This window comes from Lasioglossum baleicum, chromosome 12, assembly GCF_051020765.1.
Source record: "Lasioglossum baleicum chromosome 12, iyLasBale1, whole genome shotgun sequence".
In the NCBI taxonomy this organism is placed as follows: domain Eukaryota; kingdom Metazoa; phylum Arthropoda; class Insecta; order Hymenoptera; family Halictidae; genus Lasioglossum; species Lasioglossum baleicum.
Genome location: NC_134940.1, coordinates 5,766,300 through 6,054,657, shown reverse-complemented (window position 1 = coordinate 6,054,657; position 288,358 = coordinate 5,766,300). Strand labels below are relative to the sequence as shown.

Genomic DNA, 288,358 nt, shown 5'->3' with positions numbered 1-288,358 from the left:
ACTGCCAACTGTGAAAACAAGCCGAAGCCGTCTTTCAGGTGCCACTCCAGGTATAGTTCGCAGAGATTTCTGAACAACTACCGTGGAAAGGTCAATATTTTCCTTCAGAGTCGCGCCTACCCCGGGCGAGAGACCGCGCGCGCTGCTGGGATCGTGTTTTATCTCGGCTAGCGGCGCGGAGCGGAGCGGACGGGTTCGTATGGGGCGAATGAGATAATGAAAAGAGAAAAATCGCGTGCATCCGATCCGTATAGAGAGCGAACGCGAACAAAAGTGCAGGAAAAAAACGAAACAACCGGGACAGATCGAACGAACAATGCCAACGCGAAATCAAATATCGCCGCGCGATAAACGGCTATCTCGGAATCATTGACAAAGTCTGCTTCCCGACTTTCGTGTACCGATCTCTGTGTTTAAAAAGAAATTAATACTAATTTGCAGACTGCGAGTCTCTGATAGAAATATTTTTCTTCATCTCGAACGTGGACTTTCGAATTGTACGACTTTTCGGGAATGTGTGCTTCTCACCGTCGATTGCGAAAATAAAATGAAATGTACCGCAACACCGGCACAGGCAACATTTTTATCTAGAGATTCGCAATTTAGTTGTGACGATGCTTCGTTTGTGTGGTGGACCGATCGATAATTGAACAAATTCAAGATACAGTGAAACGAGATACCGGAGCAGCGAACGGTGATCAAGTGGTTCAACGAAAGCGATAACCAGGAAATTCCGGGAAATCCTTCCGGGTGGGATCGATGGTAGCGACCTTGAACTCCTCGGGTAATCCAAACGCGGAGTATAATAAGAGGGTGCTCCTCTCCCTGTCTCTTTCTCTCGTGGAGGCCCTATCTAGAAAACCACGGGATTATATTTCGATGGTATCGTCCGGTTGGATAACCCGGCGAGGGGGGATCGAGCGCGGAAGGACTCTATCGACGCCAAAGTGGTCTCGAGTCGATCGACTCGAGATTTGAATCTCGGCGGAACGACCGGGAAAAGAAAGGGCATCAGACAGAAACTGGATTCCCGGAGGAATCGAATTCACTTCCATCCTCGGGGATCCTGGGGAAAACGTTCTCGAGAACTACGAAGGCATCCTCGACTAACCGGCCATTAGACTTCGCGGGCCCGAGAGGAGAAATACGGCCGGCAGCGATCCGATACGAGCTACGAATCTATTAGACGCGGTTTCAGACTCCAAGCTAAAAACTGATCGATGGCCGATTGTACTTAGGCAATTGTTTCACGTAATTAATTGATCGTCGATCGTTTGCGTTCCCTTGTACGGCGGTCTGGCTGTTTTCATAATGTAATGGTGTTCCGTAGCGGCACGCGGTACTCGAATCAACGAATGACTCTCGAGTTCTCAGCTGTTGGAAAACTCGTAAAGTCAATGGCGAATGTAGGTTAACCAAATGTTATTAACTACTATGCTTGGCGAAGCTATAACGGACCTTCGTCGGATTTTGCCGTTCGGATTCTCGTCGCTCGAAACACAAGAATTTAGGGAGAGGAAGGGACTAGGAATTAGGACATGGGATGTAGGTGGGTAGAAATTATTGAAAAAAATACAATAAGATTCCATTGCACCATCTTTGACACATCCGTACGGCATCGATTAGCCCGGGAATCGACGCGCGGCGTCCAAAGGAGATCGTGGGAACGATCTGGACAGGACGCGGAGGTACGTAACTATCGTTCAAGCATCGAAAGAAAAGGGGTTTCACGGATCGTCCGCTCGGAAATCCCTCTCTTTCGTCCCCGGTGGCGTGTCCTCGGCTAACCACGCTACCAAGTAGAAGAGGTACCGACACATAATCGATATTCAATCACGTACGGCGACATCTTCGCCCCGGTGTGTCCCAGTTCCGAAACAGGCAGCGCGGCGCGGCGGCTGCCGATGGTGGTTTTTGCGATTCGCGGGACCCATCGTGCTATTAGGGGGCTAGAGGGCGGGACAGGAAAAATCCGAGGTTGAATTCCAGAATTCCAATATGTCTCATAGCCATCCGTTGCCGTGCGGCAGCGGCGGCTTCTCAATTTCCAGGCGGCGAAGCCGCTCTCATCCGACTTTTCAAAGGAAGCGGGAACGAAATCGAAACTGCGACTCCGGGGAACCAATGGTGGCCGCTATGCGCTCGCCCCGAATAACAGAAACACTTTTAGCGAAGGAACTAGGGATTGGTCTAGGACTTAGAGAAGGGAAGAAACCCGACTGCAGGGAACTAGCAAGGAACTAGAATCCAACTAGATTTTACTAGATTTTGGGTCGAAACATGGGTTTGCGTGGTCTCGTTGTTTGTCCTTATTTGAGCAGATTTTGGGCTAGGTGAGAGCTCATTCTAAAGAGGAAGATTAAATACAGCCCGCTCTGGTCATCATATCAGTCAAAAAAGTCTTTTTGTGACAGAAAAATACATTGGAATCTGCGGTTGTTTTTTCGATTTTTTCTCTACTTTGTACGCTCATATTATTAGATATGAACATAATCTCGTTTAATCATGACCAGAGCGGGCTGTATTTAACCTTCCTCTTTAGAATGAGCCTTCACCCAACCCAAAATTTGCTCAAATGAGGACAAAAAAACGAGACCCCGCAAACCCATGTTTCGACACAAAATCTAGTAAAATCTAATTAGATTCTAGTTCTTTGCTAGTTTTGTCACGTGACTATAAGTGGCTAGGAAAAGTAACAGGCTAGGGAGGGGAAACAACTAGGGAAGGGAAGGGACTAGGGACCAAGTAACGCGAAACCCCCTCTATGGTGATTGATCTACTTGTGCACCTCGTCCATTGTACTACGTTTGGCAAATTGATTGCCATGGTACCTCAAAATCTACTTTACCGATTGACCTTAAGTTTAGCGCGTGCTTTTAATAGCCCCGCCTACACTGTTGCAATTAACTAAAACCAATTTTTTCTTCTAATTTTACAATCCACGGAGGTTTCACAGAGTCGCCGAAAGATTGATACTCAATCTCCAAAGTGGCATACATTTTCCTAATACTTTATTTGCAACCCGAGTAAAGTTAAAATCGATGATAACTCGAACCGGTTATCGGCTATTCGGTTCTACCTATAATGTTATGGTAAGGCATTTCATGAAAGTTTCTCCTGATTTCGAAACATTTTTGGCAGCCACTCAAACTGGTAGGCAAAAGTTGTACATCGTTCTCGTGTTTCTGCGAAAAATGAACTTCGGTCTAGACGTCTAGACCTTTCCACGGTCGTTAAGGGCAGAACGATAAATTACAAGCCTATTCTGTATTAAAACGTGATCCGTGCGTATTACATTCGGGAAAGCGCTTTCGGTCACGCGTCGCGCTGGTCACTGGAAATACATATGAAGCAATCTGAGAAATTCGCTAAAACTAGGGTTCAGACACAGCTTGAAAGTCGATTCAGGAAACACGGTACGGTTTTTTATGTCAAGTACTGTATTAATATGTCAAGTACCTAGAAAACTACAAGTAAATTAAATTAAGAAATCAGGAATTTAGGTGAAAAAAATATATATAAAAAAAAGTTTTTCTTTTTAATTTGTTTTTTAATATTGCATTGTTATCCAGTTCTGAGCTATGTTTAAAGTTTCAAGTCTCTAGCTTATCGGGAAGTGGTTTAAAATTTGATTACAAGATTTGACGCATACAACAACAACAACAACAATTTGACAAGCTAATATAAGCGTGGTAATAAAAAAATGTCCATTATTCATATGTATAGACCGCGTAAAACGATGTCTGCCTGGAATCCGAGCTCCTCGGTAGCTCGTTTCTCGGAAGACGAGCGGGTAAAGCAGTGTACACCTAAAGCTCTTGATTGTATCTCCTTTTGTTACAAAGAGAATAACCATTCCCAACTATTACATGAACGGTGCGGCGCGGCGCACGGAGTCTATCGAGGAGAAATTTTTCCACCGAGACAGCGGCTCTCCCGTGTCTTCCGGCTGAATCCAAAGATTCCGCAGAATAAATTCAATTCGTTTTTAAGATCCCGGCTCACTGCCGGAAGCTGTCGCGGAAACGAGAATCCTTATTATCTGCTCGGTCGGTGCACGAACATTTACAAGCATTATTAACTATTAAATTGTGAATTAATCCTAAGCGTCCAGTTTCGCGCGACATACTGTACTTTATTCCCCGTCGAATGTAATTAATTTATTCGATGCAATATTAATTTCTAATTACATTATAATCAAGGATTACTCGATTAAAACGTGCGCACACTGTTTCGCGCACGAAATTAACTACATTTCCATTATGTCGGAAACCAGGATAACCCTGGAGTTTTTGTTCATTGCAACAATCGGACCCTTTGAGTTATGGTAACATGTGTTTTTTTCGGTTAATTATGAAAATCTTATTCGGATAAACTTGAATATTTGGCTGATTCGCGTCTCCTAGAAAACGAACTTTACGTGTGATTTTCTTTGCAAGTATGTAACATAATTTCCTCGATACCGATCCCGACGAGACCTGAAAAGTGAAACTGCTGCGAACCGGCGAATCCCGTTCCCGCAATCCGCCCTTCAATCAAGTCAATCCTTTTTGCGAGCGGGGCCACGGAATCTTGTTACTTAAAAACGGAGTCGCGCACAAAGAAATGCAGCCGACGCGTTTTAACGAGGATTCATTTCGGTTCGCCCTTTGTGTTGCGACTTCCGTTGCCGACCGAGGACAGCGACAACGCGTGGAAAACGAAAATGGAAACGAGAACCTACGATATGGAAGCGAACGCGCGGACGTGGACGTGGACGCGGAAGGGAAGAGAGCCGGGCGGTATTTTCTGCTCGTCCTGCAACGTAGGACTCGCCTATCCCCCGTTTACGTTAAATCAAGCAATCAGCTAAAGTGCACCGGTGCCGGTGGTTTCCACGAGAATGCCGATTCGACCGGATTAACTTTAATCCAAAGACGTCGATACCACTATTCTTCGGCCGCCTCCGCTTCGGAACGCGTTGTTTCCTAAGAGTTATAATGTTTGCGGATGGAATCCGGGATAGCCTTAATCGCCTAACTGTCTTCCACGGCTGCGGACACGGATGCACTTCGAGGCAGTGATATAGCGATCTGACTCGAACTGACACGAACTCGTAAAAGAAGATTCTCTTTACGACCATTGCCATTGTTATTTCAGGCTTACCGCGTGAATGCGAAACTTTCTGATAATGTTCCATTCGTCTGTTCAAATTGAGACATTCGATGGTTTGTACGACCACTCTAAATTGTAACACCAGAACTGACAAACCGATAGAAATGAGCTTTTAGGAGCTTATAGTGAAAACATAAGAGACATATCCACTCAAAATGTTATTTGGAAAAAGTGTTTCCTTCATCATTTATTTTACGATTGTTTTAAACAAATGCCGTGTTTTCATAGTGGGCCACTTTTTAAGAAATTGAAAAAATTGGGGATATAGCCTCAAGTGTCCCCTTTACGGACCTCCTTCTACAAAGATGGACATTTGAAAATTGACGAAATGAAAATTATTTGAAGTGAACACTGCACCGCGATATACAATCTCGGACGGACAAAGAACACAGTGGCGGCTGGATTATAACATTTTACTATAACTATTCAACCATAAGAGATATCGGGAGAAGATTGTATTGTATTTAAGTTCGTGTGTATTCACATTAATTAAATGGAAATTATTTCATACTTTTTAGTGCGTTTTTTCGAAGTCGGTTTAATTTCTTTTTATAAAATTTTTTATGTCTATTTTGCTCTTCAGCTTCACCGCATTGTTTGCCAGCAGGATAACGAATGAAAATTTATGTATATTTTGTCTAATCTTCGTGTATATAGTAAAAGTTGCAGCACCTTGGAAATCTGTTGGTAGAAGTCCACGAAGCCACCGAGTTTCGGAAACTCGTGATCCCGATCGCGATCCCGATCCCGAAATTCCGGTAGAACGAGGAAGAGATCGAGGAAGCCGCCGGTAGTATAACCAGAACGTCAATTCCTACCACGAACGAGTATAGATGGATATCAGGTTGGCGGATTTAATATATGTATGTGGGGGCCGATTCACCCGGAATTAATTAAGACTGTTCCGCAAACGTCGATTACCATCGTTTAGGAATGTCCGATAAGGAATTACCGTGCCAATTTACGTGGGAATATCGCGAGGATTTACTCGGTCCTTTCTTGCCGAAGCTTGGAAATCATTCGGGCACAGATTCGAAACGGGAGATTCGATTTAAAAGACCAATTAATCGTGCATTGATCTCGCCGAACAAACTCGATGAACGCGTGTGGCGGTGCGCCTCTAGATGCGCAGAAGTTTAATTACCGCCGTTAATAAATTTCATGAACGCGGTCTTTGCGTGTTTACCGCGGTAAATATTCCATAATTAATACGGTATTCGGCATTATCACTTTATGCTTGATATCATTACATTTACAGCTGATGAATACGTTAAAGTCCTTGGCGTCCTTTTTTCGAAAATCCGTGGCCCCTTAATCCAGCGTTGCTCTGTAGTTCCGTAATCAGGTGAAGTAGGGCGCTATAATTACAGACGCAATTTGTTTCAAGCGTCGATGCACGACTGCTTGGAAGTAGCTCAAGGATCCTCGTCTACTCTCCGCCTCTCCTGTTTCGCCTCTGTGAACGCGAAGAGTACTGGGAGAAGTAAATACCTCCGACTGAGAACGCTGTGTCGAAATAAACGGTGAATCTTGATCGGTCAGTACTCGTGGCCAGACGGAATTTCGCCCAAAAGGTTCTAGAGACGGAGCAAGTAAGAGAGAGAGAGAGAGAGAGAGAGAGAGAGAGAGAGAGAGAGAGAGAGGGTTCAGCTATCCTCTCGCTTTTTCTTGTTTCCCATGAAAATTGTCTCTTGCTAATTTACCTCCCGGCACGGATTCATTCAGACGCTTCTCCCGCTATGGGAGGGATAATAAGGGGATTAGGCAGATTAAATGCAGGCTTGTCCATTTTTGTAATTACCTAGATTGAAGAGATAGAACGTTACCATTGAAAATCTGAATGGCACCGTTTTCTATGTACTCGAAGCTTCGCGCAAACGGGAAAAAGTTGTAAAGCAATAACTTGTATACAGACTGAGAGAAAAATCCTCATGGATTACTATTCCGTGCTTTTCAACCGACTACCGTTTCCTCTGACGCTGTATTATTGTGTGGTCCCCGTTTTTGTTATGAACTTTGTGAGAACTAGCATGAACGGAGTACACTTTCATTCGCTAAACAATTTCTTCTTTTCAAAATAAAATGAAAGCATTATTAATTTGCACGAATACACGCGTTTGCCTGCATTTTAATCATTTATATATACAGGGTGTCTGAGCTGAAGGAGGCAACCTAAATGTCTCCTTTATTTTTAGTGGCATAAAAAATATTTATGGCATAATTTAAATGGTATCGAAGGAGGAATATATCATAGAAGAACAATTTCTTTTGTCGGGAAAACTAATTTTTTATTATTTCATCTTATAGCGGCTGAAAAAATACATTTGAATATGCTTAAGTCATTAACAAGATGTAATAAAAAAAAAGTTTTCCCGATAAAAAATAACGATGACCTTGAAAAAACTGACAAAATAACCGGACAAAAAAAAATTGTTCTTCTATGATATTCTCCTCCTTCGATACCATTTAAATTGTGCCATAAATATTTTTTTTGTGCCATTAAACATAAAGGAGATATTTAGATGGCCTCCTTCAGCTGAGACACCTTGTGCTTTAATGTTCGTTCGAGGCCCTTGCGCGTATCACTTGATTTTCGTAAATGTCGCTCGAATGTTCGCACAGCACATCGACGCGACGACGTGTCGGCGAAGAACGGGAATCTTGAAATACTACAAAGAAGGCTAAATAATTCAGTCGGGTTTTCCGCGGCGTTGATGGCGTCTTGTGGCGGAAGTTGCGGGACGAGGTCAGGTTAAAACAGGGACGATGACTAATTCAGGCTACAGGCTAATGTGACGTACGAAATCGGCGATCCGCCTCGGATCCATCCCCCGGGACCAGCGATGTCGTTAATCAGGCCGAAGTGTATAAAGTTTGAAAGCAAATAAAGTAACCGAGATGTCCCGCGGTGGAAAATTACTTCCGCGATGATGATGAAGAGGAATAAGACGTTGGAGGTTAGGCGTAGATGAGATTCCGAGAAACGGCGGGAAATAAGAAATGTCATTAAAGTTTCTTCCGCGGTCCACCCGTCGATTCTTTTGCTGTCGCGTGGTCCCGCTTTTCGAGCAGCAGTTTTTCTTCCGCGGCTCGCCGAGCCGCTTCTCCTTTGATTATTCCTCGTTTTCGTCGCCGGTTATTTGCATTGGAGATCCAAGGGCCGTCGCGGCGATCGGCATAGAAGACCGCGACGCGTCTTTTTTCCTCTCGGAAACCTTTTCCTCGAACCTTTGCCCGAACGACGTTGCTAATTGCGAACGCGGATTCGTTATTCCGAACGCGAACCAACGCCTACGAGCGCGGATCACGACTTTCTTCCCGCAGAACGCTACGAAATAAAGGGATCTCGTCACCGGATAGTAAAACTTTTACTTCGTTTTTATACCGCGGTACCTCGTGACTCGGCCGAATAAAATTTTCATAGATTTCGATTTGAAATAATCTCCGAAAGTGGGAATTCGCGAGGGTAATCTACAATGCTTTTACGGCGTGCTTGAGTCGCCATTCTGTTACGACCTTCGGTCGTTATCATTTTTAGTTCTGTAACATTCGAGGTTACGGTATCAGACGCGCGCATAGTCCGTAAACATTGGAGAATCGTGCTGTTTCATCGCGTTTCTAAAGTCTTGATCCTCCGATTGACGGCTGAAACGCGCTGTAGCCTGTACGTCGAATCAAGTAGGGTGAAGTGGCCAAATATGAACCACGTTTTGTTGATGTCAGTTTTTGATTATTTTAAAAATTAAATAAAATGCTTCAAGTTCGCGCGCCAAAGAGCCTCCTCCGTTTAACAAATATTAAGCGGCGAATTGTTTGAAAACCCGGCTTATCTTGAACCGGAAGACGCATCTTTATTACCGCGGGCCGTTATCGCGGGAACACGTCGTCTCATAAATACAAGGACGAATGAAATTTCTACAGGCTTGCGTTTGCAAATCACGTGCGAAATGTCGACGGCAGCCCAGTCGACGGGAAGACTGCGAGTGATTTGATTTAGCCTGGGTGGAATTTTATTCCGCGACGGTTTCCTTATACGCTTTTTTTCCCCCGGTCGCGTTCCTTCCTTCCTTCCTTCCTTCCTTCCATCTCGTCTTCCCAACTCACCGGCTGGCTTCTCTCCTTTCGCTTCTGCCTCTAATAATTTCCCTTATCCGACGACATACGTCCGCTGATAGGATTCGGGTAGACGCCCCGGCGACGCAGAAATACGTCCGTTCTACTTCTAATGCGATGCGGCGCCATGAATAATAACATCTACAACGCGTCGGCTTCGTATTCTTGGAAATCACGGCTCGTATCAAGCCCAAGGTAACGTTCTAGAGAAAATTTTTTACCAACGACGTGTCTCGCGAAGTTTCTGCGTTCCCTTGGTCGCCATCGCGGCGTTTTCCGCGGAATCATTTGATCCTTTGGTGTCTCCGGCTTCGCGTGACAGACGTTTCTTCTCGAGACACCTGTGGCGTGCCCTTATGAAAATCTTTCTTGTCGCGCGTAATGTTACGCTTCGATGTCCTGAGACGCTTTAACTATTTTGTTGACGGCGGCCATTTTCAATTAGTGCTCTGTAACAGAATATAGAAAATATTTATATGTTGTCCACGGTATTTTGAAGATTCCTCAAGTATGCAGAGCAAAGATAGGCATTTTTGCAAAGGAAAATGTCGCTTGAAATGGTCTCAGGAACCACCCCCTTTCGGGATTTTCACGAATTTTGGGACACCCTGTATGTATTTAAACTCGTTCGAGAGCAGTCATATTTTTAAGCGAATTAGATAATCGAAGGAGTGGATGGATAAAGGTGTCAAGTTTGTTTTCTGTAAAAGAGTTTTTAACGAAATATGTTGTCCTTTTTTGATGAATGAAGATAATTATAATAGATTTGTGTTATTATCTTCATTCATTAAAAACGGACAACATACCTCGCTAAAAACTCTTTTACAGAAAACAAACAATTTGTTACTTGACACCTTTATCCATCCACCATCTAACATTCAATTCCATCATTAACACACATTAAAAATAACCATGTCTTCGAAAGACTATATGCTGGCGATATATATTTTAGGTTTTTGATTAAATTGATTTTTCATTGTCGGCCGCAATTTTCGAATTGCGAAATTATCCCGGGAAAGTTTCCCTAGCGCTTTGCGGCAAGCCTTTGAGACGATCTTCGACGGAGGTTACCCATGCATTTCATCATCAAAACCGACATACCTGCTCCTTCCAGCTATGTATACATATAGCTATCGCGCAATCGAATTTCCGAAAATTCTGCTGGTCGCGCAATCGATTTCCTGTTAGCTGGCTCGCCCGATTAATTTCAACTGAGCCAGGACTCACCGGTGGTATGATAATTAAAATTTGTTGCGGAATCACGATAACACGTTCCAATCTTGCGAAATGAATTCGCGATACACTGATTTGGATAATGTCGGGCAGACACGGCGGATATCGAAACGGCGCGGCGCGGCGTGGCGTACCGCTCTCGGTGTGTTTGTTACTGCAATTATTATAATGTCGAATGCTCGCGACACTCAAGAATTCCGTTCGAATATTCATTCGTAACATTAGCAAAATAATCGTGTTGAGCGTAGAAAAGAAAAATTGTCGACAGCGCGTTAATAAACGCGGAGCGGTACGCGGTTCTGTCGGTGTTCGAAAGTATTGGAGACCGGGAAAGAAAAGCTCCGGGGAGTTTGTTTAGGAGAAGAAAAGAATGTTCCATTGACGGGCAGGCAGAAGGTAGAAGGCAGAATGGTAAGAAAAAGAGGCAAACAGAGGGGTCGGAGAACGAGAGGTCAAGCATTTAGTGGCTGGATGGAGCGTGGTTTGGGTACGAGGGTACGGGGGTGTAAACGTAGGCGAACAGCAATTCCGTTTCGTTAAGCAATTCCGACGTGTTTCGTCCGATAACGTCTGACGGTGCGGTGGGCTGCTCTCATAACAAATGAATTTATTCGTGCGCGGGTTTACGCGGCTGGCGGTCACACGGAAAATTTACAGGGAAATGGCGGCTAGATACCGGAATACGCCGACTCCGCGGAATTTCCGGTCCTTTTTACCCGACGCGGCTTTGTTTGGCCATTTTAAAGGTACTGCGAAGTCGGCGGCGATTTTTCACTCTTAATCTCGCCCGGTACGCGCACGCGAGCCTGCCCCGCTCGTTTGCTAAACAGAGAGAAAACGGTTTCATTCTTGATGGAAATTTTTGCAGGCATCCGCAACGAACGCTCGTTTTCTGGACACGAAATCCGCGGGCTGGATCGGGTTCCGTTAAACCGTCTTACAATCTGTCCAGAGTTGTCCATTATATCATATACATATTTATTCTCTATGTCTTGAAAATATTTCAGCTGTATTACACTTTTCCAAGTTCCATGTTGACTTGATTACAGATTCTTTTAAATCGACGAACACTGATATATTAAGTTCGGTGTGGAAAATTGTCGTAATCGTTCAGAATCGAGCTGTCGATAGGTTCCCACCAGGTGAAAAGCGTCGTGATCAATGGAAATATCATTTCAGGAAAGTTCAGCGTCGACTATGTTGCTGGGTATTTTGAGTTAACCCGGTGAAAGACCCGTAGGAAAGTCTGTCCTCGTCGTTTCTCGATATTCCGTGCGCGTTCTTTGCAAACGAGATTCCGACCAGAGGCGAGAATAGGAAAAATTTTCAGCTGGCTCGTGAAACGTCGTAAAGACGGACGTTACACGTACTGCAAACTATCTTAGGACATTCTGAACGAACGTGTCGGTAGCTGCTGGTCCGATTTGCATCATTATCGGTCGCCCCACCTCCCCTCCTTAAACGAGTCAAAAAGTCACACGAAGCGGTGCGCGGCGGCGCCACCGGATTCGGCGGAAACAACGTGCGAATCATTCGCGAGATCGGCCAAGATTTTCCAAGCTGTTTTCCGACTGTGAACTTATATTATCATATATTATGAACTTAGACGATAAGTTCAAGCAACTTTGAAAACGAACTATACCTAAACGAAATCGTGTAAGCTACGAGTGTACCTTACGCGATCCACAAGCGGCGGACTAGTGTTCCAATTAAAAGAATTGCTATCTCGACAGGACATAAACTGCGTGTTTGCAGGGGTGGATTTTGCATCAAGCAGATCCCCAAAAGGGAACACAGCCTTTCGGTAAACCGCATCGACGAGCGAACTGAAACGAAAGCAATTTTTCGATTCAGCCTGCAGAAATTGAAACTCGGTGGAAAGTTTGCGCTATCTATGAGAGAAACGAGATGAGAGAGAGAGAGAGAGACGGATGTTTGGGGTTGGAAGCTACAAAGGAGCCGGCTGAACGGTGTCCAGCGAGAAGATAACGCGAACAGGACTTGAAAGAGGTGAAACTCTCGCGGGGAGGGAGGACACGGGCCACCGGAGCTTTCCCGACAGAAATTGGATATTGAAAGTCCGCCAAGTATTGCAATCAGGCTCCGATTAATTGCATCCTTTGATTTACACGCCGACCAACTTATATAAAGTCGATCGGGAACGATTCCGCGAGCGCGGCGACGCTAACGCCGTATGCACGAGGATCGAGAGGTTGCGGGGACGAACGGAGGGTAGAAAACGAACCTGGGAGGCTTTTCAACTTTCTGCAACTTTTTCCAACCCTTCAAAGGGCGACGCTTTTCAAGTGTCGGCGCGTCGATCGAGTGTTGAAAGCGACAGAGGAGCCGATGAGAGCTGGACGCCGCGCGAGGATCTTCTCTTAAATTTCCGTAGATAACTGCACCCCCTTTCCCACCCTCCATTTCCCCCTCATACCGAAGAGAACAAATTTTTCCACGGAGGAATCGGGGCGGATCCGTCCTTCCGTCGAACGTGGAATTTTATGCTTCTTTGAGAAGACCCGCAATTAAGACGAACTAGGCTAGCATGCAGAGATCGCGCGATTGGGGATGCTGATTGCTCCTGTTTCGTTGGGAATGAAAACCGAGTCGTGATTTAAGATCCTTCTCTTGGACAAATCTTCTTGATTACGTTGGCTGTGTAGATTAGGTGCGATTTACATGAAAATTGCATGTAACAGAGTGCTGTTGAATTTTCAATTTCGGATAAAATCAAAATAGTATATTTGAGGCACACGAAGAGAATCGACTGAATGAATATTTTGTGTATAACCGCATTTTCTATAAATGTCAACTCCATTTTGGTTTGAATCGATACTACATTCGAGAGTGCGACCCATCGAACTTTCAGCGTATATTGACAGTAAATAAGTCGGAATCATGTCTCGCTTCGACAGCGGCGACGTTGAAAGATAACCCTCTGGCGATTTCTCGAAGAGATCTTCGATAATTTTGTCCTCGAAGCTGAACTGTTAAGCGAACACTCCGAGGAGAGTTCTACGCGTCTAGCTAATTTTTGTAAGGGTTCCAGAGGAAAAGTTGCACGTTTTTGATCAAGTTATTTGTTGAGGTCCTGAGATGTAGTGGTTCTCAATCTCTATCGTCTGAACACTTTCCACAAAGAATTAGTTTGAGTTAAACCAACCCATACGCTACACGATTTACTGCACACTTCAATAACAATTAAATTCAGCACTGAAACAATCATGTTCCACTAATTAACACGGATAATCGAAGTTCTACTGGATTCATCTTCTTGCATAACACGATGCAAAAATAATAGAGTTACGAACAAACATCTTAATAGCATGAGAAATAGCATAAATCAAATATTGCACAATTCAGAAACAAGAAAGAGATTCATAATAAAAACGATAGACGATCGGTAATATTTTAAAATTCATTCTACCGAATGAACCTCGGAAGAGAGAGAGAGAGATCGATAACATTTTGAAAGTCTTGAAATTTTCTTAACAATGAGGGCAATGTATGAATTGGTGTCGCCAAACACACCCAAATGATACTTCCAGGGCATTGTTTGAAAGATGTGCAGCTCTGAGAGGGAAGTACTTCTCTGTACGTGGCAGAGAGACAATCAGGGTTCTCAGGGTTACATATATGGCGGCAATTCGTCGCGTGTTGACCCAGCAGACTTATGTGGCCATTATATACGAAAGGTGTTGGCAAGCTTAGCAGGAAAAGTCAGTGGCAGAGCATCTTCACGGTGAATATATGGCTCGGATCTGTAATTTTTATCTGTGTTCGCATTCTTACTCCCTGACGTTTCTGCTAGCCGGCCTTTTTTTTCCTTGTAGCCTCCTTACGTCGACCGCTATATAACTTCTCACTCGAGCGACCAGATTTAATAGCGAATCGTAATAAGGGCCATTGCGAGTCAAGTTCCTGGCTACCTGCGATTCTGGTATCAAAGGATAGCAGAGAATTCGGCCAGAAGCTGGCTATCGGACAGGGAATCCAATAATTCATTCAAATTTCAGATAGTAAATACTATGGATCCCTCTTGTAATTTTCTATAGATCCGATATAGCGATTAAAGATTCCTTTGTCTGTTCTACGTTATTCCCAGACCACGGAAAATTTATAACATGCATCGTTACGATATTACAAATTATTATTACAAGTGTTCGCGGTACGGTGATTAAAGTGGATCGTATTCATTATATTATGTCTTGATATTTAATCAGCATTGCGCATGGCGTGTTACGATAGTTCTTAATCAAGGAATACTCGACAAAAGCTTAAATAGGTGATAACATACCGGCGATACGGGATAAAAATCTGGATAAGGCACTAAATAATATTATCCGATAAAATTTTTATATCGACGTTATCGTTTCACACGCAATTTCTGCAACGTCGTTACAGCGGCTTATCTAGGGGATAGATTCGCTATTTACGACAAGTAAAATGGAGTCCGGAAAGGAGGTATAAAGTTCGCCTAAATTAATGTTACCGTGATAACGTAATTATATTGTAGATATATAGCAATAACAGAAGCGATTGGCAATATTGTACATTTAACGAAAAAAAAGAAAAGGTTATTAAAAGATCATTCCAATATTACGTGGAAGCACAGATTATTTAATACGTTTGTAAATGTAAAAAAAGAGCATCCCTTAAAATTTTGCATTTCGAAAGATATCTTATTTGGAAATATGAGGTTGGTATTTGTTGGGAACAGAGTTGTGCAGAATTACAATTGAATTACTCCAGAAATTATAATTACAAATTAATTGAATTACATTGTAATTCAGTCATATTGTAATTTATAATTCAGATCTTCATTCAATTAAATTACAATGTAATTCGTCATTGCAATTGGAGTACAATTATAAAATACTTCGTAATTAAATTGAATTAATTATGAATTACGATGTAATTAAATTGAAATTAAAAATTAAAGAATAATAAAGTAATAGGTAAGAAGAGGTTGAAAAATCCATGTGAAGGTTTCAAACGGAAGGAATTTATTATTTTTAAATTTATAATATCTGAACAGAAATAACTTCTGCGTTACACATTTTTTAAATTTCAACCATAGAGATGAAATCACGTACAACTTTGAGGTTACCCTGAACGTGCAATAGTTTACAAGGTATTAATATATTCTGTGTTGTTATTATATATATCATATATACATCAACTTTAAAGTCCAACTTCGCAAAAACTAGGGCACCCTTATCCCACTCCGCCTTATATTGTATTTCAATTACACATCTGATTAAAATACTTAGTAATTGAATTAATTGAAAGGTTTGAATTATGTAATTCAGGTACGACGTAGTTGAATTACTATATAATTGAATTACAATGTAATTGAATTAGCACAACTCTGGTTGGGAAAACGATTGTGGGTTACTAAATGCTTCTAGCTCATGAATAGTTTATCTTTCAAATCGTAATCGATGCGTTTACCAGAGCCTAATAATTAATCATTATTAAACGTAGGAGCCGCGTGTTTTGTGCTATCTCGAGGCCTGGCTGAATATTCATCCGATTTCCCGAATGCATGGAATTTCAAGCGAACTTTCAAGGGAAGAACGTATCATCGCATGACGAACAATTATGTTTCCATCCTCTTGAGTCTACAATAAAACGGATGCCATACCATGGTCCCTATCTCCGACACGCGTTACCGTAATGGCCGAAGAGCTTTTCGCGTGACCGAGACGATCTTTAGATCCGATTTCTAGATAGCATTCGTATTATTAGGCTACCAAATTGACAAATCGACCGTGCTTGGACATTGAAAAAAACCATAAACCACTTCAAACAATTTTTACATTCTTTATTCAGTTTCCCTGATAGAAATTTGTTGAATTTTTGGCGGCTGTAAAGATGTGTTGTTGAAAAGGAAAAGGAAGGGGAGCGTTTTCGTCCTAGGCCCGCTAGTGTAGTGCTCTCCAACCTTTTTATCGCTGCGGACCGGTCAGCGTTTGATAATTTTATTGTTTATATTTTAGATTGTTTTGATTTAATAATTTTAATTTAATTGTATTTAAATAATTGTATTCAATGTTCCTTGGGCGGCCCGGTACCATTTGATCCACGGACCGGTAGTTGGGGACCACTGCGCTAGAGGACTCATCAGTAAGGCTGTCTAGCGGGCCCTGTCTTAGACGTTGGGATATCGGAAGGCAGTTGAGGACGGTATACATATACAATAGGGATTGATGACGGTAGTAGCGAGAAAGGTCTTTGACTATCTGTCCATCTTGTGGCGAGTGTAGGAGGTTAGCCGCCACTTTGTCACGTAAAGACAGATCAGCGGTGATCGAATTGTAAATTGGTTACGGTTTTTGCCCATTCGATCGAAGGATCGAAGTGCTTGACATCTGTGAGCAAGTGTAAAACTACCCTCCGGGTGACGTGTAGCGTTTCTGCAGCTATCCGGCGCGTCGCGGCGGCATGTTGAATCAGCATTTGCTTTGTGCTAAAGAGAAGTTTACCCGTTGCGTCGGTCTTCGCAACTATGTGTCCAATATCGCGATAATGCTTGCCGCGGTTGTTTGTACGTCCAGCGGCACGTGACATGGCACGTGTGTAAAACCACACCATGGACCCATCGATGTGGACCGTGGCGAAACGACGATAATATCTGGAGCCGCGTATCTCCGGGATGGATCTTAATATCCGTTCTCGCGTCCCCGTCCTAATTGGTTTATTTTAGACCTGCCAGGAGATTTGAATTATGGCCATTTAATGCTGGCGGTGCATTGGGAGCCTCTTTCGCGGGCTCCTCTCGCTCTCTCGTTCCCTCTTTTATTCCCGTGTTGATCGTTGTGTTCGCCCTCTTTCACCATCTGTCACAGCTCTTTTTCCTCTCCGATGTCACTTATCCGTCAATTCTGTGCCTTCCTGGCCCGCCAGGCTTTTCTTCCTATCATTGTATACCATTTTCAGCCGTCTTCCGCGCCCGCTTCGCTGCACCCTTCGTCCTCTGGTTCGAAGCTTCGCCATAGCCATCGCACCCAATTTCGACCGATAGACACACACGACAGCTGCAACGTTTATACTGAGCTGCCGTGCATACCCTTAATATCCGCCGCAATCTGTAATTAAGCCTCCGCTACCCATTAGCCTCGCTACCCAGCCCAAGACACGCTGCTGCCTGCAAATCCCACCCCCTGGATTTTTTAACCCACCTCCGAAGCCCAGGAAGTTAGGATACCGAGTATCCTTCCTACGATCAGGGTAGTAACTTTTGCATAATGGTCACGGGCTTCTTTTCGACGGACTGTTACAGCCTTCTAATCGCTCTTTTGTCACGCACCCCTGCAAGGTCCGCCAACTCAAGCCGGTGTATGGGCTAACGTAGATTCGTTTTGTTTGTTTGAAGAATGGAGATCGTGTTGAGAGTGTGTTGGAAGCGAAATGAAAAGACTTTTAGAGATCCTTCTTGGAAAATGTAACTTCTATTCCGCGTATCATTATGCACTTATACTATGCGAGAGGTAAGGGGAAACGAACATGGTTGCCATCGTTGACAGGATCATTTTAAGGAATCCTAGCGTCCCGATCTGGAGGGATAGCTGACAAAAATGTCGGTGGCCAAATCAGAGTCGCAATTTCCATCCCCGCCGCTGGTGGCGGTCGACTGTTCAGGCGAAACTCTCGGTAATATTATCGGGTAATACGACGGTGGCGGAAGGTGACAACAAAATGCGCTAATAGTACATCAAAACTTGAGTCGCGGGCGCTCCGGGTTAAGCTGTCGGCGGAAAAATGAGGGGGGAGGGCTGATCCTCGAGGGTGGCCTAGTCGGAGAGGGGCGGGAAAAGACAGGAAAAAGCCAACATTAAGAGGCGCTGAGCTGGCGACACGGCAATCTCAGGAACTGGCAGGAAAAAATCCAAGCGCCGCCCGTTGGCGCGCTTCAAAAAAAGAACTGGCTAAAAGGTCGTTAAGGTTAATGCGCCGCGAGAAGACGAGGATGGCCTGAAAGAGCGGTGGCTCTCGGTTGTGTTCGCGGTTCATTTTCGGGGGTGGCTGACTCCGGACGAGGGTTTGCTGAACCATTGGGGGTGGCTCGACGAGCGCGCAGCTTTGATACGTAATTGGCTTAAAACTTAAAACGACGTAACCGGTTAGCGGGAAAAATCACCCCTCTGTTTGATCCATTGGTCACCGTTGCATCGATACGTTCTAAAACATTGGGACTGCGATAAAACAATTAGAATCGTGAAGAATTTTGTGTTTCCCATACAAAATTCGCAAAACGTATAATCGGAACATTAATGACTAGACAGCGGATTTTATGCATTTATGACAAAAATAGGTAGGTGTAGTTTAAAATAGTAAAAATATTAGAAGAATTTAATAATGCTGTTATATTATTTTCAACCTATCAAACATATTAAGAAATAAAAAAATATATAAAAAAAATCTTTTTAAAGACCACGCTTATATTAAAATGCACTAAAAAGGAGAAAATAATTTTGTTAGGCATTAGTGGCTATAAATAAAATGTTACAATAGAAACTACTTTGAGATTTCTCGAACAAATTACCTTTCAGAAACGTAGAATTTCATTCATAGGGGAAAAGTAGATCCAAGAAACCAACGAACTATGCTAATACCAAAGACAAAAGAATGAAATAATGGAAGCTATACAATCGTGCTAAATAAAGATATGAAAAGAAAGAAACGAGACAAAGGAAGGATCCTGAAGGAGACAGTAGCGATAAGGAAGAGAGAGAGAGAGAGAGAGAGAGAGAGAGAGAGAGAGAGAGAGAGAGAGAGAGAGAGAGAGAGAGAGAGAGAGGGGGGGAGAGATAGGAAACACCGTGGATAATCAGAAGACCAAACTGAAGAGAGTGCCATGAAATACTCTACGAAATAAAAAAGACAAGACTGAAACCATAAACTTATAAATATTTAAACCTAGTCTGAGAAAATCTAAAAAGATTTCATTAAAATAATAATGGTTAGGGTTGTCATCGAATAGCAAGGCATTGCAGCGCTTTTTAACCCTTTGCCATAAAATTGCCATACCGTTATTCAAAACAGTTTCAAGATTATTAAATTTGTCTGTATTCTATAAATTGTAAAAGCTCAACTGTTATATAAGAAAACAGGTTCAATTTGATGCGCACAATGTAAAAAAGATTACATAGAACAAAAATGATCTGGGTTGGAACACAAATATCTTGATTTTGGAATTGAAATTGCTTCGAGTGCAAAGGGTTAATACGTCAGATAATAAACACGACGATAGAAATACAGTCGGAAATGTGTCTTGAAATGAAGGACATTAATATAATTCTGTGAGATACGACGAGTTTCGTCTCGTTCGATCGAGTCTTTTCGCCAGGGGTGCGGAACAAACCGCAACCTTCCTCGGCATCCGAAAGGATCGTCGAGCCAAGGTCTCGTATCATGGTTTGTTACACTCTGTCCGATACGAGGCGTTGCACACGCGTTGAAAGAAACAATGGGCTCGCCGGAACGATCCCAGGAGACGCGTAGCTCGCGCGATGGTTTCCGGTCGGTCGGGACTCGATGCGATGGCGGCGTTAAGAGTTCCCATCGCGTCGTGTTTCGCGACACTCTCTTGACTTTACGGTTGACTTGGGTTTTACGGCCAGTTAAGGTTCCACCGCGTTGGTCTCGGGAATTTTCGTTTCAAGGTTTCGATTGGCGAGCCAGGGCAAGAACCAAGAAGGGAAGAGAGAGCTTCGGATCCGTCTACAAGTGAGGCTACGCTCGGGTTTATGGAACCGTCGAAACTAAGGATCGTGACTGAAAAAGGGTGTGCTTAATGTTAATTTCTCTGAGAATACCGTAACGAATAACGTCGTCGTCCATCCATGAATTTAAAGGTGCGTACTTCGGTGAATAGAGAAGGTGTTAATACGCCCGACAAATTTCGTTATTACGTACCTACTCGGGGAAGCGGAGAGAGCTATGCATTTACATTGTATATAAAAAGAGAGAATCGTAGCCGAGGGCATGGGGCACGTTCTCCTCCAGAGAAATCCTTAAAGCCGTTTAAGCCCTGCGGTGACGCCGGATCTCACGTAGCCACGGTGGAAGAGGACGCGGAACGCCGGCGTCCAACGACGGATGAATGGAGCTTAACTCTGCGGCCGTGCGATTTGTACGCGTGTTCGTTTGCCGTCGATTTGAAAGGTTAATTCACTGATAATCGGCCATCGCCGGCTCCAACCCGTGCACCTTCCAACCCCCCTTTTTCGACCTCCGCTAACGACTGCCAATATGAACGTCGAACAACCAAACTATTAATTAGCAAATTCGCGGGAAACTGCTAACACGTTCACCGAGTGGCACAATTGTTTCTCCGTGTTCGAAAGTTCATTTTTGCGATGACAGTTTGCGTACTTCGTTTACACATTAAAACAATGATTAGAAACGATTAATCACCGACGGAAGCGTCGGAATAATTTCGTCTAGACGCAAAACACTCCGAAGAAGTGCTCAAAATTTCATCCGACAAAGGAACGCTTTGCATGTACGAGCCTAATAATAAAATTAATGCCACCCCGTCGTCGCATAAAGTAGAGGGAATTCCAATTTCTGCGTTGCTCACGGGCAAGGAAGCCGTACGATAAATTCGAAATTTTGTTTCGTGCCAGATAAATTTTAATCCTTGCCGGGGTCGTCGAGAGTAAAAGGCTCTCGCGCCTCTTCATAAGAAGATATTACAATATGTAAAGAGAGGGAGAGGGAGAGAGAGAGAGAGGGTGACGGGGGTGAATGCGGGATCATCCTATCCATACCGTCGCCATGATATATCATAAGTTCCATTATCCGAGAGCAGTGTTACATTATCGCTGCACGTTTCGGCTTAAAGGCATCCCTCAGGTGAAATGGCCGACGCCATTCTTGCGTTCTACGTTTCTGTGTACGACGCCGTGTAAATTGAATTTAACTGCTCGAAGGAAAGAGGACGTGTCTCGACTCTTTAACCACGCTTGTCCCCTCCCCCTTTCTGCACTGTACTTTCGAGGAGAGGACGAAGAGGTAATTATGTGACGTCTATTCGATACGCTAATGCGATCGCGATACGCTACGCCCCCGATGAAATTTTATTGAGGATTTTCCACCGGGAGATTTAAACACCAGGGTGAAAGTCTGTACTGAGTGGAGTCTAACTTACCGCGCGATTAGGCGAGCGTGACCTCGGAAATATTGAAAACTGCCTCTCGACACTATTTAGAATTAGTATAACTTCGCCTATCTTTCGATAAACACGTTGTATTTATTAAATCATTAAAATCATTGTCTGTTTAGACACATTCCGGTTTTCTTCGACCTTTTCGTTATATCTAGTGAATCGTTACACTGCAGGGGTTCAATATAATAATAAGATAATTCTTATTTTATTTTTAGTCGAACGATTTCTAGAAGTAGTCAAATGATTATTTTTCGATAAAGTTCCATAAGGAAGTTCGTGTTCGTCGAACGTAATTATTAAACATATATAGTCGAAGAAACCGAGTCGTTTCCATACGATCCACCCGTTATAATAACAGCTATGTGGATATTAAACGTATTCAGAATGTTTTCGCCGTCGAGGGGGATGGGTCTCGGTGCAGTGACTTTGCATTAGAGGTTTTCCAATATGGAACCAATCCTCCTGACTTCTGACCCCTAACCCCTGTCTCGTTCATCCCCCCGACCTTACCAGCGACCAACATCGACCTCCCCATCCACATCGTCCTCACGTCATACCGCGCGATGTTATCCGCTGGGTATTATGAGTTTAGAAATATCATAATATCGGCGACGTGTTTCTGCGATATTGAATTTTGAACAGGGCGTCTCATCCGGCGAAAAATCGTGGAATTTCGTAGCCGTGCGCGTGCACTTTCCCGTACAAAATTGAACAAAACGAACGTATCAAAATCAACTGCTCTAAGAATCGATATGTACTTTACACCATGCGCTTACATAATGCCCTGAGCCAACTGAGCTGTTGGAAATGTGATTGATATTTCTAGATGTAATGTTTATACCGTAGAAATAGTAATTAAGTTGATGTCATTTTTTAATTACATCTGTACAATGTTCAAAGTCTATCAGTGCCTGATAGAATAAATAGAACGTAACAATTTTAAGCTTAGCTTATTGTTAGTTCTTCGCGGAAAAAACGTCGAAAAAGTCGGTTTTTATTTTTTTTAACAACGGCGCACCAAACCAAAAAATCTGAAAAAATTCATGAACAATATATCGCTAACAATATATCTAATAACAATATATCGCTACTGTAAAAATATAAATGTGGACATTCTAGAACTTCCATGTAAAATCTGCATTTTTTCGATTTTTTTGAGGTTTTAGATTTTTTACAAGCAGGGGATTTTCACTTTAAAAATCTGAAACAACTTGCAAAGTATGTAATTGGGTTCTTGACATGTGTCAGATTTTTTTCACAATTTCTAAATATCATTAACTGGGGAAAATAGGCCAGAAACTGATTTTTCTATTTTACCCCATAAAACTACCCTCCGGATCGAGGTACAGGGTTGAAACTTTGCACAGTATGGTTTTTCTTGGTGTCCTATCGAATGACCCATCGTCGATATAATTCGGTTCAAAGGGCATTTTTGACTCCTTATCCGCCTAATGAAAAGGACGATATTAATAAACTGGTCAATTTATAGCGATGTTTTATTCGATCGATTGTATGGTGTTCATTTTACCACGCTTATATTAGCTTGCCGAGTTGTTGTCGTTACTGTTGTATGCGTCAAATCTTGTAATCGAATACACAATTAAATTTTGCAAGAACTTTAACAGCTTATATCTCAATAACTATTTGTTTGCGGCATGTGGCTCCTGTGAAACTTTTTCTCTTCTCGACGAGTAGAAGGTATTGATGCAAAAACAAGCTTTAACAATTTTCTTCGTTATAAACAATTTTGCGTCGAGCTTCTTCTACAATTCAGAGGTGTATTTTCACCCTTACGACGGATGACCATTACCATTTATACACCCTGTACAATAGACGTTTTACATTTAAAAATGAAAAAAATTCGAGCAACCTACAAGACGACCAGATACATTTAAGGACAAATCGCAGACGAACGTTACACGATCGCAGCATCGGATCCGCAATAATTCGCATCGAAACTGCACCGAAATCTCGCAACCCCCGGTATTCTTCGACCCCTCCGTAGTCCGCCGGAGGCTTAATAGCTTCCTTGATTGCGTACTTCCCTTCTCCGCGCTTTGATAGACCGCCATTAAAAAGCTCGCGAGGAATATTCTTCCGATAAGACCGATTAGACAGCTCGTTCAATAGAAACGTTGTTCCCTTGAATGGCATGCGAACCAGGACCGAGAAAGATGGAGCGGGGAACCGAAAATGGAGCTCGGGAGAAAGACTGAGAAAGAAACGGAAAGAACAGAGAACGGAATGACACCAGAGAAGGAGAAAGTGAGAGAGAGAAAGAGAAACGTGGATACGGGAGACGTGAAACGGAATGGCTGAGGGGGTGTGCAAGGGGGTGGTGGGGTAAAAGAACGAACGCGGCCGAGCACACCGTGAGATTCTCAGATAAAATATCCAATTTAAAGTTTCATCGTAATTTTACGATTCTTGGAAGTAAATTAATAGTATTATCTGCCGGGCTACCTCCCGCTCAGCCCGTTCCTTCTTACACCCCCATCCCCCCTCTAAGGTCAGCCTCTCCGTCATCTTCGTTTCCATGCGACTCGAACCTCTGAGACCCCCTCTTTTGGTTGAAACTCCGTGCAAAAGGAACTTCGAAAATAAGCAGCCTATTACTCATTATCCGGCACGCTTATCGGGGGAACCCAAAGTTCCGGGGGACGATCTTTCTGTTGGCGAGGAAGTTCGAGTTTTCGGAAGCGGAAAGGCCTCGAGACTTTTAAAGCGGCCGCCGACACCAAGCCATACCTTACGAGCGGAAAGTCGGTCCGAGATACCCGTTCCCGAGATGATCTATGTATTTGTTGTTGGCAAATTGAAAGGAGTTTTTGCGCGACCCTTGTCTTGTTTCCCCGAATGGAACTCGCGATTTTTCCCCACGGATTTATGGCCGCGAAGAAACTCGCGTTAATGGTCCGCCGGGATTATCTTCGATGTTTAATGGTCATCCTCATCCTCGGTGATTCATTGTGCGTTCACGATTGTTAACCCCTTGCCCTGCGACTTACATATTTTACGGTTGCAGTCATCCATCCATGTAAAAGCCATCCGACGATTTCCATCTTTTACACGGGACGTTTCTTCCTAGCAGAACGAACTGATCGTGTCATGGAAGTTCATGGAAGGATGTTGATGTCGTGCAAGTAGAAAGACTCGTTATGTAGTCAGAGCGGTAGCTCCCTTCCAAAGGCTAGGCTATACCGAGTTACGATTGGGTTAGGCGAGCTCTATGACTCGCGGAAACCGAGGTCAGACATCATCCAACTCCGTCGGTAACAACAGCAACAGTGGCGCGTTCGTGGTTACCTTGGGCTCGTTGTCATCCAATGGCGGGTCGTCGAACTTCCTCCGCGGAAAAGGAAGTTTGGCCACTTTCAGCCAACCGACGCGACGCTGAACTTCAGGGTTCGAGGGAACCAGGGGGGAAAGGGGTTATCAGTTGCATCGGTCAAGTCTCGCCGAGCAAATCAACGTTCCCACGATCCTTCCAAGGACGATTACCGGGACAGTCCTGTTTGCTATCGCTTCGGTGTGTCCAGGAGTCGGCGGATTTGTTGGGCGAAAGCCAGATATTCTCCTACCTACAGTCATATCACCCATTCCCCTCTGCCCATCGCCCCACCTCCTGTAAGTCAGCTAAATCTGATTGAACTTCATGAATGATTCAGTTTGTTTTTCTAACCTGACGAGAAACGGCGCGACGGCCCGCCGGGATTTTCGTTTAATGAGCGCCACGCGGATACAGAATCTTCATTTTTACCGTGTTGCATATGCATTTGTGTAGATCGAGGCTTTGACGATCCTTGAAAATCTACATGCTCGACGTTCGCCTGTTGGGCTTGAATCACATTTTATTCGAATCGGAATAACGAATGTATCATTAATATTCGGTTATCTGTTATCCGAGGTGTTTGCTTGGAGAACATTTAAAATATACGGGCAAAATGATTTTCATTTACAATGTTTATTTATACCGGTCCTTGGGAAAATTCTAGGGAAACGCAGACGTATACTCATGTTTGTCACGAATGTGTATACAATTCGCAGTCTATAGATCGTACGTGAAACATTTACAAAAATATCAATTAGGCAGGCAAGCAAGGTGTTGAAACGCGAGTAGACGCAAAGGAAGATTGGTAGAGCAGCATCGGTAATTCATCCGGGCTTATTGTGCTCGTGGCAAACAACTGGTTCGCACTCCGTAAATTCCGCGATCGCAAGCAGTGCTGAATAACACGTCCGGGAGTATGCTTGCAACGTGAACAGTTTTTCCAGCGCGGAGGATCCACGAATTCTTCGGCTCGGAGGTTCTCAGGGGGGGGGGGGTGAGTGTGCGCAGTTGTGTACAAAATACACGAAGAAACCGATGGGGGGTGCCGCGACACGACTAAAGAGGGTTGAAGCAACGGGGAATCGGGGGTGGGAAAGACGTCGTGCGCGGGGGTGGGCCGGGTTAGATAGGTATTTTACGTTTGAGGGGTCGGTAAGCTCCTGATGTATTACTGGCTGAGCCTGCGGAGTCAGCGCTGCCGGTCCAACAAACTGGACAATCCGATTTTTTCCAACTCTCTCTCTCTGTCGCGCGCGCGCGCGTTCTGCCCTTCTATCGTCTGTCCGACGGGAAAACCGGCGAACGAAGGAAAGAAGGAAAATTCTGGTCGGAATGGGGACGGAACGGAACGCTCATGACACTGTGCAAACGCACCCTCTCACTCGCTCCTAGGCATGATACAAATTGTAATCCGGCGCGATTGGATTTCGAAATTAACGCTGCCGCGGCGCGGCGACTGTCTTCCTCGAAATCAGGTCATCTCGAATTTCGCGCCGTTAACATTAATCTCTAAATTGATTTGGTTTCAAGGAGCCTGCTGGACCTGTACGGCACCTATTGCTGACTCGACAAATTTTATCAACTTTCTATTGTTACGCGCGACAGTCGAACCTATGGAGTATATATTGCAAGCACAAACAATTTTATCGAGCATTTAGTTCTGTGTATTTGTACAACGATTGCATCGCGGGCGACTCGGTTAAGACGCGCTAACGAGTTCGGATTTGCAAACAATTCCCCGAGCAGTTGCGATTGAAACGTCTTACGACAGGAGGAGAAATAAGAGTACTCGCGTGCGTAATCTGGTGAAATCCGCTTTGCACATGAATTATGAAAATATACGACAAAACTTAGAGAACTTTAATCTTCTGGAATCTGACTCCTTCTTAGTCAATTAACATAATTAACTGCAAAGTCTGACAGAAGCAAATCTGGCCAACGTTTGCTCGAACATCCGCTAAATCGTAGATTACATCGTCACCCTGTCTTCCAATTGCTTTCTATACTTCGAAGGGCACGGTATCCAGCAGACAGAAGCGCCTCCATATCGTTATTGTTGTTATAAGCTCGCAGTACAACATCCAGGCAAGCTTTTAATCAGCTTACTCGCCTAATGGCATTCGGAAAGCTTCGCTCGCAGAACGGAAAACAGAATAACGGGCGCGCGGCGCGGCGCGAAAAGAGTGCTCGATCGAAAGTCAAATGAGGCGGACACGATCGGACACCGATCAAGGTTGAGCGACTACGAGGTAGCTATCCGATTAGCGAGAACGCGTTTAGCTCTCTCGCGATCGACACTCATTACCGCGCGGTACAATTTTCTCTGCTGCATCATCGAGACACGTCTAATTATCTTCATCAAGTGGCGGTGCTCCTCGCTAAAATCAAACTGGGACGGGAGAGTGGCGCACTTCGGGTACCGGGATCCGGATGCATCCCTCGATACTGCACATCTGCGCCAAATACGGCTTACTTATTTCGCAAATTGACGTGTACACAGAAACGCACGCGGATACCGGCTGTTCCAGCGGTTCCCATCTCTAGGATCCTGTAGTTGATTCGTTAAAACTACATATACTCTTTTTCTTCGGTGAGAACATTTACGGTGGATCGTGAAGTTTTTCACCTTCGGGCGACGGATCGTTCTTATAACTAAACAGCGACGTATGCACCTCCTTCGTAAAATATTGAAAGAATCGAGCAGGAGAATTCATGGTCGGTTTTATCAGTTTTTCCTCGGATATTTAAAGTACGATATCCGAGTCTGCTTCTTCATAGTCGAATTTCGCAGTTATATCGCGTGTCTAGCCCGTCGGAACTCGGCTCGGCAGAAGTTTGGGAACCGCTGTCTCATTCGGCTTCCCCATCTTGTTATCTTTAAGCTTTCCGCTTTCTCTGGCTGCTCGTGCTTTCTTTCATTTCGTTGCGGACTGATAAATTCCGTCTTTCTCGCGCTCTGCCTCGAACACTCTCTCGCCCTTGCTATTCAACTTTTTTGTCTTCTTGTTTCGTGCCATTCTCTCTTTAGAGATATCCTCTTTCCGGTATTTTTTCGTCTTACCAGACGCAAAGACGCGCATAAACAGGATCGCTGTCTCTTCCGCGACCCCCTCCGTTCGCCTTCCTGTTTCGCGTCTCTTCGCTCGTGCGTGGCTTCTGCACGCCCTCCCCCCTCCGCAATAACACGGAGAGCGTGCAAATCGCGCGGTTCCATTTTTCCGTTTTTCCTGTTTCGAGCGTCGCGATGTTTTATTCATTACCGCCGCCATTTTGGAGGTATTCGGGCACGCACGGATTTGTTTCTTCCGCGTGTGTGTCGTCTCTCGCGTAATTTCCTTATTTTCTGGCGATTTTGTTTTTTCGGGTCTGAATCGGTTGCCGGGATTCCTTTTTGCCCGCAGTTTTCAATTTTTCAACGCTTTATCACTCGAACCGCGTGCGGTAGCTTCCTCTCTCCACGGGCTTGCTCACGTTCGCTCGAGTTTCTTTCAGTCATATCTCGTTATTCTTCTGGCCGTTTCTTTCCCGTGTTATTTTCTTTAAATCCCGCGTTTCAGATTTCCCCCTGAAATCTTCTTATAACGCTACTCGGTACGTTCTCTTTTCAGGACGTCTCCGCGGAAATACACTCGTCTCCGTTCTCTGTCGCTCTCTCTCTCTCTGTCTCTCTCTGTCTCTCTCTCTCTCTCTGTCTCTCTCTCTCTCTCTCAACATTCCCTCCCCCTTGTCGCCCACACGCCTGGCACACTTTTATTACGTTAACAGCACTTTTCTTCCCGTCACGTTCAATCCTCCTTTTTCCCCGTAACTAAATACTCGTCTAATTACAGTAAGCTTCCCGCGGCCGAGCCAGATAATTCTACTTTTTTAAATTTTCATTTAAAATGTTCGCCCGGGCACGGGTTTCTACATCGAAACGCTTTCACATTAAATGTTTCCGTCATCTCTACCACTTTGGCAGCCGTTCTCGTTCTGCAATTTGTACTTGTCACTTTTAACGCTTAACGAGTCGGGGACGTTCTATTTATTTTGGTTGCTTCATCGAAACCACACTCGAGAACTACACAAGATTCTTGCTAAACCGCTGTCGGATTCTACTAGGGTTGAAATCGAGTTACGTTTCTCTACACAAATTCGTAACTGCTTCAATTTTACGGAAAGATACTTATGAACGCGTGTAAGAGATTGCATCCTTCTGCTTATTTCATTCAACAGTCGTGTCTGCAACTTCTTAAATGCTTTCGAACAACCAATAAAGCGATGAAACAATGAACGATAATAGACCATTTTCACCTTGATCGTCTCCAGATATTAGAGAGAATCCTTCCGAAAAATGTTGCAGCGTCCCCCATTCACTTTCCCCCGTTTCTTTTCCCTTTTGCCGGGGTTTCCTTTCCACCCCCCGCAGCTCCCAGTCACGCTCGTTCCGCATTTCCGCGGCGGCATAGAAACCGGAGAGCGACGAGGGGTTGGAAAAGAATATTAAAGGAAACGTCAGGATATGCGCTTTCATATTTCGACGGCGTCTCGCACGCGACAGCCAGGGGGTGCATGTATGCACGCGGCCTGGCGGTAAGAACCGGCCCGGGTGGCACGCCGCCGGGTTGGGGGACGGGGGTGGATGTTCGTTTCTGAAAGGGAATGTCGCGAATTCGTATTAGAGGATACGCGAGTGCGGCTGTGCGCGCAGAATGAGTTCAAAGACCCTCCACGGAGCCGGGCATCCCCTTTTCGCCACTCCGCGAGGCTCCTGCACGCTCAAACTGAAATCGAAACGAACGACGATCTCGCACCGCGACTCGGAATTTTTTCTCCTAGCGTCGCGCCGCCAAAATCGTACCCGACGTCTGCCGAAATGATTTTTAGCGAAAATTTCGCGAAACACGTTGTCCATGCCGACGCTCGTCCTGGAAGCCGAAGAGACGTGACCCTGTACGCATAATTTACCAATGGTAGCGCTACTATACTTCTCACCGGGTGCTTAGAAATATATTGGGTTGGCAAGAAAGTAATTTCGGTATTTTAGGGTGAAATAAAACCGAATTTCTTTATTCAAGCGATGAGCTTTAATCAATAGAATATTTTCTTATTTCTTCTTCCTGGCAAAAGATCATCGAACAAAAGGGAAAATATCTTATTCGTTAAAGTTCATTGCTTGGATGAAAAAATTGGGCTCTGTTTCACCTTAAAATACCGAAATTACTTTCTTGCCAATCCAATATATTTCAGGGACTAAAAATAACAGTTATTTTAAAATTCTCTACGATAAAAATCATTAATAAAAAGTTGATTATTATTGAAATTTGAGGTATAATCTACACAAAATATAAAGAAAAAAAATTCTAAGAACAAAATGATTAAAAAATATCGATTTTTATACTTCTTGGTTACAAGGAATAGCTATTAGTGTCCAAAAAATTGGATCCTCCTCGATAACTGTTATCGAGTAAGAAAAACTGTTTCGATTGCTCATAACAGTTATCAATGAGAGAAGTTTATTTCGTTCGCTCATAACAGTTATCGGTGAGAGAAATTTATTTCGATCGCTCATGACAGTTATCGATGATCGAATTCCTTTTCACTTGTTCATAATAATTATTGAAGAGAAAATTCATTTCGGTTAGTATGTTTTATTTTCTTTATGAATTATTTAACCTCTTTGTATTTAATTTATATTTCGAGGTTAAGAAATTATTCGATGGAACTAAGCTTGGAAGATTAATTTACTAGCGGAGTCGTTACCACCCTGCAGAAGATGCTGAAGAAATCTTTTAATTAATTTGATTACACTTGATACGGTATTGCTATCCTCAATTTTATACGGTTTAGAGTTAGACAAGTCGAAACACCGTAATCCCTGCGGGTTAATCAAGATCGACCAGTGACACGGAGCGATTCGGATTAACTATCCGCGTAATCATTCCGTTCGTGTCCGTTTTGTGTGTTATCGTGATGGCGTTTTGCTCGAACCTGTCAAATAAATCTCTCGTTTGTAGAGGTCCGCGAATAGTTTTTCGTGTAAAGACGGAGAGACGAGGTTTGAGATAAGAAGTTCAAAGATCAATTTTAAGAGACGAAGCCACTTTCGGCCGGGAGCTAATCGGATTAAAAGTTTCGTCGTCGAATCGTTGATTACTGGCAAGAAATGAATTACAAATGGCGGGTGTGCCAGGTGCTTTCCGGGTGTCCAATCAAGGGTATCTGTGCCAATTACACGGTCATACTTTGTTTGTTACTTGCGATACCGATAAACAATTATAAATTTAAGTCAATTCTACAAAACACATCTACATTGATTTCGATTAAATGTTTCTCAATCTAATTATAATGTCAATCTAATTATAAATTTGTCCAATGTGTCCACTTTACTTAGCAACATTTTCTCACCGACTGACGAACATCGCAGTGATTTATAATATACTATTTCGAAATGGTGGCGGTAAATTTAAATCTGGTTCGTTTCAACGAACAGATTAGGTTGCCGCTCCCATGTATTCTCGGGCCGGAACGTGTCTCGCCTCGCACAGTTATCCGAAATTCCACGGTTTCCGCTTAGGACGGAACTGTTTGCAAAGACACCGGATATAAAGTCGGCGCGGCGTTTCGCGTCTTTCGCCGTGTCGCATCTGCATCCTCCGCTTCATCTCGCGTCGTCTTTCAGCCTGCCGCGTCTTTTTGTTTGCCCTTTATTTGACAGTTGACACGCGACGTGCGTAATGGAATAACGACCCCGCCGAAACGGAAGTGGCGCGACGATCTTGATTCCCTGACGGAAGACAAACTTCAATCAATGCCGTCGAAGACGAGAGGCCCCCATTGATTTTCCCGTTATCCGGCGACCGGGAGCACTCTTTCCCTGAGACAGCGGAAATATCAATCGCTATTCCCTCGATCTACTCCCACGATTTTCCACACACATAGATCTTTACCGTATTCTGCAACTGGTACAGTTCAAACAAACTTTGTTCCGCGTTCTCATCGCTCGATCTACCTCTGAAAAAATCTACTGGCAGTCTTGGATATGGCGAGAGTTGCGCTAGTATTTTCTGAATACTGTGAGACAATCCGTAGCTGATTTTGTGGCTGTCGATGGCGAACAACGCGTTAATAGAAAGAACTGGATTGTCTGTTTGGACGAAGATAAGTCGGCAACCTAGCGATTCCGGCCCTTTTCCCGAGAACAACGGGCTAGAGAACGGAAGACACGAGCTCGTCGCGAGCGGTTGCAAGAATCTCGTGGCACGTGCCGATTTTCATGGAGGTGTCAGCCGGCGTGACGCGTGATTCCTCGTCTCCTAGCCGATCGAGCTTGGAAAACGCCCCGCGTTTAACCCACCGAAAGATATTTCCTTCGACCTCCTTTCCTACGTGGATGTCTTCCCAAAGAGACTAGACACCGGGCGACGCAACGCGCCGTCAGAGAGAAATCGGCTTCCGGGAAAAGGCGATTGGAAGCAATCGTTTTCGATACGTTTTCTCCCCCTCTCTCTCTCCCCATCTTTCCTTCTCTCTCCCTCTCTTTTTCCTACAGCGAGAATTAAAATTCTATTCCTTCTTTAAAATTCACAGCGCGGCGAATCCTTCGTCCCTTCGGACCTCTCGATTTCTTCTTTCGGCTTCCACGCTTTTAGTCGTAGCGAAACCGACGAAATTTTCTAAAACGATGCCCGCCTGTTCCTCGAACGAAAACCAATTAATTTTGTAATTTTAGTTCCGGAAACGCCTTGTACAGTTTACTTTAAGATTTAAGGTTTGCGGCGGGAATTAACAGGGAATTAGGGCGAATTTATGGGCACTGAGCGCCGGCCATTTAATTATGCTTGCAGTCTGTTTAGCTCCGATGCTGCAACGATCGTTAGACACTCGTTGGAAACTCTTTCCCGAACGATATCTGAACGATCCCGAAATGATCATTGTTTGCACATGAAAGATCGATAGATACTAGAGTACAACGTTTGAAAAACGTGATCGCGATTTCGATACCTGTTACACTCGCAACGGCGGCGTTGCCGGTGTTGGATCGCGGGGACAGGCAGAGCGCGTCTCGCTAAAAGGCTTTTTAAATAAACCGATTACCATTCGCACCGTTCTAATTACAAACGAAGTTCCGGCGCGGCGTAACAACGAAAACGCACAACGTTCCGCGCGTCGCATGCAATGCGACAGCCGTTCGCGAGAGAACCGGCGCGCGGGCGTCGCGACGCACGCCATCCGCTGGCCATTAAATCAGAAGCCATTAAACCGAACAACGTTACACCGAGCCGCGACGCTGTTACCTCGACACGAACACCCGCAATCTTTGCCTTTTTACCTCCCCTTTTTCGTCCCCGGACTTCGCGAAGGTGTGAACTCTCCCATGGTCGACGGCGACGATGTTCATTGGACGGTCGTCAGCCCTGCCGTGCATTATCATCGGCTTTCATCGGCTTTCATCGACGTTCGTGTAATGACATTTAACAGCGTCGTGTTATTTGGTAACAGTATTTTACCATTTGCGCACCTGATTCCGCGGGCAACACGGAATTCTAGTGCGCAGAATTTTTAGATAATTTTTATTTTAAAGTCTGATAAAAAGTTAATGTTTATGGGTATATTCGGAATTTTAGGTGAAAGGATTTTTGTTTGTGTGGCTTACAGTAATTGCTAATTTAATCCTTCAGGGATGATGTCTGTGTACCATATTGACTGTTGTACACTAGGATGGACCTTAGCTATACTTGGTGAAATTTAAAATTGTGCCATTGGATAAGAAAATAATTCCTGCAAAATATGAAGTTAATCGGACGTCGGACATTGGAGTTATTAGGCCGGAAAGCTGGCCAAAACAATTGCAACGTTATTTATGGTCTCAAGTTCATAATATTATATATCGTTGAATTCGTCTTAAGATCAGCTATAATATTATGAGATAAAAAATACATTTTAACATTTGAAAAATCAAAATGACCTTGATTATTTGTCGTAAAAGAAATATTTTCGAAATTTTATGTATCGCAGTTTGTAGATGTCTGAACACTGTTTAACTTTTGTCCCAAACATTTTTTTAAATAAAATTGTTTTATTTGTTGTTATTAGGCTAAAAGAACTTGCGAATGAAATAATGCCATTATATTCTGCAATTAAAAAAAATGCGTAGGATGAAAACTTTGCCAACAAATTTATAATTTTATATAAATATATTTTTGTTTATATTATATATTTTATTGTAACATATTACATTAATCCTTACTCATCTATTTCTGAGTCGTCTTCCATATCTCTACTACTCGTATTTGATTCAGGATCCTCTGCAATTAGAAGTTGTATTGTTTCGGGTGAAAACGGTTTTCCTTTTTTATGTAAGTTTTTTCGGGAATCAGATATGAATGAGTCCGATGATAATAAAAGTCCAGTGTGGGCCAATGCCGGCTAAATACTCCACTGTGGGCCGTGCAGACACAATAGGACGCAGCATCTCTGGAGTGTCATTTTTACTTAAATTAGCTATAAAATTACAAACCGAACGAATCCGGAACCAATTCTTTTTGCACTGTGATCACAAACCTTTACCAAATGTAACGAGACGAGAAAAACATCGGGGCCCATCCGGAAGTATAACAAAACCGTTGACGAAGTATTATAGGCGAAAATAATGTTTCCAAATTATTGGTTATTTCCAAATATTATTAACTATACTAATTTAGATAATGAAAAAACTGAAAGCTGTCCGAAAATACTGTACATACCTAGCAGAAATATTTCTACAACGAAAACTTTTACACGATTTCCCTAAAACACCTGATAATCAGTAATAAGCGGACAATGTTTCAGAGAATGGTTAAGAGCGAAAAATGTGCTATAAAATCTCTTAACTCTTGATGAAATATGCTGCTTCATGGATATTAAAATTAAAAAAGAATGCTGATACATTGTTCCTCAGACGTTCAACTATCTCGAACAACAAACTTTGTACAGCTTGCGCAAAAGTTTTGAAATCGACATTTGAACTTGATCGGATAAGGGGAAGACGTGCCATATTGACGTTGAAGTTACGAAAAACATGAAATTTTATAGGAATGGGAATATTTGAAGGAAAGAATTTTTCATTATGATTAAACGTTCTTCTTGTTTAGTCATAATCAAAAGTCTTTCTATGAAATATTTCCATTCATATAAAATTTCATGTTTTTCGCAACTTCAACGTCAATGTGGCACGTCTTATCCGATCAAGTTCATCTTTTGCAGCAACTATTTTTTTTTACCGGATGGCACAATTCTAGGGGGGAGGGACGTGAAAAAATTTCGCAAAAAAAGGTATACCTGAGGTCCACCCTAATGTGGCACACCTTCTCGACGTCCGATTGATCTGAAACTTTGAATATATCATTGTTTCATAAAACGGAACAATATTGGGGGGGAGGGGTGCTCAAAATTTCATGGCCGAAAAATAAGGACCACCCTATTGTACACTTTTTCTATTGAATGTCTTAATTCTTCTTTCGATATTACTGGGTACTTATTTTTATATTAGTTATATATAGTTTTAACGGTTTCCATAGTTAGAATTAAGCGGCACAAGTGATAATGGTTGTTAGAAACAATGAAGGCACCATTGAAGATTACCGGACGAAACGAACAAAGGATTTAATGCGTCAAACGCGTGTAAATTGTAAAGCAATTGCATATGTCAGACGTAATACATGATAAAGGGGAATATTTCGCGTTCGTAGCGGGCCGTGCGTATCGAAACGGAGAATTACAGATTTTGGCACGATGGCTGGAAATGAAAAGAAGTATGTCTGGATATTTACTTACTCAGGAAGGAAGACATGAACCGAACCGAAGGGGGTGGCAAGATGCAGGAGTGAGAGAGAAGGAAAGTCGACCAGGTAGAAAAACCTGAGGGCGTAGAACAAAGACAGCGTTAGAGACAGAGTAAGTATCGGAATATAAAGGGATACAAAGGTCTGCATGGGGTGTGCAGAGGGTGCAGGGGGTTTAGTATCTACCTTTCGAGCTATCGGTGTTAAAGGTATTTGCCGTGGGGTACAGAGGCATCATTAGAATCTACCCCCGGGTACCCTGCTGGCTCTTTGTGTCTTCTTCTTCTCGGGCTCCTTCTGAAAACCCCGCATATCGGCTTTCCACTTTACTCCCCCATCCCCCGTGCACCTTCCTCCCCTCGCGGGGGTGAATGGCGTCTTTATCAATGCTTTGAAATCTCGATGTGGCAATGGATAAGACCGGTGCCCGTTCGAACGAGGGGGTTGGGGGATGTCGAGCAGGCTCTCTCTCTCTTTCTCTCTCTCGAGGGGGGTGGGAATCGGTTGGGCGGCGAAAGTGTGGCGAAGTGGGGGATGGGGGGGGGGTGCGAGATCTGGGTGGCGCGTCTCGAGAAACGGAATTAGATTTGTTAAGACCCCAGACGCCGGCGTGCCACGGGGAATTCACCGGGAGACGCTGAAAGACGCGGGACACTGGCGAAACCGGGGCTGATGGCGAAATGGGGGTCGCAAACCGGGTTGCGAAAGGGGGTTGCTGCCTCGCACCTGCATCCACCCTGCGAATAATAATGTCGCCGGCCGTCCACTCTGGCTCGCGATTTGGTTAATGTATTCGTAACGAGTCGCCCGTTCGCGATCCTGGATACCCTTTTGTGAGAAGGAGGTCGCCGATTGTTATGCGAACGGGCAACCCTCGCGATAATTATCGATCGATAGGCAGGGGAACGAGCGCGCTAGCTCGCGTTCAAATGGAAATCGGGATTTCTTTCGGTGGGGGAGAAACGCAACCGTGTCGTTGTTTTAATCGGGTGGATCCCTGGTGTCTTCACTGGGGAACGAGCTGTCGAAGGGGATGTTCTTGTTAGTAATTAGCAGACCGCGTAGGTGTTCATGCAAATTTTTTATCCTCTTGGACGATGACTTGGAATCGGGACAGACCTTTTGTTCGTAGGTAGGTACGCAGGAACACGCGTATATTTCGAGTATGCGTTTAACGTTTCGGCGCTATACAGGGTGGGCCGGAAGTCGTCGTAGTACAGTCGGGCAGGGGGTGATTCTACATAAAAGGAACATTTTTATCCGAAGCTTCATTTTCGAGAAAATCGAGTTTGAAAATGCACCGAATACACACGTGATATTGCATAGGAATCGTCTGACGCGTCTGACCATGATCAACCAATTCTACTTTCTGCAGAAGTTAAACTCGATTTTCTCGAAAACGAGGCGTCAAACGAAAAAATGTTATTCCTTCTTTTCGACTTATTTTTGCATTTATAATCATCCCCTGCCCGGTCGTACTACGATTTCCGGCCCACCCTGTATTAAAACGGCTAAGAAGGAAGGTACTTTAGCGAAAGTGTTCGCGTTATTACCAGCAGACAGTCTATGAGTAAATGAATAGGGAGAAAGGGGATGGAAAAAGGAGAAGTTTTAGTGGTTCTTACGAAGGATATTGTGGCTTGAATGAACTTTTAAAATTTTGAAGATTCTGTACGAGAAAGTTTGATCTGCTAGTTTACCTGGGACTTCAAACACTGCTTCTAATGTATTAAATGTTTTAATTATACTTACGTAGTTACGCAGGCTATCTACTAAAAGTAAAGGGAATTCAAACTAAATAATTTGAACGCCTAATTTTAGCTAGAAATTATATTTTGTTCTCGATAAGACGCGCACGAATTTTCTATTTAATACTGGGACTACTAGATCAGTTAAAACAACGGGTTCCAAATTTTACGTCTCGCTATTACCGAAATTATAAAGTTTCGTGGGAAACTCTTGTACAAGTGTCTTCGTACAAGCACACGTCATATCGAAAAACTTGTAGGAAATCTGCATTTTCACCACGCCATTTTTCTAAGGAAATTCTCGGCAGTCGCTCTTACCGGTGTATGCTCCCAGCGTTAAATCTGCAGGAGGCTACTTTCAATTAGTATCTCCATCAGCAACGAGCAGTAAAATACAGTAATGGAATTCAGAGTGTACTCAGTGTAGATTACGTTGAGCAAGAAAGAAAAGACCGGACGTGCAAAACGAAAGAAACGGCGAACGGAATTGCGTATTAGGATAGCGTGATTGATAGGCTGATTAGCGGACCGTGCAAGAAACTACGATGAGTAAAAGAGAAAAAAAGAGAGAGAGAGAGGGAGTGTGTAAGAAAGGTCCAGCGTGACTGCACTGCAGCGTAGTCGAAGCAGAGAAATTGAGCTCGCACTGCTCGCAGCAAAAGACGAGGGCGCGCCTTTCGCAAAAGAATTACAACACCGGTAGAGGATTAAGCTTTTGATGATAACGAGCGATAACATTAAACCGTGTGTTTCGTCCGCGGAAAGGGGCTTCTTTTTTCGAGCTGCGCACAGGCTTGGCTCTTTCGTGGCCGCGTTGCACAAGCTAAATTATTCGTGGGATATAACGAGTGCATACATTTTCCAAGACAACGCTTTCCGTTTCCACAAAGTGCTAATTAAAGGTGCAGGCGGGTTCTGCGTCTACGCGAAGGAGCACGCGGCCAGCGTTTTTACGTCTTCATTTCGCCGTGAATTCACTTTGGAAACCGTCTGCTGCAATTCTTCTCTTTCTCTCTCTCTCTCTCTCCTCTTCCTCCTCTCCCACTTTCGTACATCCTATTCCTGGAACACGAGCCCCAAAAAAACGCTAACAAGTTTAGGCGGTCGCGTTTGTTTATTTCCGCTGCAATTAACGGGGCATTGAAACTTCAAAAAATCGATTACTTTTTACTATCTTTCTTTTTTTGGAGAGCCTTATTTTTTGCGCAACACTTTACCCTATATCCAAGCAGCATGTGTTAACTTTTTCATTAAAAAATGGTGTATACAGGGTGTTTATTTTAACTCGAACACCTACATTATTTCCGCTCCTATTCAAAGTAAGAAAAAATAACTAAATAGGATGTACATGGTTTTAAGGCGTACATCAGACGGTAATGAAAAAATCCTTTGAAGGTCATTGTAACAGTTTTTTCAAGGTCACCGTATTTTTTTGCAGATTAACATGTATTTTTCATAACGCAATGTGGTAGTCGGCGTCATGATGAGTTCAACCGACCTACACACTATGACCTTGAACTGATCTTGAAGGCGAAAAAATCAGCTTCAGTTTGAAGAATACAAAAGTAATAAACCAAAAAGGGAAATATCACCTGATTTTATTAGATGCTCAAAATGCTGGCCGTCCGCAGCAAGACACGTCTGTACACGAGAAGCGAATAACTCGTGTTCGAGTTAAAATAAACACCCTGTATACAGAAAATACAATGTATAAACATTTCTGTAGAAAAACAAAACACAAGTAATAATGTTTAACAAAAACCAATAGTATATTGACGTTTTCAGCGCACTGATTCGATCTGATGTTACTAACTAAGCAATTTTGCAAATTACCACAGAATTTTCAACGTTTCGGTCTATTTTTAGACCATTTTCAAGAGAACTCGCGCGCTGAAAACGTCAATATACTTTGTCAACAAATTGTCGATCGAGATAAAGGAAACAAAAACCAATAAGGTTTCAAAATTTTTAATGAATTGTGGAATCTCTGTTAAGAGAATAAATTCGCGAACAATTTAATTGTTTATCATCCCCATTCTCTCTCTCTCTCTCTCTCTCTCTCTCTCTCTCTCTCTCTCTCTGGTCACAATTGCCTGAAATTCTCGCGATGACTGTTAACACGTATCTGTTCGTTGTTCGCGTAGTTGCGCGTTAAGTGCCTGGGGATGTTGTTCCCTTTGTAATGCTTTGCGAAGAGTCTGGTGCCGGAACGACTGTAGTGACTTCCGGTTGCAGAGGTCCTCGCGCAGGATCCAGGATATTCGAGTGCGCGCACGAGTTTTTGGTAATGCCTGTCTCGATTAAGCCGGCTCTAGCGTTAAACGAGGACAGTTGAACTGTGCGAGGACTCGAATGTCGCATTATTTCAAGAGAGTAACAAAAATTGGAACTTTTGTAGCTCGATGAGCTCTAGAATACAATTATTTTTATCGTGCAACTATTTTTGAGAAACGTATACGGGTTGAAAGTAGAAAACATGGTTAAAATCGGGGAGGGCTCGATTGCAATAGGATACGCAACAAAAGCAAAAAGAGATTAAGAATATTATAATCTCCTTTTTTCTCGGAGACTATATCGGTGGGTGGGAAGACAATAGATCGTAGAACGCAAGTGGTTGATGGAAAAGAAAGATTCCCCGGAAGGAGAAGGGGGTTTGGGAGAAGCGTCTACCGTAATTAGTCGAAGCTGCACCGGAGAATCCATCATTTTTTATCTGACAAGTGACGAAGCCTGAAGGCAGGGACCGGCGAGCAAGCGCAACGGGAATTAATGGAGCGCGCAGGGGGTGCATACGTCTGTTCGTTCTACGAGAAACATGACAGTGACCGAAATCAAACAAGGCCCGATCGTCGTATTCGATCAGCTGTCAACGGTTACGCCATGAGGGAAGGATAAGACGTGTTTATGGAGAGTCTAGCTTTCAGTAAATACATCAATATTCGCAGTTCAGACTCGCCTTGGGCAGAAGTTGAATAAATATCTCGGTTTCGAATAGAGATAAAAATGAGCGGTTTATTAGCGCAGCAAACGAAGCAATTCAAAGAATAATTGTTTAAATTAATAAAAGAGACTGTTCGCTATGCGAGTTTCATTTGAATAATTTCCGCCTCTAAGGAATCCTAGCCTCGCGTTTGCACGCGTCTTTAAAAAGGAAGAAAACATTCTGTACAGAGGGAAAAATTTAATTAAGGCGAAATTAATATTTTCCTGTTGCCTCGTGTAGAATTTCCTCCGGTTTCTTGTACAAAAGCGAGATGACCCGCGCGCGAACAGGCAAGCTGCGAGGAAATCTGCTTCCGGCGCGCGGGGTTGGTGAAGCACCTCGAAAACAATTGGCGACAAAGGCCGCGCTAAAATGCAACCACTTTCCAGACATTCGCCGCCGTAGAATCGTATTTTCGATTTAGAAATACTTGTTGCCCAAGATCTTCGTTATTTCGGAACCGATATCCGACTCTCTGCGCAAATAACTTTAATAAAATCGCGCTAGCAGCAGGTAGAATGCTTATTAAATTCTCACAGAGTTGGAAATGTTTGTTCGACGAAACAAAAATAATAGGTAAAACAAATATAAACGATGGATATACAAGTGGGTCTAAAAAACGTCCACATCTTTTTCTTATGTAATTTGTTTAAAAAATATTTAATGTTAACACAACGTGTGTGCAGGTGAAACACGAGTACGAATTGTTGCAACAACGGAAAATTAAGCAACCGGAGAGCAGGAACAAGGCAAGGCGAGACCGTCTAAGAGCGTAAGCTCGCACGAACGAGCAAAGTGTCCGGCGCGGTCCTGCCGCCGCCGGCGCGCGGCGAAGATGGACGCCCAAGGAATCAAATTCGGCTCGGTTTCGCGTAACACGATGACACTGTAATCCACGTAGAGTGGTCGTACGGTCGAAAAACAGTCGGTCACGTGGCCCTACGTGCACAAGACCAGACACTGGCGAGGGTCTTTGGTTAGCAGAGGGGGTACGGCGACGACGGGGCTGGTGCGCAAGGCGGAGGGTAAGTATTCCAGCGTGTTTAGTATTCCGGCGCCATTTGATTCCTCGGCTTCGGTACGTGGGCCGCATTGTTTTCGAGTCTGACATCTCACTAAAGCGAATGAGGGGGGTCGAGTTCCGTGGGAATTCGCCCGAGGAATATTATCGTGGTCCAGGCCTCGCTTTCGCCGCCCTCTATCGCGAGCAACGGGTTTAGCTTTCTTTATTCCGTGCGGTTGCTAACGAAACGCGTCCACGGTAATTCTTCCACCGCCGGACCATTTATTTCGCCACGCTACGCGAAAAAAGACCGACCGTAATCGCTCCTCTCGCTGGTTTAATTTAATGTCTCGCCCCGGGGATGGAAGTGCGCACTAAAATGACCCATACGCAGTAGCGATCGCGATAGGTAAACCCCCGTCGCTTGTTAGAAACGTCCCGAGATTCAATTTCACCAATGCTAGATATCCATTTAAGTCTTTGTCCGTTAATTTTGTTTTTTTAACACAATCTTGTTTACATTTCACAGATAATTGCCACCGCTAAGCCTCATCCAACTCAACCAGAAAAATGTATAAGAAGACCTTGGAGCCAACTAGACACTCGACCCGAACTAGGATTTTCCAGTTTAGCAAAGTTCGCTCGTTCACCAGGCTTCGTTTATGGTGGGGCTGTATCACCCTTCCACGTTCTTATTTCCCGCTTTCTTGCCGAAATCGTCGCCAGGGTGAATTATCCTAATTCCAGGGTCATGTAGCTTCAACTTCTCCAAGACATTAGTATAAACCAGCCAGGGTCGCCGCGAATACTAAATCCCGCCACCATACGTACGTGCACCACGTTTTCCGTGCCCCCACCAGCCGGGGACCGCAATCCCTACATTGTAACTATGGGGCACACGCGTCACCATAACTACGTCGCAGGGGGTTGAAAGTGGAGAGGATAAAGAGAGATAGAGAGAGAGAGGGAGGGTGAAAACCCGTATGTTCTCGCCGCGGCTGGTTTTGCCACTGAAACATGTCGTGGCAACCACCTCGACAAACACACCCCCATGCGACCTTCTCGCTGGCTCCGTTCGCCGATTAAGCGCGAGATTAACCTTGCGCAACGACCATGCAATCCCACGTTCCTTGATACTTTAATCTTCGACACGCGACCCTTCACTTTTCCTCGAACGGAAAACGGAATCCCGGATTCCCGCGACCCAGCCCGGGATCGATTAGGATCGGCCGCGGCGAGCCGGGGATTCGTTGCCAGAGTCCGAATGTTTAATGGAGTGTTGTTCCCGGAATAGTGGTTGCTCTTTTCGGAACTCTGTTGTACCCACACCTTCTCTTCGCTTTTTACCCATTTCACTTAATTATTGGGATTTTTTGGTGCAATCGTTTGATTTTCGACATCGAGAGGTGGAAGAGCGTTTTACCTTTACTCGGTGACTGTCTCTTCGTTTTTCATTTCGGGCGTTGAAGTGTTCTCTACACGAATAATTTTACAGCATATCATTCAACGATTTAACGCAACGCGCAAAACTTCCGTGAAAGGAAATTCCCGAGATACCTTTCCGTCATCTTTCTACAAATATGATTTAGACTTTAATTACAATTACGGGAGAAATTTAATACGAAATTAGTTTAGGCTTTGAGCTCGAAGCGTAATTACGAGCTGCGTCACTCCATTTTATGAAGAATTTCCATTTCTTGTAAACCGCGAGCAATGTTCATTACTCTTGGCGACCGTGCTTTCCCGAATCACGTTCGTGTGTTAATTAAGATCGCAAGTTTCGTGAAAAATCGCGGCTCGACCGTCGGCTGAATCGCAAAGAGCGCAGAAAAACATGTTTACTTGAGCGCCGCGCCGCGTCGTTCCGAAATGTCCCGGTAAAACTCGATCGCTAAGACCGATACTGAAATATACAAAGAAGCAAACGCTGAGACAAGACAAAAGGGGTGTCCAGTAAACCAAGATCCACATTTACAGATCAAACGCGCCACAAAAGAAACAGCAGTCGACGAAGGATATGATTCGGAACCAACCGGAGTTTGATCTCTAGCCACCAGACACCATCGAAAGAACCACGGCCAGAGTGCAGTGTCCTGTCCCAAATATCATTTCCCGGCGAGCGTGGAATTCATCATTGCCGATAGGAAGAAACTTGGCATCGGAAACTGCCAGGCAAGGGAAGAGAAAGAGTGGCTGGCCAAGTAGAAGGGTCTCCGCTGATCCATCGGTCGAAGAAAAAGAACCGCGGCTAGGAAAGTGACGGTTGTTGGGTTAGGGTGGTGGAGGCGGGAGGGTTGGACCACAGAACGACGACTTCGACGTTGGTCTCACGTACACGGAATATTTCCTTCTCCCCGACGCGCGAAATTCGGGTAAACAGATTCTCCGTGCGGAATTCGCTCGATCAATAGACGACTCGCCCCTTTTCCTTGCCGCCAACCAGTCGAATATCGAAGGGAGACGACACGGGCCTGTTGCGATATGTTTCGAACCAGGAGAGGGGCGAGGAAAGAGGAGAGAAAGGGCACAAGAGGGGTACGAAAGAGGGGGGCAACAATGCCAGGAGCCAGAGCCTCGAAACTTCGTGGAACAAGGAGTTAACCTGTGATTTAATCGACCTTGAGATGACCTCGAGGAGATCTATAAAGTTCAATGTTGGATTTTTCAATAGAAACTGATATTTTCCAAACAAAGGCGCGAGCTGTTACGGGGGATGACGCGAAGAACGCAACAGTGGGCATCATTGTTCCGAGTTCGAGATTTTGTTTTTGGGTGGAAGTAGCAGCCCTCCGTAGCTAGCTGGATGCGTCCCTGGATGGTTGGATGTGTTTGGATAGCCGAACGAAGCATAGTTTCGAGGGGGAATCGCTCTAGAGCTGTGCCGGACGAAGCCCTGGGCCAGGGGACGCAGTGAAAGGAAGATCCGAATGTTGTGCTCCGGCTGGAGATCCTAGGGGATGGGGTGAGCACCCCTCCGGGTCCATGGGGAGCCTGGTTGGCGCCAGTTACGGCTAGACGCAGACGGAAAGGCGCCACGCCGGGCGCCGTTACTCTGGCCAGATCCTCCATACCATCTCCCATTTTGTGGATCTCATCCCGCGATACCATCCCCCGACACATCTCCCACGCGTTTCGTCCTGCGGGGATCGCTGCTGGCTTCTGTGCACAGCCACCCCCCCCAAACTAGGGTAGTTTTACGGGGCGAATAGTGATTTCGTGTTTTTAGGCCACGATCCTTGGAATGCGTCCTTTTGGCTCCACGATTCTGGGTTTGCGAGCGGATTCAGCGAACCGACGCGACGAGACGTCTCTTTTGGTACTTGGTTCTTGAATTGCGATGGCTGGTCCATTGGTCGCTGTTTTATCGGTTTATATGAAATCTATTCAAAATAAAACTGCAAAATTCGAGTTTTACGTTGTTCTGGTATAAGGTTCGTAACAAACCCTGAAAATGGGTAAAAATATGATCCTGTGCGCAAGAGCAGTTGAATTCTGAACTTTCCGATCCCCGGTGCCGCCCATCCCCTAAAATAAGGATACAAATTTAATAAAGAGTCACATGGCGGAGTGCTCGGTAGCCAGCCAGAGGAGTTTCGAAAAAGATCGAGTGTAGGAGAAGGGAGCACGTCGTAAACGCGGCGCCAGATACTTTATATCCAGCGCTTTATACTCGCCATAGAGACGGCCGAGTGCGCCGGAAACACAGTCGAACGATCCGCCCCGAGAAACGCAGAGCCACAGTTAATTTCGTACAGTTGGACTGGTTCCTCTGATTCTGATTGAATGATCGCCTACTATGACCGTAGAATGAGAATAAATAATTGTTTAATAAGTGGATAAAGACTGAAGTTTCAACATATACATTAGCCAGCTAAATAGAATATTTACTTCCATACAACGATCCCAATCAAACCTTTTCTTTCCCTCGACTCGGCCAATGCTTGGATCGTCACGCGAAGAAGCCGGCATGGCAGCACGCATTAAATAAATTAAACGACACACTCGGCAGCTGTCAGCCTGTTGTCTGGTGCACGTGTTCTTTTGCGCTTTGGCCCGTTGCAACGCGTTGCACCGGCGTTTGCAGTCGTTGCGACGGGTCCTCTGAAAGATGCAGGGACTTCCCGAACCCCTCTGCTCCGTCGGACGGATATTTCTGAATTATGAACGGGACGCCGTTGAATCGTGTACCGGCTCGCAGGACAGCCGTCCTAATGCGTCGACGATTGTTCTCCGTGAAATACAACGAGTACGTGTTCCTACGGAACCGACGCGACGCGACGCGACGCGTCCACGCTTGAGGCTGTGTTCCTGTTTGGAGACCCATTAGCGAACGGTTTTCCACGAGTTTTTCATCGAAGGAATGTGCTAGGTTTATGTACACCCTTTACACCCGTACACCCGTACACCCTTTAAAACAGAATAACTATTTTATAATTATACCAAATGACCTGATGTTTTGTGAGCAATTAGTAGCATTGGTTTACTGAATGATGTGCGAAAAATATTTACTAATAATTACGATTTACAAGGTTGCGTGCAAAAATGAAAAAGGCACTTTTTAAAACCTTTTTATTTGGGTCACTAATGAAAATTTAAAATATATGTTTTGTAGATCTACTATGTTAGTTACACACATGCTGAAAATTTCATTATAATCGATTAACATACACACGAGCTGCTAGCGGTTAAAATAGGTGGAAATCGTAGTTTTACACGACTTGGTTAAAAAATTTGATGAAACTGGATCCGTTCATGATAAACCAAAGTCTGGCAGACAAAAAAAACAGCTCGTTCGCAATGAAAACATTGCTGCTGTTCGTGAAAGCGTTGCTAATGACCCATCAACATCAATCCCACGCCGTTTTCAACAATTGAGCATTTCTTCGAATTGATGTCTGTAAACATGGCCGTGGTGGTCATTTCACAGATATCGTCTTTCACACGTAATTGTCCTAGATGATACCTGATAATTAAATAAAAAAACCAATAAAATTAAAAATAGTATGTTTTTTATTAAAAAGAAACTTCCTATAGTCTATTTTGGATAACCCTGTAGTAAACCAATGCTTCTAATTGCTTACAAATAATCAGCTCGTTTGGTACAATCATAAAAAAGTTATTCTGTTTTAAAGGGTGTAGGGAGACTTATATTTTACTGAGTGTATTATTACTAGACTGCGGATCTTTATGCAAAATAAAAAATGTCTGCATTGATTGCAAGACAGAGGAGCGAATTAAAGATTTCTTTCTTCTTTTAATTATCTGATTAAGTTGAAACCAATACACTGATGACTTTAAATCTTTTTGATATGTTCACCGGTTTAAATTGTGCTTCCCCATTTTTGTGATAAATGCATAAAATCCGCAGTCTAATTATTACATTAGTGGTATATTTAGACTGGCTTAAAGCTACAACATTGAGGTTGAAATTATTATACACGTGCAATTAAATCCGAATAAATTTGATCGGAGAATATAAAGCACTTTTATACGATTAAAGTCGTCGATATTAAAACTAGCACAAAATCCGTTTATAGTTGATCACATCTCTGCAAAATATCGAAAAGAATTAAACGGACCGGCCAGAATGAAAAATCACGGAATTCCGAGGACCGCGAAACATCGAGGATAGTTTTTCCACGGGGCTCCGCGAATTTCACAAATTTCAATTCGCCTTTCTCTCTCTCCCGACCCGTCGCTGTTTTTGTGTTTCTCGATGGTTGGTTGAAAATTTCGTTCGGACACGTAGTACTTCCCTTAATGGGCCGCAATTTCCCTCGATGGAGAGAAGCGTTTCATAATTGACGAGTATTCGCGCTTTAACCCTCGTTACCCTTACCTACCCTCTCCGCCCTGCGTTTTGCTCCCCCACCCCCCGCTTACGTTCTACTTTCCCCTTCGCCCCCTCCTCTGTTCTCGTTCCCGTTTTCCAACGAGCACGCCGCGCCGCTAGTTTCGAAAATCCAAAAAGTCACGTTTCTAGACAGATAACGAAGCGCCGCTTATTACCGCACGCTTAATTGTCCACCGAGTTTTCCGCCGAAATAATTACGAAATACTCGGAAACGCGTGCTCGCTGTTAATAGTTGCGCCTTCTAATCGACACCTGATCATGCTCAGATTTGATTAAATTTGTTACACTCGGTAGACACGTCTCACTTTTCAAACGCAGTACCGGCGGATTGTCCAGATTAGGATTCGCGATAGGATGAAAAGAGGGAAGCGAATGAAAGGGGAAAATGTTTACAAACCGTTGATTATTCAGAACGCGCGAATAACGGTACGTCCGGCGCGGCGCGGTGCAGGGATGGCCATTAAATCGGAATCGCAGTTTCTATCAATTATTGTTGTCACAATGAGCGACAACAAATTAGTAGTTGCCATTATTTTCACGGTGGCCGGGGACGTAGCCGGGGAAGAGGGGCTGGTGGGCGAAAACAACAAAAAACAAACGAATCCAGCTGAACAAGCAGACTTTTTGTCAACCGATCGTACGCTCCTACGAACCCTCGGGACAGTGGCGGATGCAATCGAGCTGCAGAAATTCGAGGTGCACTGGATTTTGTTGTTTCATGCTTTGTTCCGCTTGTTTTCGTTCGCGCGCCTCGAAATACAGTTGCGAATCGAAGTAATTGTAACCGAATTTATAGAAGGTCGCAGATGTCCGCGAACGTTCGATTCGTTTGTAATAAAAATTTGCTAGCGCTCGTCGCTGCCAAGCCAGGACGCAATTAGCCGCGAATTACGAAATAGAGGAAGAAATTAGTTGTTTCTTTTATAATAACGGAAGCCTGGGAAATGTTGTTTCGCAGGATTGTGTTTGCTTTGCTGAAATATTGGAGCTCGACCGAATACCTTTTCGATCGATTTGCTCTCGTTTTTTTTTTTTGTAAAATGATTTGTTGTAGAAAAATCACCTGTGAGATCGGAATTTATTATTAGTTGATACAAGTGCTCTCCTTTTTTATACGATAGAAAGTGAATCGTGGTTTGTTTTGCGAATGAAAGCCGTGGATCTCTGGTTAATATTGTTTCTAGTCGCGTTTGACGGTTCGTACCACAAAATGCTTCGGAGATTTCGGATGCCGAGATCGCACGATGCTAAACGGAATTGAGAGATCCTGGCATAACCTGGATGTCAATGCCAAGTACGATTCGGATGCTTTGGACAATCCGAATTCTTGTAATCAGATTGGAAATCGAGAAGGAGCTCAGTGTGCGTTCGAGCTCCTGTCTCTGAATCTGTATGGGGCTAGGAAAAATTATTTTATACTTTTCAGTCCGTTTTAAAAACGTGGTGTTTTAAAAAAATTAATTTTTACTCATCTACTACTGAAATTAGTAGTCCATTTCCGAGTCAGTGGACCATTTCTTTCCCGAACCAACTGTTTACAATTCATTCCGCATGCGTCTGATATTTAAAAATCGAACCGTCGTCCTTTGAATATTTTTCTCTCTCACGGAATTTGAGCGCTAAAGATTAATTTAGCAATGCAGTCCGAGGTATACGAAACGTTTCACGAATTCCGTGTTCCACCTTTGGCCCAGATGAGTGGGAAAACGAGAAGGAGGAGAAAGAGAGTGAGAAAGCGAGGGACGAGGAGCACAAGCTCTAGTCAGCCCGTAAAAATGGCCGAGCAATGAAACAATTCGTCCCTCTGGTGCAAGCAGCGAAGTGTGATAACACCATGAAACTTTTACGGGTAAATAAAGACCACTGCACGAAATAACGTGGCCATCGTAAAATTTTTACAGCCTCGAAAGGAGCCCCCTTTTTTTCTTTATAAACTCTCCTGCCGGAGAAGTATCCGGGCAGTTCTGATGTTTCGGCCAGCTGATCGTCTTCTGATAATAAACTTCTCCTGTCCCTTCCATCGAGTCCTCTTTTCCGTTTCCGAGGCGATGGTCGGCGCCGCTTGCTTGCGTTATTAAACGCGATGTTAAATTCGACTGTTTACGGTCCCATCATTCTCGTCGAAATTATCCAGAAAGCCCACCGTATTTTAATTTGATCATTGATTATATTCGAGCTCTATTTAATTCGCTGTAATTGTCGAGGAAACGTGTGAAATGTGTTATCAATTTTTTTACGTATTCCGACAGTGTTCTCAATAATATGATGAGCCGTGGAAGTCGCGACGTTTGTTGGTTTAGCGAAATACCGTCAGAAATGCATTGCATACATATACTGCGCTACATACTTCGATTGAAATGTAAAATTCACGCACCCCAGCCACAGCCGCGGCATGAATATTGCCCGTGTTGCCAGCTTGAACTCCGTGTCTTCCTTCGAAAGCTAAAAAGCTCGAATTATTCGATGTCGCGTCTTCCAACGGAATTGAATCAAATCTGTTCTTTCGACGTCTCGTCGCGCGTCGGCACGTTGAAATTCAATAGAAATTCTCCGACGATTTTATTCGCATTTATTTCTTACGACGAGCCACGCGACACACATTATCTCGACAATATTTCGTCGTATGTTTGACGAACCTGACTTTTCATTCAAGAAAACGGCGACGATTTCCTACCAATAAAATAAAACAAGGCTTAAAGTATACAGCTAACAGAATCCTAACTCGAAAATTGCAAACAATTATACAGAAGACTCCCTAAACCAACAATTCCCCACAAAAGTGTCTCTAGATTTCCGACGATCCGCATTCAAGAGACCCAAAATTGACCAATTAGACTCAGCCGGCTGCATCGTCGAGGGGAGAACCATCGCGAGAAGACGTTTAGCATGGCAGAATAATTCCGTCTTCGACTATTATCGAGTTTTGATCATTTTGCGAGGGTCTGGACTGAAAGGCAGTCGAAACCGAATGATAATGGGTGGCTGGAGGGTGGCACGGTATAGGTAGGTCCGGTGGGGAAGAGTTTTCGGTTGGTATAGCGGCGACGCTTCGACACACAATAAAACTCCATCGATTTTCACTTAGAGAAAAGTCAGCCGTTCCCCTTTTACATTTATTCGAGTTATCTTGGTTTGCCGTTCGCCGCGTCGCGTCGCGGCCCGCGGGCCGAGCAGGAAAATCCGGTGTACCGATGGACGAGCTTTGAAAAGAGGCAGCTCTTTTCTGTCTTCTTCATCCGCAGAGCCGAACAAGAAACGAGAATGTCTGGGGGACACGGTTTCGAGTCATTGGCGGCCTTATCATCCAGGGGTTATTTATTATTGCCGCGGGGGAGGTGTGCATTAAATTTCCATTACCCCGACGCTGAAACGCCGGCAAATCAAGGACCGCGTTGCGTAATTTATGCGCCACGCTGATTTCAGGGCTTTGAGCCTCTGACGATCGCGACCCTCCTCCTCGCCGAGAACTATCTTGCACGAGACTTATTAAGGTGCTCGTCCCCCTTTTTTCGAGCAGATAAACGCCCAGCTTCGTGTCGCGCAGGCTCTCGATACGCCAGAGTGCCGTTTCATCCTCGCTCGAGACGCTTCTTGCGGAATATTCGACGTTTCGCAGCTTTCTAATGTCGCAAGCCATCAGCGAGAGGATTAGGAGCGAATTTGGGGACGAATATGTTGAGCCTATCGCAACGACATCATTCGTTTTGCACGGTGTAGGTGATCTCGTCGAGTGTTCGCGTCGGGCGACCTAACGGCTGGTCGTCGCGTTCATGTTTCTACTTTCTACCCCTTGGAAGTCATACTAGATAACCCAAGTCGCTATCCACGGATTTTTCAAGTTTGGTCTTCTTAGCTTTGCCTGTCGGTGAGTGATGTATAGGTAGACTGAGGATCTCTATGAAATGTAATTACAGGCTCGCATAAAGAAGTTGGAAAAAACTGACTTTTATTCTTTTTTCGCAATTCTTCATATTTTTTAAATGAAGGTACATATTTTTTATTTTCAATAAAAATCAAATCATTTTACTGAAATTTTAATAAAAGCATATATTTAGAAAGAAACATATAACATAACATTGGTAATCAAGCAGTACAAAACAGTAGAAATTAATTAAGAAATATCTGTACCTAGCCACAAATTGTTAATCATATAATTTCTTGCATTTTTAAATGCTTTTAAAAATGTGTATTATTGCACAAACAACTACGCTAAAATCACAAAAAACTTTCTTTTCTTGCTTTCACAGTTCTGCACACTTTTTAATTACATCTTTTAAATTTACTTGATCAGCAATTTCATACTCAATTGTCAAAATGGCCAAACCATTAAAACGATTGTTGATGATTGATTGATAAACAGCTATGTAGATTTATCTAGGGTGGCTCTGTTCGTTTATCTAGGACGGTTCCTGCCAGGGATGATCTTGAACATCTGTTCGTCATCCGTAACACTAGCAAAAAACTCTCTTTACGAACGATGTCCATTAAAAACCAGGAAACAGACGTTTCCAGCTGATGGACTCGGTCATTTAGCACATAACAAAATGCATTCATCGATGGCCTCTCCCTCTCCCTCTCTCCCTTTCTCTCACTGTTTGACAAGCATCCACCGAATCAGAAATTGAAATGTTCCCCTTTGCCACGTCGCGTCGGTCGTCTCTTTCTCAATCCCCGGCAATTCCGTTCCTACAACTGCGTTCTCGTTTATTAATTCACCTCTTATTACTTCGTAATGAAGAGCAAATGGAGTTCGTTCTCCCTGGGGCCGAGGGAAGAAAGCTGTAAACGCGGAATTCCAACGGTGGGGTAAACAGCGATGCATCGAGTGCCGTTGCCGAGCACGGAGCGTCTTCTTCTTCTTCTCCTTCTTTATTTTTCCCGTCCCTAACTTCGGCGAACACCGACCTTGGGAATAAACCCGACACACAATTTGAATATCTTCTTGGCTGTTTGGATGAGCTGGTTTTCGGGTGCCTTCGGGATCCTTCTCCTCTCGGCATTTTTCCGTTCGGCGTGTGCTCTCGCGCCCCTTAGACGCCGCGTCGCGCCGCGCGACATCGATATGGACCCGTGAACACGAATGCCGGTGAATATCTTACCAACGATCCGATAGAACGTTACGCGAACATGATCTAGATTTAGCAGGATTGAAAAAGAATATTTTTAACACGGACTAACACTGGCACGAACCGTGACGCTCTGCTTCTATTTTACTTTCCATTTTCGTTCCTTTTATGTTTTCATATTCAAAATGTTCAATTTAGATGCGAGCCACCGTAGTATATTTGTTTGTAAAGATGTATAAGTAAGAAATTTATTCAATACATTTACTCCTTGAACAATACACAGAGTTGGGCGTTAAGCGATTAAAATTTTAATCAAGATTGATTGATTAATGTGTACATTCATGTGTGATTCAATCGATTGATGAAGTTAATCGTCAATCGTTGATTAAAAGAAGAAATCATCGAAAAATCGGCGATTGATTCAATCGATTGATGAAGTTAATCGTCAATCGTTGATTAAAAAGAGAAATCATCGAAAAAGAAAAACATAAAAGCACGTAAACAGGGTCTGTATTATAGGGTAACTGCACCAGTGAATGAACATTTAAGAAATTGTTCTATACTTCATTTGTCAAAAATAAATGAACACAAATAAAATGAAATTATTATTATTTTTCTTTATTAAACGTTAAATAAAAAATATAAAAAATACCAGTCAATGAACACTACATTCTAGTAATTGAACAACGATGGTCCAATGAATGACAAAATTACTAAACAATATTCTCCTATTTATTCAACTCTTTAATCACAAAAAATCCCCTAGAATTAATTTTCCTTGGCTCCGTTATCTTTGTTAAAACATCTTGTCTCTTGTACCAAACCGTATCTGGAATCTCTGGCCATTTCCATACCTTTCCTTTTTCACGTTCTACCATTGTTGTCACTTCATGAACACTCTGTTCATTTACTGGGCTATGAGTAATATCGTGGACCAGTGAATGGACACACCGAATTTTTAACGAAATATTCATTTTATAGCTATTTTTGTGATTTATATATTCAATATTTAAACCCTCGTACATCTATATTGTAAGTAACTTTTATCTCATGTGTAAAAGAAGAGTATAAAAATTCATGTGTAAAAGAAAAGGTCGTGTATACATATCTTACTAGTTTTAGCTATGTTGCACACACTCAACGCACTTGGTGAAAATCGGCCATCTTAGAAACTAATGGTCAATTGACCAATATAAACCGATGGGAATACAGCTACGAGAAAGAGTCATATATTCCATTGGCCCAAGAGTCATTATCGCTAGTACATGCCGTGCGGCTTAAAATTTGTTGAAATATACAAAAGCGTTCATTTACTGGTGCCTGTTTATTCACTGGTGCAGTTACCCTACATATAGACTAAATGACAATACACCTAAATTCTGTTTACATTTTTTTCAGTATTCATACAGTTTTGACCCCATATTTTATTTCGAAATGATTAATAATAATTGAATAATTTTCGATTAAGAATAATTGACAATCAATCGTTAATCGCAATTAACAACTAATGTAGAAATTTAATCGTTAACCGAAATTGACGACTAAACTAGGAGATTAATTGTTAATTGCGATAAACGATTGAAGTAGAATTTTATTCGTCAATGGTTGATTAAATTTTTGCCCAACTCTGACTATACATATTGTATATTATAGTAAAAGTAAATTTTTAGAAAATAATCGCGCAGAACGTATTTTTCGACTTCATAGCGAATTATACAGATAGATCGAGCAGAATCCATTGGCAGAAAAACTTCGGGACGCGTTCGTTGTCACGCGGGCTATTCGGTGTTTTGCCCGCGTAAGGAATTCCAATCAGTTTTTTCGGTTCTGTTATTTTTGTTCTCATTTTATCGCCCCTCCCCCCAAATTGGACCCCCCGCCCTCGTCTACAGGATCGGAGGAATTCCTTCGAGTCAAATATTTCACGTCGTAACGGCCGAACGATTTCAACGTTTAGCGAATTAATTATTGGAAGTGCACGGGCGCGTACCGCGGGCTGTCAGTCGTTACAAATTCACCGCGATTTGTTGGCTAAAAGCACTCGAGACGTCTGTATGAAAATTCACGTCAACATTCATTTGTACACGCTAACGATCTGTAAATTCCGCGGAAATTAGTTGCACTCCCCTCTGCCCCCGTTATCCGTCGACGTTCCGTCGAATCTGTGAAATTGTTGATCGACGACTCGTTAAGGTATGCAGCCCCCGAGCTACCCCCTCCGCGTAGTTGTGAATATTCTGTAATGTTATTCCATTGATCCCCTTTGAACTGCATCAAATCAAACAGTACATTTGATCGTCCGTTCATGGTGGATTTCATTCTTTTTTTTTTTTTACACCGGTCGACTACACTGCGAAACCGGATTCGATGATAGTCAAAACACGTCCCCCCCTTCCCCGCGTTTTGACGTGTTCCTGAATTATTCATGAATTAATTAAATATCTGGCCGGCGTCGATGAGTCGTGTAATGATCGGTGAATTACGAGACATTGATCATGCTGCAACGATCACGCGCTCGCGAGAAAACAATCGTCGACGTCCACGAGTTATGCATCCACGGTTTCAGGATGATTTCTCTTTTCGCTGCGCTGTTCTCCGTTATTTTCCGTTCCGAACGTTGTGCGCGGCTGTGTTTTAAAGCAACGTGTTCGTAACTCACTCAAACCGTTCAATTGATCGTCCAAAATCGAAATAACCGGGCGTCCACGCATGCGAAAAACAATTGCCGGAATAAAAATTTCGCCGAATCACTCGCCGCGTAGGATCCTTTCTCTCTCTCTCTCTCTTTCAAAATGCTGGCGCAAGAGTTTCGAGAATGTATGACGACGTAGCAGGGAGGGATTAAACGGTAACAAGAGGTCCTCGCGAAACGTCCTCACGACGCGACAGCGGCTCCTTGAAAATACTTAAAACTTCCGCAAAACAGAACTTGTCCGAAAGAGATGTGTAAAATGCGGGACGGGGAAAAAATGGGTGCGCTGAGGAGGAGGAAGAAGAAGAAGAAGATGAAGAAGCTTAGGAAGAAAGTTTTCAATTCACTTCGCCACTTGCGATCGACAAAGGGTGTTCCCTCTTTGGGGCCCCTTCTTTTTCTTATCGCCGAAACTTTCGGAACTGCCATGTTTCCGGCGGCTGGCTTGCAGTTTCTTGAATATTTTCCTAAAAACGATTGCTGCGAACACGTGTCAGATTTACCGATTAAATTTTCAGTTTCCAATCGGTACCGAGAAGCGGTCGTTGTTACCACAGAAAAGTAATTTTTGTAATTAAACAGGGATGGCAAAACAATAGAGATTAATCGATAAATAAAGATTGGGTGCTTTGCGTGGGAAAAACTGACGGTCACGCGAATCAATGGTAAACCCGAAGTACACTGCACATTTTCGATTGCATCCAATTTTTCATCATCCCGTGTACGCTGGCTTTTTTTCTCTCTCTCTTTTTACTCTCATTCCATCACACTCGCGAGAGCACTTTCTCGATCATTCCCGGCCGCTAATACATCGTATTACTCGGAATTGGCACGCGGCGTTTTTCCATTTCGTTACAGGACCCCGTGCAATTTATTTAATTGGCGCGACGCCCGTCGAATATGGAGACATATCGGTTAATTGATGTATGAATGAAAATGGATTAAAGATAGCTAGGTATATCGATGGTGCACCGTTAATGGTAATCGCTTAAACAATCGGTCCCGGCTCGTACAGGTCCGCCGCGCCGATTGCCATTTTCCATCAATATCAGGACGCGCCTCGCAACAAAAAACCCATTTTTTGTCATATATTGAAATTGAAACCCTCGACAAATTTTATTTGGATACTATTTTTCGTTTAATTCGGATGCTGCTGTCGACGATGATGAAATGATCTATTCGCCAACATTTTTTGCTCGTTTCCAATGTTCAGTAAAGAAACATTGTCCCGAATTTTAGCGAGCGAACGCAGGTGTTTGCAAATCGAGTCGCTAGGATGTTAAACCGCGACGTAAAATACGCGAACACGTCGCGAAAGACTGCTGAGTCTCGACAGATTAAATCGATGGTTAATAAATATAAATTGTGCTGTAAAGAATCGACCGAACCGGTCGGTATATCGACGTGATTCGGGTCGAGGCTGTTATAAAAGTGACAGGAAAAGTTAACCATGGATAATGTCGCGTAAAATTCGCGGTCTACGTTAATGTGCTCGAGTAGAGCCAAGTTTCCGCGGAACTGAATAGAAGTTTAACGGCGAACGATCGACAGGTTTGCCTCGGGCCGAACAGTTGTTCTCGTAATAAAAGTGTCGTAAACACACGGAAGCATAATGCTCTCTCATAAAGCATAATAAAGCGATGTACAGACTGCTGTAACAAACCAGACTTTAAATTGCTCTTCCGCGGCGACACATTTTCCCGGTTCCCCGTCGCGAAAAATATCGCTCGGCTTGCACAGATTTTTCAAAATGTGTTTAATCGACTCTCGGCTGTGTGGGATTTTCGAAGAAATATCATTCGGGACCGTTATACAACTTTTAACGAAGTACATAGCTCGCTGAAAGGGGCTGATTATCAATTATTACGATCGATCGAATAAAATGAGGTATTTTTCATCGGGTAATACAATCTATTCGTTCGTAACAAAAACCCATTAAAACTTTCTCGGACTCGCCTGATAGTTAAGCACGCATTTTCCTGGATTATTTTACGGTTACTAGGATAATCCCTTAGGGAAAGTACATCGAACTTCTCTTTAGCGCAACGAATTACAGATTAAAAGTTACACCTCGTCCCGTTTTCGGGGATGCGCACTTTGTTAATATTGATGGAAGTTTAATCGATTCTCATGGGAATGGTATGGCGTCTAATAAAGCCGTTTTAACGGTTCTCTGGTCTCGGTTCACAGATCATTTGCATTTGTTACTTTCCTAGTTTGATCGAAAAAAGATCGTTTATCATGGAGTCGCAACACTGTCAGACGTCCTGCGTGCTTATGTGGTTCATTTGTTTATTCGTATCATCTCGGCGTATCGACGCAGCGAAAGTGACAGGCCGGAATACAATTAAAACGGCGGGGCGGGGCGCGTTATCCATCGCGGGGGTACAGTTTATCCGCGATGTTATATCTCGCGGCCGCGGCGCACTGTTTAATTCGTAACGCGGCATGGCGGACAACTCCTCCACGTCCGATACGCAAATTAAGCGTTATCAAACACTTGCTACAGCCTTTTTCCAGCGTTATCGCGGTGCCGCGCGGCGAAATTTAGTGGCCCGGCGAAGAATATATCGCAAACACGGCACACTGCATGCCCGTGATATTTCAGTCGGCTCGCGTACACGTATGTACCTTAGCGACCCGGCCGACGTATTTCCTGGCCTGGTCGAGTTTAACTTTCCTAAAAATTAGTGGGTTTCACGGCTGATCGTTGAACAGTGACTGGAAAGCCTGAACGGTGCTGCTTAACCTCTGATTTACGATCGCGATGCTGATAAACTGCGACCAACGAATCAGATCTTTGCTACAAATATTTTAAACTCCTTGGCAATTCGTTTGAGATACCCAACCAAAAATTATTCAACTCTTTCTGTGGCCCGTCTCACGGAAATGAAAGACGGATGTCCGGGTTTGCCAGCACCATAGACATATAGAGATAGACTGCGCGGCCTGAACGAAGCGCTGAAGCCCACAATGGCGGCGTGCGAGAGAGAGAGAGCATTAGCCGGGGTCCATAGCGCTCTCTTTCTAATTGATGTGTCGACACATCATATAGAAAGAGAGCGCTATGGACCCCGGCTAATGCTCTCTCTCTCACTCTTCGTACCGCGCGCCGCCATTGTGGGCTTCAACTCGCCCATAAGACGGCGCAGTCTATCTCTATATGTCTATGGCCAGCACACCCGACCAACAGTCATTTGTCACGTTTAGTTTATTTAATTTTTCTTTAACTCCGTTTCACGTTAATTTCTATACCTTGCTTAAACTCAGATTTTACAATTTGTCACGCATCACCATAGTATCAAGGACTTTTTCCGTCATAAATAACTTCAAGGGATAGCCCTAGTCCTTCTGTTCTTTCTGTTCTTTCTCAAACTCACCAGCCCTCAGTTCATCCTTGTGCCTGCATTTTCTTTCTTCATCATCACTTTCAGCCTTCCCTCTCTTCTGTAATTTTCCCTTTCCCTAAATACTGTTTTCCACCACTCATCTCTTTTACCACCAAAAGACATCTAGCAGAGTTCGGCATCAACCGATTAAAATTTTAATCATGATTGATTGATTAATGTGTACGATTAAAAAAGTAATCGTCGAAAAATCGACGACTGGATCAATCGATTGATGAAGATAATCGTAAATCGTTGATTAAAAAAAGAGATCATCGAAAAATCGACGATTGGTTCAATCGATTGATGAAGTTAATCGTCAATCGTTGATTGAAAAAGAAAATCATCGAAGTAGAAATTTAGTCGTCAGTCTTTGATCAAATTTTTGCCCAACTCTGACATCTAGTCAGACTCTTATTAAGCGAACTATAACCTAAAGTGTTCTACTTTACGATCACACCACCACCAACAACAAAATCCAACCAGCGGGGATACGATTAAATCATTAATCGATTCCTTTCCCGTACAACGGAATTACTAGACCTTGGATTATCCGGATCTTTGATATTTGAATTCTTTGTTCGAATAATTCGGTAGTCCGTTCTGAAGCAATTCATGTATTTTCTGGAAGGAATTTGTGCAAATTAACGACCACTGCCCCGCGCGGTATTTTGAAATTAAGCATCGAAGCATAGGGTAGGTTATCATCATTCTTCATCAAGCTCCCGTGTCGGTTAATAAGGTCGAATCCGCAGGCGTTAGAATCGTTATCAGTGGATCCGGTCCGCTGTAGACCGATTTACGAATGGAACAAAGGGTAGTTCCGAAATTCGTCGTGCAGAGGTAGCCGCCGATTTACCGATCACCGCCAGCGATCCGTCCCGGGTTAGGTGCTAATGAATTCACCGTCGTTATCCGTTCGCTTTCTTCGGGTTCCGCGCGATGACACGCGACGTATTAAACGAGGCCCTGTCAATGAAATGGGAGGGGAACAAAGCTTTTCAAGCCCCGTAGTCGAATTGTACGTATGTACGTGGTAAGTCTGTTATGGGAGTTTGGTCCCTTTCAGCGCCGCTGGAAAATCGTTTTCCAGGCAGCTATTGTTGGCAGGTAAGCCGATTCCTCGTCGTTGAATGAAAACGATTTGGTATCCCGGGTGTACACGCCGCGCCGCCACGCCATGCCGCGCCGGTTCTATTGCAGCCTCGTGCGGATCTCGAAGACTTAAACTACTCCTTGTACCATACCGCTGTATTGATACGTAAGACAAACAAAAAAACAGCCGCCATTGTGCTGCCGTTGGCACTTTGTCGATAGTATTGCGCGCGATTTGTGATCGATTCTCGGCGATCTGTTCACCTGGCAGATTGTACCGCAATTCGGTAACTTTCTATCTTTCGGCAATTTCTATGAAAAGATAGAAGTTCCATGGGAATTTGTATCTATGTATATCTCCTAGGAAAAGCCTAACCCGGTAGGATGAACGAGGCTGTCCGATTAACCGGTCAATTCTGGCTGTGGCAACGAGGGAATTGGATTTTTGTCTGTTCCAGGCTCTGCCATGGGACTCGAACGTTTTCCCCTTGAAGCTAGGTGGTACCGAACCGTCCGATACGATCTGCTCCGGCACAATTTGTGCTCGATCGGCTCCGTGTGCGGTCCCGTACGTGTGAAATGAGGTAATAAAAATATTACGAGAACCTCTAATCTTTCCCGTATAATGGTATCCATAATTCCTAGCCGCGTTGTGGAGTCATGATCGGCGAGCCCCTTCCGTTCAACCCCCTGGCGGTGATCCCCTGTTCCTCCATCGTTCTCTTACCCCCTTCCAACCCACCATCGAACTCCCTACGGCGCAGATCAGACCTCGTCTATCGGGTGTAAAAGACGAAGACGATAAGTTTAACCGCTGTTCGTACACCCCGACACCACCGTGGGGGCCAACCCTCTTGTTCTATCACCTGCTGTCATACCCCCGCGTTTCTAACCCCCTTTGATATTTCACAAGAACTAAAATTCTGATTACAGCAGGCGACGATCGACGACGCGTCCAGCCTCGTGTGTATCGTGTTTTACGGATGCGGTTTATACCGCATGTTTCGCACCTCGTTTCCAAACCACTTTAAAATGAGCGAATATTACCGTGATTTGGTTAATGAAACTTATTTGAAACAATTGCGTTTTCTGTCGAGTCGGCCACGAGCTTCCGAAGGCATGTAATATTTCGAAACGCGTGGTAGAATCTCTACATATAATATAACAGTATAAGCGATGCACCTAACGTTGCCGGTGGCTTCGCCGAGCGAGAATATCCCCGGAGCACAGCCGTGCATCGAATTTCCATCGAGCTCACCACGGGGCACGGAAATCAATTTACAATTTCATCGACGTGGCAAGTCAGTGGGTGAGAGTGCTCTATAAAAAATGGGTAGCCGCAAAGGCAGCAAGAGGCCTCAAAGGCACGGTCGAATGGCGGGAGCCGCTTTGCTCGCAGCTCGGATGGAACTTGTTCTCGCGGGAACCGAAATCACATCCTTAATTTCCATAAAGGAGTGCGAAGATCCTCTCGATCCCTCCCTTTGCTCTCCTCGATCCCTCGGTTCTTATCTCGCCTCTTTTCCCCGCCCTATTCGATCCTATACTATACCTTGAACCGAGACTCGGTTTCTCTGTCTCGCAGCGAAGACTTTAAGCTTCGTAAGCATATCTCGTTCATCCTTTTACCTTCTGCGAGACCTCGCCACTCAGCACATCCTCGACCTTACGCTCACACCCTTCTTCCGCTTCGAAACTCTTTCTTCTGCCGGCTGAGATCGACATAATTACCGACGCGAGATCCAAGGCTTACCACTTGTCGAGCAGCGACGCCATTGTTTCGGCGGATCGCTTCCCTAGATCGCTAATCAGTGGACTTTGCGAATTTTTCTGCAAATTCCCTTTTCTGCAAATTGTTTTTACAAGTTTTTACAATGCAAAAAGTTTTTGTGGGAAATCTATTAATTATATTAATTTCTCGAGCAATCTCAACAACACCGACAACGAAACTATTTTCATAAAATATCGGAACAACTCCAGTCCATTAGCTCCGTCAAAAATTCAGCAACTCCGAGCGCCAACTTTCAGCCCCAGCTAGACAACGCTTGATATTTCATTCACAAGTCTAAAAAAGAAATTAGCAACGCCGCGCCGCCGTCGCCGCGCTGTCTATTTTCTCTTGGAACAATGACGAGACTGGGCCACGTCACTCTGCCAACTGTAAACATAGGTCGCAATAAATAAGCCATGTTCCCAATTGCTTCTGCGACAATGTCAGTCGATTCGACGCGGCGCGACGCGCGACGGTCCCTAGACAGCCGGTTTTCACTGGTCAAATGGGGATTGTCCTGCCGAGGTTCCTGATGCATCTTAATCAAATTTTATCAGCCCGACAATCGCATACATCCGTCGGCCGTGTTGGTTAATTATTTTTTAACACCTTTGGACTTTTTTTAGCTAGAGACTCGATGAACTTGTTTTAACACTGAACCTACCACGAGGGGTCAAATGATCCATTTTAGATTTTTTATTTGACAATTGTTGAGATTGTGAAGGTGTTTTAAGGGGAATTTATTGAATACATTTTTTGACTCCAGTATACAGGGTGTGGCCGGACGGGTGGTGCAACCGAGCAGGGTTAGCAGTTATATAAAATATATAAAAAATACTTTTTAAAAATCACGCTTATAATAAAAGGCACTAAAAAGAAGAAAATAATTTTTTTCCTGGATCTCCATAAAATACCGAATCCAGTTAAATGATTAATAATATTTTTATAATTATAAGCAATCTCAGTTCAAAACCTCTTCTGTTATAAAATTGGTGTCGGAATAGATAGATAAATTTAATATAAATTTAAATAAAATCATAACATTAGTGACTTTAAATAAAAGCATTATAGTCAGTAATGTCAGGATTTTATTTTAATTTATATTAAATTTTTCTATCTTCCGACACTAATTTTATAACAGAAGAAATTTTGAAACAATTGCTTAAAATTTTGGGGAAAAATATTATTAATCATTTAACTGGATTCGGGATTTTATGGAGAATCAAAAATTATTTTCTTTCTTTTTAGTGCATTTTAATATAAGTGTGGTTTTTAAACAGTTTCTTTTATATATTTTATTTTCTACTTTTATTGTCATCGGAAGCAAGTTTGTATACAAAATTTCAGCAAGATTGGACTATGGGAAGAGGTTTAAAATTCGATTACAAGATTTGACGCATACAAGATACAACGACACGGCAAGTTAATATAAGCATGGTAAAAATGGAATAACATATTTTTGTTTAGCAGCGAATACACGTGCTATTGTATAGGAATCGTCTGACGCGTCTGACCATGATCAACCAATTCTACTTTGTGCACATACTGAAGCACGCAAACCTGGCGGAACTTTAAGGATGTTCTGGAGGTACAATGGGAGACAAAAGTACAAGAAATTCGAAATCCATCAATATATTGGCAATAAAAGCCATTCATTAGTATATTTTGCATTTAAAAAATAGATTAATTTAAAAAGCTTTCGTTTAATTAGTGAATTTCATGTTATATTTATTTTTTAATCAAATTGTCTTCATATTATAAAAAATTGTAAGTGACTTTTGCGAATAATTGTACAATCTGATTGTAGCTACATTCAGTGGTCTACACAGTTGTCGCGTTTCCATGCTAGTGAGAAGGACAACACGATAAATTTGACGTTTTGTAACAGTTTACAATTTCTTGCTCTGTAACTGTTTAGTGAATCCTAATAAATTTTGAATATAATTAATTACATGATTTTTACCATATATAAAAGAACTGGAGTTTCTAGTTGCGTTTTTTCAAGGTTTAAATACGGTTTGAAGTGGAATTTTATGAATTCTCCATAAGAAGACGTGTTAAAATGTGCAAACTTTAAGTTGCTATAATTCTTAAACGGTGCAGTGAATCGAACCCAAACTTTGGTAATTGCATTAATTTAGTAAGAATTATATCTTGTCAAATTTTCAAAAATTTTGTTACGTTTTTATACCTCCAGAACATCCTTAAACTCGATCTTCTCGAAAACGAAGCGTCAAACGAAAAAATGTTATTCCTTTTTTCCGACTTATTTTTACATGTTGTATCACCCCCCCCCCCCCCCCCCCCCGCTCGGTTGCAGCACCCGTCCGGCCATACCCTGTATATTAAAGTAAAAATCGCACAAAATAGAAATAAATTTAATCTTGTCATTTTCATAATACCATACAAATTAGTCATTTTTTATGGTCGGTAGATGTAGTGTTAATGTTGTTCATTATATTTACGATTTTTGGTGTACTTATAGACAGTTACACCGTAAGCACATCCTATCTTACACAAGTATGTCGACAATTATAATTCTGCATCCTTATTTACTTTCTTTTGTAACTTCGATATCAATCTGTCTATTTTCACGCAGAATATCAATATTGTTACTCAATTATTTCTTTGAAATTCATTGTTAGTTAAAATTAAGTCTCAAAGACGCGATAGATTTCGAACGTCAAACTGAAAGCATCTTGATCAAATTCTTAGTTATCAGCCGCCAAACGGATATACATACAGTATAATGGAATACTGTCACCGCCGTAGAAACAGGAAGTCAATCGACATTACGGCGGCCGTATAAACGTCTCTGTCGCAGCGATAAATGGCCCTGGAAACGGCAGGAATGACGTCGGGATGCCGCGCCGTCGTCGTCGTCGTCGTCGTCGTCGTCTGGTTCTGAACACGTTGTGCCCGAGTTTACCCCGACAGTTGTGACAAACGAAACAGCCAAATATTCAATTTGCGCGCCGCACCGGGACGAATCCGGGGAGAACAGTTAACGTCAGGCAGGCCCCGACAGACTTATCGGGACGTGGACAACGTCTGACGCAGTGACGCTGGGTATTAACGGGCTCGGAAACCGTGGAAACGCTTCGAACGTTTCCGCGATCGGATACCCGACGTTTTATCTCTCACCTGTCAATTAGCCGCTTCCGGTTCCCGGCTAATTGTTCCACCCAGAGACTTATCGACCGGCCCGGCCGGTGCCCCCCCCCCCCCCCCCCGACCCCAGTCTGACACATTTTTGGAGTCGATCTCATGCTACTCTCGTATCGGAACCGCGATTTTTACGCAATTGTATCTACCGATGGACACTTTATTTATTTTTTTTATTTAGGTTTGCACGGGAACCAAAATAACAGTTATTCTAAAATTTTCTACGATAAAAAATAGAATTTTATGTTCCTCCCTATTATGTTCAGTAGGCTCAGAGTAATATAACAGTATGTTTAAATTTTTGTAATATTTTTGCTATTTTAAATTACACCTACTCTAGTAGGTCTAGTTGTAAGTGTTCAAAAAATTGGATCCTCCTCGATAACTGTTATCGATGAGGGTAATTTATTTCGATCACTCATAACAGTTATCGATAATCGAATTTCTTTTCACTTGTTCATAATAATTATTCGTGAGAAAATTCATTTTGGTTGCTTATTGATCAAGCTGCCTACCCTTTTTCGGATGGAGCTAGCCTATGAAATTCATTGAGAAGATTTCGTACAACAGGAGGAATCAACAGACCATAAGAAAACCTTAAAATCTGTTTGTTTGTCACATTCAATTTTGATTGTAGCAATTACGAATAAAAAATTTATGAAATAATTGATTGTCTACCATTTGAAAGTTTGTACTCTTTAATAATAACTATTACAAATTTCCTTCATCAATAACTGTTATGAGCGATCGAAATGAACGTCTCTTATGGATAACTGTTATGAAAGATCGAAATAAATTTATCTCATCGAATAACTGTTATGAGCGACCGAAATAAACTTCTCCCATCGATAACTGTTATGAGCGATCGAAATAAATTTGTCTCATTGATAATTGTTATAAGTAGACTGCGGATTTTATGCATTTATGATGAAAATGGACACGTACAATTTAAAGCAGTGGGCGAATTTAGAAGATTTAAGGATATCAGTGTATTAATTTCAGCTTAATAAGACAACTAAAAGAAGGAAGAAATTTCTATTTGGCTCCAGTGTCTTGCAATCGATACAAAAATTTTGTATTTTGCATAAAGATCCGCAGTCTAGTTATAAGTGATCGAAATTAATTTCTCTCAACATTTACCAACAAAAGAAAAAATTTTCGGTTACTTGTAATCCTTACTTGTAACCAATACGATTTTAGTCGATGAAATACTTGTTATTCTATGACTTTTCTTCTTTTTTGTTCTAACAGTTATGGTCCCTGGTTTTGCATTCTATGTGTAACACATCTCGTCATTACTTTCAACTCGCATCGAGTCACAGCTCGACATAAATATTACAAAAATTATTGTTGAAAAGAAAAATAATATTTAAAAAAAATTTCATGATACTTCCCCCGAGATCCCTAGCGATTCCAGATAAAAAAGAAACAGAACACCAAAGTTTCCAGCGGAAAGAAACTGAGCAGTCACCGAGAAGTCTATTAGAAGGAGTTAACATTTTTTTCAGAAGATATTCACAGAGTGAAATTCACTTACCTTAATCCCGGAGGACCGTCATCGAAAGTTATCGCGAGGGTAGGTTAGGCGGGGACGGAGAGGATAATTAATGAAGGATGAGACCCGGTCTCAGGACGAAGCTCGAACTTTAGGGTGTCGGCCCGACCCAATTTCGCTCGGACAATTTGTCAATGTACTCTGATTTTTCGATCACGCTTGACCGATCCCTTGTCCCGCGGGCTTCGTCCTCGAGATAGACGTAGCACGGGGTCATATGTTTCTTCGAATAATCATTTAAACGTCCCCGGAATCGCGTTTCTGGATTACCGTGAACATAAAAATGCAGACAAAACTCGCCGTGGAACCAGGAAAAGGTACGTAATTCGTTCTGTTTTTATTTTGTAGAGGAGGGTTAGCTGTCCATTGAAAAGAATGAACACTGTGTGGTACAATATAACGTTGCGTTTATTATTATTGTTACTCATTAACCACAATTGTTAAACGTTCACTTTCGTATGATACAACGTTAGTCTCTATACACACTCTGCTCAGGTTCTCCCTAGATGTACTCTTATAATCTGCTTACGCCTATTCGGTAGTAGTTCCTTTACGGTTCTGTAGTGTTTGTGTTTATATACAAAAGCGCTGGATTATTTCGTCCATCGGCTAAGCTACAAACAACCCCAATATTTTGTTGCGTTCGGTTGGTCTAGCACACACGATTTTTCTTTGTTATACTATTCCGCGTCACCGATCCCTTTATCCCCTATAATACTCGGCTGTCTTTTTCCCCCTGATTGAATCGCTTTTCGTTCCGTCTGGGAATCGTTTCGTGGAATTCGATCGTCTCTTTCTTTCTATCGTGACCCTTCACGTTTCCTTTTCCTTCGGTTTTTATTTTTTTCCCCTTTCTAATTACTCGCCTCGACGGGTCACCGTTCGTCGTGTATTCAGCGTTTTTCCTTTACGTATATTAGCTACAAAATAATTGACAAAAATCTGTCAAGTAATTCGACAATTTACCCCTCCCCTCGTTTCTGACGCGTTTGCCCTTATTCATATCATCATCTTCTTCTTCTTCTTCTTCCTCTTCTTCTTCCTCTTCTTCTGCTGGTGAACGCGGGGGCGGATTTTCTTTATCCATTCTGGAAGCGGAACGAGTGTGATTTGACGCTGGCGAGGGCCACGTGATTTTTCTGTGCGATCCCGGAGACAGATTGGGCGACATCGTTTTGCGATACGCACGATGAGAACGAGTCGCAGTGCGATTTCGATGAGTTTCGCTCTATTATGACAGTTTTGTGCGATGCTGTGGCGTAGACGACAATGTTCTGTTTCTGTGATTCGGATTCTATAACGTTCTCGGAGGACATCGTTTTACGTTAACATCAAGTAGCTTCCTTAAATCCTCAAAATAAAGCTATCCGAAAAGTGAAACACTTTCTCGTCCGAGTCCCTAGAACCTAGAACTCTGCCGATTTGTCGTTTGTTAGACGGTACTTTGCTTGTTCTCTCGTATTGTTACCTTTAAAAGTTGAGTATTTTAGAAGTGGATATATTGACTGGCAGACACCGTTCCGTTTCGTTCAAATTCGTCAGTCTGTTCTCGAGTCGCCGATTCACACGGCGTTCTTTTTTTTTTCATTTTTCTCGTAAAGTTACGTATAGTTTACAACTTCCACGTGTCCTTCGCGCGTTAACTGCCACCCAGTTCAAGTACTCTGGAGAGATCGTGAATTTTTTGGCAGAGGAAAAATCAACTCGTCGCTTAGCGTGCGATGTTTGTGCAAAATATCTCGAAATTTGGCGATTTATAGTTCCCGGCGTTTTTGTCAGTCGCGCTGAGTGGTAGGCTTGTCTGGCAGCAGTTAACGGGTCACTGAAAACTCAATCACACTTACAGATAACTTACTTTTATAATTCGGGGCTTCAATCGTATTTAACCCTTTCCGTTTCTCCCATTGATGCAACAAGTGCCTCGATCAAATCAGATCGCCATTTAACACCTTATTTTAATGCTTTGAAATTAGCATTTGATCGAGCGTTACAACGAGAAAGACATAGGTATTGAAAACCATTAAGGACAGGATAAAATCTTTGGGAAGCATCAAATTTAGGCTGATGAAACAAAAGCTCGAATCCTTCTTACATAGCAAGCGAAGACCGTATTGAATAAATTAATAATCATCAATAGACTGCGCTAAAAGTGTTCTGCATCGATTGCATAAATCAGAGGTAAAGGAAAGTTGGTAGCGTACAAGAGTTTTTCAGTAAACTAATTTGTGGTAGTATTTTTTTGGGGAAAATTTGTTGGATATCAATTCGACCAGCCCATCAGTTTGGCTCCGGGGATTATCGTCGGCGAAAGGGTTAAATATAAAATTGGCCGCATCGACGCGACGCGACATTCAGAAACGTCCCGCGAAAATTGCATTGAACGGTACGTTTGCTTCAACTTCATCCACGGATCGCGGCGAAACCGTAAGAATGACGGGAACGATTTCCTAAATGCATTCCCGCGGCAAATACAAATTCCCGTCGCTGGGGAACACACTTATCATCCCGGTGACAATCGGTTGGTCCGGAGAAACGTTGTCGGAACCCGTGCCCCGCCAGCTCGTGAATCTTCCTCTCCGCCATATTCTGCCGTGTGGGATCAAACGTAAATCGGTCTCGAAACACGTTCAAGCCTTCGTCGATTCTTCTTCGATTTACAATTAATTCGCCTTTCGATCATACTCGACAACGTTCTCCGCATTTTCAATTCCCTCTTTCAACACGTGCTTGCGACGCGTTTCCGTCGAGCGAGCGGCGCAACGAGAAATCAGAGATGACTGATCATTTAGTTTAGTTTATGCAAAGCGGCTGCCATTGGACGAATCGAGTTCCCTGAACCGTGACCCCTCTCGTTTTCTTTTTTTTTCTTCTTCTTTTTACTTGCTTTTTTTTGCTTTTTCTGTCTCAAGCCTCCGTCGTTTTGTTTCTTTTCCTGTTCGATTTCTCAGTTTCCGATTTTTGTCCCGTGGCAGACACACAACAATCGGAACCGTTCGTTTAGAAATAAAGAAACGCCTGCGACCGTGGCCACGTGGTTGCCTCCGTTCAGACATTGTTGTGCGAGAGGCCATCGTCCTGCCACGTGTTGGCTGGAAAGAAAAAGTCATCTTTTCAAATTCTCATCGAGACGATCCCTTCGCGAGGTGGTAAGATGTTTGGGGGCTGATCAAGCCTGGATAATGTCCTGGGTTACCTCTATAATGCATGTCCTGCGCCATCGACGGACACTTCGCGTGCTCCCGCTGTCAAAAACAAAAGAAAAGCCATTATTTATTATTTGTCGTATTCCTCGCAACTTACTGAATATGTTTTATTGAAAATTTTATCGAAAATTCGTCTAGAATTTGGAATTCCGTGCAACACCCGTGTGTTTCCCGCGATTATCGTTAATTTCCCAGTTGTTTGCAGTCCACCCTTATATTTTCTGTTTGTTCGTGAATATGTAGAAAAAAAGCTTCGCGTAACCGACCCTATGCACGTCGAGTCACGCAACTGCAACGAATACTTTGCATGGCTGATGGCAGAGCGAAAAGTTGAACGGTGCAACATAGTTTATCATCCACCGATCTCGCTTTGTCGCACATGCACCGATGCACGCGCGGCTCAGCGCACAATTGCACCTTCCGCTTAAAGGGGAATCATACAGGTTACTTTTTTTGTCAAGATAATCGACTTTTCTGAAAATTCCACGGGACTTCAAAGAAGATATTCTAATTTTCTATAGCGGAAACGTTTTACGAAAGCGAAGCGATTCCGAGAGGAACTGCATTGTTCAACTTTTCCCTTCGCGATACGAAAATGTACGCTTCGCACAATTTTGGGTGATAACTTCGTATCAATCGGTTTAACAATGACTTAATAATTTAGACTAGATAACTATGTTCGTACTAATTAAAATGCTACTTTATTATATTTTTTTTAAATTTCAAACCAATAGAACTCTTCAAGGAACTGTAACTCCTACAATTTTGAGTATCTTGACTGGAAAAAATTATACTGTATAGTCCAAATAATAGAACATCCGTTTGATTTCGTCAGAAAAATTTGCAATGACCTGCAAAATGACGTCTAAACCGGGAAATCTTAACTCGAGGTGCTAAAATTTGCGGACGTATTTGTGGCACAAAAGATTGGCACGCCAGCGAACGGAGGGGATAATAGAGGAGCAATTCACCTTGCGGAAATCGATGTTCGTCCGTATAGTCCTGTAATGAAGTTCCTGCAGCGGCCTCGAATTGTTTCCCAAGGGTGCCTTCGGAGCGTCCTCCGGACCTTGCATTAGTCTCCTTAGTACGTAAAGCTAGAAATGGGATTAGGATTACGTTGTAACGATCCCGTTCTCTCGTTCAATATTTAACCATAAAGTAGAGCTTGTTAAGTAATGGCGAACGGGTAAATACAAGAATCGCCCGGCAACTAATTGGATTCCCGAATAATATACTTAACCCCTTGCGCTCTGAATTTTTCTGGAATTTTCTTCCCAACAACTTCTTATCATTTCAAGCAGAGCAGGGCAATAATCAACTAGTATTTAAGAATGACTAATAGTCTTTTTGAATGTTAGTCACAGTAAAATAGTCATTAGTCAAAACTTTTTGATTAGTTAGTGATAACTAGACTGCGGATATTTATGCAAAATAAAAAATGTTTGCATTGATTAAAAGACACAGGAGCCAAATATAAATTTCACTCTTCTTTTAATTATCTTTGTTAAGGTAAAACTAATACACTGGTGGGCTTAAATCTTTTTAATACCTCTACTGTTTTAAATTGTATGTAACCATTCTTGTCATAAATGCATAAAATCCGCAGTCTAGTGATAACTAAATGGCAAATAGTTAGTCACAGCTCTAAGTAATCGTTAGCTATTGCTTATTACTGAATTAGTAGTTGATGATCAGCCATCAATACTTAGTCATCAGTCACTATTGTGCGATTAACAATATTATTAATTAGTTATCACTAATCAAAAAGTTATGACTAATGACTATTTTGCTATGACTAACATTCAAAAAGACTATTAGTCATTTTTAAAAATTAATTGATTATTGCCCTACTCTGATTTCAAGTGTCTTTTTCGAAACGCTCTTCAAGAAACAGTGCCTTGATCGATACTGATTTTAAATGCATAACTATTTCCAAGTAAAAGATAATGCATATTTAAACTGGTTATTTAGAAATGCGGATCATTCGACATGGGAGAGCAAAGTTCAAGCCATCGACTGTTTAATTAAACCTTATTACTAGACTACGGATCTTTATGCATTTATGGCTTATAAAAATTGGTTAAAAATGCAGTAGTATTAAATTTAACAGAATTTAGTACGATTTTTATATATTTTGGATCTATACAAATGCTATTATCAATGAAAATCGAATTTTCTTTGGTACCACTTTCTTAAAATTTCTCTACAAAAATTGAAAATTCCATAAACATCCGCTGTCTACTTATTACCAATGCATTTATATTAAGCAAAGATTAATTTCAACGTTAATTCTAAAGAAGCGATGGCAGTCAACGTGTTCAATTTTGTTTAATTTTATGGAGTCAAGAGAGAGCAACAAATGTACCATGTGTTTAACAGAGATTACCACTCACCTCTCGCGTAGTGATGTAGATGGGTTTGTTGAGGATCAACCATACTACCGTTTCGAAACAGCCAGGGTGAGTAGTGCTACCTTCGTAGGTCATGTAGCCGTCCGTATCTGGTAGAAGACTCTTCAAGGACAGCTCTCTGAGGGACGCTTTGTTATCTGCGCAGATAAAACAATTTTTTCGTCAGAATTGTAATATAAGTGGAAACGGGACCGAAAGGAAACATGTATCATTCGGACTTGGTGGCTTATTTGCATGTTAAACGACGAAAATCCATCGTATCCCTCTTATTCCGTTCGCGGAACGTTGCGTTGCATATTCAGCGACGTTATTCCGAACGCGACAAAATTACTCGATATTCCGGGATACTCTTTGAACTTGGAGTCGCGAAACAGGCAGCTTGGAAAAAGCGGGGATGGGCACCCGGCTCAACGAGAAAGGAAATCGGGGGTGAAAGCTAGTGACGTGGCTCTGATTGGATCTGTATAACTACAACGTAACACGCACGCTGCGAACTTCAGACATTCCGTTATATTTATCCGAAATCTGGTTACCGTTGTGCTCGCGACACTCTGACACCGTCTACCGCTGTGCTCGGAAATTTCTGAGGCCGTGAAATTAATTATTTTAACTCTAATGTTGGATTCGAATCACTGAAAAAAGCTATCCGCCAAAGCTACTTTAGCTAAATCAATCGTTAGTATCCAGATTCGCGATAAGGAGTGGGCCGATAAGGAGTGGGATCAGTAGACAGCTGATTTCATGCATTTACAACAAAAATGAGTAGGTGTAATTTAACGCAGTAGAAACATAAGAAGAATTTAAAAATACTGTGATATCATTTTCAACCTATAAAACATATCAAGAAAGAAAATAAATTTCTATTTCAGTTCAGTTTGTTGCAATTCCGGCAGAAAGTTTTGATTTTGCATGGAGATCCGTTGTCTAGTGATCAACTTATGAGAGCCACTCTCATTAATTGACGTGTTTACTTTAAGGCAATCAATTTGTCAATAACACTTTTGGTACATCGAATATTTATGTATCTTTTCGTCGTATCGGTTCGGTTCGGTTCGGTTCGCAGGTTCGCTGCAATAATACACATCTGGAAGGCTGTTCCGGTAGTTATTGTTCCCCTCCCGAACCTGTTAAGTCGACGGAATAACTACAGTTTCTGTTTACAGCCGCTTCGACAAGCGGCATCAATTTGTTATTGGCACGGGTGACACGGTCGACTGAGATTTATATTCCAACGTAACACCGTGGAATTATGGCCTTATGCGCGCCGTTTCCTTCCATACACGCGTTACGTATGAAAGACACAAATCATCCATAGATGTGTGGCAGTTATGAACGACATGCATCGGACGGGGACGAGTGGAGCCCAGTGTGTAACACGGGCAACGTGTATTCCCAAGAGCACTTGAAAAGAGTGTCTCCTACGCCACAATATTCCAGTCAAGCTCATGATTCCTAACGTTACGCGGCCGTAATTTACCGCGTCGAGGTGTGAAACGAGCCTCGAAACGCTCGAAACGAGTCTTTCGGATCGTTTCGCGTGCCCGTCGCGTCGGACACCGGTGACCGCAGGATTTTCATACAAGACCTAGTTGATTCCTTGGAATCTCGAGCTGCTGCTAACTGATACTCGTTGCACGAGCTGTTTGAGTTTGTACCACATTCCGTGTTTAACAGTTTGAGCACCACGTTCACCAGAAACGGGAGACAATGTGTAATAGTATTGAAGTAACTATGAAGCAGACTTTTTCGTGATAACACGAGTAAGCGAACGACGAATGTCGCCAGGTCATCGTTCTCTCGCGAAAGACGACTCTGGTCCACGGTTGCTCAGACTGCGACGCTCGCCGTCATTAATCGAGGCTCGATAAAAATCATGCTCGGATCCGAGTGTGTCGAGCCTGTGAAAAGCGTGTTTGTCAGCGAGTGGGTGTATCCGTGGCGACGGAACGTCGCGACGCTAGTCCGGCTATTTCTCGTATCGAGTCCGTGACATTAAGGAGAAGCGAGAGCGTGCCGGAAAATGGTGGGCTGACACAGGGGATAAATGTGCCGTCCCTCAGCCGCACCGGCTTGTTCTCGTCTTCCGAGCATTTTTAGGACGGCATTCGGGCCACTTAGAGGGCAGAAAGTAGGAGAGCCGTCAACCTTTTATCCACCGAGTCCTCCGACCCTTCAGCCGCCCCTTCACCAGATGCTCCTCTTCCCTCTTATTCCTCTTTTCTCTCTTTTCGAGACGCCGAGACGCGACCAGCTCGCACGCGACACCCCCTTACGGCCGCGTCCTCCTTTATTTTTATTTATCGCCTGTCGCGATTCTGCCCGACCATTCCCGACCGTTCACGAACCATTGTACAATGTGCCACAATCGCACGAAGCTGGACAAAATGCATATCTTCGTTATCGATTAGACTTTATGAAGAAAGAAAGAAAATTGTTTGGATCAATTACAAAGAACAGGAAACACGTTAAAATGTCTGTCTTTCCTTAACGATTTCATTAAATTGAAGATAGATTGGCGTACTTCAAAGTACGGGGATTAGGGTTCTCAAAAATTCGAGATTTCGTCATCCAAATAGAACGCTTTACGGAATAATGGATTCTCCACCAAGAATTTCATTGGGATATTCGCAATTACTGAATTCCTGGTGGTGGAATTTAGGCACTATACGTTCCCAATACTTTCGCTGCTGCGTTCTCATCAGGTTCAAGTCGTCGGTCTCTTCTTCTCGACAAACATTCTCGAAGCCCTCGTCTCTCGAAATACGGAAGCTCGAAAAGCGAGCGGAGGCGGGCGTCATATTTTATTTGTATTGATAGCTGCTGCCGAGTTTCCATCAGATGCCGTGAACAACGGGAAGAAAGGACACTGTATGGACAGAAGAGAAAGCGGAAGAGGAGGGTTGGAGCTCGGGCCAGGAGATGACAAATAATAATAAAGAGGTGACGGGGATGGAAAAGCATCCAGCGAGGAGGTAAAGTGGCACTGGAATCGGGAGGGATAGAAGCAAAGGAGGGTCCTCTCTCGTGATTAATGAAATGTATTAACCACTGCATGGAGAAAGCGGAACGGTCCCGGGAAAATGGAGAAACGAAGCGAAACACTCGTTTCATTGGAGCCGGTACACTATTGGGTTGGCAAGAAAGTAATTTCGGTATTTTCAGGTGAAATAGAAAGCCCAATTTTTTATTCAAGTAAAGGATTTTTAATGAATAAGACATTTTCCCTTTTGTTCGATGATCTTTTGCCAAAAATAATAAATACGAAAATATTTTAATGATTAAAGTTCATCGCTTAAATAAAAAGAATTCGGTATTACTTCATCTTAAAATACCAAAATTACTTTCTTGCCGACCCAATAGCTTACAGTGGCTTCAAAATCTGAACAAAGTCTATCTTTAAAAGTTGCAAAAGTTACAAAAATGAGAGCCACGAATTAATTCGTACACGCATCAGTTAACACAGAAATATACAAAGCTAGAAATTAATATCGAAAATGTTAATTGATCGACTCGTCATTGTTAAACCTGTTCATTCCCCCGTCGATAACTCCATCCAATTACTTTTTCCTCGAGTTGTTTATTTTCACCAGTCTTTTCATCATCTTCTCCTTCGCCTCTGCTTTTTCTGTCTCTTCAACGCGACTGCAGTCGATAGAAATATTTTCCATGGCTCTCAGAGTCCGGGGATGAGAATTTATCATTGTGGCAGACGAACCGTGTCGACCGGAAACGATTCTCTCCTCGATATTTCATTCACGACGTCCGCGGAGCACCGCGGGATGTATTAAACGCATGAAATTATTTTTCATTTAATTCTCACGTGTTAGAACATTTCTTTATTCAAGGTTCGCTCCTTCGCTTTTCACCTCTCCTCTACCTCCCCTCCACCCCCGCACTTCTTGTTCCTCGAGGAGGAACTTCAAACTTTCCAACAATCAGATTTGGCCTACGGCCTGACGAGCAAGTTTTTCCAGCGAAAGTTCCAACAGAAGCTCGCCTCGTTGAGGAAACACCGTCGAATGGCGAACTTCATCGAACAATGTTTTATTTTGTTTGGTATACTATTGTTAAATGTATGATCTGTGAACGGTGATACCGGGACCGAGCGATTGTTCGATTTCCACGGAAACTGTTAACACGTCTGCTCGAAATTTACGTTCCCTCGCTATTTCTGCTCAAGTTATATCTGTAATGCCGGCAAGGAGGTTATTCATCTTTGAAAAATCTCCAAACCGAATTCTCCCTTCTACACAATCACGAGCAAACAAAATGAATTGGAAAATTCCTTGAAGTTGAAACTGGTTTCTTGATTGGTAGGGTAAAGTGGCCAAATATGGTATAGTCGCCTATTATGGCACTACCTTATATCTTGTAAAGGAGAAGTCGCACTCTCTTGAGAAAATCCTCAAACAATAGTTTACCATGTTTACTCAACCACGTGTTGAATATTTTTGTGGTTAGATTTTCAATTGTATCTTTTTCGTGATTTTGAAATGTTTGAACATATCTGTAGTTTCAGTTTATTTCTATTAATGTTTGCCAACTGTTGGTTTCAGCCGAAATTCACTTTCTCTTTGTCAGTAGCTAGTATTATCAGTCCACGTGGAGTTCCCAATATGGCACTACCAAGGGTTCCCTAATATGGGTATAGCTATTGACATTCTTGGTGTGGGTGCCGAATATGGCACTAGGTGTCGTATTAAGGACTCAAGGTGTACCATATTAAGAACCTCTTTCGCTGGAACCTGCAAATGACACACCACAAAAAAAATATTTTTCGCAAGCTGTATTAATTTTTTAACAAACGTGACCCCAGAATCTTATAGGAAGGAAATGCATCTACAAACCGGCAATTTTTTGGTCGAAAAAGAGCATTCGAAAATAATCAAAAAATGACATCAACAAAAAGTGGTTCATATTTGGGCACTTTACCCTATATTGTCAATGTTTCGACCGTTTTAACTGATGATAAATGGCTCCGTATTCAGAGTTGGGCAAAAATTTTATTTAACCCTTTGCATTGCGATTTATTTTACAGTTTCAGTGATTAGAACTTTTTTGTAGTTCATATACTTCCCTAAAAAAAGGACAAATTTTTATCTATTGTGTGCTTATACATATATTCTCCAATATCTGTACATTAACAAAGGGAATTAGTAGCATACACATTTATTAAGCTTTGTTCAGAATCTTCATGACGAGTCAGACACGATTTTATAGAAGAGGTTAAATAAAATTTTTGCCCAACTCTGTCCGTATTTACTCTGCTTCAAAATGATATTTACGAGAAATACCGCGCCATTACGTGATTCCACAGTAATTGACCCGCAGCCCGTCAGAAAGAATTAAAGATTCATCCGGTTAATATTAAACCGGGCGTTTCACGATATTGAAACCAAGAACCGCACCAAATCTCGAGGATCATCGATTCGTATTAAATATTAATCCAGCAGGGAACGCGCTGTAAGTAGATATAGCTGTTCTCTTATCTATTATCAGATTGACTCGTGACTATCACCGATATTTCCGGTTTGTGTCGAGAGTTCTTCGTTGGAGACACACGTGTGTGTGTGTATACATGTGTGCGCGGCTGTTTGCGTGGAAGTCGAGCGCCATCCGGAACAACGCGAAGGGCTCTTAGGAAAATTGACCGACCCTAATGGTCCGGGCACACACCTAGGATAATGATGATGACAGCGGCGATAATCGCAATATATGAACGTCACCGAGTACGCTACAACCTCTCTCCTACGTCAAGCTGAACTTCGCGCCCCGTTTTACGAACTCCACGGCCAAGTGCGAACGAATCTTCTGAAATAACGCTCTGCGACTCTCGTCATTTTCTATTTACGCGTCGGATGTCGTAAAATAGCGACGTCGAAATTTAAAAATTCATTTCTGTCTCTGCAGATCGAGCGACCCGAATTTCTCCGAGATCTTGGAGATGCGAAGAGGCTGGGAAATGAATCGGAATAATTGCTTCAATGTTGTGGGGCTGTATAAAATACCAAGATTAACATTTCCACAATTGCGAGCATTCGCGATAAATAAAAGCGTGTAATGTTTGTAGCAGAGAAATGTTTCAATGACTCGCCGTGTCCGGAATTTTCGAAATTCCTGTACCATTCGCGTCACGAATTTCAAGAATTTTTCCGTGTCGCGATTCACGCGGAGGAGCAGAACCCTTGGCTGCTGGTCCAGTCGGAAGCACGGGGCGTTAAATAATATCGCAACTGGAAAGGAGCCCGGTTGAAAATTGCGAGGAAAGACAATTCCGAGGACTTCCTTCGACTATGAAGAAGCGAGGGAATGCGTGTTCTAAATTAGCACCGTGGGACCTCGTGAAACGGATTTATAACTATGTAACGCCGGCAGAGGCGGCACGCTGAATACTAATAACGCGGGGTGAGCTTTGAAGATAAAGTCAACATTGTTTAAAATAATGGTCGAATACAACTTCTCCGGGCACGATGTTATTTAATACGTTGGAAATCACAATCAAATGTTCTCATTGAGATCAAGCCGCGGAACTAGAATCTCAAGAAAAATCATCAAACTATTCGAAATCTTTGGTGTTAACTTGAACCATTATTTCTAGGAGCGTCTAATCTGGGCTTTCGGTTTCGATATAACTGGCAAGGTTGCGGTAGGTAACGTGAATCACCGTTTGCGGGAGACTAGACGCTGCGAATGGTCTTAGTTTGTTAAAGGGCAGCTCGGGTCGTGGACGGGGCCTATAGCGGACGTAACAGTTGTCTGTGGGTAGCTATAAAATACAATTTCGGGAGGAGGGTGCGCAGGGGTGTGTCGGTTTAATACCGCGCATACCTGGCGAATATTTCATCTATTATCCGCATTTCGTAGGCACGCTGGCATCCGCCTGGCGTTGCGGGACGCGTGCACAGTGTGGCTCGTGAGCGTGAGCGAATGGTTGACGTGGTACTACCGAGCGGATGGCAGCGTTTCTCAAAGCATCGAGCGGTCATTGTTGGTGGTCTGGATAACGAAGGGGGCGTTTCGAGAGCTTTGTTCCCGTACAGGGGCTTGGTATTCAAGAAATAAGACCGATTGACGTGCGTTCAACCCTCTCGCCACCGAGAATTAACACGGTGATAATTAGCGAAAGAGTTGACCTGCCCCTGAACCCATGGTTCGATCCCCTAAGTTCGTAAAATCTTCAAGTTTACGAAATCTCGTAAAACATAGCCAGTGACAGCTATCTGGTTACAGTTCTGAAACTGTCGTGAAAATTCGTTAGCAGCTGCGAATTGGTTAATCAACGCTTCATTCGTTTCGAGATGATAACGTGTTCCAACACCCGAGTAGCACAGCGTACACTAGTTAATTATTAAAATTAATTAATTATCTCTGGGTTCCAAAGCGGTCCTATGAGACTGCACGCACGATGAAATCCAATTAGATTCTTTCCGCGTCCTTGTTCCATTCGTTTTCTTTCAGAGCCATTCTTTTAACAGCTATTCGAACGAAATGATAAATAGATATTGCCGACACAAAGGTAGTTAAATTCATTATATCCAAACTTATAATTTCCCGAATGATTGCACAAACGGTATTTACTGAAATTGTTTACCAGTACATCGCTCGCATTTCAACGGAGAAAAAAGAATGCACAGGACCCCGAAATTATTTCAGCGGCCGCATTCAAGATCCAAGGGTTCCGGTTCCGAAACGTGGCCATTCCCGCGTAAATCAGGGAATTTCAATTCATTGCACGCGGCCTGTTCCGGACCGTGAAAGGGCCGCGAGTAAGAAAACGGCTTGGCCGAGGCGAGGGAGCCGCCGCGCTGCGCTGCACCGCGCGCCGGGACAAAAGCTTGCCATTAGTTAGGCGAAACAAAGTGGAAATACACGTTGTATGCATGCTCTACGTGGCATCTCTGACTCGCGCGTCCAGAGATAATACGACCACGGTCCTTTTCAGCGCAAAGTGGCTCGGAAAGACGGCGGGACGGATTTTTCTAGTTCAGATCCGTCTTGTTGGCCCGAATACCACGCGGTTACTCATGCAATCGTGCAACCCGCTTTTGCATTGTCTCCCAGGCCTCATCCTAACATTGGATCCGCGGGAAAGACGTCGGGCAATTTCAGATTTCATCAAAAAAGAACCTCACGAAACAGGACCTAAAATCGTCTCAATAAAATCGAATATCTATTTTGTTTGAACTTTAATTGTACTAAATTTGATCCGTTATCTTCTTGACCTTTTATTTTTAAAACCAGACGACGTTTTGTGCAGACATTCTTTGATAGACTAATTTGTGATTAGATTAGCGCCACACAGTGGGCTGGATCGAGAAATTTAGAGACATTTTGTTATAACTCTTGAACCATAAGAGATATTCGGATGAAATTTGCACTAAAATTCATTAAAAAATAGTCAATTTTAACCGTAGACAAATACTATTTTTTTATTTTGTTAAACAATAATTATCAATTAATTTTCATTGATATTTCTTATTAAAATAAAATTATTTAAGTATAATTTTCCAAACTATTTGTTACTTACTAAATATGTATTTTATATTTGCATTTCATACATGTAATGTTTTGTGGAATACGTAAAATATAAATTCGAGAAATCTTTTTATAATCAACGCATACAAAATGTGCCAAGGAGGTAAAAACGCCTCATGTTTAGTTTAATTAATTATTAAATCTGCAGCTTCTGGATATCAGCAGGCATGAAAAACTGAGATTAAAATTATTACATTCAACAAATATTGTCAGATATTACATGTAATCTAATTAACATACTACTTTATCTGTATACTAGATAAAGTAGCATAAACATCTCGCGTCTCGATAATCTAAACAGTTCGCTAGAAGAGTCTTTTAATTGTTAACTGTGATTCAATAACAGCCCGGATATGATTTTTGTGGGGGTATGTAGAGGAAGGTCTATTGAAAATGATCTAATTTGTCCGAAGAGGTCCAATTAGGTCCATTAAAAGATATACCTTGCAAATTCTAAGAAAGTATATAGATTTTATTCATTTTATTAATTATTAATTTTTAATACATTGCGAGCAAACATCCTCAACTAACAGCGTTAATTGTTACCCCAAAGGACTGTTTCTCATTTACACAAAAGAGGCAGAAGACATATTAAATAGTTAGTGTCGGCCAAACCGTGTCAATGAAGACATTTGTCGATGATTTGACCGTGTAAATGAAATCATAGTGTCGACGAAAGTTACTATCGGTCCAATCGTTGATGAAAACAGTGTCGGTTAAATGAGTTGTCGACCAATCCAGGGTAACCCGATTGATGGAAAAGAGACGACGTCATCGACACAGAGCAACCGTTAATATATAAATGTTCACGCAGCGTGCCGAAGCAGATTCGCATGGCACACGAACGCGAGAGGCAAGAAGCCATAAAGAATTTTATATTTGCTTCCTAGCGACGACAAGTAATGCGTCGTATTTTTCATTTCACTTTGGAAAATGCGCACATAGACACGCAGCTGTATTCATGTTCCGCCTCGGCGTGGCGCGGCGGCCTGCCTTATTTCATCTCGCTTGTTTCATTGTACCTATATATTACCGGGCCGTTTACGATGAAAGATAACGCAAGATTCTAGTCGTCCTCGTCGCGAGCACAAGGAAAGAGTCGAGGAAACTGGCCCCGCCATTTTTCATTCGCCATCGACTTCATTGTACCACTTCAGCGCGTCTTTCCAACGAACCTATAACCTCCTCTAACTGCACTTTCGATGGCGGTAAAAAATTGACCGGGCACTCCGAACAGTTTATTTGCAAATAAAATTTATCAGGAATTATTCTCTTATTTATGCGAGACGGATGAAGATTTCAATCTTGTGTTTCACAGAATTAAATGTTTCACAGGGCTGTTGCTACATGTATTTCGAGTTCACCGAAAAGATGTTTCGCCGCGATGATAGCTGTTTCAACCAGCCAATCGAAATAAAAAGCACACTCGACGCACACCACGGATTTCGACCAGGCGAAACGACGAGTTTATTGCGTGTACTCGCGTTACCCAGCCGGACGTTGCGTTTGAATTAAACTGATTAATAAATATTAACACCCGGTGTTTACGTTGCGGCACACGATACACCGGGGACGCTTATATTTGATCCAGAATGCACGTGTATCGCGCGGCCACGACGTAATCTCTCGACAATGATGCAAACTGCATACACGCGGCAACGTATACTTATTAGGCAAATGTTTTCTTACAGGGGACCGCAATCTGACGATTGTAATTGTGGCGAGAATTTCAATGAAAACCGTGACTAATTCATTGTCACCTCTAGCTAACGATTGTGAGGGACAGAAGACGAACTTTTCTTGGTCGATATACTAACGCGTAGCTTGAATATTTAGTTAATTTCGTTAATTTCCAGTTCGTTTTGTTTTAGAATTGTTTTCCGAAAAACCCTATTACATTTCGCAATTTGCGTGCGAATCTGTTAGCTATATCCAATCTTTCGAGCGGCGCGGCGCGGCGGTACACAAACCAGTGGCGGCTGACGTCGAAACAACAGCATTTAATTGTGTTTTCGTTTCATCTGGAAGTGTTAATTAAATTCTCTTTGGCTGATTTCATCTGCGAACGGGAGAACGTAGTCGACAATGGAAACGCACGGATTTATTTTTGGAGTAGTTACATATCTGGTGACGGTTAAGATAGTCCACCGAAACTCGGGCACTATAAATTGCTTAAAATTCGAGGGGGATGTGATTTCTAACACTCTCCTAAAACATTAAAATATATTATTTACATTCTTAGTTTGCCAACACCGTGGGTAACATTGTCAGGCAGATGAGTGATAAATAAATTTTTCTGAACGGATCTAATATAATTTGATCGCAGTGTTCGCGAGCAAAGCGACCAATCTTCTTCAAGCAACGTTCCCTCGCATAATTCCCATTCACGAGCCACCCCAGACATCCTCGCCATAGACCTTGCGAAATCACTTGGCAGATCTCTCTGTCCCTTCTCAGGGGTGCACAGCAAAATGGCGGGTGTAGCAGCGAGGCAGTCGTCGCGGTCGAAGACCCAGAGAGCAACCCATCCCCGAAAACCGGAAGTGGCGCGATACAATCTTGCACTACCGCTGAAATTTCGCAATAAATACCAGGAAACTTTTCGAGAGAGGGCTATTGTGCTCGTCAGGGCCCGGTAGGTAAACACATCGGGGCCGCCTGCGCCGACGACAATGGAATACTTAGATCCCCCATCCTCCGACTTCGCACTGGTCCGTCCTGCGCGCCTATTCCTCCATTGTCTCATGATTTATGTGCCGTGGTCGCGGTGTCAACAGGGTATTGATTAAAATGCACACACACACACACTCACAGGGAGGGAGGGAGGGAGAGCTAGGTGCGACGTGTGCACGCGGATTTCTGCACGGAATCCCGTTGGCCTCGGCATAACGACATCGTTGTCCCTTGTAAATCGAACCCTCTGCTCCACCCATGCGACGTGTTGATCATGTTTCGCGGGATAAAAAGCTGTGCTGCCGGGAACAATTGTTCTGGCCTCGCTGGTCTGCTACTCCGATTGTTAGGCTGTTTTCCAGTTTTTTTTTTTAGAGAAACTTACTCTTACTCTAATTTTTTTTAACCAGTAATGAGCATTTTATTCTTCTCTAAGCATTGCTTTTGCTGGCGAAAGCAAAAGAAAATAATGATAAAATAATGATAACGATAGAGGTCTCTTTTAAAATAAATAATAAATAAATTAATGATGTTCCGAAGTTGGAATAATGGTGTGGATTCTGAGCTAGCCAGACACCCAGGCCACTCTAACAGGAGGAGACCCTCCGGGAGTATCGACACGCGCCTCGCCACTAGGGTTGAATTCTTTCTGCACGTTTAGCCACCCCGTAGTACCCAGCACCCTCCCTGGGAATTCCTCGGACGTGTTTACCGCCGCCGCTTCGTGTTATGATTTCGCGATGGTTTTGTTTCCCTGTCTTCTTGTGGAATCTCGCGCGCAATCCCGTCGCAGATTGTTGTCCACTTTCACGGGACATACAGCAGACTCTGTTTCCCCTCTGCTCGAGAAACTTTGATCAATATTTTATTGTTTCCGGACCGAGTTCCCAGGATTATGTACTCCTTCCCACGTGTTGTAAAACATTTTCTGAAAAGTATCTACTGAAAAGAGACTACGGATGTGTGTTTCTATCGATTCAATAAGTCTGTTTAATAAATAATATTTCAAGGAAATAACGCACCTTCCGTTTCGTCGGCACGTTATCGACAGCCAAAGATCCGTTCCCGAAAGGCATTCCCCGGAAAGAAAATCCCAGTTTACACCGCAAATCCCCAACAGCAAGAACTCTCCATCTCTCCGGAGGTCCGTAGCCCGGAATCTCCGTCGCGATAAGAAACTTCTGACAAATGAAAGCCACGAAACCCGTTATCACCCGTTTGCCACGAGGCTCCGGGAGAATCCTAATTGCCGGCTAAAATGATATTTCAAGTCAAATATCCGAACCACCGCGCCGCGCCGGTGCTACCGTCGAGCAACAAAATCAACCGAGCCCCACAAACTAACTGAAACAACTAGCCTCGCGTCGAATAAACAAACAAATCCCACGAACGATGTCTATCCACGATCCATTACCCGAATAAATAAAGTCCGTCGTTCTCGACGTTTCATTACCAGCGACAGCTCCACCGGATGCACGATTGTTTAACCCTTTGCACTTGCATGGGAGCTTCGGTGATGCGGCAACTGCTAAATTCACCTCTTAGGGTGCATTTATAGTGGAGCGGCGAGCATCGATGATAGCGGCGCGGTGAAAAGTACATATGTATTTTCTTTGTTTTTCTTTTTTTTAACCGCACAGCTCACCAGCGCTGCTCCACTATAAACCCATACTTAATAAATTCTTAACCTGACTGAATGATATTCGTGTGATCTTAACACTTTACCTACCGGAAGCCTGTTAATAGGATTTTCAATAATTGTGCTGTACCGAAAGAAAGCATAGAAATTTTCTTCTACATTGCAATTTTGAATGAAACTATTAGACGACTTTATTGAGGGTGATTTGTTAGTTCAAAATGAAAATTGCTGTTGCTACTCAACGTTCCAGTAATAAGTGTTCAGGCATGTACCATAGATTTTTCAAAATTATGCAATAATCACCGGTCGGTAAGTGTTAACAACGATCGTTCGAGAAGCCCGAGAGAGCCGACATCGTCGTCGTCGTCATTAACAACTTAATCGCCCCGGCCCATTCTTTTCACTCGTCCCACCCACACCTTGCCGCAGGGCGTCCCACAATATCGAGTCCCGTGACGAGATAAACTCGCCCTTTCGAGAAAACCTGGCACGGATACTCGCTGCGGCGAAGTGACTCGTTACCTTAAGAGAGTCATTTTCCCTGTCGCTCTCTCTCTACCCCCCCTCCTCGTTCCTCTCCCCAGACTGCTTCTTTTTTCCACCCTCGACTTTTCACCCTCTCGAGTCAGCGAGTCGCGCGAGCTCAACCGCCCTCCCTCCTACTTCCACCGCAGCAAGGCAAAGAGGCACACTGCCTTTCCTGGCACCATTTTATTTATTATCCGGGGTTATCCCAGCGACAGACCGCGCGGCCAACTTTCGCTGGAAAGGATCGCTGAAGCGGCCCGCAAACGGTATTTGGTGCGTGAACCCGCGTATTCATCCCAACCATCCCGCGTTTCGCAACCCCTTGCCAACCCCTGGGCCCCGGTTGTTCCTTTCTCCCCCCACCGCCTAGAACCACCAGGCTTTTTCGCTCCCTAAACGTCCCCGCAGCATGCAGGTCTTCTCCGCAGGCCTTTTGATGGTCTACTAATTGCGCCCGAGTCTTTCAGTACACGCGACACTGCATCGGCTCGCCGATTTTTTTTCTTTCGTGCCAGACGAATTACGAATTAGTGCACCGGCCTGCATTCAGATGCACTTTGAATGCGGCAGGTGAAGACGTGCGATCAGTTTCGGGGACTTTGAGACCTTAGAAATAGGTTTTGCATGCAGCCTACAGCGAATCCCGCTGTTTCAGGCCGGGTTTTAATGGGAATATGGTGTTCTTTAGGGTTTTTAGATTGGGTGCTGTGGAATTTTTTGGAACGATTCAGGGCATTGGAATACCTGTTGGATAATTCCAGTGTTTGTCGTACAGTAGATTCTGCGCTTTCCCGTGTATTTTCCGGTCTCTGATGCGTTCTAAAATTCTGAAAAAATGTGACATATTTTGGATCCCAAGGTCCATTTTACAGAATTTTCTCAGATTTTTTTGTTGCAAACTGGCCGTAAAAAATTTACCCTTCGAATACCCTCGCGGGAAAGCTAGAGGGCTGATATATCACTCGGAGTTTTTTTCTAGTCAGCTTTCGAATGTTTCGATAGCCATTGATGAACCTCTAAGGGCAGTTGTGACCATTTTTTTGTTGCAATCTGTGGCCGTAAAAAATTTACCCTGTGACTACCCTCGCGGGAAAGTTAGAGGGCTGAAATTTTACTCGGAGGAGTTTTTCTTTCTCGAAGGGCCCCGAGTGTCCGACTTCGATTTTGATAATTTTTTGTGAGATGATGGTATATGGATCCCTAATTATGTATGCAAAATATTAGGTGTAGTTCCTCAATAGTTTTAAAGATATAAACAATTAAAGTTTCATAACTGTGAATCGCGCAACCTGCTTACACGCGGCTAATGGAACCTCGAAAACTACAGCTGAAATCATGGCATATTAACAAGGTATGAAACTTTAATTGCTTATATCTCTTTAAAACAATTCAGAAATTACACCTAATATTTTGCATACATAATTAAGGATCCATGTACCATCATCTCGCAAAAAATTATCAAAATCGAAGTCGGACATTTGGTTTCCTTCCCTTGTAAGAGCAGTTTCGACCATCTTAATCAGCTAAGCATCGTTTCCGGCGGAAACCGCGAACATGCGGAACGCACCGGCTCGAGAGCACGTAATAGGCACGCGGCAGATAAATCGTAATCATTATAGTGCGCGCGGCGTGAACGAAACTATTAATATCCCATCGCGCAGACGTTAACGGTATCGAGTTGAAAGCCTATAACGCACGAGGATATTCTGAGGCAGTGCTAATGCGTAAATGTGTATTGATGGTCCGCGGCACCGGAAATGCCGAAAGACGCACGCATTAAACGCGAAATTACGGTCGATTATCGACCGCGAGCCTCGTTAACCTGTATTTTCATCGAACGTTTTCGGTGGTGGTTCGCAAACTGCTCGATTGAAAGCCGAATTAATTTCCTACTTTACGAACCTCGTTATTTAGAAGTTGTAACTGGACTGCGCGTCTTCACGGGTCGCTCTACGACTTTTGTACATATTTGTTCGATTGCCAGGAGTAGTCGGTGTAATATTTCCGCGGTTACGTTCTTCATCTCTCGAAGATGAACAGAATTTACCAAGATCGTTCGTACGGCTCCCGAAAATTCAGAGTTGACCCGAACGGAGGGGAAACGGTTACCCTCTCTCTGCCAGTTCCGCGTTAGTCAGGTGACATTGATACACATGCACGACAGAGACGGAACGCGTCGCGCGACCGGCCCGTGGGGGAATAGCGTCGTAGAAGGGGAAGTTAGAGAGTGGGGAGGCAAGTGTTAATCTGGCGACACTGGACGGGATCCATCGGATCGGTACTCACCGCGGTGTATAACGTGGTTGAACGCGCTGGTTATGACCTGGAACTCGGGATTCAGCGTCTCTCCGAGCTGAAACAGACGGAAAACGAGACTCTTTTGAGTAACAGGACACAAGGACGTGGACGTATCGGCTAACCTCTCCCCCACCTGTACATTCTACACCCTTAATACGTTTTCCATCGATTTCCCATGAAAAGGGGTTGTTCGCCGCTGCTAAGTGCACCGGCATAAAGAGGTGAAGGCGAAGAGTCGTTTCGAAACTTCTACACTGGCCGCCATTAAAGGTAACCGTAAAACCCCTGGGCTAAACCGGCCGGCAACTCTAAAGTAACGATAAATAATAAAAGCTCATCTAGCCATCGCGTCGGATCAAGAGTTTCCCTGTTTCCGTGATGGAACGGGCCACCAGCTGATCGTACGCAACCAGTTTTAACGGCGTTCGACTCTTCGTCCTTCTCTCCCTATGTCCTTACACCTTTCAACGTGTTCGTCCCATGCGCTTCAACAGCCTGTTCCTCGAACACAAGCATCGAGCGTAATATCGATTGGAAATAAAATGAGTTGCGGCGATTGTCTGCGTGTTCGCTGTATAATATTTGCCCTCGGGTTTCGATAGTTGCACGGTGCTCTATTTACGTACTCGTACACTGTTAGATCATAAGATTACGTTTCAATGAACTTCCTCGTGGAGAGCGTTTTCATAAGCCTTGTTAGCGGGAGATAACAGAGGCGCGCGCATAGTTTCCTATAGTTTCCGATCGAATTGTTGGGCAAGAACTTCGGAATAAATTAAATCGCGAAGGCGCGGCCAGAAAATTAGGATGCCCGGCTATCGATCCGCGCGCGTTTTCCGGCCCCGAAAATCTGGAAAATTCATTCGGGTTATTAGGTTCCTGAGTTTATAACGTAATAATAGTCGGCCGCTCGGCGAACGTCGCGCGAACCTGTCAAAGATGTCAAAGGCGATCCCGTAATTTCATAAACACGCGACCCGCGCTCCTTTTATTTTTCAGCGATATGTGTCGACGTATTTCGAGCACCAATTTTGTCCCATTTCCTTTTTCATTTTCATCTGTTACGAATTTTAAAAAATTTCAATAAAGCGTCAGCTGCGCAATCCTCTCTCTCACTCTCTCTCACTCTGTGGGTCCAGAAGCTATCGACGGCCATACGACTGGATTTGATTTATATTCCATTTTAAAAACTGTTCTTCTACAGCGAAAACGTTTTTCACTCCCCACCACCCGTGCCGAATTTCATCAAACCGTAGGAAGTAGAATATTTTATTTTCAACTGCAAATTAAGTATAAAAATCTACTCGGCCATCGAACGTGCTCAATACATCGTCGGAAACTGTGCGAAATTTAATTGTATCGGCAACCGAATTTCTGCTTCCGAACGAAACGAAAAGGCTTTCAGGGAATATTTCCCTTTGAACAAACAAAATTCAACGATAATTCAATATCAACCCTCGGAAAGCAATAGGTCGTTGTTCTTCTCGATTTTTGAGCACCGATGCTTCCCAATGTTTTTGTGGCAAAACCAAGAACAAAGGACAACAAAGTAAAATGTAGGAGACGATGAAAGAAAGCAATCGATGAGAAACGTGTGAATGCATATGAAAGTGGCGATGATTATTTAAATCTCCGCGTAATCGTAAAAATACTGGAGATTTGCAATTAACTAAAGAAGTAAGGCAAATCAGCCGCAAGCAGGTAGCAGAAACAGGACAATTACGTGCAGAGGGGGCTCGTTGAAGGGACATAGGATGCGTCTCGTGAATATAACCAGAAGCTCATTTAGGTCCCAGATTGTTCGAGCGGCGACAGCGAGCTACCAACTCATTTGGATCTCATCCCTCAGACATCCCGGGGGTATAATCCGTTTGAATTACAGCCGTCAACAGGGGCCCTCCGCCGCGACACACTTTTACGATCCGCTCCCGCAACGAGGAGAGATCGAGCACCTGTTAAAGGTCCATAGGAACGGGCGTGACGCGACGCGCGTTGCCGCCGCTTTGGGATCATCCGGAATTCTTCATTCGGGCTTTTACCGGGCGGCCGCCACCCGCGCGTTCGCATTCGTTAATTTATCGTAGCGGGTACGCACGACCCCATTGGTTCGATAATTTACCACGGCAGCTTCGTTTGTTAATTTATTCCAGCCACGGAGCCCTGTTAATTAATTCGTCCGGTGCCCCGCGGCGCGCTCTCCACTGCGCTAGCGCGAGCAGTATCCTCCAGTTTTAGTTGCTGCTCCGTCAAGTCGGTCCGCGATAGAAGCTTCCGATTGGTTGAGAGCTCCATTCTTCTCTTCGAGCAGCGCTTTAACTGGTCGCCTTGGAAAATACACTCACCGAAATTTCTACAAAGTCTCTGTGTTTTGTAACGAATTCTTATAATTATACCAAACCAATGAAAAATTTGTATTTGGTAGCATTTCGGGATTGCATAAAGAAAGCATACACACCGTCATCGAAACGTAAGTATAACATTTATTGATAAAAGAAAACAAAAATATAATTTTACACGGATCAAACTGCGACATTTCTATAATGTCATTTTCGTTTTACACGGATAAAGTTGAAATTAACAATTGTTCGTTTATTATTTCTATTTTAATATTTAGTGTAACCACCATTTTTTAAAATTATACTAGAAATTCGATTGGGAATTGACGATACTAACTTTTCTAGCGTTTCTGTTCTAACAGACGTCCACGCTTCATTCACCGTATCCCTTAGTTCGCTAATGGAGTTGTATTGTTTGCAGTTTTTATAAACTTGTCGCGCAATTACACCCCAAAGATTTTCAATAGGGTTTATATCGGGGGAACAAGTAGGCCATGGCAAAATATGGATATTTCTTGCATGAAGCCATTGCTTGTGTGCTTCGACGCGTGTACTGCAGCATTATCATGCTGATATATAAAAATTTTTCATCTTCAATATTTTCTGTAAAGGGTATTAAATCTGTATAATTTTCCGAATTCATTTTCTGATTTATGTAACACATTGGAGTTTATTTGTCGACTTTGAACGCAACCCATATCATTAGGGAACCACCGCCAAAGTTACGACTCATTGTCACACTTTTCTCATTTCTCAGATCGCGCCAATAATATTTACAGCCGTCAGGTCCATCCAAATTAAATTATTTCTCATCTGAAAAAATGACAGAGTCCCACTATTTCGTCCAGGACATGTGTGCCCGTGCGTAATCAAGAACAGGCCTGTTTATGCACTTCTTTAAGGCCTTGGTTTACGTTGCATTTTTGTCCACACAAATTGCCCAGAAGAATTAAAAAGTTGTTGCACACGTCTTGTTGTTACTAGGAGCTGCAATTCAGCTCGAGATTGTGCTGCATTTTTCCTTTCCTTAGCCGCAGACCTCATTATTAATGAATGTTGTCTGACAATTTTTTACTACCACCTATAAAATGATTCTTTCCGCAATTTTCACGTAAATTGATATAATTATTAATCACAATGTATGCCCGATTAATTTTCTTAGCAATTGCGCGATTAGAGAAGCCCATATCTTTATAAGCATCGATTGATGCTTTTTGTTTACTTGTTAATACTTTCCTTTCGGCATTTTAATACACATACGTGAATCAAATTATAATAAACAGGATTTCTATGAGTTCTAAAACTAATACTTTTAGAACTTTGCAATTTTCCGTAGTTCTCCGCTCAGAATATAGAGTGACTTTATAGAAACTTCGCACTTGTGTTCTGCACCACACCAAAAAAATTTAAACAAACGTAAAAAGGTTGATATTTTTAGAATAGCTATGAAAATGAAGATGACTTTATAGAAATTTCGGCCACTGTAGCTGTCTTTAAAATTGCTTCATTATTATCTCGTTCGTTTAAATCGCACCCTCAAGATTCTTAAAGCGGTTTGCCGCAGAAAAAAATCTAAAAGCCATGCATAATTTTAAACATTTCAGAAAATGGTACACGAGCTTGAATAAAGATTAGAAAGAATAATATAGTCCTCAGTCTGAAAACAGCTTTCGAGTCACTAACGACGCAAAAACGAATGTGCGCCGAGCGGAGAAGGGCGTCTTTTGTCGGCGTAAGCGTCTTCCTTGATCGTTTCCGAATCATTAACCAAAATCACTCTCTGCGGGCCGCGAAATTAACGACGCGAAACAAACAAACCGCGGCGAAAAACCGGGGCGCCCGGAACAGGTGAAAAACCATCGACGTCACGCGACAGAGATTTCGCCTTCATAAAACATGCAATAGGTTTTGTAACGGTGCACGGTGTTTACTTTCGGAATAAATTTCCAAGTTCCGAAGGTGGCGTCCGTTCGGCGTCTTCCGGTTTCCTTCCCTTCACGGTCTTTTAGCCGGGTGGCGCATGGCGCGACCGTGAAACGAAAATAAAGAAAAACATCATGGGAAGATAGGAATTTCGTTAGGTGATTTAAAACGTACGTTATAATGTGTTCCTCCTATTCTATTCTATTATATTTATAATTATATAAATTCTATCTAAAAACCGTAGTTACCAGACGAGACAAGGTTCGCTTCGAAAAGCGAATCGTTATCTTCCACCGACGCAATTTCCATTGAAAACTTCCCGTTGCATGCTTCGCCATCCAAAACAGCCTTATAAATACACGAGAATCTTAAAGAGCATTCCACCGTTCGAGACAAGAAATGATTATTCAACCTCGAAGTCGGAGTCGTCGAAAGACTATTCAGAATTGCTCTGTAAAGTACAGTTGCCTTTAACACGATCAAACGAAGCTGCAGTGGCGTCAAGAACCTCGTACTCGAATGAATTCAAGCCACGTTATCCCACGAAAATGATCCAATAAATTACAACTCTGTATTCTATATATTATTCAAATTTTGTTCCATGATCGATGCAACCCCCGAGAAAAAAAACTGACACGTTCGGCAAGCTTGTTCGCTGGATCACTTCCACAGGCGATTGTACAAAGTTGCAGAGAACCGCAACCGGATCTCGCGGTTGGAACGTGCAATCGTAACAACTCAAAGGGCTGGAAAGTAGCCCTGAAATACTTGGCGCAGGTGGAAAAGCAATTTCGTTGGCTTACCTGGACCATTAACGAGATCGCGACCAGACCCTGACTCTTGTGCCGCGCCTCGCTCATGTTGTGATACAATTCCGCGTTGAAGCCGAACACTTGTATCTGCAACAGAACATCAGACACAGCCTGGAATTATTTCTACGTGTAATCGCGTCGCCCCCGTCATGCTCGTATTTCCCGCCGCGTAATTACGTCGACAAATTTCGTCTTCGCACGAACGAATTCCGGCCACCGACCGGGATGGAGGGGGCGAAATCAGGGGGGTGAACCAGAAGGGTGAAAAGGGGGCGGACGCTTTGTGCACGACGATATATAATACCCAGCGGATCGTCTTCCCGAAATTGTGCTCCCCGCCGGCACCGTTTCGTGCGTGTTGCCGCTTTCGAATGAATTAATCGTCGACAGATTTGAAAGGGGCCCGTGCTCAATGGCCCCGATCATCCCGTAGATCATGTCAGTTAATTCTTGAGACGCGGGTACCACTAGCATGCTCCCAGCTTGCGTTTCTATCGCCACGGATCCTCCGATTCCACGGAATTTCAATCTTGGTTGATTTAACACTGGATCTACCACGCGAGTCAAAATGACTAGTTTTACACTTTCATTCTGAAACTTCATGTTACATCTTTTTTTCGCAATCATGCGATGACTTTTACAACGATAACTGAATGTGTAATATAATGAATTTTAGTTTTGTTTCATTTATACAGAATCAAAATAATTTTGTATCATGGCTACTTATACCAATACCCGTCATTTTGACTGGTACTTCACAGTTATTCTTCTCATTCTGTATACCATAGTGTTTCACTCTCTGAGAATTAAAATAAAATTTCGAATCACTACCTATGTTATTTGTTAACTGTACTCTTTATTATGCTATAATAATAATAAAATTACACTGTATGAACATACAATGATACATATTTTCAGCATACAACTAACATAGATCTGCAAAGGATATACTTTAAATTTTTATTGAGGTCCCAAATAAAAAGGTTCTAAAAAGTGCCTTTTTTAATTTTGCACGTAACCTTGTAAATTATAATTTTTGTAAACCAATCTTTTAATTGATTATAAAAATCGGGTCGTTTGGCACAATTATAAAAAAGTTATTTTGTTTTAACGGCCGTTCGAATACTTTCGTTACCCACTGTACATACCTAAGCATTTTTTCTAAAGACCAGTCATTTTGACTGGTTTCGGTAGAAATAGGTATACTTTAATTGCCGTTGAACATTATATTATTAGTACGGAAACATTTTTGTACAATGGTTATTGCGATAAAGACACTAAAATGTGTCAACAATTGATCTACGTGTGTAGGCAGATTTGGAAAAAGGAATTTTCTTTTTAATCAAAATCTGACCCAATTTGATCTAATTTGTAATAGATCTCTGAATTTCAATTTGTGCAATCAACAAAACATCGAAAGCAACTATCTTCGTAATGCCACGTGAAAAGGACCTGATATTAATTTCAATTTAACCGAATGTAAACATCGTTGGCATGTTTTAATAAACGTGCCCGGAATCGGGTGGAATATTAAATTTCACGTGATCGCAAGTAACTAAATAAAAATCCACGCGTGCATGTACATTAATGTGAGGTTCCGCGATCGGTTCATCGTGTTTTACGTCGATAATAATGAAAATTCTTCGAGGACATTCCGTCGGTCGTTATTTTTTATGCAATATACCGCGATCCCTTATTAAGAACTTTATTTCGATAAAACGAAGACACGAAGCTTTGCCTGGTTCGCGTCCTATAGGCAAGGAGGATCGATAAGGATTCTTCTATGCATTCTTGAAACCGTATTTTTTCCCTCGTAAAACGAAAACTCGACGCTTGTTGTTTTTTCCTCCATAGAATTTCTTTACGCGAACATGGGTAAAAGAATCTTGATGCTTTATATCTGGTGAAACGAACAGAAAAAGAAAAACGCAAGAGCCGCTGTAGAAATCAAGAACCATCCTGAAACATTATTAGAATTTCCATACACTTTAGATTCTTTGTTATCAATTGAAATTTTTGCCTTGATTCAGTGAATAATCGATAAACAGCTTTTCGAGCTCTATTCTGGTAAATTGTTGTTTTACAGCGATAAATAGATTGCATATTTTACGCGTTTATTATAAAAATGAGGAGATACGAGGGAGTAAAAATATTTAAGGAGAAAATTTATAGAAGCTGTTATATTAATATTATCTTCAGAGAACTGTTAGGAAAATAAATGTTTAGGTAGGTTCTGTGCGTTGCGACCGCGGCAGACAATTTGTATTTTGCAGAAAGATCCGGAGCTCAGCGATAATTGAGGCTTTCCGCGATAGTCGGACATTCGGCGACTATGCAAGATACATTCACGAATTCATGGAACTTATCGTCGCATTCACGTTTCCCTAAATCCTTTCGATTCGCCTCTATCCCCTTCGAAAGCACCCGGCCGCATTCGTCGTCATAAATTCCAACTAGCCTCTGTATATCTCGCATCTTCAAAGCGAAGCAATTCGTCTTTCGTTCTTATTTCGTGTTTCGCCGGCGCAATCCGGTAACTCGGGTACTCGGTTAGAATTTTTAAATAAGCCGTGGACCGAATGTAGTGTGGCGAAACGAACCTTTTTCGAAGAAATCGAATAAACAAATCTCGTCGGAATAAAACGAAGGAACGTGTCGGCAAATAAAGCCTCAACACTCTGGAAATAGCGTGTACATTATGATAGACATTCAAACAGTAATTATTGTATTTTAAAGAACTAGTTCCGCGAGTTTTTATCTGGTAGAGACGGTGGAGTGGAATCGATTTGACAAATGAGCGGCAGAATCGACGTCTCCGTTTAACCACGTTAAGATAAAAGGCATAGGAAAACGAGAAGGTAACTTTTGACCCAGGATTCTTTCGATGACGAAGTCTCTCTCTCTCTCTCTCTCTCTGTTCCTCTCTTTCCACCGGTAACGGCATTGCCAGGGCACTTCCGTCAATGCTCCGGGCTTGTTGAAATGCCTACGACGCGACGAGTCGTGGTTCAAAGACGCCGTCGCGAGGGCTGTTGCAACGCGACGTCGAACAGGTGCAACGAAGAGGGTGTAACCGGGAGTGGCCAGGATGGTAAAGCCAGAAAGAGAGAGATAGACACGGCAGATTGCCGAGGATGAGCGTAAATCCACTGCGCCTGATCAAAGTAGGACTCTGACGCTACTTGGAAGATTCCCCGCATCCTACACGGACGTGTTCCTCCACCCCTTTTCACCCCTAACCCTTCAAGGCGACGCGACGTCGAGGCTGCCGTCAACCCCCACGGAATTATCCTTCCGTTTTTCGCCGCGCGAAGGAAATGCGGACTTCTGCTAGCTTCTGCTGGTCGAAGTCGCTGTCAGCCCAGTCGCGAGGAGATGGATGGAAGATTAAGTGCAGGGTGCCGCCCTAAGGGGTTGCTAGCCCTCGTGTTCACTGTTAGCCCTTGTGCCAATAACTGGCTACCTTGTATTCGACCTGAATTTGCGTTCGCTGTTTTACTTTTCGCGGTGGAGCGTCGAGAAATCGAGCCCTTGTTTCTGCAGCAAGTTTGTACTGGTCTGTTATTCTTATTTATTTCGGGTTTGATAGTCATTACTGCGATTTTATGCATTTATGACTAAAATGGGCACGTACAATTTAAAGCAGTGGACGTGTTGAAAATATTTAAGGACATCAATGTATTAGTTTCAACTTAGTAGGATAATTAAAAGAAGAATAACAATTTTTATTTGGCTCCTGTGTCCTGCAATCAATGCGCACATTTTTTATTTTGTATAAAGATCCGCAGTGTAGTCATTACGCTAAGGATTACTATAATATGTGACAGTTTGTAAACAGTCGAAGTGTAGTATAGTAATGTCTCTATTGGCGCAAAAAGGATGTACACGCTTGACGCAAAAAAATATCCCCTCCACTGTAGTAATTTGATCTCGGCTCAGGTATTGTCGCAGTCGCCAGCACAGTTCAAAGGCCCGTGCGTCCTCACAGTGTAACACCAATATTTAATCGTTTTTGTTATTACTTATTTTTTTTTGAAACTTTCATGAATATATTCGTGGCATTTTTCTGATTAAAAAGAAGACCAAACACGATATAATTTCAACTGTATTTAGTGGTTTAATTGACGATGAACGTTTCGGGCGCAAGGAAGGACAGCGTATGGGAAAGAAAGAGACGCGGAAAGTCGCAGTCGCCGGCCCGGCACATGTCTCGCTTTACACGCGCTGTCCTTCTCTACGTTCGGCTCGGCCTTTGAAGCTCAAAAAATAGCTACCCGTCTACGATCGACGCAACCGAATCCCCCGAGGCTTTTGCGTCAATAGAGACATCACTGTATATTATTTCGCAGCGTTATATATTAAACAGCGTTTTAAAAATCGTTTCAAAGATGTTTTAATTGATATTGTGTTAGAAACGACTGTTCAGTGAAGAGCATTTTAGTGCACGTCGATTAAAACACACGGTGAAAATAGTCTCCTCCTCGCCGCCGCGCCGCCGCGGGGTATAAATTGAATTTTATAATTTTCCATCACTGTGAAATGGTACCGGAAAGCGTAGACCCCGAAGTGTGTGTGTGGATTTAATTAAATTTTAGGTAGCCGTGTAATCGAATCCTAGTACAACTGCGATTACGAAAGTCGTTCTATGTTTAATGCCCTGCAGGGAAATAGTAAATGCAATTTAGAACGTCCTGCGGCGCGGCTAATTTATTGATATCGAGCACCGCGTAATTTTACACCGGTGCTAATAATGAACAATCAAATTTTAACGAACCACTCCGAGCGCCAAATAAAACGTCACGGTGAACGAAAAAGTTCGCTTTATGCGTCCGAACTCGGAAGAAACCCACACTTTCTACGGTATGTACGTGTCATCTTGGAAATCGTAAAATTTTCAATTACCTAAATCGGGTTAAACTGCGGTCAATTTATTCTTTTTTTATACTTTCGTTTCATTTTCTTAATCTTTACTTCTGTTTCTGCAAATGTCATATCACAGCAACCTTGAAATTCCATTTTCCTCGATCGGATCGTAGTTCCTAGATCTGCTGACCGAGAAGAGTCGAGGATAATAGTGGCACATGGATCGCGGGGGTGGCGGCGCGTACACTCGTAATTTCGCCGGGCACTTTTCCTTTCAAAGTGATCAAGGGAAGTGTTTCAAGCGGTCCTTAATGCATTCCGCGGCGGGGGCTGTGCTTGCGGATTTCCAGCGGTGTTTCAGCCCCGGTGATTATGCTCTAGTGGAGGGCAAAGTAGCGGGTAAAGCACAAGGGCTGTAGGCCGAGGATGGCGCGAGAAGATCGGATGGTTCACCGGGCGAAGATACTCGGAAGAGTAGGTGTACGCGGGGGTCGGAGACGGGTGGTTTGAGAGAGCGGGAGAGGATGAACCACCCCACCGAGTCTGCACTTCACGTACCCAGCCTGAATCCTGAATTTCCGAGACGTGGCGAATTTCAGACAACCCCCGGCTTACCTCCGATGCCCCGGCGAAATCTTGTTCCGAGACGATAACGAATCTCGATGTCAGCCTGCTGGCGGACCGTGCCCGATTCGATCGATGTTGCCCCAAACCTGCACTACGGAAAAACAGGTGATTCGCACCCGGTCGACGGGACACCGTCGGCTCCTTCGATCGAACTTTAACCCCCCTGTCATGGGGCTGTTTGACACCACGTTTGTGGACTCTGCCCTTTCGGGCACACTGTAAACCCCAGTCGCTTTTGCGCTTCTTGCACGAAAGGGACGAACGAAAATTTTATTCGGATAAGAGTAACGAACAAGACGTTATTCGTCGCTATCGAATAAATATTCAATGAAATAAGAAATTATTTCCATTAAAATTGATCCAGTTTCAATATTCACTTACTATACCGTGGGGTGGGGGAGAGAGAGAGAGAGAGAGAGAGAGAGAGAGAGCCATGTTTAAACAATCTGAGGTAATAAATATTGATGGCAGGCTACGGGGCGTGTTGCATGGCGAAAAGCCATCAGCCTCCGCCAGGAAGCTCGCGGTGTTTGAAGGATAATTCGAGCGTCGTAGGCGGCGCGTCACGACGTTCCTTGCGGCCTATGGGCATGCCATCAGGATTTCTGGCACAATGCTGTATTCCAGCGAGTGATAGATATACAGCTGTAATCCCGCGCCACCCTCTCCGGCTAGCAGCTATATTAACGCACGAGTGCAGTGTGCGCCGTGCACCGTGCACCGTGCACTGGCGCGGCGGCGGCGCGAGTGCACCTATGCATCTACCGGAGACGCGACAATGAGAGCCGGGCGTCGAGGTGCGTGTACATTAATATGTAGATGGCCGTGTAGGTGTGCCCATTGGGATTTCCTCGTTCGCACGGAGTTCCGTCGAGCATAATTTTATTTCGGAAAAAATAGCCGCAACGTTAATTGGATAAGTTTCTCGATACTCGCGATGCTTCGCTCTCGCACCCTGTGCGAATTTAATCCGCGACCCGAAACGACCAGCGTAGAAACGAGGAAATATTGATTCTTTCATTGAATTATTTTGTTATCGTTCTCCACATTCTTTAGGCAAATTTATATTTTCGATGGCTGTTTTTATCGGAACGGGAAGACCTTGCTTTGTAATGAAGATTGGAAATTGTATCGACTTCTGCAAATTTAGGGAAACTAACTGAAATCGGTTTTCGTTTATAGGCATTTGCAGAATCTTTAGTATTACATCTATGGCAAAACCTCGACTAAAAAGCGTCGAATTGTCCTCGCCCCAATTTCATTCCTTTTAAGCACTCACGTTCGAGCTAACAGCCATTTTTACGAGAACACAGAGGCTACATCGATCGATCGATCACGCGACGAATCTAGCCGAAAAAGCGAGTCTGTCGCAAAAACAGGTTAATCCTCCGAAGATGGTGTACAGAACTGTTATTCGGTCGATCGCGAGTCGAACGTCGTCGATCCGAGAAGTCGAACTAGTTCAAACTGGAACGTATTATTTCTGGCAGTGCGAACTTTGAATTCTGATCTTTGAAACTGAATTTTATAAGTTCAGGGAATATTTCAGTTGGAAAAATGAGGGACGGTTTACAATTACAGTTATCCGAACTGTTTCAGCGTTTGATCCATTTTAAGGGGCTAGGATACCGTCAGATTGTAACTAGCAAATAACTAGAATCTTACTAGATTTTGGATCGAAAAAATGGGTTTGCGCCCTGACGTTTTATTGTCCTTATTTGAGCAAATTTTGGGCTGGGTGAGGGCTCATTCTAAAGGGGAAGGTTCAACGCAGCGCGCTCTGGTCATCATAGCAGTCAAAGAGTCTTTCGGAAACAGAAAAATGCATTCAAATCTGCGGGTTTTTTCCTAGATTTTTCTCTACTTTGGGCCCTCATATTATTAGATATAAACATAATCTCGTTAAAATCATGAGAAGAGCGCACTGCATCTAACCTTCCTCTTTAAAATGAGCCCCCACCCAGCCCAAAATTTGCTCAAATAAGGTCAAACAACGTCTGGGCGCAGACCCATATTTTCGACCCATTTTTCTAGTAAGATTCTAGTTATTTGCTGGTTACAATCTGAAGGTATCCTACCGCCTTAAGGTTCGAATTGTTCGGATTACTAAAAGTCGAGATTGAACACCGGAGTTCTTACAGCTCTGGTAGATGCAACGTTTCTGGCTCCGTAATTCTTGCCGGAACGCCGGGACCATGTAAAACTGGAATTTCGCACGCGCCCGCTGGAAGAAGTTAAATCCGAAATGGCGGCGCGAATTTGCTTAATTATTCCGCGTTGAGCGTTAACCAGTCGGGGAAAGTGTGCGTGTGTGTGTGTGTGCGTGTGTGTGTGAGAGAGAGAGAGCGAGCGAAAGAGAGTGAGAAAGAGAACACGAGAGATAGAGATAGAGGGAAACCGGCCCGCGTTTCCGTAATTGTAGTGGTCGTTTATAGTTGAACGACTCTCGTCGCGTTGCGATTGTCTGTTGTCAGGAGTGCCACTCTTACTTCCGGTCAGTGTTAAAAGGCTATCAACTGGAGAACGCTCGGATTTGTTTTTTCACCTTTGTCTACGACAAACCAAGTCGGTTTGTTGAATAGTTTTTAAAACATCGAACGGACGCGCTGGGAAATTTTTCAAGTAGAATTATCCACAGTGCGTTTCGTCAGTAAGTTTTAGTAAACGACTTTTTCCGATGTTGTTACGATTTTTGTATCAAGTTTTAGAAACAAGTTCTACATAGTTTAAGCAGTTAGAAGAAAAAAGGAGGAAATTGTCTTATCAAATATTCCCAACAATCATCTTATCAAACGGTCTAATTGATGCTAAATCCCAATGAATTTGGATTTGCATAAAGCTGCACGACCCGCTCGTAATTAATTAAAATAAAAAAAATGCACTGAAAAGTATGAAATAATTTCCATTTAATTTATGTGAATACAGACGAACTTAAATACAATACAATATTTTCGGAGGCGGCGCAAAATTGAGAATTTTCGACACTGGAAATTACGAAAATCCTTAAATTCTTCTACATGCTTTCACATATTAATGTATCTTCTCTTTCCACCTACTGCTTTCCAAGTTCATCATATTCCAATGAAATCATAATCAGCAACATCTGTCATTTGGAAAATTTTCAATTTTGCGCCGCCTCCGTAAAGATTGTATAGCATTTAAGTTCGTGTGTATTCACATAAATTAAATGGAAATTATTTCGTACTTTTTAGTGCGTTTTTTCGAAGTCGGTTCAATTTTTTTTAATAAAATTTTTTTATTTCACACTTTTTAGTGGAACGAGCAGAATTTGCAGAACACCGTAGGATGGTTTTTCGGTCTTTTTGGTTAATTGCAATAAAAACCGCAGAGAATGAAAAAATGTAAAATTTGTTTTCAAGGTACCAATCGGGAGACATACTCTACAAGATGCAAAAGGTTTCGTCCTGATTGGTCCATCCATCCCGGCGTAATCGATGAACATACATAGAAAAAGAGCGAAAAAAAGGTACATACAGATCGAATTGAATTTTCGAAGTCGGTTAAAAACTGGGATGCTCGCACGGTTCACAGCTCCGATAAAACAGCCGGCAAAAAGTGGAGGAAAAATTTTGAGCAAGCAAATTGTGGGTCTCGAAATCGGGGACGCTCGATCTACTATCCCGCATAAATTACGCGCAATACTTCCCAATCTACTCGCGAGTAATGAGCATCGCGCGACCATGATGCCCAACGCCGCGCGCCTCGCCGAATGGTTTGTCGAGTAATCAACGGTTTGTAGAAAGGCATTCGATGTGTACGCGCGTACCTATACGCGTGTGTAAAGGTGCGGGAGCAATTTATCATCGCAATATGCATTATCGTACGCGAGCGTGCTATCGAGAGTATTCTGATTTCAATGGTGCGTCTCTCTGTAATTCAACTTCACGGTTTAATCTTTCCGTCATGTACGCCGCCAATAATATAACTGTCGTCCGATTGTAACCGAACGTGCGATCGGAATCACCGGGTTGCAAAGAAGTCCGAAATCGACCATCGATAAACGGTATTTTATGGAAAATCTCTGGATGACTAGAAATCGCTGAAATTGTTACTGCAAAACCGTGTTCGCGAATTAGGATCGCGCGTTACGAAATTGCTGGCTCGCATATCGCTCGTTACATTAATTCACAACGCGTTTCACTATTCCGCTCAATTATAGTAATTTAGCGCGGAATTGTCCCTTAAAAACGATCAATCGTTCTGCGGGCTTTGAAACGATGTTTAGTTAATTACTAATATTAATCTGCTGCGATTAATTTAATTGATATACTAAGATATCGGATTTCGAAGTATTCAAATGTACTATATGTATTATAATTTTGTAATAATTAAATCAGGAATGATGATCTGCTTAAATAATATCGAACAAGGTTTCTGCATTTATCTACTGGTTTGTATTGAAATGTTGTTATACCGAATGTTTTGAATGGTAGTGAAACGAGTGAATTGAAGCGATAGTATGACTGTTTGAACGGCAGAGGAAGGGAATTTCTCGGGATCTGAATGCGTTCAGGCATCATTTTAATGATTTCAAGCGATTGGTCACACAGCATGGACTAACTTTGGGCTGAAATTAAACCAAGTATGCCTGTTAATTTGTGTCCTCCCTGGTGCCATAATAACAGTACTCGAATCCCTTCGCTCGCTGTTTGACCATTAGAGGGGCATACCAGGATTCTCACGAATACCTGCGCCCATCAAAAGGGTCCTTAGGATCCTACAGCACTGATTTCCATAGCAATTGATCTATTTTGACTGGTGCTAGAATTAACCGATCGATTGGACATCCTAGATTTTGCCGACCGACTCCGGAACACTGCTAACTACCTGTACGTTCCGCTGACATAACTTCTTCCTTCGTTATGATTCCAATGGAGAAATGATCCGATCGGAAATCGAACCGTGTTCGAGTATGATACTCTGCTGACGAGGATGGATTAGAATGTAGTAAAAATATAAAACGATCGCTTCCACAATTTTGTTGCTCGCAGAGTAAACTTCATTTAGTCCTGATTTTAGTCCTCAGTCCGAAGAAAGGCTTCTTTCTCTGCTTTCAACAGTGAAACATAGCGATGAAAGGACTAGAAAACCGGTGTTCTCTTGGACCCGTGCCAATCCGAACAAGATAGATTTTAATTCAAAGTCCCTTTTGTTACTCGGAGTGTACCTATTATATCCCATGGATAATGATAAATGATTACTCCTAAAATGTTGAGACTTTGCACGAATGATTTGGAACTTTCGTCGAATACTTGGATATGGAAATTGAAAATTGTTTAATCCTCGTAGGACTCCGGATTGCATGATACAGGCTGAGCCTCCATTGTGAAGCACATCGAATGATTTAATTCGATGAAAGAGGACGATACATTCGGCCAGACAGCTTCAAAGGAGTAGAATCCAAGACGAACTCGCGTTCCTCGTAGCATCTTGAGCCGTGGATTTCGTGTGTCTGATGGAATTTCCTCGAGAATAGCCGTGGAAGCTTTTCATTCGCGCCCGACCATACACACAGCCGGCCTGGCTCAAGTTCTTTGACCTACTTGCGTGCCCGAAAGAACCGACTTTCGAATTCGACCGAGTCCTCTCGCATTTCGTCCAAGGTACACCCGATATACATTCATCCCCCTGCGACGTGAAAATCCGAATTGAAACCCATTTTCGTACGAAAACCGTCGTCGACGACGTCCCGACGGCCTACCTCCGAAAATACTTGGGAACACTGCCGAAAAAAAACCAACACAGTGCACACAAAAAACTGACAAAATCGCTTTTTCATGCCGTTGTATTTTTCATTTTCTTCATTTCAGTTTGATAATTTTTTGACCATTTGTCAGTTTACGCTTGTGTTTTCTTCGTATTTTGGACGGATCATTTTTATTATCCTCCATCTGTGTTGTATCGGTCGATCCACGATAAAAGGTTAAAGCTAATTCGGCGGACAGTGGGCCGCGCGAAAAATCTATCTATCGGTCGGCCGGAGAAAATGGCATAAACTTTGTCAGGCAGACCACGCAAAATCGTTTAATAGTTTAGTGCTTGATCTTTGATCGTCGACTGCGGTCACGTCGAACTGCGACCCGTTTTTGTTTCCCCCGATGCCAGCCGGAAACGCGGGAATACGCGGTACGTGATTCCCCATAAATGTTATTTACATACCGCAAGCTATACGAACCACAGCAGATCAACCTCGTAAAAGAATGGGATCGTTAAATTAGACGGTGCGGCGCAGCGGCGGTATAACGCAAACGAAATTCGGTTTGATGCCGACCGCTCACGCGAAATTCGGCGCGCATCTAATATCGCGGTGAATTAATTTCATTCGACCGGCCATAAAACTGGAACCGGCCACCGCCGATCGATTCTGGTCGCGATTACGAATTAGAACGGACGATTCCATCCAGACGTGATCCAATTATCGAAACAGGCACGAGCCCTTTCGATCATCTTTCCACGAAAGTCGTCTTTGATACGATCATTGATTTTCGGACGTGTTCCTCGCAGTGAAAATTCATTCATTTTTGCTTTAGGTACATTTTTATTTCGGTACTGAATGTATTAGTATTAATTAGACATTTTCAGAGTCTCAAGATAGTCTATAATGTATACAACGATCGTTCAGTCCAAACAGTCCCATTCCTCTCTAATCACAAGTGTTTTTCATAGTGCTCGCAGCATACACGCTTCCCGACGAAGCTAGCAAGCCAATTATCACGCGCCAACGGTGTCTGTCAATGTTAATCTCCACTTTCATTCAAGAGCAATTAACCAAAACCAATTTCTGTTCCCAATACCAACTGTTTGTGCCGCGCTGCCAAGCACGAGCAACACCTCGACAAGATTGTCCCTCGTTACCACGAAACAATATCGATCACACGGTATCGTTCATCGTTGAAAATCCACCGCGGCGTTCTCGCCGCCGCTAATCACTCTAATTACCGTAGTCTTTTTCTCATCCTGGAACGTCATGGTTGAACCGATCGTATGATTGGTAAATAATAACATTTCCGTCTTTTACCAATGACTTCGATAACCTAGAAATAATGTATGTTTCAAAATTCCTTCAACATCCGGAAATGCGAGGTTCCCGAGATCATTTGAGGCAACATTTTCCTTTGCATAAAATGGCCCGGTATGCCAACTGTCAATTGGCCGACTGTGCCAACACGCGTCTAGGTCGCGCTCCGATTGGTCCGTGTTTTTCCTTGATGAATCCTTAACAAAGCCGCGGACGCCATTTTTGCAAAGGAAAATGTTTCTTCAAATGATCTCAGGAACCTCCCATTTCCGGATGTTGAAGGAATTTTGAGACACCCTGTAGACTTCGGCAACCGACTATAAGATGCACTCTATTATTCGCCGAAACGAATGAATATAATTACTATACTTTTTCTCCGGATGATCAAACGATTTGGATCCGATTGATCGGGGCACCGAGCATCATCGCCGAGACATCGGCTAACCAGCGCGGTATGATCAATAATTAATGGGCAATAATGCGAGGTGCGAGGCGAGCCCAATTTAGCCGTGCAGCCCATAAATTTGTGAACTACTCCGACAGGCCTGTGTGGACATCCGGTTCAGGTGCGGGGACAAGGATGGGCCATTCGAGGAGCACTCGAGCCACTCCATCAGCTCCTTCTCGAGTAGGCTTTCGGCATCAAAGCGGCTCGTCGCTCAAACATGCCGGTAATGGTTCAGACTCGCTCGAGCACCGTGGCTCTGGGAATCCCCTTGTCCTCCGCGTAGAGCTTTCAAACAGACCCTTCGCCTCTCCTCTATCTCTCTCTCTCTCTTCGTGACCCTCACCATCCCTTTTGCCTACCATCCCCGCACACAACCCTCCCCAAGGCAATCGGCTTCTTTCTCTATCCATCTCTTAGCTTCCTGCGGAGACGGATGGCAAAAGGGAACCGAGACTATGGATTAGGTTCGTCGTCTTCGTGTGCTAGCTTCTACTACGTTCTCCGTAGGGCATCATTTATTTATTCACTAAAATGCTGCTCGATGAGACGAATGGGCTGATCAAGGTGCAGCCGAGGAAAAAATATTGGAGGTCGTTTAGCATTTATGTATGCTGAAGAGAGTTTCGGGAAGAACTGCCGAACACATGTTTCGTTCCTTGACATATTTATGGGAGGTATTTATAGTGTGTGTGGCCGTGAAACTAATAAACAGCCCCAATGCCATAGACGCAATAAACTAAGGACCCGCATAGGGTCTCTCAGGTATTGGTATTGAACCATTGACTGTCTATTGAAAGCGAGATCTTTAGAAAAAGGCAAGCGACCCGACATCGCACAGTGGGGTATTTGCCCGATTTCAGCGGCCACAGCTAGTTTAAAATTCGCTCAATATTGAAACTGCTGTAACTTTGCTAAAATTTATCCAAATTTGATGAAAAAACAGCCATTTTAAAGCTTGAGATTTCTACTTTTTGTACTGTATACCGTTTTTAGTGAAACGGATGTTTTGAATGCAAAATTTGTCCATAAAGAGGAGCGTATCAGATTGTAAAGTTTCTAGCTATTTTTCAATCAAGTACTGCAGGTTATAATCAATATTTTAACGTTATTCGTCTATTTAATGTACACTACCAAAAAGTGTAATCATTTACAATTAAAATATCTTTAAAATAGTTATTACAAAGAATAGTCTCCGTTATTTATAACAGTATGGAAAAATGTTATGGACAAAATTTGCACGGTTCAGAGGGGGATATGTTGTGGCACAAACATTTTCTGCGTGGGTGGAGGCATAGAGGAGATTTCAAGGTCACCTTGATTTTTTTAAACAGAATGTCCTTTTTTTTATACCATAGATCGAGAGTATAAAAGTGTTGACCTTCGTATGTCCTAAACCTAATAGTTAACGAGATATTATCAAAAGAGGAAAGAAAATTATTTCGATAATATCTCGTTAACTATTAGATTTAAGACATGTGGAGCTCAATACATTTTCACTCAGAATTCAATAGTCTATCGATTCATGATACAAAAAGTAGGTCTTTTGATTTAAAAAATTCGAGGTCACCTTGAAATGTCTTCTATGCCTCCACCCACGCAGAAAATGTTTATCCCACATGTTCCCCTCTATACCGTGCAAATTTTGTTCATAGCATTTTTTCATATTGTTACAAATAACGGCAATATTCAAAGTGGACATTGTTATTGCCCCACCCTTTATATTATTTAAATTTCATGGGTATAATGTTTCCTTATTTTAGTGTATATTGTGTGTTTATTATTATTATTTAGTATTTACTTAAGTTAATACGAAGAGATGCTGCGATTTTCGCGCGCCCACGATGACCATTTTTTCGTAAATCAACTATAAAACACGGAAGCAGTCGTAGTCAGATCCAATTTTTCTTGCATCTTAATCAGGAAACTTCAAAGAATACAATGGCACAGAAATGAACACCGGGACGCAGCCGGAAGTATAACGAAATCATTACCAAAGTCTTAGAATCATCAAGAAAGTGACCCATCGTTGGTTATCTTTAAATATTAATAATTACAAACATGTATATGGTACAAAAGTGAATTTCTCTTAAAAGTATACCCTATACTTATGTTAGCTAAAAAAACTTCTACAAAATAAAAATCTGTTAGTGTAGGTAAATAAGGTAACAATTACTAATAAGTGAATTCGTTGAGGAATGAAAGCGGGTTAACGAAACTTCAACTTCCGACAAATTTCAGTGCTTAATGGATACATGAATGGGAAAATGAATGATGGGGGATTGTTCCTCAGACATACAACTAACTCAAGCCACAAAAATTTTACAATTTATGTAAAATTTTTAAAATTGAATTTTGACCGCTGAAATCAGGCAAATACCCCACTGTGCGTCATATTGCTAAATAATAACGACACGTGGTTCTGAAGGATCTGGCCACGGAGTGGGGAAGGCAATGCCTTTTGGTAAGAGGACTGTGAGGAACCGCACGGCACTTACCCCAGAACTATGGGACAAAACACATCGTGTTTCTAACATGTAATTATTTAACAGGCAGGTGCCGCTATCGGCATCTTCAGGTGACGCAGGTGAAACCAGACCCAATCGCGAATTTCGCCAGAGCGAAGAAATATTCGACACGAAAGAAAGGCTCGCTTTTAAATTTCTATTACACCGGCGCGGCGCGTCGCGTCGACGGGTTTGGGAAGCGAGAATATTCGGCGGACGCGGTTCCGTCTCTGCTGGCTTTTTCTCTCTCTTTCGAATTCGAACGGCGTTCGATTTGCGGGCAGATATGCATGCCGGAACGGGTCAAATAAAAATGGAAATTACGGGACAGTTTACGCAGGGAATCAATGCGATCCTTGCGCGGATTAAAGTTTTATTTCCAATTAAGCGGCGACGGAGCACCGGGGCCCGTGATCCACCGCTCTGCGAACGGATATGTCGTCCACGTTAATTATCTGGCGCAGGTTTTAGCCGTTCGTTGCATTCGTAAGAACCTCGTGACTAATTCATTCGGTATCGATTGCACGAAAACTTCCACCGTAATTATCGCAATTGCCTTGTGCGTGCCGCTAAATAAATAATTCGAACGAGGGAACGAACTTTCTGTGGAATTACTTTGCCCTTGACGAACGCTTCGAAACTCCACTTATGCGCACGCATAGTGGCCCACTTAGACCGAGATTAAATTAGCTGGGAACTCGAAATATTTGCCGGCGTTCTTAAATCATTCCTTTATTAAATGTATTCTATCAAGGACACGCGAGTATCGCGCGAAAACCTCAGAGTTTTTGTTGTATAATAACAGAAAAATTGTAGAAATTGTAAGAAAATTGTCGTTGAATTCTGTTAAATGAAAGTATATCGTGAAAAGTATCGACAGAAAATTTGCCAGTGCGGTTACTCGATACTTCGGCCAAAAAGCTCGTGTTGGTGCGTGTCCGACGTAAAAACCGCGCTGTCCGAGCACAAGCAACACGACAGTCGATGTATCGATCGCGTGCATCATCAATTCGGATGATCGTCTCTCATCAACGCATTGATTTATTGGCGGAAGACTCGTTAAAAAGTGGCTCGATTTGTCACGGCGAGAAATAGGGACGGACGGACAATCGCTCACGAAAGTTGGTATAGTACAAATAAATATTGCAAACGAGAATGGAAAGCTTTCGATTATTCTACCAATATCGATGCGTTCATTTGCTAAAATCATATATGTTTGTAAAATTACTATGGATATAGTGAAGCGAATGAAATTTGTAAATATGAGATCATAGTTAGTATCTCAAGATTTTTTAACTTAATTTTTGCATAACTTTAATGTAAAATTTTACTTACAATATTACAGAACGTTTTACACAACTGTACATAAAATGAGAGCTCTCCTATTGGTAACTAAATTTGTAAATAATTTAAAAAGTACAAATCGACGGAACTGGCATAAGGATTGATTTTTTTAGAGACTGAAAGGTGCATCCAGACTTTTGCAACCGACTGCAAGGAGAGGTCCAATATTTTTCGCCGGAATGAAGCCGCCAGTAGGAAAATTAACGACGGGAATGATTAACAGCAAAATTCCGTGCAAGCTTTCGCCACGTAATACCCGGGCCGGATAATCTGAATCAATTTCGTGCATAAAATTGGCCGGCGTGATATATTACACGTAAGACGGCGCGAAAGAAAGGAATAATAAAAGGTGTACGACGGAACACGACAAAAATGGTCGTTCAAGATAACCGCACCCCGCCGCCGCGCGCCGTTCTACGATTATGCCCGACCACGTTCCTCTCATATTTGCCGTTTGTATTCCCACACTTCTAGTTAGCGATGTCGGATTGGCTCGCGATGCTCGAATTGTTCACGGTTCAATATTTATTAACTCCGCGCTCTGCCGGGGAATATTAACACTGACTGCGAACAATGATGTATACAGTTAGAAAATTAATGGCGTAATATTTATTCATGTCGGATGAAACGTGCCGGGCCGGTTATATGATTGATCTGTTCCACCGGAATTATTCACTTCCACCGCTGAAAATGGACGACGCTCGTTCGCGCGACTAGAAACGGTGCCTGTGATTATTGCGACAGCTACTCGATAATTCGAAACTAATTGTTTCGTCGCGATCCTTTTTACCACGCTTATATTAGCTTGCCGAGTTGTCGTTGTCGTTGTTGTATGCGTCAAATCTTGAAATCGAATTTTAAACCGCATCCCGATGAGCTAGAGACTTGAAACTTTAAACATAGCTCAGAACTGGATAACAATGCAATATTAAAAAACAAATTTGAAAAAAGAACTGTGCGTTCAGGAGAAAAAAATTTTAACATTAACCGTCACACTTCGCCGCGCGACGCTCGATAGTACGTCATCGCGTTCTGCGATCCCCACTCCGCCCGCCAGCGCTCCCTACTCCACTACGCGTTCCCACTCCACTGACCCATTTCGCACCGAAGGAGCTTAGTCAGTGTGATGTTCCGTTCATTCAGTTCCATTTCGGACAATTTCAGACTCCATCAAGAGACGTCGCGTCGTCTCTCGGAGTCATCCCCTCATTCTATCTCGCGTATTTCCATGTCTTGCGTTCCATTTAAAAAAGACTAAAAAATAGAATATAAAAAAAAACTTTTAAAAACCACGCTTATATTAAAAGCCACTAAAAAGGAGAAAATAATTTTTTTTAGACATTAATGATTATAAATAAAAGCGTGGAGCGCTAAACTATATTGACGTAACCTTCGTGGGCGCTCCACGCTTTTATTTATAGTCACTAAAATGTCTAAAAAAATTATTTTCTCCTTATCAGTGCATTTTAATATAAGCGTTGTTTTTAAAAAAGTTTTTTTTTATATCTTTTTCCAACCGCGACGCACGTTCACCTGTACTACTACGGGCTTCTTAACTTATTGTTGGTTGCGTACACCATATTGATTCACGACAGCGAGGTCATCGTATTATTTATGCATGCTGTTTGTATGTCATTGATCTGTTATTCTAGGTGCTTCACGTTGACTTGTACTACTGACAATCAAGCTTTAGTCGAAGTCGTTAAACTGTACTATTGACAATGAAATTTGATGTGAAGTCGCCGAACTGTACTACTGAAAATAAAGCTGTAGCTGAATTAGTTGAATAGTCCTAATGGAATCCACGTTTATAGATGAACTCGTTCACTTGTACTACTGAAAACCACGTCATAATTGAACCTAATCACTTGTACTACTGGAAACTGTGTTATAGTTGACCTCGTGGACTTCCACTACTGAAAATCACGTTACAGTTGAACTAGTTGACTTGTTCTACTGAAACACTCTCGATCCCTTGCCGCAAAGAATGAAACATAGTTACAGAAATTGCCACGGAATTGTAAGTACACGTTGAATTGATCCCTGGCGAACACTGTCCAGGAGACGAGCATCCAGGCGTGATATACCGGCATCCACTAGCGCGGACAACGAGCATTCGGGATTTATCATTCCGGCGCGGCTATTCGCGAGTTCATTCGTCAGATAGAGAGTACGAGAGAGAAAGAGAGAGAGAGAGAGAGAGGGGGTGGAGAGTTACACCTAGACGGGCCACGGGCTGATACACCTAAAAACGCCGGGGAAAAAGGGTGGGAACCCGGACGTTGTGTATAGCGAGGGGAGGATGAGGACGAGGGTGAGGAGGACGGTGGAGGATGCGGGGGTAGGACACGCCAGTGAAAGAAGAACACTGGGCGAAAATGGATGCAGCTGCCGGGCCGCAAGCACGGCCGCTGATTGCAGCACGTCGCGCCTCGCACCTGCTCGCGTGCGGCTGCGGATTTCGGCCGCGCAAACACGTACGGCTCGGCCGCGCGTCGCCGCTGAATTATGTGCTCGATTAACCTCGAATCGATTTCAGCCGCGTCGATGCAACCGAGGCGACGCGCGACGGGAGAAAATAATGATTCTCGCTTAGAAGCCGCCGAGGCAACTCCTCTCTCTTTCTCTCTTTACTTCTTTCTCTCTGTTTTTCTCTATCCCCAGCTATCTCACTCCCTTTTTCAGTAGCTCTAGCTCCACTCATTCTCTAGCTCACTCGATCTTTAGCTCATTCCATCTCTAGCTCATTCTTTTTCTCTCTCTTTCCTGGTTCGTTCTTTTCACGCGATGCGATGTTGGCTAGATAGTTGCAACGCTCGTACCGGAAGTATCAAGGAAATGCAGCCTGGCGTTAGTAGGCTCGCGTTAACCCTTTGCGGCCGGAACTGGTTCGGCGTTGGAAGTTTGCTGGAATTAAAATCATCTTGATCGCGGTCAATTCTAGAGGCTTTGCGTTTGAGGCGATGCTTGTGTAGATTAAGTATTAATGGCCCTCTTGACTCTAATTACAATTGAAATCGTCGCGAATAACCGGGACTGCGCGGCATTCTTTCGCGGTCCGTCGACTTCTGTGAAAATTGGGTCGTATGTAGAGAGGAGATTCGTCGACCGTGCGTCGGGGAGGACGAACAGGCCGCAGTTAATTGGGTCATCGTCGCGTCGCGTTTAACGAATGTTTAATTTGTCTCGTTACGAAACCGGCTCGTGATTAATTTCGATTAACGGCGACGTCGGACTGGCCGGGCATGGGCGCGCAGCTTCGTTAGGCTAGCTGCGCTTATCGCCGTTCGGTAATTTTGTTTCGACACTATGCTACTTCTTCGGCTCGAACTACGGAGCTTAATGAATCTATTAAAACATACTGCCCCCTTGCGCGCGCGAGACCGGAAACTCTCAAAGTAATTATCGAACGATCTCTTTCCCGAAAATTGCTCGGAAAATTCACTCTCTATTTTCTATACTTTCATTTCTAAAAGTATATATTTTAATCAGCTGCGATAATACATGTATGGAGAACTATCTTCGACGATTCACCGACACTACGGAAATCTGTCACGTTGGAACATACCAATGGGTAGCAGAACTTCGAAATAAATTATTTTAAGTAACTCTTATAAATGTATTCTATTACTTAACCGAACGTAATTCAATTTCAGATCGATAAATTGAGGATTCTATTTTCGACTAGTCTAATTTCCATTCGAAACGTCATTACTCAATTTAATTTATAATTAATTATAAAATACATTAGCCCCGAGGCTTGAAAATGTGTAGTAGCATGTATTTAAAATAACTTTTAAGTAAAATCTGAACTTTAAATAAATTCCCAACGACGATTCAATTAAAAATCAACTGCAAGTAGTATCGGCCCACCAATGATCAGACAAAGTAGGAAAATACAATCCTCGCTGCGTCGAGCATATCTATAACACTTTAATATTTACTTTCACTTCGTTCGCAGTGAATATCTAACTCTCGAAATAACATTTGGCAAGCCATTCAAATAAAAGATATTATAAAATACACGAATTTATTTTGCGACCTCTCCCGATCTCGACGCCTATCCGACAAAATGAACTTTAAAAGTCAATATGGTAAAAGGTGAAAAATGAAAAGATAGAAAATCCGAGCTGTCTTTGTCAGCGCACTTCGGCCGAGGCTCTCCGCTTTCGAAAAACGAAACCAACTGTAGATTAAATTTACTTTTCTGGTCGGCGAGGATCGAGGTATACATACATATAAGCAACGCGATACACGACCTATTTTTTCCTCTGCGCCAGCCGAAAAAAAGACGAAATACGATTTGCGTATCGATACAGGAGGCCGCGGTTGATTCATAATTGATGACGGCAGTCATCGGGACTGATATTCAACGCGAATCAACGGCGGCGCTATTGGACTCGTAAAAGATTCATCGAACCGGCAAATATAACTTTAAAGTATTCGAGAAAACGGCGCGGCGCCATGGCTAATATGTTGTCCAGCTTTTTTCATTTATTTCGATTTCCTTCTTCGTTTTCTGCTCGTTCATTTTCGGTTCGCAAACGCCGCCACCGCAGCGAAATTTCGACGTGCCACGGCAATAGAATTCGTTTCGTTATCTAAGCGACACGAAATCACTTTTTCAATTTCGTAAGTGAATTCTAGCGGGCTTCGTCAGACCGAGGATCAACGATATTAAATCCCCGCAGCTGGATACAAACCTCCGAAAATTTCCCGTGGCATTCCCGCAATGATGAAATTTGCGTGTCGCATATAACTCGCGCCCTTTGTCACCGTGTTTCTTGTAATATATTTTTAAAAAACCCGACGCATACGCTCCGACACGTTTTCTTCGAATATTTTGTTATCCTCGCATTTTCTAAAAAGAGTTTTTTAGAAGAAATTTACTCTTTCATGTCACAAAAATTGTTAATATTTTTCCATTGCATAAATACGTCCCAAATACTGGTTCTATCTCTTGTACTTAATATATAACTATAACTTTACGTTGTTTCCGTAATAATAATATATAATAATGGTAACAAGGTTGCGGATTTTAAGCATTCATAACTGCTTTGAGTTTTTATTTAGAATGTGATAAAATTCCTGAATCGGAAAGAATTTATAGCTACATAAAGATCCGCTGTCTAATAACCAGGGACCCTAACAGTTATAACCAAAAAGAAAAACAGTCATGGAATAACGAGTATTTTATCGATTAAAATAGTATTGGTTACAAATAATTAGAAGTAACCGAAAATTTTTTCTCTTGGTAAATATTGTCGTTGAGAGAAATTCATTTCGATCACTTATAACTGCTATCAATGAGAGACATTTATTTTGATCGCTTATGACAGTTATCAATGAGAGATGTTCATTTCGATCGCTCATTACAGTTATCGATGAAGGAAATTTGTAATAGTTATTATTAAATAGTACAACTTTCAAATAGTAGACAATCAATTATTTCATAAATGTTTTATTCATAAACTTAATTGTTACAATCAAAATTTAATGTCACGAACATGAGTTTGTCCAAATTTTCTCCTGACAAATTAGTCATTATGTAATTACATCGCAAATCATCCAGCGTTAATTATAGAGCAGGAAAGGCTCCTTCAATTTTTTGGACACTAATAACTAGACTGCGGATCTTCATGCAAAATAAAAAGTTTCTTCGTCAATTAAAAGACACTGAAACCATATAAAACATTCTTTCTATTTTTAACGATTTTAATAAACTGCAAATAACATATGGACGTTCTTAAATTGTTTTAATATTTTTACTGTTTTAAATTACATCCATTCATTTTTGTCATAAATGAATAAAATCCGCAGTCTACTAATAACTGTTGCTTGTAACCAAAAAGTATAAAAATCGATATTTCTAAATCACTTTCGAATTTTTTTCTTTATATTTTGTGTAGATTATCTCGAATTTCAATAATAATCAACTTTTTATTAACGATTTTTATCGCAGAAAATTTTAGAATAACTGTTATTTTTGGTCCCTGCTAATAACTAATAACAATGACTTTTAAAGCACAGTAATCGGAATTGGTGTCTGTACTTACCTCGGCAGGGAAAGCGTAGTTATTAATCCGATGCTCCGAGCCGTGATCATTGTCCAGACCATAGTGAATATAGATTTCTTCGAACTGATAGTTGTACGCCAAAGGTCCACCCGTTATATTAACTCGAACCTTCGCCTCTCGGTCCGCTCTGAATACCAGAAACTGACCGGTGTTGTGTAAGTTTCCGGAAATCTGCAAACGGAATTGATCGTAGCATTTCAAATATACGTATATTTAAATCATTGGGACGTATAGAAGTTCGCCGGCGAAATTGCCCGGTGTTCGTAGATTCCTAAACTTTTATTTCGCGGCCCGATGAACATTCTACCGCGGAAAAAATAATCGAAAGACCGGCTTCAATCGGCGGAGAGCAAAAAAAAATCGGAATACCTTTCGTGCAATAAACGAACAATTGCGCGAAATAAATGATTCGAGCAGCGCCGGGGAAAGAATTCAATTATTTTGATCGAATTCCATTTTTGCAATGAAATTTAGGCCAACGATGCGCATCGATAAAGATTTTAATGTGCTGTGTGTGTGATATGGGGCCTGAGAAAATATTTGGCACATCATTTTTTAAGTATATACTTCGATCGCGTATGTCTCGAGAACGAGAACGGAATAATTGTGAATTATAATTATATTATTGTTAAGGGTGTAATTTTTGTTTAAATTCGAATAAAGTGTATACGGCGGGAATAACAAATTTAGTTTGTCGTACGCGAGTCAGTTTGCAATTCTTTTCGCTCGCGTTTATTCATCTTTTCGCAAATGATTCGTCGAGTCGGGTAAATTGAGAGAACAGAAATGGAAAACACGATGCGCGGAATGTATAACTAAAATGGCGTAGCATTATTAAGTCTGGCAAGGAACGTAATTATCGTGTATTACGCGTCCGAGCAAATCATTTTCGTTTAAATCACCGTTATTCCCGGCAAAATTTCAATCCACATCCGTCCGTTAGATTACAGTCCGCTGTATAAAAGTCGGTCTTAATTATGGTTACGTACTTTGCCAACAATTAATAGGCTATTAAATTATCGTCGACAAGCTTCCTCCAATCGATCTCGTTCAAGAGACTTTTTCCTTCGAAGACGTATCTCGACTGGCTCTTTAAAAAAATGGTGCCAAGTCGTAGTGGCTTGCCGAATCATTTCGCTCCACGTTCGTTTAAAATCTTCGAAATTATTTTACTTAATATTCATCTAAAAATATTTTTAACTCTTCAATCCTATTCTTATTAAAAAAAATTCCGAAATGTCTAATTACGTATGTATGTTATTGTGATAATTATCGGCAAAAATTGATTCTCCCTATACGTGAAAGATTGACTGCAAAAACACGTTCTATAGAAGGGAGTAATACAACCTTATGATAGCGTTCCACAGCACAAAGCGTTAATCTCGGATCCGGCCCGTAAGTCTAGGAAATGAGTCTGTGCACGGTCAAGGCTTTACGAAATTTCGCCCCATTCCTAAATTACCTCCCCTGTGACTTTACCTTGGATTCTGCGGTTCTCATTTACGGCCTTTTCCCTCCGCTAAGCCTCTCATTAACGCCTCATAGAAGTACGCCGGCTTGAATCGTCGAACTCGATGAAATTTCATACGGCGAATCGTTATTTTCGTTTGGCTGGGAATCAGTCGGGCCGAAAAACTTCGCATCAGAAAACGGAGAACACGTCTACACTTGTTTCTCAAATTTTATTTATTTTAGAGTCTCGAGCTTGCAATTCGATGCTTTCAATATAAGTAAGGGGGAGTGGGGTAAGTCCGTCTACGGGGCAAGTGCGTTAATTGCTTATTTTTATTATAATATGAATGAAATTTCTTTAGCTTGTATTTATTAATGTAGTATAAGTTAGTATGAACTATTCCCCATAGATGTCGCTCAAGAATAAAGGTGTTTTCCTCGCTTAAATCAACCAATGCCAAACAGTCACGTGCGAGGTACACGTACAACTTTGAGGTTACCCCGAACGTGCAATAGTTTACAAGTTATTAATATATTCTGTGTTGTTCTTTTAGGTAAGTACAACAAATATTGATGTAGCTTTACATTATATAAACCGTTTTTATTGTATTTTTTTTAATTTATTGAGAAAAACACTTTACGCACTTGCCCCGTAAATATTACTACACGGGGCAAGTGCGTACTATTACGGTGGGGTAAGTGCGTACTGTATGGGTAACTATAAAACTAAACAATATATTTAATGCAATAAACAGCATTCTGCAGCAGGCTTGATAATAATTCTTTTCTTGCCCCGTAGCACTTGAAACAAGGTTCAAAAGCATTTTTAACTCTTAGAATAGCTCTTGCCCCATTTTCGGGACACGTGCGTAGTAAAATGATAATTTTCAAGGAAAATTAGAATTCTACATAATACTAATTCATCAGTAATAACGGTGGCAAGTAATTATACAAATAAATAACGAAATAACTAAAGAAAGGGTTAGGAATTTGCGCACGTAATAATTGCATCGAATGCGCCTCGATGCAAACGCCACGCAGCGCCGGTTATAAAGTCGGTAACCGTGGCAATTTGTGCTCGCCGACTCTAAAACTGGTACTTTTATCGCGCCGGTAACTTAGATTCAAACCATAAACTCGGAGTTAGTATTAGTCGTGTCTCAGGCAAACGATCCGCTCGCTTCCCGCGCTAGAAAGCGAAAGAAACAGAGAGACAGAGGGAACAGATTGTTGTGTTGTGATTTCCGTGCTCGTTACCCGGCGTGGAGAGGCATGAAAATTTCAGGCAGACGTGCTACGAATCCAAAGAATCGTCGCCGTAAATGGAATCCGTCCGAGAAAGTCTCGGAGCCCAAGCAACGAAACGAAATTCGTGAATATGAAAATGGACTGTCGGCTCTAAGAAAGATATATCGCCGCGGACGAGACAGGAATTTACGTATCGACGATCACCGGAGATCGTTTTATAATCCATTACGTCTCCTAAACAATAAAACGAAACTCTTCCTTGCTCGGTAACCCAACAATTGTCGAATGTTGGGAGCGTTTCATCGAGTTAGCTATTATATAAAATGAATCTGTAGCGAAAAAGCAGCCGTCTGCTCGGAAAATACGGTTCCCGAAGGCGGTCTCGATACCACAATAATTCCATCTTGGGCCTCGGAAACGAGGCTCGTAGCTCCGGCGAGCGTGTTTCGGGAGCTACGAGCAAGAAAGGGCGTGAACTCGTCCCCGGCGGATAATTGATTAGGCATTTAATTGGACGGAATAGCAAGGCCAGACACTGTGTGCCGTGTCGCGCGCACCAAAGTGCAAGACGAGGCCGGGAAGTCCATTTTCTTGTACGTCGCGAGAAGCTGAATTATGGCGTCATCAGTTAGAAATAATGAGGTAACCTCGGGGAGAAGCCCGAGAGAGAGAGGCGCGTCGGCAAAAGTCGCCCGGAGATGACTTATTATTTTGCAATAGATTTCCTCCTTTTTTCCTTCTCTTTCTCTTTTGGTTCAGCTGTCCTCGTCCATTTCTTGCCGCCGAGCTATTCTCGACTCTAACCCAACGTCCCACCGACCCATTAACCCAACGTTTCTATTTCATCCGTGGTTGTTTCAACCCCCTGCACACAGGGCTAAGCTCGATATACCATCTGTTCGAGGCAAGAGCAATTGGATTGCCCATTGGGCTTGTTTCTGATAGTTTTTGCGACGTGTCGCACGCCGCTGCGAATCGCCAATCTGGCTCGACGATAGTCATTCCGGTAGTCGTCGTGAGATCTCCTAATTTTTCTTGTTGGAAAGCTGCACCTCTGTTGCAACGAACAGGAGTTTCGTATTTCATTGAGCTGTTGTTGGGATAAACGCACGATATCCCCAGTGTAATTATTATTACCATTTTTATTGAATAGAGTGTCTGTACTTGGTAAATACGTGGCCCCATTTCTGGCACAATTTGGGAATCGCGAATCCGCCTGCCGAAACAGTTCTCCATTCGCCGTCGTTTCCGCCGAGGAATTTCAAAGGACTTCGCACAGTGCGGCGCACGCCAACTGAAATATTGGCCCACCGGCAGAAAATTTGCAGAGCATTTTTCTGATAAATGACCGCCGTGTATTTCGCTTTTTCATACCGGCGACGTCGAATTCCGGCTTCTAAAAAGCTTCGGATTATTCCTGTTTATCCTGTCAACTCTCCTGCCTCGTATCTTTTCCTTCTTCTCCAGCGACGCGTTTCTCTTTTCATCGTTCTTTTCTCTCTCTCTCTCTCTCTCTCTCTCTCTCTCTCTCTCTCTCTCTCTCTCTCTCTCTCTCTCTCTCTCTCTTCTCGTACTTTCAGCGGCGTAGTAAGCAAGAATTAAGCGTTGTTGCACTTGTTCGGAGTTTCGAGGAGATTACGCGAGCGCGACCCGTAATTTGTACTCATGCCGAGACCCGTTACCCACCCCCGATAACATAACGCCGGCTAAAAACACTGTGGTTAATCGAGAAAGAGGATATCGAACTGTACAACTTCCCTTTAGTATTTTTTATCTCGGCTTCAGATGAATATTTAATAACCCGCTGTGGTTTGGAAAACTCTGCTAGGAACCTGTTTAAAACTTCGGGACCCAGTAAACTGAATTTTTTCGCACTGATTCCGACGAGGTACTTATACACCTAAGTAGACCTAGTATAAGTAGAGTAAGATTGCTCAAGTCGTACCCCTTAAAAAAAACCGTATAAAACTTAGGATTTATCAAATAAATAGAAATTAAATGTGTTATTCAAAACTTGAGTTAATATTGTTGCCATTTATTATAACGAAATTAGAAAATCTATATGCTTTCACGTAAAATAAAGTAGATCTTTAAAAACTTACATCGGTACGACTAAAGGAACCGGTTTCTTAAGAATTCAATTAAGCAACAATAATAATTAAAACGTGTTTTTCATTAATCTGTTTACATGACACATACCGTGCACCCATGATTTGCATTTCAAGCATTGAATTACGTTTTCCTCCTGATCTTCTCCACAAATAAAACGATTTTCTTCTTTTTAATTTTTAAAGCCAATTCCTTTTCACTGATTACTGCATTTCTTTTATTTGCCGCATTTGTTATGTTTTCTTTATTCTGCGTTGACGTTATTTCGACTGACGAGGTAGTACGACTTAGGAATCTCATATGGGTACGACTTAGGAATCTCATATACGTACGACTTAAAACACGGCACAAGTTAAATTTAAAAAGTAAACATAACCTAACATTGAATAAAATTAATACGATTTCGTTTCGACCAAACGATTATGTAAATTCTACTGAATTTATATTTAACAAGGAACATAATTTTCTCAATAATTTACTTGCAAGATGAACTACCAAACATATGCAGAAAATTATAAGAAACTGATTTGATGACAGGATTTATAATGAGGCTGGTTTATGGCAGCCAATAATACGTAAAGCAACTTGGTTGACTCAGATGTATATTTGGTTGCCGTTGTATGTGCTGTTGTCGCCGTAGTTCCTTCAAAATTCAAGTGGTACGACTTGAGCAACCTTACCCTATAAAACTGAGTTTGAACTTACTCCATGACGTGAAAATTTCTGAATTAATTCCTCCTATTTTATAGAAACGTGCCACTGTGTGATGGTGTATTTCGCGATGCGCTCGATCTCTCAGCCGCAAGATTCTGCTCCTTTTTTCCTCTGAAGGACCGGCAGAGCTCCGAACTCGGATCAATGAGTCAGCCGGAAGAAGACTCGCGAGGCAGTTTCCGCGAGACAGAATCTCCGTATAAAGGGCGCCGTTCTTTCGGCGGAGCTCAAAGTTCAGTCGGGGCTGGGATCATCCCCCTGCAGGAAGTCGTTTTCGGGGCGAACAATCGTCATCACGGATTCTGGCGGCTGGTTCTCGCAGGAGCCGGGAATTCGCCGAGGATTCTGGTCGACGGTATGGGTTGAGTCCGCGAACGGGTACGAGTGGGTACAAGCGGGTAGCAGAGAGCCGCCGCGCCGTCTCGCAGGAAATTTTCCTCGCGAAGTTCATCGCGGCGGTGGTGATTAATGCGACTGGCAAGTTTCTTTTCGGGGACTGCCGGTTCCCGGGGAACTTTCGGCCCGATCAAAGGAAAGTTTCGCGCGATCGACGCGACCGGAAGCTTCTCACTCCACCTCGCCCGACAAAGTCGGCCGGGGGAAAGAGATTCCCCGCTTTGCTAACTCGCAATTGGGTTCCCCGGCCCGAAAAGAATCGAATGTGACGTCGGGATTGTTTGTCTCCGCCCGTGGAATCAAGGGATTTGAACGTCGCGAACGCGGGGCCAGCCCAACGGCAAATGTTTATCGACGTAGACTACTTCCGCTGCCGAACGAACAGCAAATATTGTAGATCCGCGCTCTGCGGATTGCCGAGTTATGTGTAATGCATTAGGTACCCGCCCGTAAAGAGCCTGATGAGAGCCACTTTAGTCGAAAGAGAGCCGATTGCTTTCGAGCACTGTGTGCTTAATCGATCCTGATCGTGATTGCGTAATGACGTACGCTTGATCTCGTGTGTACCCGCTCGACCGAAATACTCCTTCGAGCGGAGGAGCCTCGACTGTCTTCTTCCGAACCAACCTGTTCCCGTAACGCGCTAAACGTAAGACCGTTTATCCGAATTTTTTCTAACGAAACTGTACACTGGAAATTTTCCGATATGCTATTCGAGGGAAATTCACATTTCTTATGCCGGTACCGAATTCGAATGATAGAAAAAGATCCACTGAATATACTTGCGAAGTGGAATTGTCTTTTAATGTGTTCACGAGGTAGCTAGAACGTCATAACGTCAGGAAAGCAGTAGAAATATAAATAAGAAGACTGCAGATGAAGTTTCAAATGAAATTTTCGAAAGACTGATACTTTTCCTTCGAGTCGGTCGGAGTTCGCAAATAGAAATTGTAATAATAGTAAGTTTGCTATGGATGGTCGTGGAAGCTCAAATTTTCGCGAACTATAATGTTTTCTTGGGGTTAGCAAACGTAGAGCCAGAATAGGAATTACGATGATAATTGTAAGGAAATATTCATGAATTTTGAGAAACTTCGAGAACTGGAATTGGTTCGTGGATTACGAGGACGTACTACAGATTGCAATAACAGTAACAATTATGTTTGAAAACATCTTCTTAATATATTTGTAAGGTTGGTAGCAGCGTGCGGTAAAGAACGACCACGCTGTTGGCAACGGAGACCGATCGTCGTTTGTCTAAAACGACAGAGCGACGACGGCGAAGACGCGATCGGCACTTTTTGTCGGACGTTTGAAGCGAATACACGTGTTACCTATTTTATTCCTGGACTCTTATTTTATTCCCTTACTCCGAAAGAGAGCCCTTATATATTCTTATAATCCATTTACTATTTTGTCCCATTTATTACGAAACTGTACGTGATGTTTCTACGTGAAGATTATTTACTGGCAAGGTGAGTGCGTGTTTAAATTGTATTTAAGGGTCGAATGTAACCATAATTACGGTGGAATTGCCATTGTAAACCAATTAAAGTAAACGAACTTTCGTAGAGTTGTAGAATAATTCGTTGAAACGCGAGTCTGAAACTTAGTAGAATAGAACTGTGGCTGGTCAAACACAGACCACATAGAATAACTTTCAGCTTGTTAGTTTGCTCTACAATTTGTGTTCGTTATTTTATAAAATAATTATAACCTATATCATTGAAGGAATCAATTTTTCACCTTAATCTTAAAGCGCTGGTGAGAATTATTCCTAAAATAATTAGAAAATTTTTACTTTGTGATCGTCGCAACATTTTCATCGTTCGATACATTTATTATTGCGCGAGTGGCGGTAGCAACAAATTGACCAGATTAAAAGTCAGTGATGTATGCGATCGATCGTGGAAACAACCCTCGTTATCACAGTCGACCAAAGGCACAAGAGTAGAAACAGTGGAGCAGGCAAAATGCGAGGAGACAAGTTAGTAGCATCAAGGTTTTGTCCTTTGTCCTGCGGTCCCCGGTTACATGCGCGTATAAACCAGGCAAGATTAATAGTTACATTACCGGGATACGTCAGGCTAGATCCATTTGGCCTCGCATCGCGATGCTTCCTTAGAAATTAATATTCAAAACAGCGCATTAATTCCGCGGACACGCGAGAGTTGACTCATTAATAATCCACGGATAATTTGCCATTCTGGGGCGAATATAGTCGCCGGGAACGAAGAATTGCTCGTTACAATTACGCGACGAGCTTCTGACAAAGACCTCCGTTGAATTCCCTAATAACGCTACAAGCGATACGTACATTCAACGACTACAAGATATATCGCGTCTCTGATATTATTAACCTGTTCATACGGCTAATTATTCAAATTAGTTCTTAATTTCTTAGCGACAGCACAATTGATGCATTCGACGATTACACGATGTTATACCTCCTCAAATATCATTTACCTGCTCGCACGAATTATCTCTGAATTCGTTCGCAGAGCTCGTATCGCTAATTTCAATTTTCTTAAAAGTGGTATACAGAATTTCTTTCCCGTCTGACCATACGCCGGTACACTCTACTTCGCGTTCGTCCAACCGTGCACAATTCCATTCTACTCGCTCACGTGGAACACACGGCCGGCCGCGGTTGATCCTTCTTACGTCTGACAATACGCAGCCCTGTTCTACCGAATGTGTATCCAAGCTTACGCAGACCTCCCGTGCCCGCTGCAACTCGTTTGAATTTAAATTTCCCGTTACACTAAATATTCACTAAACAATCCACGGGAAACTCCGTACCGAAGGAAATATTATCTATGCTTCTCGGGTGGATACGGTCTCGGCTAAAAATTATACGCGCTGATAAGTGTATTGTAGGAACAAGGGTAAATGCGCTGAAAATTTGTAACTTTCTGTAGATAAATTTCAAAGTCTCCTCTATAAACCAAATCAAGTTGCATTTCGATATCTTCAATATTTCTTTTTTAATAAACTGTTGATCCTGTCAATTTCTTCTCGCAAAATTGTCCAGCCAATTTAAAGCGCGCCTCTCTGCGACTTCAGGAGAGCTCAGCTACAAATTCTCTCTGTTATAGAAACAGGAATAAGCAACGTGACGAGTCACGGTCCAACGATATTCCCCGGGCGTTCTTTATCCATCGTGGTAATCGAAGCCGTGCGTTTCGATAAACCCGGGACTGGAGAAATCGCCGGTGCTGGGGAAACTGTTGCGTATAAATCGCAGTAACCGCCGTATAAACAGAAACGGTTGTTAGTTAGCCAGCGTACCCTATTGTCCCGTGGATTGAAACCGGTTACAAGGAGCACGGCCGTTCCTATTCGAACACGGCCACCGTAACCGGCCGAATAAAATATTAATCATCAAACAATGCTGCGTGCGCAAACTCGCTTAGGGGCAGTATTATAGTAGTTGGTTGGTTTGTTGATGATCGCGCACGGTGATTACGTAATCGAATGGTGATTATGTTCCCCTATCCGTAAACTTGAGCCTGCTGTATTCCGACCGGCCGATGCTTCCGAACTCTCTCGCAATCAGGGACCCTAACTGTTATAACCAAAAAGAAAAGAAGTCATGGAATAACAAGTATTTCATCGACTTAAATCGTATTGGTTACAAATAAGGATTATAAGTAACCGAACATTTTTTCTCTCGTTGGTAAATGTTATCGGTGAGAGAAATTTATTTCGATCGCCCATAACAGTTATCAATGAGAGAAATTTATTTCGGTCGCCCATAACAGTGATCGGTGAGAGGAATTTATTTTGATCGCTCATAACAGTTAATAATGAGAGAAGTTCATTTCGATCACACATAACAGTTATTCACGAAGGAAATTTGTAATAGTTATTATTAAATAGTACAACTTTCAAATGGTACACAATCAATTATTCCAAAAATTTTTTATTCTTAAAATTAATTGGCACAATCAAAATTTGATGTGACAAACATGATTTTTTTCACATTTTCTCCTGACAAATTACACCACAAATCATCCAGCATTAATAGAGCAGAAAAAGCCCATTCCACGCTAACCTGAGTAGCGGGCACAGCGTGAATTATGCACGCCAGTTTTGATAAATACGGGAGTCTATTATTTCTGATTTTCCCAATAATCTATAATATTTTCGTCTATATCGATACGTTTTTCCCGAGTGGAACAGAGTCGTCCGTGAACAAAGACAGTCAGCAAACAGATTTTGTGTTGTTCTTAAGGTCCGTTGATTTGTGTTATTGTACGAAACCTTCTCAACGAATTTCACAGGGTTGCTCCATCCGAAAAAGACTAGACAACTCAATAATTAAATACGCAACCGAAATGAATTTTCTTATCAATAATTATTATGAACAAGTGAAAGGAAATTTCGAAAGGGCGATCGAAATCAATTTCTCTCGTTGATAACTGTTATGAGTAATCGAAATGCACTTCTCTCAAAGATAACTGCTTTGAGCAATCGAAACAGTTTTTCTTCATCGATAACAGTTATCGAGGAGGATCCAATTTTTGGATACTAATAACTGTTACTTGTAACCAAAAAGTATAAAAATCGATATTTTTTAATCATTTTCGAATTTTTTTCTTTATATTTTGTGTAGATTATCTTAAATTTCAATAATAATGAACTTTTTATTAATGATTTTTATCGTAGAAAATTTTAGAAGAACAGTTATTTTTGGTCCCTGCTCGCAATTATCCACTAATTCGTTCTTCGTGGAAAATGTCTTAACCTCCGTTAATCGTTCTCTTTTCAATCGTCGCGGGATCGAGAAAAAGTTGACGCGTGACCCAGGGGGCACGGGGCGAGAGATTCTTTAGCAATTTCGAGAGGCACACCGTTTCATCTTTATGCAGAGTGTTTCGAGGCGGGCTGCGGCCAGGCCGGGCGCAAAGAAACGCGGGCATAGTTCGAATTTGTCGGGACAGGACACAAAGTGCCTTCCGCGGAAATGCCCGTGAAAAGGTTTAAACGCGCACCCGGGGGATCGTTTGCTCTGCCTCTCTTCCCGCGTTCTTTCGTTCAACCCCTTCTTCGCCAGCCTCACCCCTCGCCCTTATCCGGCCGGGTTTTCTCTCTTCTCGCGGCCTCGAGTCAATCTTTCCCGTGGCGCAAGTAGCCGCGTTCTCACGAGGCGAGCTCATCGGATGCATTCCGCCGCTTTCAAACAGGACTCTTCATTGTACACAGTTCCACCCCGCAGCAAACCACCCCCGGTTCTCAGCCCTTCGCAGCAGCCAAAGCGAACACCCTAGAGTGTTCTCCGACGAGAACTCGTGCCGGTTAGCCACCGTCACACGGTTTCCTCCAGACAATCGACCGCTCGCGGATTAGGCCCCGTTTCCAATGCAACGGGTGCGCTTTCTGCCAACGGCTATGTCCGAGCTGCTGATCTTATGAATGCAACTCACTATAATTACGACGAACACTGCTTTGGCGAGCTGGACGTCGACGAAACACGTGTACACGTTTGGGAAAACTTCCACCGTTGAGGATCTTTTATCGAATCTCGAGCGATCGGTGCCGGTATGGGGTGCGGAACTACGGAACGTCTGCAGGGAGGGTGCGGGGGGTGCAGGAAGCCTCGAAGACGTACGTTCGACTCCGGGAGTCGGTGGCGCGGTTCGTTCTATTGTTTAATTTAAGTGCCAAAGTTTAAACCGGGTTAAACGTCGTATAAATTCACGAGCCACCTCCGATTCCGCACGGTTTTGCCGGCGCGGCGGGGCCGCGGGGCTGCGGGGCTGCGAGGGGATGCGGAATGGACCGAGCGGCACTGTTTAAGCAGCGCGGGAACCAGATGTGACGTCACTGCGGTTTCCGGGCCGCGGTCACGGCTCTGACGACGACGGTCCGCTGGCTTTTTCTGGTTGGGATCTTGCCCGCGGCTTACTTTTGCCGACGTCTACGGAATTCGCACAGTCCGAATCGGCGGACAATCGACCGATCGGAATTGGATTCTTTTTTACCCATCTCACACACCTCTCCCCCTTCCCCAACCCTACGAAACACCCACGATGTTTAAGCTGACGATCCTCTTTGTACCACCGACCTCGCTTTCCTTCTCTGGAATTCTCGGGTCTGTTAGATACCGAGTACGATGATATTAGGTGGAATTTGTTTCGTGGGATTTTCGGAATTGTTTAAACTAGCATTAACGTGTTGTTTGAAATATCGATCGCAAGGTTATAAATTGTATAATATGCTGATGTTCTCGGCGCAACGGTTCGATCAGTTATTTAGGAAAAAAGAAAATTTTGCACATTAGTTAAACTTTCAACGTTCCGATCCTAATTTGGATCCTTTTCAAGAAAGAAGAAAAACTGCGTCAGAAATATATGTTTTCTAATTTAATAACCAGAAACTTTAAAATATCTGTGAAATCAGAATGTAACTATGTATCAAGATACTGTATTGAATTACTCTCGTTGAAAGTTTAACTAACGTGCAAAATTTGCTTTTTTCCTAAATAACTGATCGAACCGTTGCGCCGAGAACATCAGCATATTATACTAGCATGAACGGTAATAAAATTGTACGAAACCCTGTCCCATTAGTTTTAACATTTTCTCTGATTATCGATATCAAGTCTTCAAGCCTCTTCATCAAATTAAGCCCGCATGGCAATTACATGCGATCGAATCGATTAACGAAAATGTAGTCTGCATACGGCGCGAGCGTTGAATCCGCGGGCTATTATTTATCGCTAAAAAATTCACATGAAAAGCCCGGCGCGAAGTTCCCGGCTAATAAATCACCAGGGCAGGACCTTGCTCCTTATTCATCCGAGACGTTTCAAAAACTTTCTCTCTCGCAGATGTCCCAGAAAGCTCGCGCCTTTTAAAACTGTGTATTTGTTTGTGTGTGTGTTCGGAAAAGTATCCGTGAGTTTCCTTCTTCGAGAATCCTTAACAAGTGGTTTTATTGCAACAAACTCGAGCCGGAAACAAGAGGAAACAAAAGTCCTCTCTTTCGGATGTATCGCGGAATGGAGAGCAGAAAGTGGATGGCAAGAGAGGAGAGAGAGAGAGAAAGATGGGGAGGAGTATTCTTAACAGCGAATGACGGAGTGGTAGGCAGGAATGAAAGAGTCGAGACGAGGGGTAGCAAAGAAAAGGGCGGAAATGTAAACGAGCCTCGCGAAGCCACGGCTCAGCCTCGGCGACGAGTGTTTGCACGAAAGCTACTTCACGGCCCCGGGTATTATTTGATAAACTCGAAAAATGACACGGTTCCGCCTCGTTTCGAGCGCCTGACAGCCGACGCCTAACTTTCGAAACGTGACAATCGAGTCACCGCGAAAACGGAACCAGCGGGATTGTTTAATCGCTCGAGTGTGCGACCCTTTGTGCCGACATTATTTCATCGAGCGACCCGCTTCCCTTTACAACCTCCGCTTCTTCCGCGTTTCCTCTACCGAAACGCACACGAATTAAACGCGAATTACGCATCTTCCAATTGATGCAGAGAATTTTCAGTTTTCCTAAAAGACCGCAGCCTAATCGTAATATCTACATCTAGGTGCACGATAGTGCACCAGCCAAATTCTCGCACTACCTCCTTTTACACGAAACAACTTAGCCGTTTTTTAGAGGCTTATAACTCGGCAATGGAGGCAGATGGAAAGATGTAATTTCGTACACTTGTTAAATGCTATCATGTCTCAATATTGACAAAACATTAATCTTCCAACATTAGTAGGTTCCGAGATATAGGACCTCAAAAATCGCTTTTGTCACTGACTGACTGACTGACAGATTATCAAAACCTTTTGGGTACTTCCCATTGAACTACAAGCTTGAAATTTGGTACATAGGTCCACCATAACAAACACTCAAAGGAATAATTATCAAAGTTTGAAATTTTACACCTTAAAGGGGTTGTATTGAAAAAAAACCATTACGAAATAGGTACGTAGGGTAGAACATAGCAGCATAACATATATAAGTATACGTTTTATTAGCTTCGTAAACAATATCGCTCTAACGTAAACAAAAGAAACTGCACCGAGCATCGTTTATAGCGGCGGGGGGCAAATGGATCCGAGAGTAGCCAGCAGAGTGTTAATCTTCGATACATTGAATTTGGATTTTGTCTTGCAGATTAGAAAAGGATTTTTTTTCTTTGATGCCTACTTGATAATTGATGAAATTTCAACAAAAATTGATGAAATCTCAACAAAAACATCCTGTAAACAGGAGCCAAGTTCCTATGGCCGTGAAAAGTTGCGAGATCAAACAAAATACGGCCAAGTTCGTTAGCTTAGTAATACCTCTTGCAATACTGATAAAAAGCGTTTGTAAAAATTCGTTTCAAAGAACGCTATTTAATCTTCAAAGAGTTACATGGAGGGCTAAATTATTCAAACTTGGCCGCTACCTAACACATTTTATGGCCGTTGGTTCAAAAAGTAACGGCCAAGTTTGAATAATTTAGCCCTCCATGTAACTCATTAAAAATTATGATAAATAGGGTTCTCTTAAACTAATTTTTACAAACGCTGTTTTCAGTATTCCAAGAGGTATTTCTAAGCTAACGAACTTGGCCGTATTTTGTTTGATCTCACAACTTTTTACGGCTACAGGGACTTGGCTCCTGTTTACAGGATGTTTTTGTTGGCATTGATACAACTGCGAACATAATTATCGGATGCTTTAGTCAGTGAACGTATCAAAAGAAAACATAAAGAATCCGCAAACGTTTGTTGCGATCTCGTTTCAGCGGTGAATAGAATTTCGAGAAAGCTGAAAGTTACGCCGGAAAATCGACACGCGGCACAGCGCGGCGAGGCAAAAGAGCACAGCGTTCGAAACGACAATCTCGCGAAGCTTCTCGTTCCGGTGACGTTCCTTTTTTTCTTCGCCACGAGTCGTTCAAAGAAACTTTCGGGGAACGTGGCCGAGTGTTTTGCCGTGGCAAGCACGCGGAACGGCCGGAGCTGTTTTGCGAGTCCGGCGACGCGACGCCACGTCGGGACACGTGCGCTTTGTGTTCCGTTTGCGCAAAAGACGCGCGAAACCCGCCTCAAAGGCGAAAAGCGTCGTTTGTTGCTTTGGGACGCGAGCACGCGGATCCTGAAGCGATAGAACCGGATCACGTGGACCTCGCACCTGTTCACTCTGATCGCCGACACGTGAACGGAAGTCGCGATCGCCGTTGGCCATCGGTCACCAGGAAGTTTGTCTGAATGCCTGTGCAAAAAGATTATGGTTTTCTGTCGGATTCGCTGCGTTTCGAAGCGATATCGGTTTCTAGTCACGTGGAAATGGCGTTCTTATTAACCCCTCGCGTTACAATGGCGTCTTGGAAACGTAGTAGATCTCGTACGTCAAGCCTGATTATTGGAATTCGAATTTCTATGCGAAACAAAAGTTGTCTGCGTTAATTGTAAAATTTTGATGTACACATTTTTTGCATTGATGAATAAAATCGCTGGAAAATACTAGTTAATACGTCATTTGTAACTCCGTGGCAGCGTCAACAGTTGTTAAAACCGTATAAAAAACAATTGACGCAAATTGATACTGATTATATTTAATCAGACAATTTCACTGGAAACCAGATTTTACGAAGTAGATGAAATTCGCTGGGCTTCCTGTCAGCGGCAATGGTGTATCAATCCGACGATAATATCGATATCATAATTAAAAGTCGTCGTGCTCATAAAGCGTTTGATACGCGAGGGATATTTTATTACCGTACCATTAAATACTATCCAATTTTCAGTATATTCGCTTTTAAAGGGAGAGATTCGATGAATTTCAACGTTATATTCGCCAGCTTTTGTAAATTGTAATCTCATATTCTCCGGTATTTACGCCAGCGAGATGCACAAAACGCTCGGACGTTGTAAATATTTTATTGACACGCGCCTTTCACGGGTTTCCTGACTATCAGCTTTGTCATTCGCGTAATATATTTTTCAAATTCTCTTCATCTTTCGCGAGCAAAGAGTACAATGAAAAGTAAAATATTGACTCTGGTGCCTCTTCTCGCGTAATATCTCGGAGAATTCATTTTGTAAATTTTTACCAGAAAAATTATTTAAATAAAAATAAATTCTAAAAAAATACCACGTTTTTAAAACGGACTAAAAAGTATAAAATAAATTTTTAAAAAATAGCACGTTTGAAAAACGGACTAAAGAGTATAAAATAATGTAAAGAAAAATAGATTTTTTAAAAAATTTCATGTTTAACAAACGGAGTAAAAAGCGTAATGTAACTTTTTCCTATTAAATATCAGATATTTTAATGTCGTATCGTATACTTTGAAGACTCTCGCAAGGCAAAGGTGTGTAAAAGTTCCAAGAGCGGAAACAATTGCGAATACTTTCTCTACGGAACAAGATCGATGTTAGACATAATGTATTCTTCCTCCGCGACGCAATTAGGGCTGCGTTCATGAAACGACATTATTCGGAACGAACTATCAGGGGGGATGAAGCACACACGCGTGTTCTTATCGCGTACTCGCGTGACATAACGCGGCGCCACTAGAATTTTACGTTTGTTCGGGAGCCGCGGACGCGAAAGTGCAGCTACGGAAATTGTTTTATGTAAATCGCTGGAGTGCCGTGCGTTCTTGCCGGCATGGCCGCCGATACGTTTCGACGCGAGTCTAGGAATATTCAGAGACAACTAACCTATAGGATTATCCGGCTGGCTCACTTGCACAAGGAACTTCTTCAAATTGCCGGAAACGCAGGGTCCGCCATTCCATTAAACCGATGCGTTGTTTTTTCGCCATCGAAACAATTTCATTCTATTTCGTGCTAATAATACTGCTTCGTCGCATTCCGAACAAAACTGGTACCGGGAATTGTTTCTGAAATGTCTGTTTGTTCGCACGGAAGCACGGAAACGCAGAAAAATATTAATTCACCGAAGAATAGTAAATATATTATTTATAAAGAAGATTTCTATCGATTCGATGCTCGTCGTTCGACGGATCGATCATCAATCCCGTATGAAAGAGAAACACGGCGAACGGTAGACTAAATATTTGCGGACCGGCTGCTTTTGCCGAGCACCGACGAGCCTTCGGAAAATTATCATTTCATTCCCGGCGATCGTTGTTGAACCGTCAAACAAATTGCCCGGCCGTCTGAAGGCAGATAGAACTAAACCGTTCCAAGGATCCCGGCAAATACACCGGCCGAGTGCCTGAAAAGTGGAACTCCAATCTTCTTCGATGAATATTCACCGGGCTACAGGGAAGGCCGGGGGAGGGGAGTGGCTGGAAACGCGAGAGCGCACATCTCATAGACGCGCGAGTCAACAATATTAAAATTCGCCTCGGATAAAACTGCCGCCGTTAGACTTAACTGCTATTAATTATCCTTCGACGATTAATCAAGCGCCGAGGAGCCGTGCTCTCGGAGAAGGGAAGGGTGAACATTACTGTTTGCAATGTCGCATCGACGAGATTTACAATATTTACGCGCGGTGCGGTGCGGCGCGGCGCTTCGACGAGCATCAATTTCTCGCCCGGGGAAAATGGCGACGCGTAAATCGACGAGCCCCGCGTTAATTTCCACGCAACGCGGCTCGATAAAACGCCGAACGAAAACCGGACGCTGCCGATGAGAACTGATGTGGGGGAAGTCCGACGGGGAAATCGATCCCCGATGGTGCCGTTTGTTAACGCCGGGCTACGAATTGAAATCAATGATCCATCTTTTTTCCATTACTTTCTGTGCTCTCCGGCCGCGACGCGACGTTCATTATTGCACGCGCGGGACGCGTGCTAATTGCTGCCGCGCCGATGCTCATCGCGTGCCTGTTCAAGGGCCTGCGTAAACGAACGTGAACGAACTTTTGTGAAATCATTGCACCGCATTCGATCGATTTTTTTCGAAATGTTCGAGATCGGCTGCGTAACCGCGTGAATTAGGTGAGCATCGCCCGTTTCCAGATGACGAAGAGAACTTTTAAAACAGTCTAATAATTTTTTTTTATTGATTATTTTACGTCGCTCTTAACTGCCAGGGTTTTTTCGCGACGGGACCTACAGTTTTTATAAGGTGAGTTCCGAATCACCTTGTGCACCACAGTTTAAATAGTCTAATAATTAACTCTGTTTTATAAAAATTGAACAACTGTATTTTTGGAAGCACACTTTCTCACAGGGTCAATTCTTTTATGGTCCTGAATGTAAACCTAGTCGTAGAATGACAAAGAACAAGAGCGATCTTGATTGATCAACGCGCAAATAAAACAGCGTCGAGTCGAAATCTTTACGAGCGACTCGCTCGACGGGAAATAACTCGAATCGAAGGGGCGGCGACAGAGAAAGAGAGAGTGATAGAGAGAAATAGAGGAACGGAGAGAGGGAGAATTCGTGGAAAAGTATCGTCACTTTCGACGTCGCGGGAGTCGGGACGTTAAAGTGGAAATTAACATTTTTCGGATGATTTATTTCGCCGGAGACTTTCTATCGGGAAAAGCGCATTCAACTCGGCAACGAGTAGCTCCGCCAAGGGTATTCCCAGAGCTGTCGCCGTCTAGTAATGGATTTCGAATTCACCGTGGACCGCTCTCCACTTTCTCTCTGTCCATTTTTCACCGGCCGAGTTCGTTAATTCGATAATAAATCCATTAATTACCAGTCTTCCTATTTAACGTTCGTCCCGCGCGCTCTCTCCGCACCTTCCCCGCCCCCATCTGGTAATACCCCTAAGGCTGCAGAAACACTAATCTTCCATTAAGTAAACATTTATTCATCCGTCCCGAACCACCCATTCGCCCCACTACAGAGGAGGGTTTATCGATTCCGACGAATCGCGTCATCGATCTACGCGATAACGACCCACTATGCTTTCGAAATGTTCAAAATATAATACAATAAAAATATATTTATAGGAACTTTCTCGGTTAGTTTATTACTAAAGAAATGTAATATTTATTTTCCGACAAAAAATTGTTTAAAACTGTGTCGCATTTTCAGAATGACTTTTGTTGACCAATAGTTTAATTGAGACCTTTCTGGTATTCGGGGTATTGATTGGCTGCATGAATGCGTGTTACGTAGTTTCCCGCGGATCTCGCCATTATGTTTTTTAATCGTAATCCCGCCATTCAACGCCTCTTTGTTTCCATTGTGAAAGGTAGACTCCGTGGCCGGAGAGCGACGCGAAGGCGAAGGAGAATAAAAAAGAAACACTCGATAAATTACCTTGTGTTTGTCGACCGACACGGGTCTCAAGTGGCGGTCGAAGAGAAGCTTGTCAGGTTGGATGTTGATGGGGCTCTGTCTCCTCCCTTTGCTGCACAGAGACCACTCAGGATTTATCAGACCCCAAAACGAAGTACCTGAAAACCAAGCGAAAACGGACATATTAATATTTTGTTTCGGCTCATCGAAAAAATTTGTAGATTTCGATGTATATCGTGCACTGTCTTTTATTATTTAATAATAAAGATACAGTATTTTATCGATAAATGTCACAAATGTCTGGCCGATAATCGTCCCAAAACTATCCCCATTCCTGCGGGGAGTACCCCCTTCAGGGGCCACGAAGCTCGAGAGGCCTGAGTCGCCGAGAAGTATGACATCATACGGCTCGGGTATATCGGTGTGACCACGCTAATCCAATGACAAAACTTCTTTATTTTTCATTATCTTTTTATCGAACTTTCACCAACATATTCGTGGCATTTTTCTAATGAAAATGATACCAAATATGATATAGTTCCGATAATATTTACTTGTTTAATGAACGATGAAAGTTTCGAACTATTTTTTCCCCGTACGCTGTCCTTCTTTAAATATGTTCCTTCTATCGATCGTATTTGCTGATAATAAATTTTTAAATGTTTTCGGCGCAACGGTTCGATCGTTTATTACGAATTATAAAGCAACTTTGCTAATTGTCAAACAAAATCAACGTTTCGATCCCAGTTTGGATCTTTTCCAAGATTTATTTGAATCGCGTCTGTAAATTAAATATGTTATAATAATTTTGAAAACACAGAAATATCGAATGATTGAATGTAAGAAAAATTGTTCATAAAGACACACTCACTTGCTTTGGGGAAAATAAATAGCAAGTAAGAAAATAAATAGCAATTAGCAAAGTTGCTTTATAATTGGTAATAAACGATCGAACCGTTGCGCCGAAAACATTTAAAAATTTACTGTCCTTTGCGTCGAAAACTTCTATCGTTCATTTCTCAAGTAAATATAATTGGAATCATATCATATTTGGTATCATTTTCATTAGAAATATGCCACGAATATATTTTGGTCAAAGTCCATCGATAAATAATGAAAAATAATGAACATTTGTTACTGGATTAGTTATGTTTACACTTCTCGGCGTCCGAGGCCTCTCGAGCTCCACTGTCCTTTTCTACGTTCGGCAAAAGTCAAAGAATAGTATCCCTGGCGGATAATTGTCCCTGAACAGACCCGTGCTGGGGACAATTATCGATAAAATACTGTAATGGAAACTATAAGATTTACGATAGCCCAACCATTTTTATCTCACAAGTTGTCTAAAATTGACGGCTTCGAATGGGAATACAAGACCGACCTCGTGATATCGAGTCTACAAAGAAAAAGAAGGTAGATTCAAACAGAAATGTCTCTGGTCGGAGAGGTTAAAGGGTTTCGACCCTTCTTTTTTCAAACACCCAGTATAAATTCACGAGGAAGAAGGGCTCGGTGGCCGGAGAGCATTCTTGGTATCGATTCCAGCGTCCGCGCCGCGAAGAAAGTTAAATTTCTCAGAGGGACGCCGGAAACGCGACCGGAGAGGATGAGAGAGGGTGAGAGAGGGTGCGCTGGTCCCCATCGCCGGTTGAAACGAGTTCGAAACCCCTTTTACCGAATAAAAGTTGACGCGAGCCAAGGTTGGGGCTGGAACCGGCGCGACTCGGTGCGGTGCGGCGCGGCGTGGCTCGGCGGCCAGCCGGAAAAGTTGAAATTATAGAAATTTCAAATTTCCAAACGGCTGACAGACGACAAGACGATTCGTCGGGAAAAGGTGAGCCGCCGGTCCTCTGGGAATAGTCTTGCACGCGGTTTCCTTCCGAACTTCGCGGACTTTGCCGGGGAATTCGTGCTAGGACACCGATAGCGGGAAAATTGTTTCCCTTTTCCCACCCTGCCGAAAGGAAACGTGATTTTAACAGGCCCTCCATTTCTTATGTGTAGAAGTGCAAAAGTGCGTTTTTTATGTTTTTTTTTATTATTTTTGCTTATTAGACAAGCTTAAGGGGCCATTCTGGTGTGTTTTCTCAGCAATATTTGAAAATTATTCTTCAGAAGTTCTGTGAATTTTCGCGAAGAGCCCGGACGGTCGAGGGTCCTGCGAGTGGCCTAACAGGAATAAACTTCCGGCGTTCTGCGCACACGTTCATAAATATGAAACGATGCACACGGACGGGGAAGATTATTGAAATACTTTCCGATGCGCCGGGAGCATCCTTTCGCTTAAACACGATACAATTCCGTCGCATTCTCCGTGTTCCCCATCTGACGTCCACGATATTAACGATCCCTGCGTCCTACCGGGGGTGGGGATGGGGGGTAAGTAATAAATTATTGCTCGTATAAACAACTCGCATAACCGACGCGCCAGGCACGTCAGCACGGAAATTTGCCACCGTGACGGCACGCGACGTTGTACACAAAGAGACCCGTGTTAGGAACGATCCATATAACTCCCCCCGGAGCCCACCTCCGCGCGTGGTTTTCTACCCAAGTATTCCATAATGCGCCCTCTCTCGTCTTCATCTGCCGCGAAACAATCCCCGATATTCCGTTCAAGTACCCTGCAAACAATCGACCGAAGGAAATATCCCATATACCGATCCGGGAATCCAACGTCCCCCGATAAAACGAACATGCTGTTCGGACGTGCAGCCTTTCCCACCTTTGCGCTCGATGAAGATCACGTGGATTCGGTAATTTATGTTGCTGAACAAATGCTTACGCAAGTTAATAAACAAAAACTTCAAAAAAGTAAAAAAGTTACGCCAAGTACATGAATTGAATTGAGCCGCTAACACGGCATAATAATTATGATCACAAGAAATATGTGACATCGAACTGAGCTTTTGGAAAATCGTTTTTGCACATCATCTAGTAAACCAATGCTTCTAATTGCTTACAGATAATCAGTTTTAAAGGGTGTACCGGAGACTTATTTTACTGAGTGTACACTGTTCCCGCGATTGTTGTGAGAACCTCGGGGATATCGCGTCTCGGAAAACGAAATGGTACTATGTTTATTTACGTGTGTGTGTGTGTGCCGAACATAGATTTCTTGGATAACTTTTCCAAGTGTAAACGACGATCTCGGGTAAACAACGGAATTTAAACGGCTCGGAATGGTCTTGCAGTTCTTGTGAAAAATGGACGGTAGGTTTTTGACCAAAATAAAACCATTATATTAATACAATATTCAGGCTCGTGTGGTCAATTTACCGCTAAAATTATTGCGACTGCGGCTCTTGAAATGCTCGCAGCAAATGGAAACAGATGGATCCGAGCGAGTACCGCTAGGCAGCGGCATCGAAAATGCGGACGCCGAAAAATCGAGGTGGGGCAAGAATTAGCCAATAAAATCGACGCCTGGTGAGCGTTAATAACCCCGTCGAACCTCCGGCTTCATTAATTTCCCTCTAGCCGGTGTTAACAGCCGCTATCTACCCGGTAATACACAGCAACGCGTTCAACAGATCGTTCGTTATCTTCGTGAAAATTTACGAGGCCGCAAGTTGTGAGGGGTCGAAAAACGGCGAGAACGACCAAAAAAAAAAACAAACAAACAAAAAAGAAGCGCGAACGAGTAGGATAAAAAACAGAGAACGTAATAAAAAATATTTCCGTCGGCTCGGCGCGGTGGCAACGGCGTATTTTTTTCCGTCGCGTGTTTCAAAGGGAACGAGGGAAAAACCGAGGGAACCGATCACAAAGGCAGCCCAGCCCGTTCCAGAGTGTGTCGCGCTCCGGGGCGAGATTCGAGGGATGAATGAGGTTAATTGCGTCGATATTGTGACAATAAAGAGCCGGCGCAGTGTGCGTGTGCGTGGGAAGCACGCGACGTGCATGCGAAGAAGAATGCGGACGTGTGAATACGGCATTGACCCCGTATACGCACCCTTTATCGGACGCGCTAATTTTTAATTACACTCGCGTGCCTGCGTGTCGTTAACGCCCGCGCTCTATCGCCTCTCTGTTTCTTTCAACGATACGTGAAACTGTCGTCCATCGATACTCGGATGTTGTACAGGCACCAACCGGGAAATTATATTCCTTTGAGCAACGGAATATTGAACTGTGCTAAGTGGAGCTCGACCGACTCATTAGCGACGCGGCTGCTAATAAGGAGAAGGAAAACATTGTGCTTCGTTCGGTGGATCTTCTCTCATCCGAAATGTTTTTAAGACAATCGTCGTTACGATCAAATAATGCAAAAGCATTAAATAAACCGATAGCATGAGTTATTCAGAGCAGGCGAGCAGAGATCGACGAGGAATATGTTGCAAGAAACATTAATTCTTTCGTACGCGAAAGCTGTGATTTCAGCGCGGGTAGAATGTAAAGTTATTATTAAGTGGGTAACACTGCGCCGCGTTCACCATTTCCGCAATGTACATATTTATACGGGGGTAAATAACTAGAGGAAACGAACTGGGCTGCATGATAGAGCAGCAAAGTAATCTGCAATAGTAATGTTGACTCTACAGGCTAGTTTGGGCTCCCAAAACTCATCGTGTTTTGAATTAATTTCAGAGAGCGTGCATGCTATTTTCCGACGAGAGCGGTTGCCAAAAACTACTATTGTTGCTCCCAGAAAATTTCTTGTAAAACTTCTCCAATTTATCCTTGTTAATACAATATTATTACTGTAGCAGTTTGTGTTTTAATTTCAATGGCATTCGTAATATTAATATTTCTTTTTCACAAATCTTTCATGACCAGGTTTTTGTTAGTTAATAAATTCTTAACTAGTATATATATATACGATTGAAGACTTCATTACAGTGAATTGTAAAGGATGAAACTCGACCCAAGGTTTCTGCACAATTATAATAAAAATGAGACTGAGAATATTAAAGACGTCTCCCAATGATATTCCCAAACCCTGTAACCCAATCGGAGTATCGAGTTGCCATCGGTACCCAAACAACCCCATAAACCGACCCCCCCCCAACGTCCACCCGCGAACGAGTTCCGAATATTTCAATCTTCGCGCGTCCCCGGCAGCTCTTGAAATCTAAAAGCCGGATATCTCAGCCCATCCGCTCGGAAGCCCCGTATTTTTCAAGCGCTCCATCCGCCGATTAATTGTTTTTATCGAGAAAAATCCGGGCCGGGCTGATCCAATCTCGATTAATCCCATCCTATCGTCTTAAGCGTTCTTCTTATCGGGACCGGAATCTGGCGGGGCAGTTGAAGCAAAGGCGGTCGGCCAAGGGGAGGACGAGAGAAAGAGAGAGAGAGAGAGAAAAAAAAAGAGGGGGGTTGAAAGCCAGGGTCCGCTACAAAGAAGATAGAGAAGGATGAACGGGGGGATGGAACCATCCAACCCCTAACCAACTAGAAAGAGGGAGAGAGAAACAAGCAGCGAGAGGAGAGAAAAAAAAGTCTCGACAATTATTCCTGCCGCTGGGTAACCTGTAATTACGTCGGTTAACGAGGGTGGGTCTAGAGGCGAGTCCGAGGGTGTGTATCCACTTTCCTTTTATCCCGGTTGTCCGCTCATTATGAATTATTAGGCGTCCCTGGATGGAGTCCCGCGAGGAGCACAGGTGGATGATTAAAACAGGTGTTGGTGAAGTGGGCCGGCTAACAAACCGGTTTCTGGATTGGGTATCGAGACTTGGCGGAGGACGAGTGTTGGTTTGGTGCATATTATAACTCGCGTAAAATTTCTAATAAGTCAAGGGTAGCGCACACCCCCGGAGATGGCGAGTCCGCGAAGGGTAGCGAGAAGCGTGCGAAACGCTGCTGCGACGCGGAAGAACAGCGGAAGTCGGAGGGGTGCGAAAGGGGTGAGAAAGACAGAGCGAAACAGAGAGAGAAAGACAGAGGCCGTGTTGGCTTCTACACTTAATCACTTTTGCTAATTGCAGAATGATTGCTCCGCGCTTGAAGTTTCAATAATGGGGTTGTTACACCCCTCCGAGCAGCTCCGTAACTGGTTATACACCGAGTAAGGCTCTCCAGTTATCACCCTTTCTCCTGTTATCTACCGCCTTTCACCCTCCCACCTCGAACCGCGTTCACACAACCCCCCCAAACCACCCTCGAACCACCTGCCCAAACCCCCACCCTTTTCCGACTTACTCAGGTAGTGGCTGATGAATGCCATAATAGTCTACCTGCCTTCGGGTGATAAGAAAGTAATCATTCCATCTGGCCTCCGTTATTCCATTACCCCCAGGCCCCGAGCTTGGTCAAACCCCCGTTTTCCCACCCCCTCGGCAGCTCCTGAAGGCGCAGGCTCCGGGAACTAACCCCGTTTTGCAGAACCGCCGGTCAGCCAGACGCTAATTATGCAATTATAGCGGGGAGCCGAGCTAAGAGAGGGTCGAGCCTGCCTAGAAAATGAAATTCTCTCTTCAGGCCAGCGACCGAACTTCTAAATATCAAGTTAACGTTGTGCCCCGCTTGATGAATTGCCATCGCCTGAACACGAGGTCGAACCGCGATACCAGAAATCGATCAGCTGCCACTCGAGGAAACATACTTAAAACGAACCTAAACGAGCTGAACGCGGAATGTCCTCGAATCTGAACACAGTGGAGTATTTCGTTCGTAAGGTAGGTACAAGTGAACTCGAGACTTTCCGAGACCAGTCAGTTTAACGATCAGATTGCAACCGAATGTAAAGACAGAATGTATTACAATAGGCGAGTTCGATATAATCAGATCGAAAGCGAATGCAAAGACAGAATACATTATAATAATGTAGTCAGATTCCGCGTTTGCACTGTCGAGTATGTAAGATTTTTATTAGGGTTGTTCATAGATCATTTTACCTCTCTCCGGTTTTATGTTATGTGAGCGAGCAGAGTTTCTTCTGTCAATAAACAGAGAGAGCAGGTATTCTCCAGGCGCCAGTATCAAAAACTGAACCCTAGCTGGTTATATCTGCTTTAAAGGAAAGTATTTTCTTTCTCTCGAGATATTCGCAGCCATCTCATCCAGAGGAATATTGTCTTCTCTCTGGTTATCGATAAGGTTCAATTTTAAAAGCACATAGAGAAAAGTTTCGAGATATTGTATTATACTGGTGTGTTTGTACAGGAATCTGGCTGAAAATGAACCTTAACTATATCCTTCCTTTACTCGACGCTCTTGCATTATTCCGACATTGACTTTTTTCACAAAATGTTGCTCGTACATATTACTCTAATATCTGTAGATTTATGAATAAATATGAACACATTTATGGGTATATAAAGAGTGAAAATATATGAGTCTATCGCCATTACAAGAATTTCAAAAACAGTATTTTAATTTTCTCGGCTCGGACTAGATTCCGAATTCCCGCGATCACGCTCGTTTCGAAAATTACAGACAAATTGCGCGTAATTATCGGGAGGAGAACGATCGATCATCGAAAGAAGCAAGAGGAACACAAGGGCGGGCTAACAAGCGCGAGGGATTCCAGGAAAAACTAATAACGGAGAAAGAAAGTTTGAAACGGCGCAATTACCATAACTCGACATTCCCCGGAGCTAGACATGATTTTCTGCGGAACTGTCTCCGATACTATGTGCATACCGTTGCGCGTTGGTTTGAAACACGAAAAAACCAACGTATGATCCAACGGTTGGGTATATTCCGGTGGCGTGTTACCATCGAAACGACCGATTGCGACCGAGTGACACCTCGTATAAATATCCCCATCCATCAAGGGTGTCGCTCGCCACCCCTTAGCGCCCCTGTGTGACGCGACGAGCAGATTCCTCCCCTCGGAAAACAGCGAAATTCCACGGGGGAAAGGAAAAAGCCTAATTACAGTCCCGGGTGTGGATTAAAGAGCGAGAGAGAGAGAGCTTCATTAGCGTGTAGATTTTTCACGTTCTAAAAAACCGGCCTGCGCGACGCGGCGTCCCGCGCCACGCGGACAAAAGATCCACAGGCACGGAGGGGATGGTTGATTGGGCCGGCACGGCGAAATGTATTCATGTATGCATATGAATTCAGCCCTCCGTAGGCCGAGGCGTTGCGACGCCGACGCCTAGATACCCGCCGATGTCCGTCGCACGATGAAAAACATCTTAATTGGAGCTGGCGCGGCGTCGACGCTGCCAATGGACCCCTCTGTCAAGACGATTTTTGCGACCGGTACTGGCTCGCCATCTTCTTTGGACCAACCAACCAGACGTCCACGTTTTTGATTTTGCAAGGTCCATCGAGTTGGTTTAAGTGATTTTATAGGTGAGAGAATCTTTTTAACCTCTAAAAAGATAAAATGGGTGGTTTTAATTTAATAATTTTATATTTGAATTTTTCTGAAGTCTCTTTCGATTCCATTTATCAATGGCAATAATAAGTTGAGCCACTTTTTAATCGAAGCAGGCAAGGAAAAGATGAAGCGTTCGATACCTTTGATTGTTTTTGGGAGCTTCCATAAAGTTGGATAATTGTTTTCGTAATAAATAAACCGTTCCAGCAGGTGGAGGCACTCGGAGCCAGGTGGGGCGTTAATTAAATTATCTCGCCGGCTAATAAATTTCTCGGGGCCAGGCTTCTTTCTTTCCTCATTAATATCCCCGATTAATTTATTTTGACAGCCGGTCTCTTTCCGGCGCAACGCAAACAGCAATCTTCAGATAACCACGTCTCGGAAGAGAGAAAGAGAGAGAGAGACAATCGGCAGATCGATGAGTTCCACAGTTCAGAAAAGTCTCTCGACCCTTCCTCGTGCGAACCAGAAGCTCGTTGATCGGTTGCGACACTTTCCGTGTTCTCACGAAGCCGATAAATCTCTTTCTCTCCCCGTCCCGTGAAAACGAGAGTTCCCCTGGAATCGAGGGATCCAACGATATCCGATTCGAGACCAGCTCCCGAGAAAAAAGATTGTTCAACGCCTTTCCTTGCTTGTCAACCGTCCGACCCTAATCTACTCGTTGCCTCGCAATTTGATTAGCTTGCAATCTGCGAAAATAGAAATTACATGCTAATCTCGTTTTCACCGAGCTCCGTCCGGGTTCCCAGCTATTTTGCTAAATTTAATTAGAGCGGGTGCGAAATGTTTCCCGTGGAAATGATCGAGAAGCATTTACAGCTTCTTCTGGATTAACCATTTTTTAAGCTGTTCGATTTCGAACATTTTCTATATAATTCTATGTAATCCTGTGTAATTTTGAAGTCAACCATTCAATACTTTGCAACAAAATTTGTTCATTGCGATTTTGCTACTCGGCGAATACAATTCATTATTACCGAGTGAATACAATTTGTATTTGAATACGTACAGGTTTGATTTTACACAGTATCGTGTAGTTCGATCATTTTATAATCGTTCATAGTAGTTCACAATTTATGTAAATGGAGAATGAAATTACAATTACTGTAATTAACATTCTTGGGTGATTATATTAATGTGATCCCATTCCGATGAATTTCCGAAATCTTCAGCTGGGACCGAAAATTCAGTTTCAGTTGGCCGCGTTTCATCGCGTGGGGATGAAATAACAATGATTAATTATTACCAGAAATTACATTCGCCGGCTGTATAGGATCCACATCGTCATCGTGCTTGAACGTCCTCGTAAAATGTTATTCGAGAAAATATTTTCTTCCCCCGCGGTGCTTTCAAGCCATCTTATATTCATGCTTTTGTTTCGCGTCTACTTCCGGGCGGTCGGGGCCACCCCTCGTTATTTTTCTTCCGATACTTCCACTTGCATCGACGCTTTTAAGGTGTAATCATTTTGTTTTTGAATATTTCATGCATATCGAGATTGATCCGGAAGGGATCGGGAATTTTATGGAAATAGGTCTCTCAGCTTTCCGTGCTTTAACGTAAGTAATCCTTCCGACGTCGTATTTGCATACATTCCGAGTGCGTTTCCGGAATGCCTCGGCCCATTTCCGACCCTTTCTTTTTATTATCATTTCTCTCCCATTCTATCTCTCCCTCTTTCTACTTGCAACCAGCGAACCCCGATCTCTCGATGGAAAAATGAGAATTACAGACGAGAGATAAAATCAATCACTTCGCTGCGACACCTCCGTGTATCGTGAACTTCAACCCTTAAAACATTTATAACAAATTTTCTTGTAAACCAGTAAACCTATCTATCTTCTTCTCATTACTTCCCTTATGTCATCATTTTTTGTTTAGTACAGTGGCCGAAATAATGATAGGTTCAAATCATTTTTATGATATAACAGTGTCTTTCATGTAACATTTCTATCTTTTTCGTAATTAGTAGAACACATAATGTATTTGAACAATATCTATTTTATTAATGTGCTTATTAACCAAAATTTGGAATTTTTGTACGAAATAAATATAGGTTCACTTAATCATTTTCTAGTTGAACTTGACAAAATGCTACAAATGTAAGTAGAAATTAATTATTTGACCAGGAAACTCAGTAATCAGTTGGTCCTCCGTTGTTTTTTATGACCTCAAATATCCTTTGTGGCATTGAGTCTATTCATTTCTGTAAAGTCTCTGATCCGATCTGAGACCACGCCTCCTTGATGCTATTTTTTAGTTCATTAACCGTTGCGTATTGTTCACCATTTCTGTAAACTTTTGTTGATAAAATGCCCCATAGATTTTCTATGAAGTCTGGACTTCTTGATGTTCAAGGTAACATCTCAACTTCTGTCATCTGAAAATATGCTTTAATTGCTTTTGCACGATGGATTGGTGCATTATATTTTAAAAAGTTTAAGTATCTAAATAAAGAAAAAATGGATAAAGCATTATCCCAAGATCTTTCGAGCAACGTCCTCGCAAGCAACGAGTTCGTCCAGTAATGTGCAAAAATGAGGATTGGGTTGAAATTTCGTCGGAGATTTTTATGGTAATTTGAATTTAATTTACGCTCGGGGAGGTTCAGGTAATGGTTCCCAGTCCCTTTCTGCCTCGTCCCAGGACAAGAGGACGTAAGTTTCAGGATCATCTGGATTTACGAAATTTTTGAGACTGTCAGGCAACAAGAAGTTTAGTAATACATTCAAAGCTTCCAAGATTTGCGGCGCTCCCGAGACTTTCGAGCTTCCCAAACCATCACGGCTCGGATAACATTCGAAATAATTTTAAACTTCACGCTGTTCTGATTTCGACGGAACTTTCCGCGAAAACTTGTTGAGGACCTCTTACGAGGGTCCGACCGCGGAGTGTCAATCGCTAATTCCGATAAAACTTTCACGGTAAAACACCAAAAATGTAATGAAATTTTTTTATTAATCGTAAGCTAGATTAAAAGACCGAAAATTGTACGGTCGAGGTGGAAAAAGTGCTCGGAATTATTGTATTAAAGGAAGAAAGAAATATTTGCTTGTTCAATAATTCATTTCATATCCCAGATTCTGTGAAAATATTTATTTTCCTCTAATTTCGTTGAAATCTGGTATATTTCTTTAAAATATGAGATAATGAATAAACCCGGATTGGCGGAATTAAAGCATGCAATGAAAATGAACGAACATTAACCAAGAACCTTTCGTATTTTAAGCATAATTATTTCAATATAAGCTGAACAATGCATTTTACGATTTTTCACCAAAAAAGAGAAAATTAGGTTCATTTTTCAACAACTCCATCATCACATTTTCGAATTTAAATGAAATAAGTAACACTGAGAGAAAATATCAAACATCGTAATGAATTATATTGCGAACTTTATGCAATACTGATATAAAAATGAATTGAAAATGTTTAAAACGGATGGAAGGTTAAAATATTATACGATTTTTAAAATCCCTTCACCGACTCATTAAAACAATTGAAGTTTGAATAAAATTTGGCGCCTGTTTCTACGAAAAAATGCAGAAAATGTTTATTTCCCGCAAAAATCCGCAGTTTAGAAAACATTTAATCAAATACGATAATAACGCCGCAGTATTTCTGGAAAGCACGAGGGCGTTGAAAAATTCCATAGCTAATAAAAGTTTCACTGGCAATATTGTCCTCTGTGGTCTAACCGTATTCCTCGTTGGTTAAATTTCGCGATTACAAACGACAGATAACCGCGCGAAAATGAAATACTTCGGAAGCCGGAGCGGCGCGGCGGAAGCTCGTACAACGTCCGCGGATTACGTCTCAAGTCGTTCGCGCTGTTTAGGTTGTCGCGTTCCAAATTAATTACCACGGTCTAATTAATCAACGTCATTCATCGGGCGCCTCGCACGCGGGTCCGACCACCTCCTAAATGACAATATCATTGAATGGATGATTTTACATGGTGTGTGCGACGGCTCGGAATTGCGGATGCCCGCGTAAACCGTTTCCTTTAATTACAGAAGTTCTCGTCGATGTATCGTTTGTCTGATTTTCTACAACAAGCGTTCCTGCGACTAATTTGTTGCTGCGACAATTAAATTCCGTTTCCGGAAAAACAGAAACCAGAAACTGTATCTAGCAATAATTTTACTGTACAAAATGGAATTCGGTCTTGCGAAGATTTAGATTTTTGTTTTGAACAAAAAGGAAACTCTTTTGAAAGGAAACTTATAGGAACCAAAGAAGAGGATCGCAAACATTAAAACCATTTTTGATATTCTCCGTTTCAAAAACAGCATCGCAAACAAGCGGAATATAATCGGAAGAGTCGCAGAAACTGCACATCCTCGCAAAGATACAGAGTTTCGAAACCCGCCTTGCGCGCTGGTCCGAAAAAGGAAAAGAACCGGAACAACGGTTGGGAAAAAAAAACAAAATGGAAAACTGCGCGCGGTAGAGAGGCAATTAATAGTAACAGCTGGAATTACGAGCGATTCGAAAAGCTGTGTACAAACAACGGGAACGAGCTTTCGAAGCTTACACGTCCCGCGTGATAACGATATCGGCGTCGATGCGGCACTCGCGAGTGCCGTGCGCGCGTAGAACACGCCGATTTACACACCGTCGCTGTCGCAGTTGTAAATTCGTTAATTAACTAAGGTAATTGCTTCTGTAGTCCAGTAATGCATTCGACCCTCTGCTTCTCTCCATCTCCCTCCCCCACCTCTCTCTCTCTCTCTCTCTTGCTCGAATGGCCAGTAACAGACATCATACGGACGCGGGAACACCGACGGCAACGAGTTCAATTTGAAACGTAAGCAGCTGCGCCTGGTCGCCCGAAACTCTCCGACAGTTTACCGAATTTTCCGACTTGTTTAGAAAGCTCGGATGCCGACATATTGTACGGGATTTTATAGAGACTGCTGATGGGACTCTGAATAATCCAGTAATTCAGCCGAGAATTTTCCGAGGTGTCGATCGCTCGAAATTTCGCAGGATTCGTAAATCGCCTGGATGTCCAGGGTTCGAGGATCAGGAAAATTCGCTCCTGGACGTGCTTCAGTTTCGATCGAGGCGGCGAACAATGTCGACGCAGCATCCGGCCGATTAAATTAACCGAGTTCGAGGAATTTCCAAGACTACTTTGTGTCCAATTAATTACGGAAACTTTCGAAGGAAGATGGACGTCTCGCTCTAACCGGATTGTACTCTTTTTATTCGTCGACGTGCCGCGAACCGAGACAGAAAACTTGCATCGGCGAGCGCTCGCTTCTGCTTGTTCGTTTCGCCGATCTTGCGAAGCGAACGATATGCCTCGGCCGAGGAAAATTTAGAAGCTATAAAAGAAAATTTACAGTCCGGCGTCAGAAGTTCCGCGCGCGCGGAAAATATTGATCGGACTTGGCTCAGATGGGAGAGAGAGAGAGAGAGAGAGAGAGAGAAAAATATAGATGGCGAAGGGGGAAGGGGAGATGGAGCGGACGAGCCAAAATGGCCTGTGAATTATTAATTAATAGAGCGATGCTAAGAAACGCCCACGAAGTTCCCGGCAGAAAGGGAAATACAAGGCGAACGGCGGAATGCAGTTCCGCGAACTTTCGATGAAAAATAGACTCCCACAGACAGCTAATCCTCGGGCTGATAGCGCCACCTTCATCTCGATATTGAATTCTTTATCCTCGAATTTCCCGCGCAACTTTCATCAACTTTCATCCCTGACCCCGCCATCGGATTCCTGGTAAAATGAAAATCGAGGCACGACGATCCGGACATTTCCGTACCCAGTGTTTTACCCAGCATTGTTCATCCCCAGGCTGTACACGGAACTTTTTATTTTACACGGGAAAAGGATGTTCTTCTCATGTTTCTCTCATCTGAAGTTGAATTCCCAAAATAACCGCACGATTATTTATTTATTCCAACTAAATATTGTATAATTATGTTAAAATTCGATATTATTCTCGGCGAGGTATAAGGTGGAGTGGGGTGAGTGCGTTAATTGGTTATTTTTATTAGTGTAGTATAAGTTATTATAGTATAAACTATTCGACATATCTTGCCCCGTAGCACTTGAAATAAGGTTCGAAAGCATTTTTAAACTTTGTTTTAATATCACTGTATCCCCTTTCATATTTCAGCATAAAAGTACATGTTTGTTTAAAAATGGACAACTATAAAACTAAACAATATAATTTAACGCAATAAGAAGCATCTTAAAGCAGGCCTGTTAATCATTCTTCTCTTGCCCCGTAGCACTTGAAACAAGGTTTGAAAGTATTTTTAACTTCCAGAGTGCGTAGTAGTTGACACTTTGTAGAATATCCTATCAAAATGATAATTCTGGAGCAAAACTAGAATCCTACATAATACTAATTAATCAGTACTAACTGTGGCAAGAGTTTAATACCGAGAGCGTTAAGTTTTTACATATCAGACTGAAAATACATCAGTTTAAAGTCCAACTTCGTACAACAAAGTTCAGGAAAGGATGAACGAGTGCAACGATTTGATTGTCGTTAACTCGAGGTGTGGTGCGAGGATGGTATTCATAACCGGATTCTTAATTTCGCGGAACTGTTTTAAGTGTTTACCCGCCGCCTGTAGCGGCTAACAATAATGCCGGTTTAATTAGACCGCGTTCTGCCGCAGGACAGTTGACTTTTCTTTCCGTTTTCGGCGGAACGAGGTCCTCTCGCTTGAACGCGACCGGAACCCCGGGCCCCGGGCAAACTTTTCGACGACTGAACGCCCAGTTCCAAGCGGGAACGTGGACGCCTCCCAAACAACTTTCCTTGATTAATTCCTGTAATTTTATTTGTCCTAAAACGCGGTCCTTTTGTCATGCACTGTTACATTGTTCCACCGAACTTCGAATTTACGCTCCCCATTAACTGCTGCGCCAAGCGCAAAAACTTCATTAAGCCGCCAATTGCTAGAGACCAGAATTTTCGAAATTGTATGCCGTCGGAGTCTATCGATTCGAGAATTTCTCGATTACTACCGCAGAAAGTACGCTTACGAAAAGAATTGTCAATGTATAAGACAATTTCGCACATCAATCTCCAACTATACATCGTATTTAAGCTCCCTGCTTCGTTATAATATCTTCCCCCGATGTTATCTTCATCAACAGTGCGCCACTAAAGTGGTTGAGTTGTTTATTTTGTATTTAAACACCATTAACTATTAACATATTCATTCATATTACATGAACATAGATGGAGCATTTGATGCGCCCTGAAAATGCTGCATAATTTATTAAAAAATTCATGAATACAGCCGATAGATACCGAGTTAGTTCAGATAGAGTAGTTCGGAATAAAGTAGTTCTTACCGACGTATGACTGCTAAAAAAAAGCATCAATTTGTTGAAGCTCGCGATCCCAAACAGAAGCTCGAACGCTGAGAATAAAATGTTCACCGGGTGGCAACTGGGATCCTCCAGTTTACCCTATTAAACCGCATCAAGCAACCCTCTCGCCGGTTCGCCTCGACAGGTCCCCGAGCCGTTTACGGTGGCGGTGTTGGCTGGAGACCGTTGGGAAGGCGGGAATAGCGAAGGGAGAGAGAGAGAGCATGGTATAGCAAGAACGCCGGTGAAATTAGAAAAGTCCTCGGGAAGCTTGTTCGAAATCCGTGCAGCCGCGTATTCACCCTCTCGAGGCCGCGTCGCTAGTAATGTATGCGCGCAATCCGCGCGTTGCGCGGCGGGCCGGCCGGGCCGCTGGATGAACCGGCGCGCGTTGCGGCGCGGCGCGGCGCCACGAGAGTTGCTTTCCCGGAAACATATTCTATGCATACATGCATGTTCAACACCTGCGAAGCACCGACCGTCGTCGTCCGGCCGGGATGTGAAATTACGGCATTTAAATAATTTCATTTAATCTTTGCGCTCTGCCCCCGCGCGCCGCGTCTCGCCGGACTCTCCTCTAGCTAGCTTGGTCAAGCTGTATTCTCTCTCTCTCTCTCTCTCTCTCTCTCCCTCTATTCCCAGCCGCACTCTCCACTTGCAGTCCCTGCAGGCCCTCTCGTTTCGCAACCGGCCAGGTTCTTGGCGATTCACGTTCGACGGCCGAAATATTTTCCACCGTGTAATTTCGCGGTCGGCCGGGGTAACGATGGAAACTGGCTCCGCCACCGTGGAAACACCTTTCCGCGTTCGTTACTTGGCTCGTTTCACGGGGATTAGCTGGCAAGCCGATTTCCCGGGCGTCCCTCCCATCGCGATGGATCGGAAAAATGGCTGGGAATTTCCCGAGCACCGGTCCGAGCGTCCGCCCGATTCCTGCTCCAACGAATCTACACGCTCGCCGGACCTGTTATTCACTGGTCCCGAGGAGAGCACGATGGAATCCCGTGGCCGGATAATGGATGCTGATGGGGTTTTTATGTATGCTGCCCGAGCCAGCCGGAGAGGACGTGTCCCGCAATCAATGAAGAAGGTTTGCTTCGCGAGGTCTCGCGCCTTGCGAGCCACGTCGATCGGTTCTAGATGCATTCGATCAAGATAGACAATATTATTTCGGTAGATCGGTTTTAGTACAGAAATCCGTGTTTCATGTTTTTTTCTCTGTACATCTCATGATTCGAAAATTTGAACATTTCTGACCATTCGTCGGCGTTTCTTCTCGCGCAATACTCGATAGTCTCCTCCGACGAGGCAGAAACTTTGCCGAGCCTTAAGGCAGCACACTTGCATTCAGCGCGAAGTGATAAAGATGGAAAGTGGCCGGCATTTGCATGTTTATTCCACTTCTTTAATTCCGGGGCCGGCCTCTCGGCGAGAGTCGACTGCGCCGTTTTCATCCGGAAAATATATACGAAAGAGAAACCCACCCCCGCTTTGCCGTTTCACGCTCTCGAACCCCCACACGCATACACATCCCCGTGCTGCCAACCCTTCCTCCCCCGCGCTCGGTTTTCCCTCTGTTGTTTTGCCGCGCGCCGCGCCGCCGTCCGAATGTTGGTCGCCAGCTGCTTTGCTTCCTGCAATTCCGCCGCCGTCGAGAGAGATAGAGAGAGAGAGAGAGAGAGAGAGAGAGAGAGAGAGAGAGATTTGGCGGGATATTGCACAGCGTAGTTTTGCATGTGAAAATTAGCGAGCAATAGGGACGAAGGAACGGCGAACGCTGAGGACGTCGAACATCGGCCATCTTCATTTTTCCTCGGGTGTTTGGTCGCCACGTTCACTCGCTGTAAGTGCGCCAACTTATTCTCGTAGATTTAATGGAAAAGACGTAGAAATAAAACGTAGAACTGGGCGAACGACTGCATCAAGAAAAGACGGCCAGTGTCTCACGGAACAAGAAGAAGTAGACCCAGTTTTCATGGTTCGAGAAAAATTCTGATAAAGTGTCTCTCCGAGCTTTTTCGTTTTCTGCAACGGACAAATTTCCTTCGGTAATCTATGCACGCGAAGTTTACGAGCGCGTCGTAAAAGAAGTGCATTTTCATTTCTCAAAATAGTGTCCACGGGACCGGTGGATCCACCTCTCGCAGTTACCGTTTTCCGTTCTTCGGACGAGTGTACCATTCCTTCGAATTAAATATAGCGCACCCCATTCAGATTCTCGAGATCATTCGGAAGCGTTCACCTTATTTCATGCATCCTGGTCTACGAATAAGTATTCTTGGCTACTCGAATATTCATTTCATTCTATTATTCATGGGCTCGTCCTACTTTCTCACTTTTCCAAACTCTTGTTACATCACGGCACTGCTGCTGCTTCTACAGGACTATCTGCGAACCGACCGGATATCGTATGCATTTCCAAATACTGCTAAACATACATATTTTTATTTCGACGCGCCCGTTAATTCCATCAAAATTTTGCTAGACACAGCATCCTGCGAATCGATACTCGAGGTACGCGACCCATTTTACGGGCGCATGAAACTTTCATTGCTCTAAAATAAACATTTGTTACCCAAACATGCCTGCATGCTAAAACTTCATCGATAAAATATGATCCTGTGGACATATTCGACTTATTTGTGGATTATGATATGGCACTTCTTTATCTGCGGTCCAGTTTTCAATTATTATTAGTAAAAATATACGATTCCGAATGCTGTTCTGCTTTCTAATGAAAACATTCTTACCGCCATTTTGGAACGGAATATTAAGGATGCGAAACGATATCGATCTTAAAGATACGAGTTTATAAAGATGTCTTTTCCGCACGTGGCAGAAGTCTAGAGTAATATGTCCTGTACACGCAAACGTAAAACACGGAACACGCATGACCCGTGTCGCAGCGAACACGTTAATATAGGCAGTGAATATTCCAGTGTATTGACATTCCTTCCTGACCTGATTTACACGTTCTCGTTTCTTCTTTAAGAACGACGTTCAGACGAAAGGTCTAATGGCGTCGCAGCAATAGAAGATATAATATCAAGGGCTCGCAATTTCAGGAGACCTGGAGAAACAGTTTCGCTGTGATGCTCCTTTCGCTAGTTACAAATGTCAACGAAATGTTAACGCCTGTGAAGAATTACTACTAAGGTGGAGTGAGGTAAGTGCATCAACGGGGCAAGTGCGTTAATTGTGGTTATTTTTATTAATTGGTTTTTTCGTATTTTTTAAAATTTATTGAGAAAAACACTAAGATGCACTTGCCCCGTAAATATTACTACACGGGGCAAGTGCGTACTGTATAGGTAACTATAAAACTAAACAATATAATTTAATGAAATAGAAGCATCTTAAAGCAGGCTTGTTAATCATTCTTTTCTTACCCCGTAGCACTTGAAACACAAGGTTTGAAAGTATTTTTAACTCTCAGAGACGCTCTTGCCCCATTTTCGGGGCAAGTGCGTAGTAGTTGAGGTTAATTTTCAAGCAAAATTAGAATTACATAATACTAATTCATCAGTAATAACTGTGGCAAGAGTTTAATACCAAGAGCGTTAAGTTTTTACATATCAGACTGAAAATACATCAGTTTAAAGTCCAACTTTGTAAAAACTAGGGCTCATTAACCCCACTCCATCTTGGATACATATTTCGTGAACAATAATAATATATATTCCTCTACCGTGCAAATTTTAATATACGCATTCTGTATTCTCTTTGGATGCTACTCTTTTGGGATTTCAATATTTTTGCAGAAATATGTACACAAAAAATGACGAGATCGGTTCCAAACAGTTTTCCTTTTTCATTTCATTCGATGCTCTATGTAATTAATAAACTGCGAGGTTCGGGCTGGTCCATGTTTTTAGAGTAGATTCATTTAAAAGTTGAAAACCAAATTTTATTTTTATCCGGATGGATTTCGTTGATTAACAAATAAAACTGAAGCTTCGCGAAATCCATTCGAATTTTCAACTTGTCGTAATTTTTGCGCTCTGCTTTATGGTGTGCTGTAGAAAATGTATAAAACAGAGACTGTAATTTTTACACAGAGATTATTATTTTCTCTCGATTTCCACAGGTTGCTATTTGTAAATTTTGATTCAATAATTCCGTTCGAAAGTGATTATTTTCGCTTCTCGCGGTAGCGGCGGCGGCGCGGCGGCCTCGGTTGTATCCGAGTAGTAAAGTAAAAAAATTAATAGAACAAACGGTTTAGAATATTAAAGCCAGAGGTCGCGGTAGAAAGACAGCCGGAAGGATTATAAAACGAAGCTCGGTGGAGGTCTTGTCCGTTTTCTCTCTTCCCCCCGAAACCAGGCCAACGTGCATTTATTTGTTCCGGTGCAGCGAATAACGGGAACCGCGATTCTTGCATCCCATTCAAATTTATAGAATAAACTGACGCGTTCATCGTGGAAAACTGCTTTTCACGGCGATGAGGCCCTCTCGTCAAGAGCCTGAATCGGTTCATAAGTTCCCGCCGAGCCGCTTTTCCGAAACCCTAACACGCTCACGATCCGCCGCTTTGCAATATCCGCAAAAATTCATTTTTCGTCCAGAGGGCCGCTGGGTTGAATGGGGGTAGTGACACGGACAAGACAATTCCATTATGCACCGGTGGTGAGAAATAAAAAGCGAGAGAGAGAGAAAATTCCCATTCTGTTTGAAGAGTCTCTGCCTCCTTTATTTATATATTTCTGTAGCATTTGCCTCGGTGTACAATGAGATTAAGTTTCATTGTTGCTTCGAGAACTACACCCACACCCGCTAAGCTCGCTTCGAGAAATGTGTGAATAATGCTGTCTGTCGACTTCTCCCCGTTACTCCTGGGGGTTGATCTTGTGAGCACGGTTATGCGAAAGGCGTGCGACACGAATTCGGGTTCGCTCATGCTTGCGAATAATCCATATCTAACGAGAATCGCCTAAGACGACGTTCTTTGAAGCTGCGAATGTCGAGTCGTCCACCCTTATTTACAGTAGGGAGCAAAATCGATCACACACGCTTTAAATCAGAACAACTTTTTTATAAATGGACCAAACGACTTGAATTTCTCAATAGAAGAATTAGTTTAGTAAATGACGTTTAAAAAATATGTTGAAAAAATGCATTTGGACGGAATTGTGAAAAACAATAGTAAAAATTGATTTTTACGACTGGGCCAATAACGACAATTTAAATGATGTGTTTGGTCAACACGTTCTGAAAATTTCATTGAAATTGGTTAATTGGTTTACGACTTATAAACGATCAAAACTGGTAAAAATCGCAATTTTTCGAGATTTTCGGCCTTTTTCCGCTTTTGATCGCTTGTAACTCGTAAACCAACTAACCAATTTCAATGAAATTTTCAGAACGTATTTTAATTTATACGAGTTGACCAAACACATCTCTTAAATTTTCGTTATTGGTCCAGCTAAAAAAGTCGTAAAAATCAATTTTTACTGTTGTTCTTCACAATTCCGACGAAATGCATTTTTTCAACATATTTTTTAGACGTCATTTGCTAAACTAATTCTTCTAGCGTTACAGAGACATTGAACTCGTCATTCATAAAAAAGTTATTCTTATTTAAAGTGTTTTTGATTAGTAGACTGCGGATCTTTATGCAAAATAAAAATTACTTACCTGAATTGTAACAAACTGCAGTGAAATAGAAATTTACTTTCTTCCTTATATGTTTAGTAGGTTGAAAATAATATAATGGTATGTTTGAATTTTCGTAATATTTTTGCTGTCTTAAATTACACCTACTCATTTTTTGTCATAAATGCATAAAATCCGCAGTCTAGTGATTAGTTTTGCTCCTAACTGTATTTCTTATTATTTATTATTACGGTTAATTTATTTCTCTTACGCATCGATTTTTCGACCAGTAGGAATTTTTCTCGTATACACAATTAGCGTTATTTTTCTGCAGAAGACACACAAACTGCTCGCATTAATCGCCGCTGTTGCCAGCATAAAAACGATAAATCTGTCGAGGGGGACTTGCACAGCATCACTGGATTGCATCGAGACAATATCGAAAACATGCTCGAAGAGAGAGCTCGATGCGATGTACATGCAATTACTTTCAATTATTGTGCGTCTCTCGCTCGTTCTCATTTCTTTTGCTCTCTGCTTCTCTCGCTGTTTCGTTAATTGTCGATCTCAATGTTAACATTCGACGGGGAAGTGATTTTATTACGGATCCTCTCTCCTTCTCTCGCTCGCCCTTCGTTTCGCATCGGGATTATGCAATTGACGGTGCATCGTCGACGCACGTTTTTTGCCGTCTTTCGCAGCCGGTGGTTCCGTGTAACAAACTGATTCGATGTTAACGAATTCACGAAACCGGCGCAGAAATATTCGACATCGGTAATCTTTTTCATCTGCGGAGAACGCGTGTTCGATGAATCATATTGCATCGATTTTGCAGCGAGCTTTTTCGCTGGGTATTATCAGAATTGAATCAGGCACATCTCGCAATTTATTCCTACCTGAAAATCAGTCTGGTAAATTATGGCACTCGAGATTTACGCTTCAGCATCATTCTTTGTCGCAATTCCTCGATTGTTCTCTTCTAGAGCTATCTTTTTAATTATTTTTGACACACTAGAAAACTTTTGCCTTTAAATATACACATAAATGAATAACAGCAGGACAAGCATGGAAACGAATGAAGGAAATGAGCAATAATGGAGGAAGGTTGAAATAAATAAGGTAGGCAGATATTACTGGGCAAAAAGGAGATAATAGAAAAAAGAAGGAGAAACGGTGGCCAGAAAGCGAAAGAATATTTTTAAGGCGTGGATAAGGGGAAGGAAATTGGGAGGGGGACGTAGAAGTCGATGGGAATATTCGACGAAGTGAGAACGAAAAAGCTTCAATACCACGGAACTTTTCCGGCGGCCGGATTAAGTCGGTCTCCGGGTGGTTCTCGTCTTTCGCGTTGGTGTACGCAACTGGTAGCATTGCCAGGCCTGCTTCACCACTTGAAGAGCACTTTTCCGTCCCGTGGAAGTACTATTCCGAAGTGAAAATGAAATTTCTGCCGCGAGAAGAGCCGCCGCGGCTCTCTTTCCCCTCTGACATATCCGACGGGACTTAATGATACACTTGTTAAACGCGCCACGAACGGCTCCCGCGTAAGTGGAGATTTTTACTTAGCTCGTAAATAAGGGAGTTAATTAAAAATATTTTCTTTAATGGCCACTCTTCGTTCTCGCCGCAATAAACAAGCAGACACGGCTTCAAGACCGACCTCTCTTGTAACGGGTTTGAAAAATCAATTTCGTTTCCGAATAAGCAAAAATCTACACGTTCATTCGATCAAATAAGTCAAGCGTTCACCATTATAATTAGACGGCGGATATTACGCATTTGATTAGATTCGGTACGAAAGCAAGGTTTCTTTTTAAATATTACAAAACCAACAGAATTTCTCATCGAACCGAAAAAATCGTCAGCGGATGTGTTCGCGGCGAATGTACAATCTTTCAGCAAGAAAATGCTGAGAGACCGTGCAGGAAGTTCAGGAGAAAGAAACATTAGAGTCCCGGGGGCAGCAAAGCGTTCATTTTCGCCTGGCAGCGAGGTTATATCTCGACTCGAGCTAGTCTCCGTCTAAAACATTAATTTCATTCGCATTCTCTGTTACATCAGTCACGTACGCCTCGACTGCATCAACATCCATTCTTCCCTCGTCTTATTTACCCCCGGCAATATTGACTCTGCAACAAATTATATTCCTGCGTCGAATACCGTGCCTCCGCTTCATATCTTCCATTCCAGTTTCCCGTTTATATACATTGTATCGTGTATATATACAGAGAGAAAGAGGAAGAGAGAGAAAGAGAGAGAGAGAGAGAAGCGGACGAAGAGAAAGCTAGAGGAAGATAGGAAAGGGTAGAAAGGCAGAAAGAGAGAAGAACGGCAGCAAAGTCTAAAGCGATATTTTTCTCGAGGCCAGCCTCGAGCTGAAATCAAGGATATGCAGTATACGTATGGATAGACGACGGAAGATGGCTACAGACATATATCTTCGCGAAGGGAGTCAGTTATTGGTTGTAAAACGGCCCGGCCATCTGTCCTTGATATGAAACCTCGGTGCACCCCAAAAATCCACCCCTGACCCCCCATCGATGGGGGTAATAAGTCACAGAAGTCGTTCGAACGTGTACCAGGTGACAGAAAAATTCTGGACCGAAAAGATTTATGGAGATGCAGGCCTGGGCCATCATCATCCGCTCTACTTTGCGAAAGCTGGTTTCTTTAAACACCGCATGCTTCTAAATTAGCTTCTCTGTATCGTTAGGCTTCTCGTCTCAATGTTTCATTCTCAACAGTTTCATTTGATTCCAATCTTGTGGAAGATTGTTAAGGATTAACCGAAAAAGGAAAAATCGCGAATATGATGGATCAAGTCCGGCGAAATGAATACAAGGAAATGGGATCGCATAAATCTCTTCAGCCTCGGTGGATCGTTTCGTACATCACATCCCGTGACTACAGCCGAGATATAAATCGCCGGAGACAGAGGAACGTTGATCAGTTTCCATCATGGTGCGGGGTCGGCGCGGCGCGGCACGGCGGCGGCTCGGAGCCTCCTAATTTTCTTAATTTTAAGTTACGAGGCAATCGAGTGGCTCGTGGCGCCGGCACGAATTTTTTAATCTCGGCCGCCCCGCCGGCTGGGGGTCGCAGTTTTTATTAAAAATAAGCCAGGGCGCCGATAGGGTCGTGCGAGAGCCTCGAGAGTCTTAAGTTTAGTGTTGCTCTACGCCATGCGGGCCAGCTGCCACAAGAGAAACAGTGCCGTATACTTGGTTAAACGGACGTTCGTTTAAACCGGCCGAAATTTTTCCGTGACCTCGTTCGAATTCCTTTTTACCGCGCGAATTTTTCGACGCCAACAACTTCTTCCACCGACTACGTCGACGACGATCGTCGAATTCCTGAAAGCTTCATACTCTTTCTCCGAGACGCAAACGTATTTTCTTAAGTCCTCTAGCTTTTAAACAGTACCGAATCATTTGAAACATTGGCTACACTCATTTTTATTCTAACGATGTTAATTGTTTGATATTTTTGCTTCGTTTTAATTGTTCGTTGGTGCCGGCGACGCGCGACGCCTCGGACAGACTCAAAGGGCTTCTAAGCGGTCTTCGAGATATAATTTATTTCTGTAATCGTCCGGTGATATCATCTTTCAGTAAAACTTTTTCAATATTACACTTCCTCACCCCACCTGGCATCCAATCGGCAGCGAAAGTACAACAAAGATATATTTTCAACAGAGTCCACCCGGAGATCTCATTATTCCGCCAGACGAAGACGCGGAGTTCCTTCGTCTAACTTAACGCAATCGATCGTGAAATCCTCGACTATTAATGGAAATTAACTCGCACCGATTAGTTTCTCTTTCTGCCGACGCCTCGGGCAGGTATCGATTCGCGATTACACGGCCGATTACTTTATCTGCTAACTCGGATAATTGATGAAAATTCCTTTACACATTGACTCAAATGATTCCGAATGCTGTGCACGATCAGCGATTCGACGGCGAATTCGGTCGTCAGCTTGATTGTTGCAAACGCGATCATTAAAATTATTATACAAAGGAATGGAAATACGTTTTTGTTCTACGTACACTTTATTATTATTCAAATTATGTGTAAGATAATTTCTTGTTGGGAATAAAGGTTAAAAAGAGCTGTATACATACTGTGAACTCTTGTTTGATTTACCTTAAAGGTTATTGAAAGGTCATCGATATTTTTATAAATGGTTTGCATTTTATACGCACGATACATTGAATCCAGTAAAGAGTCGAACAGTGGGTTGAAGAAACAGTTAAAGCTATATATATGTAATCTATTTGCAAAACTTACCCGAGATTCCGTCGTAGGTCCACCATTTTTCCCAGTTGGACTCGGATTCTGCTAAACAGTAAAAAATATTGTTATCATTCGACGAAATGTTCAATAAAGCCTATCGCCGGTTTCGCCAGCAATTTTTCCATCGCGCAAACGAAACTGGCCGATTATATTAATTAAACGTCACAGCCGGACAAAGTTGAAACCGTAAGGGGACAGAATGTAGCCTCGTTAAAGCGGGGCGGCATAACGTTAGTCTGGAGGGCCGATAAATAAGCGTCGGCGATTCGAGGGATCGTAGGATACGTAATAACGCTTTACGGTCGCGAATAAAATACGAAACCCCGTAATCGTTGGCGGCACGATATCTGAAAAATTCGCGAAACCTGCCTGCGAAACCTCCCGCGTCGTTAAACCGACGTCGGCCGAGCGAGATGAACGTAAAAGCGGCGGCGCGACGCGGCACAGAGAACGCGAATAAATTCGTCGAAAAAGAAGCAACCACGACCCGACGAGCCACTGATTTCTACGTTTTACGGCGCGGTGTGACGTCGCGTCGTCTCGTCGTCCTCGTTTCAAATTCTCAAACATGTTCTTTTTCAGAGTCTACCAATTTTCTTTCATTCTCTTCTTTTTTTGAACAGCTATACCCCTCTGGTAAACCGATGCACGTTATATTAGCAATTTACCAGCTCCTCGTCCTCGCATATCTTCCAACTTCCGGCAAAACTTTTGAAGCTCCATCACCGGCGCGGCACGGCGCAGCGAGGCGCGCAGGAGTCGCGGACATCGATCAATCGAACTTTCCCGGTATCCCAGTGATCGATCAGTCGATTATTACAAAATGATTCGGCCCCTGGAATTTTCCGAGAATGTTCCACCGGGTCGAAGAATGCCGCGAAACAAGATCAGTTCTGTCGCTTCGAGGAGACGCGAGAATGTACGAGTTGGCGCAATTTTTAATAGGAAAAAGGCGAAGCTAGAGAATTTTTTGTTGAACTAAGAAGAAAGTGAAAAAAGGTTAAAAAGGTTGGCAGTTGACGGGTTAAGGCAGTTAAAAGGTTCACGTTATCATGTTAATCAAAGTATGATACAGTAATTGTGCGTTTACTGTCAGGGGTGGCCTGTGGGATCACTGTCAAGTGCCTACCCATTCCACTGCCGGCCAACGCCGCGCCGCAGGGCGGCAATGATTGATCTTGGGTCGGGTATATCGGTATGAACACCACAACATTGACTCAAATGAATCGAATTGAATATTGAAACTATCTGCAAGGAAAGAGTTAGATCGGTAGAAACAATTCCGTTTCCGATTTCCGGCAGGCTCGGCGTGGCACTCGGAGTGTTAAGGGTTGAGTCGGGAAAGTTTGAAGACCATTGCTATAGCGAATCGACAGCACGGGGAGCGACCGTTCCCATGCATGGAGATAGTACACGAGGAGCACGGGAGATTGACAACGCGAAGGAGATCAACGAAGAGAGGAGAGAAAGAGAGAGAGAGATAGAGAGATGGAGCGAGAGTAGGATAGGCCGAGAAAGTTTTCCAATTTGAGGCAATTAGTTTACCGTACGGGAGTGGATGGCATGCATCCAGATAATCGAATATGGGTCACCGTTCGAAGTGGAATGGGTCGCGCTTTGGTCAGACCGTGGAGACCGTGCAGACCGTGCAGACCGTGGGAAGAGAGGGACAAAAAGAGAGAAAGAGAGGGAGAGAGTTTGACGCGAACGCGTGGACCACGAGGGTCAACTAGTAGAACCCGGCTCCGAAGCAATAATTGTTCACGTTGGGTAGAAGAGGGTAGAGAGACTCGGAATCTCGAACTATTCGATACGGTTAGAGCATTAAAATGTCCCTGCGATGGAACCCCGGCCGCGAGAAAAATTTGCATATAGAAAAACGACTAGAGCAGCCGGCGCGGCCCCGATTGAAAAAGTAATGAATATTGAAAGAGAGGTGGTAATGCGGAAGATAAAGTGTTCGGCGGAATGAGAATTCCATTTTGAGGGTGTTCACCGCCTCCAAATGAAACTCTCTCTCCCTTCCCTCTCCATCCTTTCCTCTCTTTCTCTGCTCGACGGATACCTTTTTTCTCTGCGACACTCGGTCGAATTGTTTTCCGTCTATTTTTGCTGTTCTGGAAACCTGTTCCTCTCTCTCTCTCTCTCTCTCTGCGCGTTGAATTCCGGAAAACATACGCGTTGCCCGCTTGACTCTTATATTTTATTTAATTATTGGGTTGGGGAATAAGTTCGTAGCGTTTTATGTTTTCTTTTATTCTACAACGATTTTTTTGTTCCTTGGCAAAGTGTTGTACATCAATCGAAAGAGCTCCTTCTGCTCTACAAAACTGTGATAATCGTTGTTTTGAATAATTTAATTTTTTATTATTTTTCAGGCTTATAAATGGAATATCCAGGAAGCAAAAATCAACATTTTCGACACCTGCTTTTCTTCGCTTTTCATCGAGGTCAAAAAGAATTAACGGAAAAAATGAACTGCGATCATAATACCATTCTCAACCATCTTCATTCGATGGTGTTCGTCGAAAAATTGGGAGCTTGCGTGCCTCACGAGCTTATCGAAAACAATAAAGAAAATCGCCTTCAAATTGCTTCTCAACATGTGTCGAAAATGTTGATGTTTGCCACCTGGATATTCCATCTCTAAGCCTGAAAAACAATAAAAAATTATATTATTCAAACCAACGATTATCACAGTTTTGTAGAGCAGAAAGAGCTCTTTCGAATGATGTACAACACTTTGCCAAAGAACAAAAAAATCGTTGTAGAATAAAAGAAAACGTAAAACGCTACGAACTTATTCCTCAACCCAAAATATATCGATGGTATTTAAGATTTTTCCTATGAAATTGCAGCCACTAATTTTCGTCATAAATCACATTTTTGTCTAATGATCATAATTTACATTTGAGGCTTGGTTTCGGTATTAATTCGGTATTAAACCTCGCATACGTATTTCCATCTGCGCAATTTGCAGTGAATGCGATTAACGCGCGCAGAAATCCCACGGGTCACGGGGGCGATGTGTCTCGGTCTCATTGAAAATTCAGCCTAGTCTCGAGACCGGAAAGAATCACTATCGATTCACGCAGCCTCGTTAATCGGTCCCTAAACAATCCGAACGGAAGTCGCTTCACGATCGTCCAATGACAGACTGCGCTTCATTGTCTCGCCACGAATATCGGCCCCACGGGACCGGCGGGAAAAATATTCCCGAGTCTGCCGAGTCGGAGAAGAAATCATTTTCGTAATACCGTGAAACGACATAACTGCCGTGAAATTACGTATACGGCGTGATATACCGACTGTAACAAATTGTGTTAGGATTTACGAGGTGAAAGACGGTTGAAGAAGTAATCGCTATAATGAATCTTGATCCCTCGGTTTACTGTCTCCGGCAAAAAGTTTTCACTCGATGGCCTAAACTGTATTAATAAATGAATACCGAAATTGTCGGAAGCCTTCTTTAACATTGTCTAAAAGTTCATTTTCACATTTTACTAGACAGGAACAATTTGCAGAAAGATCTACGACCGAGATAGAAGAAAACGTACTTCCGACACGAGGCGAGGGTTGAAAATTACAGACATTTGTACACTGACATTATCGAGGTTTCTAAAGAAGGGGAGACTGGGAAAATAGTAATTTCTTCGCGCATCGTTCTCCTAGCGGAATAAACGTCTAGTAATAGCGAGATCGGAGGTCGGGAATGAATAATTCGCGCTCGGTGAGGATTGTTGCCGGAGCGCGGCGGTACAATTATGGTTAACCGAAATTTCTATATTCAACGACAGCCGGTGAAGTAACAGCCAGGGGTCGTGGGAGACGTTGTTAACTTTAATAGGAAAATTATGGTCGGATTAAGCGTGAACTCCTCTCAGCGGCGGATCCGCTTCTGCCACGGGTCCGGCCACTTCCACGTTTCGCACCTAGGTCCCCCGTTGCGCGATACTTTTTATTAAAACGGCAATTCCGCTCGGCGCGCGGCGGAATAAAGTGGATGGCTTCCTTCGTAACGTAGTAAAGAGGTTTATTAGCCCCGTAACTCCTTCAAACTTCCGGCGACCAGCCGGTTTCTCCTCTCTGTCCCTCTCGTAGTCCCGAGGCGGCGCAATTTTCCTCCGCGGCGTTTTACGCGCCGCGGGTGGCTTCCTCGGGGCCGCATTGTAATTCGAGTATTATTCGTTTAACCGCGATAAGCCGGTAATTACGAAATTGCCACACCTGTTGTCGGGGCGATGCGACGCGACGTTTCCTCCCGTCGCGCGACGCGTCGTTCGTAAAACACGCGGAACGCTGTTGCTTGACCCGAATCCTGGATCTTTTATCGGACCCACGTCGTCGCTTGCTCTACTCGGACGCTTTAGTTTCGAGGAGTTTCTTCGTCCAGAGAGTTCCCCGAAGTCGAACCCCGTTGCTTGTCTCCATCCAACAGACGCTGACAACACGGTTTATTCTGCTCGCGAACCAACTCGCCTGATGGAACGCGTTTATTGTCCCGGGGCCAGACTTCTTCGGTCGGTTTAGTTGGATTACGTCGACGACGACGCGCTCGTGATTTGCAAGATGCGGAACTCTGTGTGAAAACGATTGTTTCTAGTTGGAACATACTATTTTGTTTCTCAGCTGTTAGCGACCTGAACGAACAAATGGAATCGACATACATATATCTCAATTGTTACGATTCCAGTAAAAATTGACGAGCACGATCCATTTCATTGCATCCGGTCAACAATGTGTTAACCGCGTCATATGCCGGGTTTGAGTCGTCGTCACGTTCAGGAGCGAAATTGGATTGTGACGGACCAGAGTAGTCATGCGATTTTTCAAGCTATTTATAACGTTTATTCTGACATGAATTTTTTATAGATCTATATTTTGCTTAATCTAGAGACGCGGTAGCGTCTCGACGCGAAGTATATGAAAAATTACCAAACACCCTGTCTCGATGTCAACTGTCGCTACCGAGTATCTTTTACTTGTAAACCGGGCATTTTAACCTAACCTGAAACTTCTTTCGTTAATATCTCATCATGCCTGCAATATTTTCTAAATTGAAAGGCATTTTTCTCACGTAAACCGCATATAAGCTTTCGAATAAGACCAAATTCAATAAAATCGGTCCGCGTATGACAGAGATACCGTAATATCATGTCATGGATCAGTCAGAAATGGTAGGATTTTTCTTCTGATTCTTCTCCTTCGTCAAGAAATTTTCGTCAACATAATACGTATACGCGTTACACGCACACATTCAGCCAAAAGGACCAACACACGTGTTTCGTTCGTCGACTCTCGGGATCATTCGGCAGGGCTCGGGCTCGTCGTCTGTCATTGGAAGTCGAAAAAGTCGCAATCGAAATAGATCTCTCATTTCATTCATAATCTGCCAAGTGTCAAATAATATCATATACAATAGAATAGTGTACTAGAAAGTATAATTCGTCATGTCTGTAACTAATAGTATTAATATCCTACCGCTCAGTTTTCATAATATGCAAATTATCATTAAAGACGAATGGTTAACAGATGATCATATTGAATATTTTCATACATTATTACAAGCTAACTCTAATTATAGACCACGCGAGACATGGAGGGTTCAATGCGCTGATACAATTCAACCAGTTCCTGAAAATCAGGATCAAAAAAAGATTTTGCACAAATGCGATAATTTTGAAACCAATGCAGGGGGACACTGGATTTGTAACTTTTATTCTTGTATATATATATATACATATATATATCATATATACATATATATATATATATATATATATATATATATATATATATGATATACAATATGAATAATTCTTATTCATCGACACCTTGACCTTGTCTGGCCACGCCAAGTATTTGACTTCCAGGCCGCGGACATCTAGGCAAATGTATAGATCTTTATAGTTTATGTACTTGCAGCTCATTTCGATTTCACATATTTTTTGTGATCATAATTATTATGCCGTGTTAGCGGCTCAATTCAATTCATGTACTTGGCGTAACTTTTTTACTTTTTTGAAGTTTTGATTGGTGTTTCTATACGGGTCCCTACGGATCTATGGATGTGTGTGTACGATGTAAGATATTCACTTTGCGCTGCGCCCGTGCGGTGAAAAACAGTGCAGCAGTCAGTTCTTTTTCGAAAGGACGAAGGCCCGCAGGATGGAAACGCTGCTGTGCAGAAACCTCCCACGCCTTTCATCCGCGTCGTAATACGATTTCCCTTTTCCCGGCGCATTTTTCACGTCCCGTTTAAACGAATACCTCTGAATTGCGTCGTTCCCGTGAGCCACTTAACGTAGCGGTCGCCATTCCGTCGGCTCTCCGTTAGCAGCGTGATCAAGAAGAAGCGTAACCGTCTGCTCGAAAAATTTTGCGCGACCGACGCGAGCCTACGATCGACGCGCGACGGCCCGACAACCTCTGGGGAAAGTACGCAGCTGCACCCGAAAAAAATAAGGAAACAGAACTGGTGAAAAAAAAGAGGGAGAAAACGAAGCAGCACGGTGGAAAAAATGGAAATAATTCCGAGACGAGAGCCACTCGTATATTAGCCTCGCAATATCCGGCGAGTTTTCTTAATCTGGACTTTATCTTAGCCGCGTCCCGTCTGCGAATTAAACCCTGCTCCCTGCGCGCTTCCTTTTTCTGCTCCTCTAAACCTGTGTTGCCCCGCCAGCCGGAAGAGGATTAATCTGACAGAGAACGCGATATATTTCCTGTTGGTAGACTTAATCGGGGAACGGCCGAGGGTGAATTATAAGGGCCACGGGTTAAGTAGTGTTTTCGGAGATATTTGACCCGCGACAAGCCTCCGGAACTCGGAATTTTTTGCGAAATTGTCTTATTCGTGTAAATCACACATTGCTGGATAAAATAGAAAATTCCTTGGCCTTCGCGGACGAAGCGTTTCTCGGTCTGGCAGCTGATTTTCGATCGGAATTTTCGTGTTTTCGAAAATTTAATATTCATTTTGATACGTACGTGACGAGCAAAAGTGTAAACACACTTCGTTTGTTTTACATAAAACGTGACAATACAAGCTGTTTTTCAATTGAATGATAAAGATTAGGTAATAATAATTATATGGTGAACGTGATAAACAAAGCAAAACAGTTTATGTTCGATAATGTTAACAATATATAGAATATTTTACAAAAATAAGGATTTGTAGCAATGTTTGCTTGTCACTAAGGAATATTCGAGGGTGTGTTGTGAAGCGTTGCGAAAGCAAGCGCGAATATCAAGTGAAGGCGGCCGTTTAATTCTAGTCGAAGGGTTCGATCGAAGTGTTTTCAATGCTCAAACGTTGGAGAAGTCATCCATCCGTCCGTAATTATTTCTGGCTGATACTCCATTAACGAAACCACTGGCAACAGAAGCTACTTCGTCGGTTCCGTGCGGTGTAAAACGCGGAAAAGTCACGCGATGGGAATGTACGAACAACGCCGAGCCGAGTTGAATCGAATCGGTAGTTAACAGGTTCGACGCGTTCGTTGGATAATTTATGCGATTGCGTGTACTCGGCGTTACCGATTCGCCGACTCCGACACAACCGATGCAACCAAGAAATTTATACGAGCCACAAATAAACAATCCCCCGGAGAACGATCTCATCCTCCTACGAGTTGGTAGTGCTTCTGGTTTTTTAAAATGGGTCCGAAAAATTTCTAAATATTTCATTGATTACGCTTCAATTTTTTGAAGTGAAACTTCTTTGCTAAGGTTACTACAATTTTCTAGCGTTACGGAAGTGACGAAATTTCGCGAATAACCTCGAATAGTTTGACAAGTAACATTTTCATCATTAATTTACTAACTTTGAAGACTTAATTGGTGAACTTTTAAGATTGTACAATGTAAAATGAGAAGCCTTGGGTACATTCCCATTTCAGTTTTATTGTCTCATTCATTTTGTCTAAATGTCTTGTAAATACTGCATCGAGAGTTGTTCCTGATCTTGTTGTCGCTTCATTAGGATTATTACCATTTCCAATCTTAATTTACTTCTAAACATTACTAGATTGCAAGAAGTTTCACTTCTGCCGCGCGTGGTTTTCCACGCGTATTTTTTTAGTTTTCACACTTTAAGTGCAACTAGCAAGTAATTGACTGTATTTCTATGAGGTTAATAGAGAACGTGAAAATCTCAACAAAATGCTACATATATACAGGTACATACATTATACTTGAATTAAATATGTAAATTGAAATGTTCCTGGGTAATTTTCATTCATTAGAGAACGTATAATTAACATGCTCGCTGTCACACACGCGACACAGCCACGATTCTGCATTTTACATAGAATTTAATATTATATTTGATACAAGAGAATCGCATTAACTTTATGCATGCCTGAAACTTGTCGTGCCGACTAGGATTTTTTATTCTTTTAATGTGAAAATCTCCGGTAACGGATACTAATTGGAGGTATTAGATATATCTCGCCTATTCGAGAAAAATATCAAACCCGAACTGCAATGTTCCAAACGAAGTGTTATAATTGATTAAATTCTCCTTTTGGTTTTCTATAAAATTTCATATTTTTCTGATCGCTTCCATATCAAATTTCACAGAAAATTTTAAACATTTCTTTTCCTTATTACTACTGCTAGGAGAATATGACTATCGAACGGTTTATCGGTGTTGAATAAATTGTCGGAGTTGCAAGGGTTTGAATGTTTCAAATGCCCGACGCAGGGTGCAGAGAACTTTAAACGCGTTTTTCTCGAAACTAAGTTTTCCAACAGTGTTCGACGGTTTTCTTGGAAACTAGTGGACCGATTGCTCTTCCTTTTATAATGCACATTCGGAACATCTGTCGCTATCGTCCCTACCAGAATCAAATCGATATTTTCAGAACATGGATTTTTTTTTGTACCTACAACTTACGGAAACCACGAAGGGAAGCGTACTCCTGACTTCGGTTACTTGCTACTTTCGATAGCGACTTTTCAAAGTGATCGTGACATGGATAGCACAGTGGCAGTCATTCGAGATGTAGATCATTAGAGGAATATTTAAGGGTGTAAATACATTCAAGAGAAATAATAAATTGTAAGGGAAGCAGCGAAGAATTCTTCAGTATTTGAATGAAACTCAAGAAACGTGTTTTATTCAACGAGCCATTGAAATCCTTGTTGACGTTCGCGTGAAGAGCACAAACGTTTGAAAAGCGTCGCGATCGAGAAATTGAAAGTGCACGCAAAGCAGAGACGAGTGCATTTTGCAATCAGCGTGGACGAGATGGGGTCTCTCGTCAAATTGTTAGCCTTGTTATGGTATCCCATAGAAACGGCCATTCCCGTCTCTTGCATCCCCATTATCCCGCTTGCTCGAACACATTTGCCACCGGGAAAAACTTGCCCGTATTTTCCCTCCTTTCCCTATTTTCTCTCTCCCTCTCTACTTACCCCTTTTTCACGCACTCACGCATCGACGTGTTGCCGTAAGGTCTATCCGGAATAATTTCCTACGAGGAGAGTTTTCAATAATTCATGGTTCACCTCGATGCCCGGAGGTGTCCGATTACCATCACTGGAGGGTGTACTCGGGTACTTGCCGATGGTTTACGGTTTAATAATAATTTGCAATGGAGGCAAGTTCGGCCAATGGGAATCGAAGGGAATCGAAGGGAAGTTTCCGGGGCTGCGAAGGATTCCAGAAGAGGATCTAATGATCCGAGAAGAAGGAATTTCGACCCTACGTCTCGTGAATTCTATTATCACTTTAGAATTATTACCACCGGGTGGCAGGAGGATTTAAGGGCTCTAGAAACGGCTGGAACAAGCGGAGCATATCTTCATATTTAACCCTGACGCGATTTAATCTTACCCGGCAGCTACCAGGCCGACATAAATTATTTTTAACTTCCGTGTACCTTTCAGACAGCGTTTAACGTTCATTTATTTCTTTCATTGATATCAGTATTAAATTAAAGAAAAATATTTTCGTGTTACCGTGATACACTAAAATATTTTAATATTTTCGGCGATTTTGGAACTTTATAGATGGCACAAGCGCAAAAGTATCCGCAGCGTAGATGAAAGAAACGACGTGTAAATGGGAACGGAGGCAATTCGGAGCGCCGCGCCGCGCCGTTGGGGCACTTAACAGACCGTGGAAGGAGCAGCAAACCAAATCAGACAGAATCTCGAGAATTAATTTAACACAAGGAAAGTGAGCACGTGGAGCGCGCGTCGAGAGGGGTCAAAGGAAAATTGAATCACGTATTGAAAGTCTGAGGGGTTGATCAAAATTCAAGCCCGTCGACTGATAGACGAAACCGAACGAAGACGAATTAAAGTAACATGCCCTGATAATTTAAGTAAATATTTCGCGACTACGAGAGAGAGAGACAGAGAGAAAGGGTGAAGCAAGAACCGAGAGGAGAGCTTGATACTGTTTAAACATAATATCGATCGACCATACGTACGAAATTATAGTCCGCGGTACGCCGGTTCGCTTTACCAGATAAGACCGGGCAAATAACGGTGTAGATAGTATCTGTGCTGCCTTTCTTTTATCAACGGGCATATCAAATCAGTCTATAACTAACCGACCGGACCGACGGGGATGCCTCGAACATGCTCGGACTTATGGCTCACGAAACATTTTCGTGATATTAATTGGAGCTTGATATACAACCGACGGTTTACTGCCGAAATTACTGAGGTGTTCGAAACAATTCGATAATGCGATCGTTTCCGTGAACGGATGCCTCGCATAAACGAGCAGGTGGAACACCGAACGTATACATATAATACAGGCCCACATATAAAACTTGTGAAAAAGAACTTTCAGTATTTTCTCTGCAACTCCGACCAGGTGAAACGTTTTTCAAACTTTGTAACATCGTATGTGATCGAATATTACAAAAACTTATCGTCTTTTTAAGATTGACAGATCCCCTGTCTGAAGTCGTCGTCACGAGTCTGTCTCGTTGCAAGGCGAGTGGTTAATTTTAGTTGGTTCGTTGTAAAAATTCGTACGAAACTAATCCATAAGAAAGCGCACGAGCGTAGCGTCTCGCTCCAGCATTCCTCTTCTATTTCTTAATACAATTGGTGTTTCCAGCCAAAACAATCCAGCGAGAATATACGCTGCAGGTAACCGGAAAGATGCACGGAACGGTGGTAGTAAACGAATTCCCTGCCTCGGTCTGCGTGGAATGAAAGAGCCAGTCGCGGTAGGGGTAGGATGGAGGAGCAAGAATGAGCAAAGGGATAAAGCAGAAGGAGAGAGGAACAGAGCGAGAGGGAAATCGAGGCCGACGGATACAGGAGAAAAGAGCGAGGGCGAGACAGATAGAACGGGGAGGGTGTCCAAACGAGTGGTCAAATGTAATTTAAAGAAGGAAGCCTTTCCCGCCGCCCTTCAACCCCACTTCAACCTATCCTCGGGCAACGACCAGAAAAGAAGGCAGAAAGTTCAGACTGGTTTACAATTCAGCCCGCATAAGGCAACTCTTCCGCACCCTTTCTGACTAACCCTCTATCACCTTCCCGAGCTCCCACTCCCGCAAACCTCTACTATTTGACTTGGTGAAGTTAGGCGTGGTACGCGTTCCTGCACCCTCGAGCTCACGCACGCTTTACAACGGCCGCAACGAGCCATCGATCCGCGAATATTACACCCTCGCTTCTTCTCTTCTCCTCTTTTTCTTTTTTTTCACTGCTACAACCCCCCTCCAGCAACGAGGGAGGACTTCCTTCTTTGCGGCCGCGTGATCGATTATCGGGAACCTGTGACATTCGACTCTTTTGATTCGGAGAGCTTCTTGCTCTTGGCCCTCCGGGATCCCTCGACTCAACCCCAACCCTTTTACTGCCCGAGGGTGGCGCTGGAGCCAAGTGTACACACTCGAGTATTCACCCTTACCACTACCAACTGCTACCCAATTTTTAGCTTCAGAGCCTCGCAGTTTTTTTCCTGCAGGAATTGCAGTGTTTTCCTTTGAAATTATTGTTATAACGCGGAGCTTTATGTAACGTAAAAAATATACGATGCCAAAGATAGATTTTCAAACTACACTTCATAGAATGGAAAGCTTTTTAGAGTACTAGATGCACAGGATTAGCCAAAGATCGCTATTAATTTCAAAGAAGGGTTCACGAGGCGACAAATAAATTAGCTCGCTTGTTAGTAGTCAAACAGTTAACGATCGCCGGCGGCGCGCGGCGCGAGCATGAAAAGTAAAAGGGAACAGTATTTCCAGACGGTTTTAAAAAGGTGGAGCACAGCTTGGCGCGGCTCGTACTTAACATAATCGCACTGGCGCGGCGCATTACATCTTGCCGCGGAATACAATTTCCTCTCCGGCTCAGACCATACTCCGCGCGTACGCCATGAATTAAACGATATTCATTACGCGAATAATCGTACCAGCCAACTATTCCGACCAAGTCCCGCAGTTGCGACGCTAAAAGTTAGCCGAATTGCTTCCGGCACCGCGTTATTTCCCCACCGACGCGCTCTGCCACCCTCCTGCGTGCCACCCTTTGCCCTACAGTCTTCGGATCAGGCTAGTATTTCATGCTTTTTGAGAGATATCCACTTTTACTCCTTCCAATCGAAAGATTTTATCAATTTTTAATTAACCGTTCAATATCCAAAAAAAATCCTCGTCGAAGGCAAACTTTCTGTTTATCTCCAATCCCCACAAATCAAGTCATAAATCCATGCACCCTTCCAGACGTCATCCTAAATTCATAGTATACGCACTCACCCCCCAAAAAAATGAAACGTCAGCAGTAACAAAGGACTCGATTCGAGGCAACATAGACAAATTGTTGTCTCTCTGCCAGCTCTAGATAAGCAACCCCCGTAGGGTCACCGAAATTTCTCCCTAGATCCGATCATCCCCTAATCTCTGGTAGCGTCCACAGGGGAGAGTTAGCTTCGCGTGGGGTGTTCGTACGATTTGACTCGTCCCTGGTGTGGGTGGTCGAAGAAAACCGAAGGAGAAAACATTCGGAAGAGGAGAAAGGGTGCGCGGGGTGGATCAGGGGTTGGGAAAGCCCTCGAGTAAACAAAGGAGGAAATGGAGTAAATAAAAAGCAACCGCGGAGGAGGTTGAGATTTGGTTGTGTGTCTCTCCACACACACATACACACACAGTCTTAACACATTAAGGAAAGCAAACTGTGTGTGGTGTGGTAGGACGCAGAAACACACAGCCGCGGGTGCACGTACACGCATACACACAGAGAGGCCCCGACATAAACCTCCACCCCCGTTCTCTCGAGGAGGATAGAACAAGGGACGAGAGAAGGGGCTGAGAAGCGGCTAAGAAAAGAAGAAGAGTCGAGCTTTAGAAACGGGGGAAACAGCTCGAAGGAATGGCAACGATAGCTCGGGGAAGGGGAAATATGGCTGTGAATGGTGGGTTGTCGGGGGTGAAGAGACGCGACGCCAGAGGTTTGGTCAAGGGACGGGGCGGAAACTTGCGGGAAAGTAATCCGAACCGCGAGAGCTTTATAGTTTTGTTTATTCCCTCGCATACAATTACGCTGATGACGCGGAGTAAACCCGGCTCAGACCTTTTATCCCCCCCTAGTCCCTTCGACACTCCACGATCCCCTTAGATCCTCGCACCCCCGCAAATCTTTCACCAACCACTTTCTACGCTTGACGGTGGTCGAGGAATTTAGTTCCAATTCATCGTTACTATTTCTGTATGATTTATCTTCTCGTTACTAAATTTGTGCGATAAAAATTTCAATGGAAAATCAGGAGAGAGCCGATTTTTTAATGCAAATTAATATTGCAGAAATGTGTTAATAATAAATAAGGATTTTTCAGATATATTAACTGTACAACGACCAAGGGTCGTAACGATTAGGAATCGACTTACGGTCGAAGGAGGGAACAAACGCGTGAAAGTGCACTTGGAAAATGCACCAGTGGTGGAGCTCAAGGTAGACAAACGCGGTCCGTTAGTCGAGGAAATCCTGAATGTTTGAACGATCACCGGTAATCGTGGCCAAACACCATTCCACGCGGCAAACTATTTCTAGAATAGTTGGCCGTGATACCTCTCGTTCTCCAGGAGCTACGCCGCGCCGTTACCGGAGAATCAGATCTGTTGTTTATTATGCTCCGGTTCCGTTCACGTTAGGTATCGAGGTTGATAGTTGAAACAACGGGGCTGGATCCGAGCCCCCGCCGGATCACAATGCGCGAAGTTTCAGAGGTCAAGCCGCAGTCACAAGTGGCCTTGTCCAAATGTGTTCGCTGGGATGCATAGTCGCTGTTATCGTGTTCACACGCGAAATTCACGATTATGTTTGTCTTGCTCCAACAAGAACATATTATACGCGTCTACGTTCCCCCAGACATTCCATTTATTCGGCTCCGTGATGTTTCGATTTAATTCCGAAATACACACACACACACACTACCATTACTTCTGCTGTCCCCATAAACACTGCAAATACCAATTCTCCAACTAAGGACTAAGTCATGCGATAAATATTTTTGTGAATGAAATGCTCAATTTTTACCAGGGACCAAAAATAACTATTGTTCTAAAATTTTCTAAAATTTATTCTCTCATTGATAACTGTTATAAGTTGACTGCGGATCTTTATGCAAAATAAGAAATGTTTGCATTGATTGCCGGACACAGGAGCCAAATAAAAATTGCATTTTTATTTTAATTATCCTGTTAAGCTGAAACTAACACATTGATATCCTTAAATATTTTTTACATGTCCACTGCTTTAAATTGTGCGTACCCATTTTTGTCACAAATGCATAAAATCCGCAGTCCAGTTTATAAGTGATCGAAATGAATTTCTCTCAACGATAACATGTACCAACAAGAGAAAAAATTTTCGGTTACTTATAATCCTTATTTGTAACCAATACGATTTTAGTCGATGATATACTTGTTATTCCATGACTTTTTTGTGGTTATAACAGTTAGGGTGCCTGATTTTTACCAATAATATTTCTAGGTTTGATAAAAATGTCGAGATGATCGGATTACATTCAAACTCTTCCCAAGATTTTCACACTCTTGATAAATCTGACAATACATGTCTAAATCCTGGAAGGACATTAGACATAGACTGCACATTAAGGAAAGCTCCAGTAATTCGAAAGTCCGTCAAACGTATAATACCAGACATGATATGATTAACACCGCCGTGGAATATTGCTAGCAGGATGCATTTCTGAATTTTAATTACGTAATGCAAAGAGAGCTAGCCGTTCACGGATAGTTGCGTAAACGCTACGAAAAACCTCTCCGTGACCCAGAAACTTCAAAAACGCGGCTGCGAGAGATTCCTATACTTAGCGCAAGTTATACAAGGCACTAAACTTAGATGATTCATTTGCATGAAGTAGCGGATCTACATTTATGGCTGAACGTAACTTTCCGGCTCGAGCAACGAAACGTATGCATGAAAATTTCAGAATTGTACGAAACTCAAATAAAGTTTGCGAGCGTCGAACAGCTGTAGGACGTTCGACGCTTAACTAGATGACTACAAACAGCCGAACAATAAAGATCACACATCCAGTTTCCTCTGGATTTCAGAGTGAATAATATAGAATGTAAATGTAACGAATAGCAATGGAATAGTTTATGTGCACACAATTTGAACGACGATGTAATGCCGAGACACATTTAATGTTAAGCAGCCGTTCCGGTCTGTATTTATTTATACCGATTGCAATGATGCGAAACGTCCCATCGGCTGTCGCGAGGGTCACGAAGGAAGTTGCAATAAAATTTACATCGACGCCGGTGTTTGTCGATACGAAGTTCCCCATGAAAAGCCAACTTTTCCATGTTCGGAGGTAGGGCGATCATGAAATTTTAATCGTGCCGCGCTTTCTTCGTCGGAGAAGCAATCACGTGGAGAATATCGGAGGGCGTTGTAAAATGTTTTCCGCCAATATACTGCTCTGCCGTGACAACGTTCTCGTGAGAGACGAGAACGCTGTAAATAAATCTCGCTTCGTTGTGAACGGAGTTTAATATTTATGCAGGTTCGATTTTGTTCACGCTCGCTGCCAACGCAACTATTGTGAAAGTTTAAATAAAATTGGCCAAGCGTTTCCTTGCTGGTTATTGACTTGTTATTATCACACCGCTTCGATAATTATAACATCTTCTAGTTTAATCGACTCTTAAATATGCTCATATTTTAAGTAAAGTATTATATTTTGTGTCAATTTTAATTGAGGACGGCATAAACGGAAGTTTATTTTTTAATTACCAGCCCTCATCGGTATTGTGAACTTTTTATAAAATATTTTTCCATATTGGTGTAACAAAATTCGTCAGAAGCATCACGAAGTTTCTAAGCATTTCTGAACTTTCCGTGCTTTCGGTATTAATCGGGAGAATGTTGCAAAGAAAAAGAGCAGCGAGATATATTTATCGTTACGACAATGGCAGCGAAGTGTTGAGAAACTTCTAAATTAAAAAAATTTGTGACAAGCGATGTCTGAGATAGAATTTTTCTTCATATTATCTGACGAAGAGTATTACCTCGTGATTAATCCTCTAACACGTCTGATCGTTTTACTGCGGGGCATACGCTACAGTATGAGATTTAAAAAGAAGTGAATTAATCAAATTGAATAAAAAATTGCCTCAAATATATCTGTCTAAAAAAAACTTTCTCATATTCCATTAAAAATCAAGTACATTGTCCCTAATACGAGTACCGATTTTAGTGACTCCAAAATAAGAATTTAAAGGTCTTCGAGACAGTTCGATACGATGATGGTTATATCGATGACAGGCGAGGACACGCTTGTTGGATCTGTCAACGGGCGGTCGTCGCGGTACGACAGCGAACACATTAAAATTCAATTACAGCCGGCTATTTACTCGCCAGTTTTCTACCATAAATATTTCGCGAAACGGCGAGAACAAATTCGAAACTCGTCACCTGCCGCGACTAATGCAATTTGAAGTGGACAGAGCTTTTTATACTGATTCGCCGGAGTGATCTACGAGAGACATTTGTCCCGCGGCTGCGCGTCCGTCGGGAAATTAGAGCGATTTAAGAGCGGAAAAGCCAGCTGATAATATTCAACCGCGATATACAGGTAAACAGGTCACTGCTTCCGGTGACATTAACATCGCTCGTTATTTATTGACTTCAGCCGGCGCGGTTTTGTTCGACCACTTCATAAATCTTGTCGTACTCCGGCGCAAACTTTCCCTAAAGAAGGTGCATGCACATCATAAAAAATTGGCAATAATTAATAACGGTCTCGTTACTTATGGAGGAACTTTGATAAGCCATTAATTCATTTTCTGAAAGTTTCCAGCTTTCCGGAAAAAAAAATTATTTTTTTCTTTCTGGTCAGTTTTTGACTTTTCAGGGCGAAATTACCCCTTGGGACTTGTCACGTGTTTTGAACGGGTCCCATGGAAATCACCGACACAGATTTCTCCGACACGGTTTTCGCCGACAACGCCTTTAACCGACAACGATTTTGACCGACAACGAATTTTATCCACAACGACTTGAGACACAGTATGATAATATTGTATGATAATGCATATGATAATACTGTACAGGGTGACAAGAAATAACGGAGTTAATCATTTCTTATTATAATTCTGTCAATCCCATTTTCCAGGTTTCATCACATCTGCGGAATGGCCGCCGTACTCACCGAATCTCAACTCTATGAACTCCAGCGTTTGGTCGATTTTGGAGGTCAGGGCCTGTGCTCAGCCCCATAAAAGTTTCGAGTCGCTGAAAAAATCTCTGCGCCGGGTGTGGGACCGAATGACGCCAGAAGAGGTTCGGCTCATAGCCGAATATTTCAAAACACGTTTGAGCCTCTGAATCGGCTCAAAGGGTGGCCACTTCGAAACTTCTTAAATATATGAATACTAAAGGTCTATGTTATGGTTGTTATCATTTAGTTTTTCAAAATTCGTCGATTTGACAGAATTATAATAAGAAATGTTTAACTCCGTTATTTCTTGTCACCCTGTATGATAATACATACTGTGGTCGTCTTAAATTGTTGTGGATCAAATTCGTTGTCGGTCAAAATCGTTGTCGATGAAATTCGTTGTCGGCCAAAGCTATTGTCGGACAAATCTGGAGTCGGAGAAATGTTGTCGGCGAAAACCGTGTCGGTGATTTCCATGGGACCCGTTTTGAATAGTATGAAAAGTGCGATGAAATGTGCTCCCAATCTTCCCGGGTCCAAACAATCCCGCAAATTGATATTGGCTTTGCGTCGTGGACATCCCCGAAATCCGAGCCACCATTCGTCAAAACGAAATCATCGTGTGTCTGGTCTGCGACCACGAGTTCATTATACAGCTGTAATTAGGGCGACGCCCAGAAAGCACTTGTCGTCGAGAGGGTGAGAGGCACGCTGGGGACGCGATATTAGTTCATTTTCGTGTCCTAATGTCACCGCACCAGCACGTGTTTATGGGTGGGGGGTATATTTACGGGTGTACACTACACACCACTCCGCCTGATCCTCGTTTTCTCCCAAACCCAACTCAGTGGCGTAGAACCTAGCCGCCGAAATATCCTTTCGAAACGTTCAGTCCGATTCAACGGAGATATTCGAATGAGCTAACGCCATCTACCCTTAACACTAAACCTAAAATAGAAAAAAAACTTTTAAAAAATCACGCTTATATTAAAATGCACCGAAAAGGAGAAACAATTTTTTTAGACATTAGTGAGTATTTATATTTTGTGCAATTTTTACTATTATAATATATACTGTAGTAAAAAAATTTATATCCAATAAATTCCCATGAAAACACCTTTACAATTTCAATCGTTGTCAAATAAAAAATCTAAAATAGGTAATTTGACCTCTCGTGGTAGGTTTAGTAAAAATCGATTCGCAACTATTCTGAATATTTATCAAGATGAATATTTATTTATTACTGGATTATCATTATTTGTTTGGAATTCATTTCAAGAATTGCTCAGGTCGTATGAACACTACGCCACTGTTCCACCCTCATACACGGAAACCAAGCTCAAACATATGGACGATTATTTTCGCGCGGCAGACATCACACTCGTAGGTCACACCGAAATTATCCACAAAATAATACAAGCGGCGCGTAATTCTAACGTCGTGTAATTTAATCGCGAAACTTGCCTCAATTTATGGATTAAATGAAAACCACGGGAAATCAGTGACAAACGGCTTTGATTCCGGTTGTTCCCTGCGCGCGAGAAAAATTACGATTCGCCCTGGGATTACAGATATTTATAGAAAAACAGTATTTAAAGCCATCATTGCACCATTCTGCGGTGGTCGGTACAGTGGAATCTGATCGTACGATTGTATGCATTGAAGTACTCGGATCTTTCCTGTGCGCGATCGTAAATTTCTACTCGCTGAACAACTATAATACGTTTTATACGAGCATAATATACACGTACTTCTGCAGCGGAATATAACCACGATTTTTAATCATAAACGGAAATTGTTCATTTCAGAAGGTATTCAGATTTATGAACATCCACAATTAATAAGACACGAAGTAAAATAGTAATTGTGGATTTTCGAAAAATTGTGGAGGTGTCCGAGGTAACCAGAAATAATACCTTTTCGTTTGAAAAAGAAGAATTTTGAAACGATCGCTAGTTGGAATGCATTGGGGTCGCGAGAAGGAGCAGCTGCCGACAATAATTCATGGTGTAACCATGACTTAATCAGAGACGGCTCCACTTTGCATTAAGAAGCAAGTCTTAGACAAAGGAAATCACTCGCTGATTCCCTTCGTTATGTACCACTCAAAGTTTCTGTAACAAGTCCGGACACAGTGAGAACTTCATGCCGCGACGACAAACTAAGGCGTGCAACTGTTTGAAAACTAATATCGAGCGAAAATTACTGTATAGACAGCGGGAGTAATAATATTTGTCCGCGTTAATGCTGCAAGAATATTTTCATACAATCGACGGGTACTTCTTTGACAAACGAATTACCCTTCGACAAACTATACATCCACACCTCGATCTCGTTAAAACGATTAGTCAGACAAGAATTTCTATTTTGCTCCTGTCTCTCTTCCAATGAACGTGGAACAGTTTTACTCTACTAAAGTACTCTACTAAATTACTCTACTCAAGTAAGATTCGCAGTCTATTGCGATTGAGATTGGAGCGGCTGGCACAACGAGCTAAATGGGACACAATAGCATTGTGTCAATTAGCAGTATTAACAATCGTCACTTTCAAACTGAAAACAAGCTGAAGCCACGTGTTCATTCGACGGAGGGTACACAAAGATCGATTCCAATCAAGATATATCCGTACGTAAAGGAATTCAGTTTGCAGGAGTTCGAGCCGCGGTAGAACGTCGCCGAAGTTGTCGTTAAACGACCGACGAAGTAATCTGTTTGCAGATTGTGTCATACCAGAAGTGAAGCCTTCAAGTGACAAGCAGCCACGCTTGAAAACTTCGAGCCCACATCATAGCAAACTCTGCCGTTGCTTAATCGTGAACTGTTGCTGCACACCCGATCAACAACTTTCCTACAAATCGCATCATTTTTCTATCAAACCATACACCGCCCACCATTTTCTCATTTCCATTGAAGTACCGTAATTTTTATCTCCTTTTGCGTTGCCTAAATTTCATTGAAAACTCCAATAGATTGAAGAACATTTTCGATGGTCCCTCTTTCTCTCCGTTTTCCAAAATTTATGTTCGCAGTTAAATAACGAGCTCTCGAAGTTTTAAGTATGTTCCATCCGTGCCGAATGCAATTTCAGACAACTGGTTGCGAATTTGGATGGTATCGCGACAGGAATTCGAAGAATAAACGTTGCAGTAACTGCACCGACCGGAATTGCACAGCTTTCGTCAAACTGAAACGTAACTGAGGATCGAGTGGCGCGACTAACATAAGCTGCTTAGAATTTACGAGTTAGGTAGCGAGCGTAGCGCCCCTCTCACTTCCGGCCCCCGTCTCATTCACCGGCATCGTGAACTTTACTTCGCGACTACGACCGCCCGCGCCCGCCGCGCTCGTCTCATGAATTTCCATCCCATTAAGAATCGCGCGGTAGATTATCATTTGAATAGTAATCGAAGAAAGGAGCTGCAATGAATATTAAGCGTAAAAAGTTTCGCGACGGAATCCCGTCCGAATGGATTTTCACGGGAACCGGAGATCAGCGTTTAGAAAAATTAGGATCCCGAGCGGTTATTGCAGTTTTATGCTGGCTCTCGACTTCGTTGTCACGGATCTTTGTGCGTTTATAGCCGAGGATAATGTTTGAAATCCTCGACTATTGCTACTTCAAATTTTGTACTCGTAGTCCTACATTATTATACTATTCGAAAGTTTTATTATCGTTTTTAGTGCTAACCTTATGATGTCAATGTAAAACTTGAGTATTGGCACCTCGTAATTCCCTTTAATCACTTCTTTATCGTTCTGCACTGCTTTTTCTTTTATTAACCCTCATCCGTCCCTCATTCCACGTACTGGATCTGTCCCTCGGTGTCTCAAATTGACACAGTGATAAAAAATCGATAAAATAACAAGATAAAAACAGTTACTTTTGCGATAGTTTTTTTATTCAAATTGATGAGTTAACATTAACATCTTCGATTTCTGGGTTATATGTTTCGCATTAAAAATTGCAAGTCACGAAGTTTCGGCCTTTAAAGACGTATTCACGTCAAAAAAATTTTGAATCACCTTGTCGTGTGACGCTCGGTAGTACGTCATCTCGTTCAGCGATCCCCACCTCCGCGCGCCAGCGCTCCCTACTCCACTATGCGTTGCCACTCCGACTCATCCCCATTCCACTGACCCACTTCGCACCGAAGGAGCTGAGTGTGGTTTTCCGTTCATTCAGTTCCATTTCGGACAATTTCGGACTCCATCAAGAGACATCGTCCCTCAGAGTCATCCTCTCATTGTATATCGCGTATTTCCATATCTTGCGTTCCATTTAAAAAAGACTAAAAAGTAGATAATAAAAAAATATATCATATAAAAAAACTTTTTAAAAACCACGCTTATATTAAAATGCACTAAAAAGGAGAAAATAATTTTTTTAGACATTAGTGACTATAAATTAAAGCGTGGAGCGCCCATGAAGATTATAATATAGTTTATAATATAGTTTAGCGCTCCAAGTTTTTATTCATAGTCGCTAATGTCTACAAAAATTATTTTCTCCTTTTCAGTGCATTTTAATATAAGCGTGGTTTTTACAAAGTTTTTTATTGGTTTAAGTGCAAAGCGTTTTGTGGAAATTGATCCTCGCAATGTAGAGAGCGTGTAAAGGTAAACATATCCTATTCATAATACCGATTACAGTTGTTCCGGTTTCCCTTGTGCACCGGTCGGCCATAATCCCGATGTTCTCGAATCACAGCTGTAAAATACAATGTACTAGAGTACCGTGATTGACGGGGACAAAGTGGATAACGTCGTTCGCGTTACCAACAATTCGATTTATCTGTAAGACCAACGATAAGGGTATCCGATACCAGTCGTGACATCAATGCATAGTTCGTTGCTATACGGTATCCCTTGCATTCGATTCCGTATCGATTGGTCAGGTTCTAGCTTTTCGTTTGTTGAATACTGATATTGTTCACCGAAGTCTCTTAGCACATATTTCCTCCCATAAAGATTCCCTGTACAGTCGGATTGTTTTAAAAGACAGAGTAAATCTCGTATCGACCGAACGGAGAATGAACCTACTTGATTATTAATTTTCTGAATCACCGGAGGAAGGAAAAATTCTTTTAACGTCAATTTCCTTTTTGTCTGAAAAATCGTAGAAGATCTGCAAGAAGTTGCTACAGAATGGAATGTATTTTCGCCAGAAAAATGATGAGTCTTCCATTACCTGCAGGAAACATCGTCCCAAGAAAGAGAGGACAAATTCGTTGCAATTATTCCCATCGGCGAGGATTAAGTGCGAATTGTTCGAGAAACGGGAGCTGATCCGCCATTATAAATGAAACTGCTAGCAGGTGGTTCTTTCAAGCCTACGGCGCGGAAGAGAGACCCCGGCTAAAATGGATTACATATTGCTGTCCCAGCTTGCAACGGACAGCACACACTTGACCCAGGTCGTCCGAATAAATCGAATCTCTCCCCCAACCTAAACGGAATTATACTCTCGAATCCGGTGATCTACGAAAATTAAAGAAGACTTTACCCGGTGGCCTGCAGCGCCACGAAAATTTCATTCCTCTCGTCCGCGATCGAACGGAAGAACTCTCTCTTTCTCCTCGGCGATAAACGTCCCGGAGAAAATTTTATCGGTTGCCATTCTTTTCGTAATACCTGGACAAGCTGTATCGCATTACATTGTGGATTCCCTACCCTGAAAAATTTCGTCCATCCTCTCCGACTATTTTTTGGAAATTCTCAAGAAGAATGAGCTACTTCCTACGATTCCACATTTTACTCCTGTTTCTGCGTTTTCGGAAATGTAATCGTTCCATTTTTATTCGTCTTGCCATCTTGTAGACTGTACTTGTCTTTCGGTTGTAAACAACCGTAAGTTATGATCATTTTACCCTTTTTAGCCAAATATACAACAACATAAGTATTATACATTTAATGTACACCAAAAACGATTTTAAATGAATTTAACCAAATAAAGAAGATAAAATTCTAATAACAGTATGTAACAGAAATGCAGAAAAAATCCGAAGATATCACAGCATCTTCTACTAAAGTACCCACATTTGTGTTTAAAAAACGTATTATAAAATTTTGTTTTTCGGAGAAGCCCGCGGGAAGCAATTAACTATAACTTCCGGCTATCAGTAATTTCTAAATAGGATCGCATACACTCCGATAAAATCTCGCGACAACAATAACACTGAAACGCTATAATTGTTTTTCCCACGGCGTGTTCCTGTCGTTCCAACGTTTCTCCTAGCTTTTTTTACGCCGAGCACTCGCGTTCTTATCGCGCGAACTCCAAAAATTTGGACACGCCGCTCGCATTCGGAACCTAGCTAATGCGAGAAGTCATTGAAAATTTCAATCACGTGCTCGTCTTATGCGTTCCCGGGACTACGTACTACTTGCAGCTACGGCCGCGGCAATACCAATTGCCGGTAATGCTGGCCGTCTGAAATCCGAACAACGCTGAGATTCAAACTAAATGCAGCTTCTAAACATTCTGCCGCGCGAAAGCGAACGGAAACCTTTGCACAATTCTAATCGAAAACTTCCGTTCGGTGGAACGGGCTTCTTAACGATCTTCGTTGATTTTGCGTTGTGTTGCTGCTCGAGATTGCTTCGCAAGGATTTTATTTTATTCGCGGGGGTTGCGTTGCAATTCTGGAGCCTATTTTCCTTGCATTCGAATCACTGTTTCATTCGAAATGTAATAAGAAATGTAATAAATTGGTGATTGTGTATAATAACCGGCAAAACTTAGTGGTGATTATATACCGGGTATTTCGCCTAACCTGACCACCTTAAATATCTTTGTTGTTTGTAAAGATACGCCAAATGTCTGAAGAACAAAGTTGAATGGTAAAATGGGGCTCATACGATACCAAAAAAATTATTATATATAAACACAAAAATATTTTTAAAACTAAACAATATAATTTAATGCAATAAGAAGCATTTTATAGCAGGCTTGTTAATCATTCTTTTCTTGCTCCGTAGCACTTGGAACAAGGTTCGAAAGCATTTTTAACTCTCAGAGACGGACTTGCCCCATTTTCGGGGCAAGTGCGTCCTAGTTGATACTTTGTACAATATCCTATCAAAATGATAATTTTCAAGCAAAATTAGATTCCTACATCAGTAATAACTGTGGCAAGAGTTTGATACTAAGAGCGTTAAGTTTTTACATATCAGACTGAAAATACATCAGTTTAAAGTCCAACTTTCCACTCGACCTTAGTTTTATTGTTTTGCATTTGATGAAAACAAGGTACGTAACAAGCATCTGCGGAACACAGTTCGAACCTAATCGTCTAGAGACGTTCAGGGAACAGTTCGCAGGATTTCACGGGTCCTGAAAGCCATGAAGCCCGTCACCATCCCGAGCATGGTTCGTCGAATTCCGTCGAGTGCCTTCTCGATTCCTTGGGCATCGGTCCCCATGAAAATCGATTTCCGGTTTGCTGGTAATACGGGGAACGTAGCCACGACTGCTTAAGCCGTGTTAGGTCAAGAGAGGAGAGCCGTAGGGTAGGAAAAGTGGAAGACCAGCGCGGTGTGGCACGGAGTGATGTACACGGACACACGTACACGGTGTTCTGCAGAGAGAAAGTGGTATGGGAGAGGGCGGGAACGGCTGTGTGTGGTTAAAGTGGATTACATATTGCTGTCCCGGCTTGCTGCGTGTTGTACACTTGGCCCTGGCTAGCCTTCCAGGTAAATCGAATCACCGCTAACCCGAACGAAGTTAGCTCCGTCCTCTCAAGCAATCTCTGCCGCACGCATCCCGCACGCGGTCGCGAAGGAACGCTGCGTTTCCACTTACGACGAGCAAAACAACCACAATTCCAGCTGATTCCACTGCTCTGAGAATCGTTCGAGAACTTGTTCCTCGTTGGCTCTTGGCTACCAAAAGTTCGTTTATTATATTAGGTCGGCGAGGAAGTAATTTCGGTATTTTAAGGTGAAATAGAGCCCAATGTTTTTACTCAAGCAATAAACTTTAATGAATAAGTTATTTTCCCTTTCGTTCGATGATCGTTTGCCAAAAAGAATAAATAGTAAAATATTTTATCGATTAAAGTTCATCGCTTGAATAAAGATATTCGGTTTTCTTCACCTTAAAATACTGAAATTACTTTCTTGCCAACCGAATATAATGTCGAGTAGGTTTACAATACCCGGACGAGGACCAGGACGAGTGAGTGCGGGTTCCGAGGCTAATTTTACAACCCCAGCAATATCTCTTCTGGCAAGTGTGCTGCCAGAAATGGCGGTACGCTGGTTCCAGCAAGTACACCGGTGCTACTAACTCCGCGAATCCATATCTCGGCTGTTAACCTTTCGCGGAGCCCGTGTGGAACGACACCCTTTCCCTTCCTATAGCGCGTTCGATTTTTATGACAGGGATACGACGCAATGTAGGTGGAACCGTTTACCTTCGATTCGAACCGTGCAGTTTTCCCGGGAACGCCAGGGAGTGTGCCGAAGAAATAGAGGTAGAAGTGTTTGTTGCCGGGTTCGGGGCTTGAGGCTGTTACTCGCGAAACGGCTTGGATGAGGAATGGAAATCAGCGGATTTCTATTTTCATGGCTTATTTTCCCGGGGGTCGAGGGTCGGGGACCAAACCTGTTTGATCTTCTCGGAGAACTCGTTGCGTTAAAAATGAAACGAATACTTAGAAATGGGCTTTCCTAACACTTCTGACTGGCAATGTTCTGTTAGAATGTCTGTCTCCATATGTCTATTGCTGAAGAAGTATGGTTGAGTTTACAATTTTTGGGTTTTGAGAAATACGCATTCCAACAATTCAATTGGGACAAATTCGGATCCGATTTTACCGGCACAACGGTGATCTATCTTCCGAGCGAGACAATAAATTCGATCGTAACTACTGCTCCCCTGTTAATAAACACGGCCGCGAGAAAGCATCGACGCATCACGAATGTTAATTAACCAGCCGGAGGGTGAGCCGGTAGGTGGATGCTGGGCGATTAGGCTCTTTTACGGTCAGGTACTTCCCGTTCGCTTCACGGGAACAGATGGTACCCTTAACTCGGCTCGTTTACGTGCCCCCCAATTGCTCCCTTATCTTAATTGTTTAAAGTAAATTCGCCGGGGCTGGATGTTACACTGTCCGGCCGCGCCTCGTAATTGCTACCGCCTCCGCAGACGACGGTTTTCCCGTTTTATGCAGTGGCCAGTCTTCTCCTCGACTGTCTCCCGACGACGACGACTTTTTTACCGAGTTAGTGAATCGTTGCCGCTCGAACTCCTCGTCGTCCACCCTTCTTATCCATCCCGCCGGCGCGGCGTATTAATGGATCTCTTAAATTCATTACGCACGCCGGAAGAAATTTCCGACGCTCGGAATTTTTTTTTTCTCGTCCCCTCTCTCGCATTGTACGGGGTGGATCCCGCGGCACAGTCCACTTCGTCGCGTTTTAAGAAAGTTCGGACGGCTGTCCTCGACAGTATCGGGAAACGGATAAACGTTTTTTAATTCGATTCGCCGATTGTCCGATTCACTCGATACCGAGTTACCTCGGCGAAACAATTTTCCTCGCAGCGAAGAACTTCCACGGTTAAAGCGTCCCTCGAAGGTTGATCATTCTTTTAAAGCAATTCGGCTCGTCATTTTCGATCTCTAACTACTACAAGAAACATATGAACCTCGATTTATACGGGGTGAGCCACCTAACGTTGCCACCTCAAATGTCTTTGTTGCTTTTAGAGATACGTCAAATGTCTGATGGACAAAGTTGAATGGTAAAATGGGGCTCATACGATACCAACAAAATTTTTGTTTTTGCGAAATTTTTTTTACAGATATGAACGTCACCTTCATTTTTTTTAAATGGAATGTCCTACTTTTTATACCATAGATCGATAGAGTATCAAATTCTGAGTATAAAAGTGTTGACCTTTATATGTTCCAAAACTAATAGTTAACGAGATAATATCCAAAGAAAGAAGAAAATTGTTTCGATAATATCTCGTTAACTATTAGATTTATGACATATGGAGGTCAATACATTGTTACTTAGAATTCGATAATCTATCGATTCATGATACAGAAAGCAGGTGTGTTTCCATTTTAAAAAATCAAGGTAGCCTTGAAATCTCATCTATACCTCCACCCACGCAGAAAATATTTGTCACAATATGCCCCCCTCTACAGAGTGTCCCAAAATTCCTTCAACAGCCGGAAATGATCTCGGGAGCCTCCCATTTCCGGCTGTTGAAGGAATTTTGGGACACCATCTATACCGTGTAAGTTTTGTAAACAGTTACATCTTACGTCTACAGTTATATCTCCGTTATTTGTAATAATATGGAAAAATGTAATGAACTAAATTTGCACGGTACAGAGGGAGGCATATTGTGACACAAACATTTTCTGCTAAAAAAATGAAGGTGACCTTCATATCTAAAAAAATTACATAAAAACAAAAATTTTTTTGGTATCAATTCAACTTTGTCCTGCAGACATTTGAAGTATCTTTAAAAACAACAAAGATATTTGAGGCGGCAACGTTAGGTGACTCACCCTGTATAATGGTAAACTTTTGTACCAAAATTGCAACAAACTCAAGCGAAGGAGATGGCAATTGTCGGTGATTTTGTTTTCACTTGGAGACGGGTAAATTAGCATTCGTGACGCGCTGGTACCCTTCTGCGGCCATGTTTATTAACGCGATAAAGGGGTTGCAATGCACCCCCCGTCTAGCTCGACCGCAGAAGAAGTAACGCAATGTTTGCCGATGCACCGTGGTAATCGAGAACGCGATAATCCCTAAATACAGGGCCTGCCAGTGGCCGTTTTAGTCGTCGGGTTCTCGCGAACCCGAAGGCGCTAATTGGAAGGTCACCGCATGTGGCAATCGGTGGTTTCGATGCACCGGCACGCAATACAGTCTCCTGTTCGACGATCAAATGCGATATCAAAGAGAATCGAGCACTTTCGCAAAAAAAACTATCACTCTTCGAACCTCTCGATTTGTTTTGGCGTCGTTGAGGTCATTTGTCAAGGTCACGGGCAAGCAAAAAATCATTTGCGTAGTTAAAAAAAACAATTTTCCCACTTAGCATAAAGTTTTACCCCCAGGGGGAATTTCTAGTTATTTTAGTGTGGTTTCGCGACACAACAATTTCACTTTCGACGACATTATCCAAGGAAAAATGATCCCTGCTCTCAACGCCTGTTTACCGTAAGCGACACGAGCATTTCGTCAACCATATCTTAACCGTGCTCGTCTCCGCTTTATCACTATGTCTGAGCTATCGTGACAGCCAGGTCGACTATTTGCGGATGACAGACCCCGTTCCAACGAGGAACGCTAATGTTTGTACTCTACGCGATCGGTTACTCGAGTGCATTAAATCCAATAATCCCGACCAGAACGACGATCGTTCTCCTAGTGACGTACATCTTAACGCGATAGGTATCCGGTACGCGTGTATGCTCCGAAAATTTAGTAAAATAAATAACCCAGGAACTTTAAGTGGTATAAGGAAAAAGAATAATAGAACGTTGATTCTAAAAAGATTCTTGCTTCTCTTGATTATCGGTATCATATGTCTTATATTTTACCACGTTTTTAGTAGCTCGCTTTCTTGTCTGCCTGTTTGGTACTGCAATTGATTTTAAACTAACTTCCTGATGAGCTAGAGACTTGAAATTTTAAACATAGCTCAGAACTGAATGACAATTCAATATTTAAAAAGAATTTTTAAAATAGACTATGCGTTTAGGAGATATATAACTATTAAATTTAACCGTTACACACGAATAGTTCACCTAAATCACTAACAATTTTATTCCACTGCAAATTATATGACCTGTTGTGCGAGTTTTCTCAACGGCAGCTACTCTCTACACTCCTTACTATGTATGTATTATCTTGCGCCCCACGTTTTTCGTTTTAAATCTTACAAGTATGTTCACAGCTATCAAAAATTCACAATCACAAATTTTCAGGACTTGTACGGGGTTAGGAATATGTATGGGGCTAGGAAAAATTATTTTAAACTTTTTAGTCTGTTTTAAAAACGTGGTATATTTAAACATTTATTTTTATTTAAATAATTTTTGATTTTATCCTATTGTGCCACTGTCGCGCCATTTTTGCAGGTTTACCGTCAGATGAGCACACAAATGAAGTCTCGTCTCTGATCCCAAACAAAGTCAAAGTAATCCCCTGTTCAGTTTGACACGGCGAAGCAGTGATCCTCAACTTGAGAGTTGTTTGCGTTTCATTACAAACAACGGTGGCAGATCGGGCGTCGGTCGATAAACATAATTCCATGACGCGAAAGTCAGTGACAATCGGAATCCCCGTGATTATTTGCGGATAATAATCGGCGCCGAGCATTTCGCAGCCATTCGATCAGTTATGTGTATTTGATCCAATAATGTACCATGACGCCATTGCTTCGCGTCTGTTGCATCGACGATTGCAACTTGCATTCGTTGCGCATTCTTTAATTTTAACAACGTTTTAAGCGTAAATGATTTATGCGATAAATTGTAAATTTATTTCTTTGAAAATTTAATAACACTTGTGGGAGTAGCAGAGACAAATATTTGCACGCCTTGTTTCTTTAGCCACGCCGTGTACATAGAATTACTTCTCGGTCAATATCCCCTACGATAATATACCTGGGAGCTAGGCTGAGCCCAGCAGTTCCTTTAGGGTCAAACATAAAGCAACAATGTACTTAGTTGGAGCAGTGTGTGTGATTAAAACTTCTTCAATCATAATGAAACATAAACAGATCCCTGTTGCTTCGATAAAAATAGAATATCATAATGCAGATAGTTCTTGTTATTAAACTTCGCAAAATAATATACAGGGCTTCCTTTTTATAACGCACTGTGAAACTGCACAATGATTTTTCGAACCCAATGGTCTCTGGAACACCACTTTCGCGCAGGATTGACATCATTGGAATCATACCATACCCACCTAGGCAACCAACTGAAGTAGATTGAACATTGGGCCAACCGAGCCCAGCCCAGGATCAATTTCACCCTCCTCCGCACCACCACTTCACCGTACTTCATCATCAAGCTTGAACTTCACCTATGCAAATCCCTAACACCATTGCAACGCCCGACCTCAGCTATTTTCGAGGTGTACCTCGTTTCGACACAACAGATATTAGTACCCAATCAAAACTTCCAGAAAGTAAAAAAATTACGCCAAGTACATGAATTGAATTGAGCCGCTGACACGGCATAATAATTATGATCACAAAAAATATGTGAAATCATAATTATTATGCCGTGTTAGCGGCTCAATTCAATTCATATACTTGGCGTAATTTTCTTTAGTTTTTTGAAGTTTTGATTGGGATATCACTTCTTTTTACAAGAATAAAAGTTACAAATCCAGCATCCCCCTGCATTGGTTTCAACATTATCGCATTTGTGCAAAATCTTTTTTTGATCCTGATTTTCAGGAACTGGTTGGATTGTATCAGGGCATTGAACCCTCCATGTCTCGCGTGGTCTATAATTAGAGTTAGCTTGTAATAATGTATGAAAATATTCAATATGATCATCTGTTAACCATTCGTCTTTAATGATAATTTGCATATTATGAAAACTGAGCGGTAGGATATTAATACTATTCATTACAGACATGACGAATTATACTTTCTAGTACACTATTCTATTGTATATGATATTATTTGACACTTGGCAGGTTATGAAAGTTGACACTTGGCAGATTATGAATGAAATGAGAGATCTATTTCGATTGCGAATTTTTCGACTTCCAATGACAGACAACGAGCCCGAGCCCTGCCGAATGATCCCGAAAGTCGACGAACGAAACACGTGTGTTGGTCCTTTTGGCTGAATGTGTGCGTGTAACGCGTATACGTATCATGTTGACAAAAATTTCTTGACGAAGGAGAAGAATCAGAAGAAAAATCCTACCATTTCTGACTGATCCATGACATGATATTACGATATCTCTGTCATACGATGATCGATTTTATTGAATTTGGTTGGCTTATTCGAAAGCTTATATGCGGTTTACGTCAGAAAAATGCCTTTCAATTTAGAAAATATTGCAGGTGTGATGAGATATTAACGAAAGAAGTTTCAGATTAGGTTAGAATGCCCGGTTTACGAGTAAAAGATACGCGGTAGCGACAGTTGACATCGATACAGGGTGTTTGGTAATTTTTTATGTACTTGGCGTCGAGACGCTACCGCGTCTCTAGAAAACAAAATCGACCAATTCCACGGGAACAATTTTATAGTGAACTCACCCCTCGCACAAAATTACAAGTCACCAGAAAATAATTTCCAACCATACCTCCGAAAAATCGTTTCACACCTTTCGGCTCCCCGGGCGCCATAATCGAGGGTGCCAATCTTTTCGTCTCTCCAGACTTCAACAATGTCGCTCCCGGGTACCGGACTCGAAAAATGCGCTACGATACGGCTTAGCGTCCGACGACTGTTCGTCGTTGATACAGAAATTCCGCGGGAAAATTGTTATTCGAACCTGTGCCCCGTTGTTTGTGTTTTTTCTATTCCGGACAGGAGCGTAGACAGACGGGAAGAGATGAAGGGGGAGGTCGCGGTATGGAAAGCGCGTTCGACTCGGCATTCACATGGAAACGCGGAGATTTTCTGTATGGTTTTGTAACGGGACCGGGGGCCTGGGTTGGACGAGAAGAGTATATAGAAAAACATAACGCATCGTATGAATAGTCACGGTTCGTGAGTGCACTGTTAAGCGCAGGTGAACGCGACTAGAATCGAAACGACTCGCGCGGGTGGTTGGCGAAGGGGGGGTGGTGGTTTGGGGGTTGTGCGGGGATGGTCCGATGAAAAGGGGGTCAGAGGGAGTAGCAGGGGGCGGTACACATTGGTACGTGCGTCGACAGGGGAATTGTTGGTCCCGTTAGTGTTATTGGGTACCGTACACTCGAATAAGCCATCAACGGACGCGCATCCGCTCGAAAATCGTATTCGTTACGCGACTAGTCACGCGTCTTTGTTATTACTACTGCTTCGAGCCACAGTAACGTATTCACTTTGTCCCGAGCGCAGCGCTAGGGATGATGCGCGAGGCGCGATTCGCCCCCAGGTTTGTTTTGCGTGACGGCGCGGCGCAACGCGGAGCTCGTCTGAGATTGCATTACGACCGATTCGTGCGCGAAATGGCTCCTTTGAGTGCCCCGCGAGTATGTTACCTCGAATCAGACCGGTCGCGGCCGTTTGATATTTCCGAGTATTGACGGCCGACGAGTTGGATTGCGATGGGTTACGAGGCGTTGGAGGATGTTTGAAACCGTTTCAAAGGGTCCTTGCGCGTCCCGGCCGCGGATCGAATTTCAAACACACATCCGTATTTTTTTCGAAATTAAAATACCCTTTTGTTAACCAAGAAGATAGACGTTTCCTTTGACTGTACATCTTCAGGATTCCAATGGCGCAAAATATAGGAAAGGGAAGAATGGGAACCAGCGAACTTTTCCGATAACATCGATTCGCAACGATCGAACGAGGATCGCGTGACCACGGGCAACAATTGAACTTCTATTTAGACGTCCGCCGGCAATGCCGAGCGCATTTAATCCAATAATGCCAACTGGACCACCGGCAATTCACTCGTTTGCACGCATATGCATCCATTTCCGGTGAACTCGCGCACGCGCCGGCCCACTTGGGACACAAGCAGCTGTTTGGGATAAGTTTACGTATTCAACGCGTGTTTATGTACACGTGCATCCGGCTGCCGCCATGCATGCGTGTAGATTCGAGCGACGAGGACCGCGATGCGCTCTCGTAGGGTTCATTCACAGCGTTTGCTCGATTGTCGGCAGGAAATGAGATGTGAACGCGGATCCTTAGCGTTCTTTTGTTTGCTCGCTTTTCCGGCAAATGATACAACGCTGTGCACTGTTTAAAAACCCTCGCCGCCGTGCCGTTTGATGCTCGGACTTAATACAGCGGAATGTTGTTTCTGATGCACTATTTTACCTCTTCTTTCCAGTGACGATTGCAAACGCAAAATAAGATTCGACAATGAGACCTGATTTCGTAAAGCATCGTTTCATCGATCAAACTAATTTGAACGAGATTTTCTTATACGAAAGCAGAGAAGTGTGGAGAATTCCCCGAATTAAAAGAGAGCGACACGTGTAACGGACACCGCGTTTTGCATTTTTACTGTGGGTGGAAAATTTATGAAATTCCGTCAGATGAATTCTAAACAGGCAGCGCATTCGTCAAGAGAGATAGAACCCGGTGGCAGTTCTCAGTTAAACGTAATGTGTGAATCAAGCTTAATGCTGCAGTCAGTATGTCTGGCTTATACGGCCACATACTACTTAATCAGCGATGTACGTATTGCAGTTACTGCCGCTGGAAGTTACATACGCGCGCGTCGCGAGTGAATGAGATTACTAACTTAGGCTTTTGACTTGCTTGTCTTTGAGGTTTCGTGCGTGTATAGCGTACACGCTACCGTAATCCTTTTTTAAATTAATAATCTCTTGTTTGTACGAAACGTACAAATGTATGCTTATAGAATTGAAAATTTCATGGTCTTTGTTTACCGTTTCTGTAGCAAATTATGAAAACAGAGACGTTATAATTACAATACTTAACACGCTGGTGTGAGCTCGTGTGCTTCGCGCGTAGGCCCTTTAACATTTCAACCATAACATTCCAAAGGCCACACGCTGCAGTTGGCATGTTGGAATTGTAATTGTTCGGACTGATTCCGTTTGTTGGTTTGACTGACAACTCTCGAGCACACCGTGATATTAAATTTTGTAATTCTACCATTTTTGGTCAATATTTTTGAAGAAACAGCCAGAAAATTACAAGTAAATATCCGTTGAAAAATGTAGAACTCGATTTGGTGGTTCTAATTAATTCCATTAAAATCGGTTGGAGACACGCCGCGGCGGAATGTTATGTTTACAGCGAAACGTTGTTTAAAGCCATACACGACTGACATACCAGTCAATTGGCGTTCGCGTAGCGACGCTGTCCGATGTACAATGCCGAAGGACAGGATTTTATCGTTCGCTTTGAGCCGCAGGCTAAATTACAACAAGCGGACCGAAAATCATTATTGCTCATCGGGCCAATTACGAATGACAAGGGCGGTTTCGTTGCGGCCAGTCGTTTGTCTCCGCGTTCGGATACTCGAGTGTATTTAATCCAATAATGCCAACGGGACCGGCGACAATACCCTCGTTGACGGCGTACGTTTGCATATGCCTCTATTTCCGTTTCCCCTTCGCCGCGCCGGTGTGCGCTTACGAGTGCGTACGAGCGGTTCCGTCTGGCACGAGTATGCGCGTTCCGCCCCCCTCCCCACAAACCACCCTCGAACCACCCCTCCGAGCTTTACATGTGTACCCTCTCACCTATTAGCGATCCTCTGTACACGGTGTCCCAATTTCCATACATTCCCCGGCTGCCTTCGTTCCCGGCTCTCTGCCACTTTCCATAAACTAATTAAAAACTTTTACGCATCGAATCGTATTTGGAAAAATTAGGGGACCGCATTCTCTTGCGTTCCGCCAGAAATTTCTGGACAAATTTTGTTGAAATAGAGACGAATAACAGTTCACAGCCTATGCTTTACAATTTATAATAATAAGTTTCAATTGGAATTCCTTTTGTTTTTTATTTTCTGCTTCAATCGCGGGAGACAGAGAAGCGTTCCCAAACTACGAAGCCCGAGTGCGGCCAGCACCGAAAACACGATCGAATCGAATCGTCCCAGCCCTGGCCGAGCAATTTATGAACTCCGGTGACCAAAGCCCGCAGCACCGGAGCCATTAACTCCCTTCAAATCTCTCTACACACCCTGTACATCCTCCAGAGCCAGCAACATGACTTCCCATATGTATGCAGGTGTCCGTGTCTCCGCGATCGTTCCCAACCCCTTGCGTTCCGTTCCAATACGAGTCCGCGTGTGTGCAACAACTCCGCCCGCGCTCCCAAAGCGTCTATCCTCGCGGACGATGATCGCAGCAGATGGAGGAGGAGGAGGAGCGGGGATAGGGCTGTTGTTGTGTATCCATAACCCTCGCAGGATGTTTCAGGTTTGGGATTTCTACGGAATGTTAGCGAGCGACAGCAGCGGCGCGACGGCGAGAGGGCGGCCTGGTAATCCGCTCGGGGAATGGAAGGACTTGAATTTGGGTCGCGCGATAAGGGTAATCCAAGGGTTTCGAAATGCCGGATAATTTCTACCAGGACCTTGTCCCCCGCCTTGCGCGTAAACGGCATCCCGCCACGGTGTGCCGGTCCTGGGCGATCGCGGACCAGAAATGCTCGCAATTCCGTATCGCGCCGCAGTTCCGAACAGACGAAACGGTTCGGCCACGGCCACGGCTACATTTTCGAGCTATGCCCGCCACGGATAATTATTATCGCGCCAATGAAACGCAAGGATATAGCGCGCCCGGAGGATTATGTCCGATCATGCTGGACTTCCATTCCCTACCCCTCGCCAACGATCCTCTTCGCTCTTTGATCAAGAGAAGAGAGAGAGAGTAAACCCGAAATTTACGAACCCATGATCCGTTGTAACCGATTCTTCTCGAAAATTCAACAATAATCGATATCAATTAACAACAATGTTTAGTATGTAATACGACGATGTGAACATCCGATAAGGCTCAGCTTCGAGATCGTAATTAATTTCAATTTTTTTTTTTTACGGTAACTGTAATTGAACGCGGACTCGCAACATGTGATATTCGACCCCACAGCTTTAAACAACGTTAACGCTTAACAAATAACATGAATAGCAGCAGAAATTAATTTAAACCATCAAGTGAACAGAATTGGATCGCACGTGAAACGTAAATGATAATCGAATGGAACATTAATGAAACACGAATGAGATTCAAAGGAAACGCTTATCCGTCCTCGAACCCTTTTATACTGTGCAGTCGACGTAGAATTTAATTGGGTGCCATTAAATCGCGTCGGAAGTTATTTTAGTTTCCTATTGAAATTTATTTTTCGCTCTACTGTACGCTGTGCACTTGAAATAGCGACCCATTTCTTTTTATGTCGGAAATGAAATACAATGTATCGTGATTATCGAATAATTCACGCTCGAATAAACTCTATAATTTATACCGATATACGTACAGTCTTTATAAAAATTACCGTTATAAATATCCCATAATTGCAGTGCAGGCTGACATTGTGGTAGGCACTACCGATCGTGATGCTACGTTTGAAACAGTCAACAGTGAAAGTGGTTGTCGCAAACACAATCCAACTTTTCGGTACACAACAAGATCCAAGCAAGGGCCAATTCCCGTTTACGTAAAGATGTAATTCCTTTCCCGCAACGTGGCCGGTCTAGGGGTTGGGGTACAATCCAAAAGGGGTCGCAGAAAGACAATCCAACTAGTGTGCCATGTACAACAAGATCCAAGCACGCGCAAGAAAATCGACCAATTCCCGTTTACGTAAAGATATAATATAATTCGTTGTCCACAAGGGGGCTGGTTAGATTGGGGTACAAGGCAAAAGGGGGTGGCACGGTGACCGTCGTACATGGAACGCAATTTCTTTCTCCTCCTACGGGGTTCCGGGCGCAGGTTCGTTCTCCCCGTACGTACAGAAATACCTGCGAGCCATGCAAATACCTCTTCGAAATAAGGTCGCGTACCGTTATTTCGTCGTTCCTTTTTCTCGCCGGCCCGTCCCCGCTTTTCCCGTTCGGTATTCCGGCCCGATAAATTCCTCGTGGATTCCCGAGGATTCCGGGAGAGGGGTCTCAACGACGGGGCTGCTTAGTAAGGATAATAACGATAATAATGACGATAATGGTTGCGCCATCCTCGTTCGAACTCTCTGGCTCTCTTCTCCCCTCCGCGTCGCTTTCCTTCGCTTTTCTCCGCTTTCCTCCGCTCAGTACCGCTTCGGGGACACGAGGATGGTTACACAAATGGAATCGAACTCTCGAAGCCTCCGGGGCCAGGGTGGGAAGGGTGAAAAACGCAGTTATTCCGAATTCTTCGCCGAGGAATATTATTTCCTCGAGACGTATCGATACTTCTCTATCGCGCCCCCCAGACTTTCTTCGACTTTCTCTCTGTACCCCCCCCCCCCCCCCCCGCCCCGCACTTTTCTATGCAACGCCGACTGTCACTCGTTAATCGAGCTTTCGAACTTTTGATTACACTCGCCATCCTTTCCCGTGGCGCGGAATTCAGAGCCCATTGTGCCAGGAAACTTGGAAACGAACGCCGAAAAAATCGAAACTGTGACTGAACTACGTTTTTCTGTACGCGGATACAAGAGGAGCGTCAATTCTTCTTAGAAACATCGGATTGACTTCTATCGCAGGGTAAATAATAAGGTGGAGCGGGGCAGACTAATGATTATTTTGCTATGACTAACATTCAAAAAGACCATTAGTCATTTTTAAATATTAGTTGATTATTGCCCAACTCTAGAGTGGGGTAAGTACGCCCTAGTTTTTGCAAAGTTAGACTTTAAACTGATGTATATTTTCAGTCTGGTATGTAAAAACTTAACGTTTTTGGTATTAAACACTTGCCACAGTTATTAATGATGAATTAGTATTATGTAGGATTCTAATTTTGCTTGAAAATTATCATTTTGATTGGATATTGTACAAAGTCACGCGCAGTTTTCGAATTGAAGGTTGAAATACAAGGGTTAAAAGTTTGCAAAGGCTGGAAACGATAAAAAAGAAATATAAAAGGCTGTCGTAGGGCTGGCATATGGTGTCTGTCGCTTGGTGGACCATTTTATGGCCGCGTGCGTCCTTGAAAGACGGTTCTCGTTCGCGAAATCCATGAGATTCGCACTCGCGGGTTTGCAAGGTGCGTTTTCCACGCGGCGAGGTCTGCGAACTGTTCCCCGTCCAAGCGAAACCTGCATTTGACTTGGAAATAGAAGGCGACCAGGCCGATCCGCGACGAACGATGAAACATGCGCAACTTTTGCCTCGGTTCCGACCGAATAACCGTGTTCTGGAGCGTGTTCGGGAGCGATCGCAGCGATAACGGCGCTTTCTGTGTTGCTACCGGTGATAATGTATGTACGAATAGCGAGGAAATATGACTGGAGAGGTATATTTCCCGGGATGAACGAATTTTTCTACGGTCTCTCGCGCGTTATTTACTCTGTGCGATGCCGCGGATGCGGACGCCTTTTGGTTCTAGCGAACTTATGGTTCGCTTGCGTCGAATGGTTTCGTGAGTTAGAAGAAAATAGTGCTTTTATCTCGCGCACAATGTTTCAGCGAAAATTTACCATTTTTTCGAATGCTTTTAGATTGTTTTGTACTGTCGTCTTTACAGATTCTGAAATGTCCTGTTGGAAAATTCTACTAAATGATATAATTACAAGAGCTTGCGATATACATTTGTTTAATCGTTTTGTTTCGCGAAAATTTATATTAGATACTGCTTAAGAGACCTTACTCCTTTGAAAGCAGGATTTTCTTGAACTCCACAGCGTGATATTGAAAAGGAATACGCATAACGAAATGGAACTGCGAACTTGCTTTCTTGCAACTAAAAGCTGCAATTCAACTCTGCCATGGCAAGATTGCGCGGATGCTTTTAGATCCTCATAAATTAATTTAAATCGCTTTATTTAAACTTCCGCGAATTCTACTCGCAAACTGCTATAATATTCTACGACTGAGATAATGTTCTACCTAATGGCTTAAGCTGTAGGTAATGTTTTTCAATGTGTTGCGATATTACAGTCCTTTTCAATCGCGAATTGCAGTTGCAGTTTGCAAACAAAATCGAAACCGATTCTATCGAAAAAGAAGCCTTAAATTAGCCGGGCATTCTGTAATCACCGCGCAAATTGCCATAAGCCGTCGATCAGAGCTATAATGTCTGTTTTTAGAGCGGTGGACAGCCAATATACCTAAATGTGGTCGCATGATTAACTAGTTAAGCAGACCGATCAATTAGTCAATTGATCGGGCCGACACGATCAACTAATTACAGGACGGAGCGGCGATATTATAAGGGCAAATCGGTCGGCCAATAGTATTACTCGATCGATTTATTCGGATAACTATTAACCCGACGCGGCTAATCAGTTTCATCGATTACACGACAGGATCGATCCCGAGGTGCATAACGTGTGAACTAAGTTGACGAGTTAGTCGGTTACAGTTTAACCGTCTGAATAATTGAACTGGATTGGGTTTCGAGGAGAGACCAAGACAGCCTATGATAAGTTAATCGATTTATAATGGCTCTCTGTGCACGCCACAAGCAAAACAACAGTTTGGAATTCCGCTTGTGTAACCCGCTCCCGCTGTCACTAAGAAATTCGCGCATGGGGCTCTGTGTGTTAATTGCGCCCGGCTACTGGCGGCTTACGTCGTTCCTTTCATTAACACCGGAATTCCCATTAATCGCTGGCAATTTCTCTGTTAACCGTACTGGTGCGCCGAACCGCCAGAGAGATATCTCGTCACATTTCTACACGTAATTGTCGATCGCCTACCAAATACACTAAATTCACGCTTTATTTACCGGAAGACTATTAACGCATTCGCTATTGATTCGCTTAAAACCATAAGATCATTTTGATATTTAAACTTTCGCTCAAAAGTTGCCAAACTGTACAGGGTGTATAAAAAGTAATGGTCATCCGTTTTAGGGGTGACCTCTGGATCGGTGGACATTTGTAAGAGAATCTTGCCTAAAATTGTTTATAATATGCCTCTAAAATAGGGTTTCAAGTGGAATTTTATGAATTCTCCATAAGAAGACGTGTTAAAATCTGCAAACTTTAAGTTGCTATAATTCTTAAACGGTGCAGTGAATCGAACCCAAACGGTGGTAATTGCATTAATTTAGTAAGAATTATATCTTGTCAAATTTTCAACAATTTTGTTGCGTTTTGATATACCTCCACACAGAACATCCTTAAATTTCGTTTGTCACGAGGCAAGCACACGATCATGTTCTGCCTGATCGACACGGTCTGCACTGTAGTAGTAGGCTTTTGTCTATACGTATAACTCCACATAAGCAAATTTTGCAAAAACTGTAACAACTTATATCTCAATAACTATGTGTTTGCGACATGTGGCTTCTTTCAAACTTTTTCTTTCCTGACTGAGTGGAAGGTGTTGATGTAAAAAACAACTTTGACAACAATTTTATTTTGTTGTGAACAATTTGGCGGCAAGTTTACAAATATCCACCGATCCGGATGTGTAGATTCACCCCTAGAACGGATGACCATTACTTTTTATACACCATCTGTACAATCGCGCTGACCACCGCAGCGTTCTCCGTAAATTTCGTTGAACGCTCCCCGTTGTTTGGGACTGCGTTTCGGCGGCATTAGACCGAGGTCGGCGTCTTTTTTTCTACGGTGTTTTGAGAAAAGGTGCAAAAAGGCCCTCTTGAACGCGGACGAAAACACGCAATGCGGCTTCTCGGCCGTTTCCGCGTCGGTTTACCGGTAGCACGTACGACGTCGTTCCGGCGCCGCCCCGCGCCGCGTCGCGCCGTAAAATACTGAGGAAAATTGTTGGCGAAACTATTCGCGAGCGTTCCCCGGCAACTATGTCGCATCAACGTGTCTGAACACGGCTCGGTCGCCGGGACGCCGGAACTGATGCCATATCGGGTTATTCCGGCAATGACGCCGGCATTCTGCCGTCCTTATGCCATCTTGACTCGCCTACGTATGCCTGGTTGCACACCTTTTCAGACGATCTGCGACGAAAAGGGCCGCGAGTCTCGCAAAAAGATCCTTGACGATAAAATCGCACAAGCATTTTACAAACAAGGTTATATTTAATTTTTCAGGTATATCTTATGAAAAATGAAATTCAACGTTTGCATTCCTCGAAATGCTACCATAAAAATCATCCTGAGCAGGAAATTAATTTCTCTTGTATCTCCACAACGAACCGCTCGATCAGAAATTAGCGCGAGCACTCCGAGCGCATTAATTACTGCAGCGATAGTCTCACAACAATCAAATAACGAAGTCGGAGTCGGAAACGCGACTAGAGAACCAGGTAGCGTAGCGTGCTGGGCAAGTCGAGCTAATCAAAATGCCCGATTCGAAACCCTTTGGAAAATTAAATTGAACCGTGCTGGATGCAATTGGCACCCGGATAGTTAACGCCATAAAGAGCGCAGGGCTGCTCGCCGGAAGTTCCGCGGGGCTAAACGTTCTTGTTCAATGAGCTAGGAAGCAGAGCGCGGTGTGGTGGTAACCGTGCTCGAAGGATACACCGGGTTTAATTGGAAAAAAGGGGGAGAGGGATAATTTCTCTTTTCGGTTTCCGGGCACCTTCGGTCCCTTTTCTCTCTTCCTCTTTCTCGTTCTCTGTATCTGCCAGAGCATGGTGTCCGTCGAGGAAGTATTTGCAGGCGACTGTACAGAAACCCAATTTAGTCTGCGGTCGACTAATCCTATCCTACTACATACCATCAGTCGATAGCTTGGGGCTGAACCTTCTCTCACCCTCGCCCTCACCTCTGTTACACCCTTCTTTCGCTCGCTATGGCTACGTTCACGCGCTCGCTATGGCCCCTCCGCTCTCCCCGACTGTTCCACGGAGCTAACTGTCCAAAACTGGACTCGAACGAACCACCCGTTTTTATTTGTTTTAATTTCTTTACTTTTTTTGAAAACTCCCGACTTCTCTGCTCGCGCTCATCCCCCTCTGCGGCGAAAGTTTTGCTCATATGGCGAATTTGTTTTCGCCGGGAAACTCTTTCGCGCTGCTTGCACAAAGTATACTATGGGGAAAGTTGTGGGGATGAAAAAGTGATTTTTAATTGTGGACTATTGATTCGATGACTAGCAAGTTGATTTTAGCTGTTTAAAAGAAATGATTGAAGAAAATTAATTTTTGTATGATTCAAGTAATCATTTTAAAAATTATCTCTGGCGGGTGTGTACGTTCGTATTCAAGTTGAGTCGAGGAAATCCATTAATTTAGAAGAGTATGGTCATATTCGCGAACTGTACAGGAAAATTTTATTTGTGATGCTAAAACCTGTTCGATATTTGGTTGAATATTTACCAATCCATTTTCGTTCCTGAATTTATTGAAATCCTTAATTAAAAAAAATAGATTCGGGAACAGATTTGAAACCCGTACAAAAATATTGAAATATGGAAAAATGCAATAAATGCCAACTAGCAATTTCAGGAAATTAGAAACCTGTTGTTCCATGAAAATTCTGTTAACATGTAATGCAAATAAAATCGAATTGCAATATTTGTTTAAATAAATAAAAATATTTTTTTAACATGCAACACATTTCCCGTAGATTTTTTCACGCTCATTTCAAATCTGGTTTCAAAATTTGTCTATGATCTCAGGATTTTGCAAGAAATCGATTTTTGTGAACACAACTTATGAAATCATTTTTTGGTTGAAATGATTTGGTAACCCACTGGTTTGAAGGAATATTGTATTTTCATATATAAAACACATTAAAAACAATCATAATGAAGTATTTGAACGTTTACAAAAAATCAGCATAAAAAATCTACGGGAAATGATGTGTCGCATGTTAAAAAAAAAATTTTTCCGCGCGTGGTATTGGAAAAGCACAATTTTCTTGAAATTGTGCAAGTTTAACGAATTCTTTCAAGGTTAAAAAACGTTCGTATCACAATCTCCATAATTATCCCATATTCTGCAAAGTTTCAGCTTTCATTTAAAAAAAATTTCATCGCTCTATCTCATTTCTATCGGAAGTTCTTCTTTGATTATGACACAGATTTCGTCGGTTTGGCCCATAGTGCGGCGCACAGTGGGTCAAATCGACGCGCTAACTGTTCACGCCTATTTCACCAGTATTTCAAAACATAAAGACCACCTTAAATATGTCGCTGGATTCGCCTTGGCGTCGGCTATAACATTATCGAATAAAAAATGTATAGTTATAAATAAACAATCAAGATAACCACAATTTTTTATTTAAAAAAAATATTATTGAAATTTTTTGGAAAAGTTTGATCTTTGAACGCTTATTGTAACGAAAGTTTTTAATAATTTTAATTAATATTATCATTTTCGAATGGAATGGACACACACACAACATTTAAGAAACATTTATACATTCGTCAACTTTGATTTTTTAGCTCATGAACAGCTAGCGCGTCGATTTGACTGACTGTGCGGCGTGTCGTATGAAATCACGGGGCAGGAATTGCGAAATTAACCGGATCCCCGTCGAACGCATCGATTCCCCGAGCTTTGTTTTCGTACGTACGTTTTCGGAATCCCACCTCCGCAAACACACACGATCAAATATTTGCCGATGTATCGAGCGGCTCCCACCTCCAACGTTGGGGTTTGTTGCTTATCAATCGATATACGCGCCGGCTCCTCCGCGCTCGATTTGAAGGTCAATTTCGAAAATAGGTATTTCGGGCAGCTGTAAATTCTCCGACAATGCAAACTAAATCACTGCCGGCAGACGCTGAACTGCAATTCTATACAAACATAAATCCTCGGGCGTGTCTGATATAGTCGGGCTTTATACGGCGCGCCGTGGATATCGTTTCCTCCTTCGCAATTGCGAATCCGATGCCTGGCGAAACCCGCGCGCGCACATCTCGCGAAAACTCGTGTCGCGATAAGGACTGATTAATTCGATATTGCTCGATACAATTTACTAGAATTGGAACCGGAACGCATTAATACGAGAACAGTTAATCTTGCTGTAATTCTTGAAGTTGTAATGTATAATTAACTATTCGAGAAAATGACCACCGCGTGACAGTAGACTGATAACGGTGTTTGGCAACGAAATAGAAGTCTGACTCTCTCCACCACAGGTTGCCGAGAAATTCAACCGGAATAAGTGTTAACGAGAAATTACTCAGCCACTAATTATGCTAATGACGTGCCAAACGGCGCGCCGCTCAGATTAGCTGGAACGTTCAAGAACAGAGAGTAAAACGAGCAGAGGGAGAAATTTCAGCTTCCACGGCCACAAAATTTAATCTTTCAGAAAGAAACATTATTATTATTTCTAGTTTTATCACCGAAAAATCGGAAACACTCTGAACGCATGGTTGATGTTCACACGAACCGTTCCGGTCATTATAAATCATCAAAAGAGCATCATGAAGCACAAGCGGGAGGTATCCATGGTGGTAGATCTTCGAGGAACAACATTTCACGCGAGCTCTGTCGTTAATTTCCGCGGGGTTTCCCGTCGCGACTGACGGAGCCAAAACAAACAGACGAGACCCGGAAAGATCGACAAAGAGAACCATAGAAAGAAAGAGAGAAACGTAGAAAGGGCCGGCACGCGTTTTCCAGGGTTTCGCGCTGCGCCGCGCCGGTTTGCGAATTTTCTCACCCCGCGGGGCGACACGACTTCGTTTCAGCGAGCTTGGAAATAAATTACATGGGGGTGGAGCCGAACAAAACGAGACAAGCCCGGACCCACAAGTGTTTTCGCTCGCCGACGCGGCGCGGCGTCGGATTTAAGCAGGGAGCGCTTTAAGCTTTAAGCCTCGTCCGCCCGGCAAACAAAAACACCGGGAGAAGATAAAACAGAGTCGGGCAAAAGGGCGGAGGAGTACTCGATCGATCCCGTTACCGTGCAAGCCGCCCCCGACGAAACGTTCAATCGGAAAAAAGAAACGGGGAACAACGAAAGAATAGCTCCCCAGCCCATCCGCGCAGTGGGGGGTGGGATCGAAAGAGGGTTGAAAACAGAGCACCCCCGATGAGAGCCCGGTTTTTTTCGCATGATCGCAGGGAGAGCTGCCCCCGACACCTCGAATTCGATGTTCCAATTCGGGACAGGTTCCCTCCGACACTCCGCCGACCCCCAATCATCCCCTTCAGCTCGTTGATTACGATCCTACAGATTCGTTCGACTCTGTCGGCGGAGAAGTTGTCAATCGTCCAGCGAAACTGTGAATTCTGATCTATGGGCGGGAGAGAGAGAGAGAGAGTATGAACGAAACAACGACGTCGTTGTCGCCGAATGATCATGCGATTATTCTCTTTACTGCGGAACGTGTATCGATTGCCGCAGATTGCCGGCCAAGTGTCAACGGCGTCGATAAATCAACCGGATTGTCGTCGCCACCGCGGAAGAAACGCTCGATTGGATGATTCGGGGGAAACGTGACCTCAGGGCACACGGGAAAATGGTAGGGCAATGGTCTTCTGGGAAAATTATTTTGATGGTCGTTGATCAGAAATCTGATTGTTTGGGACGCTTGTTGATGTAATTCGGAGGGGGTCAGGGGTCGTTCGAGATTTCTTATTGGAGTTAAGATTCCTCGGGAGATCCAAACAATTTAACCCTTCGAGGACGAGGACCTATGTTCGGTTTTCTTTATAAATTAATGTAATACACCTAAATGAAAAACTGTGTCAGAATATATCCAGTCTAGTTGCAGAACACAAAATTTCGACGAATTTTCGGGATGGGGTAGGGGTTGTAAATTCCGGTTAAATAATTTCAATATATTTTTCAGCAGGGAGGGGGGGGGGGTTGGCGCGCATGGCGGTTTAATCAAGTTTTAATAATTCGCACGATCGATCCCGGTGATGGCCGATTTCCACGGCCGATTATTACTCTTCAGGTAGACGTCGGGATTCAAACAGCGGCCCCTCGGTGGCACAGTGGCTATTCCGAGGGTCGGCGATCGGTTCCCCACGAGCAATTATCGATATTCCTTGCCGTGTGCGGCGCATTTTTCCGCGTCCGGTATCTTCCTCTATCGACATATCGCCGGGAAAATTTCACGTGCGTGGCGATCCCCGACCCGTGAAATTGAACCGTGTGATTTCGTTCCGAGGGATGGACAGCCGCGGTTATGCGAATAAGTGCATCGCACCGGAAGCCGGCATCTTACGTATGAAGGATCGCAAGGCTTCCCTCTGCCACGTTCGATGTCGATCTGTGACGTCGACGAATTGGAAATAGGAACTTGAGTTGTTCGTGTTCGTCGGTTATCTAACGATCTCTCGGAAGATATATTTCTGGGATTATATATCGAGTTAGCGATACTCGAGTTTCTATCAAATTTAATTAGTTTTAAATTTAACATTAAATTTAACCTAACATTATGTGGCAGTATCGTCAGGGGCTGATAATTACCAAAATCATTCCCCAGCTTCCGTTGCCGGTGAACAAAACACAACCCTATAAATTATCAATTGTTCGACGACGGTCCACGAACACACAATGTCACCGCACACCCTCGGACGCGTTACATTGCGAACGAAACGCAAAGTCACCGCGCGAATAATTTATTATGACGTTGCAACACCGCGAATAAATGCCGTGGCGCCGTTATGAACACGTCACTCTTAAAATCGACGATCGAAATCGGCGAACACGTTGTCCGAGTCACCGCGTATCACAGCGGCGTGATTAGCGTGGCGCTCAATGCACCACTAAATTCGCACATATAATGGCGCTAACGCGTTTTTACGTAGCTGGAATTGCGAGCCAATCAACGCGCTACCTAACTTATCCTCAATTCAATTATCCCTGTATCAATTATTAGACTTTATCCCAAACTATTACACTCCATTTACCTCGACATCATTTACATTTCCCATTTTCTTTTACACCGATCCCCTCTTACAGGAACCACACATTTAGTATTTCTGATAAGCTTGATAATAGCTGATTCTGGGAGTTTAATTTATTGTATTCATTTGTTGGGTATACTGTAAAAGTGTTGACTATGTATTTTCGCTTTCCAGATCATTTTTCTACTTTATTTCATTGAAAAGTTAAAGTTATATGTGAAAACAAGAGAAAAACGATGACGGAAACAGACATTTGACGGACCCGATCGAATTTATTTGCGCAACCGTGGCTTACCGTTCCCAAATGACTCGACGGAAATGCATTCATGCAGATTCTCCTATTTGCACCGCGAGAGAAAGAGAGAGCATCGTCGCGGCGTCGTCGCGTCGGCTCCTTTCCAAAGGAATATAAAGCCATTGGGTTTTATCGCGTTACACGGTTTAGAACCGTGAATTACAGCCTACCCGATCGCATCTCGAAACCTCTTAGACCGGAGGATCCCCGGAGAGAACGGCCGAGTTCGTTAGTCGGTGAATTTATATTCAAATTCGCGTGGGAGGGCTCAAAGACTCGTGCCTCGGTTTCTAGGCGATGCTGATTTCACGTCATAAGCAATAATTATATCCGCTTTCTGTTCGAAATTGATTCCGCGATTCGCAGACACCGAGCCGATCGCTGTCGTGGCAATTAATTCGCGATTCGTGTATAGGTATGACTGTTTCGTTGCTGGTTAGGATGAATTTGATGTTGGTAGGGAAAACCAGCAAGATGTAAGTAATTTTACACAAAAATTTCTATGAGAAATGATTCAACAAATATATTTATTTGGGAATATATTATTGCAGAAATGGTTGAAAATTTTTGTAAATCTATCATTAATGTTCCGATATACATATTATATATTCCGAAGCTCGCGTATGTGCTCCAAGCCGACAGATTTTGATCTGATCGCGTTCAAGCCGGCTCGCAAAAGGTAACAAGATATTCATCCCGCGGAACGACGATACCGAAACATCGCGAAAAAAAATCAAGGCTGTATATACCGAATGGGAATCCAATTTTTCGGTCGCGTTTTGACGAAGCATAACCTTGAAAATTGCTTGGTTAACTCCGCACGCGGGAAAAGCCGTTGAAAACGGAAGAGGCTCTTTTTTTCCCGGGCGTGTTTGGACGAGCTAACGGCAGGATGAAAGGGTGCACGGTAGGATGAGGGGCGGGGGGTTGTATGTATAATGGCATCGTCGAATGTTCTTTGTGCGGGACGGACGAAAAAGGATGGGCGCGGTCTGGTAAAGGGCCGGCAAAAGGCTCTCGTCCTTTCTGGCGTATAGCCAGTCCACGTATTTGAATGCAAATTCAATCGAGCTCCGGTGAATTTTGCAACGTGATCCTCTCTCTTCCTCTCTCTCTCTCTGTGTTTCTGTCTCTTTTTCTCTTCACGGGTGACAAGGGGGTCGCACTTGGAAGCGGGCTGCGGGGGTGTCATTAATTCACGAAGGGTTCGCGCGCGCAAAAGCTGCCGGCTGGCGAAATCTTTAGAGAAAAATTAATTTCTCGCCCGGGCACCGTTAATCGACCCCGGCAAAGTGTCGTCGAACGTATTCACAGAGGGGTCGGAAGAGAACGACGAAATTGCATTGGAAGTTGCGCTTCTGTCGCACACACGATTTTGTTTGATACGCCTCTGTATATTGTGTAGGCCGTTTCTGACCGAGCGCTTTCATTTTCTGTTAGGTCCACGGACCGGTCAAGTGTATCGCTATCGAACCTCCGGGGACAAAAGAATATACGATGACCGGGAATTTGGGTTTTAAATGGCGATTAGAATGCACGATTTTCACATCAACAAACACGCGTCTTCCTTATCTTTAATTACATAAGAAATGTCTGATAAATAAGAGCTGAGAATTACTGATCCAAGTGCCAGTAGCAAAGCCAGCCGTTGAATAAGCGATTTATGCGAATGATGTGTTCACAGAATGACGAGGAATGATAATTTCGCCCGGGGCAGAAGTGAATCAAATTTACCGTGTACCGTAAAACCCGCAACAGATGCATTTTAATAAAAGCGGTCGCGTAATGGATGCGCAACATTGTTTACGTGCATGTAGCAGTCCCCGGTAGCATACGTGGAACAACAATTTCGATAATGCGAGTGTTAGCTTGGGGCCGTCGCGTCGGTGCGAGTACGCGGAACTCGCCGTGGCAAAATATTTTTCTTGTATAAGCGAAAAATGTGCTGGTTTACCGACCGGATTGTTACACAGCGAAAATATTCGCAATCACGGCGCACGCTAATGGCGGCTCAATTCTATACAATTCGCGACTCGCATTTCATTACACGGCTGTTTTCATTTTTCGAGAAAACGAACGAATCCTCGGGGAATTGTTTACGATATATTGTTGCGATGCTCTGCAGTTAAATATTGACAGATGTTGAGGACATTTATTTTGGAATAGGATGTTATGTGAGCAACGAACGAATACACTGTAATAATTTGTGCATTTACAGGCTACAGAAGCGTTCAAGAATGCAGTTCCATTTTTAATTTTCATTTTCCGAATCGAACCGAACGATATTTTGGGGATTTGTTTGCGATATATTGTTGCGATGCTCTCCGATTAAACTGGATAATAGTGTCGGGGAAGCAACTGGGAACGGAAGCGGAGAAACCGAAGAATGGCCGAGGAATCTGAATAAAAGGAGTTCCTACCAAAGTGCTCGAAAAACTCTCGTGAAAGTTTTACTTAAATGCGTTTTTAGCATTCTCCGCTGCGTGCCTCGCCGTGCCACTGGCCATGCTTCAACCGGAAGGTCCTAAATTTTTAAGCGAGTCCATTTCCTCCGGATCTAACGAGAAAAATGGTATTGTAAAGGTTTCACTGTTTCACTTCCGGCTCGAAGTCGTGCTCTACGAATTTTAAAACCGGCTGTATACATTTGTCTCCATCGAAAGGCCCTAGTCGATCAGGGATCCAAAATATGTCACATTTTTTTAGAATTTCAGAAAGCTAGGTAACTACCCTCGCGGGCAAGCTAGAGAGGGATGAAATTTTGCTCGGTTTTCCTTGGTCAGCTTTCGAATGGATCGATAGCCATTCAAAAACCTCTGAGGACAGTTTTAACCATCTTAATCAGCTAGGATTGAAATTTCCACATAATAGAACCACATAAAAATGTTTAAACAACAAGTTGTAGTACTTTCTCTGTAATTCTAAATACGGACAAATAATTCCGTCAGCCATGTATCGGTGAAACGACAGCGAACGTGTTATCACGTCAAAAATTCTGCGAGAGCCGACACCAGCGGCAACAAATAGGTTTATCCTCGCTAAAAAATCGATCGGACGAGTCCGGACAAGCCGATAAAAATAGCGTGGTAAAAAATCACTGTATATTAAGATCTATTACCGGGCGCCGCGCCGGTCGACGAGCGATTCGCAGGGAAGCGAGCCGGTTCGTTTCCGGGAATGAAATTGCATCGTCAGTTGCATTATTCGCGGCCCATTACGCGCTGCCGCGCCGCCGCGCCGTGCCGCCGCCGGAAAAGTTCGGTCTCGGAAAAAAAACTTTCCGCTCAGCGTTTTCAGTTAATTAATTAAGAACACCGCGTCCAAGAATCCGGCCGGGCTCTCTAATAAAACGGTGACAAATGAAAATCGATGCTCAGTCGAACGGGGGGAAAAAATTACAAACTTGTGGCTGATTACCGGTCGTGAATTTCGCGAAATTTTCCTCGGTAACTCGCGCGTCTGTTCCCCCGTTCAAACCATCGAAATCCCACTGCCCGGAACTTTCAAATACAATACATATCCCATCGATCATGCTCGCGCCAATCACCCCCCGTGTATCGTGATCGATCAATATTTGCGTCTGCAAATATCGGCCCCTGGCCGTGTTTACAATATAAAGCGATTCGGTGCCGGGCTACTAGCCGGAACGTTGCAAAGCACGCCTCCAATTACTATTACGCTTCTTAGTTGGTTCTACTTGCAGTGGATAGCTTGAACAAAATGATTAATCCTTAAACTGGAACAGTACGGTAATCGAATTCATAAAATCACGATTGCAACAATCTCCTGAACATAAAGGATAAGAATCGGAGCAACTATCGTGGTACGCGCGGAGTAGAGAGAACCGGATAATAAGCCGGGAAAACGCGAGTGTTGCGAACAATTCGTGAGCGGGGTCGCGTAAATTCGCGGGATCGCAAATAAGCTTCGGTTTTTCGCGACGCGGGCCGGCAACGCGCGCTTAATGAGAGCGTAGCGGTCGCGGTGCAACACGCACTAATTAATGCGACCGGACGAAATCCGCGAAATTATGAAAGCGACCGCGCCGCTGCTGTCGCGGTCTGTGCGCCTTTCGCTATTCTATTCGCTTAAGAACGGGTTCGCGAATAATCAATCGGCCAGCAGCGGCCCGATCGAATTTCCGCGGTAATTAAACCAGCAAGAAAAGAAACCCACCTACTCACACGATAGCCGAGAGTGAAAAGAGCGGAATTTGCCGGTGGTACGGTTTAAAAATCGACGGGAATGAATTAATTTTTATTTAAATCGACCCAGGAAGCTTTAACGTGGACGAATAAATCGTTCAATTCCGACGGTCCCTGTCACGTCGCCGTTTCACCGTTGCCCGAATGCGGTATTATTGTTCCTACGAGGAAATTAATGGGGATTTCGTTACCTGTGATTTTTCGAAATTTATTCCACCGCCCTGCAACCACCGATGAAACCGACGATACAGCGATGCAGATTTATTAAAATTTTGACCCGCGCGATCATCGTTTCCAGTTCATCGAAACTCGCTGACGGTTGATCGCGCTGCTTTATTAGGTTTTAGTCGGGAAATTCTAAATGAAATTTCAGCAAATGTAATTGAATCATTGCGTATACGTTTTTATCGTGCTTTTATTAAGTCATAAGTTTTGTTACTTCTTTTTTGTGATAGTGTAAAGTATAATAGAATATCAGGCTCTCGCGCTTGTTACATAGTTTATTCTTTTTCTGTTGAAAGTTCGATTAATTGTTTCGGATTAGCGTATGTACACACTGGCTGGTTTGTTTGAAGAAGAAATTCGATGTTGATACATGCGATTATGCCTGTCTTGTTTCGCTGATAATAAGCTTATGGCGCTTGTCTGAGGGTTAACTAAGTATCGCGAACGCAAACATCGCCAGCTAGCGATCGGAAGTTCTGGGAAAGTGAATGTTTACTTTGAGTGAGCATCCGGAAATAAATAATTTCGGGCTGCGAGTTGCTGATGCTGCAGTTAGTTTGCGCAAACAATGTAGCACCCGTCTTGAATCGTCTATCGCGAGAAATATTTGCCCTTTTCCGCGTTCCCGGTAAACATTTCCGTGAAATAAACATTTGATTTCTTTCGTGCGTAATTGGAAGTATATTTGAATAATTATTTACCTCTTCATAAAGATATTAAATGTCATATTTTTACTGTACCGAAACAGCAATCTAACGACCGCCCATTTCAGACAGCGAAAAACCGGGAGAAACTGAAACGTTCGTCCCATTTTCCCGGTATCGTTCATGCTTGCACCCTTATCTCGCATAATGCAAGGACTCGTTAACATCGGTGTTGCCAATGAAGCCCCGGAGGCATTAAAAACTTGCAAAAAAAAAAAGGATCGTTTCGCGTTGAATAGTCAGCATTTCTGTGGCTGCTAGAAATAAACGCGGAGACCCGGGGTATTTTCAAGGCAACAAGGTCATCAAGCCTACGACGTTACCTGTTTTCATCCCCCGAACCTAATGAACTCGTAAAGCAATTCCAACGAGTCCCCTTCTCACCCTCCGACGCAACAGTTTCGCAGTTTCCGGGTGAATTAACATATTGCGGGGGCGAGAAGTATGAAAGGTGGGATGAAATGAAGGGTTGGCAGGGGGGAGGGATGGGGAAAGAAAAGGAGACCGCGGGAAAATTTCCAGCGGCGTCGCTACGTGCCCGGTCGCTCTTATTTGAGCAACACGCCACCCGGCCCCGACCTTAGCTCTCGCCTCTCAAAAACATTTTGCAGTTCCGGGACCCTCGGGGAATGGGATGCCTCGCGAACTTTTCGCCTCCCGCGGGAGTATCCGGCGCTGCGCGAAAACCTCGAATCCCGCGCCACAGAACCCGCCACGTCAGCCCCGCGACGACGCTCAACGTTTCGTATTCCGCTTCCATTCCACGTCACGACGCGACGCGTACAAGTCATCGCGATGACGGCCTCGATCGTGCCACCGCGATCCTCCCCTACCTTGGATTCCGCAATTTCACCGAGACTCCTCCAGTCCAAATCTTCACTGCCGCTACACTGTCTTTCGTGATAAATCGATAAAGAACACCAGTTTTAGTCTATTGTTCATTCAACAAAATAACAATTCATCGAACTTGATTTTATTTATTTACCTAACACCTTTGATGGCAATTGGTTTAAAAAGTAACGGCCAAGTTTGAATAATTTAGCCCTCCATGTAACTCTTTAAAAATTAAATAGCGTTCTTTTAAACTAATTTTTACGAACGCTTTTTTCAGTATTGCAAGAAGTATTTCCAAGGTAACGAACTTGGCCGTATTTTCTTTGATCTCACAACTTTTTACGGCCATAGAAACTTGGCTCCTGTTTACAGAATGTTTTTGTTGGGATTTAAATAACTCTGAAACATCATTACTGTCGTACCAACAAAGACGTTACACAAGTAAGTAAACGCTACTGTCTTTGTACGACAGTACTGGCGTTTTAGAGTTACTGAAATTGAAATATCTCCTGAAGTACTAACTTTTCGACATACATAGGTTAGTACTTTTTTTATAACGAATGTCCAGCTGCATCGATTGATGCATTAAAAAATACTTTATTCCATTTTACAAAAATGAAGGTGACCTTCATATCTCTAAAAAAAGTTACATAAAAACAAAAATATTTTCGGTATCGTATCACTCTTTACCTACCGGAAGCCTATTATGTAATAGGATTTTCAATAATTGTGCTGCACCAAAAGAAAGCATAGAAAGTTTCTTTTATATGGCAATCTTAAATGAAACTATTAGATGATGTTATTAAGGGTGACTTGTTAGTACATAATGAAAATTGCTGTTGCTACTGAAGGTTCCACTAAAAAGTGTTTAGCCATGCACCATAGATTCTACAAAATTATGCAATAATCACCGGTCAGTAATGTGGTATGAGCCCCATTTTACCATTCAACTTTGTCCTTCAGACATTTGACGTACAGTCGGTGTACAAAGTATTCGTACACGCTAAAAAAAACGAATTACTTTTTCAAAATTGGACCCAACAGTTTGAGTTTCTTTTCAGACGTTAGAAGGATTAGTTTACTAGCTAATGTGTAAATAACTTTTTTTAAAAATTGTTATTGGTCGCAATTGCGAGGGAAATAGTAAAGGTCACCATTTTTTAATTTTTTATCTGTACCTGTAATGAAAATTTAGAAGGCGCCTCTGGTAGGTCTAAGTCAGTTATATACTTGTACAAAGTTTCATCGAAATTGAGCAAGGAGATGTTACGAAATACAATTGATTGAAAATAGCAAAAATCGTAAGAATCTGCGATTTAAATGAATCGCAAACCGTAAATTCAAAGATTTTTACATCTTACAATGCCCATAGCTTCTTTATCCGTCAACGAATTTCAATGAAACTTTGTACATATATATAACTTACTTAGATTTACAAAATACATGTATTAAATTTTCATTACAGGCACAGATAAAAAAATTTTAAATGTGGTCTTTACTGTTCCCTTCGTTATTGCGACCAATAACAATTACAAAAAAAAATTATTTACACATTAGCTAGTAAACTAACACTTCTAATGTCTCAAAAAAACTCAAGCTGCTGAGACCAATTTTGAAAAATTTATTCGTTTTTAAAAGATGTACGAATACTTTGTACACCGACTGTATCTTTAAAAACAACAAAGATATTCACGGTGGTCGAGTCAGGTGAAATACCCGGTATATTTTCTATCAATGATCATACGAGCTGGTGAAAATGGCGAATTTCAGATTTTGTGGGAAAATGTTTTTTAAGCTTGAAAATCTTCTCCTTGAAAATTAGAAGTCGCAGTAAAAATGTTCCGGTTACTCTGTTCAACGTTAATTTGTCAGGGTAGTGTAGTTTCGTGAATCATAGTACTTCGGCAACAGGGTGGTCCGAATAACTGGTTGCGGGCCACCCAGTATATTAACACCGTCTAGGAGAAAATTACTCGATCACATCCTGTGACTGGAACCTATCTCCCGGCTCTATAGGCCGTTTTCTCGTTCGCTCGCCGAACCCGACGAAGGGGGTAGCTATTTAGGAGCTTAGCACCTCGCAGGGGTGAGTCTGTGGAAAGAGGTGGCCGTGTAGCTGGCGGCGTTAGGCGGCTGGTAGCAGGCTCGCAACCACTGTGTCACCTTTATCACCTTTATCACCTGCTGCAAATTGCCACCATTTGGATGCTAAACCCGGCAGTCTCACCTCGCGCTGACGATTATTTGTAGGGACGTATCGGGGGGTTGGAACTGCCGGGGAACGGGGTTCGTTAGTTTATACAGGGACCACCGGAAGAAACAAGGTCCAAGGCAAAGGTACAAGAACGGAAACGGGAAAAGAAACGACTGGAGAGATACGTCGGACGTTTGAATGACGAAAAGGGGTTGCGCGGAGGGATGAGAGGTTGAAACAAGACGATGCTGAGAGTTGCAATCACTGCGAGTTCTGAGACGGTGACTGAAGGATGATGAAGCTTCCTAAAGGAGGGGAATGCGGAAGTCTCCGATACGGAGGAAGACACGAACGTGAAACTAGGAAAAAGAATTTTTATATAGGGTGGGACGAAAGTATTTCGCGGACGGATGCTGTAAAATGATTTTATTGGATTTAATTTGTGGAAATACTTTGCTTCTTATTTTTTTCCTGACATGCTCGCTGTTATGCAGAAAGTCTGTAACGATATTTTAGGAAGCTAGGATTTGTTTCAACGATCAAACAGATTATAAAAGAAGTTACAAGTATTTACAACCTTCGCGACATAATTTTAGACGTTTTAATAACGGACGAATTCTTAGGTCCGGAAAGATTAAATAAGGAGAAAGGAGAATAATGATCAAGGCAGTGTTCCAACATCTTCGGGAGCATGTATTTTTTCCGACTAGTTAAATCTAACGAATTTCGTCGATGTGTTTCTCCAGAGCTCTAAATTTCTATCGGGTTTAATTGAACGGTCCAGTCCGAAATATCTGGCTCGAATGCAAGATTGAACAGCGCAGATTGAACAGAAGAAGATCTCGAGTTTTGGAGGGGCGCGGACGGGGAGAACTCCATTCACGGGAGTAAAGTATCGATTCATTCTGCGGCGACCCCCTGGACGTCAGCATGGCGCAACACAATTAATCAGAACTGGTTAACGATCAAAGGAATTTAAATTAGTACCTAGTATTATTAACGTCAGCCGGGGAGGAGCGCTGCGGCGAGGGCGGCGGCGTGTATCTGTGCAGCTACTACTCGAGGTGCAAATTGCATCTTCAGAAGGATCTCGGCGATGCGAATTCCTTGAATTTCAGGCCAACTTGGAGACGAGGTCTGCTTATCACTTAAAGAGAACATTATAGAAACAAGCATCTTATTAGCTCCACTATCTTCCTCTCCCTCTCCTTCTATCTCTCCCTCTTCTATCTCCAGTTGAATACGGTGCAGACAATGGCCAGATTAGGGGATCGTGAAGATTTTCAGAACGTTGATTACTCTTTGACGAGTGATCTCGGGAAATACTTTATTCGCTGCTTCACGCAAATGCTGCTTTTAATCATTTCGTTCTCGTTCTGCATGCTGTTTCAAAACGAGTGACACTAATCTCTCAGTAGGTTTAGAAACTCGTATTTACCGCGAGATACTCGAATAAATCGAATTTTATTATTTTAACGAGAAATCACACAGTAGAGTAAGTGGACATTTAATTTGCGAGTCGAAAGAAGGTCCAAGAACGTTAACAAGAGCCCGGTGTTCTCGAGGCGGAAAGAAAGGAAAGAGAAAAACCGTCGGAAGAATAATGTTTGTACACGGTCGTGCAAAGAGGAAACGTTAAAAAGAAGCAACGGCAACACGTCGAAGGGTACGAAATCACAAAGTCGCGCGAGGCTGGGCGAGCAAAGCGTAGAAGCAGAAGATGGAGCATGTGCGCAAGATAAAATGGCTGAGATAAGGGGCATCGGAACCTGGGACAGGGAATGGATAAAGTGTAAACACGAAGACAGGGATCGGGAACGGGTTAGGTGGAGGCGAAAGGGAGAGAGAAAGAGAGAGAGAGAGAGGAGAGTGCCCGGTATCGGAAAACAATCGGAACGTTCGTAGTTGTTGGTTTCGCGCGTGCGAATTACAGTGTCTCGCTGCCTTCTCTCTTTCTAGCAGCAGTGTCTCGGGTAGCTTTCTCTGATGACGTACGAACCTAATATCCGACTAGGAGGTTAGACGGCTAATTAGGGGCTAAGCCTAATGACGCCGAACGATGCTCGCGCCCATAATCTTCCCTTAACTGATAATCAAAGCCAGCCGCCGAGACAGAAGTCTTCTCAAGCTTCTCTGGGCACTCGAACGTAATTTTCGCATGAAACTAACCTCGAACAAGGAGCTGCACGTCCTCGTCCGTGAATTTCTTCGTCGGCCTCTTTGACGATCGAAACGTGAAAGAGGATTTCTGGCAAGTCGGCGAACCGGTTTCTACTTGGAATGGCGCCGATCGGGTGACAAATTGATACGTGTGCCTCGGATTTATGGCTGTTGGGTGCTATCGATTCAACCGTTCCACGATACTGGGCGTATCTAGTTTGATTATTGGTTCGTTAAAGCTGAAATAAAATTCGTAGCTATATCTATTTATTTTTAGAAGTCAAAGTCAAACATAGGTCACGATATTATAGATCACTGCAAATTCTTTGGTCTTTTTCTCTGCCGTTGTTTTTTTTTGTTGTTTTTAATAATAAAGTTATGTATTGAAGGTTCTTATTCGAGAGACACCCTGTACATAAACAGGACCCGCGTGTTCTCGCCTGTCGCGTCTATACATTCTAATTTCTCAGGCCACTGTGCCCCCCCCTACCCCGCAAATCTTCCCTTTTCTCCTTTCTCTCGTAATGACTCTCCCGCCCCTTTCACGCTGACAGATTGTTACGAATACCGCGGGAATAATGCCCAGCTCGCCAGCCACCCCCGCAGAGAGAGAGAGAGAGAGAGAGCGCCCACTTCACCTTTCTACAACGAGAAATAAATGTACTTTTAGCCGGTGAAGTTTTATCGGGTCGTCTGAACTGCGACAAAGAGCGGGATGGAATCGCGACTGCCTGAACGGTTAATGGTGTCGGAAGTTCAAGTGCTGTATCCTCGAATAGAGTAATTTTCGAAGTACCGGTGAACGGTCGAAATGATAAGGACCTTTGGATATTCTTGATAATAAAATCTGATTCGTGGAGTCCCGATCTCGTTTGCTAGACAATGTCCCATTGTTGGAAAAAAATATTGTTCGGTACAAAAACGAATCTCCTTTGATGCTCGTAAAATATTTCAGCTGGAAACGAATTATTTTTGACGCTAAGAAAATATTATTTGGGATACGAAGGTACTGTGGTGCTGGTTAAATATTATTTAGTTCATTTTATAGATTATTAAATACACAGATTATAGTAAAAATAATGGCGAATACCTCGATGATTGTATTTTTATAATTATTTTTTAATGCAAGGTGTTGATTTTATCTCGATTATTGGAAAGAATTCATTTGCATTCCCAGGAGCATATTTATTGCAACTGACACCGTTGCCGACGTGCACAGTTTAGGTAATTATTGCGTGGTGCTCTTGGCAAATTAAATATGATCAAAGTTAACATTTAATTACGAGAAAATAATTTATCTGTGGCTCGGTTGTAATGCGTACAAACTGTTTGTATTAAATTAATTTACATGTTTGTGAAACCAAAGGTACGGTCGAGAACAATTTTTATCTTTGCGTCAAATTGATTTACCGATGTTTTAATTAAACCTCCCCAATGATCGGAAAAGGGCTTGCTTTTATTTTACTAAAACAGGATAACTATAACACGGTATATTGTATCGGATGAAATCCGATTGACTAAGAATACGTCAAAATTCAACAGAGTCTGAATAATTCTTGATTTCCTTAGTTAAAATATTGATTATCTGTCAAACTGTATGAAATGTGAATTTGTATAATCATGTGGGGTAAAACGTTGGTTAAATCGCGGGACCGGGAATGAGATGTCGATACTATATTATTTTGGAGAGATGTTTAGAACTTTTAAGGGGAAGAATTTTCCGCGAAGTTATGATACGAATGTGCTCGAGATTTTCACAGTTTGCTTCGTTTTAGTGTTCCAAGCAATTAGTTTCCGGATTCCTGGCCCCTGAACACACTCACCAACTTCGGAATTACGTTCAGGGTAAGTTCGGAAAACCTTCGTGCCATAAACTTTGGAAAATCCCCTCAAATTACCGAACGTTACTTTCGAGTTAAAAATGTCTGCCGGTACAGGAATGTCGTTCGTGTTTCCGCCAACATTTTCTACTTGCCTCACACATGTCTAATTAATTTACTCGGCCACCAATCTCAACTTTTACTGCTGTACTGCCGCGACAGTGCAGTAGCAATCAATGAAAAATAAAAGACACTTGCTGCAACTTTCGTGTTAAACTATTCGAATAAAAATTTTGAAGGTCTCTAGAATGTGTAGTTTCTTCGGCAATTAAATTACAATTTTATTTTCAGCTGTATAATTTACTTTCAGAGCGAAAGTACTATTCTTATGAAATAGTTTGTAGAATTTGCAACAAGTTCTTTGGAATATAAAATATTTCAACATTCTTCTAGACGCGCAGCTTATCTATAATTTGAGTTACAAAGAACATTAGCACAACTTTAGCCCGATACGTAATCTGGAGCAGGCGAGAGTCGTTCTACAATAAAGAAAATGAAAGAGAACATTCTTTCCGGAATATTATAATACTTTTTTCAGCTACATTTCTACGGACAACCTAAAAAGCTAGTAATGCGAGCCTGATGTAAATTTTACACCATTCGCCTAATTATTCGCCATCTGCTCGCCAGGTTGGAGTAGCTCCAACGGTATTTTTGCATATTTAGAACATGGCTGAGTAGTTTTGTTATCCACATCGCACGCGAGTCTGAATATTTCCATACATTTCAGTACGCTCCTCGACAAAATAACAACACAAATAATACACTGGCAAAATACAAAATCCCATAAAAGCGAACCTGAGTTATTATCGCACGAAACAACAGTTCAAAGAAACTGTTCAAACAAGGTTATCGATGCGAAAGATTATCGAGTGCCGCAAATAAGGATAACGATATTTCGGTGTTAAACAAGCCGCAAGATAATCGCCGGGAGTTTAATGAAATTCAGGCAATGTTTACGTGCTTCCCGCAAACAAAGACTAATTACAAATGTAATTAATTTGACCACCGGTCGGTCGTACCAACGAAACACAAGTTCCATCGAAAATCCTATGGAGAAATTGCGGGGACTGCGAGTTATCGATTATCCAAGGAATATCGACTGGCGCGCGGGAGAAAAACACAGAGAAGAGAAGCGTGGAATTCATTAAGATCCTCTTGCTGTTTCGAGCCACGTATCGGGGACACCGGGACAAGAAACAGGAAGCGAAGAAAAAAGGAAAACAATCGCAGCTTGAATGGAAATAGTTCCTAAGATTTCGGTGACTTCGCCAGTTCCGACTAAGCCGGATAATCCGGAAAGTGCAAAGGTGTGGGAAACGAAAGGGCCGGACACCTTCAAGAGTCGTGACGAAAGGTGAAAACAGCATGCAAAGACCAAGAGAACACTTGAAAGAATAGTATGAAACTTTTCTCCTGGCGCATGGCGGTAGTATTTTTTTCGTTCAATACGAGTTACGTTGATTCGCAGAACACTCTGTTTGTACTTTCAATAGGACGTAATATTATTCGTTGCACAGAGGGGAAGAAGAAGGAGAAGGAGAAAGGTGTAGAACGTGTCGGAAGATGGCGGTGCGAGTGAAGAGGAGTCTCGCAATCGATCAGGATCTTAGGTCCGATTTTCTCCCCGTTTGATTCGTTTCGGTCGAATTAATACGTTCGACGAGAGGTTCCGGGCGCGCCGCCAGACACGACGCGACGTGCCGTGCCGGCACGGTTTCAATTTGCCAGTCGACTCAAACAGGTTCCCCGAGGCGTAACCGCGATGCGTGCGCATACCGATGAAACCCTCGTGCACACCTGGAAACATCCGGCACCACGTTTCCAGCCCGTGTCACGGAACCCGGCCTGGATGTTTCATTATTCCCTGATTTCCTCGTAGGAGTTTATTTCCTCCACCTCCTGTCTGCCTTTGCCCGCGCGCCTCCGCGCCGCCCCGCGAAAGAGAGAGAGAGAGAGAGAGAGAGAGAGAGAAACAAAGAAAAAAGAATAGCAACGCAGCAATTTTTAACCGGCCGGCAGTGGAATGCTTTAAAAGGCATCGATCGGCCGCCTCGGTTTCAATTTTCTCGTGTGTACGTCCGTGTGTGTCCATGGCTTTTTTTCCTCCCTTCCTTTTTCCGCGAGTTGTTTGCGTTTGTGGACCGGAATTTGAATTCATTCGGGGGATTAAACTACCGTCGGATTTTATTAATAGGGGACGTTGCGCGACGATTGGGCTGAAAAAAAGTGAAATTTCTTTTCCCCGCTTTTGCTTCTTTCTCTGTCGAAACTGTTGACATTTTTCCTCGGAAAGGAAGATATGTATATTGCAATTGTTTCATTTTCACTCTCGCTCATCGATTACTTTCTGTTATGCAACGACCTATCGATATTCATTAACCACTTTTCGCATTGTGTCCCAACGCCTTCCATTTATATTCTCAATTATTTTTAATCGAGCGTTTTCATCCGTTTGCGCTCCGCAAAATTCGACGGTCGGACTCCGGCTGAGCGAAGCTACAAGCGTTTCTCGTCAAGGGGATCATTGCTTGTTAGTGGAGTGGCATTCCACGAAAACTCTGTTTTTTTTCAATGAAATCAATTTCCCCTGGACGCATGGCAAACCCGCGCAATCCCTTCTATATCGCGTTTCTAAATTAAACGTTGCCTTTCAATCAATTAATAACCGATCGATTACTCGTACACAATTTTTTCAAATGTTTTCCACGCCCTTTCGGTTTTCTTGTTAACTTCAAAACCGATGAAAAATATTGAACCAACTTTTCGCTCTCCCTCCCTTTATCTTTCAGTGACGGACTCACGCGCCAGTCATGTTCATTTAATTATCTAATTCTCTACATTTCTGTTTCGCCGCCGCGCCGGCTTCTCCCGTGGTTCGCGACTTTTTACCAGTGGCAGCGCCCTTTGGTTACCGGCAACTTCCCCACAGTTGGATGAATAAGATCCCTCCGCATCTAGATGCGGGATATGCCGTGTAATTTCGCGCGATCCGACGGTTCTCTAATTTATTAGAAAACTTTAATTATCACCCGCGAGTATAGTAGCTGCATTACGCGGACACCGACGAAACAAGGAACAATGCGGAATTTCTGATGGAACGCGTTTCTTATCTGTTTCAAGATGTTATTTACTCTCGCGTCTCGTAAAGGATTATTATCGAACACGATCTTAATACTACCCTTATAAATGGAGCATTTCACGTTAGTTCCGAGGACCACAAACCCGTTAAAAATCGTCTCCTTCTCGGTCAGGGTTGGTCGGATCGCTGCGCCGGAGTTAAATAAGAAGATGCATCGTGATCTCGCGCATCGAGACGTAAAGTCAACTCTGGTGCCCCGACATCTCATCAACATCCAGGAGACGAACGCCATGAAATCTGAAGCTCGGAAGGTCGTCGGGTATAGGGGATGCGTTTGATCGCGGAGGAGCCACGGGGGGTTCGAAAACGTCAGCGTATCGCGCGATGAGATAAAACGACGACGGTGTATGTCCATCAGTGGCAGCGAACCGGCAAGCCGTATCGCGGCCCGGTATCGTCTATCAGCTCCGTATTATCTCGGGCAGCGTTCGCGCAAATGGCGCGAACATCCGCGAGGCGCCTTCCTAACTTATCGTCGTAGGAAGTGGCCCACCCGTCCTCCTTGTCGACGAGCCACCCCCTCGACGCAACCCCCTTCAGCTCTCTGCCCCTCCCGCCACTACTTCCCAGAGCGTTTTTCCGCTTTATCCGGTCTGCTGCGAGGTAAAAGACCCTCCAGAGGCGCTGGAACCTCCCTTTGTGAAATACACCCCAACCCGCTACCTTCTCTGACCCAGCAACCCCCGAAAAAGAGATCGCTATTTTTCTCGTAAACGCAAGAAACCCGGGATCCGTGGAGTGGGCCAGTTAATATACCGTTGCATGTGAAAAGCTTCAAGTAATTGGCCCATCGGTACTTGATGGATTAGATCAAGCGAGAAGCTGGTGTGCTGCTAGAGAACAGAATTCAGATAGAAATCGAATTAATTTTAACATTACATGGTATTCGTCTAATGAAGAAATAACGATATTAAATTAGCGGATAAGTCGACAGTGTGTTTAGAGACGAACACAGCCGGAGGAACTTTGAAATTCGCCGGGTTCTGCATCTGCATTGAAAAGCAGACAGGAATGAAGGGTCGGGACGCGGATGCGCCCCGAAGAATAAATTGGTCAGAGGGCGGTTTAAGCAGTACATTAGCTTCCGGTGAAAACTTAATTCACCGTCGCTGAAGATATCCACTTATCCTGTCTAGCAACCGAATATATAATCTCTCCTCTCCTTCGCTTTGCGATATCCTGTCTCGGCCCTCGGTGCCCTCCTCGTCCTTTTCCATTCCCGCTCCTTATCCGCTTTAGCGAAGAGCCGAGGAAAGTCTTCGGAAGCTTTCAAGCAACTTCCCTCTGCTCTGTACCCAGCCGTTTCTTCACTTTTCCCATCGCAGGTCGTGAATGATCGCGAGCGACATTAATTACGGTCGATTCTGCCGAAAGACACGGCTACCAGGGCCTCGTAACACGCAAACCTTTCGATAGTACAGAGTTGTGCTAATTCAATTACATTGTAATTCAATTTTACGCAATTGAATTACATTACATTTCAATGATTATATAGTAATTGAATTACGTCGTAACTGAATTACATAATTCAAACCTTTCAATTAATTCAATTACTAAGTATTTTAATCAGATGTGTAATTGAAATACAATATAATTAAAATACAGCTCTCCAAATGATAGCCCAGAACTTTGAAGAAGTGCGATATACTTTTATGTTTTTCGCTTTCATATACTTGTTTGCTGTCTTAGCGGCGTAGTTTCTACTCCTCGTCCTCGTTCATGATACGTAACGCCATTTCATGTTTATGGTTGAAATTTAAAAAATGTGCAACGCAGAAATTATTTCTGTTCAGGTATTATAAATTTACGAATAATAAATTCCTTCTGTTTGAAACCTACAACACGGATTTTTCAACCTCTTCTTACCTATTACTTTATCATTCCTTCATTTCGAATTTTAATTTAATTACATCGTAATTCGTAATTAAAGTAATTTAATTACTAAGTATTTTATAATTTTACTGTAATTGCAATTACGAATTACATTGTAATTTAATTGAATGAAGATCTGAATTATAAATTACAATATAACAGTATTACAATGTAATTCAATTAGTTTGAAATTATAATTCCTGGAGTAATTCGATTGTAATTCTGTACAACTACGTTAAAGTAGAACCTTGTCAAACCTATATCGTTGAAAAAGTTTTAGACCAAGGAAAATGTTTGAATATTAAATTTTTCGTTTTCGTACTAAAAATGTTATGCACAATTTTCTTTGGCCGTTTTGCGAGACAAAAATGAGAAACAATTCCGTGTTGTCACTGATACGCCGCAGAGTGTTTCAAAGACAAACAAAATTTTGTTTGACCCCCGGAAGACGCAAAGCGAGACTGCTGCGTGAGGGGCGGATGCCGAGTCAGTTCTGATTCGTAGTACGATGTAGAATATTTACTCGTATAACAAGAGAAACAAACTCCCAGCGGGTTTCCCTTTCGTGTGTGTGTGTGTTGCTAAACAAATTTTTACACGAAAATACTTCTTCCCCCGTTTGCTTTTCCATCATTTCTTTTAAAACATAGAGATACATTTAATTGCAAGCTGACTGTGTATGCAGGTGTAATTTTAAATTCTCTAAACGAAATTTTGGAAAGTCATTTTTACATAGAAAAATTAAGTGAAATATTTTCAACTCATTTTTCAATACCATTTCTACGGAACACTTTTTTCTTATTTTACCAAAGGCGTGCGTTTAAGGAATCCTTAATGATTGTTTCGTATTTGCAGAGGTTTGTATTCATCGTTGTACAAGAGATTACCACAATTCTTTCTTCGTTCCACTTTTAATGGAACAACTTACAAAAACCAAGAAGGAACATAGCCACGACGAAGGCAGAGAGTTCACTGTAGGGGGAGTAGCGGGAGAGTGTCGTGATTAATTCGGAGTAATCTGATCAAACCCTTTTTTCGAGTTATCAGACGGCGAAGGGATGGAGGATTTTCTCCCCCGTGCGAGAATGTGCTATGCCACCGAGATTTCCTCGGGCGCAGCGGTGTGGAGAAGGCACCTGGAAAATATTGTACGAGGGAGAAGAATCTCGCGCTTCTTTGTGGTAACGAAGTTAGAGAAATACGAGTAGCTAACCGGGGCCGAAGCGCAGCCTGCTGCGAGAGAGACTTACGCCCACCATATACTCGCACGATCCCCATAAAACATAATACCGGTATTAAGCGCGTTACTCGTGAAAACGTGAATTTCGATAGCGCTACACACTCTCGATCGCCCCGGTAATGCTTTTATCGAACACCAATCGGAAACTACTATTTCTTTTCCCGCGGAATAGCACGAACCGTCGAATATCTCAACCGAACCTCCTATAAATCCCCACTGTTTAATTAAAAAATTCTGGGCCGGCTTTATCTACCGGGTGACCTGTCCAGCGAATGAACAAAATTCGTATTCACAGAAAAAATAACATTCACGATACTAATTCTATTGTAAGTTGACAAATCTCTCGTTGGAGACAGACATAATTTTTCCTTGTGGAGTAAAACCTCGATATTAGCACACAATCTCGTAATACCAAAAATTCCATTCGTTCCCAATATCTCGACGAAAGAGCAAACTACCATCGGCGCGCACTAGCAGACCGCCAAACTTTCCATAAAACAATAAACCCAGCGGGGGAAAGAACGTTTAATCTGTACACAGGGGGTGGAGAAAGGAACGAGGTATCGGATCCGGTCCGGCCGGTTCCGAATTCCACGGTGCACCATCCGGTCCGGGCTGGCAGTGCTGCAGTTTTTCGCGTTGCGGCGAGCCTCTGTTTCCGCAGGCGAGAAAGCAGATTTTAAATTACTTCGCCGGTATACCCACATATATCCGCCGATGCGAGCGTTACCAATTCTTCGTTCTGGCACGTTGTACATGCATTAGCGACGATACGCTCCTGCCTGCACACCCCTGCAACCCACTGGAAGCCGAGGGTGAAGCGAAAACACCGCCACGGTCCCGTTAGCGTGTTTTTCTCGTTTGTTTTCCGCGTCGCGGCGGTTCCCTCCGCCATTATGTGTCCCCCGGTTTTTCGCGACGGTTTTTCTCCCAGGCGGTCTTGTCCGCGACCGGCTCTGTCCCCGACGCTGTTCTCAGGGCTAATGAACTCTGACTGATAAGCCGGAATGACGTTTATCGGCCCACAAGTCCGGTTTTTGCACTATCCCCCAAGGTTTTTTCAGTTTTCGCGAATCACCGGTGCTTTTGCCACCGTTGCTACCCGGTTCCGCCGACCCCGCAGATAAACTGCCAACGTAATAATTCACCGTTCCTGGTCTTTGCTTTTTTTTTTCTCTCCCGTTTCTGCTTCGCGGCTCGATCGTGCATGGTCTTGCTCGGTTACGCGCGCTCATGCTGTCCCGCTGTGCAAACGCCAGATTGTTTTGCTGCCCGTGAGTTATTCTTCGCCGGGAAATTGTTGCTTCCCACGACACTGTGCGCGGTCTCTACAGCGGGTGGTGATCATGGTTGCAACAATGGTCGATCGCGCAAGCTGCGATTTTTGCGAATTTCCAAGTCGTTGATAAACGGGTTCAAGAGGGCTTTCTTCAGGTTTAATCGAATCGATCGTTATTAAATACTGTCAGTCCCATTTCGAATTGTTTTGGCCGGCAACGACATCGCACAGTGAGAAGTTCATCGGCGTTAGTTCGGTTAACTCTCGCAAGGCAATCTCGGCGAAATCTGGAGGCAACTCGGCGTTAAACGTACCGCTTCCTCATATTACTTTCACGGTGGTTTCCGGCGAAGTGTGTGAGTGTGGGAGAGAGAGAAAGGGGTGGGGGAGATTTTAGCACGCCGGAATAAAAAGGAAATACGAGGCGTTTCGTTCCGCGGAAGATACGGCCGCGGCCGCACTTCAAACCAGAAGCTAACAATGCGCCACTAAACTTCCAGATTAGCATCGCATTAAAACTAACAATACTACGCCGGGTTATTCGACGACTCCTCGGTTGCAGTAAAAACTTTCCTACTGCCCCGTAAAAGATTCGGCGGACTTGTTTCGTCAGGAATCTTTCTTTCGTTCTCCTTGCTTCGAGATCTCTCCCGGTTCCCGCGAATGCTTCTTCCGAGACGATCCTTCGTCGATTCGTTAAGAAACCTATTCATATTCGGGTTGCATTTAAACCGCGATTGTTACGCTCACCCTGCTCCGAAGAATAACTATTTTACATTCAACGCTGTCATGATTTACAGTGGCGAATCCCGAAAGCAGCATCCTCTGGTTAAAAACAAGACAACTCGCAGTGTCCGCAGAAATTCTTTCGGGGTAGCGGTAAACTGCTGGAACGAAAGATTTTATCTTCCCCCCGGGAACAAAAATGACTCCGCTGTGGATTTTCTGTTTACATTAAGAAAGATTTCATGTCATACACGATCGCCCATAACGTATTTATACATCCGCGAACGGTCGTGAGCGTTTACAACGTTTACACGAAAGCTCGGGCTCTCTTCGCTTCGATAACGTGACGTGAACTGACAGAAAATAATAACACTACCGCGCGAGCCGAGTAACACCGCTGTCAATATTTACAGCAAGCGAAAACGGTGATTAATGGACGCTGGCGTTAATCAAATCTCCTATTCGACGAATACTGTCACGTTATGTCACGTTCTTCTCCCATCTTTCTCTCTGTTTCTCTCGTGTGAAGGAATATAGAATATAATCCTCGGTTTTGAACGTGTCTTCGACGCGGAAGAAATTAAATTTTCTCGCACGGCAGCTCGGTGTTCCTACGAACAATAACGAGAAATAAAAAGGAAAAGGGGAGAAACTGTCGAATCAGCGGCGGTATCAACGAATGAAAATTGACGGAGACGAGCAGGGGGCGCCCGCGCCCGTTTTATTTGCCTTTGCTTGCTTTTACCCAGCACGCGTGAATAAATCATCGATATGATCGAAACAGAAAGCCCTCCGTCGAGCACGATTTGCGGACCTCTGTTAACTGCGCATTTTTGTTTTGTTTTTATAAACCCCCTATGTGTCCATAAATTCTCGATCCTCCTTCGAAAAGGGGGAAAAATAACGGCGCGCGATACACGCGGCGCACGGCCAACGGAGACTAACGAGCACGATAAGTTCGGCGTCGCAAAAATTTCCGTACACCGACAAACGAAACCGTTCCTTCTTCGCTTATTTTCGCGGCGAATGGATCCGCGAACCCAACGAACTCGATATTAAATCCTACCGCGATACCGCGACCCGTATTTGGTCCGCGAGATCTCGTAAAAATTTCATTTTTCGCAAAAATCAATGATATTTCTTGCCTGAGCTCCTGAATATCTATAGAAGAAATCTGTAATTTTATTTTTCTCCAATGTGAATATTCGCTGATCAACTTTCTGCTCGATGTTGCTTTTTATAAATGTTATTCATTATAAATATCGTCCCTCTTACATGATACTCTTGTTTTATCGAGTCTGCTCGATCTACGATTAATACCTTAAACACGGCCGTCGATTTGTACAATATTATAGTTTAATACCCTGCTAATACATTTCCAATACGGTCTCCTCTTACATTCATAACGCTCTGTCTGCGCAAGAACGCGATTCCTAGCGAGCACATTAATTAGACCGATCGCAGAGCCACTCGATTCACACATGCGATCGTATTTCAAGATTTTTCTCGCTTACTGCGGGATATTCATTCATTCGGTTCTCATCCGGTTTATGGGTTTGTTCAATCTCGTTGGATCAATTTTTCAACTTCAGACAAGCGTCTTTTTATTCGATCCCATTGCCATTTGCTGATGGAGCCGTTCGTTCTGTGGCTGTTTATTTACTTGGCAACCCTGTTTAGATACTCGTTCATTGCTAAATAAATATTGATGTTTGAAACAGAAGCCTTTGAAAATGACATTAGAGCTAGAGGAGAAAATGATCGTTGAACATTTATATGTCTGTTCCATGACCCAGTTACACTATTGCCTCCGATCACGAACGCTTCGCACTACTTCTAATTAAACGGTATTTCTCTGATATTGGTTAAAACCACTTTCCACCTGGCAATTAAGTAAATACGGAAAGAAGATCATGCGTGTTGTACCGAATCGACTTCTATTTTTACACGGCAGCCTTTTCACCGCAATTGAAAAGACAGGAACCAAGGCGGCTGATTAGAAAATCCCCTCGCGTGCATGCAGATGACTCTCACCCTCCTTTCGCTATTAACGCGTTCAAGGTTCCTGCCTCTCGCCCTGGTAAAATCCCATGTAAACCACTGTAACTATTTACAACGCGTTTCCTAGGTGAATAAGTAATGCTCTCTGCGCGAAGTTATCGAAAGTACTTGCTGTGTAGCCGGCGAGAAAATTCCCGAAAGCGAAGTTTCATCCCAACAGCTAACAAAATTACGCAAACGTTCGGCCAAAAAATTAGAAAATTTAAAATTACTTCGTTATCCGATTAATTGTATATTTTCCACTTTATTCTCGTCGTTAATAATTTATTGTAAGCGAGAACTATTTAAACGACACAGCGGAATTATTGGGAGTCCTATGAGCAGGTTCCCGCTGGAAAAACCAAATGCTTCTAATTAGCCCAGGTCCATTAAAATTTTGATTTCAATGGAGGAGTATCTAGAAAGGTTCAAAGCAGCGTCTGGTAGTTATTACGTCTTCAGAAAATTCGTCAACCGGCCAGCGAAACACCCAAGTGGTTGGAGGCGTCTTGAAGTTCGGCGATCATTCGCACCCGTTCCTCGCTTCGGTGGATCGATTAGGGTAGTCAAGGGTCGATCAAAGGTATCCCGGTGCAGCCCCGGACCCGATCGCCAGCCCGTTCAATCCCCGTTGTTTGGCAAGCCTCTGGCAGACAGTCGTGAAAAGGGGCGCACACACCGTTCCATTTCGTCTTGTTGGACTCTCATAAAAGTGGACGAATGCGGACCTTTTAACGGACCAAGTGTAAACCTACACCCCCGTCGCCCGTGCCATTTACCCACCCCCTTTGACACGGCATTCCTGTCTCCTCGCGACTCCTTGCTTTCTGTCTTGGTCCTGGACCCGGTGAACGATGCCCGTACTTTGCCACCACGATGAAACTTGCACCCCCGGATCCTCGTCATCCACCCCCGTTACTACCATCTACACCCTCACGCTTGCAATCTTTCCTCGCCTATGTTATTCGTCAGACGGGGGACGCATTCTGCAGAATTCTATGGAATCTGTTGAGCGGGTTTCCAAGTTGATGCGGCAGGAGTTTTCATCCCCTAAGTACAAGGTTTGTCCGGAAAGTAATGCGACCGAATTAAAACAAAAAAATTTATTGAACATACGAGTGCAAACCATTAAAATTCTTCAAAATAGGACCCGCGGGCGTCGATACATTTTTTCCAGCGCGATTTCCATGCTTTGTATGCTTCTTGGAAGGCGTTTTCTGGAATCTCCCTTAGTATTCTCGTCACAGCTTCTTTGTCGCGTTCCACGCTTTCAAAATGGCATCCTTTGGCACAGTTTTTATTTTTGGGAACAAGAAGAAGTCGGCGGGAGCCAAGTCAGGACTGTACGGGGGTTGTTATATTATTTTTTGTTAGATATGCGCGGACTCGTAGGCAAGTGTGGCTGGGTGCGTTGTCGTGGCGAAGCACCCAGTTAGCGGCGATCTCTTTTCTGACGCGTTGGACCCTTCGTTTCAATCTTTTGAGCACTTCCAAGTAAAAAGCTTTCATCCGAACACTTAATCCACGGTTCGAATTAAAAATTTTCCGCACACGGTCCACATTGCTCTCGGATCTGCTTGTTGACGGGCGCCCAGAGCGATGCTCATCTTCCACCTCCTCCCGACCCTCCTTAAACATTTTGTGCTATCGCAAAACCTGAGATTTTGAGAGGCACTGATCCCCAAAGGACTGTTGCAACATGGAAAATGCCTCAGACCCAGATTTGCCAAGTCGCAGACAAAAAATTTGATCGCGTAACGTTGCTCAATAGAACTCTCCGTGTGTCAAGCTTGTACCGCGTACTGAAAACATGTCTCCGTTTGTTTACGATACTGACCGAACGAGAGTTCGGAGACGCACGAGTTTTTTCATGTTTACACTTGAGACCCCACCCACCGTATCCCCGAAGCGTGCGCGATTAGGGGGAGCCAAAAAGAATTTGGTCGCATTACTTTCCGGACAGACCCTGTATAAGCCTTAGTTGCTGTGGTTCAATAATTGATGGTTATTAGAAAATTATATCTCGCGTTGTAACAAGATTATTCGTACAGAGTCCGATACACATGTTCGATGTACGTTCTGCTGTTGGCATTTTATGCTCGACTTACACCACTGTCACTGGACCACTATTGATCTCATCTACACCCTTCAAACGGGTTTGCATTGGTATCGCACGGTTGCCTCGATAAGTCCTTAAATGTCAGGTCGATTTATATTCGACTGTGAAACCGTATGATCGAGATTCTGGCAACGGAGATTCCACCACGAATATATTTAGTGCCGAGAACGTCGATATTAGATATCGGCGAAACAAGTCCCGAAGTAACTTGCCGTGGTCGAAACAGAAATAAAAGTAATCGAACTATAAACCGCCACCAATTTAACAAGCAATTGCCATTGAACATATTCACATAAAAGATTCTTTAATAATTCTTCGTCATCGAGGCTCGCGTTAATTCTGATAATCATTATACGATGATAACAGCGGTATTGATGTTATTATCGTAAATATCTAAATTGGGCATTACGTTTCCTGTCGACTTCGTTACGTTTCGGTATCGATTGTATTGTAACATACAGTACTGTAGTCGCGTGTCTGACTATGTACGTGCATATACTACTGCAACTAGTGTGCCATTACTTGTAATATAATACATACTAGTAATACGTTATTAGTAGACTAACAAGAGTTTACACATTATTTTATTACAGAATTAATTCATGTTTTCTTTCTAATTTATTTCTCGGTAAATAAAGAAGATAATACAGCATCTCTTCCAGAATTAATTAAATGCAAATCCTCTAGGACACAAAACGATGAATATGATATATAAAACACTCGTATGACTTCTATCTAAAAATACTGGTAGCAAAGATATCTATTTAACCAGAATTAATAACGTGCAAAATATTATACCTCATATTAAACACAGAAAATGGATTGTATTAAATGAATAGTAAGTATTAAAACGTTTCTACGACTTCTTGACAATGCCAGTAACAATAACACCGATTAAACCGGAATTAGCGATGCGTCCAACAATCGCATCGTGAAATCCATATTCTACACGAGGTAACGAATAGACTCGCTACAATACACGTTGATTATTGTCTTCGTTATCTTGATTTAAACTTTTTAACAACGTTTCCGCCGAATACTATCAAACGGCCCGGACACCGGACATCGTTTGAAAAAACGTGTTATTCATCGGCGGCACAATCATTCTCACAATAGAAGTACGTCTGTGTCGCGATAAAGTCCGATGAAATATAATCAACTTTCGAAGCCCCGCATCGACGTACAAAGCGAAGAACGAACGATTCTCTCTAATTAATGGTGGACCTTAAAGCGCTTCTCTGAATTATTCCCCAACCCGGTCTCCTTTCTCTCACTGGGAGACCTTTAGGCATTATAGACGCACAAATACTCGCACCCAGACGCAGAAAATTCCACTTTCAGTGTACGCGCTATGCAAATCCGTGAAACTGCCGATGGTCAAATCAAAAACACTGGAAACTGGAGGATTTCGGCGATCCCAGCGAATAAAAACACCATTGTATTACGTAACAGCGAACACTTTTCGAGAGTCGGTCGAATCAATTTCGCGCGGCGGCTGGTCGCATGTTTTGCAAGTTTGGATGTGGTCGTTAATCGGCCGATATCTCACCGATCTCCCGGGATAAATATTCCGCGGCATTACCGGTGAATTACAAGCGGATAATGAATCGTCCTTAGCCGCCATTAACGGACTATTATCGAAGTAATTGCGGCGGAGCAATCGCTGAAAAGTTAAACGACGACGCCGCCTCGCGTCTCTCGCCGAGTTTATTGTATCGATTTAACCCGGGTTATTTTAACTCCTCTTCCGCAGAACTCCGAGTTGTTATTAACGAATAGGAACCCTCTCTCTCTCTCTGTGTGGGTCTAGCTCTCTTCTTCTTCAGCATCCACATCTGCTCGTCCTCGTAATTATATCTCGAGCCTCTCACGAAGCGCGACCGAGACTTCCTGGAGGATCCATAAATTTCCTCCAAGAATTCGCGGCACGCTGCGCCACCGAATTCCCGAAATTTTCTCGCCAAAAATATTTCAGAAATTCGTCCCGACGCGTATCCGACACCTTCCCCAACCCTTTTTTTCACCTGTCACGCCTTCGCTTTCATGTCGGCTCTCTATCGTGTTGGAAATACGTTTCTTTTCCCGCCAACTCGCGGCCACGCGATTTTTTCGCGACAAATTCGCTGTTGGGACTTTCAGAGACGAAAATACACCGTGGGCACGAGTACGGATTTAACCACTTCGCTACCAAGGACGAGTTATCTCGCGACGAATTCTGCTAACCAGTGCCGTAACGAGGGTATGAAGCGCCTGTGGCAAGTGTCCAACTCGCGCCTCCTCGTAACCCAATAATGACAAAAAAATAAAAAATTTTAATGTAACAAGCTAAATTTTACTAAATGCAATATATTAAATACTATTAACCACATCAAAATGAGTTGCCTGTATATACAATAATGTATTTGGCAAGGTATTTGTACGAATAAATAATGTATAAATTAAATAAGAACAAATTTTTATTCATATTCAATGACGACAAAATAAAAGAAATACAACACATAGGTATATGTTAAAATAATATAATAAAAACAGAGAACAGTTCAGCATATTTTATAAAGTAATTTTTCTCGTTTTTTCATCTGAAAACACATCTATTATATCGTCATAATTTAATGTTTTGGCAACATGACTCAATACCGATCGTACGATGGTCGCGAGATAACTCGTCTGTGGTAGCCAAGTGGTTAAACGAATGTTCTTCATAATGGCTAGAATGAGGTAAAATTTTCCTTTGAATTTTCATGTAGATTTACAGCTGTTGTAACTCCGTCTGAATGCACTAGAGAATAGCTTGGCTCTCGCGATGGTTAGTTAGCAGAATTTGTGAGCACTACATAACAATGTAAGTTCCGTGATAGCGTTGTTACAAGATGTAACATACTGCGACCTTCTACCGAAATAAATCGAATAAAACAAGCACTCGAGCACTCACTTTTCATCGCTCGGATACCAGAAATCCCACGCATTCCGCTGTTACACCGGAAACCAAATACCACCAACTCCTCCTCGAAACAAGTAACTAAATTCCATTCCAGGCAAATACTCTCATTTCATTACCTTCCGCGACTCGTGATCGCACTGTGATACCCGAACGACTATGGAACCCGCCTCTGTGACTAACAAGGGATGTTTTGAACAGGTAGCCCCTGATACAATTTTAAACGGATCTTTCGCGAAACCTAAATATCAAAAAGTATTGAAAAGTTCCGCAACACAACTTCTACCTTTGAAGTATCTTTGTCCCCGCTCGTAAACCCGCTAAATATCAAAAAGTAATTCAAAGAACATTGTACCTCGACATCAAAGTAATCCATCTGATCGCAAGAAATTGTCTTCTGGATGAAAAAATTAAACCGATTTCGAAAAAATGCACTAAAAGGTATAAAATCATTTCCATTTAATTTATGTGAATACACACGAACTTAAATATTGTACAATACAATCTTTTCGGAGGCGGCGCAAAATTGAAAATGTTGCTGATTATGATTTCATTGGAATATGGTGGACTTGGAAATCAGTAGGTGGGAAGTGAAGATACATTAATATTAATATGTATAAGCATGTAGAAGAATTTAAGGGTCTTCGTAATTTCCAGTGTTGAAAATTTTCAATTTTACGCCGCTTTCGAAAAGATTGTATTGTATTCAAGTTCGTGTGTATTCACATAAATTAAACGGAAATTATTTGTGGATTATTTTATTTTAGTGCGTTTTTCCGCGGTCGGTTTAATTTTTTTTATAAAATCTTTTTATTTCACACTTTTTAGTGGAACGAGCAGAATTTGTAGAACACCGTAGGATGGTTTTCCGATCTTATCGGCTATTTGCAATAAAAACCGCAAAAAATGAGAAAATGCAAAATTTGTTTTCAAGGGACCAATCGGGAGACATACCCTACAAAATGCAGAAGGTTTCGTCCTGATTGGTCCATCCATCTCGGCGTAATCGGTGAACATACATAGAAAAAAAAGCGAAAAAAAGGCACATACAGATCGAATAGAGTAACCTCCTCCTTTTTCGAAATCGGTTAAAAAGTACAATCAACGTGCTCCAAATAGTTAAAAAACAGACGAAATTCGAGAACCGATTCGGGAACACAGCTCCTTATGATCCACAGGCTGTCGGAGAAATTGAATTCGATTATCGAGAAGCCTCCTGCCCATCCCCTCTTCCAGCCACGTCCCCCGAAATTCATCGAAATATCCGGAATCGTCCGAATTATTTGTACCAAGCACCAGGGCCCATGATCACGCGAGCTGGTATTAACGGCAAATTCGATTTTAATTCGCCGACCGTATAACTCGTTGACGCGGGGATTCAATTAATTAATATTTTTAATTAAGACTCGGCCCGGGCACCGTGACCCACGCGAAACCGCTTATAAACGATTAGCGAATTATCCGCGCCCGTTCGAATAGAATTTTCATTAATTTGTCCGTAATGACCGGCCGCCGGTTACTTCGCTAATATTTATGGTTTAATTATGTTGCCGTTTGATATGGCCGCTGATTCGATCCCGGCGTTAATCGAACGGTGATCCTCTGTTATTCTTGTGTTGATAACAGCTGGATTCGACGTTTTTAGGAACTGTTCTCGACGGTGGTCTCTTGTCATTGATTTCCTCGTTTTTCGGGATGACGGCCACCATCTTGGAAACCGTGGTTTTTCGAGTGACGGGATCGATATGGACGGTGTACTAAAAACTTTTGTTTTGTGATATTTGTTCCGCTTACTGCGGACTTTAAGCTCCGTCTTGATTAAAAATGATTTTACTCTGTTCTACAAGGTCCTTGTCCGCATTTGTTATTTAATCACATTATCGACTTTAACGTTAAATTGTTAAAACAGTTTTTTATTCTCTTCCTGGAGAAGAAAATCATTTATATTGAGATTAATATACATATGCAGTAGCTTCAATTTTCCGAAAGTTATTATGCACGCTGAAAGCTTGGAAAAATTTTAATAAGCGTCTATTTGCACCTAAGGGAACTTATGGGAGAAGACACACAATTCATAAAAGAAATGGATAAATTCAGCAGATTAAATTTTTCTAAACGGTATTCTGCTCGGTTAAAAGCTTGGAAAATTTTAATAAGCTTCTGAATATATTTCAATCATAATGAACCGTATATAATTGAGAATATAATCCTTGTAAAAATTAATGAATACAGAAAATTGAATACCGAAGGAAATGTGTAATTTCCTTTTCTACTTCAGTTTCTGCAACATGGACAACAAAAGCATAAGCATGCATAAACGCCTGGTAACAATTCCAGCACATGTTCTAGTCAATGAATTCAAGGGGCGTGACTATATTAATTGCAGTACAATGAATCTTCGAGGCAACCAGACGACCGGAGCTCACGAAATAGTTCCCAAAACCACCCTAAACCATCCCCATTCGTCGTAACCACTCAGAAGCTTCATTCGTCCAGACAACCTTGTCAACAGTCTGAACATCCACCGCCTGACGTTCATGTTCCTCATGATGGTACAACGCATTCATGCATATGTGGCTCGCCTAATCTCGCTTTAACGTAACAAACACAGGCTGGCTTGAATCGCCATCAAATATCTGGCGCGCGTGGAACGAGAAATTGGTTTCTGTGGCAACCAGTGACGCTAAATTAACAATCATTACAAAGACAATACCTAAAACCATCAGCGGGAAACCACAAACGTATTCTAACATTTCAAACAATTTTTAAACAATCCAATTTCATTCCATTTCCTAATATAAACTATGAATTCTATTTCCTAAAGAAAATCTCGCAATATTTCGCAGTTTTCACACTTTTATACGTAACCCCAATTTTTCTGACCAAATTAAAAGCGAGGTGAAGCTTTACATTTGTGATAATTAGACTGCGGATGTTTACGCAATTTGCAATTTTTTTAGGCGAATTTTATGTAACTCGAATCAAATAGAATCTTATTTTCTAGGGTACTGGTCTTTCTAGATCTGAAATAAAGTAAAATCGTACTAAAATTTGTGGTATCTTGTATCCTAGCATTTTTTCAAAATTTTCAAAAGCCATAATTGCATAAAGATCCGCAGTGTAATGATAATAACGATCGACAATGCAATATTTTGTCGTTGTCGTTGTATGCGTCAAATCTTGTAATCGAATTTTAAATCACTTCCCGATGAGCTAGAGACTTGAAACTTTAAACATAGCTCAGAACTGGATGACTATGCAATATTAAAAAACAAATTAAAAAAAAAAAGACTGTGCGTCTAGGAGAAAAAACATTTAAATATTAACCGTCACACCTCGCTGCGCGGCGCTCGGTAGCACGTCATCACGTTTAGCGATCCCCACTCCGCGCGCCAGCGCTCCCTACTCCACTACGCGTTCCCACTCCACTGACCCACTTCGCACCGAAGGAGCTCAGTCATCCCCTCATTCTATCTAGCGTTTCTATATTTTACATTTTAAAAAAACTAAAAAGCAGAAAATAAAAAAATAGATTAAAAAAAACTTTTTGAAACCACGCTTATATTAAAATGCTCTAAAAAGGAGAAAATAATTTTTCTAGGCATTAGTGACTATAAATAAAAAAAAGTGTGGAGCGCCCACGAATATTACGTCAATATGTATAGTTTAGCGCTCCATGCTATTATTTATAGTCACTAATGCCTAAAAAAATGATTTTCTCCTGTTTAGTGCATTTTAATATAAGCGTGGTTTTTAAAAAGTTTTTTTTTATATATTTTTGGACAAAACGAAGAAGCGAATGGTGTTTTTTTCATATTTGAGGGAAAGATAGGTTCTCCTCGACGGTGCGGTGCGATGGTATAGCGTTCATTACGAGAACATTGAAGCTACGCTGGGAAGGTTTGTTGTTACAGGTGTCGATTCCCAACGAAGTTGCCATCTCCTGGGGTTGCTCGTTCCTAGGTGTCGCCCCGCAGCAAAAGTACCGGCTAGAAAACGTAATGGCGCAAATAAATTCACGGAAGACTGCTCCCGGCAACAATTTTGGCTCTGGTTACTCCACGGCAGACTGATAAAACCTGTCTGGAAAGAAAAAAATAATCGCACCAGTTAAGGGAAAACGGAATGGCTAATGCTCGCAGATACCAGGCAAATTGCCGAGCAGAGTTCAACCCTTATACAAAATAAATTTGTTGTACGTTCTTGTTGAATTGTTGATGAATAGCAAAGCTAATTCAAATTTCTACTTCTGTGGGTAATTATTAATAAATCTACGTTACAAGCATGAAAATATGAAGTTTCACAAATTATATTGTTAATAAACCTCGTGGAAAATTGTCGGCATTCACTTAACTTTTAGAATTTAAAGTATTTATTATTTTTGCGTATTTTAGAACCCGTAGGAAACATTTTCTAGTATGAAATGTCGTGTTTCGACAAACGAATTTTGATTTTTTTTCTTTTGATCAGCTGAAGAAGACGAATATTTTTCTATCGGGTAAGTGATCTTTCGGATTTTTTCGGTGTTTCTATGCGCGCGGTTACGCGTTCCCACTGATCGATTACGATTTCATGGAAATTCTTCTCGCTCTCCTCGCTTTTGTTAATGGTCCATCGATACTGCCGAGCAACGTTTTGCATTATTCTTCCGCTGTCAGAGCGATCCCTCTTAAATAATGGTCGTGTTTTAATGACGATTTTAGATTGAGTACAATCGGGAAAGTTAAAGCGGAAGACATTAATAAATCTGATCGACGCGGTGTTGTTGGATGGAGAGAATATTTCTACTCGTCTATACAAGTTCTTCAAATATATTTCATCATAACAAATTGTATACTTTGTGTATTTTGTAACAACGGTGAGATTTAATTTTTTCTTTTATCTACGATTAGAACCGGATTCCGTTTTCCTGCAGAGACAAGCCGTTCCAAAACGAGAAAGAATAAATCGGCGACCGGCGTTTGCTAGCAGGAAAGTGGAACGTTAAACAAGCGCCGCCACGTGACAGCTAACAATCGAACGTTTACCGTGATCGACCGAAATGCGAAATATTATTGTGATAAATCATATCGCATCCCGTTCGGCCGCGATTTCCCATTTATACGAGCCCGGCACGCGTTATTGAATTTCAAAATATTTCCAGCGCCGCGCCCCGTGTCCACGCGTGTCCCTACGCTCTTTCGTTTTAAACATGTCACCTTTTCAACAAAAAATACGGCCGAAAGCCCATATTTCTTTTTGATGTTGTTGTCGGCTGAATTTGTTCCCGTTGACACCCTGTCACGGTTTTGGCCAGGAAAATCGAAAACGCGGACAAAGTACCGAAGAAATGGGGGATCCAGCCCCAAAAACGAAAATCCAGCATTCAGCAAATTCAAGAGAGACGCCACTCATTTTCAGTTTCAGCTGATCAGAAAGGGCCTAGCCGATTAAAATGGTCAAAACTGTCCATAGAGGTTTTTCAATGACTATCGCGAACCACTCGAAAGCTGAACAAGAAAAACTAAAGAGGCTAGGCCCTTTGATCTCTTGCTAATATTCTCTTGTACCGTTTCGGGAAATTTAATCTTCAATTTCACTTTTCGTGTTTGAAGTATATTATACATATTAACACGATTAAAATCCGGTTTCGGTGGCCCCGTAAATCGAAATGCGGACCCGTAGAATTTCCGGGACAGTTCTCGGAGAGCTGCCAATCGTGTCAGCTTCGAATTTCAGCGAACGACGCGATGTCTGCGATTTCGAAGGGGCTGCGCCCCCGATCGAAAAAACTTCGTGTGCGCGCGAAAATTCGCCGTATCTTCCGCGATCGTTGCACCGCGAGAAAAAATAACGGAAAACCCTCGGGATCACGGTTTTAATTACGTCACAAGTTTCTGTCGAGTTCCCTGTCGACGTCTCACCGGTGGCTGTCATCGCAGACGGGGGTTGGGGGTGCGCACACGTTCATTACGTCACAAAGACAGATTAGGAAACACGTGTGGCGCGTGTCATTCGCGCGAGAGACAAATGACAGCTGGCAGATATTCGAGGAAACGGACGAGCTGAAAGGGATGAGGCAAAGAGGGTGGATTGCATGGCAGACAGAAGGGGGTTGCGGCAGGGGGGATTTTATACCCGGCTCTGATGAGAATCTCTTTTGCGAGCCACGGAATTTGCACAACGGCGGCCCGCCGAAAGCTATAAACTCGCCCAAGAAAAACGTGTAATTGTTAATTGTTCCTTGGACACAAAAGACAGAATAAACCGCAATTAAAGTTCCTCTACCACCCTCCCCGCCGTCGCCCGGTGCTTTTTACGTTTCTTATTGCATTGTCTTTCTCTCTTACTTTTTCTCTTTCGCCCGCTCCTCTGCCATTTTATCCGGTCCGTCGCCCATACGTTTATACGTTTCGCTATCTGTGAAAGTTCGCGCGTTTCGTCTGCGGTTTCGCGTTTCACGGACTGTTCGTGCCGCTTTAAGCATCCGGTGCGACGAACAGTTGTATTAATCAGATTCTCGCGTTTTCGTCGGATGCATTCCGACGATTTTATTGCTCCTCATTTTGTTTTACCTGTCGGAATGCCGGCTTTTGTGTTTCCGATGAGATTTCGGTTTTCGGAAATATTCCTCAGAGAGCTGTCAGCATAGATCGAGTTGGTTTGCCAGGCGTCGGATAGCAGGCGGAAGAATAAGCGGACAGAAGCATGATAGCGAGTTGGCGAGCAGATAACGAGAATGAAATGTGCATGGGCATTATTTTTTCCGAGTAAATGTCGCGTAATAGGAAAAAGACGAGGAGGAGTCGGAGGAGGAGGAGGAGGAGCTAGGGAGAACGTGCTGCACGCCCAAGAGACTTAACTTATCCGGGGGTGGTTCGTTTTTCGGTGACGAAAAGAGGAAAAAGAAGAAGAACGCTCGAGGAAGACGCGCGTCACGACGCCGAAATAGGAAACATGGCCGCGCAAACGTACAAATCTTATTCCACCCTCAATGATTTCCTGTCTGTTTGGCAATTTACTTGAACCAACACATACTTCTTACAACAATTTAACTATACAAACACATTACAGCATCTATGAAATTTTTTATTAACCTAAGAGACAGCTTAGTTTTTGTACAGGTATACTATGAAAAATATCGTTTTATATTCTTATTAGCAGTTGCCGACCAGTTTCGAAATCCCGGGAGTGATCGCCGGATTCCAGGTTTTCTCCATTTTCCACCGCTTTGGCTAACCAGCCGTTCCAGAGTCGGTCAATCAGTCTGCCTCAACTCGGTCAACCGATATCAGTGATCTCCAAAGAGCCCCCGCTTTGCGAAACTCGAGCGTGCCCACTCGAGAGATCGTTTGCCTTCGATACAAGTTCCGGCGAATATAGGGTGGTCCATTTACCATCACCGTGAAATATCGCTAAAACTTCTTGGACTTCGCTGGCGCGCCGCGCCTCGGGAAACAGCTTAACGAAAGTTGCGTGTACCCTGAAGAGATCATCGTTCCCTAGTCAACAGATTATTGGGGCTTATCTCGGTATTTAACTTCCTAAACATCGGTCGGTTTACAATTGCAACGGGAAACAAACATACTTTGACAAATCTAGTTTTGTTACACCCCCCTAACGTCCAGGATAGCTTCTCGATAATGTCACTTCCCTTCTCATCTGCTGACCTTAAGTTAAATGACCAACTATTTATATTGGGCATAAAAAGAATCGTTGACGGCGGACCGAATATCGTTGCCTACACAGCGAATCTTCCAAAAGGTTAGAAGGCTTCATTTAAAACTTTAATGCGCCTCTGTTACCTTCATCCGGAAAGAGGTTCTCGCAGTTACCTGGCGATCATTCATGATGCAGATAGGTTCTCCGACGGGTCAACCGTTTCCAGATTTAGAAAAATCCCGAAGAAATGCAGAAGGCGAGGTAAGAAAACATTGAACCACCCGGTATATACGCGATCAGACCACGATCCTCCGTTAAACGCTCCCTCACAATTCCCCGCATTGATTCCGGCGACGCGCAACGCCGCCGCCGATACCAATGGCCCTTTCAAAGTAACTCTTATTCCGACGACCCCACGTGACGACTTCGTACAGTTTGGTATTATCTCTGTACCCAGTGATACGAGACCTGGGGTTCATGTTTGATAAGATTTATCGGCCGAATGTAGATATCCCGATGGACCATAAAATTCGGGTACATTATTCGCTGAATCACCGTCTTGTTTTCCATCGAATAAAAGCAATTTCCTTCAGCATATTCCATTTTGAAAAGATTCGACATCCCTGTGCAAGAACACTTACTATTTCGTATTATTTCTTCATAATATTACATAGAATTACTATCTACAATGACAATAGAAGGATAAAATTACGTTATTTGTTTCAAATACTCGAATGGAGATATACAAATGATGAATAGAAAATTTATACGGTTTCATCAGAAACATTATTTCAATGCATCAATCACATTTTTATCGAATAATTGGAACGCGCCAATTTGATTTTTTTTTAAAGAGTTTCAACACTAATTATTTTACATTGAAATCGAATTCGCCCGCACCGGGTTTTAATGAAAATATTTTTCAAAAGAACGATGCAAATTAACGTATCGGGCGTTACACGATTTTCTGCATAGCGACCGTGTAATTACACATACAAAGAACGTAAATAACAAGCCGAATCCGAGCCTACCTTTTCCGAAATGTTTTGACCGCTCGTAATTAAAATCGAATGCGAATCGCGGGCGTAATAAAAACTCGGCGGAAAGTTTATTTTACGCGAAACAGAAAATTAGCAGTTCGATAGGATCGAATGAAAATATGTAGGAGGAGGAATAAAATACCACAGAACAAAGATGCTGAAACTATTGTTCTGCGTATTACATTGCTGTTATATTTGACATTCACTGCGGAATCCCAGAAAAACGTGCTCTTGTCAAAACGGGGAAAAATTGATGGATTTCCCTAAAATTTCATAAAACCAGCTGATTTCAGTTTTCAAGTTTCTAGACTATTTTTTTACAATTTTTAAGTTTATACACGGATACTATAATTTCTTGTAGGTTTCCGCAGTCCCCACAATTTTTTAATGTGGCCTACATTTTTCTGCAGGCCTCATAAATTCTTACTGTTCCCTAAAATTTTTCTGTAAGCACTGCAATTTTTTAACTATTCCTAAAATTTTTCTGCACCTCCTGCAATTTTTTCGTCAACTTCACAATGTTGGCGTTGGTCAAACAACACTTTCGTACTTTACACAAGATTTTTAGGAGCCCTACCATGTTTTCGTAAGTGCAAAAATGTTTTCGTAGGTCAAAAAATTCACTAGATTTTTCCTCCAAGTTCTCCAACATTTTTTCGTGAACCTCAAAATGTTGTTTTAGGTTAAACAAGAGTTCTATGAAGGTTCAAACAATTTTTTAAGTCCGTAGACACTGTGAAATGTGCCAACGGAATAAGACGGTTTCGTAGAAGACCATCAATTACATTATCCGAAATATTTTCCGCGGTGGCGGGCGAGGTATCTCGAACGAAAGATAGAGCCAGACGGAAAGTTTAATTGGAACGGGGCAAATAAATAACAGAGAGACGATACTTCATCGATCGTCGTCGGCCGAATGCGATTTAATAAGTACGATCCAATCAGCCTCGTGATTGAACGGGCCACGAATATCAAATGCTTCCGAATTCGTGAGAGCTGCCGATTCAACGTATCCGTTTGCTTCCGTCGGGATTCCCCTATCGTTTTATCCGTTCTCGAGCATGATATTTTGTCCCATTAAACTCCATATCCGAACGAACCGCTGCTGATGTCATCAGGTTGCATCGGGTTGCCAATTTTGCAGTTTTCTTCGCCACGCCGCACCCGCGCCACGGCCCGTCGATAGAACGGCATTAATATTGTTAACTCGTGACCGGAAGTCGTGTGCACCGCAGCGAATCCGCGAACACGTGATACGCCGCGAGTTTCCGTCGACGTTTTATTGTTCCGACCAATGTTTGCTTTCCGAAATTGATTTTACGTCCAATTTGCCAGGGACGTGTCAAATTTCCTGATTCTTCTTCTTAATTGTCGTCCCCTAAGATAAGCACCTAACGCAAATCTTTATAAATCCTCACAATTCCAGCTTGAAAATATTTCTAAGCTCCATCGTAGGATTTAGAAAATTTAGAACTTGCTCCTATAATTGTCCTTTCGTCGATTAATTAACTAGGAGTTTCCAAACGACGATCGCGATACAAAAACACCGATGAAACGGAACGATGCAATCTAGTTGTTCTCCTCGAAGACAAATAATTCTCCAGAGAGACGGATACAAAGAGACATTTCTTTCTGAAGACAAAAACGAATTCGTTTGATCCATAACCGATATTCTTCTCGAGGTAACGCACGCGGCGGTGCGATCAGACGTAGAAAAATAATTGGAAAATAATTCTGTCGATCGGAAACACATCCCGAACAATACCCCTAGCAGAGTCAAAGCCTTCTTATTAGTTCTTTCGCTAGAAAACACTGGACAATTCGTAGAACTCGGCGACGTCCTAATTGTTGACCCTTTATCAAAAATTCCACTTCTAAAGCATCCCAGCGCGCAGTCAAACACACATTCAATATCGATTGATTCCCGTTTTAATTGTGACGGACGTTACCGAAATCGCCAGAATAAAAACCAGCTGCAATGTCTGGATTCAAATATAATGCTTTGCGCTGAAAGCTAGTGTGAAAAACTGGTTTTACGGAGCAACCGAGAGACAATTCGTGTATTGGCGAGTTCTCGCGGCGAAGAGAGTGGAAAGGTGACGTTTCCGGGATGATCCTCTCATCGGCGAGCAAACAGCTTTCATCCATCAAGTCGCCGTTGAAGAGGACTCCCATCGAGAAGAGATGCATTGAATTCTCGTCAGGTTGCGGACAAAAACCGAGGAAGGAAGCGTCAGTAGTCAAAGGCTAGGGATCCGGTCGAGAGCGGCCGTGCACCGAGCGACGCAAATTGAAACAAATGGGAACTTATATGCATCGGGCCGCATTCCCGCCGTTTTTACTGCCGGCTCATTTCATTTCCGGCTGCCACGCCGGGCAGTATGCTTTTATTGGTGTTGCCGCGTTATGGTTTCCCGCCGTTATTGTCACTCGTCCCACCACCCTTAAACTCGTCGTTCCGTCGCTGACGAGAGAAAGAGCGAGAGAGAGAGAGAGAGACGACCACCACATCTTCTCCTCGAACCACGTTTGCTTTTCGCCCAGTCACACTTCCGGAACCGTACTCCTCGGAATTAAACCCGATCCCCTTTTTCCAACTGGCGATGAGATTTTTTACGCGCAGTCAGGTTACTTCTTCGCGTTATCTTCGGTGGCATCATGGCGGAAGGGAAATCACACGACCAGGGACAAAAATAACAGTTATTCTAAAATTTTCTAAGATAAGAATCATTAATACAAAGTTGATTATTATTGGAATTTAAGATAATGTACACATTTTGGTTACACATTACAATTATTAGTGTTCAAAAAATTGGATCCTCCTCGATAACTGTTATCGATGAAGACATTTTCGATTGATCAAAGCAGTTATCGATTGTGATACGTTCATTTCGATCACTCGTAACTAGACTGCGGATCTTTATGCAAAATAAATATTGTCTTCATCAATTGCAAGACACAGAAGCCATATAAAACTTTCTTTCTATTTTCAACAATTTTAATAAATCGACAATAACATATGGGCGTTGTTAAATTGTCTTAATGTTATTACTCTTTTAAATTACATCCACCGATTTTTGTCATAAATGCATAAAATCTGCATCGATTCATCTACTCAGTCTACTCATAACAGTTATCGATGGGAAAAATTATTTCGATCGCTTATAACAGTTATCGATGATTTATTGATAATTTATTGAGTTGTCTACTCTTTTTTGGATGGAACAAGCCTGTGAAATTCATTGAGAAGGTTTCGTACAACAAGACAAATCAACAGACCATAAGAACAACACAAAATCTGATTGTTTGTCACATTAAATTTTGATTGTAGCAATTAATTTTACGAATAAAAAATTTATGAAATGATTGATTGTCTATAATTTGAAAGTTGTACTATTTAGTAATAATTATTACAAATTTTGATAACTGTTATGAGCGATCGAAATAAATTTCTCTCATTGATGACTGTTATAAGTAGACTGCGGATCTTTATGCAAAATAAAAAATGTCTGCATCGATTGCAGGACTCAGGAGCCAAGTAAAAATTGTATTCTTCTTTTAATTATTCTATTAAGCTGAAACAAATACGTTGATGTCCTTAAATATTTTTAACATGTCCACTGCTTTAAATTGTACGTGTTCATTTTTGTCATAAATGCATGAAATTTATAAGTAATCGAAATGAATTTGTCTCAGCAATAACATTTACCAACAAGAGAAGAAATTTTCGGTTACTTATAATCCTTATTTGTAACCGATACGATTTTAGTCGATGAAATACTTGTTATTCTATGACTTTGTTTCTTTTTGGTTCTAACAGTTATGGTCCCTACATACGACTTCTAATAACAGGAATGGCAGCTTTTAGTAAATAATTTTTCTCTCTCAAAAGGTGTAACACAATATGATTAATCGTACTTCGAAATTGTAAAACTAATCTCTGCGAACTTAACAAAATGATTTACTCCCTCCGGAATAAACGAAATAATTTTGAACAAAAGAAGAATAAGAGCGATATAAATAAATGAGAAGAAATAACATTGAAAATGAACGAACGGGTACACGAACACGAACACGATTTTCTTAAAATACTCGACGCGCGCGGAACTAGAAATTGCAGAGCGCAGTCGGCACGATGAAACTGTTCGATCTTCGTCCCATTTTCTTTTCGCCTTTCAGCGGAACGCGGGGCTCTCGCGTGTGTGAACAAGCCATAACTCAGGAATTCTATTGCCGAACTTGGGTTATAACCGCAAACTTCGTTTTAAAGGTCCATCGATTCTAAAAGTTCTTTGGTTAATTCCACCTTCGTTTTCCGGATCCCATTAACGCCACGGTCGGCGATCACAGACTGACACATAGTCGATAGTAAACTTCTTTTAATTATTTTCTTAAACATACCGGACCCGCGGTATTAACCTTTAGAGACTTCATAATAATCCTTTCCGGACTTGCCACCGTTAACTAAGAGCGAACGATTTCATTAAGGAGTGTGTGTCAATTTTTAATTTAACCAATTTATTTTATTCTTAATTTCGTAAATTCGTTAACGGGTTTAATTCAATTTTGTTTTAGCGAATGTAATATATTCCACTATTGTAAGTTTTCAATCAAATATCCATTAGCAATTGCAATTACATCGCGAAATTTCTGAGCCTCGCATATTTAATTAAATCGCCCTGATCGTGTCAATAGGACAGCAGGATGTTTTACAGTTGGGTCAGCGGAATCTTCCTTTGAAACTTTGTCCGTCTACTTCCTGCGATAGGACATCCGGCCACGAACGTCTGCGAAACTGTAGCTTTTCCTGTTTCCTGCTGAATAGGGAGAAATGGGATTTGGGGATAAGTCGTAAGTCGACTAACAGAGAATGAGGAAACGATGGGGGTCAGAGGGAGAAGGCTTTAGGGGGTGGTTCGGTAACAACCAGAGGCCGAGGGTGATGTTGCAACAAAAGGCTACCCTGGAGAAATTATAGACTTTCATAGAGCTCATAAGATTTATCGTAATAATAATAGCAACAAAGGGAACCGGTTCGCGCGCGTAAATTGAGACTCTCCGTTTGATAATGCATTTCCCGATGAACCCATTCTCGTCCCGTGTTTCCATCACGGAGTCCCGGGTTTCGGAATGCTCACTTTCCTCCACAATGCAACTATCGTGAAAAATGTTGCGTCAAATATTTTTCTAATTTTCTGCGCACGTCCAATTCTGCGTAATTTATTTTCTATAGTAACGCGAGAACTTCGCACGAAAGTCTGACGGAGGATTAGTCGATAATTTCGAGGGAAATTCGGAGACTAAAATTTTCAATGAAGCTCGTAGTTGTAAATATAATTCGAGACTCTTAATTGAAAATTATTCGAGAAATGTACAGTTGAGGAGAACGATCGCGTAATGAGCACGTCGGCGCGGCGTTTCGATAGTCAAGATGCTGGCAAGAAGCATCTGGAAAATTCTCACGTGTGAACCGTCTCTGATGGAACTTAAGGTTTTTACTTTTAGGATTGGAAGCTCTGTGCCGCGCTTTCCAACAGCGAGAGAGAGAGGGAGGAAGAGGAAGGCGATACACTCGAAGTAGAATCTAAATCAAAAACGTGTCTGCTTTAAGAAAAAGATGCCGGATAGAATGAAGATAGTACCAAGTTCTACCAGTAATCTTCCAGGTCAGTGATTTAATGGCCATCGATCTTCCGAAGAATACTAACGATTTTCATTTTTCTTCGACCCAGGACAGAATGCAAACGATGACGACGAAAAGAAAAAGCGCGAAATCCGCCATGAATATTTATTGGAAAATCGTTAAAACCGGTCTTGCTCGGTTGTTGACTAACTTTGGATGTAGGCGCTCGCGTAATAACCTGTACTTCGTTCTGGGAACCTCGATAGAACAAGTTGGACGAACTTAAAACAATTAAATTTTTTTTAGAGCTGGTAGCAGAGGTTCTAGTCAATCTGTTTCTTTTTCATTCATTCTGTTATCGTACGAATACATCGATATTTATAAGAATAAATAGCAATAGCTGAGAAGATAAAACGGAACAAACTTTGCGTCCGACCCTATAATATACGAAAGTTTCATCAAAATCGAGGCCAAATGGATTACACCGCTCATAAGGATTAGATCGATTCCTCGACTACGTGACTCGGAAAATCTTTGGCGTGCTTGCCAGTGGTTCCACCGATAATTTTCCCTGTTGGCGCGTTAAGGGAGGATTCTTGTGTAACAGGTTCAAAAAATCAATTTCCTTCTGCTCGAATCAAACCTACAACGTTCACACATTTTTTCGTAACAATTTCAACTGAATTTTCTTGACGGAGAAAGGCCATCTCTCTTCTAAATGTTAGAACTTGTTCCATTTTTCATACATGTCTTTGGAAGTTGGCACTAACCCAGCATAAACCATCCAACTTTAACCCTGTGTTGAGCCAGACTTTTCCACCAAACAGTTCTACCTATTTACATTAGATTCATCGATAATGCTTCCAATTTTCCAGAAAAAAAGTCGCAAAAATCACATACAGCCGTTACACTGCAATCTCATGGCAGTCACCCGAGAACTACCCCTTCTCCTGAAACCAGAGCATGATTGAGGTGGAACCAAATTCCGAGGGAAATGTATGTAACTTTTAAACGGGGTTGTCGTTCCTCTCTGTATCGGCTCGGCTCCGACAACTTTTCCCGCCGAAAAGTTCGCCGAAACAATGAAGGAACCTGGCGCCGCCGCCTTCTGTCAGCCTTTCCGTTGTCCCTCTCCTCTCTTTCTCGCGCTTCTTTCTCTCGTAGCTTCTCCTCTGTTCGAGGGAAATACGAGACCGTCGTCGTCTGGCTCTGGTTGGTTGTCTGTCGCCGATAGCAAGTTTACATCCGAGGCGATAGTTCGAAGTGTTCCCCTCTATCCCGTTACTTTTATTCGCGACTACTTTCCCGCCCGTCCTATTCCGCCGTAACTCTTCTAACCTTTTCGCGTTTTGTCTAGCGACTTACGACTTACTCCAGAGTTGCCACCCCCCCAGACTTCATCCCCCTTTGGTCCGTACACCCTCTTCGAAAATCCGGTCTCAACCTGCTCGACCAGACTCCACATGGAAGACTGCAGTCTCTGGATCAGGGATGTCGATATCAATTCGACCGGCTCGATATCAGGAAAGTTGCACCGGTGAAATATAATCGACTAACTTTCTATTTTACCGTGAAATTACCGTGTTTCCCCGACATAGTTGTTCTTTCGGGGGCTGCGTAAGGTACTACGCGTAACGTACACCTCCTTCGTCGAATAATTAAACAATTTTGTTAGAGAACAACAAAGTGCACGATTTAAATTTGATTATTTTTAAGTGACCTGGAAGTTTGTGAAAATTGTAACCACTGATGAAAACTCGGATAATTTTCAAGTGGATTGCAATATTCGTAAGGGTCCCATGTACGAGTATATTCATTAACATCTCACTATTTATGAAATCATTGAAATTCGACTGTAAATGACTGACTCGACGATGAGATTGGTAAGCGCTCGATGCACTCCAAAACATCAATTTCCAATAAGCTTTTTCCGTCGAATATCGCGACGTCGCGTCGGAACCGTGCAAAACAGTATTTAACCAGTTTTACGGTGGCAAATCGATTAATTCTCATTAGTATGCCTCTGATCATGATCTCCGTATACCGATGCTCGTTTTACCATTACAGTAGACTTTATTATCAATATATCACAAAAAAATTAATTTTTTGGACCTGATACACCGGAACACCCCAGGAAAGTGTTCGTGTAGCACTCGTCGTCGATTACCGGTCTCTTTCGAATAGCAGAGCCACGGTAACGAAATTTCCCATGAACACTCCTGACCGGGTCGTGTCTGGACGGAGCGGTGCGACGCGGCGTTCCATAAAAATCTTTCAATCTAAATTCCGGCGCCGGGGAAGTTGTCTAAGTCCAAAGGTTCCCGTGAAATTCATTAAATTACACGAATTCGCCGCGGCGAAAGGAAACCCGCTGACTACCGCAGATTTTATATATCGCTCCTCGTTCCTCGACGTCCACGACCTGGCTGAGGTGGTGGTAGAGGGGGTACATATCGTTTCTACCCCCGAGATTCCTCGCACTCGAAACGATTAACTGAATTCCTTGGGATCGCTGTGCACGTAGCCACCGCACCGGTAGATAGCACAGGATGAAGGGAATCGTTTGCTGGAAAGAAACAGCCTGTTTTCGCAATCTTTCTTTTCCCGTCGTCTATTGAATCCCTGGGCTTTCCTTCGGAGAAAACTAAGGGCTCAGTTTACACGGTGGACCATCATGGCGACTAATTAATTTCGTAGCCGTGTACTCTTACCGGGATCATGGAGGACGGCCGTTAGGTAACCGGCCATCAAAGATGATTAAAACGTAAAGGCGTTATTACGACGATTTCACGGCTCGGTCGAGGGGGTCATTCGACGAGCACGGGGGGATTATGGTCACGGATATAGGATAATAAGGATCCAAGGAGGTAAAGACGAGAAGTTGGGCGGTACGTGACTCGAATCGGCCGACCGAAGAAGGCTCGAATTACTTTGACAAACTCCGACCGGCATACGTGCCTCTTTACACCGCACACTCACACTCCGCGGCCGTCTTTCTTCCTTCAACAACGATTTCTTTCCTGATGCATCGGGCTCGTTAGAAATCAACGAACAGGTACAGGTACGTGCGCACCTTAACAATCATATAGATTGTGCTATTCCAAATCTCGTAGGCAATTATTCCCAATACGTTGCCCGTTTCGAAACCACAGTTGGGCAAAAATTTAATCAACGACGAATATATTTCTACTTCAATCGTTAATCGCAATTAACAATTCATCTCCTAGTTTAGTCGTTAATTGCGATTAACGATTACATTCCTTTCAATTGTAATCGTCAACCGGATAATTGATTAATGATTAACTGCTGAAAATACGGAATCAAAACTGTATGAATACTGAAAATAATATGTAAACTGAGCTTTTGTTGAGATATATTTCTATCAATTCTCCATCTCCGCTCTCTGTCTCTATCTGCCTCCTTATTACAATTTATGGATAGACTGTATAGCGATTAACTTCATCAATTGATGGAATCAGTCTCCGATTTTTCAATGATTACTTTTTAATCGTACACTGGTCAATCGCACTGTGGTCATTTGTCGGTTTTACACATGTGGAACACTGTTATGAAAACTTTCAACGTTGCTTTGAAATATAAATAACAAGCAATATATGTAAAATGATTTACTATACCAGGAGTTCTTAATATTCGCCGTTTAAATCAAAAGTGTCAATAACTACTGCAGTACTAGGAATATTACAGTTTACCCTATAGCATGAAAGCGGTGTTAACTCGTAGAAAATTACAACGGAATCGTTCAAATATTGTTAACGCTGATCCCGAGTGAACTATAATGAGGATTTACATACAATAGTGCCGGTTGATCTATTGAATTCTAGTTTGAGAGAACCGCGACGAACACTTTAGCTACAATCACGGAGAAAATGGAGAAAGTATGTTATGGCAAATTGCAATGCGAGTGACACTGTGTCTGCTATAACATTAATTCCGTGTCACAGTATAACGACCACTATTATGGTCGCAATTTGCGGTTAAAATTCGCACGCAGCCTCGGTGTTCATCTTTGTTTTGCCATCGTCGCGGCTCAGTTTCACGTTTTGCGTGTTGTTAATAATAGCAGGGGACACAGTTCGACCGCAAACCGTTCGAAACCTGTCGTTTCGAATAAACTGTAGAAACCAGGGGCTAAACTATACGTAATTTATAACAATTATATCGGCGATCCGCAAGGATCTGGGTCAGCGTGCTTTTCCGAGAATTTTCAGAAAAATCACGTGGCTACTTGGACGCAGCGAAAACATGTTTCATTCGATTCCCGTTGCTCGACTTCTAAATAAATTATGCCAGACTTGCGTTAATTCTGCAGCGAGTTAAATCATTAAACGACTGACCTTCAATTCTTCGTTTATTTCCCCTAGTCTGTTGCATTCATAAATAATATGAATGTGTTGGTGTTCATAGAAATTTAAAAATATTAAACAATTTATTCGGATGAAAGAGCATGTTTCGGGTCAACGTTATCCAAATTCTCGTTTTATTTTGTATTTTATTCGGCCGGTTGCTGTGTAATACAATAGAATCGCATAAAACGAGGTTTACTGATAACAGTGAATAATTAATGTAGATCTGCTTTCGAATACACAGTCCGCCCCGTGGGATGAAGTTTACCCGTTCCGGAAGTAGAATTGTTTGAAATTAAACCCACAGCTTGAAAAGAGTTGCGAATGAAGGAGGTAATAATTCAAACTCTGTTACATGCGTGTTAGCTCGGAATAAATTCGTGAAAATTTGCTTATCAGTGTAGCGTCTCCTATATAGCCGGATAAGCATGGGCCAGCGGCCCTCGGTCCGATTTTCCTGATTCCTGTCTTAAAACATCGTTTCATGTCTAAAAAAACATTGTGTAAAATTTCAAATGTCTACCCTCACCGATAGGGGTGATATTGAGATAAATTCCCCCGCACTTAAATGCAATTTGCTCTAAAACGCGAAAAGATATTGACATGGGATAAACGGAAAACAAAAGATATAGATACACTCTATATTTCAGATTTTTTTCAGAATTTTTTGCTAATTATTTATAGTTGACAATAATTAATTATTAATTTTTTGGGAATTTTTTTAACTATCTTCCCCTGGGTTGACACCTACCAAAAAATTCTAAAATATTGCTATGATGCTAACCTATTTTGTAGAAAAATCTCAGAGTGTCCGTTTGGTGGAACAGTGTCAAAAAAAATAAAGTATGCCGGCGAACGCTCGGTTTGATCAGTAACGGCGCACTATGGGCCAAACCGACGAAATCTGTATCAAAATCAAAGAACTTTCGATAGAAATGTGATAGAGCGATGAAATTTTTTTTCAAATGAAAGCTGAAACTTTGCAGAATATGGAATAATTATGGAGATTGTGGTACAAACATTTTTGAACCTTGAAAGAATTCGTTAAACTTGAACAATTTCAAGAAAATTGTGGTTTTTCCTTTCCAATACCACGCGCGGAAAAATTTTTTTTTCTAACATGCGACACATCATTTCCCGTAGATTTTTTCACGCTGACTTCAAATCTGGTTTCAAAATTTGTCTACGACCTCAGGATTTTGCAAGAAATCGATTTTTGTGAACACAACTTATGGAATCATTTTTTCGTTGAAATGATTTGGTAACCCACTAGTTTGAAGGAATATTGTATTTTCATATATAAATTACATTAAAAATAATCATAACGAAGTATTTTAACGTCTACTTAAAATCAGCGTGAAAAAATCTACGGGAAATGATGTGTCGCATGTTAAAAAAAAAATTTTTCCGCGCGTGGTATTGGAAAAGAACAATTTTCTTGAAATTGTGCAAGTTTAACGAATTCTTTCAAGGTTAAAAAACATTCGTATCACAATCTCCATAATTATCCCATATTCTGCAAAGTTTCAGCTTTCATTTAAGAAAAATTTCATCGCTCTATCTCATTTCTATCGTAAGTTCTTTGATTTTTACACAGATTTCGTCGGTTTAGCCCATAGTGCGGCGCAGCGACCGAGTCTAGTCGGCGCGATATCTAGACGCAGTCACAAATCAAAAGTAGTGTCCGGGCACGATCGTTGTCCGTGCAGACCACGGCTTTTGGACAACGAAGGAGCATTTACTGTACTTATATTTTAAGAATTTACATAAACGTCCACAGTGTGATAACGACCAAGGAAAGCATGTATTTGTCAAATGGATCAGCCTCATAGCGAGATATAAGTTTCGGTAATCAACCGTGACAGTTTGAATGCATCTCTCCTAAAAGTTTCCAGCGGTGTGGTAACTATCTTCGCAAGACATAATTGCAACCGACACACGCAGAATTTTACAGACCGATCGATTAACAAGTGTCGCTCGTTACATTGTTAGCGAACAGCGTATACCGCGAGCGCACATTAATGTAATTCTGAATTATACACCTTGCATTTGCGGTAAACATCAACTACGATAACCGAGAGATTTCGATCCCTAAATTGTTACACACTTCCACAGTAAAATATATAATATCGTAAACAATTAATGAGTAAACTGGCGAAACACAAATGGCCGCTGGTACGTGCACGGGTGACACGATTATTTGGCCGCGAGAAGCAAGAGCAATCATTATAATGCATTCTAACTTTTCACCATCAATCTTTGTTTCATGCAAGACGCACTTCGTGCAATTGAAGATACAGCGTGGCAAGGATCAACCAGGAAACTGTTAATAATGCAGAACAGTTCATTGTGGCTTGAAAGAGTGTAGTCGACCGGAGTAACAGAAATTCCACATTCTCAATGTAGGACGTTAGACGCAAAGAAAGTCAGATCCTCGTGATCGTCGTCGACTATCTCATGCTGCATCCGTTGATACTGTTCTCCTCTCGTCTAGGTACGCATCTCTCGAAAGCCTCCGACGCGATGCTCGCATGATTCCCGCGAATGTCTTTCGTGGAAACGCGCGTTTCCGCACGGATGGTCGGCGCTTATAGTTCGCAGGGTGGAAAGACGCTTTCGTCGCCGCACACCACATCGAGCCGGAAACGTTCCTCTATGACAGACAGTCGCGAGTCCCTTCCGTGATTAGTGGAACCGATACATTATTTCCTCCTCTTTCGCGATCTTTCCCCTAGCTATAGATCAGTCGTGTTAGCTATTTGGCGGAGCGCCGCGCCGGGTACGTTTCAATCGGGTCAAGGGTGTTTTTGATTAATTGGGTTGGCCAGAATAGGGAAAGATAGAATTTTAGATGCGTTCGTGTAGTTTTGGGAACGGTATGTGATCGAGCATCGGCGCGAGGGCTTAGAAAGAACCCCGTACTAATCATATCTATCCCGGTAAAATCAGTTGTATGTTCCATGTGTTGTAGCTTGTGATCTACTGAACAAAAGATGTAATTGGCACAAAGCTCAATAATGGACAGTATTCGAGTTATAATCAGTCAAACATGACAAATTCGAGTTGCCGAATAATCAAATCAGAGACCACCACAGCAGAATCCAAATAAGTAATACATAATAAGATCATTTTTTTATTAATCCACACACACACGCACACACACAGCAGAGAGGGTTTGGACTCAAAAAATACTACGGGAGTGACGAACCGCGGGGTCCTTATCGCTGCTGTGACACGCAAAGATTTTTGTGAAAGATTTCTGTTCACAGACCTTTTCAAGGTCATTCAAAATTCAAAAGTAATGACACCACCAAACATTTTTCCAAAAAATATATACTTCCCGAGATCTGAGTATTCGGCAGCTCGAATTTGTCATGTTTGACTGATTATAACTCGATAACTGTCCATTATTGAGCTTTGTGCCCATTTTGTTCAGTAGATCATAAGTTACAACATATGAAACATCCAACTGATTTTACCGTGATAAATTTTCCATATGATTAGTGCGGGGTTCTTTAGGACTGCTCGAGAACTCTCCTCCCAACGCATAAGAGTTTCTAAAGTGCCGGGAGATTTGAAAATCGTCCAGATGGGTTTCGCGCGTCAGACAGAGAATACGGGATAGGGCGTTCTCGCATAACTGTTTAGCCGTGACATGGACGGAACAAGGGTCTGAACAGATTCTCGCTGGTAGACTTTAATTCCGGGGCTGAATCACCAAGCAGAAGGAGCGGAAATGAGAGAAATCTCGCGTCGGAGGGTTTCATAAGCAATGGGATCAGAACGAATTCTTTACAACGTCGCTGCACGGCATAGGTGGGGGGATGCTTTCGGTGTAACGCGGTGCATGTAATATGCAGCGTGCAATATGCAACGCTGGTAACCGAATAGAGTCGGGAAGGGCTCCCCTGTATTCGTAATTCATAGCTGCGCGATTCGAAATGGCGAATCCAAAGGCGTGCGGCCCGGCCGCGCGAAAAAGAGAAATCATTGTCACCCCACGCCTGCTCGCGTTAGCATAAAAAATTGCATTTTCATGGGAACCGTAAATTCACACGTTGCGGCGCGCGGCGACGCGTTTCTCTTGTTTTTCTCTTACCGGGATGCACAATCAGCTTTCAGTCACTCTACAAATGGTTCTAGGAAAAATGATCCAACTCGTTTTCGAATTTTACGGTAGCTGTGCAATTTTTGTCGAGGACAGGTCTGTATCAAGAAATGGCGAACAATGCGTAGAAGAGTCACATGTCTGAATCATTTTAAAACAGACAGTGTGGTTTTAACGTTGTGACAATTAGAGTTTTCAAAAATTATCGCTCGGAAATTCCTCAGATTTTCATATTTATTTCCGTGAATTTTTCACCAACGTATTTCGAGTTCTCGAAAGCGGTTCCCGCGTTTTAAAATTCGACATCCAGTGGATCGAGAGATCGTTCGCTCGGTGCACGATCGTAACAATACAATTTTAGATGATCGATCTATAGAACGTTCACGGTGTAAGGGAAATTTCTTCGAATTTTACGATAATCCTGACTGTTCTTCCACGTGGCCGGTTACGAGATAGCCTGCAGGTGAAAACTGTCGTCTCGCAATGATACCGGGGGAACGGCATTCGCAGGCATCCTACCTACACGAATATTGGCAAGTAACGTACCGTAAAACAACACAGGGTACGCATAAATACAGACGTGGTGCGCACCGCGAATCAGACGAATTTTTCCGCGCCCTGCTACGAGAAACCGCGAGCGCGTTCGCGATCAAACGACGCGAGCGAAAATTCAACGGAAAAAAATTAATAGCTCCTTTGTCAACTTTTTTTCCTGTGCGAGCTACAACCGGACCGGAACTTGAAATTTATTGTCAAACGAATTGTTGGACGGTTCTTCCCGTAACGCTAAGAAATTTACTATTGTAACAGTTACTGGATTTTTGAAACGTTTCTATGCAGACTCAATCATATTGTTATGCAAAATTTTGAAATTAAAGTTCCTCAGACGAATTCGAAGCTTTCCAAAGTAATTCGTTAGCGAAACTAAATTTTTGGATGCATTATGGTCGACGAATAAGGTTCTCGACGATTTTTGCCATTGAATAAAATATAGTGGGAACGTTGACATTCCGTCGCGTCGCGGCGAAGTGTACAATTGCGGGACGGGCACCAGAACCCGACCCGAATCGATATTATAAGGTGAAAATGTCAGAATTTATGACGCGGAGGAGTCGGAAACTCGAGCATGTCAGAATTTAGGTATCTGTGGACTCGAGGATTTCGAAAGGGGAGCTCGAAAGTGAAGTTTGCGAAGTTTGGAAAATGTTTGGGGATATGGGAACTTGAGAAACGGAAGAGTTCGCAATCTGAGGAAAACGCGGCGCTCGGTGAAACGGCGAGTTTCAAAATTTCACTATTTTAGCTGCTGGAAGGCTGAATTTACTTGAAAATTTACAACTCGGTAAAAAAGCAACAACTGATGAATTTTATTCGTATGGATCAATTGAAATTTAATAACAATTTCAAATATTTATAATAATATTTTTCGCCTACGCGTGGTGAGGATGGTTGCCAAGTTACGGAGGACACGTGATAATCGATAGCAAGAGTGGGAGTTGAGATAATAGAAGTGGGGGATTTCATACAGTAGATTGGTTGGGTTACCATGGGTTCGTCGACAACTCATTTGACCGACAATAACTTTCGTCGACACTATGTTTTCCTCGACATTGTGAAATGGTCGACAAATAATTTGACCGACACTATGTTTTCATAGACACGGTCAAATTGTCGACGTCTGCTGCTTTCATCGACAGTCCGTGTTTAGCGACAGGTTTGATTCGTATTTGCTAATGTTGACTAATCGTTATTATCACTGTTATGTTCTAGACGCATTTAGTTGCTTGTATAATAAAAAATAAAGAGAAGTACAAAGCATCACCTCAAATAAACAAACTTTATTAATAGGTACACACAAATGAACAAAAATCATAATATTTCATTTAATTTCAAACATAATTGTGTAAATACATATAGATAATTTGAATGAACAGAACGAATGCTACGCATATACATATACAGATTAAAAAACATAACAAAATTGTACAATAATTACATAAATATCAAGTAATGAAATAAAAAATATATTTTGTGCTAAAGCCTTTAAAAGATCCGTATCACTGTACATTTCTCGGCTCTCTAGTATTTTTCGAATACGTCTACGAAAACATAGTGTCGGTCAAATTATTTGTCGACCAGTTCACAATGTCGAGGAAAACATAGTGTCGACGAAAGTTATCGTCGGTCAAATCGTGTCGATCCAAACAGTGTCGGTCAAATGAGTTGTCGACGAACCCAAGGTAACCCAGATTGGTTAGCTCGACAGAGTCGCAGGAACCTCGATACTCGCAGGATTCAGTCCCGTTTCGTCCAACCACCGAGGTTATACCGTACACAAAAAATTATCGACAACGGGCACGTAACAATATACATAGTTGCACGTTGGGGAAACGTTGCAACGGGGTGTTTCCATTTCGAATAAATCAAGGGTAGGTTCGACTGCATTGGGTAGCTGCAACAGCTCGGTGGTCCGAGGCTCTCGAAAAAGCAACGCTCTCCACGCCGCTATCTCGTATTTTTCAATTTGCGACGCGTTCCCCTATTGCGGCTTAGCGCGTTGCTTTTTCCCCTTTTACAAAATCCCTTTCATTTTCGTGCGTGTTCACACGTTAACGAGGAGGAAAGGGACAGGCTCTGCGCGTGTATCGTATTGTATACATACATATAGAAGAGAGAGAGAGAGAGAGAGAGAGAGAGAGAGAGAGAGAGAGAGAGAGAGAGAGAGAGAGAGAACGGAGGAGGAGGAGGAGAAATGTATCGGAAGTAGGATTCAAACGGTTCTGCTCGTTTTGCCTCCTAATATGGCCGACTGCCTCTCTAAATAACATGATACGCGATACAGAGATACAGGTGGACCCGTGCCGCGGGGCAAAAACGTTCGTCGGACTTTGTTCGTTATCGCAGCCTCGAAACAACCGAAACACTTCTTTCGATACGAGAGAGAACGCCCCCCCATAACAATTTGACATCGAGCCGTCGCGCCGAGCCGGAGCAATTCGACCGCGATAATTTCGCTTTTTACCAAGCGGCGCACGGCCTCCGTTTTTCGCGATCCGCGAACAAGATAGACACGGAATTTCGCAAACATCGCCGGTTCGAGCTCGTTAAACAGCGAACCACGCGCACCGGATAAAACTAGACGGTTCTTTGGGAAGGTACACCGTCCGCCCGACAGTGTTAATAACTCGTAAATCGTTGTTCGTTAGCGTTCCGCGCTGCCGGGGCTAGAAGCTGAGGATATTAACGACCGCGATGAATCTTGACCGTTTCGGTGCGTTTCATTAACCTTTGGCTGAATTTTTTACGAACATTCTTATATGATAAATGAAGTAATGCACTTTAACGCCTTTGCGCTGATAGTATGTTTATCTTCTCTTCGATGGACACGTGCGAGACCCTAGTGCAGTGATGGCGAACCTTTTTGAAGAGTGGATCAATTATTTGTATTTCTTTTTTAAATACTAGCCCATGGGTCATAATTAGAAGGGTGCCAATTATTTGGAAACATCAAACATTTTGTTAAAAGATAAAGTTGACAGTTGAATCTTTCCGGTTCTCACTATTGAAATAATCAGAGAAAAGTTTTAGTTTCCTTTTTGATTTATAACTTTAACTTTTGCGGATCAATATTACAACAAACGCGTGGGTTACAAAGCCTTCGGGAGTCAGTATCTGACCCGCGTGTCATAGGATCGCCACCACTGCCCTGGTAACTTGTAACGTGTCGAGAAGTTAGCAGCGTTTCAGGTTCGATTGTGTGGCGTGTCGTAACGATCAGTCTGAAGGAACTGGCATTAACGGGCGACGAGAAGCCGTCTATCGGCGTAATCAGCGATCCCGGTCAGAAATCCACAGCAATCCACAGCAATCCCTGCGCATCGCGGAGGCCTGAGAATGGCAACGCGATGCCTCGAGTGGGTTCTAGTGGCTGGCGAGAGCCACGAAGAGGGTGAAGAACGCTGATGCAACCGCTATTTATCTCCGGCCACCCTCCGAAAGGCATTATCATTTCAAATTGGCGGGTTGTTCAGGCCTGCGCGAGGCAGTTTCGAGTTGGCCAGAAACCGCGAAGAACATCTCGAGGAAATAGTCTGGAGATCCTTTTACGGTGATTGAGATCGCGACTACTTCAACTGTTCATTAATTAACCCTATGAGGATACGGATTCTTTTGCAACATTGCATTTTCCTCGGGAAGTTATGTCAAAGTTTTCTGTTCTGTGAGAAAATTACAATTGAGGTATTCCAAGATATTTAGGAATATTTTTCCAGAGATTTTTCGCTGTCGATCGGTTGTACAACAGGTGAAGAAAACGAGCATTTCTGGTAGACCGCATAAAATTCTTGTAGCTCGGTTAGGCATGAACATAGACGTCGACGACGACGCCTCGTAATTTTCCAGCTGGTCCCCAATGGTGCCTCTGGGACACCGGCGCGGCGTTTCAGCCTGCATCTAATCGCTCGCATTATCGCGTAAGCGTACTCCTCCGATCGAATCTCGTCGACTGTTATCGTCGTTATTGACGGGAACCACCTCGTAATTACGTGAGAACGCCGATAAAACGAGCTACCGACGCTGCTGTGAAGTGTCTCGTCTAAATATTTCGGTTACATTCGTTATACCTGGACCCCGATATTCCTGCTACCGCTACTTTCAATGCCGCTGGCATTAAATATAACCGTTTCCGTCGCAGAATGAATACATATGTCGGTCTCTAAATTGCAATACTGATCCGATACGGTGAGTTCCAATTTTAGACTGACGGGAATTTTGAGTGGGCTTCCGGAACTTCAATTTACAATTCTGCCATTGAACCGCTGTTGAAACTAATGCTTATTAAAAGACGATTATGTAGGATGTGGAGCGCGGGGTCGAAGACATCCCCAAACTGTATGTTGTGTGTTGCGTGACGTATGAGTGTGTGCGTGTATGTGCGAGCGACAATGAAATGAAATGAAAGCTCGTATTCATGAAAATGGGCCAAATTAAGTCAAGATCAAATAGAAAATTTATAGGGTGTGTATACAGGGCGACAAGAAATAACGGAGTTAAACATTTCTTATTATAATATAATTCTGTCAAATCGACGAATTTTGAAAAACCAAATGATAACAACCATAACATAGACCTTTAGTATTCATATATTTAAGATGGTGTTTTTAAGAGTGTCCGAATATTAGTGGGAGTCACTCTATGTAGTTTAGTTGATTCTTTGGACTAATAACGAAAACTTTTACGAAAAAATTAGTATTAATAAAATATTAGCTAAAATATCGCAGGTGTCTTATAGTTTTGTCGCGGAGTGTACAGGCATGTCGGAATATGTTGACATATTAAAATATCCATTTTCTTCTCAGTTTAATGTACCAAATGAGGAAAAATAGATGATGTGCTATCTTTTTGTCCCGGAGTGTATGTTTGATGAAGGAGTCGTTGACATAATCCGACAGCCAAAATCAAAATAATCACACTGCTACGCATTAGATGGAGGACTCTCCGCTATCAATCGACTGTCATCGCAAGCTTGGAACCAAGACGCAAGACGCGGCTCGTTTCCGTCTCGACAAAAGGAAATGCGCGCTCGTCGGTTTTCTACATTGAAACGCAATCAAACAAACAACTGTACGGTGCACAGTCTTCCGTAACGTGGAACAGCTTTGTTTCGGAGCTGTGTCGACGTAATCTGCTCGCTGCTCGAATCAGGAGAGAGAGAGAGAGAAAATGAGCACAAACCCGAGAAAACGGTCCGCGACTCTGAGTTTGCCACGCCACGCCGGCGTGGAATGCGTGCAATTCGTCCGTCGAATAAATTCGAGAGACACGTTTCTTCGTTCCCTGACGGGCAACGGAAGCTCGTCGCGAACGTGTTCGATGGCCCTGCTCGAAATAAAAATGTTAGATTTATTCGGGCTCTATTTATGGCGCAGGTCCTCTTTCATGGTAGAGCCAAATGCTGATACGCGGTGGAAAATGTTTTTCCTTTTCTTCCATCTGATGTAAGCACACTGCAAATCTTTATAAATCTCCATTTTTAAATCTACAAAAAAGAAAATTATTTTAACCAATTTATATAGCTTAGCAATTAATTAATTGAAAGTTGAGATTCGCTCGAATTCGATCAATTCACTTGGCAACACGATTCGAGCAGAGAAGAACTTGATCCTCTCTTCGCTCAAGATGATCAAGTTACGTTTTAAAACGAGTCCGTTTAAACAGATCGTTTGCAGTTAATGTTCTTTGATATTAAAATCAGATTTTAGGTAATTCATTAACGGGGCAGGTATGAATGGGCACGGTGTAAGTCGGCAATCGCATTAACGGGCAAGTTTGCGTTGGTTTATGTTGCATGAAAAGTGGTAAGAGATTACAGATAATGCTCCTTAAAGTACCCGCTTTATGTGCAACGTTCACGGGGCTTCGCTGTATATTCTTTTATTTTTGCGACGCAAAAAAACACAGTTAAACATTAATGTACTTAGCGTAGTGCTTCCGGAACGATGATATGCTTGTCACGGAAAATTGCAGGGCTCCGCAGTGAGATATTCCTTTTTTTCTGTATCGCTTCCTACTTCAATTATGCACTCGTTGCAAATAGCACTGCATCCGTTCGCGATGAAAAGCATGGTTCCACTATTATACAGGATCTTTTGTTGTTAATATATTTCTCTTTTCAATGGAATTTCGAAAATTCAAAAAGAGGAAATATTTCAAAGTTGAAAAAACGTTCGCGATGAATGGAAACGATTCACATGGAGGAATGCGTGTGTGTATAATAATAGTCCCCCGAAAGTTTATTTAAAAAAGCAGACCTGCAAATGACAGGGCTCTTTTGAAATATTAAAGAAAACACCGTGCGATGCCGCAGAACACGTACACGAGGAGTCTGATACAGGAAAATACGGAAAAATTTACTTCCACCGGTTCAAGCGGATACCGGATACGGGATACAGTTTTAGAACCACTATAAATATTTGCCCGCCACGAAATATTCGGAAAACACCGTAACGATCGCAATATTTCGGTAAATTTCACTGAAAAGTAGCCGCGGCTCGACCAGCAACTATGTAGGTCGATCGTACGGGATTAATAAAAATAAATCTGAGATTACTGTGCCGACATCTCGTTTTATCTAGATTGATTTCGGTCGCCGTTAACCGTTCACTTTTTCCAGCCTGTATTTTCGTTTCGCGCCCACCACGTCCACTAGCTAATCGTATTTCTCCCGTGACAAGTAATGGGGACCGATGTGTTGACAGACGATTACGTTTCTGTCTATCGCTAAGCGTAAAAGTTATCACTCTGTTTCGGGCGAAATGTCTCGCTGAAATATTCAATTTTCCTGCGTTTCCATTCTATTTGTATCCGCGCCGACAGTCGTCCGTCATTTTGCGAAAGATTTGCAAACGCGCAAGTAGAATTGGTCCGCCTGTGGTCGGACAGGCCTTGTAACCATTGTCATATACGTACATATAATGTAATGCTTTATAGATACTGAAAGCTGTGTTCGATATCGTTCTAATAGATAAAAATGATTAATCTTGTTTATTGCGAGGTACACTCCTAAGTAATTGAAGGTAAACAGTGATTTTACGGGAGTTCGTTCCCTCTCGGCGACTTTCCCCAGGATCTGATCGATTCGCACGCAAAAGTTGTCAAACGAATCGTCTCTGGCTAGAAATCGACACGAGAAAACGAAATCTCGGTTCCTGACAAATATGTTTGTAAGAAAGTGCTTGCTCTTCTGAAAAGTTACTGTTTATTTTAGTGGAAGATTGTAGATTTTATCTGAAGTATGGGTTTAATCAATTTCGTCTCGTTCATGATTGAAAGAACGAATTCTGACTTTTGGAGAGAATAACTGCCTTCGTTCATTCTCAGTCAATAGCGAATTGACGGTAACTCTATCGGTCTAATGAAAGAAGAGAGGCACGCAGAAACGGCAAAAAGAGGAGAGAGAAAAAAAAGAAGAATAGAGAGAAGAGAAACGACGCGTTTTGATTCACTTTCACGGACTCCCGTACTTTTCACCTTGCAGATTTTTTAGGGTCGAAATCCACCGCCGTCCATCCATGCATATCGTTTTTTATTTCCCCGGCGAAAGCTCCGTTAATGCGAGCGTTAACACCCCACAATGCGCGTTGGCTTTTTTTACAATCCCCCTTTTCTTCGTCCATTGCGAGAACCTCCTCCTGCTTCCTCGCCCTCGACATTTCTCTCCCTCTCTACCTGTATTTTTCGCACTCTTTCACTCTCCCTCCCTCAGTCTCTCCTTCCCGCTTTTTCCTGTCTCTTCTACCCGGCCGCGTAGATTACGAGAGGGTCGGCACGCCGTAAAATCTGCCGACGCGTGTAAAAACGACTCGCGTTAGCCTGCGGCCATTCTTGTTTTATTTTCCTTGTTACTATTTGCTGTAAACCGACCACACACCGAAAAATCTCTCCGAGACCGGCCGTAACTGCTTCGACAGCCGCTGGTCCTGACGACCATTATGCTGTGTGCACACGTAAGAGCCCACATCGAGGGAGCCACTCTTAAGCCTCCATTCACTTGCCAGCACATTTCCCAGGAATATACACCGGTGAAAGTTACGACTATTGGAAATTAGGATGGTTAAAACACAAAGTACAATATTTCTACCCCCGGAAATTGCGATTGTTAATGCTTAATCGATACTTGACCATCAATAGCTCGCGAAAGACCGATTCCTTGGCGCCACCGGAAAGAAAGAAATGATCAAGAAACCTTTTAGTTCCTTAAGCACGAAAAAGGAGGTCCGCGGGAAAGTTTCATTCAGGAGCTGGTTAAGCTCAAACTTTTCTGGCACTTTACGGCAGCTCGGAGTTCACGTTCCTCCGCAACTCTGCGAAATAAATATTTCCCTTCAGTCGCCTAATCTCGGCTAAATCGGCGATTCATCGAGCATTAAATCACCGACCGATAAGATCGACGGACGATCGACTCGCTGCAACAGCATCGCTAAACAACAACAACGAAAAGTCCGCTCGGTAAATGGAACTTTCATTTGCAGTTGAAAAAATAGATGAACAGAAATGAAAACACGAAAAGCAATTTACGAATACAACATGCGCGGTTTCCGAAAAACGATTCGCATACATTGTGAATACGCATCTCTGTATAAACAGACAATAAACATTCACATAATAAAATCCATCGAAACGCGTTCGACCGCGGAATATCTTTTCCGGGAAACAATGCCTCGGGATGCATCGGTTTTTCAGGCTCGTTTATTACAAGTGAAATAATTAACTACATACTTGGTTATACTGTCCGGTGTATCGGGCAAAAAAACTAATTCGCGGCAATATTCAGTCGGTTGCGATCAATGGCCTGCGGTTTCCCTTTTATAAACAAACAACTTCGGTTTATTACCAATTAGCGTTAACGAAATGATCCTGAAATATTCTGCAATACTTCCTGTTCGTGTCTGGCGAAATTGGTTGCTTTTTGATGAAATTGTGGTAAACGTCACGGGAAATTGTGAGAAACACATATTTATTCAACATGTTCGCTACCACCGTCAGAAATATGTGACATCCATAATCTGACAGCTCACTGAAAAACAGTCAAATTAATTTTATGCACTTCGTTGCTTAAAGTCATAGTAGAATGCATAATTTTCAGAGAATCTGTGACTGTGAATGCTGAACTGTTTTAATAATTCCAAATTGGGTACGTTGCATTTAATAAAAATTTCGATCAAGGAAGGTTAGCAACGAGACAAATGCTGGTAGCGAACGTGCTAAACATATTTATTTCTCAGCTAGATTTTATGGATTAGTAAACATTATTTTCTGAAGATTTTTAATTTATATAAAAGACCCTTGTGTATTATCAGAATAAATATTAGCGAAACTCAGATAAACGAAAGACTGTGCAGAACCGGTTTGCATGACCCAGCGAGCTCAATCACTCCGTGCCTCAGCGGATTCGCAACATTTTCCGGATCCTCGCGATTCTTTTCGTTCGCGAACTGTAAAAGACACGCCAATCGCAATTTCAGCAAGGAGTCGACATCGTGCGGATTCGGTAGTAATTAAGCGGCGTAAAGAGCGCATTTCGCGAACGGTACACGCCTACTTTCCGCGAACGCGCTCGGCCGAGTATTGTATGCCGGGTTGGAGCAATTCTCCGGGCAGAATAATCGCGAGGCAAAATATCTGCGAAAGTTGGCCAGTAAATCACTTGGAACAAAACCTCGGGAGTATCCTCGTGGGCCAGGTGTCGCCAAGACACCTGGTCCAGGCCAAAAAGCGTCGCGACGCGCCCGGCGATAGGCAAATCTCAGACCGAGCTGTCTGGCGAAGAGCGATGGGCCGATAGAGAGACCGTGGGAAAGAAACATCGGAAAAACTCACCGTTGATGACGACGATGGCGCCCAGGAGGCAGAGCAGCAAGTGTCGCAGGCACATCTTTTCTAGGTGCGGGGGTTTAGCACAGAAAAATAGCGGAACACGCGTGCGGAAACCGGGGGATCCTCACTTGGCCAGCATCGTTTTTCGGGGCTGGCTAAGCTCGAGATTCTCTCCTCGCGATCTCCGTGGACATCAGGCAGCCAGAGCACCGTGGAAATTCGTCCCGAGGATCGTCATCGCGATCGAACACCGTTCGGAGATCTCTCTACGACTTTCCCGGATCGAAAGACGATCGCGGAACGGACCTATGAATGACAGCTAATTAGAGCGACTCCGGTTGATCGGACACGATCAAAGGAGGGGGTCTGGCTCTCGATTGGAATCCGACTCTTGCCCTTCTTAGACTCTCCCTTCGACGACCCTGAACCTTCTTCCGGCGCTACCCTCTTTCTCGAAACCGTGGGACAAGAGCTCTGCGAGAGACTGCTCTTTGTCCCCCCCGCTCCACGGATATGATATCGTCTTTCCTGCGGATCTTCGATCTGCTTGTTTGTACTTGATGACGTCAGCTAGCCAGCAGATCCTTTCCTCGGTAAAAGAAGGAGAGAGAGAGGGTAAAGAGAAAGTGCTCGCCTCCCCCGAGGGCCGAGGGATTCGAGTTGATCCCCTGAGGAGACTGGCCGGGGGACTAGCTCCGAGCTCCTCTTAAAGTAATTACTTCTTCCGGAGGACTGTCTCGAGCTGGTCGAATTTTAATGATCAAAGCAGCCGATCGGAGACGCCGCACCCGGCTACCGAGCAGACTTGCTCCAACAGCCTGATCCTCGAGGTACGCATTACCGGCGACGATCTCACTCCTCCTATCAGACTGCACACCTTCTAGTTTTTAGTTATCGAGGATAATTTGACTTCTCACGTTTTCCAAATCCGAGTGTGTCTCGCACCGATAGTTCTGGGGATGGAGATAGTATTAAGGGTCGATGCGTTAGGGGTTGATCCGCGTTAGGGGTGAAAATATCCGCGGAAACACTTCGGCCACGGGACGCTTCCGGCCACGTCGAACTCGCGGCGCTTACTGAGTCTCTCGAGGCGATCCTCGAGGGTGACGAGCACGTTTCTCACCCCCACCAGGCAGGGGATGACCGCCACACGAGAGGCCGCGCGCTGATCCGACGAACATGCGCACCCGGTGCCAGCAGGTAGCGCGCGTCTGAAAGCGTCGCGACGCTTCCCGAGGAGACGCCGAAACTGACTGAGCAACGGTCAAGGCGGCCCCCAGGACGCCCCGGCCGACAGACAAAGAGAGGAGGCGCCGTAAAGCGCAGCCACCGGGGCAGGCTGACAGACACACATACACACGTTAGACTTGCGGCAAAAGTTATGACCTCAAAGGGGTCGTTAACGAGCGCCCGCCAAATTAGTATAACGGCTGTGGAACACTTCTACCCCCCACTCCCGGGAAACCAAGGCCTCGATCGCGAGAGAAGCGTCTTTGGGATGGGGTCGATTGTGGGATTCGGGGTTCTTTCTCGTCACGAAATTCTTCAGGACTTGCAAAATGTTTGAAATTGGGCTGCCTGTGCTGTGAGTTTCTTACTTTCGTGTGTTTGTGTCTGGCTTCGAATGTGTTTGACAATAGTTGTTAGATACATGCTGGATTTTGACTGCGAGGGTGTATACAAGATTCTTTGTGAGCAGAAACTGTGTATTTTTGCAAGTATTTTCGAGAGCGATATTAAAAAATAATTTTTAGTTTGTGGACAGTATTATCCAATGAGGAGGATTGAACTTTCCAGTGTACGATTGAATAAGCATTGCACAGATGTCAAAAGCACAATTTCGTCGACGCATCTCAACGTTTGCTTTCTACAATGACAACACCATTAACAGTGTTACCGAATGGTTCTGATACGCATCCGATGGTGATGCACCAACATCCACGATCGTGTTCAACGGAAAAGGTCTGCAAGGGTCCCCACTCATCGTGATCGTTAATTAATCTCTATAACGCGATCGCGGGTCTAAAGTGATACAAGCTATAGCCGTGTACTAACGAGCCACGCGTCACACACGATCAATGTAATTAATAATTAAATCCATCGCATCAAAGCGCCGCGTCGCCGTGAACTCCGGTATCTCCAGAGACGTAAATAATTATCCGATAGCCGGAACTGTATGCAACCGATAACTGACAACGCATCCTGTCACGGTAACCTTCGACAAAGGGTCGGTTAGGCTGCGACTTACGGGAACGGCGATCTGATCCTTCGGAACACTGACACTATCCACGTTCTTTGTGATCCCAATTTTTAATTAGCGCAGTCCCGGAACCTGCCACGCCAATCCAATTAATAAAACAATTAATTTGCTGGGATGTAAGCGGCCAATCAACATTTTCGAGTAGTTTGAGAAATTGAATATCATACAATGCAGAACCCTAATATCTGTGGTCGTCAGGAAGAACGCCTCTTGTCACATACTTTCACTTTCGAGATATTGCCGTTTAAAGTTTTGATCACTAATGCTTTGACATAGAACATCGGTTAAATTGCATTATTGTTTTGAGCCTTTCGAATTTGTTTTCGTGACTTTTCTTCTGGTAAATGCGTAATTCCTATACTATAAAGTTCAAATAATGCGTAATCTCAAATTTTTTCCCTTGCAACCACAGATATACTTACAAGTATTCGAGTTTCATCATATCCGTGATTTCAATGCCTCCTGTTTCAGATTAGCGATTTAAAACATAGCAAGCCTGCTTTACAATAATTTTTCCTATAGTTCGTGCAAGTTCGACAAGTTTGCCAGCTAGGTCTCAGGAGCTGGGATCACTTATGCGAGTCGAAGTTCCCGAAGACGGGGCGCAGCATCGACGCCAATGAACCATTTTTATCTAGTTCTCCGTCGGCTCTTTTTACGGAGCGAGCAGTTTTCTGCACAGCGATTTAGCAAGTCCCAGCAATAACCCGGAAGGAAGGAGACGGGCTAGAGCTAGAGAGAGAGAGAGAGAAATAGAGAGTTTTCCATGCCTCTCGGGCCGTGCTTTGATCGGCGGCCCCTCAAAGCATCGGCCCCCTGTCTCATTCCGATTCTGTTTTAGCTCGCCCGCATATCGATATTCCCCGTGCTTTTTTCTCAGCCGACCTCTTTATTCCCGCCTTCGACGTCGACCAATTTTCGGCCTCGCGTGAAGATGAACAGAAAGAAAAACAACGCTCTTCTCCTCATTAACCGCTGCTGGTACCGCTATGGGAGAGCTTGCGGGTAAAAGGCCGGAAAATTTCCTTTCGCCCGCCTATGTGCGCACCCCAGGAGTTAAACTAATTGTTATCGTGCCGCGCTGACCCGACGCCTGTCAGGTGAAAAATCACATGCAGAAATCTATCGTGCCCGACTTCTCGATCGATGATTCCTCTTATGGCGATTTCTACCTTTCTGCACAGTTTTATTTAACCTTCTGACTGTGATGCACTTTGCGGTTCATTCAGAAAATATATACATATCTTACAACCTGTTAATTGAAAATTTAACAAGCGGAAGTTCGTATGATACCGTTATTGAGCAAGATAGTTATTCGCGATAACTATGCGAAAGGGGTTATCGCTTTCAATGCACAGATTGTCAACCAATATTTCTGAAAGTTGACAGGGAACGCGTATGCGGTAGCGAAAGAGTCACATATTATTGCAGATTATTCATTTGCATGTATATTGACGGAATAAATTACAAAATTGCTCGATAAAACTGTCCCCGGCTCTGCGCCGAACAATATTTCCCGGTCAATATTGAAACACGCCGGACCGGAAAGTAAATTTGAGGACAATCATCGAGTGGGACGCGGTTCTCGCTATTAGAATCACTCATTCGATTGCTCAATTACACACGACACTTGCTTGTAACTAAATATTTCGTTCTTACACAGGGTATTTCATCTAACTTGACCACCTTGAATATCCTTGTTGTTTTTAAAGATACGTCAAATGTCTGAAGAACAAAGTTGAATGGTAAAATGGGGCTCATACGACACCAAAAAAATTTTGTTTCTATGTAATTTTTTTTAGAGATATGAAGGTCACCTTCATTTTTTTAAATGGAATGAGGTATTTTTTCAATCTTTAAAACCAACTTTTAAAAATATCTTTAAAAACAACAAAGATATTCAAGGTGGTCAAGTTAGGTGAACTATCCTGTATACAAACAAAGAGTTATCCAAAAGTACCTTTAGGATGTTGAATGAGAATAACTGTCAAACGCCATGTTTGTCTCTTGTCACTTTCTTGTATTACTAACCTACACAGTGATAGACAATTTTAAATTTATTTTGCAAATCAGTGTTCAATAAAAAATACCCATCGTAACTAACGTGATTTTTTCGGCATACATAATCGTCCATCACAGCAACCAATTCGAAATTTGGTTAAAAAATTTGATGAAACTGGATCTGTTCATGATAAACCAAAGTCTGGCAGACAAAGAAACAGCTGGTTCGCAATGAAAACATTGCTGCTGTTCGTGAAAGTGTTGCTAATGAGTTATTAGTAATGACCCATCAACATCAATTCCACGTCGTTCTCAAGAATGGAGCATTTCTTCGAACTGATGTCTGTAAACATGGTCGTGGTGGTCATTTGACAGATATAGTCTTTCACACATAATTGTGATAGATGATACCTGATAATATAATTAAATAAAAAAACGAATAAATTTAAAAACAGTATGTTTTTCATTTTAAAAAAACTTCCTATAGACTATTTTGGATAACCCTATAGTTTATGGACAAAATTGGCAAATTCGCTTGTAAAATTATAATTTTTATTACACTTTACGTATGCGCATTTATATAATTCATAATTATCTTCAACGAGGATGCTCTTGCAGAATCGATCACGGTTAATTTATAAGATTTTATTTGTGAAGTATTAAAACTCGCGCGGTAGATCCCGAGCGGAGTGAGAAACAAATTACTGTTTGATCGGAAGTTTCTCTGAATTAGTTCCCTCCGTGTAATTAAAACGGAGTCGTATCGCGACAATTATGATCGATCCGGCGAAGTTGATAATATTTACAAGCAGACCGTAAACGCGTTAATAATATGTTCGCGAGGCAAACCCATAAACGATCTGTTTACTGGCCTAATAAAGAAGGAGCGTTTCAGGATGGGGGATATTGAATCGCGTTGAGCCGCGGATTTCCCCGGGTGAAGAGATTGTTCGAAAGCAGAACCGTTAATAATTAACGGGGGACGCGTTAACACTGTTTCGAGTCGTGAACAAAATTAATGTTTTAACGGCGACCGTGTGGCCGCCGTTGTTCAACGATTCCTGGGGCGCCTCCGCGAGCGGAAAAACAAATGCGCTTTTGTGCCCGTCGGATAATCCATATAATTAAAAAATTTACACACTCGCCGAATAGCCGTGGAATAATGGAGCCCCCCGATAAAAATGTAAATATGAACGCACTCGACAAACCGACTGTGAGCCACGCGAAACCACCGTGAATTCGCAATGCCCGTGAATTTTGTTCCATTCCGCTAAAGTAGAAAGCATGCAAATCAAGGATCCCGGTGTTCGGAGAAACATTGATTTATTTCGCTGGTACATTTTCGCTGGGTTTTTTTTATAGACAGGAGATTCGATAGAGATTTTCCATAGTCTTCTATACCACTTACAGAAATAGATGCGAATATTCATCCATTTTTGGTTTCACTTTAAAAATGGAAAAATTGAAAAGGCTACGATATCTAATTTCTAGACCTAACACATCAGGCAAACATTTCGCATCAGCGTCTCACCTTACCACTCAATAATCATCTGCGGCATGTTAACATCGTTCCGCGCGATAATATTCGCGAGCGTACTCAAGCCGGATCGTGGAATCGCTCGAATTACCAGACACTGTTTCGGATAAACTGACCACCCCGTATAACTGTCCAAGTTTATCCAGCCGCGACGTATACGTTCGCCAACGATTATTGTGACAATTTCATTTCGCATTATCCAGCCGAACGGCCAATGACTCTATCGGCGAAAACTACCTCGTTCCCACCCTTCGCCCGCGTCTCCACCCTCTTCGCCTCCCCATTGCAGCGGGATGGAGAGGGGTAGATTCTAGGTACACCGAGTCCGGACTACAGCGCACGGTAAATTTCCCTTCGGGACATGTTTCGCGCATATCGAAATCCCATTTGATCGAAATTTCGGATGAGCCACGCTGCACTGTCCTATCCTCTCCCTTCTCTCGCACAACCCCCTCCCTTCGTTCTCCTGGATCGCGTACTTGCTATCCGAGCCGAGGAGAGGGAAAAAGAGCGCCGGGGAAAAAAAAGAAGAGAAAGGAACGGAAAAAATATAGTTCGAGCGGTACGTTTCGCGCGGATTTACGGCGACTTACGGATTTGTTTCAGCGGAACCGTTCACTCAGCTTGATTGGCGCAGGGTGGTCCGAAGGGTACAAAAAGTCTGGGGGAAAAAGAACAGTTAGAGTCCGAGGTTAGTTCACTAATTTTTAACGCGTACGAATTTTATCGGTGAGCCGGTTTGATGGGTTTTTAAACAGCGAAAGTTTTTGCGCTCAGAAATTCATCGAAAAATGGGAGAAAGGTAAAGTGTAATACATACTTGAAAAATGGTTGAGCGAACGAGCAAGCGAAACGAAAGATAGTGGAACCGTGGACGTTTTATTCGAAGTAAAACAAGCAATAAGATTTTTATTTTTCATTATATCCCGATGATCTCTTATGATCGCATCTTGTTCTGCCAAGCTGTGAAAATGTAAACACGCACCCGTAAACGCTGTGTACGTACCGTGTTATACGAGCCCCTTTCTTTACCGCGTTACACGAACGGTGTCGCAATTTTTGTACCGTGTTCCACGAATCCATGTTAAACGAACCCGTCTTATGCGGAGGTTTACGGTATTCTCTCAACGGGTAGCAAGTAGCAATTCGTTAAATAACAAAGTTGGTATATTTTAGTTGATTTACGAATGGAATTGTTCTCGCTCTCGAACAACGTATTGAGCAATCCTCCCCTGTTATTTGGTTTGAGAAGGGCCATTCAAAAATTGCCGGTAAATCAACTATTAAGAAACAAATCACCATTTCAGACATCATAATTAGCTACTCGAGCAAAGCGGATTATGCTTCCCCCAAACCGGACGCGGTTCGCAGTACATGTTGGATGTTTCGAACAAACCAGAATGAACTGGCAGAATACGCGTGGAGGTTTATCTGCAAAACTGCGAGCGTCAATTACCATAAACCGGCGATCCTTTCCTTCGTAATCTATAGATATCGCGTCGACGCGACGCGACGTCGCGCGTCGATCGTCAGTCCGTCACGCGTCGATGATCGCATGCGCGAAAAAAAAGCAACACGCGCATAATTCCACGCGGCGAATTGATTGGCTATCAGCAGACGGCCTTGATAACGAACTGCGCTGTTATGAAAATAAATCCGCGGGTGAATCGTAGCGAATCATAGTGAACCCGGCGCTCGAGCACGGTGACAACGTTCCGCCACTTTTTGCGTATACTCTACGTTTGGTAAAAATCCTCTTGAAAAAAAATGAATTAAAATGTCTGTACGCACAGACATTTTAGTCTCCTTCGGACGTTCTTATTCTAACACAGCAACATTTTCTAACTTCCCGAAATATCGATATAAAAAGAAATTGATTTTCGCGAGTTTCAGTTCCGGACAAACGTGGAAAATTCGCGGGAAGCGGGAATGGTTTCGCGGATGATTGTCCCATTGGCGGATCGTTCGGGTGTCGATTATAGTCCTCGAAAAGTGCAAACACGGCGGAGAGCCAACCCTTCGATAACGCGGGGGCTTTCCCCTCCCGGTCCGAGTATTTTTTTAATCTTTCAGCCAAGAACTTTTCAATATTCGCCACACTTCCCCCGGGATGTTCCGCGGTATCGATATTCCATTTCGTTGGGAATCGAGCGACGACCGTGGCGACGCTGCACAGATCACCAGCCGACGAACACGAGGAAAAAAATATATAGGGTGTCGGCGGGGGTGGGACCCGGTGAAAGATGCGACAAGACCGTCGTTTACCTTTATCGCCGACCCCCCATTGCACTCCCCTGCCCTCGTCGGCGTCATTATACCAACTGGCATCGGTGTACCCTTAGCGCCCCCAGACCCGCCATGGGAATTTATTCGGCCGAGCTTACTTATGGCGAACCGTCTCGTCGATTCGAAACCTTGTAACCCTGACGCGCGATGAAGCCGAAGGATCTGGACGCGAAATATATGTGGATCACTTTCTTCTCTGCTTTTAGTACATATTACAAAGTTTGGAATATTTAAGTAACATTTTAATGTACCTAACCTAACAACTACGAGAAAGCAGATTGTAATAGAATTAACATTTCAGTTCCATCATTATGATTAATGTATAAACAGATTACATATTCCTCGACCCTTCTTCGTGGATATTAAACTATTATCTACAAATTATCAATGAAACTAATTCTGTTATACAGAGTATGTCCAATTTGCTTATTAATTATACATTATATGGAATATTATTGTATGCAGAAGTTATATGATTCCGTAGGGCATATTAATTTTCATATTAGTATTAATCATCTAATAATTATCATGTATTCGGCAAATATATATCAATCCCAACAGTCTCACAAATTTGAATAACTTTTATGTGAAATTACGAGCCTGTCGTCGCCGTTTGACTAGATCTAGCATTAATTATTTAGTGCAGTGGGATTACACGTTTCTGACCGATGCCCGTACCAAATGTTGCATGGATACGTTTTTCAGCTTCCGCTTATTGATACCTGCGCACGGAAAGGACAATTCGAATGAATAATTCGGATATTTGCAACCCGCCAAGTGATTCGTATTCAAATGTATGCGATAGAATTTTACGGGGAAAAAGTGACCGCGACGGAGAACGTCCATGTGAGTATCTACATATATTTCTACGGGGGGGGGGGGAACTTTTTAATATGCATTTCCGAATAAAATGAAGCTGCGACCAGAAAACCGAAATGTATTAATTGCAAAAACATGTTGCAGTCGTCGCAAGTAATTTATATTGAATAAAACCGTGCGTTCATTACGTTCCCAACGGCTCACGTACTATAATTATTTCGCCCGAAGATTACAGCAATTTCCAATATCGAAACTTTTTAAATTGCATTTCGCATGATTTCTCCCAATAATACAAATTCGCGTATTCCATCTACTGTACGGTGCGTTCATTTTTCTTTCCGTTCGTTAAAAAATGTTGTATAATTTCTCCTTTAATTACGATGTAGACAATTATTTACAATGGATCATGACCGTGTCTGTCTGTTCCCGAAAAATGTGAAAATATCTCGATATTGATTTTGGGACCAAAAAATTGAAATTTTCTCCTCGAGAAGCATAGCCGTCGCAGTTTATGTAATTCCGGAGCAAACGACGCGGGCTATCTAAACATTTGTCGGTTTCTAATTAAGCACAATAAACTGGGAGTTATATCAATGGGACCGGAAAACAAACAACGGATTTTCCCGTGGAATGAACAGAGCTGGACTCTCGGCAAAAAGGTCTCGTCTGGGAACGCATTGTCGGCGAGAAGAGTTCCGCGGGATCAGTCTCGCGTGCGAATAAAAACCGGCACAGCGATTTTCTTTTGGTGGTACGCAAAGCGTGCAAATTAGGCGGCTGAAAAGGGAAAGATGGCGGACGCCGCGCCGCGCCGTCTCTATCCGTGGAAATATAAAGTTATCGCGTGGCCAACTTTCAATTCAATTAATGCCGATAGAGGTCCGGTGACCCATTACATCACTTCGTCGGCACGCGAAATTGTTTCGCATCTTCCTCTTCTTTCTCTCTCTCACTCCCTGTATTTCGACCTCCCTTTCATGCTTCATCTTTTGGTACTATATGTACATTTTTCTCTTTTTATTTTTTAGAGAGGCTTACACCTTTTTTCAGTGGCTGATATGGAAAAGCCCGGTGAAACCAGTCCCGTGATTCGAGATGTTCCTCTGAAAGGATTAATGATTTCTGACACAAAACCGCTGATATAATTAATTCGCGAAAGCCGGAACGGATGGCGAACTGGAGAGACGATACTGGATCGATACTGATCCGCTGCGAATTTTTATTTGATCTGTCCTAACGTAATGCTTAATACGCTTTGGATTTTTGATTTAGGAAGTGTAGTTTATTAAATTTTGAGCGTATCATCTTGTTCGTTATTACTATTCATATTATTATTGTTGCTCGTAAATGGATGGGGAGAATCTACTTTCAGATTATATCGCGCGTTTAATATGTACATTACGATCCGTACTAAATAATTAAAGCTGCATAACCTGAAATATGCACCTTTCATTTTAGAATAAATGACCTCTGGATGTATACATTGCCAGGTATGTTTAAATATTTTATCTGTAATTGGATGAGGTTTAACATTACGAGTTTCGAAATATAATATTTGAAAGGACTACCAAAACAATTTAAATAATACATTTTTCCCAAATAAAACATACAAATAAATGGAAAACATCGAATTCGTTTCAGTATCCACTAAAAATAGATGCAAAGAATCTGTAGCTGTATTTATAAAAAAAAAAAGATTGAAAATGTGGAGCAAGACAAATTGGGGGGAGTTAGTTGACTATTAGCGAGCTAGCCAGTTCCGTAAGTGTGATTTATGATTTTTCGGACGTTTTTTTTCACCGGTTCACATGTAAAATGGAATCTGGTTTGAATGAAACTGGAATCACGGTGGACCCTTTCAATGTCTGCGGTGCGCATTGCGCTCGCGAAAAAAATGGCCGACGACTTTAAAGTTTTTGCTGATTATTTTCCGCGCGGAGTACACACGCGTTGCTTTCACGGTCTCTGCGCGAATGGTATTCAATAAATTTCCCTACCGAATGTCCCGTTACGCTCGCTAGGTGCCGAACAACGCTAAACACGTCCACAAAAAAGCATGAAGTGAAACGTGACCAGCTCTCGACACACTCTACCATTCCAGAATCCATTCGCGAATTGAATTCCAGCGTAAATCCGACGGTTTCGACTAGCTTACACATTTAAACAAAACGATTGTTTGAATTTTTTTTAAATATCGACCGTTATTAAATATTTTGGGCGGCGTGGAACGACTGAAAATGTAAGATTAAAATTCTAAGATATTGTTTAACGAGGTACAGTGACCCGAATTAATATTCGGACGGTCTAAAAGAAACGATAAGTTTTTTAATATTGTACTACACGATTTGAGCTTTTGTCGGGAAGCTAGAGCAATTACTTTACTGCAACTTGTGAAAAGAAATTTTGTTCAAAAAATGCAATTCTTCGGAATTGTAAAAGAAATACTAAAAGTTGCATTTCACAACTTTTTTATATGGGCCTATATTAAGAAATTTGAAAAATACGTTTTGTAGATCTGTGTCAATTTTTGAAAAATTTTCTGTTTACATCCTACAGTAAACTATTTGCTCTAGTTTCCCAAAATAGCTCAAATCGTATAGTACCATATTAAAACAGTTATCGTCTTTTTTAGAGCGTCCGAATATTAATTCGGGTCACTGTATATATGGTACAGACACTTTTTGTTACTGTATAATATTTTTTTGAAAAAGAGCAGGAAGATATCAATGGTTAGAATCGTAAATGGTTGTATACTAGGACTATGTGTAAATCGCGAGATATCTTATCGTCCGACGGTATAATGTTAACCGAAGCCAACTAGATAGTGTGATAACACTGTAGTGTAGATAACGGTATACAATAGTCCTAGTTTAATTGCCGCAGGCTCAGGACTGGATCGCGACTATTGTCGAGGGAGGAAGTTCCTGAATAAATCAATACTGAAAAATTGAACATTACATACATGTGATTGCATGCATTTGCTCGATTTACAGCAGGTAAAAGCGCTAACTAATGAATAGAACTGAACTACATTCCCTGTCCCCTACGGTAATCTCGGTTTTTTTCCCCGAGATCCCTCCTACTCCCGAACTGAATCCGAATCCTACGGAAAAATGTCGGTAGCAGTCAGTATCCGGTTGTCCCGATACTCCAGCGAATCGACGCGCCTTCCAGCATTCGTCCATCCGCGTCGCGTGAAATATTGAAAAAGTCGGCGGCAAAGAGCACTCGGAATAATCCCGCAGGCTCGGGGGCCCGAGGGTCCGGCGGCGTTTTCGACGCGTCTCGTCGAAGGATTCATTAACGAGTGGCCACTTTTCGCCGGACCGGCCACAGGCAGCGGCGATAACAGTAGCCTGCGATCGATCGATCGCGATCGGTAGGTGTAGGTCGTAGGTATACCTACCGGTTCGGCACGGCCGGCCTCTCCGCGCGCCACACGAATGGCCCATTCGTCGCTCACATTTACCACTGATGGTTTTGCACGCAATTTGGAGTCACGCCAGGACGTGGTTTCCCACGACCATCGCGGGAGGACACGCCGATGGGTGGGGTAGCGAGGGTCGAGATTGTGAGATGGAACAGAAGATAGGCAGGTCGATCGGCTCCTGGATGAGGATGCGGCGTATTCAAGCGGATTGCCAAGTGGCCGGTGCCACATACCGGACAGTCCGGCGGTTTGCCATTAAATTCGAACCGAACTCTACCAAGTTCATGCTTTATTTAGTGTCCGTCGACAGACTTACCGATCCAATCCCGTGCCGAGCGTTCTGGTGTCCCGTCGCTTTTTACACGTGCGAGCATCGAGAAGAGCTCGACAAACTCCTTATTTTTCAAATCCGATTATAATGGACATTCACGCGACGACATCTAATTTTCCCACATTCTGGAATATTTCAGCTTTAATTTTTATTAGGTCAATCGAAGAGTTCCGTCCGTTTAGCGTCGAGTAGCCGTAGCTCGAACTGTCGTTAACTATAACGTTTAAAGTAAGGTTAACTTTTTAGTTTGGACATCTTTCAATAAAATTCAATGCATAACAATATACGCTTGCATCAATAACATCGTTTTTTGAGCCGAATAAACGTCATTTGAGCGAAGTGTTAATCTTTTGCTTCGATTGGAAGAAAACTGCAACTGAAGCTCATCGAATGATTATAGACATTTATGGCGATAATGCTATTTCCGATAAAACATGTAGAAAGTGGTTTCGACACTTTAAAAATTGTGATTTTACTGTCGAGGACAGAGAGCGTTCTGTACGGCCACGAGTATTCGAAGACGAAGAATTGCAGGCATTGGTGGATGAAGATCCATGTCAAACGCAGAAACAAATTACAGAAGCGTTAGATTGTGGTTAATCTGTCATTTTCGATCGTTTAAAAGCCTTGGAGAATGTCTACAAGAAACGAAAGTGGGTCCCATATGAACTGAAGCCAAGAGACATTGAAAAGAGAAAAATCATCTGCAAAATTCTGCTTGCAAAACGTCATAATAGTTGTCAAAGAAACGTTAGAAGCACTTCGCTGGGAAGTGGCTATCCTATGCGGCTTATTCGCCGGACTGTGCCCCTTCTGACTATCACTTGTTTCGGTCAATGGCACACGCACTTGCTGAGAGACGATTTAATTCTTACGAAGATGTCGAAAGATGGATCTCTGACTGGATGACCTCCAGAGATGACTCATTCTTTCGTCGCGGAATTCGCTTGCTGCCCGAAAGATGGGGAAAAGTCATCGCTAACGATGGACAATATTTTGATTAATGTACTTTTTCATTGTGTTTTCCGACTTTCCGACTGACCTACTAAAAAATCATCGCTCTATCTCATTTCTATGAAAAGTTCTTTGATTTCGACACAGAATTCATCGGTTTGTCCCACTGTGTGTCGTCGCGCGATATACGTACACACTTTTGGCGCAATGTCTCGTTCAGTGACGGTTGTCCTGTGGTGAAAGGGTTAAAAGAACGAACCTCCACGCCTTACATACCAATAATAAACAAGGCAAGTTCGATTAATACCCGAGTCCATCGTCGAACAGAAGGTCCGCCAGCAATCTGCATTCCGCTACCGGAGCAGCAAGTTTGCCCCGCGATATACCAAGGTTCACCCTGATTAGCCGAGTTGCGGCAGCGGTAAGTTGGGCCCCCGGGGCAACGTCCATCGAAAATGGCGTCGCGACGTCGATATATACGGGCGGTGGTTCTACGTCGTCGTCGACGGCGTCAGCTAGAAGACGCGAGCAGAGGTTGGCCGAATCGAACCACCGTATTGGCTGATGGAGGCGTTACATTGGCTGATTGGTCGTGCGACGATCTGCTCGATCGAAACGTTCGGCTTCTCGACTTCTCTCTTCTCGACTGCTGTCCGATTGCTCGGACCAAGGTGGCCCGTAGTTCGACCGGAACTTCCAAGTGTCAGGCCGCAGCTCCGGTTCATCCTCTTCTGGACGATGAAATTGACCGGTGAAAAAGGGTCTGAGCTAGCTTCCAGCGTGATCTGCGCTAATCTCGGGATACTTTGGACCTCTTACTTGCCACTAGTTTTCGCTGGTTACTTTCCTCCACGACCCGTGAAAGGGAATCCTTAATTCGCAGAAATTTATCCAATCTCTCCCTGTTTTTCTTGAACTGACGTTGGTTGAACTGGATGCCAGTCGTAGATTGGAGAAGATCTACGATGTATACTCTCTCTAAACGCGGCTATTTTACATTGATTTATCACGTGTCCAAGTAATCCAATTTTGTTAAGGAGTGAAAAATTCCTACAAAAATCTGACACGAAATACAAAAAGAGTATCCGACCAGAGCTTTATTTTTAATTTAATTAATAACCATATAGATTGTCCCTCTCTCCTTATGCAAATCAATTTTTACGCACCTGAACGTGCTTTGAGATCTCGAGCAGGTTTTCAAACACTTAAATGCAAATCCACATGTAAAGAAACAATATTTCTTAGACTCTTTACCGCGCTTCGCGCGTTGTAGAGCATGGAGTATGGAGTGACTGTAGAGTGTCTGCTGTGAGAGAGAAGATTGATAGATGAGAGTGATTACGTAATAGAACAGAGCACATGTTCATAAATTGAGAGAATAATAAAAGTGTGAATGGAGAAGTGATATGGAATAAACTTTAAATGTCGTTTCTCTGTTTACAGGTAGAATTGTATATAGTGTACATAATTATTGTAATATAGTATTGGGTAATGAATAAAGGAATAAACTTTGTTTACAGGGAAACAATTTCTAGTTTATCTTGAAAATCCTGTGTAATAGATAACTGTCTTATACACATATGGATTAATAAATCCTATAAATCGAATTATTGCGAACTCCAACACTCTATACAATAGTATTGATTATTTTAATGGGTCGTTACACATTTTCAAAAAAAAATTACGCAGGATTAACTTATAATATCAGTACCTTTATACCAACAGTTTTTTTTTTATGCATGTCCTTTCTTAGTAATTTATGTTAAGTCTTTGTTCTATTGTGAACATTTGTGTAAATGGACCTCGGTCCGTTCATAATAAATAATAAACAAACATTTGTATGCATACGAATAAATTTCAGATGCAATTTCCTGAGAAAATACAGATTTTTCTTTGGCAAAGCAGCTTCGAAAAAATGTCCGTGCGGGAAGCATCGTCGGAGAAAAATAGCCGCAGGGGAAAAAGCATCGCTTGGTCGCATATTTTTTTTTCCTGATCGTTACTCAATGGCAATATTCTAGAAGCGATTCAATTACCTTCGAAGTTGAAGGTACTCGCGCACGATCCGGTAATTGTTGCGGTCTACGTAGATGGCTTCAGCCGGCAATATTCGTCGGCGCTCGATATATCGGCACCAGATGTAATTGCATGGACGGTGCTTCTACATTTCAATTTCATCAGGAGGCACTGGTGAATTACCGGTACACGGCATTTCCTGTCGTTTCCGCGGAATCTCGTATCGCCGTGTTAATCGTGGGATCGATCAATTAACGGAATCGTTTCGCCCGTCGCGTCGGAGGCTTCTTTGCCGGCGATACCGGTGGAAGTTCGTCGCTCGAATCCGATCTCGGTTGTTCTCTTATCTGTCCATAAATAGATTTTTTTGTATCAGGTGGAGTGGGGTAAGTGCGCCCTAGTTTTTGCAAAGTTGGACTTTAAACTGATGTATTTTCAGTCTGGTATGTAAAAATTTGACGCTCTAGTATCGAACTCAACAGTTATTACTGATGAATTAGTATTATGTAGGATTCTAAGTTTGCTTGGAAATTATCATTCTGATAGGATATTGTACAAAGTGTCAACCGCTACGCACTTGCCCCGAAAATGGGGCAAGAGCGTCTCTGAGAGTTAAAAATGCTTTCAAACCTTGTTTCAAGTGGTACGGGGCAAGAAAAGAATTATTATCAAGCCTGCTACAAAATGCTTCTTATTTCATTCAATTATATTGTTTACTTTTATAGTTGCCCATACAGTATGCACTCTTACTTAACGATTAATAATACCTACCGATACACATTTGCTATCCCACCAGAGATCCATTCAAGCATCGTCTTATTAAAGAAGAGCATATCCCGAGACTCGTCTCTACAACGCACACCGCCACACAACGGCTATTAAATTAATCACCAGTTAAATTATTCAGTAAATAATGTGTCCCACTATTTCCCGATTCACACCATCATTAATTCGAATTTTTGCAAATCAGAGCGTGACAGAGAAAGGAATTTGATGTTTGGTGGAGTGAACTTCCAGCATTAATTGAGCAGAGATAATTGAATTAGGGAAGTAATTGTAACACACATTCACTGATGCTCGATAATCGCAGTAATTTGCCGACCACATTGCATCGTTGAATAATAATAATAACAACAACAATAATTATAATTATAATAATACTAACAACAGCGACGGTGATATAGAATAGAATTATGCGCAGGAGTTTCGTCCACGTCATCAAATATTAGTGGCGTCGACAGCGTTACATCAGACATCGATTAAATATTGAACAGCGTTGTTACACGCGGGAACTAATCCCTTTACTGGGCCGTTAAATTTGATTCATTCGGCGTCTCGTAAAATTTAACTTTCGATTAAACCGGCGGCCATTTAATACGATCGGTGCTTCGTGAATTTAAACGACAGTAAATTCGATCGGGAACCAGAAAAAACGATGTCCGCCTCTCTTTTTTTCGTTCCCTTGGTTTTTTCATGTTTTTTTTTTTCTAAACCCCCTAATGAATTTATTCGCGACCGATAGTGTCGTCGACCGCAACAACGTTACTTACCAAAATGCTTTTTTCTGCTTCCATAACTTTCCCTTAAATGTCTGCAACAACCTGTCGGGGAGAAAAAAACTTTTACTATTTACGACTGTTCGTCGGACAGCTTTGTTTTTTAATGATCGCGCAAAGTTCGTTATCTATTCTCGTCGATTTTTCGTGGGACCGGGTTTGCTTTTTCGATTCGGGGAATTTCAGATTTCCAGGACACGCGCGCGCGCGTTATTGTCGCGAAATAAAATCACCGCGCGCGAAGTATATAATTATGCAAGCAGATTCCACGCTAGAGGAGTTACTAATTTAGCTTCCCGCTCATAATTAAAACATTTACTTCGCCAACAACAATGAGCGTGAACGTACACAGCGAGCCGGTCGTCTGATAAATCAACACTCGCTTTCAGAGGCTGCCTAAATAAAATACTAACGCAAACAGAAGCTGCTCGTGTGCTACGGTAATCATGAAGATCTACTGTCGACGTTTTAAGCGTTCCGCTCGGAGCTTAATGAAATGATGTAAAAAAAAGATCCGGAAAATTCATTCTGTCCGATGACTCGAATATTCATGCACAATGTTATCAAGGATTTGTTTGCATTCGCGAATTCATGTTTTATCAGGTCTGACGGAGAAATCTTGCGTAAGGAGGCACGAAAGCTCGGACAACGAAAAAACTCTGGCGGCGAGCATCACTGTAACGGGTCGAAGAGGGACATGCGAGGACGACTAAAGCTCTGCAAAGCTTTTTGCGAGTCGAGCCAATTTGTCGGACCCGATTCCGACAAGTCGTCGCAAGAAAACATTTGACAAACGTCTGGATAACCCTACGAAAGGACTGCGGCGTTGGTTTAGTCCTCCGAACGACTCCTGTCAGCTTCATCCCTATTCTGGACCAACAAATGGACTTTGCGGACCCTATTGTTCCTGATAATCTAAATATTATTCATGCGAACAATCATTCGTAAGTAGACCGCGGATCTTTATGCAAAATAAAAATTGCCCAACTCGGTGGAGAAGCGGGGTCACAGGTGAGAGGAGCACGCGGGAAAGGGGCGGGTGCTCTCTTTGCCGTACCACTAGGAAAATTAAGTTTCGCACACGAAATAATTAATGCGACCCCGCGAACGAGACGGACATTACGCGTTACCACATTAGCTGACCCTCGTTCCCCTTGCTGTTCCCGTACGATCCAGGGGGGCCCACGGCCGCCTTCCATTTCACCTCCGCCGCCAGCTGAACCTTCTACTGCCGCTTCCGGCCATAACTCAAAATCCCTCAGGTGTGCTAACCGCGTATGCCGGCGGTCACGTTGGAATGTTAGGCCGCGAGCTTCCACCGTTATTAAGCCTCGTCCACGTTCGCAAGCGCCGCACGTGCGCTACGACACACACCCCAGTACCTTCTCGGTGCGCCACCCTCTACACCGCACGGTGGTATTGAAATTTTCCTGGCGAATTTCTACGCACCCCCGGCTCAAACCTGATTTTATACACGCTATAATAACGCGTCTTTTAGGACACCCTCATTTCTAGGGTAAAGTGCCGAAATATGGTATAGTCGCTTATTATGGCACTACCTTATATCTTGTAAAGGAGAAGTCGCACTCTAGCGAGAACATCCTCAAACAATAGTTTACCATGCTTACTCAACAGTGTGCAGTGCAATCGCACCATTCTATAGATTTTAGTATCAATCCTCCGTCAGTTGTGTCTCCACGTGTTGAATATTTTTGTAGTTAGAATTTTCGATTGTATCTTTTTCGAGGAAGATAAGTGATTTTGAAATGTTTGAACATATCTGCATTTTCTGTTTATTTCTATTAATGTTTGCCAACTATTGGTTTCGGCTGAAATTCATTTTCTCTTCGTCAGTAGCTAGTATTATCAGTCCACGTGGAGTTCCCAATACGGCACTACAAAGGGTTCCTAGGTGTCATATTAGGGACTCAAGGTGTACCATATCAAGAACTCCCTTTCGCTGGAACCTGCAAATGACACACCACAAAAAAGAAATATTTTCCCCAAGCTGTATTAATTTTTAAACAAACTTGACCCCAGAATCTTATAGGGAGGAAATGCATGTACAACTGGTAATTGTTTGAACGAAAAAGAGCATTCTAAAATAATCAAAAAATGACATCAACAAAAAGTGGTTCGTATTTGGGCACTTTACTCTACATCTTGCTTCTCGTTTGACAAAATACTGCGCACAATAAAACACATACTACTTTAAATACTATTGGGAAAAGTGCGATCGCAAATTTCGCTTTCGCCGCAGGATGACTGGCGAAACGAGATTCCCAAAACAAGATGAACAGTCCCTCAGCGAATTTTTAATTGTCCGAAATCCTAGCCCATAGCTTCGTTAACTCAAAAATAAAGCAACGACGGTATTGCATATTCATGAACTGTTCTCTTTCTTCCGTTGCAACAATTTTAGAGATTACCACAATCAGAGTAATCCCGTCATACCGAACCTAACACCGGCAATCTACCTGTCAAGCGAGGGTGCGCGTTCATTATACAGCGCCCGCGGGGGTTGACGAATCTATTTAGTAGAAAATGGAAGGAAAAACTCGTCTCGAATCTGTCATAGAGTTTTTGTTGCAATTGCATTTCGCGGATTTGCATACGCCGCGCGGACGCTGAAGTCCGCGGTCTAGTCGTGACTAATGAATCCATTATAAAATTCCCGTGAGCTGCGAACAAGGTTTTCCGAAACCGTGGGGAACAGCCTGTATCCAAGATAAAGTTATTAAAACTTGCCGACACACTCGACCAGAAGAAAGAGTGGCCCATTGAAATTAATTCCCTGCGACTTTAAAGCTCTTTTCTCTCTCTGGCGTTCGCCCGATTTGCCTCCCGATTACTCGGCTCGCGAAAGTTACGCTTAAATCAAGCTTCGCCGACTGCCGAGCTCGTATTTTTCGTTTCGACGAGAGACACTTTTTGCAGCTCTCTTCACG

The 288,358-nt window shown here is 42.9% G+C and overlaps 1 protein-coding gene and 1 long non-coding RNA gene across 6 annotated transcripts; one reads left to right on the top strand and one right to left on the bottom strand.

The window, feature by feature from the left end:
* Positions 1–66,520: 66,520 nt before the first annotated feature.
* On the bottom strand, positions 66,521–269,480 carry Carpa (Carbonic anhydrase-related protein A). 5 transcript variants are annotated; one of them, XM_076435920.1, is made up of 10 exons: positions 268,224–269,478; positions 159,999–160,049; positions 134,507–134,643; positions 115,373–115,564; positions 92,483–92,578; positions 87,409–87,475; positions 71,730–71,884; positions 70,305–70,430; positions 69,324–69,372; positions 66,521–69,237 (listed from the first exon to the last, which is right to left on the bottom strand). In XM_076435920.1, the coding sequence occupies exons 1-10, from the start codon at positions 268,276–268,278 to the stop codon at positions 69,176–69,178; spliced, it is 990 nt and encodes a 329-aa protein (XP_076292035.1). In that variant the 5' UTR covers positions 268,279–269,478; the 3' UTR covers positions 66,521–69,175. The 5 variants fall into 5 exon arrangements, with proteins under 5 accessions (XP_076292035.1, XP_076292036.1, XP_076292033.1 ...); XM_076435921.1 differs by having other exon boundaries at positions 66,521–69,219; positions 268,224–269,477; XM_076435918.1 differs by having other exon boundaries at positions 69,237–69,372.
* Positions 89,500–286,342, top strand: LOC143214635 (uncharacterized). The gene is made up of 2 exons (XR_013010188.1): positions 89,500–89,887; positions 286,014–286,342. It is a non-coding gene; the product is annotated as an uncharacterized LOC143214635 (long non-coding RNA).
* Positions 286,343–288,358: the final 2,016 nt, after the last annotated feature.

Coding starts and splice junctions, on each gene's coding strand:
- Carpa (XM_076435918.1), bottom strand. CDS start 268,278: ATGTGCCTGCGACACTTGCTGCTCTGCCTCCTGGGCGCCATCGTCGTC. Junction 134,644..159,998: donor GACCTACGACGGAATCTCGG/GTAAGTTTTGCA, acceptor CTTGGTTTTCAG/GTACTTCGTTTTGGGGTCTG. Junction 92,579..115,372: donor ACTACGCTTTCCCTGCCGAG/GTAAGTACAGAC, acceptor GTTCTGTTGCAG/ATACAAGTGTTCGGCTTCAA.